At 33.9% G+C, this 288,358-nt stretch overlaps 1 protein-coding gene and 1 non-coding gene across 4 annotated transcripts; both read right to left on the reverse strand.

Annotated features, from left to right (window-relative positions):
* Positions 1-8,703: 8,703 nt before the first annotated feature.
* Positions 8,704-8,775, reverse strand: TRNAT-GGU (transfer RNA threonine (anticodon GGU)). Its single transcript has one exon. It is a non-coding gene; the product is annotated as a tRNA-Thr (tRNA).
* A 3,565-nt stretch (positions 8,776-12,340) lies between these two features.
* LOC118184064 (solute carrier organic anion transporter family member 4A1-like) lies at positions 12,341-141,219 on the reverse strand. Of its 3 annotated transcripts, XM_035353699.2 has the most exons (12): positions 140,939-141,219; positions 122,044-122,104; positions 82,962-83,809; positions 50,909-51,008; positions 44,539-44,660; positions 38,071-38,241; positions 36,302-36,391; positions 27,071-27,266; positions 23,172-23,331; positions 22,880-23,073; positions 20,000-20,064; positions 12,341-18,935 (listed from the first exon to the last, which is right to left on the reverse strand). In XM_035353699.2, exons 3-12 carry the CDS (start codon positions 83,686-83,688, stop codon positions 18,586-18,588), a joined length of 2,175 nt encoding a protein of 724 aa, XP_035209590.1. In that variant the 5' UTR covers positions 83,689-83,809; positions 122,044-122,104; positions 140,939-141,219; the 3' UTR covers positions 12,341-18,585. The 3 variants fall into 3 exon arrangements, with proteins under 3 accessions (XP_035209590.1, XP_035209592.1, XP_035209591.1); XM_035353701.2 differs by lacking the exon at positions 122,044-122,104; XM_035353700.2 differs by lacking the exons at positions 122,044-122,104; positions 140,939-141,219 and adding an exon at positions 110,582-110,881.
* Between the last annotated feature and the right edge of the window lie 147,139 nt (positions 141,220-288,358).

Genomic DNA, 288,358 nt, shown 5'->3' on the forward strand with positions numbered 1-288,358 from the left:
GCAATGTTACGAATTTTGTATAATGTAATATGAAAAGTCTGAAGAAATTGAAGTTCTGCCATAAAATAAGAATGCAGGGGTAAATCTCTCTAACACTGAGGCAAATGGCTGTCTCGTTAATCCAAAAGTCGCTAAACTTGCGACAATTTGGATACATTTTTGTCCGGTCTCTGTATAACTGTAATTGATCCCTATATGTAACTCTAACCGTATTTGGACCTTATATGTAACTTTAACCTTATATGCCTCCATATAACCTTACGAATATGTGGGGCATATATGCCCCATACATTCGAGAAATGAAAGTGCTGGAAATTCGTCGGCATCCGGGGGGGGCGGAATCATGTAAGAACGGAATGAGCATCAGTTCTCAGTGTTTAGTTCAGAGCTGACTTCAGAGTTGTTCGTGCGAGCTTCGTCCTTTGTACCGTTGGTTCCGCAGGTACTTTGATAAAGAACACAGAGTAAAAACAGTTTTCTGTAATTCACCTTCAAGCTGCTAATTATACCTGGGTACTACACCACTGATGTTAAGTTATGTGGGAGAAACAATAATTTAATTGATTTTAGTTTTATATTTGGTGGGTGGGTTGTCAAATTGTCGAGAAATAGCAGAATCTTCAAATATTTTCTAGACATGGTGTTGTCAAGAGAAAACAGCCATTCTGATATTATGCTTTACATATCCATGATATTTTATTATGATGCAAGTGGACCGTTAAGGCTTTTGGACTAATGTGTTTGGAGCATTTTATTTTTGGCCTTTCCATTGACAAGTAGTTGCTCAAACTTTCTTTCGATGTTACAAAAAAAAAAAAAAAAAAACAACACAGTGAGACATTTCCTTGGAACTTTTACATGACAGCACTTTTCTCCTTTGAAGCAGAGTGTTTTATTAGATTAAGTTCAATAAATAATCCAGTTTTATCTGCATTGTAGATAGTTTTAGTGTCATATCCTTCACAAATTTCATTTAGCGTTTTTAATCCAGTCTTATACGTTGTATACCTACTTTCTTTCTTTTCACCATCGACGAAACAGCTGGCCCACTGGGTTAGGTGCTTTTCAGCCTGTTGGATCCCGTCGATGGAATTAAAAATAAATACATGAATAAACATAATTAAAGAGCTTAGTACTGTGTACTGGCCACGAAACGAGGAACATTGAAGTAAGGACCAGAACATGGAAAGAAGATGCATGGTGGGGACTGCTGAGACTAAGCGGAACACATTTCACTATTATCGTACATGTTAGTCATACAGTTATATTAAGGATGTGCTATAAAAATCAGCGTACAGATGTAAAGATGACCAAATACATTACAAATTGTGGAATACATTAAATGAGTTCTGGATTAATCATAATATTAAATATAATAAAAAGCAGCAAAAACAAAAAACACAAAACATTAAGTAAATTAATATATGTACATAGCAGGCTGCTCACGGCACGGTGTCCAAAGAAAGTAGTCACTCCTTTCTCATACAAATAGTCTAAAAATAATGTTATACCTTTGCTTAAAATTGTCAGACAAGGGGTTCTCAACCGGTGGTACGCAAGAGAAAAATAGGTGGTATGCAAAGAAGCAAAGTATTTTTAACTATTAAATTCAAAAATTAAAACCCCAACATCCTGACTGAGGTTTTTTTCTCTAACACTCCTAAATTTATGCTATCTGAGCTTTGTTCAAGAGTGGTGGTGGTAGTAGTACTTTGCAGTGGTGGTACTAAATGTTTTCAGTTTTTGTTTAGATGGTACGCGTTACTCAAAAGATTGAGAACCGCTGGTCTAACCAACCCATTTGATGCTCTGAATTTCTGTCGTCCCAGATTTTCCGAAGCTTCTTTTGCCTTTCCTTTCAATAATACTCCTCTTACAGGAATATTATTTGCTCTTAGAAAACAAAACCAATTGAATACTACTGTTTCGTATGCTACAGTTTTTCTAAATTTTATAGCCTTGGAATGTTCATTTGAATTAGTAATCCATAATATTATTTCTTCTCTATTCTTTAGTACATGATTTACTTGGTTTTCACTTATTCAAAATGTGTGCACCAACTCCCTCAAACTATGATTTTCTATTTCTGCTACACGAATTATATTCAGCTTCTTGTTCTAATGTTAATCTTTCCCTCTTTGAAGCCATGCCAGATAGCGTATGCAAAAATAACACAAATGTGCAAATTACACTTCTTTTGCTCCCTTATCCGAGTAAGAACCAAGAATAATACACTCGTGCTCCAAGAATAAGCAGTAAACGCTAAAAGAAAAGATACGAATGTAAAAAATGGAATTAAAGCATACAGTTTACCTATGAGGTAGAGGTTGCATCGCCGAATGCAAAAAGGCAACCAAAATTAGCATAAAACGCAATTCCGAAGTCATACCACAACACCTTAAAGAGGCATGCAGGATCTATGCATTAGTAGTCAGCAAGGATCGATAGTTCCGAGTAATCCGAGATAGCCAAAGGAAAAAGCATGAGGTGAAAACACCATTTGCACGATAATCGTTAGCAAAGGGATCTAAACCCCTGTAGAAGAGGTGAGTCTAGATTCTGGAGGATTACCACAACGACAGACGATCGCTTCCTCTTGCTATGTGCCGTGAATCACTAACAGCACAACAGCTGGCGTCGCATCTCTCTACTGCTGCAGGAAGGCCCGTATCCCACCAAACTGTGTTGCATCCGCTACATAAAGGTGGATGTTACGCTTGGGTGGAGTACAAAAAGGCAGAATTTTGTTTCAAATTTTATCATTTCCTGACTTATCAAATGGTTCTGCTCGATGAAAAAAACAGTAAAAAATTCCAGCTCAATCTCTCGTCATCTTCAAGTTCCACACGAGGAAAATAATAATAATAATAATAATAATAATAATAATAATAAAATCAATGTTAATGATAATGACAATATCAAACTTTTTTAAAAATATTTTTTTTTTACAAAAATTTTCTTCCCTGATCTAAGATATGGTTGTAATTGGTAAACAAATGACATTAAAATGTTTCAACTTAATCACTCGTCATCTTCAGGTTCCACAAGGGAACCAAAGAAATTTTTCTCGGTGTCAAACTTCGTAAGTTCGTTCCAGGACTTTACGACAGCGTATGAATCCCTCCCTGGCTTCTGCCTCCCATGTTACCAATGACACTTCTGTAACCAGTCTCACATGAGTCTCCACTACTTGAAAATGGCAAAGAAGCTTTCCTACTTCAAACTGAGAACCACCTCTAACCAACCTCTTCAGCGACGAAGACAGAAGATTGATCTTCTGTCTTCGTCGCTGAAGTTCAAGGTAGCTGGTGGTTCCAAGGGATTGTTCCAGCGAATCATCTCAAAAGATTCCTCTGCTTTGAAATTCAGTTTGAGAAGCACAAATTGTCGTATTTTCCCTTTCCAGTCAGTTTATTTTTTTCGGTATTCTTTTCCAACCAAGTTGACGAATTTGTGCTGGTTCACCTTCCAGCATCGTCAACAGGATGTTTTCAGAGTGAGCAAAGTAACAGTTCCTCTGAATAATTTCGTGAACGATTGCTTTAAAGTTTTCTAGCAAGGATGAACTTTTTGTTCATTCCGTGAACATGACGTGCTCAATGTGTTGTTCTCAGGATTTTCTTTATTTCAAACCAGGGCGGCGCATGAACTTTTATAACACATTTGGTTAGTGGCTTCAAATGGTCTGTTGGTTTGGCGGTTGATACATAAAGGCGAAGAATTCTGTTATTTGTAGACAGCCATCTAGATAGGGCCATCTTTAAAGAAATCCTATTTTCTAAGCCTAGCATCGCAGTTGGATACCAGAGCAGTGGGGTCACTTACTCTTTACGCGTATGAGTCCCGATTTAACATCCTAAACGATTCCCGAAGGGCAATGATATGGTGAGAGCTAGGGACACGCTATCGGGCGTTAGACATCGTCGAAAGACACCGTTACAGAGAAGGAGGCTTACTTGTATTGGCTGCTATAAAAACGAACGGCCGCACCGACCTCTACCTGATTCCTAATGGTCCCGTCACAGACGTCCAATATCGCGACGAAATTCTGTACTTTCGTGTACCTCCTTTTATCGCTGCAATGGGTACCCACAATATTTGTGAACGATAACGTCCGCTGGCATACAGCTCGAGTGATGCGGAGTTATCTGGAGAGTGAAACCATTCCACATCTGCCGTGGCCCGCTAGATCTCCGGACCTGAATCCCAAACAGCATGAGTGCTACATGTAGGCAAAACGGATAGCAGACCTCAGTGTGCTGCCAGGCAGCCTCCACGTGCTCCGACATGCATTACTATAGGAATAAGTGCTACTGCCACAGCAAGCGATCAATGGCACTATTGCCAGCCTGCCTCTCCATTGTTAAGCATACCAGTTATTAGTGTGATGTTTCCAATGCACATTTTCCAGCCCATATGATCTTTCGCTAGGGTGACGGCCCTAATACATGTGTTTCTGTATGTCTTTGCTTTATTGTTTGGCATTGCTAGACCACGGCCACACCAACTTATTAAATCAGTTTCACGCATATCCATTAAATGTTTTTTGTTTTATTCTATGTTTTACCTTTTGCTTATTTTTTTTATCAGGAGTGTAAAAGGTTTCACTGCTATACACATTTGAGATCCCTGCACCTTGGCAAGTGGGCCAGTAATCTCATCAACTTTTCTTTCCCATTGGTCCCTGCCTTGGATTGCCTTACAATTTGCTACCACTCTTTTCTTTCCCTACTGAGAACTGTAGCAAGAATAAGTAGATTTTGAATTCTATAAATGGGAAATAAACTTTTGATTGCACGCAGCTTCCTTTTTCCAAATGTATTCTTATCGTTTTCCTTACTGAAAAGCTGCTTTTAAAAGAGGAGGATTAACTTTTTATTTCATCGTTCCCTTATCACAAAACTATCTTTTACTGAACACAAACTTGCCTTTGAAACCTCCAAAGATTACTAACAAAGAGTATTTTTATTTTTATTTATTTCTCTACCCCTATCTTATTTTTCAAACCTTTTTTAGTGTTTCTTAACAATAGGTAAATACGCTAAGGTTTCTATTTATAGGGACCGGGGCCAGCAGAATTTTCCCTTAAAAAGTCCCTTACAGGAGGTACTACTGCATTTCGATAAAAAGCAGATTTTATAGGAATTATTTGAGGGTTAGGCTTGATTACAAAAACGCCCGGGCACACAATGACGTTCAGCGCTCCAAACTCACGGGCACCCGGAGGAGCTTTAATCTTTCGACGTCAGGAACGAAGGGGTTAAATTAATGTACAGCTTGAACTATTATAAAGTTGTGCATTGAAAGACGTTAAGTAAGTATTTGTTTTGCATAAGAAAAAATATTTATAAATTCATCCATTAATATTAGGCATAAACAAAATACCATAATTTGGCATAGGAAAAAAAAAACGTTTGGCGTAAAAAAGTAATTTTGCGTCTGTGCCTGATCGCCTTCGAAATCGAGGTCACAGAAGTAACACAGCATGAAAAATGAAAGTTACTATAATTCCAAACCAACTGTATTCGAGTTATAAAAAATTGCAAATATGTAACTGTACAAGAGAATGATCATAATACAAATATTGGTTACAGAGAACACTAGGAGTACAATCCAAGGCCTATAAATTAATGTGGAGCTAGTCTTAAACTTTAATGGGGAAGCAAGGACATGTGCAGAGGTGAACGGTCTGGCTGCATAGGTGTTTTCCTAGTTTTCTCCATGTGTGAAGTGGATATGAGCCAATTTCTCTGAAAAAGTTCTCCTGTTAGTATACTATATATCTCATATGCTTTTCCAAACTCAAATGAACTAAACTAAACCAAGGACATATGCAAATCTGGACACTCGAATTTGTGGTAGGAAGTCAAGCTAGAACTGCATTTGTGTTTGATTGTTGTTTGCAGGATCAGAAATATTCGACTTCACAATTTTCAAAATTCCCTGCAAGTTGCTAATTAGCATAATTTTAAATGATATTTAGTTGAAGTTCTTAGCAACACAATTTAATAGCAGTATACAAATTTTCAGTGGCGTTTTTGTGATTAATCAATTAATTAAGAATCAATCCTTAACGTTATGAAGAACAGAAGCCTTTTGTTCATTTTACAGGAAAATAACACATTTCAATAGAAAATGACACCGATCTATGCATTAATGTTTATTAAATGTAAATACTAGTAAATAAAAATATTATCCCAAATATTACGAAATCTGCATTCTGTTATAATCTAATTCTATTTATAAGACATAAAAGCAAAATATTCCTCAAAATTACACTTTTAAATTTTAAAATAAATTCATTGAATAGATACTGTATGTGCAGCAAATATGATTAAGGCAGGTTTGTGTTGTACATGCCATGTTTCCTGACATTTTTATTTCTTTTAAATTTATTTCTGTATGGCAGAAACGCGTGCCACACATTAAATCTCTTTGTTAGATTACATTAAGTTCCTGCAAAAGTTTAAGAATAAGTTACATTTCTTCTTTAGCCCAAAGAGGCAATTTGGCCAGAAAGGCTATTAATTTCGTCGGCATTTTGAGTTGGTTTACGGCTATAAATGGCGAATCACTTTTCAAATTGTTGCCACCAAATATTAGAGTCCCCATTATATTTAAATAAATTAAATAATGAATAATCTGCATAAATGTATGTATGTTTCTCGCACTGTGAAAAAACAACGGTACCTAGAGACATCAAATTTTAAATAACATAGTCATGCACTGAGCATCTGAAAGTCCAAACTTGGAATTTGTTTTATTATCTATTTCATATTTTGTAAAACTTTAACGAATTTTTGATTAATAAACTCAACGATTTCAAAGCGAGAAACGACAACATTGCATATACATATATATATATATATATTTTCCAGCGTATGAGACTGTGTATCGAAAATTCTGAAGATATGCTCTTTTGAATTATTTTGTGATATTGCTGTTGAATTGAATTTTATGGTTTAAGAGGGAAGAAAATGATATTTAATAAATGAAAGGTAACACACAAAACTTCAAAGCTTTCAGATTTAGCCCACAGGGCCCAGAAGAGGCTATTAATTTCGTATTGGCATTTTGCGTCGAAAACTTTAACTATCCGTTTCACTTTTTAAATTGTTGCCACCAAATATTATCGCCCTGTGCTATGTTTAAAGATTAAATAATGAAGAATCTGCATAAATGTATGTATGTTTCATGCATTGTGATAAAACAACGGTACCTAGAGCCATAAAATTTTGAATAACGTAATTCTCCACTTAATATGGCCATCTTGAATAACGTAATCCTCCACTTGATATGGGCATCTGGAAGCCTTCATTTAGAATTTGGAATATGCTTTATTATCGATTTCCTATTTTGTAACACTTCAACGAATTTTTGATTAACAAAACGATTTCAAAGAAAGCAACAGTGTGCCTCCCCCCCCCAAAAAAAATATCTCCCGCGAGCGAGACTGTGTATCGGAAATTCTAAAGATATGCTCATTTTAAAATTATTTTGTGATATTGCTGCTGAATTGAATTTTGTGTGAGTTAAGTGAGAAGAACATTATATTTAATAAATAAAGGTAACACACAAAATGTTAAAAAAGTGCCCCTTTGGATGTAATGTAAAATCTGAAAGATTTCATATTTTTCTTTGTTTATTACTTTTTTGGGGGGGTTAAATCACTTTTAAAAATGTTACATCTTGCATACCGAAAAACAAGCTTTCCTCATCTGGATACAGTCTCTGTAATAGAATAATGCCTATTTTTGTTACTAGAAATCAAAAATTTACGATGGTACTATTTAAATAGTGAAAGAAGAATCATTAAATTTTATATTTGTAAAATTGAAAATATGAATATCTAGTTAGGAGCAACATTTCTTCAGAAGTTTTACATGCGCACAGTAGAAAACTATAACGTACTATCTTAGATGCACTTTTACTAGTCAGTTTCTTTCTTTCTTTCTTTCTTTCTTTTTTTTTTTTTTGTTGTTGTTGGTTTCGTAAATAAAAGCTCACTCAAATTTGGAAGAACGCGAGATGAGAAACAATGAAATCAAAGAAATATGTACTTTGAAAAGCTAAGTGAGTGATAAACAGCTGAGCATGGAAACAAGAACCTGTAAAATCTATTAAATAGCAGATTCCTTATTGTCTTTCTATTACATCCTAAAAAGATATACACGAGTATGGTGCAGTAAGAACCTGTGCTACGATATGTACATTTAAGAATAAGTTACGAGTACATTATATCTTTCAATAAATCTTTATTGTCTATTTATAAGTAGTTGAGAACATGGAAAGGTGTTCCTATCAAAGCTATTTTGTAATAATTGTACTGAAAAGACGAAAAGATCGTACTATAAAGCTAACATTTTTACCTTCCTTTAACCGGTATACATAGGTAATGTGTAGAGTCATTAGGATTTATTGGAAGCAGGCAAGCTGAAAAATTAGCAACCGCCTTCGCCGGGAATCGAACCATGGACCTCTGTAATAACCGCCCAGCGTGCTACCGTTACACCACGAAGGCACGCTAGGGAAGTGGGAGAAATACCTTATATACTCCCCTTTTTAAAGGGCGACTATGGTTTTAGGGACATAGTCGCCAAATCCTGGGTGCGGAGAATCATCATCCACAACTCTTTTAGTTCGGGCGCCACTTGTAGAGTCATTAGGATTTATTGGAAGCAGGCAAGATGAAAAATTAGCAACCGCCTTCGCCGGGAATCGAACCACGGACCTCTGGAATACCAGCCCAGCGTGCTACCGTTACACCACGAAGGCACGCTAGGGAAGTGGGAGAAATACCTTATAAAAGGAAGTAATATTTTCGGTCCAAAAATTTTATAGTGAATTTTCAGTGAAGAGGCATGAATTGTAGTTTCAACAGGTTTTGACTATTTTTGGAGTGATTGCTGTATGTGTGTGTGTGTGGTGATTATTTCATTCGCGATAACTTTTATACCAAATTTCCAAAAATTTTTGCTTTCCGTGTTTAAGCTCTTTGTATTCATAAAAAGAGTTGATTAGATATTAGATAAAATTAGACAACCAGAAATGGCACTTAATTTGAAGCCATTATAGTTTTGAATGGACAACCGAAAGTACTACTTTATCTGAAGCCCATAACAATTTTCAATACAAAACTACATTAAAATGTAATGCAAAATTTTTCAGTTTTTGTATTTTAAGACTTTATATCAATGACGCAACAAAATATTAGACTTTGGTTAAAATTGATAAAACGGAAGTGATACTTACATAACACTCTGTACAGATTTTCAGAAAATACATATTATGATATAACTCAAAACTTCTCAAATTTTATATTTAACCCTTTCGCCGTCTTCTCCTGTCCGCGAAAATTTCTCCCCGGCGGCCCTTTGTTTTTCGCAGCGTGTAAAGTTGTTTTCTCTGTACATATATAACTTTCCATACATAACTTTCATAGTGGATGAATGTCAATGAATATCAAGTAAAATCATAAGGAAATGAAGCATAATGGAAAAGTAATAATATCTCTGCTTATTTCTAACAGCAGGATTAATTTGATAACATCTAATCCAGGCGGTCCACTCCTCCCGTTTTGTTATTGTAATCTTTTACAATTATTGTTTTTTTTTTTTTGCAGTTCTTTTTCCGTGTTTCAATATCAATCATAGAGTTATTATGGACTGTACTCATCAAACGTATATCCTTCTTGTCTTTCCAATTCACAACCTCATTTTTTCTCTTCTGCTGAGTAGACGTTGAAGATCTCTCACTGTCTTGTATTTTATGTAAAATGGCGCGAATATTCATAAAACCCCGGGGGGGGGGGAATTCAATTAGAAATAGAATGCGTGATTAGTACTGCCCTCTAGGAAGTATTAGAACAAACAAAAATAAAAACTCAAACAAGTAAACACTTAGAAAGCGTTTTAAACGTTTAAAAGTTTTAAAATGTAGAAGAACGCTTGAAGCGCGTTACTGCCGCCATGCCGAAGTTTCACTTGAACGCGCTAGACGCGTTACGGACGACGAAGTGCTTAAAACTCATTAATGATTCAAAACAGTATGTTATATTTTAAAGAGATATTTATGGTGCTTCGAAGTCTAAGCAGATTATCGTGAAAAATATATAGAATTTGAGTAGAAATATAGAAAAAGAGTTTGGTTGACAGGCTTGTCAAATTGTACCGCCCAGTGAATGGTCGTGCTATATTCAGACTTCGGCAGCAGGCAACCTATCACATTCAAAAAACATAACCTTCGTTTCAAGCGTGTTTGGAAGTTCCACAATCGCCAGAATGTAGAAGTTTTAGCTACAATAATCGTTCTTTTGACAAAGCAAAAAAGCAAAGAAGGAAACAAAAATAAAATTTAAGACGTTTTTTAAAAGATTTTTTTTTAAATCTGAAAATATTAAGATTTAATGTCGCTCAGAGAGGGGATTTCTTTGGTTTTAAAGTTTCATATGGTCTCTCTGACGTCACAGTTCATCAATTTGCTGTTGATCATTCATTTTTCACCAGCGGCCGAGCGGTAAAGACGCTGAACACTGGTAGTTCGGTCCGAGGTTCGAATCCCGCGAACGGGCTGGCTGCATGGGCGTTTTCGTGGTTTTCCCCATGTGTAACGTGTATACGAGCCAGTTTCCCTTAGAAAGTCCTCCACGAAGGCATCCCTCCCTTTAGGCAGATAGCCCTCGTATGCTTTGCCATAATTGAATAACCCATAACCCAACTCATTCATTTTTCAATCGAAGAATATAACACAATTTTTAATAGATCCCGAGCTGGCCATATCAGATTTTTTTAAATATATTTCTTGTAAATTGCAATAGGGATAGATACGTTTGGCAACTGATACACAAATATACAAATATATCTCAAATACAGAATTACACATACACTTATTTTTTAAGAACAATCTTTTCAAGAACGGTCATCACAATCTTTTTACCTTCGTCAAATTCATGTTAATGACACCATCACGATTAGCTTGTAAGGATCTTAAGTTTTACTAACGTTTATTTTATTTTAAATCTTTACTATCACTTCTTATTTTCTACTTCCGGCCAGAATTAAAAGCTTTAACTTATTTATGCAAATTTGTCTGGCGAACGCCAAGTACTTAAGTTGTGGCTTTTTGCCAAGCAAGAGAGAGGAAGGAGTTAGTAGAAGCAGGCCGCTTGCCTTAGCAGTTTTTACTCGGTTGCTGGTTGCCTTCCAGGCCAGAGGTTTAATCCTCTTGATAATTTTAAACGTATTGTAGTGTTAACAGTTCTCTGTACTACATACGGCTTCCTGTTAATATACGGCCAATCTTCCACGTAGGCCCTTGTTTATTATTCCAAAGTTAAGTTAGAGTTTAGTTAATATTTTTATATTCTTACGTTCAGACCACAAGTGGTTGGTCTCTGTATTCCGAAGTCCGGAAACCATTGTAAAGAGTAAAAAATAAAGGGTTTCGTATACCCTTCCTGTGTATCTTGTCTACTTCCCACATTTATTGAACATAGCTTTAGTAAGCTCCCTGTTCCGAGTCAGGTTCTTGAATGTTCCCAAAGCAAACAAGGAGAAACATTGAACCTGATAAGCTTAAGTTACTACTATTTTATTTGTTGAATTTTTTGCACTTATTTCGTATTTCAGTTTTTTCCCCCACACTTTCAGTGACGTATCCCGATTTTGTCTTGGATATCAGAAAAATTCACATGTGAACTACGCCTAGATAACTCTGCGTTCCTCATGTGGTTACAGAAAGGCACATATTCTTCACACCTGACATTACTTTTTGATGAAACATAATAGCAGGTCACCTATACCGATCCTTTGCGGCACACGAACGGCTTAATATGTTGACATTTCGCGATTTATTGTATAAGTATTTCTAATGCTAGCATGTTTATCAGGAGCTACCTATCAATAAGGTAATAACTTCTCTGCAGATAATGCACATCTCAGGGAATGTCACTGAAATGTCATTTTTTACTCGTGTCGGATGTCCATACTTTCCACATTGGAACACACATGGGCCATGTTAAAATGTTACAGTCACGTTATATTATGCGTAAATCATGTCAGATCGAATATCGTCATGCACTGCTGACAGAAAGAGCGATGCAAGATATATAGCTCTGGGCATGTATTTCAGCAATAAATAAATAGGTTGTTATATAAAAATTTAACCACCATTGTAATTTTCGATGCTCACATTAAACTTTATCATGATCAAGCAATTTTTCTACGAGTATGGAATTTTTTTACATATAACGTCTACAAATACAGAGGATTCTAGTTGCTGTTTCAGAAGTAATTATTATTTAAAATGTTATAATTTAAAAATGCAACAACTATCAAGAAAATTATGTACGAAATTTTTAATTCATTTTATACCAGATGACAATTTTTTACATTTGTACAAATTCAGTCTTCCAACTGAACGTGTATATGAAATAAGAAGTCATTTCAATGCTCACATTGGAAACACAAGCTGGCCTTCAACATTACAACATTATAGAATGCAGCTTAAGTAAAATAACTTTTAAAACCTGACTAATATAAGGTTAATGAGAAGTAATGCAGGAATTTAGCTTCCAAAATTCATGTGCAAGAAAAGTAAAATTATTCTGCAGGCAAAATTCTTGATGTTATGTGCTTTATTTCCCAACTCAAAATAACCAAAGATTTCTTAATTTTAACTACAAGTCGATGGTTTCATATGCTAAAAAAATCACTCGCATCACCTGTAATGTTGCAAAAGCAGGTCGAAAAATTTTTTCAATAAATCTGCAGCACTTACATCAGAGCTATCGGTAAATGTCTCTATTGAAGAAGGTTTAAAAGAAGTTCCGAAGTGTAATTTTAATCTTGTAAACATCTTAAAAGTAGATGATCAAACGATTTCGAGGATGATGAATCAAAGATGTTGGTAGAATTATTTCATTCAGGTTATAAGGTATTTCTTCCGCCTTCTTAGCGTGCCTTCGTGGTGTAGTGGTCAGTACCTCGACGCGTATTCGAGAGGCCCGTGGATCGAGTCCTGGCGGCATATTTCACAAGTGCACATCTGTGTAGCCACCGAGGGAGTGGCTTCTAGGATGGACCAATGAGCATCCAGAAATATTTCTGTCATGTCACATGACCTTTGCTTCTGAAACTTTCATTGCGAAGTTAAATCAAACACAGGCAATTATGAAGATTTCACTACCTGGTTGAAATAAATACAAACACATGTTGGATACTTCGCAAAAATATCGATGTGAAATATTACTTAATACGTGGTAAATAAGATGAAGAAAGAAATATGTGATAAACATCCGAGCCTAAATGCAATCTTTACATAAAACTATGCGTATAAGAAAAATATTTACACCAATTATATATGTAAATAGAAGTCAGCTCTTTTCATTGCAGTCTATATGAAAAAGATGTTCTATAAATGATAACCAATGCAGAATTTTAGTCAAAGGGAACTTTACTAATTTGCATTCGTATGCATTTAGTGTGTCAAATTTCACATTTAATAACTGCTCACTCTTAAATGTGCTGTCTACACAAGAAATCCTCATCAAACAGAGTGAATTTATCTTATATTAACGAATATATTCATATTTATTTACATATAATTTTTAATGTTAGCAATGGATATAATCAGATCATATGTATTCTGAATCTTACACTTTAAAAATCAAAAGAATGCAAGCACTGAAATAAGAAAACACTATATTCATTGTAACACTTTCAGTCATTCTCATCTCAATTAAAAAAATATACACTTGAATTCTTTTAATCCACGTAATATGCCGTGAACATCAAATATTAATGCGTGATAAAAATCGCGAAAGTGAAATGTCAGAGATTAATTAAACTCAGAAAACGAAAGCACTAAAAGATTTCTAGTATTCTGTCATATATTTATAACTGCGAAACAAATGCAAATTAAAACGTAAACAACATATGCTCACATGCACGGAGATTTAGCGTCACAAGCGCAATATAGCAGCTCATTGGTCCATTTTCGAAACCCCTCCCTCAGTGGCTACGCTGATGTGCACTTGTGAAATATGCGTCACGGCGAAGGACATTGCTAATTTTTCATCTCTCCTGCTTCGAAATAACCTAACGGCTCTACAAGGTGAAAAATAGTGAAGAAGCGTTTTCTACACAAAGTCAACAAGAACAAATCGTTTGGAATGAACAAAGAAGTTTCCTTATACTGGATTCCATATGAACTTGTAGCTAAAAGCATCAGCAAAAGATATCGATTTACAGTTCTCTGGTCATAAGAAATTAAATGCAAATTTCTTTTAAGGCGTCTTGCGATTTGGAGATGAGCTACAGATTCCTATACTAGTGTTAATTTGAAAAACAAAATGGTTGTGTTGAAAAGAGAAACGACATCCATAGCAAAACCAGGTTCGCATCCAAAACGATTTTGACATGCATATGCTGGCTGACGAAAGGCGTAGTTTATTTTGAGTTATAGAGGTTTTCACTTTTTTCTATTAAATTAAGTGTCGTGGAACCCAGTGAACTGCTAAGTGAATAATCGCTTAGGTCCAAGAACACAAAGAAAAACTCAAGAAGGGTTAATTACCCTTTATTCACTCAATGTAAGATTTAACAGTCGTCCCCTTTCTTCGGGCGTATAGCAAAGCCTTCATTTGGGCGTAAACTCAAAATGTAACAAATTAGAACTAACTAATAACTAAGTAAAGAGATTTAGCTGAAGCTTATACAATTGGTAGTTTGCTGGTTTATTTAATATTAAGGGCTAAATTAGTTGGCCCGTAATATTAAATAAGTCAGCGAACTACCAAAAAGGCACGTAATACGGACGAGCGTAACAGCAACTTAAAGAGTCGTAGCCCAAAGGCAAACGCGCGCTATTCGGGAATCGTCTATCGAAGTCACTTGACTTATATACTATTCTCCTTCTCATTTGTATTCAAAACGGTCTATAAAATCATTCTGGTTGAAGCTAGGTAAGATAGGAAAGGTGTTTTAAATTTAAATAATTGTTATAAATTTAAAATATACCCCACAGAGCTATTCGAAAATAAAAATTAGTTAATCCATTGTTTTCAGTAAATAGTGTCAAATGGGCTTTATTCATCTAAAAAGCTGCAATTCAGCCATTGATATTTGTAGGCGCCTGATCGTCTGCTGATCCCATGGAGGAAGGTAGGAAGTAAGATGGAGTCGCCCTAAACAAGTTTCTCCCGTACCCTGCTCTGAAGCACCGGCGATCCCTACGTGGTGACCAAAACATTGGGTCATTTACCATTGAGTTCTATGGGATTTGACGCGTTCGGATGTAAATATTTTGTAATTACGTCGTAAATATACTTATAAATGTATATATTTTCTTTTTCTACAACACTTCAGAGTCCTAAGTATGTGAAAACAACATATTTTTAAACAACATTTCATTCTGAACGGAATTAAATGCTATACTTTTCACAGGACAGTTTTCTCAGAATGGTTTAATTTGAATGAAATATTTTCACAAGTTTTCGTTAATTACATTAGAAAAAAAAATTAAGGTAATTCGATTTTATTCGGTTAAGGTACAAAAATTAAGATCAAAGTTTATTGTATTTTTAATATTAAAATTATGCATTATTCTTTTCTATTTATAGAGCTTCTTCCTAAAATACTTTCTTAAATATGACATGATTTTTTGGCTTCTGAGGCATCTTTTAAATCGAAAAATGTAAGTCAATTTATAATTAATGCTCTATTCGGTTCATTTTAAATTAGAGAATTATTAGGAATCAGCAAAATACTTTAAATAGGTATTTCGCTAATTCCTAATAATTAAATAGGTATAAAATAGTACTTGACTTTCTCTGAACATTTCTGAAAAGGAATAAAATAAGTTTTTTTTTTTTTTTTTTTTTTTTTTTTTTGAGTATTATTTAAAACTTGTAACTGAGTTATTATAAAATGTAAGGGGAATAATTCTTTTAATTATACTTATCAGATTTTTTTTTTTACCCTTCATTTCAACAATACATATTCCAAAACTCTATTACTAAGTGCGCATCTCATAGCATTTGCTTTACAATAACTTTTAACAGATTGCTTTCCAATACGAACAATTCTTGCTTAAATAGTTTTATAACGTATTTGTCAACAGGATTTCAATTTATGTTTACAATTCAATATTAAGGTTATTATATATTTAGATAAAATTTATAATTATTATAAATTAGATACATTTAATCATTAGATTTCTTCGCAGTACTTTCACAGTTGTTTATAAGTGAATAAATTCTTCATTTCAAATACATTTATAAATAATTTAATGAATATTTAAGTATTTTGTCAAAGGCAGATACATGCTTTTTGCAAGCACATGCATAAATACCCATACATATTTCCTATTTTTCATTTCCGGCATGTGCATATCTTTAATTTCTGTGCATTCACTATATTTTTCGTGTAAAGTAATTTACACTAATTTAGCATACACCCGAAAGTTTTACATAAAATATATATATGAATATAATTTGAATGAAAATTATAAGTATTATTTTTAATATTCACTCAAAGGTCAGTTTTTCTTCAAAATTCCTCCACGATGGCATCTCTCTCTTTAGGCAGATAGCCCTTGCATGCGTTACTCTATTTAATAAAAACTTAATCTGACCTATGTGCCTAATTACAAATATTTTAACATACATAATTTTATATTTATAAAACGTGTAAGTCCAAAGTGATTATTTTTCAGATATATAAAATTAAAACGATGGGTTTAAAATGAGCAGCAGTAAAGCCTCTCCTCTTAAAAATTTTAAAAGGTACATGTTACAATAATATATGGATGTGCAAAAACATTTGTTTTATTTAAAACATTTTGACGTTTGGAAAATAAAATAAAAGTAGCGAATACTCTATCAAGGGTATCGAAAGACGTATACAATTTTAAATGTACCGTACGGTATTTTTCATTCTTTAAGCATAACATTTTTCTTAAAATCTATATTTTTGTAGTGCAACAGCTTATAATTTTATAAAACAAATTCATAATCAAAATCGCGGTTGTTAGTTATTGAAAAATAACCAAGATGTGATTTTTGCGTAAATGTCACTAAACTATACAAATTGCTATTATCCATCATACTATGAATGTTTCTTTCATGCGAAAGTGTCCCTTTTTCGACTTCTATGGAACTGTCGTGTGTCGAAATACTATCAGAATCTTGTCAAGCGAGCTTCTGAATGTAAACAAAGAACACCCCATCTGGTGACCCAAGCTTCAAAGCAGTGCTTCACTTTTAGCGTGGGTTGGCCCCTCCTCCCTTTCCTACCTCCATGGCTGATCCTCTGCGATACGAAAACTCTACCGTAGTTGCCTAGCAACGAATCTTGTAACGCCACATGCGTCAATATCGTTTGTTTTTTGCAATTCTTTTTTATTAGCTTGTTCGATGAAAATTTTGTTGCTTGGATTTTTGAATGGCTGCTAATTAAGCGGTTAATTTTCGAATAAAATAAAAGATGGATTTAAAAGAAAATTAGTTTCGTTATTTCGTAGCTACAGTCCATAACAATATTAATGGTGATGATAATGCTATATCACATCCTGCACAAATAATTTTGTAAATTTTTAATCCTTATAAATGAGAAATTATTCCTCATCCTCCTGAAAATCCAGGTATTGTCCCCATATGATAAAATTAAATTTTGCCAGGAATCTAAAAAGAATCATAAAAATTATGGACACTTTATTACAAACTAAATTTATACAACATTAATTGCCCCGGTCAGGATCCTGAATTACTTTTCGATCGACATTATGTAACAGAAATATATGTTCTAGATCATAAAACTGTGATAAATAATTTGAATCAATAATACAACATTTAAATAACGTTACTGTTGACAAAAGCGAAAGAAAAAAAAAATCCGCATTATTTTGTAGAGAGTACTGAAATTTTCGTTCATATACAATATAAAAGGCAAAATCTATTTACAAACAGCTTATTACAAGCACGGAACATTGAAGATGATTCGAAGCAATTTCTTTCTTCACGCAGCTCGAGTTTTTTTTTTTACAAAATGTCAACATAACAGGAAGTAGATTGCGAGTTGAAATCTTTCAGTATCAAGTTACAAACCTGAGAAAGAGTGCAAGTTGTTTAAAGTATCTACCTCGAGATGATCCATTTTAAAGTTATTGAATCAATTATATAAAGATAGAATACCTTACAATAAAAAGATCACAATTTCCCACCTTCTGAGATATATATTTACGATAAAAACGAGATCTGAAGTGGCGAAATTTAAAATATCAACTCATTCATACTTCCTATACGAGTACAAACTGTAAACAGGCTTTCAAGAAATACGTTATATAATAAAGTATAAGTATTTGCCATGAATATATTTTGTACATTGGAAAAAAACATGTAATATATACATTTGACATTCTGTTCTGTTTGTCAGTTCTCTAACATGCTTTTCAGGATAATCTGACTAAAGCATGATAATTTTAAAATGACTGCACTTCAAAGTCATACAAATGATGTATAAATAGCCCGAAACATGGGTTTTAAATATTCTTTGATGGTATATTGACAATGGAAATCGTTTTAAAGGTTCAAATTATGTTTCCATTCAATATTTTTATGTCAGATTCTCCCTTGCTCACAGCAAAGGAATCAGATGTAAGAATGTCTTTGTGGCCAGCATCCATAACTGTGCATATTTCTGCTTTAGTTTCATTCTCGCCGCTGTCTTCTACGCCTCCTGGTGGACAGTAGAGTAACCAAGCAAAAAAGAAGAATACGCAAGACAGAGACTTCAGAACGCACGCCAAAATGAGGACGTTCGTACTCATTAGTTGGTTATCATAGAAGAGACATGCACCTTGCTCGTTGCATGTATCTTGCCACAATTCGCAACTCAGATCAATCAAGGAGCCGAACAAAATAGGGGCCGGAATGGTACCTAGGAAAAAAAAAAATTCAGTAGCAATAAAGATGCTTAGATAATACAAGCTTTCAAAATATTTGCCGTCTTTTAGAGACTAGGCCTTTTGCTTGATTCGTGCAAAAGCAAAGCTATATTTTTCCTAGGAGGTGGGGAAAACAAACTACGAGATCAAAAGTTAAAAATTAAGGAAATTTTTGTTTGGCATTCAAGAAAGGCAACGAAATTTTTCGAGCTGAACATTGCTGAATAAGCATTTTTTTTATTTATTTATAAGTGTGATTTTATTGTATTTTGAAATCTGAAAATTGTCTTAGGATATTAGAACATGAATAACATAAATAATCAAATATTTTGTGTTAAAAAAACTGCGAAGTTGTTTTTATACGAAGTTAAAGTGTTAAATAAAATTATCAATATTGATAAATTAAAATGTCATAGGAATGTTCCTGAAATGTTTAAATTCAGAAGAAAAATAATAATCTATATTAAAAAAAAATATCCCAAAAAATGTTTTTAAAAGTATTATATGTTCAGAATAAAACCTTTAGATTTTTTTAAATGAATACATCTTAAATTTGATATTCAACAAGATTATGGTTAAATGATTGTACAAGGTTTGGTTTTTAAACGAATCAGCTTGATAATAAATTTCTAGGAAATTCATATTATCAAAAAATAATATAATCAATTTCTATCTTCCAAATAAAATCCAGTTTAACATTTAGCGTCCGGATTATATGATGATTAACTTCTGATTTTTTAAAAGTTTCATCATTTATGTTTTCATATAGTAAATCAGAAACGTGTTTGGATCAAAAGAAAATTTGCTCAAATTGAATCAACTTAATTTATTTAGTAATTTAATACGGTGATAAAAATTGACTCCTGTTAGTCAGAGAGGCCTTTTTAAAGAGCTATGAAATTTGAAAACTCGAGAAAAGGAACAAATAAGCAAAAAATGAATGATAGCCATATTTTTCAAATTGATACTACATGATTAAAATTTTTATGTGATTAATTTTATTAAGGTCTGTTTTGTAAACGAAGGTTAAGAACGGTGTGCAGAAAAGGAAACTTACCAAGAAGTCTGACAGCGATCCACTGAACTCCAAGGGCAAAAGACTTTTGACTCTCAGCAACACATCTGGGAATGAAAGTACAAGTTGATAACATTTCCTCCTTTTACATAACAAATCAATAATTTGCAGTATTTCATAACGAAAACTGATGTATCAAAAATTATCCAAAATATGCATTACTGGAAGATTATTTTTTTTATCAGACGCGGAAAAACTGTCCCCAGAAAAAAATCTCATCGGAAAAAAAATATCATTATTTTTTTACAAAAGAAAAGGACACTTTCAGATTTTGGTAATTACTAAGCAAAAAGCAGTAAAGCAAGAAGTATAGCAGTAAGCAGTGATCACAGTACAGTACTAAGCACTGAGCAGTGCATCAGTTAAGCGGTTGTAGAGTTCCTCACTTTGCTAAATTACAGTTAGACTTGAAAAATATTAAGAACTGATAAGCGAACAATCGCTTGAGTTCGTGTGACAAGAAAGAACAAGATGGAAGGGTAAATAACCCTTTATTATTCAGATAAGATTTAACAGAACTCCTTCTTGGAGTGTACAATAAAAGCCGACACTTGGGTTTGAACTTAAGAAGCTAAGAAGTAAACTAAAACTAATATAAACTAAAACGTGATATAACCGAAGCTGTCAAGATTCTAACCGAGTTGGCCCCTTAACGCTAATTGACTGCTATCAAGCTATCAAGGACCTAAGTACGGATGAGCGTAATAATAGCTTACGAGAGAGCAGCCTGAAAAGGCGGACGCGTGCAGACAGGATACCTGGTAACTCTCTCGCTAAGACCGAAGAGCTTTGCGGTTAAATACCCCTCTTCCTCATTATGTATTCAAACGTGAATCTAAAACTACGTTCTGGCCGGAAGTAGTAAGTTGAAGTTAAGAATCGGCAGAAAAGGAACTGTTAATAAAATTAACATAATTCTTACACGGTAATCACTAAGCAGGAAGAGGCAAACTGCAAAATTTTGTCATTACGATTAACCCTTTCCGGCACCTACCTTTTAAAGTTGGAATTTTGATTTTAAAAAAAAGTAGGCAGTCTAATTAGACATAGAGTACCCAAGTAAAATTTTGTGAAGTAAAATAACACTTATCGTTTAATTCTGTGGGTGTGCCCACTACACTGATTGAATAGAGCTTCGAAAAGAATGCTGAAATGAGCATTGTTGTCAATGAACTGACCGATGAGATGCGAAGAAACAAAAAATACAGACTCTCAATTGCCCTAGATTATCGGTGAGCCCGGTCTGGGCACACCTAGGGTTCGCCGTTTGATTTTAGCCAAGATTTCAAGGTAAAAATTTTAAAACTAGTATAGAATAAGGAGATCAGCATACTGCCAAAAAACAACATAGAAATTTCTTTTCAAACAATTCCTTTTATACCCTAAAATTAATCTGGAAGATTTCTTTGAAAAATGAGGGTCTTAAAAAACTAAACATAGCTAAAATGTATGGACTGTTTTGTGTTGAGCTGCCATCTACTATAAATAAAGAAGGTTCAGAGTAACCTATAAATCCTTTTTCATTCAATTTTTCTGTGCGCACAGAAGGCAATTTTTAGGTGTGTCCGGACCGGACACACTGTGCCGCAAAGGGTTAACGATTTCAGTCGGGATTTTCTTAAAATGCAGTAAGCTTATTATCAATGCTTACTGAATGCAGCAACAGCATGTTGAGAGATATGTTTCTCCTATTTTGTTCCTTATTACGATAAGGAATTACATATTAATTCCACAATACATATACATAAAATTCCCCATAATTTTTCTTAGAATACCTATTACGTATTTTTGGCAACGGATGACACAGAGAACAAAGCGATGAGACAGCACATCTTAGCACAGCAAAAGTGATTGCGCCCTTTAGCAATGTGTTATTTATGTTTGTTTAAATTTTGAACGGTCATTGGACAAGAAGTGTCCGCAATATTACTCTTACATAATGGCACAATACGGGTTAATTTTTAAATGACGCAAACAGGATTGATTTTTGGAAGGTGTTACTAGTAACAAAAGGACAGAAACTGTGCGAATAACAACAAGTAGTACAAAGACATTTTTTATAAGGCTGGCAAAAGAGTTTAGTACTAATGCAATCCTTTCCCAACTCAGTCTTGGCATTTGTATTCCGAATTGAGCCTCGGTTGGAAAAACTCTGTATAAATTCCTAACTGAATTGATCTGAAATTAGTTCCTTAAGTCATGTTTGTAATAAAAGTTTTTACACCTCCTTGTATAAATAAATCAATGTTCTGAAAAACAACACTTTTTGGGTATGGTTTACCTTTTATTGTGTATAAAAACTACATTGTATTTAGTAATTGTTTTATTTTTTCAGTTCTGTCTTACATTATTTTAGTGCTTTTTAAATATTTTAAGAGCTTGTTACAAGGAGGTAACCTGTATCAAAATTTTAGTCATAAATGTTATTTATTCGTAATTTTTCAGCTATAAAATTTAATTAATCTTTTCTTGACGCTGCCTGTAACCAGTCCTAAATTGGGAATCTTTTCCCGCCGAAAAGCTTAATTCCATTAAGCGTAGATGCATTTCAAAAAGAACATAATTCTGTAAAAAATCCAACGACTGAGATAAACTACTAAAAATTGGCTCTTGGGGAAAATCAAAACGAGAGGATCACGGCATAAGTTAAACACACATCCTGAATATTTTGGCAAAAGAAGCTAAAGAACTGTAAGCCAATCCTTCTTTCCTTTCATATGAGAGGGAGGAAAATGAAGGTTGAATAGGGATGACAGGCAGGCTATTTCATTTGGGTTGAGTTGGTAATAAAATTGTCAAGACTCAATTGGGGCATCACTTATCAAAAAGTATTTCTTTCTCTGAAGGAAACTAGAATATTACCTTAATGTTCCAGAAAGTGAGGGCATGCTGACTAAGAAAGTGAACAGCATCGATAGGAAGATCAAGAGAAGGAATGCAGGCATATAGCTACAGTAGTTCGCGCATTTTTCTCGTGTAGCTTGAATGACAACGTTCTGGCCTTGGATGGTCAAATTTCTGCCCTCATGTTGAATGCAGGTACAATCTCCATATACCTAAGCAATGAAAACAAACATATAAATAAGAAAAAAGGCAAGTTTTTTTTAAATTTCTGCTGGGGGGTAATGACATTGCCAGAAATGACAAATCTTACCTTCGTACTCTCAGACTGGTATGTGTTTGCACATCCTGCAAAACAGGGTGAGTAGTAGACAATATTGTCTGTTCCGCAAATGGGATCGTACTGTCTCGGAGAACAGTCGCAGTTTGCATTACACGAACTCTGAAATTTGGGCACATCCAGTGGCTCGGAGCTAGAAAAAAAGCTTATTTTAGAAGTTATTTCAAATAATTTCAGAGCTTAATTTCTAAGATTAGAAGTACCGGAGCCCTATGGAAGACCGTCAGCAAAGAGGAACAAGAGTAAATAAATAAATAAAATGACTATTAAACTCATTCATAATTTTAAAATTAAATAGTTAATTATTATCAAATTAATTAATAGCTATTTAATTAATGTTTATAAATTGTTAATGAATCAATAATTATTATTTGATAAAATAATTAAAGATTGGAGTAATTAAATAAAATGTGAAGAGATAAATTGAAATTTAATAAGCGACTTTTATAAAATTTGAGATAAATTTCCGGCTAGAATTATGATTGATTACAAAAACTAAGAAGCACTAGAGCCGAGATCCGGTGGTTCCGGCCCAATTTAAGCTCTGATCGTAGGGGGGGGGAGTTCTTTTATCATCACAAAAATTAAATTTACTTAAAGTATAGCTGATGAAAATTCCAGGGCAAAACAGAATGAGGGTATGAGTGGGTGGAAACAAAAAATGAGGGGAATCTTGGTAAGAGAGAACGTTCTCTTTGACCGCGGCTCTCTGCCGATATAACTATAGCCATCAAGCGGATGTGTGTCAGAGGTAAAATGAGTCCTGAATCTGACTCCTAAGGATGAATGTAAAGTTGCTGGTTACGTTTTTCCCCCCATTAGTGGATACGGTGGGAAAACGATGTATAGGACGTGCTTGAGCAGTTTATCTCAGTATTTCACTCTTACTGTACCTGCTGTCACTTAACGCACATTTAAGAACACAAATTTTCCTTCCTGCGAGAATAACTAACTGTAAGCATCGATAACAATACACTAGATACGATGGCATGGCGAGAAATTTACGCGTTCCTAAAAAACTCCCTCAAATTTATTGCCCATCTTAAAGGGAAAGGTTTCCGCATGTGCTTGAGGGGACCTTTACTTGAACGTCTCATGTTCTCATGAGTGAGTATTTTTAGGGAAATAGAGTATTGCAAGGTCTGCTTATTGTTAAACTAAAACGTTAGGAAATCTAAATTTTTTTCCCTTTAAATTGTGGTTCAGATTTATAAAAAGAAGTACCGGAGCTCATCTTATTTAGGGCTCCGGTGCGCTTCGGCTAAAATTGTAATTTGTCTTAAAAATTGAGAAGTACCGGAGCCGGGCTCCAGTGGGCTCCTGCGCAAGTTAAGCACTGAATAATTTACGCAAATAAAGTGATATCTCAAAGTAAAAAAAAGTCGCACCAAAATATATAAATGTAGTATAATTATACTGGAACTAAGCAAGCATTAAAGGCTTGATTAAAGAAAAGTTTGTCTAGGTTTAGGGAAATTTAAGGAATTTTTTAATTATTGTCGTCTCAGCATCTAATGATGTGACGTCTTTCATCGATAAGAAATAAACATCACGAATTATGCCCTTGGTTCAATTTCAGAACCAGATTTTAGAAATCTGATATCTCATATTGTTGGATATAATGTTAAATAATTAAATAAAATATGCTGAACATTTTGTCAAGAGTAAACTAGATAAATTAGCAATTTCTGAGCGAACTAATTGCTCTATGTAAAGCAAAAAATGATAAACATTCCTCCAATTAAATGTGTTTGGTAAATATAAGTGTTTTAATGCATTAAAATGCAAATTTTAAGTCATGGTTTTTCTGCTTATACAACGAACTACATTAGATTTAAAAAAATTTATGCTACAAATAAAACTATTTTTGTTAAATTGATAATTTTTTTTTTAAACATTTTTGCTATGCCAGGGTTATTTTCTGTGCAGTTAGATGAAAAATTTCCTTCATAGAAGAAGAATTACTTTCAAATAGGAAAAGTTAGATGTGCTATGTAAAGCAGCTTCAAAACGCAAGAAGACAGTTAAGTGATAATAATAATACGGTACACGTTCTTTGAAGCTACTAATTAAATTTCTTCTAGGCCCATATACGAGGTATTAACCCCTTCTATCTTGCCCAGAAAAAGAAACGATATCTAAAGCTTAACAATTTAAGAACACAGTTATTGGACGACGTTTGAATTTGAATATGATATTGTAAATAAGTATTCTTATTTATGAGTAATACTCAGATGCTCGAAAATCAACCTCCCATTCGCTGGTTCGAGGGCATCGCTTTCTGCAGTGCTGCACAGCAAGGAGCAGAAATAAGTTACGACAAGTTTGCCTTATAAAAGAACTCTGGATGGCAAAGACGTTACAGAGTAATGCGCATGAGTCAGTCTATAAAGAACTCTGGATGGCAACAACGTTACAGAGTAATGCGCATGCGCAAGTATAGCAGATGTCGACGCTTGTCGGAGAGAGTGGAGAAGCTCCGCCAGCGAGCGAAGGTGTGGAGGCTTTTTATTCGTCCAATGAAAATGACAAGTGCCATCTTGTTTAACGTCTCTGATCGTGTCACCAACTCGGATATCGATTAAGGTCTTGTAAATGTATGAATTGAATGTTGTATCTGTGGCTTCTTGTTGTTGTTGTGAATAAAGAAATTGATGTATCATCAGTGCTTCCTTATTACTGGCACATTTACGACGTCACAACCTTTTCCCTCAGTGTTCAGTTGCTGTGTTCAGTACTTAATGTATAGGGAGTAAAGAGCAATGCCTGCTGATTATACTCGTTTAAATTTTTTTTATCTGATGTAATAAGAGAAGACTGGGGTCTCAAATATGCAACTCTTGATGGTTGGTAATCGACATTCTCTTGAAATGTAAGGTTCGCAGTGTGATAAAAGTGCCGTGTACGGATACAAGTTTACGAATGAAGGTCATGTGAGGGAGGGGGGTCGGAAATTTCCAGACGAGCGAATGTTTTCATTATTTCCTCAATGAGGCAGCTGATCTACAGGGGATTAGCATATCGGCCAGAGACCCATTTATAAAAAAAAAAGAGCTGAAACTCATGATCTTGAATGGATGAAAGCGCTGAATGTTGAAGGCCGTTTCTTGAAATTTCAAAGCTTAGGCAATCAAAGACAGAATGTGCCTTGTATGTTGGTGAAGAACTGTTGCAGAGCAAAGAACTATTTAAATCAAATTATAGTACACATGACTAACTATGACACATAAGAGAATCATTTTTGACTGTATTTTTAATTACGTGGTTATTCAACTAAGATTTTAAAACACTCATCTACTAAACAAGCTTTTTCAGAAGATAGTTGTTATACTCTTGTATAAGGCTTAGTTGTTTGTACGTTGTCTTCTCCTGTTTTCCGGGTGGAATATGAAATGCTTCCCAGGTGAGAAACGCTCTCAATAATAACACAGTTAAATCACTAATAAATTTGGTCACCGTCGAATGCCAAAGCAGCGAAGTTTCTGTTGTTGGATTCCTCCTCCATGAATTCAGAAGTTTACCCGCACACGCAAAAGAACACAAGAGAACATTTAGCAATTCCGATTCGCTACTTATGAAATAGGTGCATTTTGTATTAAAAACAAAACCTGCGTTTGGAAAAAAGTTTTGACAATTATCAGCAGCACAGCTTCTTAAGAAGTTTAAAATAAATCCCAAATCTTTTTCGATTAGCTAACTAAAAATTCTGTAATAGGGCTATGAAAATTACAGTCATAAGAACTATTAAGAGCTACATCAGATCTAGGAAAAAGGATTTCTGATTTTTAGTTTAGATTTTAGATTTCTGATTTTGATAGACCATATTTTAGTACATACATTCAATATTTGGATTGCAAAGTTCTGTTGAATACCTGTTCGGCAGGAAGTGATTAAGTCCAGCAAATTTTGCGTTCGGGCAGTGCAGAATGAAGATGAAGACCAGTCCAACGCAGATGAAAGAGAAGATAATGCACATTTTAATGATGCCAGCACACCGTAGGTTCAACTTTTTCACCAGATATCCTCCCAAAAATGTACCTCCTCCCGCTCCAGGAATCGTCACCAAACCTTGTGGGATGAAATTCAAATTTAAAAAAATCATCCAAACTGGAAGTAGTAAACTACTACTTCCAAACTGGAAGTAGTATCAAATTAGCTTTAGCTTCTTTCTTAAGATATTATATATCTTTTAAAAGCAACATGTATATATGGATAGTACAGCAAGACTAGCATTCAGTGTATAAATTTCTAAAAATATTATAACTTCAGAAGTAAAACGATATAAATTTTGATTTTTCCACACATAAGTAAATATTGATTATTTTTATTCCGTTTTTTTATAGTTATTATTTTTAATAAGTTATTTCGCTTCGTTATTTCAAAATTTAGGTTTTACCCAGTTTAGTGATTCTTTACAGTATTTTCTACTTTCAGCGGAACTAAGACATGAATAAAACCTTCTGACTGTATATGACCTTAGGCATAACTCAAACTTTCCCAAACAATTTAATTTTTGTGTTTGTGTGTGTGAGAAAGATACTTAAAGAATACTTATCTGTGTTATTTTTTATTGAAAATCGCCGTTACCAATCAAGAAGTCATATTTCGTATAAAAATAATAGAAAAATTGTATGCACATTCTCTACGAATTAGTTCAAAAATAAGGAATTATAAATAAAAACTTAGATACTTCTAATATTCTTAACGCTACACAGGGTGTTTACATGTTATTAATTAGAGTGATTTCGCGGCCATTTAAACGTGCTTAAAATATAAAGAGTATTCTTTTAAATGTTCGATTTGAAAGCCTTTTTTATGAACCATAAGTCTGCATCCTGTATTTCCATAATAAAAGGGCTTTCCGTAAAATTTCTAGGGGTACTGATTTCCATTCATCTTCCACTACTTTCAAGAGTCCATCAGTCGTAGCGGGTTTGTAGTCGTAGCTTACAATGAGGTCTCTTCCAAGAGACCAGAGGGACAATAGACGAAACATCAGGGACTCCTGACGTCCATAGGTGAAACGTCAGGAGACTTCGCAGGAGTACGTCGAAAAGGTATGTTTGCAATTCCTTTATCAATCTTCCCTTTTTGAAAGAAAATGCAGTGGTACTTTTTGAAGTACGACTTGTTGCTTGGTCTTGATGAAATTTCACTCTTTGAAAGCCATTGGGATAAAGAAATGGAATTTCTTCTGTAAATATCGGACATTAAACTTCTTGTCGGTACGCTGAATTGATTCCAACATTTTTTCACACTCTTCTTATTTTTAATTGCCCATAATAAGAGAATCCTGCGACAATCATAATTCCTTTTCTGAAAATTTCTTTGCTTTAACAAAACTAGGATTTTCTCTCTTTGTTTTTAACAAAAAAATAGACATTTTTTTTCGTTGCAGTCATTTAGGTCAATGTACCGGGTGATCAAAAAGTCAGTATAAATTTGAAAACTTAATAAATCACGGAATAATGTAGATAGAGAGGTAAAAATTGACACACGTACTTAGAATAACATGGGGTTTTATTAGAAAAGCAATAATCTGATCCGAAAAGCAATAATTAGCATAACAAATTAAGACAAAGCAAAGATGATGTTCTTTACAGGAAATGCTCAATATGTTCACCATCATTCCTCAACAATAGCTGTAGTCGAGGAATAATGTTGTGAACAGCACTGTAAAGCATGTCCGGAGTTATGGTGAGGCATTGGCGTCGGTTGTCTTTCAGCATCCCTAGAGATGTCGGTCGATCACGATACACTTGCGACTTCAGGTAACCCCAAAGCCAATAATCGCACGAACTGAGGTCTGGGGACCTGGAAGGCCAAGCATGACAAAAGTGGCGGCTGAGCACACGATCATCACCAAACGACGCGCGCAAGAGATCTTTCACGCGTCTAGCAATATGGGGTGGAGCGCCATCCTGCATAAAAATCGTACGTTCCAGCAGGTGTTTATCAGCCAGGTGCGAACGATGCGATTCTGTAACATATCGGCCTACCTCTCACCCGTCACGGTAGCAGTTACAAACCAGAATCAGGCATTTCCTCTAAGAAAAAAGGCACCATAACGGTACAGTTTTTGAACTTTTTTTTTATTCTAATAAAACCCCATGTCATTCTAAGTATGTGTGTCAATTTTTACCTCTCTATCTACATTATTCCGTGATTTATTAAGTTTTCAAATTTATACTGACTTTTTGATCACCCGGTATGTTTAATCAAAGGTCACAATGCATTTCTTTTCATCCAGGGTTCCACAAACTGTTCTGCGTTGAGCCACATGTCTCGGCAAAAGCTTGTGAACATTGTGTTTTTTAGCTTTTCATATTGTAAATCTACTTTTTTTTTTTCAAATTGTAAATCTATTTTTTCTAATTTGTAAATCTACTTTTTTCAAGTTGTAAATCTATTTTTTCAAATTTGTAAATCTATTTCTTTCAAATTGTAAATCTATTTTTCAAATTGTAAATCTATTTTTTCAAATTTGTAAATCTATTTTTTTCAAATTTGTAAATCTACTTTTTTTTTTCAAATTGTAAATCTATTTTTTCAAATTTGTAAATCTATTTTTTTCAAGTTGTAAATCTTAAAATAGATTTAATTTATTTTGTAATTCTGTAAATTTATTTTGGTTTATTATTTTATTTATTGTTGCTACAGGTATATTTAAAGACTTTGCAGTTGATTTCTGCATCGGCGGATTTTCTCTTGTTGCCGACAATCTAACTTTAGGAACATTAGAAATAGTACGTGCCATTTTGGGCCATTCGTTTGAAATTTTCTTTCCATGTAGAAGTAACGATGAACTGTTTTGCCCTTTCCGATTCATAATATTGCTTGTTTTACTCTTTTCACATGGTTTTTAAATGATGGAACAGAAATGTTTACCTTCCGAAAGCGCAGAAACGTATCCTTCAATCTACAGCTTGTTTACATTCAGAAAGAAGAATTAATTGAAAAATAGCAGACGATATTTCTCATTTCAAATAATAAGCTGGTACCAGAAATTTTCATTCTAAAACTTTTTCTTTTTTTAAAATTCTGTATCGAAATCATTCTGGAAATGCGTAAACACCCTCTGTAATTGTAGAGATAAAAACGAATATGAAAACTCAACGACTTTTTTGAATCCAGGACGTTGCATCAAGGTTTGTTTCTTTCTGGTATCCAACTCAGCTTAGAAGTTATAGACTATTCGTCCGATTAAAAATTTCAGCTGGGTTTTGGCTAGAAATTTATCGCTATAAGGTTCTTATTTTAAGAAATTTTCAGATATAATTTCTGAAAGAAATGTCGGAAGCAGAATGAAAAAAATACATTTAATTTTTGCTATCAAATTTCTGCTGAAGATAGTAATATTGAAACAAAGATGAAGGCTTTGGTCCCAGAACTCTTTATTTTCGTTAAATTAAAATCGTTTCCCGCCGAAAAAATGTACTAAACTCACACTTATTCTTAGGAGGAAAAACAACTGGAACCTCCTATTCTCAATTTATACAATAAAACAGATCAATTTCTTTTGGAGATTAGTTTACTTCTATACAAAGGAGAACATTTTTATGGTGGTTATTCCTTTCCGAAGAGTGAAGACTATATGAAATTTTCTTCTTGTGATTTTATGAAATTATTTGTACTGTTTCTATCAAAATTACGCCTGTCAATGCTGTTTTCACATCATTTGTATTATTTCAATTATTGCCCACTATGAAGACATGACTGAAATAAATTTTGCTAGTGGATCAATTTTCTTTCCCTCGAAGATCACACAACTACGTTTGCTAGTCAAAGTGATGGTAAAATCATGCTATCACATGAATATCAGCAGTCGCGTCATATTTGTATATGTTTACTCTCTTTGATCTGTACGGCAACACATTTTATGGAATTAAGTTTGTTATTGGTTATTTCTCCAAACTGTTAGTTTTGATTAATATGATGGGAGGCACGGTAACATTTGCACAAAAGGTTACCATTCCCACTGATTTGCTTTCTTTTTCCTCGTTTGCCTTAACAGCATCATTTTTATGACTCTAAATCTGTGCAGAATTTTACAGCTCTTCCTTAATTTTAAACTTATTTTGAATGATGCTACAGGGTTGTTTAATATTCATACACTCATGTCCATAAATTAAGGATAATGTAAAATCAGGCAAAGGAAGAGTTAGAAGCAAAACAAATTTGACTTATTTGTAAAGCTTATTTATTAAACAAAAGGTAAAGAGCAAAAAAAGAAGCTATATGTTTGATATTATTAAAAAAAAAAATAGCGATTTTTTCTCCATGGAGCAAATTACAAATAAATAAATAAATAAACCTATTTACAAAAAAACAATATTACATGGTTGGTATGATTTTGAATACATTGTATGTCTCCCAGACGATGCAATGCAGTCCATACAACGCCTAGGCATGCTGAGTATCAAATTATCGATCTGATCTTGGGAGATATTACACCACTAAAAAGCAATGCTCTCCGAAGTTCCGGTAGACATGTAGGAGGAGATTGACGGGCTGCAACTCGTCGGTCAAACACGTCCCATACGTGCTCTACTGGATTAAAGTTCGGTGAGATTGCTGGCCAGTCCGGGTGATATCCTCCGATTGAAGGCATTCGCTTATGATGTTTGCACGGTGAGGACGAGCGTTATCATCCATAAACACAAATTGTGCGCCCATTGCGCCCCGAAACAAACGTACATGTTGTTCCAGAATGGCATCCCGATAGATTTGGCTTGTCATGGTTCCAATTTGAACATGCAGGTCAGTTCTGGAACCCAGAATAATTCCACTCCAAACGAGCACTCCTGCACCACCGTAACGGTGTCTTCAATGATGTTTTCTTGGTGGTAACGGGTACCTGGAGATCTCCATATGAAAGTCCGGGGTAGAATCAGAATGCAAGCTAAACCTGGACTTGTCGGAAAACATCACACAAGCCAACTGTTGCGGTGTCCACAATGCGTGCTCTCTACTCCAGGCTAACCGCAGGCGACAGTGAGTTTCAGTAAGTGGAACGCATCTGACAGGTCTACGAGCATATAAACCAATCTGCCCTAAGCGTCTGTACACGGTCAGCCTTGAAATTGTCTTACGAGTGGCTGAAGAGAGCTGACGAGACAGGTCTGAGGCTGTGCTCCGCCTGTTTCTTTTGGCAGTAACTGCCAAATACTGGTCCTCATTCGGCGTTGTAACTCTGGGGCGACCTGTGACACTCTGGGCAATTCCAAGTTCGTCTGATACTTCCAGTTGGGTACGCCCACATTCCAGACGGCGGATAATTCTACCACGTAAAAAATCATCCAAATGCGTCCTTTGTGTCATAACTATTCGGTTATTGCAATGAAATGCTTATAAAGCGCCTGCGAACAATTGTACTTCTTTGCCTGTATTCCTTATATATCACTCTCTTACACTCTCGTCATTGTGACGTACATTGGTGTCATGTGGTTACTTCCTGAAATTTGCATATGATTCTTGAAGATGTGTGCAGTGATTTTACAGGTGATATATTTATTTTAGAGTTCGATTTCCGCGTGACTTCGAATTATCCTTAATTTATGGACGTGAGTGTAGATGAAAAAAGGCCGAATAACAGTTCTTCTTTTAGTCAGATTTTATATCATATTCTTATATTTCTGATGAATATAATTTTTATTATAAGTGTTTGAGTAAAGTTATAAGGTATTTTTCCCGCCTTCTTACATGCCTCCGTGGTGTAATGGTGAGCACGCTCGGCGCATATTCGAGAGGTCCGTGGTTTGAGTCCCGTCGAGGATACTGCACATTTTTCACATCTCCTGGTTCGATAAATTCCTAGTGTCTGTCAAAGTTTTGGTAAAAAATCATGACGAATAATATATAGTGCCGTAGATTCTCCCCGCTTCTTATGTAAGAAGTGATACATCATAAACTTAAGTATATAAAGCGTGTTATATTTGTTTTGCTTATCCTGGTTCCTGCTGACGAAGTTTAAACGAAACAGATTCACCTTCCAAGCTCAGTAGCGATTTTACAAATGAATTCCTGTCTGTAGCTTCAGTTTCCTATTCAACTCTTTGCCATTAAACACATTAAATGCCGCGTCGATCCGCAGCAAAATAGGTTTGGCGTTTTATGTTTTAAAATCGTAAATACTGTTTGCGAAAGAAAAGTAATGAAAATCTAAATCATATTTTATGTAAACTCGCAATGCACTAACATGCCAAGCAGTGATGTGAAAATATTCGTCAACAAAAACTTAACAATCAAATAATGTATGTGCTCTATAACTATTGCAACTGCCTTATTGACTTAAGAGTAAATTGTTACGGTTAAGTTCACAAATTAAAACTATTAACATAACAGACTGAATAAAACAAAAAAAAAAAAAAAATTATATAATTTTATTTGGGAGAAAGATCTCCGTCCATTAACTGTAAATGCAAAATCCATTTACACTTCTCATAATCTGTTATCGGGATGTTTAATGCATTGGAATAAAACTGGGCTTATTTGTATCGTCTTGTCTTGCATTAAAATAAAATGTTCGTGAATACAAGTAATGGTACGTTGATGTGTGCCGCCCAACTGGTATAGTGGTTAGCGTCACTCACTGCCGTGCCGAAGAGCGGAAAAATTGGGCAAAGTCGCGCCCTTGCCACGAGGAATTTTGTGGGCTTGGATTGAAGTGAGCATTAGTCAACAACAAGAAAGTAGATGTATTCATTCTAATATACAAAGTGTGGTTACTAATTTCCAGGACTACTCTAATAACACCAGAACAGATGATGAGAAAAACGTAACTTCTGTGCTCGGCTGTATAAGTTGTGGAAACAACTTTTACAGTCCTCTTTCGGAAGGCTCTTCAATATCGACGTCACGTTCTTCTTGATGTCTTCAACATCCACAAAGCATGTTCCTTTGATCACAGTTTTTAGTTTGGGAAACAAAAAAAAAAGTCTGTGGGTGCCAAGTCAGGAGAGTATGGCAGATGATGCAGCACCACGACCTCATGCTTGGCCAAAATCCTCTTCACTTGGAACGCAATGTGGGGGGCGGGTGTTGTATTGCAACGTGACGTCAACATTGATGAGCCTTCCGAAAGAGGACTTTAAAAGTCATTTCCACAACTTTACAAAGTCGTTTAAAAGTTCCACAACTTTAAAAGTTCCAGAACTTTAAAAGTTTCCACAACTTTAAAAGTCGTTTACACAACTGCCGAGCACAGAAGTGTATTACGGTAGATAGGGACTACTTCGAAACATATTAAAAGGTTACGTTTTTCACATCATCTGTTCTGGTGTTATTACAGGAGTCCTGGAAATTAATAGCCACACCTTGTAGTATGCTTTTAAGGGAGATTAATATTTTGTGAATAAAGTTATCAGGAAGCTGAAGGAAACTTTTGTCTGGCTTTTGTATAAATGTTCCCAAGTGTCTTTAAGTGTTTAGGTGTCTACGTGTCTGAAGCGTCTTAGGTGTTTGAAAGTTATAGGTGTTTTTAGTATTCATGTATTCTTTTTATTTATTTATTTATTTATTTATGTGCACATTTCATGTGTGTTTATGCTGTGTTTAATGTACAAACAAGACTGCCCCACCCACAAATGTACATCAAATTTCAATGTAGCACAATGTCGCCCTTGTATGGCCATGTTTAATCTGAATGGAATATCAATAAGCTCCAGGTGCGGCCTTGTGCGGCTCCAGGGAGTTGTTGCATCTGGTTAGTGGAAGGCGTGGGACTGGTGCATCTGGTTAGTGGAAGGCCTGCTTACCCCTGTTAAACACCAGGCGTCCCCGTCCTCCGTCACCTGTCACCTGTATAAATGTTCCGCCATACTTGCTTTTCGGCAATTCCGCTAATCCTTTCTTGAGGACAGTTCATGTACAACCTAAACACTTACGAAATCTTCGAGGTGCACACGTCACAATTTGAGAATTACAGTGATCTAGTTGAAATGTATACCTGTGAGATACAAAATATGAGATCTGTGCATTGATTCACATAAAAAACATTTTCTTGTATTCTCTATATTTTCTTTTCAACATGATTATTTGTTTTATAAAATTCAACTTTCATGAAATTACAACCTTTTGTATTTAGATTATACAGAAAAAATACTAAGAGGGCATTCCGCATATTTATTGAATGATAATATACGATCATCTGCATCGTAAATATAAAACTTTCTGCATAAAAATAAAGACATCTTCGTTATTTTAATTAATGCATTCGTAAAAGTGCATCGAACATAACACATGAGTCTAATTTACACCAAGATTCTTCATTGAAAAACATTCACAAGGAACGAAGTCTGAATATTAGAAATGTTTTATTTATTTTGGTAATTGTTTTAAATTTGATAAAATATATACATTATCAACATGAAATCTAATTTTTTATATTTTCGTATTTATGATTAGAATTTGCAACGTTTCGTTTGACGATAATAAGTTTCATTTGATTGCATATGACTTAAAATCACTTCTGTTTATTACAGTAAAGCAGTATAAAAGAATATGCTAAAAATATAACCCTTCATAGAAATTAAATTATATAACCAACACAATTTTAAAAAGGAGAAATTATGTGTTATAATGTCTAAGGAAAGATTACATTAAAAATTTCTTTTGTGAAATTTGTAAAGGAAAGATTACATTAAAAATCTCTTTTGTGAAATTTGTAAAGTAAAGATTACATTAAAAATCTCTTTCGTGAAATTTGTAAAGGAAAAATTACATTAAAAATCTTTTTTGTGAAATTTGTAAAGGAAAGATTACATTAAAAATCTCTTTTGTGAAATTTGTAAAGGAAAGATTACATTAAAAATTCTTTTGTGAAATTTGTAAAGGAAAGACTACATTAAAAATCTCTTTTGTGAAATTTGTAAAGGAAAAATTGCATTAAAAATCTCTTTTGTGAAATTTGTAAAGGAAAAATTACATTAAAAATCTCTTTTGTGAAATTTGTAAAGGAAAGATTACATTAAAAATCTCTTTTGTGAAATTTGTAAAGGAAAGATTACATTAAAAATCTCTTTTGTGAAATTTGTAAAGGAAAGATTACATTAAAAATCTCTTTTGTGAAATTTGTAATCAGAAACAACTGAATCAGAACTCACCTACAAGCACCGCTGCCCAACTGGCTGCAATGCTAAATTGAGATTCAATTACTTTAGGCAGGAACGTGGCCAGACCTGACACCAGCATTCCTGTTAAATGCAAACAGTAAGGATATAAATCAGAAAAGAGGATCATATACTTGAAATAAATATGATATGCAAAGTATAATATACTGTACTGCATACAATATCGCTATAGCAACATAAACATTCACCTCATATTTTTATGAATATGCACTCTGCTCTGAATATTTATGGACTTCTTCCTCATTATTACATAGCTAGATGAAGTTCAGTTTTAATACATTGAATTTTAGGGAAGTTAGTGAATAAAAAATATGTTTTCATATTAGCCCATCGGAATACTTTTCCAATACTCCATTACTAAATACAAATCAAATACTATCAAATACCAAATACAAAAAGTAAATAAATAAATAAAATAAAATAAATAAATAAATAAATAAAATAAAATAATAAAAATTTAGAAACAAAAAGGACCATGGTCTTATACTATTTACAATTATATACACTATGTACTATGACCATAGTATGGAGATAACCTGTCGTAATGAACGACTTTATAGGGTTCAATGACTTATGGATCCGAACCACGACGTCGTTCAGTCTGTTTAGGACCATGTACGGACCATTCCAAGGTGGCTGTAGTTTCGGACAGAATCGAGTCGGATTCCACAGTGCGCTAGAGACCGAACCTTCGACCTGGAATTTCCGTACAAAGTTTAGATCAAATGGGCTCTAGAAGGGACTCATCAGTGGCGGCGCAGACCTCACAGTTCCTGCCCGGCTTTATACATAGCCTCGGCGAGGTAAAAAAGAAGCTTAATACGAAGAAAATACACTAGGACACTTTTGCCTCGGCGCACCACTCCCTCAGCAGCAGATACATTCGTGTGGGTGCCTCACCTTACTCTGTCAGTCCCCGTCACTGGGACTATGAGGACCAAACTCCATCGAAGAGACCCACTTAAGTCTACATATAGCTCCACCACAGCCAGAGGAACAGACACGACAGTACCAGTACAGTCCCTGCCAAGCCTGAACCAACCTAAATACAATACTCGGGTTCTAGTCCTGTGAAGACTGTTTGTATGCCCCCGTGGTTGAGACTGCCTAGGTACAGATCCTAACCAGTACTTCCCAGGAATTCCCCTGAGTCAACCCCCGGGGGGGGAGTCGGATTCTACAACCACAACTTGTTTCCTTCGTGGAATCGATGTCCCAGTAGCGCTGTTGTTGTATTGGGTCTTCATCTCCTTCGCCAAGTTGACTCGCTCTAATTCCAACTAGACCCAAACGGATTCTAATCTGATAATTAATAAATTAGTATAGAATAAATTTAGCTGTTTATTCTGAACAATAGGCAGGATTTGCACCACGATCTACTCATTTAAAATCAAACTTCTAAATAGCTTTTGACACCACAGGATGATATTACTTGATGCATCATGATACACTATGGCCCAAACTTCAGAATTGTCTACATATGAAGAAATGTTTTACAGAGAGCTGTTTAAGGAAAACAAGGTTCGTGTTTATATTACATACAAGAAATAATAATAATAATAATAAAATAACTGCATATCTAGCCCATAATCACCAAAAGAATCAAAAGGGGGGAAAATTGCAAGTATTTTATTGCTATGCTATGCATTTATTGGAATTGAAGATTAGTAGCCATAGGTGACCTCATATTTCAATGAATGCAGAATAGAAATTGCGCTGTGTAACGAAATAAATCCTTTTACCTTCTGTTGCTCCGGCTAAACTGAGGAAGACAAATGTAGGGTTTGTAAGCAAAAATCTTAAGGAAGATGGAAGATCTCGGAGACTGGTGCCAAATCCAGTTTGTACCGCTTCGCTGTTTTGTAATTTCTGATGCATTTCTGTTTTCTTCTCGGCTTTTATTCGAAGGGCTCCTAAAAAAAAAGAGGAAAAAAATGTTTTGTAATAGATCGTCTGGAGATTTTGAAGTCATACATAATGTTGCATTCTAGTATACATTTCAGATTAACATTTTCAAGGACAAACTAGCATAAAATGTAAGTGCCTAGATAATAATGTATTTTCTCCCTCCTTCCAGCATGCCTTCGTGGTGTAACTAGCAGCACACTTGGCGCGCATTGGAGAGGTTCAGTTTAGAGGCCCTGCAAGGACATTACTCATTTTTCATGCCTCCTGGTTCAAAATAACCTAATGACTCTACAAGTTTACTACTACCCTAGTACCTGCCTGCCAAGGAATGTATGTTTGCGGAAAGTTTATTTTATAATTCGGAAAAAATTCTAAATTTTTAGACGTTAAATTTTAAAATCATAAACGTCAAAAGCGATTTTCAAAAGTTCGACAGAAATTCAGAACTTAAGTTACAATTTCAATACAAGTTTCGTTGAAAATTCATGCATTTTATTTTGTTTTATTCGATTGTGCAAACAATAATATTCTGATATACTTATCTTGTTAAACGAAGATATTACACTAAAAATCCTTTAAACATTAAATAAAAAAAAATGATGTGAACACCATGACTTATAATCTTTAAATTATAGTCATTTTTTGCTGCATTTCATTTCAACTTATTTCCTCGAATTTCGTTACAGATATATTTCTTAACCAATTAATTGAGTTCTTCGCGGGAAGGCAAAAATACATAAAAACTCAAAACATCTTCATTAAAAAATTGTAAAATACTGAAAAACCATAAAGCACCAAATACAGTTAAAAGAACATTTTTTACAATTAAAATTACATTTTCTGCGCAAAAACAAGCAATTCGCCAGCGGGCGAAAAGGCAGGTTTTTCGGTGCACAAAACTGAAAGTTTACTTTTGGTTCCATTCGGCAAAAAGGCATTGAAGGTGCAGAAACTGATTTAATTCACTATTCTACTGAAGATTTTCAAATGTAAACAGCTGGCGGCTTCGTTAGGCTTAGTAGCATTTAAATAGCTTTGAATTGTTGATAATTCTACAACTACTGTATGCAGATTAAATGAAGACATAAAAACTTTAACGGGAACGTATTTCACCCTTAACCGGAACAACATAATTCAATGACTTTTAAAGCAAAAAATGCAGAATTTACCAGCATATTAGAATAAGAAACCTGAGCTCACCAAGCTGGGTAACAGATTGAGTATATAATGTATATATACTATTATTGCGGCCGATTGCAACCAGAAAGGGTGGTGCACAACTGCATGTTATAGCAGTCCCATGAACAAAATTTGAACATTCTGAGGATTCTCGTTTTTGAGTTATGCGAGATACATACATATGAACGTACGTACAGATGTCACGAAAAAATTTCTTCTGAATTCATTTTAAATCCATTTATAATCCGTGTTGGGATAAAGAGTACTTTATTCTGTCCGTACGTACAGAAGTCAAGCAAAAAATACCGTTCAAATAGATTCAAGAGCGGCCAAAATGGATATATTCGTTGAAATATGATACCAGAAGTTGTCATCGACCAACAGAGTGTGTGTACAAAATTTGAAGTCGATAGCTTATCAGGAAGTATGTTAAAAATCGATGACAAAACTCCACCTACAGGTGAAGTTCACCCACCTTGAGTGAACTAAATAAAAGCTTGTAATGAACAATGTTTAACTTAGGTAAAGTGTAAATAATTTAGTAGAGCTATTTAGGTATCTTGTTAAAACATTGAAAAAGCGGTTTCAATGTAAATGCTACAGACAACCCCCCCCCCAAAAAAACCCCTCAAATGATTACACTAATTTAAATATATCTGTGTTAAAAAGTTAACTTTAAAATTCATGTAAATTGTTAGTTAAATTTACGTGAAATTTGTACGCGTGTCAGTTAAAGTTACATAACTGGTATATGGATTATGAAAAGCTGCTTAGCGAATATAAAATAATTAGGAATGTTTGCAAAAACGGCGCAAAAAATTCGTGTCTTGTGATCAAAAACCTCACATCTCACATTTAATAAATTTTTCTGAATATTTCTAGACTATAGGGATTTAGAAGCTAATTCTAACACATATCATAGTACTTTTTGAAGGTAAAGAAACATCTATTTTTTTCTCAAACCAATCTGGAATTCAACACTGACAGACCTTTCTAGAGAAAAACTATGTTTTTTTCATGCTAGATTTCATACAGTGGGTTTATATATCCACCTTATTGACAGAAAATAACACAGAGTATAAAATGACAGATTTTGCGGTAATAAAATTCGAAACGATTTATTTATCTGGTCTTTGCTGGGTATTACCATTTATTGACAAGAATTACAAAATTAGAAGCAAATTCTGTTTCGAGTTCTATTCGCAAAATTCAGTGTTTGACTTGAGTTCACTGAAAGGATTTACACAAAAAAAGAAAAAAAAAAAAAAATGTTTTAAAGTACAAAAGAAAGAGAAAAGAAAAAAAAGAAGATAGAAAGAGATCCCTTCACATTTTGAATGGACAAGGTATGCTGAGTGAGTAGGCAGCCATGGTGTATCTAAATAATTTTTAGCATGAAATATTTGTTTCATTTTCCAATTTCCTTAATAATTTATGAATGAGACAGATTCTATCCGTTAGTTCATGCCAAGGATGGGCAAACCTTTTTGCTCGCGGGTCAAAATCGAAGAAAAAAAAAAAAAAAGTTTGGTGGGCCAAGATAAATTTTTCTAAAATTTAAAAACAATATACAAGTATTACAACTTAACTATGTTAATGAGATGAATGAAACTGCGATTTCATTTTTAAAAGTTCCTTATATTAGGGTTCGAAGTGAGATGTACTTGTTACGGTGAAAGACAGAAATCTCGAGAATGTCGACTTTCACCGGTGAATGTCAACATTCACATAGTCTTTTGGTGTATGTCCGAAATATTTTCCAAATACTCTTATTACTGACTTACACCGGTCAGTGTCGACATTCACCATGTACTAATGGTGAATGTTGAACATATAACAATATTATATTTTCTTCTCCGTAATTCAGTCGCGAATAAACGCACTTGAGACTTAAAATAAGAACTTAAGAACCTGAGAACCTAAAATACACAATACATTCAAAATGAGAAAGGAAAATAATACAAGTTAAAAACTTACTTAATTATTCAGTACGTTCTAAATGAGAAAATAAAGTAACAGTCATAAAAAACTTACTGAATTATGTGATTCAAATCTTATTTATTGCAACAACTTAAACTATTAAGGCTCTTTATGACCTCTCTTTTCGACTTTCACCAGAGCATATCTGTGATTGTCGACATACACCGGTGAGGCTCCGAATATACAAGAATGTAGTGAAATATTCGGTCTTTCACCGACGTATCTGGTGAATGTTGACATTCTCCGGTGAAAGTCGACATTCTCCAATTTCGGTCTTTCACGGTAACATACTGATTGTAAGGAACGAGGCTAAATGCACATCTGTCAGTCTACTTCTGAAATAATTCTTTCTAAGGTTTATAGTTGAAAACACTTGTTCACATATATAAGATGAAGCAAACATAGCACTGATTTTCTGGGCACGAGATATTAAATTTAGGAAACTTACTTTCGATAATGATTTGTAAAACTCTAACTTTGGCATATTTAGAAACAACTGCTTGAGACGATTGTTAGATTGCGACCTCACTGCTTCATAATTTACGTTGAAAGGCATGGTAAAAATATCCATTTCTGTTTGAATGGCACTGAAATCTTGAAACCTTCGTTTGAACTCAAAATGCAGCTTTTTCAAGCCATCTTCATAATTCTTAAGCTTCTCTTTATTTACGAAGGCATTGGATTTAACCTCGGGAAATTAGACGAGTCGTTCTTAGCTAGATGCCCAGTAAACAGATTAAGTTAAGATAATTAGTTAAGATTCAGTTTTTTCTAAAGGGGTCTTATTCACCTATATTGGATTCCCATATGTCTGTTCCCCGAAAAAGAGATAACGCTTGCTGGCGACAATCTACAGCTATAACTAACAAGGAACTTCCGCCTTGAACACTTTCCCGATTGAAAGCTGTCTGTGTTTGCTCTTTCCGTCAATTTATGTTTTGTAGAACATAAATAGAGAAAGTAAAAAGATCATCAGTCCTTTGAAAAAGAGGAAGAAAAAAATATTTAAACGAAGTAGAAAAGTAGCTGGATATATAATATACAGATATATATTTCTCTTAATTTGCTTCGGACCGGCAAATTAAAATTCTACCCGCGACCTTCCGGCGGGCAGGAGTTGGCCCATCACTGGTTTATGCGTTCAACAAATTGTTCATTGTCTTTCAAAAATTGCGATATATTTTCTATTTTTAAATCTGTCCGGTTACGCTTTATTCGAAAATAAACAGTTTACTTAGCAAACAGTCAATGGCATAACTAGAGACAAGGAAGTTTAAGCAGTGCCTAAAGGTCCACTTTTGAATATTCGAAAAGTAATAATAAATTAATAAAGATGTTGCCGAATCCAATCTTTTATATTTTATAGGTGCAGATTTAATTTTAAATTTTGTGAATGAATCATGTTATTAATTATAAAAGAGTTTTATATCTTCCTTTCGAATAATATAAACATTAGAAATTAACCGAATGACATAGCAGCTTATCTTGTTTGCAGTAATAGCATAGCAGCGCTGTTATCAAATGCGCATGCTCAATCTAACCAAAACTAGCCTGTTTTGTTTCTGATAATCATTTGCATTTGTTTTTACTGCCCTTTTTACTTTCTTGTACGAAGTAGAAAGGAAGTATTGTAATCGCGAAAAGTTTCAGGCAGCATATTTCAACCAAAATATCCATTTTGACCGCTATCGAATGAAATTTAACGATGTTTTTGCGTGATATCTGTCCGTAAGGGACAGAATAAAACACTCTTTTCTTCCAAAAAAATTATAAAACTGCTTTAAAATAAATTCTGAAGAGAATTTTTCGTGGCGTCTGTACGAACGTATGTACGTACGTATCTCGCATAACTCAAAAACGAGTAGCCTCAGAACGTTGAAATTTTGTATATAGGACTGCTATAACATGTAGATATGCACCTCGTATTTTGGTTGCAATCGGCCGCAAAAAACGTATATAAATATATTTATATATATATCCACTCTGTCACCCGGCTCAGTGATCTCAGTTTCTTTACTCTTATATGTTTGTAAATTGTACATTTTTGCTTTAAAAATGATTGAATTATGTTGTTCTTATCTTCCGGTTAAGGGTTTTATGCCTTTAGTAAATCTGTAGGCAATATTTTTAGAATTATCAACAATTTAAAGTTGTTTAAGTGCCGCTAAGCCTAATAATTTTTTTGATGGCGGCCATTGCTTGTTTACATTTGAAACAGCAGGATAGTGGATTTGTTGCCAGTCTAGAAGAACTTAGCTTCACAACAACAAAGATAACGCCTTCATTTATTATTGCGAATTAAATCATGCTTAATCCTTTCTGGAATTTTTTCGAGGAAATAAGCGTTTAAGATATACTTCGTGATTTTTAATAGAGATAATTTGAGTTTTTTGTATTTTTGATTTCTCGAGAAGTGAGAACTGAATTAATTGAATGAGAAATACTCAATCGTCTGTGAAAACTGTTTCTTTTTTGTTTTGTTTGCTTAATTTCTTTTATACATCGTTCTAGCTTTATCATAGTACTTGAATAGAACATGTGGCAACGATTAGATAATTATTTAAATGATATAAATTTTGTGCATTCTGAGTTATAATATGAACGAAGTATAATACTGTTAAGCAAACCTAGCGCTAGAGTGTCGCTATGGTAAACAAATAGCGTGAATTTTTAAAAAATGCATTTATTCTATTGGGGTTTATGCGCTGTCGGCGAAGTAGATTTAATTCAATCCAATAAGTTTAAATGAAATGCAAGAAAAAATACGTATAATTTAATATTCCGTACAAGGAAGTCATGTGGTGTACACATCAGATTTTTTTTATATCTGAGCATTAGAAGGTACTAAAAGATAACAACAAGTTAATATCACAAATTAAATAGGCCAGTGTTGGTTAGATTGCACATGCGCATTTGATGAATAATGAAAGGGCAACCAGAGTCCAGCGCCGCCTTCACGAACGCGCCTGCTGGGCATTTTTCCAGCGGTCTCATATTAGCATCGGGCCCTGTGCTAATCCATTTAAATTTCACTTACATTTCATTTCTTCACGCGTTCGTCGTAGGGGCCCTAGCATTCTGGTTTGCCCGAGGGTCCATAATGCTGCTACGACGGCACTGCAAACAGTTTACTTAATACTTACCAGGTAATGTCTTGGGAAAAGCAGTGAGTGGTATCGCTACGAGAGCTCCGAGGATAGCTGTGAAAATGAAGCCTATCCACCATGCACCTACCCAGACGCTACTTGAAGAAGTCAGGCCCAGTCTGAAAAGAAATTTAATGTTAACCACGTTCAAAACCTTATATGTTAGAAATACATTTATTTAAAATTAGAAGGTATTTAAATCGACTTGTATTGTATCCTTTACTAACCTTTAAGACTTAACCTTAACCCTCTCGCTGCGCATCCCGTGATTTCCACGGGCGACGTAAAAGTAGCAAAATTTGCGCAACCCGTGATTTCCACGGGCAACGTAAAAGTAGCAAAATTTGCGCAACCCGTGATTTCCACGGGCAAAGTAAAAGTAGCAAAATTTGCGCAACCCGCGATTTCCACGGGCAACGTAAAAGTAGCAAAATTTGCGCAACCCGTGATTTCCACGGGCAACGTAAAAGTAGCAAAATTTGCGCAACCCGCGATTTCCACGGGGATGAATTTTCGCAGTATATTTATCTGTGCAACTCGTTCTTTCCTCGTTCAAGTTTTCCTTTCGGCTTTTCTGTGATGTTTACTTGTTTATTCAGATGTGGACTAACAGATGGCGTTAGTTGTCCACATTTCTGCCAAATATACAAGAATGCGTAATATAACATTTTGCGCGCGTTTTCCAGAGCTCAGAGATGTCTGGCACGAAGCGTTTCGCGAGTGATATAACCTATATTCCTGACGATATTTTCGACACGGCTAGTAGTTTTGACTCTGATTTCAAGTCTATTGAAGATAGTTATAGCGAATGTGATGAAAATTTCTCGGATTCCTCTGAAGACAGTGATAAATCTGAAAATTCAGTTTCTATTGAAAACGTTCGACGGTAGTGCAAAATTGATATGCAAAATATTACATTATGCAAATATTTTCATTAGCATATATGTTTTACCTTTGTATTTTATAAAATAAATCATAATTTAAGCAATATTAATTTTCAAAATTTTCCTTTTATATCATTATTCTTCAATTTCAGTATTCTGACAACCTTTTTCTATGATCTAACTCTATATTGGAAAAAAAAAAAAAAAAAAAAAAAAAACTCTTTTACAAAAAATTTTTGTATATTTTAACTCTAAAATATGTAGATTTGAAATATTTAATAAAAAAATACGCAATTTTTTAATCTATTTTGTTATAAAAATGTACGCAGTGAGAGTTTATACATTGTTTATATATTGTACCTTTAACAATACGGTTTAGTTGTCGCAAATATTGCACAGAAAGCCACAGGGCGGATAAGTACACGTTTCATGTTTGTTACTTAATCAACATTAGATCTGCTTTTATAACAAACATGTATATTTGTCATTTGAATTTAATAAACGAACTAAGCAATTTAAAAGATATGACTTGCCACTGACCGGATTAAAACATTTTTATCTTTCATGCGACAGTGTTTTGTCGTTCAGCAAGGTGTAAGATATTTGATTTTTCTTTTAATTTATTCTGTTATTATTAATCAATAAACTAAACGATTTAAAAGCAATAAGTGCAGTTTCATTTCAATTGACAGTTATTATTAATGGCATTATCATTAATTACATTATTATTGAATGATTGGCATTATTATTGCATGATATTTATTATTAATTACTATCTAGATCTGTGAAATTAGACTAGTTGTGGATTCATTAAAATAATCTGTATATATAAAAAGTCTCCGCTGTTTTTTGCCACTAGATGGTGTTTATGCCTATATATCCGGCAACACTCACCCGATTGTCACAAACGAACATGTGCTTAAAAGGAAACATTCAGTTTCCATTGTTTGTGAAGATAATTTTCTAATTCGTTACTCGTGTAAAAAGTTATACTGATTTGAAAATGAGTGAATTATCTGAAGAAATACGCTGTGTGATGCTTTTTTACTATAAAAGGTAAAAACGCTGCAAAAACATACTGAAAAATATGTGAAGTATACGGTGAGAATGCTATGACTGAAAGGTAGGACCCAGGAATGCTTTGCTCGATTCCGTTCCGGAAATTTCAATGTCAAAGATGCACTTCGCTCTAGTCGGCCAGTCACTAAAAAAGTCCATGACATTTTGCAACTGGCGGAACAAGACCGGCACGCAAGCTGTCAGGAAATAGATGAGGCACTAAACATCAACCACATGACAATTTGGAATCATTTGAAAAGAGCAGGCTACAAAAATAAGCTCGATGTTTGGGTGCCACATGAGGAATTGTATATTATGAGCTGCTACAACTTGGCGAAACCATCAATTGGGCCCTGTATTGTGCACAACTCGATCGTTTGAACGAAGCGACCAGAATTGGCCAACAGAAAGGGAGTTGTGTTCCATCATGACAATGCGCGGCCACATACATCTTTTGATGACTCAGAACAAATTGATGCATTTACCGTATAGCCCGGATCTTGCACCGTGTGACTACCATTTGTTTCGATCTCTGCAAAACTCTCTTTATGATAAAAAAACAGGCCGACCGAGCACCGCTGAAAATCACTCGGCCAAGTTTTTCGAGGACAAATCAAAGAACTTCTACATCGATAGAATTATGAACCTACCCTAAAATGACACAAGGCCATACATAATAATGGTCAATATGTAGTTGAGGAAAATTGACTTTCAATAAAGAAAACTTTGTTAAAAAATGTACCAAAAACCAGAGACTTTTTATATGGCCCAATATAAAGAAGTGTGTCCGTTTGTATGTGTGTAATTCATAAAAATCTACAATTTTATTCCGATTTTGATTAAATTTTGAAGTCTTGACCTATAAACCAACACGAAGAACACTGTTTACATAAGGTTTCGAAATGCCACCCTACTCAGGGATCTATATACTTAGGAAGTTTAGAACGTTGGCGCTCACGTCACCCATTTTGTTGTTGAGTTGTTGAGTTCCCGCTATCAATGGAAGTCATACTCTAGAAAAGGAATTTATATAATACGAGTACCTTTTTTTTAAAAAATAAATCATAATATTTCCACACAATGTGAGTTTTGTAACCACATTAGCCATTTCAGGTTCACGTCCTCGTTGAAACGTTCCCTCTGTTAGTTCTACCGTACAATGGCGACGTGTTTGTTTATTTCTAACAAGACATACCATTATTCAAATAAAAATTACTCAGCCTTTAATTATTTATTTCTAATGCCGTGTCTTTTACCCTTACGTATCTGTATACACAACAGATTGGCACAGGAAAAAATGACAGACAAGTCCAAGAATGCCTAGGATTCTGTAAGAAATTGCGATTTATGAAAGAAAAGTTAGAGTTACCAATACATCCTTATTTGGTGGTGGTGGTGGGGGGGGGCAAGTCTTAATTTCCAAAGATTAAACTAATATCCGGGAGAAATTTTCAAAATGAACACAAATGCTTGGGAACTGGACTTGCGGATTCTAATTTTTCAAAATGTGAGGACATTTAAACAACCAAAATTGAAGATTTACTTAAAGATTTAGAAAGAGAGGATAAAGATTTGGAAGAAGAGAATTACCATTTTCGAAATGCTGCTGAAAATGTACTGATTAGAAAACCTAGAAATGTGAATTGAAACATTATTTTTTTTTTGTCTGCTTGTTGAAAAACATGGATCTTTTCATATGCAGAAACTAAATTATTTAAAGCAAACATGAAAGGAAAGGTAAATGAATAAACAATGCTGACAGTTTAATCATTTCGGAGATCTAAAGAAACTGACATCTAATGCGACACCAAGACTGAAGAAATTAAATCAGAGTCATTTCATTCTGACTCCTGAAAAATCGTGCAGTTCTTCTTTGGCATTCCGACGCTCGGTGCTAAAATAGAGAATAATATTCTTTTAAATTCAGGTGCAATGACCAGGAATCGCATTGCTGTGGAATCAGTAATATGATACTCGATACTGAGGTACAGGTTTTGTCGTTTCATTTACGTACACTGGTGTGCAAAAATTAAGGACGAGACGGTTTTTTCAATATAACTTTGTACAAAATATTTCCAAATCAACACATTTAATACCGTAAGATCCCCAATACGTAAGGACATGAGTAATGTAAGCAACACTTACTAAAAGAGAAATCAGAGGGATAAAAAGAAGCTTTATTGAAAAAGTAGCATGGAGCGCAATGCGACTGAAGCCCGAAACATCCCTGTGATGGGTGTCCAGCAAGAAACATCCGTTCTTTATATGATATATATAGAAATATATATCAAATAAAGTCTTCAGTCTTGGTGTCGCATTAGATGTCAGTCAGGGGTATATGATCTCCCCTGACTGCTAGGCAGGTTTCAGAGCGTCTGCCCATGCTGAGAATGAGGGTGTCAATCAGTTGTTGAGGCATTGCTGCCCATTCGTCTTGCAGCGCCAATCGAAGTTCCGGAATCGTTACTGGTGGTAAGGTACGAGCTGCCAAGCGTCTGCCTAGAAAATCCCATACATGCTCGATGGGATTGAGATCCGGAGATCGTGCCGGTCAATCCATACGTTCAATATCCTCACTAAGAGCTGTTCGGCAGCTACTGTGCGATGACATGGTGCATTGTCGTCCATGAAAAGGAACTTCGGACCCATAGCGCCTCTAAAAAGACGCATATATGGCAGAAGAATCTCGTTACAATAACGGGTCCCGTTGTCTGAACCTTCGTCGAAGATGTGAAGGTCTGTACGACTATCAAGCATGATGCCTCCCCAAACGGGAACACCGCCACCTCCATACCTGTCCCTTTCAATGACGTTCGAGGGATGATTGCGGCTTCCCCGCTCTCTCCAGATGAGTATGCGATGAGAATCGCTACTCAGACTGAATCTGCTCTCATCTGTAAAGAGTACTCGTCCCCATTCATTGTCTCTCCAATTCCGGTGTTCCCGGCACCACAGAGAACGCCTTCTCCGATGGGCAGGCGTTAGAGGTACACACCGTACAGGGCGTCGTGCAAACAGACCACCACCGTGCAGTCTTCTGGCTACGGTAAAACGCGATATCGGTCGTCCAGTCGCCTGTGTCGTGTGTCTAGCGATTTCTCCCGCTGTCTGCCGCCTGTTTCTTCTGGCCTGTAAGGTAATATACCGGTAATCTGCGGGTGTGGTTCCTCGTGGACGACCAATACTAAACCCCCGGATAGCTGTTCCTGTAGTTTGAAATTGTCTCCAAAGTCGTGAAACGATGCTGTGAGCAATTCCGAACTCTACAGATTACGTCTACCTGCATATCTGCGCATGTGCTACCGTACATCACCTTACTTAATCTCCTGATTGGTCTTTCTGATTGGTCCGCTCTGCCTCTTCGTTCAGCTGATATGCTAATTTTTCGACTTCGTCCTTAATTTTTGCACACCAGTGTAGTATTCACTTGGAAGCAGGATCGACACTGGTCATCATTACTGTTGCCTGAGTTCTTAAATTCCAAAACACTATTCCTGATCTAGGTCAAGAGTCGACGCTTGTGCTTATGTTTGTGATCATTAAGAAACTTCTCTTCTTTTTTTTTTGTGCCGAGAAGCTAAGGAAGCTTTTGGTTGTGTTATGGACTGTCTTAAGGGGACTCATACACCTTAAACCCCTTATGATCTTCGAATATGTGACTGTTGCAAGAATTGGAATATTTTATTTATTTTGAAAGCAATTACTTCCAACGCTTTACAGCTGACTACATAATATAGCTGCTTTGGAAACTAGTAACCAGAAAGTTCGTGTTGCCACAAATATTTTTGTAATTAAATCCTCTTTGTGAAAAAATATTTCGCCATGTTTCCACTTTGCGCGCATGATTTTCGAACTGAACCAATAATCTGATCAATATTTTAATATTGAAAAATTTTATGGACGAAAACATTACAAATTTCGCTAATAAAATACATTTTATAAACTCAACTCAAAATAAAATAAAAATTGAACATGAAATTTTTAGAATTTTAGGTTCACAGTAGTTTCCAAATGTTATAAAAGCTATATATTAAATATGGAATTAAATTATAAAACCGAATGTTTTAAACTGTGCGCGTAAGTTGGAAACATGACGAAACATTTTGTCACAAAGCGGATTAAATTATAAAACTGTTTGTAGCAACACAAGCTTTCTGATTACTATTTCAGAAAGCAGCTATATTATGTAGTCAGCTGTAAAAAGTTGGTAGTAATTGCTTTTAAAATAAATAAGTTATCCCAATTCTTGCAACAGTCACCTATTCGAACATCTTATGGGTTTTAAGATGTATGAAAGACAATTTATGCTACAGGGGGAAAATGCGCTCTGCTACGTACAGAAATTTCCTTTAATAAATGTTATTGATTGAATTAAAATTACAGATTTAGTAACGTTTCTCCATTGACTTTTATTTTATACTTACTCCGTTGGATCCACACCTATGTCCACGTAAATTTTCAGAAATTGACCACCAATCAGATAGCCTACAGCCGGTCCAATCACGGCCATTGTATAATAGATACCTAAAAAGTGAAAAGAAAATGTATAATTAAGGTGATGATATTTAATACAGAAAAGCTTATTCTGCATATTAAACAGTATTTAAAACAAAGAAAGGTTAATTAAAACATATTAATGAAATTTAAGTGTTTGTATGCTTCACCACCTCCAAGCTAGATCCGTCGTTTAATTGTATTTAAATCTACACATAGAGCGGCTGACTCATACCAAAATGATCTTTTGTCTAAGGTATATTTAAATTGAATACAAGTAACACAATTCACGTAAAACATTTTGTAAGATGCAGAAAATTCTAGAAACGAATATGCTGGCTTCAGGTTTCACTGCTGTCTGTTTCTCTTTCGTAATGCAAAATATACATCTTTCTGATGTACAAGAGCTTATTGAAAAGTTTGCAAACACTTATTTCAAAAATCAAGGGGAAGAAATATTTGATAGTTTTGATGGTTGTAGAGATATAATTTATTATTGCCAATTAAATCGTGCTTAATCCCTTCTGGAATTTTTTCGAGGAAATAAGTGTTTAAGATTTACTTCGTAATTTTTAATACAGATATTTTGAGTTTTTATGTATTTTTACCTTGTCGCGAAGTAAGAACTGAATTAATTGAATGAGAAATATTCAATCGTCTGTGAAAAACTGTTTCTTTTTTGTTTTGTTTGCTTAATTTCTTTTAGACATCGGTTTAGATTTATTATAGTATTTGAATAGGACATGTGGCAACGATTAGATAATTCTTTAAATGATATACATTTTGTGCATTCTGAGTTATAATATGAATGAAATATAATACTGTTAAGTAAACCTAGCGCCAGAGTGTCGCTATGGTAAACAAAGTGAATTTTAAAGAGTGCATTTATTCTATTGTGGTTTATGCGCTGTCGACGAAGTAGATTTAATTCAATCGAATAAGTTTAAATGAAATGCAAGAAAAAATGCGTATAATTTAATATACCGTACAAGGAAGTCATGTGGTGTACACATCAGATTTTTTTTAAAATTATATTTATTTATTTATTTATTTTAGTCATTGAGGTAAACCCATGCTTCATCAAAAGTCACAATGTATTTCCATTTATCTCCTGCTAAATAGATTTCATACAGAATTCTAAATATTAATTCTGCATTAAGTCACGTGATTCGCAAAAGCCGATGAACATTATATTTAATACGAAATTTATGATATTTAATACTTTCTTAAGCGGTAAATTTTGGTTTATTATTTCATTTATAGTTACTAAAGATTTATTTAAAGACTTTACAATTGATTTCTGCACTAGCTGATTTTCTTTTGTTACCAAGGGTTAAACTTTAGAAATATTTTTAAAAAATGTATCTACATTTCCCGGATATTCGTTTGAAGTCTTCTTTCTATGTAGAAGTAATGATTGGCGGTTTCTTCCCTTTCCAATTAGTAATGTTGCTGAATATGATAATAACGAATGATATTTTTGATTTTTGCACTTAAAAATTTCAATGCCATGCATTTCACAGCATTTTTTGAATTGTGGAATAGGCATTTTTCTCTTCGGAAAACATATCCTACAATCCACAGCTTGTTTACATGCAACATTTCGAAACAGGAATAAATTTAAAAGTAGCAGATGATATCTCTCATTTCAATTAATTAGCTGTTGCTATTAATTTTTATTTTAAAATATTTTCTTCCTTCATTTCTTTATTGAAATCGTTCTAAAATTGTGTAAAGATCTTCTGTAGTTGAAAGTCACAATTCGTCAGCTAATATGGGACAGAAAACTTTGTTATCAAACGAGCTTTTCAGAATTTAAGAACGTTTCAAAGCATTTTCTTCTATCTGTTGCATGCCTTCTAAATGTAATTTGTGCGTCCTACTCCTTAATAATCCTAATGAATCTACAACGCGTTAACGGACGAGAGATTATGCACTAAAGCAGAAAATTCAAGCGTATATTAAACCGGCGTATTCTCAAAGGAAAAGTTTGATCACACGCAGTGCATTGAATTTAATATATTACAAATAGTTAAGTAATTTATGAATAACAGTTTAAAATTATTTAATGCATATACGTTAGATATTTGTATTATAACTTCGTATACAGAATAAGTTTTTGAAATTTTTAGCATAAATTATTGGCAGCGGAAATATCACAATTTACTCTGCTATTGCCGCGTACATCTTATCTTTTTTCTTTGCGATAAAACTACCATCCTAATTTACGGTCATTAGTTTTAATATTTAGGCAACCGAAATTTAAAAATAATAACAATAATAATAATAAATAAAAAAATCTGAAAGATTTCAGGTTTTGAATGACGTCCAAAGGGGCGTTTTTTTAACATTCTTGTGCTACATTTACTTATTAAATATCACGTTCTTCGCACTTAAACTATAAAATTCAGTTCAACACCAATATCGCAAAATAGTTTTAAAATGAGCATATCTTTAGAATTTCCGATACAGAGACTCACGCGCTGGAGGTAAAAAAAAAATTTTCTGTACCACGTTGCCATCGCTCGTTTTGAAATCCTTGAGTTTTGAATCAAAAATTCGTTAAAGCTTTACAAAACATGAAATCCATAATGAAACAAATTCCACATTTCAAATTTGGACTTCCACATGCCCATATTCTCAGTAAGCTTCCGTCATTCAAATTTCGATGGCTCTGTGTACCGTTGTTTTATCACAATGCGAGAAATATGCGTGCATATATATGAATAATTTTTATTACTTAATTTCTTCAAATATAATGCAAGACTCTAACATTTGGTGGCAACAGTTTGAAAAGTGAAATGGACATTTATAGTGAACCAACGCGAAATCGCAAAACGAAACTAACAGTTCTTCAGGGACAAATCCCCTTTGGACTAAAAAAACCTTGCACATTTTTCAAATATTTTAAAATCAAATTTATTTAAGTTATTAATTTTTTTGAAGAGAATGAACGTCTTTAGAAAGCTATAAACTACAAGTAAAGTGAAATGCTTATTATTATTTAGGTCTTCGAAAAGAAGACAAGTCTCCTTCCAGTGATGAAGTGATTAGGACAACTTGAATTTGCATCGTTGAAATGCAGCCAAATTGCTCAATTCACTAACACGAGAATTAGTGAATAAAACATGTCAGTCGTTAACTTAGTACTACAACTGGTTTACCTTTATCTAAGAGGGCTTTGTTTTAATTATATGTTTAATTTTACACTGGTTTTTCAAAACTCCGACCTCTGTGGCAGCTGCAATGAAACTGGAGATGCTAAACACTTCGTGGAGACCTTCCCGCTCTTAAAAGATATAAGAAAAGATTTTACCTTAAATGTAATTTTTAACGTGAAATGGTTTTATCCAATTTCGACCAGGCTAGAAGTCTATCAGGAATGATTATGAATTATATCAATAATAATCCATCAACTGTGGGAACTCTGCTTTAGTGGGCATGCTGTGTTTTTGTCTATAACTTTGTAAAGAGTACTTTCTGAATGTTCGATTTAAAAGCATTTTTTTAATGGACAAAAGGTCTACATCGTGATTTTCATGACACAAGGGCTTTTCGTAAAATTTCCAGGGAGTACTGATTTCTATTCCTCTTCCACTACTTTCCATAGTCCGTGGCGGGTTTGCGTTTACAATGAATTCTTTTCCAAGAGAGAAGAAGCATAATAGTCATAAGTGAAAGGTCAGGAGACTTTGCAAGAGTATTTTGAAAAGGAATATTTGCAATACCTGCATCAGTCTTCCTTTTTCCGAGTAATGCAGTGGTACTTCTCAAAGCATGACTTAATTACTTACTCGATGAATTTCTCACTTTTAAAGTCATTGGGATAAATAAATAGAATTTCGTCTGCAAATAACGGACATCAAAGTTCTCTTGACAGTACCTTGAGTTGATTTTAACATTTTTTTTAAAATTCTTTTCAATATTAATTTTCCGTTATAAGAGTATTTTGCGACAATAACACCTTACTGAAACTTTTTTTTTTTTTTTTTTTTTTCCCATTGAAAACCAAGTTTGTACACATTTCGTTTTCTCTTCGTTTTTGTTAATAAATAGACCTTTCTTGTTGCAGTTAACCCATGCTTCATGGAGGATCAAAACGTATCTCCATTTATTTGCTAAACGATTTTCATATAGGGTTCTACTAATTGTTCTGCTTTGAGCCATATGCCTCAGCAAAGGATAGCGAACATTATGTTTTTAGCTTTTTTAAATTGTAAATCTTTATTATTTTATTTATTGTTGGTACAAATATATTTAAAGCCTTGGCAATTAATATCTGAGTCGACGGATTTTCTTTTGTTACCAACCATAACTTTGAAAATATTAGAAACAACAGCTACCTTTTTCGGGCATCCGTTTAGAATCTTCTTCCCATTTTGAAATAATGATTAGCAGCTTTTATCTCTACGATTAATAAAGACGCTTATTTTTCACATGGAAATTTTAATATTATGCATTTCACAACGTTTTTGAATTATGAAGTAGGAATATTTCTCTTCGGAAAGCGCAAAATCAGATCCTTCAATCCACAGCTTGTTTACATGTGACATTTTGAAAGAGGGATAAATTTCTCATTTCAGATAATACGCTGTTGCCAGAAATTTTGTTTCAAAACATTTGCTTTTTTAAAACTCTTTATCGAAATCGTTCTAAAAATGTGTAAACACCTCTGTATGCCTTTTAAGAATTAATGTGATTAATGCTTCTCATTATTTAAATTATGCATAATAGAAAAATTTTGACAATTTTTTTTTTGCAGGGAAAGATGGGGGATTAAGGGAAACTCTGCAATATATATATATATATGTATGTTTTAAATAAACTAGACGCCAAAATAAAGAGAAATATTTCTAATCGCAAAGAGTACTGTTCAATACTTGCCTGTCTTTTATCCTCGGGCCTATATAATTGTTACTGTTAGTTTACTCCCTTTTTTCAGTGGTTTTAGTTTATATCTTCCATAATTAATTTTTATTATATTTTTAAAATTTATTCACTTTTAATTTGCTTTATTAATTTTTAGATTTAATTTAAAATCTTAATTATTCGTTATTGTTTATTTATTAGCCCAGAAAGGCTATTAATTTTGTTTTTGGCATTTTGCGTCGATTCACTGAGTTGATTCACTTTTCAAACTGTTGCCACCAAATATTACAGCCCTGTATTATATTTAAAGAAATTAAATAATGGAGAATCTGCATAAATGTATGTATGTTTCTCGCAATGCGATAAAACAACGGTACGTAGAGCCATCCAATTTTGAATAACGTACGTTTCTACCCGAATATGGGCATCTGGAAGCCCAAATTTGAAATTCGTTTTATTATCTATTTCAGAATTTGTAAAGCATTTATGAGTTTTTGATTAAGAAACTCAATGATTTCAAATCGAGCAATGGCAATACTGTAAGAAAAGATAAAAAAAAAAAAAAACATTTTTATCTCCAGTGCACGAGACTGTGTGTTGGAAATTTTCAAAAAGAATTCAAAAAGAGAAAATTATTTAAAAAAAGAGCATATCTAAAGATATGGTATTTTTTGAATTATTATTTGATATTGCTGTTGAATTGGCCCACCAGCGGCCGAGCGGTAAAGTCGCTGAACACTGGTAGTTCGGTCCGAGGTTCGAATCCCGCGAACGGGCTGGCTGCATGGGTGTTTTCGTGGTTTTCCCCATGTGTAACGTGTATACGAGCCAGTTTCCCTTAGAAAGTCCTCCATGAAGGCATCACTCCCCTTAGGCAGATATCCCTAGTGTGCTTTGACAAAATTAAATACACCACCGCTGTTGAATTGAATTTTATGGTTTAAATGCGAAGAACATGATATTTAATAAATAAAGATAACACACAAAACGTAAAAAATGGCCCCTTCGGGCGTAATTATAAAATCTGAAAACTTTAAGATTTTTTTTTATGATTTTGTTTATATATATATATTATGATTTTTTATATATTTCTGATAGCTTTCTAGAGGACTCCGGCACTTCTAATTTCACAAATTAGTTACCAATAATGGTCCGCATTACACAGTTGAGAAGTTTGCGTCTTAGAAGTGCGAATCTTCACAATTGCTATTTTATTTACGTATTGTATGTATATATGAGCTTATACTTTCATTGTAAAATATTTCCGATTTTGATTTTCCATTTTTATTTATGAACACAAATGTTTCGAACTGCAAGAATACGATAATATTAAAGCGATCGCTTTCTATTTCTTCAAAAACAAAGCCGTGCCGCAGTTTTAAGGATCAGATTGCAAATATTTCTCCTTATTTCTCTCCACCTTTCCGAGCAGGAGCGGGGGGGGAAACATTCCTTTTACCTAATCACTTTTTTCGGTGTATATAAATCTCATGTTTTGTTTTCGTGTTATCTTCGTTATTTTTCAGCGCCTTTCTTATCTCCTTCGAAGTAAAATATATATGGCGTGTTATCTTTCCGACTGGCAGATAGATGGCGCCACGTCTGCTTCACGAGGCCATGTGGAAAGTGGGATGTTTTGTTTCAGTGACACCACATGTCGCTGCTCGACACGTGCCAGTCTATAGCCCTGTGAATTGAGGGGGATAAACACAAAGCTTCCTGTTAATTTTATTTTGCTTTTTTGCTCACCTTCCTTCACTATTTATGTAATCAAAATCATAAAAAACTCTCGCATATTTTATTTTGTTCAACTACAACAAATTTAATTTCCCAGAGAAATTATTATTATTTTATTTTATTTTTTAAAGGACAAATAACGAAATCTAACTTTTAACGCGGTTTCTGGGATCTTTATACTTGGGAAAATTTCATGCTCGTCATGAAAAATTGAAATTATATGAAGATCGACTCCCGCAGATAAAAACGAAGCAGGATATTTAATTTCAAAATTTTCCATTTTTTATGTCATTTCCAACATGCCTCTCGAAGGATCGGTTAATTAATTTAGAAAAATTCGGGGAAATAAGTAAAATGTGTACAATTTACACATTACGAGTTAGTTCTCACAAGGAATTCATGTGGTGTCCACATGAGATTTTTTATAATAATTATGTTAGGCGCATGGCCTCCCGAACGACGAGTACGGACAAAAAACGGAATGAATAGAAAAATTTCCCTACCCAGAAAAAGAAATGGAAAAATGGCACAACCAAATTGGCGATTTTGGGTAAATAATTTGCATTTAATTATTATTCTTAGCTAATATAAATAATTTTTAAAACTGTGTCATATATTATGGGTTGGTAACTCAGTTGTCCAAATTCAGAAGAAGAGAAGCAAAATGCATGAGAAAAAAAGTGAAATTGCTATGATACATCCAATATTGTTGGAAGAAAGCAAAGTTTTGAGTTTTTTGTTTTACCCGTTAATTTCCTTGTTGAAACTGGTTTTATCAATAAGTCTCACAAAGTATCAAAACCTCGTTACTAATCTGATATTCTGAAAAAGTACTGATTTTTCGCATATTTATTGATAACGCAGGATCAAAATTCGCAAACCAGCAAAAGCCACAAAGATAGTATTTAAAAAATCTGATGTGTACATCACATGACTTCCTTGTACGGAATATTAAATTATACGCATTTTTTCTTGAATTTCATTTAAATTGATTGGATTGAATTAAATCTACTTCGTCGACAGCGCATAAACCACAACAGAATAAATGCACTCTTTAAAATTCACTATATTTGTTTACTATAACGACACTCTGAATGCACAAAATTTATATCATTTGAAGAATTATCGTTGCCACATGTTCTTTTCAAATACTATAATAAAGCTAAAACAATGTGTGAAAAAAATTAAGCAAAAAAAGAAAAAAAAAAAAAAAGAAACAGTTTTTCACAGACGACTGAGTATTTCTCATTCAATTAATTCAGTTCTCACTTCGCGACAAGGCAAAAATACATAAAAACTAAAAATATCTGCATTAAAAATTACGAAGTAAATCTTAAACACTTATTTCCTCGAAAAAATTCCAGAAAGGTTTAAGCATGATTTAATTCGCAAAAATAAATGAAGGCGTTATTTTTGTGTTGCGAAGCTTAGTCTCTCTAGATTGGCAACAAATCTACAATTCTGCTGTTTCAAATGTAAACAAATATGTCCCTCATGTTATTTAAAACTTAATCGCACTTAAACAGCTTTTAAATTGTTGATAATTGTACAAATATTGCTTCCAGAATTACGAAAGACATAAAAACCTTAACCGGAAGATAAAAACGCAATAATTAAATCATTTTTAAAGCGAAAAATGTACAATTTACAAACATATAAGAGTAAAGAAACTGAGATCACTGAGCCGGGTAAGAGAGAGGATATATATATAAATATATTTATATACGTTTGGTGCGGCCGATTGCAACCAAAATACGAGGTGCACATCTACATGTTATAGGAGTCCTATATACAAAATTTCAACGTTCTGAGGCTACTCGTTTTTGAGTTATGCGAGATACGTACGTACATACGCCACGAAAAATTCTCTTCAGAATTCATTTTAAGGCAGTTTTATAATTTTTTTGGAGGAAAAGAGTCTTTTATTCTGTCCTTACGTACAGATATCACCCAAAAACATGGTTAAATTGCATTCGATAGCGGTCAAAATGGATATTTTCGTTGAAATATGTTGCCTGAAACTTTTCGCGATTACAATACTTCCTTTTTACTTTGTACAAGGGAAAAAAAATCCGCGATGTTCCTACGTTTACCTCATAATATATGCTGTGAAAGGAATTAAAAGGCCTCATATATGCAGGATGTTCATAAAAACTCTTTCCCGATATATGCAGCCTGGTTGTGTTTTTCGACCCTTAGCAGCCTGGTTGACTTGACGGAGCCAATTAATTTTTATTTGAAATATTGCTTGATTATAATACTGCTTGTAAAGAACTTATAAAGAACATGATAACCCGTGACTGTTGAACTTGAACGGCAATTTTTAATGGAAACTCGTGTGTAGCGTTATGGTGTGTTACAATACCACATTCTTTAAAATTGTATATTTCAGCCTTCTACAATGTAAATACAATGACAAAAAATCATATTTAGTCCAAAAGGGCTTTGTCCCTGGAGGACTATTGTTTTCGTTTTGCGCTTTTGCGTCGAATCACTCTGAATGTCCGTTTCACTTTTCAAACTGTTGCCACCCAATATTATCGCTCTGTATTATACGCTCTGTATTTGAAGATATTAAATAATGAAGAATCTGCATAAATGTTTCTCGCATTGTGATGAAACAACACTACTTAGAGCCATCCAATTTTGAACGACATAATCCTCCTACGAATATGGGCATGTGGAAGACCAAATTTGAAATTTGGAATTTTTTTATTATCGATTTCATATTTTGTAAAGCTTTAACGAATTTTTGATTAACCAACGCAAGGATTTCAAAGCCAGCAATGGCGACGTTGTATAGAAAAAATATTTTTATCTCCAGCGCGCGAGACTGTGGATCGGAAATTCTAAAGATATGCTCAATTTAAAATTATTTTGCGATATTGTTCTTGAACTGAATTTTATGGTTTAAGTGCAAAAAACATGATATTTAATAAATAAAAGTAACAAGCAAAATGTTAAAAAAACGCTCCTTTGGACGTAATTTAAAATATGAAACCTTTCAGATTTTCTTTTATATAATTTAATTTTTTTTTTTTTTTTTTTTTTTTATTTATTTTACAATATGACTTATTTCTAATCAAATGTCCTCACGTGGCTGGCCAGAACCTCGAAAATTATGATAAGCGAGTCTATACTAAATCTTTCTTTATTAACATCACTTTATTTTACCTCTCTATTAGGTCGCCGTTTTGTGACTTGAGATGAAAGACAGATGTGGTCGCAAGAGGAAAAGAAACTGGTAGAGACAATGAACTTGAAACTAAAACCAAGGAATTGGTACTGATTTTCGCATAGTTAGCCCTTGAACTCAGAGTAAAAAGATACGCGCAAGCATGGAAACACATCTGCGTTTTGGACACAACTAAAAATGACGCTAACAAAGGTGTAATTGCATTTCAAGGTTCCTGTTTCTAAAAACCTCACAAGAAGAAAACTCAAGAAGCTGCATAATAATTCTAAGAACTTTTCCTGAAAAAAATCACGAGCCTTGAGATAGAAGGCTAAGAAACTGCGTGATAAGTTTTAATAAAATTTTCCGAGGCTACTTTCCTTAGAAAGATGAAGTGTATGAACCAACTCAGGGGTAGTCAACCTTTTTATAACTACCGCCTACCTTCTAAGCAGTAACATCTTTATACCGCGCACCCGTTCGCAATAATGTAATATAGCGCAACTGCAAATAAGTTTTTAAGTGAAGGTTTAGTAAAAAATATATAGTATTATTTGTACTATAATTTCAATATTAAACTTTTAATAGACAGAAAATACATTAACAAACAACAGTTGTATAAATATACGAAAATAGGAGAGCATTGCGCAAAGGGGAATAGTCAAGTAGAGAACTAAACTTAAGGGGTGTGTTTATATCAACACATCTATGCATGTTTATACCTTCCTCGATCATTATCGGACAAAAACCACCACCGCCCACCGTGAAAGCTTCAATCGCCCATTAGTGGGCGGTAGGGAACAGGTTCACTATTTCTGAACTAACTGATCTTCCACTCTGGATCTAGTGGAGATCGTTCGAAGTATGGTAATAATTGTCTATCGCAAGTGAACTTCCTATGTTAAAAGATACAGGAAACGTTTGTGATAATTACCTATAATTTTTCGACATTGAACCAAAAAATACTATTAAAATTAAACAGTTTGAAAATTTTGTACTGCAAATATCTTAATGTAAATCTAACGTGTCAAAGACAGACATGCTGTGTCAGTTTACTTTAAAATACCGAATTTATAACGAAATTATAAATTTTAATGCCATATATATGAGACGTAGCATGTGTTTACATATGAGAACCTAACTCATAAACTAAACTTTATGACCTGAGGTCTCGTCCGATTGAGAATTTTCAACTACAGATTGGTAGATTCATAAAAAGAAAATTCTCTCAGCAAAGGCCAGCAAAGTCGTGGTTGCAAAACAGGCCCCAATGCGGCCTATTATATTATCGTTATACATATTTGTAAAGAACCTTGTGTTAACAGTTAATTAACCAGTTATTTATAATTTCAGTCTTTAATATAACTTCTCTTTTCGTATGCCTCACCAGAATGCAAATTAGTAACGAGTATTTAAACTGAGGTTTTTGGATTTGAAAGACAGCATGTTTTTGGCATGGCGTGTGCGTTGCGTGGTTAGTTTCCTACCAGCTCTCATAGTTGTAATTATTCAGCTTCGCTGTTTCTCGCTGCCGACACTTCATTCTGACGCTCCGGTAGAGTTAGTGAACCAATATGTAGTAGTATTTATTTGTGTATCCTTGGCTACTGTTCAACGTTTGTTTTAAATTGGACTGCCCGATGTATTTGCTTCACCACCACTTGTGATTATATTGTTACGAATTTGGTATTTAAAAAGCTAATGTTAGTTCAATTATAAATTAAATGGTTTTATTTCTCGCGCAGTGCAGCGCGTGATGAATATTAAAAGAAAGCTAAGCCGGAAAATTGAAAATACAAGAGCGCGTGCATTAAATAAATAAATATCTCTTTTTGATTTGGAGAAAGTACTGGAAAATTCTAGCGCGTGATTTTAAAATCTTATAAAAGAAGGAAAACATCTCAGTTTGTTGTAGTTGCTTAGTTTGTTGTTGTTTAGAAAACTGCTCTTGTTGATTGTAGCGAATTCGCGGATTAGCTTTCTTTAGCATTTTTGAATTACGTTCTATTGGACATTTGAGTAGTTAAAAGATAACTACTGTGAGATATTGTAATACTGCATGATAATTTGAGCATTTTTGTTGTGATAATAATAAATTTTTGTTCATTTTTCATCGGACTTGTGCATTCATTTCGTAACGAACCCGTACGCACGCAACAATATTGTAGCAGAACAGGGTGCCTTTATGTTCTAAATTCTCTTTAAGTAAAAGAAGGCTATTTTAACCTTCTCAGGATTTTGTCACTGATCTCAGACATAGCGATAATTCCCTTCACGTCAGTTAGGGTTACTGAATTAAAATAGCATTACCAGATGAAACTCTAGATATTTATTAATTATATTTATTAAATATGATCATAAATTATATATTATGTAAATAACATATATTTGTTAAAATAAGCTCTACGTTTATATGTAGATTTATAACTAAAATAAATGGCCTATTATAGAATATACTACTAAAATTGTGAAGATATTTTTGGAGAGGAATGACATCCTGAACACAAGTTGAAAAGGACAGAATGGTGCAATAAAAGTTTCCCTTTTTCATTCAAGCTACTGTAATAAAAGAAAAATAATTTATATTTTTTTTTTCATTAAAACTTCAACAATAGAGATACAACCGAAGATATATTGTCAGCGGGAAAGTGTCATTAAAACAACTGGAATATTTGTAAGATTGACAAGTTCTGCTTAAAGTCGAAAGAGACAATCTATTCGAAGCATTTATGGAGCACACTAATTATAGTTTTGTTTAATAAATTCCAGGTCAAGCAGTAAGGTCTGAAAGAAATATTTGACAACAGAAGAGGAGACAAATGGTTCGAGATTTCATTTCTTTTTTGGCCCGCTGTCAGAGATCTATTTCAGGACCACCCCTCTTCATTCTTCCAACCCTCAAGTAGGTAGGACATGAGAAAAATCTTCAGTGAAGTAGTACTTTATTTCTAAATAGAGGTCGTAAACCCAAGACATGCATGCTTCTAAGTGATTCTCTTTAGAATACGTATTAAGTAACAAGTACTAACAGATTGTTTTGTATTAAGATATTGGCCACAGGTAAAAAATTTTGAAATTTTTTATGCTTTTTATAAGCGCTAATCTGTATCTGAAAATGATGTCTGCTGGAGTATAATTTGTCTAAGTTGACAGAACACAAGTGTCAAAGGACTTGATGCACCTAAATTATGTGATGGTGAGTCAGGAAACTATTTTGTGGCAATCTTTCAAGTAAGGCCTTATATCTGTCTAAGCTCACAAGGCTCGAGTCTGTAATGCCTCAGGTTTTAGCGGCCCCTAAACGACTCTATAACTTCTCACAATCTTTATTTGTTCTCAAGCAAACAAGGTTAGGTTAGGTTATTTAATTAAGGCAAAGCCTCGAGGGCTATCTGCCTAAGGGGAGGGATGCCTTCGTGGATGACTTTCTAAGGGAAACTGGCTCGAATACACGTTACACATGGGGAAAACCACGAAAACACCCATGCAGCCAGCCCGTTCGCGGGATTCGAACCTCGGGCCGAACTACCAGTGTTCAACGACTTTACCGCTCGGCCGCTGGTGGGCAAGCAAACAAGGAAAGTAAATATTGGTGGTTCCTGAAAGGACCCTGTGCTTCGGGCCATAAACTGTCTTAATGAGGTCCTGAATCCAAACGATTATCACCTTAATTGATACTATACCATTTTATGTTCGTTACTGCACCAAACTATGGTCAACATTCTAGTGATGTGCTCCAACTCTGAGATTTACGTTTTTCATTCTATATATATAATTGATACACCTTTAATGATATGTCTAATTAATACACGATATATGCAATTAATACACAGTGGTTATAGAAGTACTGTCAACTGAAATCGGGCTAATGATTTTGTATTACTCTGTGTAATTATTAGAGCTAGTGATCTTAATAAGCTAGCGCAGGGTTTCTTAAACTTTTTGGTGTAGGGACTCAATAATATTTACGAAAATTTTGCGGAACCCCATAAGCATTGCGCAAATCCGAAACACGCGTGAGTGGAACTATCAGTTTCTTCACTTGTATTGTAATATACTATTGCAGTGTTAGGTAATTAACTTTAATTTTTAAAGCAAAATGAACGTTTCTATTATAAAAAAAAAAAAGGCGTCGAAATGTTTCCGTTTTTTCTTTGTATTATCTTATCTTTATCTATTTTCAGATACATTATGTAAAATATTTGGAAAATTGTAAAATTATTATACTAAGTTTATAAGATATTTTTCCCGCCTTCCTAGCGTGTCTTCGTGGTGTAGTGGTTCCGCACGCTGGGGGCCGGTATTCCAGAGGTCCATGGTTCGATTCCCGGCGAAGGCATTTGCTAATTTTTCATCTCTCTCTGGCTTAAAAAAAAAAATCCTAATGTCTCTACAGTGGCGCCCGAATTAAAAGTGTTGTGGATGATGACTCTCCACACCCAGGATTTGGACACTAGGGTCCCCTAAAACCCAAGTCGTCCTTTAAAAGGGGGAGTATATAAGATAATTCTCTCGCCTTCCCAGCGTACCTTCGTGGTGTAGTGGTTCTGCACGATGGGCCGGTATTCCAGAGGTCCATGTTTCGATTCCCGGCGAAGGCGATTGCTCATTTTTCATCTCTCTGGCTAAAAAAAAAAAAAAAAAAAAAAAAAAAAAAAAAAATCCTAATGTCTCTACAAGTTAAAGAAACATCAACATTGCTAAAATTTTTGGCAACCCCCTACTACAGGTTCCGCGACCCCACTCGGAGTCGTTACCCACAGTTTAAAAACTCTGAGCTAACAGTGCTTTACTGGAAAGTCTAATTTTTGATTCCTAATGGAAAAGTAGAGATTTCACATTTGGACATTTTCCAAAAGTTGTCTAACTAGCTAACAAAAGTTGCCTAATTTCTATGACATCGTAAGAATAGAGACACTAGAACTTCGATTACTGGAACATTAATAATTTTAAATTTTCAGAAATCCCTGAATGAATTCCAATCAATGCCCTGACCATCTAACTTGCCGGATCTTAACCCGATTAGAGCACATTTGGGATGTCATGGAGCGGCAACTCAGAGCTCGGACATCACCATGTCGGAATATCTAGACATTTGGTACAACCTGTCTCCAGTCATCTACCAAGAACTGGTGACATGCATGCCAAGGTGAGTTGCAGCTGTTTTTATGATGTTTTTGGCTTTTCAGTGTATATAGATCATGATTTGCCGTTACGTTATTCATTTTCTACAACTTGAAAATGGATCTACTATGAAATCATTGCAAATTAATCGATAAGGTATAAAATTGATTGCTAAAATGTGTAATAATAGAAGATAACCCGTTCGTGCAGGCCCAAAACTTTATAGCACAGAGAATCCGCTGACATCTATCAACAAACAGTAACTTAAAAATCGTTTACGATATATCTTATAGTACACAGCAAGAAATATTTACAGATGTTTTCAAAAATATTTGCAGTATTTGCAAAATTCATAACAATATCTGCATTTCTCGATGCATTTCAAAGCCAGCAAAGCTGTATTTCCTATTTAACAATTACCATTTGGCCTTTATTAATGCTAAACGTTTAAAGCCGATACTAATTTTAAAATAATGATATAAGCTTTAACAGATGGCTTTTGCTTCAACTAAGCGATTAATATAATAAACTGAAAATTACTAAGAAGTTCTGATGCTGATACATAATTCGTTGATCGACATCCCAAGATTTAAACTGCTTAACAACAACTTTTACATGTTTAAGAGCTCATGTGAAGAAACATTCTGTTAATTGTGATTAGTATAGAATATGAGAAAAGCTTCGTTTATTAATCGAGAGAATATTATAAAAGTGTTTGATCGATGGATATTTAGAAAAAATTGTTTATGTAAATTATATCAGCACATGAAATAGAAAATGAAAATGCGGTAAGAATAAAAAAAGCGTTATGTCACAAAAATTGTCTTATGCATCAAACTAATTTCCTAACTCAAGATATCTATATCATATTAAAATAAAAAAATATTTTACGTAAATCTTCGCATGGAATAAAATTTCTAACTAGCATTCAGCAGCAAAATTAAATAACATTTTCACATCTATATTAAGACATACTTCGAATGTTTGTAAAGCACTTTCGCATACAGCTCAACAGGCCTTCGAGAGGGTAAAAAAAAAAAAAAGATTTCATGTGATACATTTTTTAGAAATTTCAATTATAGTTTGAACGTTATGTTCGGATCGAGACTTGTAAACTGCTAACTAAACTAAGCTGGGATCATTAGCCTTATCCTTATAGGATGCCATGCTTTATAAAAAGAAGAGTGTTTGATATCCTTCGCCTTCGCTAATTTCCAAGCCTGCTAACAATGGTCTTTGAGCATTGTACTATACTAATTATTTAATATTAACACTTTTAAGAGGTAGTAGCCTTAATGTTATTAAAAAAAAACCTGCGTTTCTGATGAAAGAAATATACGCAAAGATGTCAAGTTAAACTTTAGAATGTTTGCCTTCAAATCTATATAATAATCTAATAATTTAAATATTTGCAATTATTAACTACAAAAATGTGATAAAAGCCATTTATACGTTGCTCTTGTCAAAAAACTCCTTAGCTTAGCCATTAAAAAAAAAAAAAAATCTGAAATGTTTCAGATTTTAAACTACGTCCAAAGGGGCGTTTTTTAACATTTTGTGTGTTACCTTTCTTTATTAAATATCCTCGCACTTAAACCATAATTCCTCGCACTTAAACCATAGATCCAGTGCAACAGCAATATCGCAAAATAGTTTTAAAACGAGCATATCTTTAGAATTTCCGATACAGAGACTCACGCGCTGGAGATAAAAATGTTTTTTCTGCACAACGTTGCCATTGCTCGCTTTGAAATCCTTGAGTTTGTTAATCAAAAATTCGTCAAAGTTTTAAAAAATAGGAAATCGATCATAAAACAAATTTCAAATTTCAAATTCGGTCTTCCACATGCTCATATTCGTAGGAGGATTACGTTATTCAAAATTCGATGACTCTATGTAACGTTGTTTTATGACAATACGAGAAATATACATACATTTATGCAGATTTTTCATTATTTAATTTCTTCAAATATAATGCAGGACTCTAACATTTTATGGCAACAGTTTGAAAAGTGAACCGACATTTATCCGTCCGACGCAAAATGCCAAAACGAAACTAATAGTCCTTCGGGATTCAAATCCCTTTGGACTAAAAAAAAAAACTAACTACTCCATAACCTTTTTTCTACCTGCCCTGTCGTAAAAGCATAAAAATTTTCAGCGATAGCAACAAAAGCACACATGTTTCTAGATCCGTATTGTATATTCAAGAAGATTTGTGTAGCAATAAGTTTTAGGCATGAAACAGACCCTCGACTTGAACACGCATGAATGCACGTTCTTCTATCGATATGACCTCTGTCTGCTAAGGGGGAAGCAGCTTCGGTCAGCCCGTTGAACAGACCACCCAGCATTAAAATGCTGTAAAAGTAATTTCTAAACTAGATCAACTGATTCTGCTCGAATTATCGGATACTAATGTGAAATAACATATGAAAATTTCCTTTTTTTTTCATCAAAAACTCATTTAATTAATTAAGCTCAGACAAGTGTCATTTCTCAAATACAGAAAGGGGGGGGGAGAAATTGAAAGGAATCATGCTAAACTGCCCTGAAAATGCCACTTTTTCTTCCTTGTACGAAGTAAAGGAAGCACTGTAATCGCGAAAAGTTTCGGGTATCATATTTTTTCAAAGAAAATATCCATTTCAACGATGTTTCTGCGAGACATCTGTACGTACGGACAGACTAAAGAACTCTCTTTCCCCAAGCGAATTGTAAAATGGATTTAAAGATGAATTCAAAAGAGATTTTTTTTCTTGACGTCTGTATCTACGTGAGTACGAATGTATGTAGAGCAGAACCTTGAGATATGAGCACCTCCATATACGCGAAATTCGAGATACGAGGAAAGTATGAGCAAAAAATATGTCTCTAAATACGAGCATTGACTCGAGTAACGAGCAATGAGCCAGACTGTTGGTATGCGTGGCGCTATTTCCCGATCTGGCTCGACTCAGGGAATTCCCTCGTCAGATCACTCAGTGTTCTCTGATCTACGCGTTTGTGCGCTTGTGAGTTAATTGGTTTTTTACATTTAACGTGAAAATAATTATTTCACGATGCCTCCCAAGAAGATTGTTGCCTCAGATAGTGCTGCAAAGAAAAATAAGGAGGCCATGGCCGTTGAAATTAAGAAAGAAATCAATGATAAACATAAGCGGTGGTGTAAGAGCGACGGAATTGGTGAAGACTTAACGTCCGTTCGATATCGATAATCTGCACTATTCTGAAGAAGAAGGAAGAAATTAAGAAACTTGATGTAGCCAAAGGAGTTACCGTTGCTTCCAACTCCCAGAAGATGTTGAGAAGCTGTTGTTGGTGTGGATTAAGGAGAAGCAGTTAAGGTCGGTGTCGGAAGCTATCATTTATCGGAAACTATCATAAAGCTAAACTACGTTTATATTATTTACCAGTGTTATTAGGAAAATTGATTTTTATGTTGATATTTTTGGGAGTGCGGAACGGATTAAATGGATTTCCATTATTTTCAGTGGAGAAGTTTGTTTCTAGATACGAGAAATTCGCTATACGAGCTCAACGCTGGAACGAATTAAACTCGTATCTCGAGGTTCCACTGTATGTATCTTGCATAACTCAAAACGAGCAAACTCAGAACGTTGAAATTTTGAATACGGGACTGCTATAACATGCAGTTTTGCACATCCCGTTTTTGGTTTCAATCAACCTCAACAAACGTCTCTCTCTCTCTGTGTACCCACTATGTTACCCGACTCGTATACCCGTGGGTATATATATAGATCATTACCCGACTCTGTGAGCTCAATTCTTTTTATTCTTATATGCTAGTAAATTATGTACGTTTTTGCATCAAATTGATTGAATCATGCTGTTTCTATGTTTCGGTTAAGGTTTTTATGCCTTTACTTTAATCTGCATGAAATAGTTGTAGAATTATTAACAATTTAAAACATGTTTAAGTGCGGCTAAGCCTAATTTTTTTTTTATCATAACAGCCACATGGGTTTCCTTTCGAAACTTAGCAGAATAGTGAACTAAGTCAGTTTCTGCACCCTCGATGTCTTTTTGCCGAGTGTAACCAAAAGTAAACTTTCAGGTTTATGCACCGAAAAATCTGTCTTTCTGGTCGCTGGCCGAATTGCTTGTCTTTGTTTAGAGACTCTAATTTTATAAGGTATTTCTCCCGTCTTCTTAGTATGCCTTCGTGGTACAATGGCCAGCACACTCGGCGTGTATTCGAGAAGTCCGAGGTTCGATTTCCGGAAAGGGCATTGCTCATTTTTCACGTCTCCTGCTTCAAAATAACCTAATGTCTCTACAATTTTAATTGAAAAAATTTTTTAACTTTATTTGTTGTTTTATGTTTTTCTGTATTTTACAATTTTTAATGAAAATGTTTTGAGTTTTATGTATTTTTGCCGCGAAGTGAGAAATGAATTAATCGAATGAGAAATATAACTCTAATGAAATTCGAGAAAATAAGTTTAAATGAAATACAGCAAAAGATGTGTATAATTTAATAGGCCGTCCAAGGAAGTCACGTGATGTCCACATCAGATTTTTAAATTGGATGTTACTGTGATTTTTTTAAAGTACTGTTTCGGTTTCATGCTAATTTTAAAAGACTATAAAATGAAATTTAAAGTATATCAAATGAAACTAGCTAAACCTTCACTGTTCCTCAATATTACTTAAAAAGACCTTCACTTGACCAAAGCACATATACGTGTATTACGACTTAACCCTTTCCGGCGCAGTGTGTTCTGTATGGACACACCTAAAAATTTCCTTCTGTACGCACAGAAAAATTGAATGAAAAAGTATTTATAGGTTACTATAGGTTACTCTGAACCTTCTTTATTTATAATAGATGGCAGCTCAACACAAACCAGTCCATATATTTTAGCCATGTTTAGTTTTTTAAGATCCTCATTTTTCAAAAAGATTTTCCAGATTTTTTTAGGGTATAAAAGGAATTGTTTGAAAAGAAATTTCTATGTTATTTTTTGGCTGTATGCTAATCTCCTTATTCTATATTAGTTTTAAATTTTTACCTGGAAATCTTGCCTAAAATCAAACGGCGAACCCTAGGTGTGCCCAGACCGGGCTCACCGATCATCTAGGACAATTGAGAGTCTGTATTTTTTGTTTCTCCGCATCTCATCGGTCAGTTCATTGACAACAATGCTCGTTTCAACACTCTTTTCGAAGCTCTATTCAATCAGTGGGCCCACTTTGGGCACACCCACAGAATTAGAGTGCTATCTTCACAAAATTTTACTTGCGTACTCTTCCAGGCCTAATTAGACTGCCTACCTTTTTTTTTTAATCAAAACTCGAACTTTAAAAGGTAGCGTGCCGGAAAGGGTTAAAGCGTCTTCAAAAATGACGCAGTGTGTTAGTAGAAAGATGCTAACCTAGGGACTGTATCGATTGGGCATATGAAAAATCTTAGGCTTTCAACAGCATCAAAATGCTGTTAAGCACAAAAAGAGCAGTTGCAGTACAAGCATACATAGCAAAGAGAGGGATTATACGAATGGCTCAACCACGGCAAACCCAGTGACGTATTTTTGCTTAGTCTTTCATTTCCTTTCTAATCCCTTTTTGTCTTTCGCAGTAGACCATAGGCTTACCTCCTGTTTTAGTGCATGTCTACCGCAAAAGATGGATTCATAAATTCGTAAATTCTCATATTCTGATCAGCGTCACTGATATTTCAGCGTAAACGCATTACTGACCCATTTTCCAGTACAAATTACGCACTCACGTCGCGAAACACCACCCAGGTAAATCTAGTAAGAATCTAAAACAGAAAAAGAAATAAAATGCGTTCGGTAAAAATCCTACCCTAGTAAATCCTACCCTAAACTGCTTCAAATGATTTCACGTGCATCGCGCAGGGGATATTGTACGCTATTGTGTAAGATAAAACTGTCCGTACGTTCAGTACTTTTTTTTAGTCCAAAGGGACTATTTTCCTTTTCTCTTGTTCTAGACTTGCTCAGTAATACTTCACCATTTGCTTACTGAAATATGTAAGGTTTATTTTTATTTTCTAATAATTATTTTTATTTTGGAACAAACTTTTCCTTTACTTTCTCATTTTCCACCTACGTCTCCCTGCCAGAATAAGTTTTCAGGATTACGATTATTGCAAATGAGATAGAAATGAGTATTTAACCTTTAATCTGGGTCACTTCACTAGAACAGCGTAGGACAGGTGACAGGTGACGGAAGACGGGGACGCCTGGTGTTTAACAGTGGTAAACAGGCATATGTCCCACGCCTTTCCCTGTGTAGAAGCAGCAACTTTATTTAAATTAATAAAAGTATTTACAGTGGTGCAACAAGGGCAGATGAGCTATTGTGTTACTTTGCAATTCAGGATACATTAGCATGTCATAAATAGTCAAGTGCAAGACATAAAGAGAAAGGGTCTTAAATAAAAAAAAAGAAAAAAAAAAAAAAATCTGAAATGTTTCAGATTTTAAATTACGTCCAAAGGGGCGTTTTTTAACATTTTGTGTGTTACCTTTCTTTATTAAATATCATGTTCCTCGCACTTAAACCATAAGATCCAGTGCAACAGCAATATCGCAAAATAGTTTTAAAACGAGCATATCTTTAGAATTTCCGATACAGAGACTCACGCGCTGGAGATAAAAATGTTTTTTCTGCACAACGTTGCCATTGCTCGCTTTGAAATCCTTGAGTTTGTTAATCAAAAATTCGTCAAAGTTTTAAAAAATAGGAAATCGATCATAAAACAAATTTCAAATTTCAAATTGGGTCTTCCACATGCTCATATTCGTTGGAGGATTACGTTATTCAAAATTCGATGACTCTATGTACCGTTATTTTATCACAATACGAGAAATATACATACATTGATGCAGATTTTTCATTATTTAATTTCTTCAAATATAATGCAGGACTCTAACATTTTATGGCAACAGTTTGAAAAGTGAACCGACATTTATCCGTCCGACGCAAAATGCCAAAACGAAACTAATAGTCCTTCGGGATTCAAATCCCTTTGGACTAAAAAAAAAAAAAAAAAAAAAAAAAAAAAAAAACATTAATCACATAAACATAAGGCGTAATTAGATACCAATACCCTTCACTCAATACATAAACTTGAGCCAAATGCGTGATAGTGTTGTATATTGGGAATACTGAGGTATCTAGAGATTCTATACTTACTACTGGGTGAACAGACAGTGAACAAAAGCTAACTGAAAGCATGATACTTGATAAAATACAGGACAAATTACATGCAATGCATTGATACAATACATGAGACACGGAATACATTGATAAAATACAAGAGACATGAAATACATGAAACATGATGCAACTTTAGAAATAGTACACAACACTAAAAATGTGATATACAGAGCGGAATACGTATACAAAGGTATTAACAGAAAACGTGTGTTCCTCCTTTCCGCCAGATTGTTGCTTTCGGTCTAAGCTATCTGTTTCACGGCCGTATTGCTACGTTCCTGATAGTATTCGCTGGTGATTTTAAATAAGGACCAATTCTGTTAGTTAATTCTGTGCAGCTTCGGCTGATTTATTTTATTTAGCATTAAATTAGTTTCATATTTTCTATTTTGAGTTAAATCACAAGTGGAGGCTTATTGTAAGCCAGAGAAGGGGCCATCTCTTAACTTATTTTGAGTTGAAATAAAGGGCAAATTTAACCCTTCTTTGGACTTACTTAAACGATTTCAGCGAATAGTCGCTACACTGTTCTTCAATTTAGCTAGGATATTGCAAATGTTTTCTCGTTACACAATATCTTTTCCTTCTCCAAGGAGATGAACATTGAAAACAGGAATAAATAAAAGTTTAACACGTTAAACACCATGCCAGTCACCGGTGACTGACACTATACTTTTCTTTCGGACTGCATCAGTCACTGATGATTGATAGTATACTTTCCATTCGGATCGTGTCAGGTACAGATGACTGATAATATATTTTTCATTTAAGTCTCACCAATTACTGTTGACGACTGTATACAACTAATAAATTATCTATGAAATATATCTTCTACCAAATTCTATACAGAGCTTCGGCAGCTGTCGGCAAAATCGGATAATGCGGACCATATGGAAAGGAAGATAAAACAGGCTCGGCACTTAACACGCTACACTATGACTAAACTCTTCTCATGAAAAAAAGGAAGTTTTGAAAGAGTGAAATGGACAATACAATGAGATAATCGCGGATTGAAAAAGATGTATTTCTTATTTAACTTGAATTTTTAGCACATATAAACTCATTGGTCATCATCGATATCTTTCATTGATTTTTAGAGGAATAAGGCCAACATATTTAGATATTTTGGAAAGCTACTGAACACTCCATTATACGAGCTACCGGAAATATAGTATGAAATAGCAAACCTGAAATAGATTACATACACGTGTGTCTATTATTGCGACGAATCCATCATGTAATGTGCTTCAGCGGAGCGATAAAATAGATTTTTTAAAAACAGGTGTCATAGTGGTATGAAGTATTTAGCAAGACCATAAGAATATCATGGGGGGGGGCAACCCTGTCTGTTTTACTGAGGGTATGATCCCTTACGTCGTGGAAAGGCATGACTTCCCTGTCGTCTCCTATTAGCGCCATAATGAGCCTTGCGCCTCCAATTGAGGGAGGCGCCGGGGTCGATAAGCGGAGAGTTCGTCTGCTCACTTGACAAGCAATCCCGATTGCGGAAGATTTGCTCTGTGTATATATTCTTTCAGAGAACTAGTTTTCGTTGAAGTATTTCGCTCGTGAGTTCACCGAAAGAGACAAGAGCAAAAACTTTAAATATGACTAAATTTTATTAGAAGAAACTAATATTACCGTTTGCAATAAAATCGCGGAAATATGAATCTTTCTTCATCAAAAGACTGAAAGTATTTGCGCATGGAAATTTTGAGTACTACCGAAACAAAAGATACACCAGAAGAAGAAATATAAACCATTTTCTTTACTGTCATTTTTTTATACGTTTCAATTTTGTAAAAGTCAATGCAATTAAAAAATTTACAAGGAGAACAAAATATTACACGGTTGCCTTTTATTTTTATTATCTTATAGGATATGGTGCCTGCAGTTGTTCCTTTATTTGATAACATGTTCATAATGCTATGTTACACTTGCATTCAAAATTTCCATAATGTTCCATATGATATCATCAATTTATCTTCACTGAAACATAATATACTAGGTTTATCAGTGTAAGGTATATTCTAATTTTATAACAGTTATTTTAACCTTTTGAAGACGGGATGTCCATTATAGTGGCCATAGAGTCCTCTCTTTGAAAAGACGGGGTTGTCCACTTTAGTGGCCATGTCTTTTTCCCCCATTTTCCAGGCTGAAAAGTGAGGTGAAATGTCAAATTTGACGTCCCTGGGGTTTTAACCACTTATCTCTTTCAAAGGTCTTCCTTTTGCGACATAGATGCACCCCTCTGAGAATTCATTAAACTACACACAAGACTCTTTGTTGCAAATAGGAGGTGATTTTTTTAAAGGGGGGAAAGCATTCGGTTCAAGATTCCCCGTCCTGCTAAGTACTGCTACCAAAGCCCCGGCCTCAAAAGGTTAATTTAGTTCACCTTTCCTATCTCTTCTAGCTTCAGCTTACAATTCCTTACCAGAATGAATTTTTAGAATCGCGTTAAATGCAAACGAGAAGTAGAAAGTATTTAAGTCAAAGTTCCACTGACTTCGAGAGAGAAAGAGTTAGGATTCCTGCCTTTTGGCTACGTCTCTCTTACTACGCTCGGCTGTATTACGTGCCTTTTGATAGCTTCGCTGGCTAATTTAAATATTACGGGCCAACTAGTTTAGAATAGTGTTAGCTTCGGCTAAATCTCTTTAGTTAGTCATTAGTTATTGAATGAAAAATCCGGTTCTTAGATTCTGAGTTTAAGCCCAAGAGGAGGCTTTGTTGTACGCCCTCAGAAAGGGGCCACCTGTAAACTTTTATTTTGAGCAAATAAAGGATACTAATTCAGAAGTCAAACAACAAAGATCGGCGTTATATTTTCAAAATTTTCACAGGACTAGTTTCGATGGTTTCGAAATCGCCGATCTTTGTTGTTTGACTTCTGAATTAGTATTTATTCGGCGTGTTATTGTGTCTTAAATAAAGGATAATTAACCCTTCTTGAGTTTAAGTTCCTGTTCTTGGACTTAACATTATACAGAATGATAAGCGATTATTTGCTTAGTAGTTCACTATGTTCCTCAACACCTGGTTTAGTAGATTAAAAGAGAGGAACACTACATCAGTATAAATGTAAATTTTGTGTATTATGAAATACAGGATTGAAATCCATCTGGATCTATTCGCTTTTGAGTAAAATTCTAATTCTAATTAGAAGGCCTAAGTGAAATTCTTTGCTAGTCTTTGTCATATAATTTAATCGCAATAAAAAAAGAAAATTCAGTTTCTAATGAAAAATTTCTTTCAGCAGTTAGTAAAAGTGGTGTTATTTATATCAACTAATAAGTATATTCTTTATTTCCTTTCGGAAGAGTAAAATATGCAGGAAAATTTGAGCTCTTGTAGGAGGAAAAAATTAAAAATGCTATCTCTTCTGCAAGAGGGATATTTATGCATTCTAACAGTTAAAAATGTTTTAAATTAATTGGAAGCTAAAATAAGGAATTTTATTTCACCACAGAGAATTCAGTGGTGGCCAAAATTGTGGACACTTTTGGAAATTTTTATGTTTTTGAACTTTGTATGCTTATAGAAAACGTTACGTTTCACAAAATGCAAACTTGTATATAACATTTTAAAGAGAATTTATTACTGAATTCAATACAAAACACAAAATTCAATTATTTGCAATACAAAAAAAGTTAAACGGTAATAGTTATCGATATACATTAGATAGTGATGATTGCAGTGAGTTATCAGTACTTAGTAGGGTACCCTTTATTTTTGATTACAGCTTCACATCGACGTTTCATTGAGCTGACAAGAGTTTTAAGCTCTTCTTTCGTTATTACATGATGCCAGGAAATAATTATAGCCTCAATTAGTTCTCTTTTATTTGATGGGCGCTTCATTCGGACAAGAGTTTTCAAACGGTGCCACAAATTTTCGATAGGATTGAATTGAGGTCAGGGCTGTTTCTTGGCCATAACAACAATTTAAAGCTCTTTGTACGAAACCACTCTTTCGATATTTTGGCCGTGTGGCAAGGAGCAGAATCCTGCTGAAAAATAAACGAAGCATTGTTGGGAAAGAGATCTCTGACGGAAGGTAGACGTTTTGGTTCTAGAATACTGTCAATGTATTTTCTGGCATTCAGTGTCCCATCGATGACATGAAAAATGAAGGCGACCAATACCATCTGCTGACATGCATGACCAAATCATAACACTAACTGGGTTCTTCACAGATGCTTGAATGTAGATGCAGTCAGGATGTAGTTCTTCTCCTTTTCTACGTCTTACATATTATCGCCCATCACTACCGAATAACGATATCTTAGTTTCATCAGTCCATATAACTTGTGACCACTGATCATCTGTCCAATTAATGTGTTCCTTTGCCCACTGTAGTCTTTTTTTTCCGCTGCTGAAAATTAAGATAAGGCTTTTTTCGTGGAATTCTACCTCTCAGTCATAACATAATCTCTCACTCAAAAACACAAAAATTTCCAAAAGTGTCCACAATTTTGGCCACCACTGTATATACTAGTAAAAACATTCTTTTATTCTAGGTCTGTCATGCCTTACTATCATTAATTTAATAGCTGACCATTTTTTTACTTACTTTCATTTTTAGAGTTTAGATTAATTTACTATTATTCACTCTATTTTCATATTTTTCATCAATTTATATTAATTTACAAATACTTTTATTGATTTTTTTACATTTTATTTAATTATCATATGTATTGTTTTCATTATATTTTTATTTACTTATTTATTTTAGCCTTTTATTGAGGCCTTTTATAAAGCTCCGGCACTTCTAATTCTAGAATTAAGCCTTGAATATAATCTGTTATGAACGATGTTTGCAAGACAAGATGTTTAAAACTATTATCACACAAAGATATTTATTTAACAAATTATTTCATGCAGCATTGCTTTGAAAAAGAAAGAGCATGCCTTTTTATATTTCCATTTTGGAAAATATTGAACGTTGTTTCATTTTTTTCAGCTAATATCAAATAATAAGCAGTAATCAATGATGAAGATTCTGTCAACTACTTCAGTTTTGGTGACTTAAAAAACATAACTAGAAAACAATTTTTGAAATCTCTTCAGAATATTCTGTGCAATGCTGATTTATGTTCTTATTAATTTATTGCTTATTTTTAAATGAAATGTTTGAAATTAAGTCGTAAATTACGTTCAAGAGCCCGCGAATAAACCCAGTGACTGCTTACCTGCCATCACGTTACTGGAAGAAAAATTACCACTTTTAAAAAGCAAATATGTCTCAGGAATGATATCGCTGTTGCATTTTAAATTTTATATTAGAACTGACCGGAACAGCTTGAAAACAGAAAAACATAATTGCTTACGCAATACAAAGAAAATGTATCATGTAAGCCAGGGTATAATTTCAAGGATTAAAGGTCCTGTAGCTCTTTGGAAAGTCATCAGGAACCGTGAACAAAAATTACCGCATTACTTCACGTTTTTAAACCGCCTTTGAATTTAAGCTACAGTAGGCCACAGTTTTCAAAACTAGGAAACTGGAAATAATTTTTCAGTAGGTATTGAAAAGTAAGAAACCTATTCCCCCTTAAACAGCTACAGATGTAAATAATTATCTACTTCATTTATTGAAAAATAAGATGCTAAAGTAGTCGCTTTGAGATAAAGTTGCATTCTAATTTTATATCTCAAAACCTTGAATGAAAAATCTGGTTTAATTCGAAGTACCGTATATACTCGCGTATAAGTCGATACCGCGTACAAGTTGACCCCCCCCCCCACTTCGACATAAAAAATTCGTAGAAAATAAGAAACCGGCGTATAAGTCGACATCCCACTTCCGAAATCGATCGAGAAACTTCGAAAAAAAATTTTTAAGTACTACATTTATTCAAAATCATCTCAGAAAAAAAAGTAAATATACGATAAAAAATACCTTGGTAAATAAACAAAATCAAAATTCTTCAACGTCTGATCCATAGTCAGATTCGCCAAACATTTCATAGAACTCTTCTGTCGTCATTGGCTCGTCATCATACATATTTTCAGTCTCGAACTCTGTATTGTTACAATCACTACTACAGCCTTCGTCGTCATTTTCACTTTCAAAACCAGCATCATCTTCCGTGCCGTCTAGTTCGTTGCTAATACAACATTTTTTAAATGATTTTATAATCATTCAGAGGGTATTTCGCAAGCATTCGCATTTTTCAGGGGCAAAAACATAAAAATTTCCAAAAGTGTCCACAATTTTGGCCACCACTGTAGTTCGTCACATAATTTAAGTCATGAAATTACTTCAAGTAAGTGACTTATTTGATAAGTCGTCCAATTCGAGTGCGGGAAGAAAACAACTGCATCATACAAAGAAATTTTTGAACTTCCGATTCTTTTAATTTTTTATGGCCCCGCGTATAAGTCGACCCCCCCCCACCTTGAAGTCTTTTTTTTTGGCCAAAATATCTCGACTTATACGCGGGTATATACGGTAATATGGTAATTAATTAATTAATTGAAAATAAATCAAAATAAATAATGATAAGTTAAAATATAAAGGGGTAAATAAAATTTTAATAAATTAAATTAATGATAAATAGATAAATAATGAATTGAAATAAAAGAATCAAAATTAAAAAAAAGAAAGAAAAGTAAGTAAATTAATGAGAGTATAGGGAATAAAATTGAAGGTGAAAGAAAAATGAATATTTTGAACAGTATCCTTTGCAGGAAAATATATATATATATATATTTTTTTTTTTGGCTTTTAATCTGTTTAAAGCCTTCTTGACCAAATGGATACAGCTTCTAAATATTCCTTTCCGTGGAACGATCGCATTTCGCCTTAAAAGCATTCCTTTTCAACTGCTCAAGGTTTCCGACATTATTCTTTTTCAGGCGAAATGGGTTGTACTTTTAGTAGCTACAATCAATTTCAGTTTAAAAAAAAAATACTTAAAGAAATATTGCAGAACTCGCTGCTGATATTTTAATTCAGTTATAAGATGAAAAGTAAATATATGTTATTGCCTATCTTCTTGATTTGAATCACAATCAGATCAAGTCGACGAGTTCATCGTGGCTAAGAAGAGACCAACTGTTGCTGGTTAAGATCTTGAACATCTTACAGGTGACAATACGACTTTTACCCACCTCCCTTCCGGTTTTAATGAAGAGCAGCCTGAAAACAGAAACGTCGAAATTCAGCGGCCTATTTCCGCTACGATCAATTTCTCAAGAATACTTTCCTCTCAACAGATTTTAAGTGCCCCGTATATGAAGTCCCTCTAACGACACTATGTACTTAAAATAATCCATGCTTTTTCCAGAATTCTAAACCCAGCCGAACGATATGCCAGCCAATCCCGTTACTGACAAAGGTGGCATGAAACTGGTGTGCTCTAGTTGGAATTACGCTTTCTCATAACAATTGGAAGTACCAAAGTCAGGCTCTTGTGAATTTCAACATCGATTTAATCTCGTTTATTTATTAGAATCTCATACCAAACCATTAATGAATGATTTTGGGGGTCTCATGCTTGAAATGGCACGCATACCTTCAGACTGACTCAACTATTAGTAGTAATGTTCTACATTATACCAAATAGAAATTTAAGTTACCTGCAGTTCATTATATTGATCAAGACGTATTAAATATCCTTTTTTTTTATGACTAACGGGAGACTAAATGAATAAAAGGCTAAACAGTTATACTTCAGTCTGAGATTCAATTTTCAAAGCAGCGGGCAAATCTTATGATTGTTATAGTATATTCTGATATACACTCATGTCCATAAATTAAGGATAATTCGAAGTCACGCGGAAATCGAACTCTAAAATAAATATATCACCTGTAAAATCATTACACACATCTTCAAGAATCATTTGCAAATTTCAGGAAGTAACCAGATGACACCGATGGTACGTCACAATGACGAGACTGTTACAGAGTGATATACAAGGAATACAGGCAAAGAAGTAAAATTGTTCTTAGGCGCTTTATAAACATTTCAGTGCAATAACCGAATAGTTATGACACAAAAATGGACGCATTTGGATGATTTTTTACGTGGTAGAATTATGGGCCGTCTGGAATGTGGGTGTACCCAACTGGAAGTATAAGACGAACTTGGAATTGCCCAGAGTGTCATCTCCGGGCTTTGGCAACGATTCCAAGATGATGATAATATGAGTAGACGTTACAGCACAGGTTGCTCCAGAGTTACAACGCCGAATGAGGACCGGTATTTGGCAGTTACTGCCAAAAGAAACAGCCGCAGCACAGCCTCAGACCTGTCTTGTCAGCTCTCTTCAGCCACTGGTACGACAATTTCAAGGCAGACCGTGTACAGACGCTTAGGGCAGATTGGTCTATATGCTCGTAGACCTGTCAGATGCCTTCCACTTACTGCAACTCACTGTCGCCTGCGGTTAGCCTGCAGTAGAGAGCATGCATTGTGGACACCGCAACAGTGGGCTTGTGTGATGTTTTCCGACGAGTCCAGGTTTAGCTTGCACTCTGATTCTCGCCGGACTTTCATATGGAGAGCTCCAGGTACCCGTTACCACCGAGAAAACATCATTGAACGACACCGTTACGGTGGTGCAGGAGTGCTCGTTTGGGGTGGAATTATTCTGGGTTCCAGAACTGACCTGCATGTTCAAATTGGAACCATGACAAGCCAAATCTATCGGGATGTCATTCTGGAAAAACATGTACGTTTGTTTCGGGGCGTCATGGGCGCACAATTTGTGTTTATGGATTACAGCGCCAGTCCTCACCGTGCAAACATCGTCAGCGAATGCCCTTCAATCGGAGGATATCACCCGTATGGACTGGCCAGCATTCTCACCGGACTTGAATCCAGTACAGCACGTGTGAGACATACTTGGCCGACGAGTTGCAGCCCGCCAACCTCCTCCTACATGTCTACCGGAACTTTGGAGAGCATTGCGTTTTGAATGGTGTAATATCCTCCAAGATCAGATCGATAATTTGATACTCAGCATGCCTAGGCGTTGTACGGACTGTATTGCATCGTCTGGGAGACACACAATGTATTAAAAATCATACCAACCATGTAATATTGTTTTTTTGTAAATAGGTGTTTTTTGTAATTTGCTCCAGGGAGAAAAAATCGCTATTTTTATTTAATAATATCAAACATATAGCATTTTTTTTCTCTTTACCTTTTGTTTAATAAATAAGCTTTACAAATAAGTCAAATTTGTTTTGCTTCTAACTCTTCCTTTGCCTGATTTTGCATTATCCTTAATTTATGGACATGAGTGTATGTACACTACAGACTTCCTCATATACAATCTTTCCGAAGGTCTGTAAAATGACAGATAACCTTAGCTTCTTTCTAACTGACTATCAACTTACAGATAATTTTCCTTTTATGCGTATTAAGTTATTTATAAAACTTATATTGATCAACGCAATATTGGTATAAAAATATATTCGGTCGTCTTTGAAGGCCTTTTTATCTCATAGCAATACGCGACGCGACAAATAAGTATTACGTATAAACTTCAGATAATAATCGCATATATATAAATATTTTCGAATGCATAGCATTCATATTTCGATGGAATATTTAAAACTAGAAATATCTAATGCTTACATTTTAGAAAAATATGTACTGAATTGAAACATTGCCTTAAATTCGTTGAAGGAGATAAACCTTGAAGGAATTTAAAAAAATCAATACAATAATTAAACTAATTAAAAAAAATTCCCTAAATCCTGATTTAAACATCAAAGTTTTATCTCGGGCATATTATTGATTTTGTCCGTGCACAAAAAACTTTTAAAAACTTAAAAAAAAAAAGCAAATAATGATACATAAAACTTTAGTATTGAAAATACTTAAAATAAGACGATTATGAACTTACCAAGGTAAACGGAAGACATTTTCGTCGAAACATTTTCATCCAAATAGGTGCATCCTAAGGTGTAGAATGGTGCGGCACCAGCGCCATGCAGAAGTTGCCCTAAGAAGAATACATATTTGAACTGAGATAGATGGGTCCCGCCATCTCCAGAGCAATCCATTGAGTTATTGGTAGCTGCACATAGATCTTCTCGTTCTTGGCTGAAGGAATAGGGACCAGACATATAATGGGGCAGGGAAAAGACAAAGGACCCGAGCGCCAAGATTAAAACACCGCTGCCGATGAAGACGGGCTTGCTGCGAGAGCCCCCTAGGTAACTGACAGGCACAAGGCACAGAAATGATGCGATATCATATCCACCAGCTATGAGACCAGATTCAGTACTTCGTAGCTGATACCTCTTCTCAATGGTAGTAATTACCACATTGATGAAACCGTTCACTATCAGACCCTGCAAGAAACCGGCCCAGCATAACCAGAATAAGACCCAGCGGGCAGAGCGGAACTTCTGTAATTGAGTAGGTTGGAGACGACCCCAACCACACGGTGCTCCCTCATCATCTTCGTCATCATCTTCTTCTAGTTTATCTTCTCTAGTACTGGATAAGTCCTCTAAGTTATGAGCCTGGGCAACTAGAGGTTCGTGGCTGTGAGATTCGTGTATATCATATGCCTCACCGATGGAAGAGCTAGTCCTTAATGTCCTGTGGTGATTATCTGCTTTCATTTTTTTTTTTCTTTCGATCTTCTTCTGTCAGAAGTTAGTCTTCACATCACAATGGAACTGTAACTTGAAAGAACGCTCATGTTGGTGGAGTTTAAACTTTCTTCCCAATGAAAGAAATTACCTGAGAGTATAAAAGATAGCTTAAGATATCATGAACGTTGACAAAACATTCCAGCATTTACATCACAGCAGTAAATCACAAATGGAACTTATACTACATTTTGCATGCAATATAAAGGGCAATTTCAGCATTTTCTCAATTTATTCTCGATTGCAAACTACTATATCGTTTTCTTAGTACTACCAATGAATCATTAATGGAACATACAATACATTTAGACAGGCAGTAAATTTTATTATAATGTCATTAAAGGGTATGAAGCATATATTTAAAACATGAAGCAGGTCTTTTTCCAAGATCTGTTCTATCAATTTTCAAGAATTAGCCTTAATTTATCATACATACACACACACACACACACACAGGGTATTTAGAATGTCTTTATCCGGCGTTTATTTTCTCGCAACTTTTATTGTATTCATATATTTCCATCTGTACAAATGCTTTAAGAGATGAAAATGGTTTTGTTTTGAAATTTTTAAATTAAAAAATTAGTTTTGAAAAATATAGAAATCTAAATATGCTCATCATATCCCTAATTTTATGTTTAGGAAAAACATATAATCATCATAAAAATAAAATACAAAAAGTGTGATTCCCATGCAAGAAAATTTAATCGAGATATTTCCTTTTAAACTCAAAGATACTCAGGTACAGAAATTGAAGAGTGACATGTTTGCTTTCCTATGTAACTAAAAATGAGCTATCGGTTTAGAAAAAGATTTCAGCTGTTAACAGATTACATGATGAGCATTTTTATGCAGAATGTTGCGAAAAATGTTGATTAATTATAATTATTTTGCATTATACTTTTATTAGAGTCATTAGAATTATTTTGAAGTACGAAAGAGGAAAAAAAAATCAACAGTGCCGACAGGTTTCAAACTCCAGACTGCTGACAACCAGCTGGACGTGCTTCCATTTATACCACAAAGTCAAGCAGTAAGGAAGAAGAAAGTTCCTAACATTCTTGTCCATTGAAAGGGCGACTAGATAGGATGAAACCCAGTCACCAAATCAGTGTAGTGGCGAATTATCGCTCACCACATTTTAATTCAGGTGTCATTTCTATAGTTATTTAGAATTTTTCAAAGACTGGATACATGAAGAACGACAGTATCAGCGGCAGAATTCGAACTCTTGATCTCCCGATTGCTAGCCGAACATGCTTCCAATTACACAACGAAGGCATGGGGTAAGGCAGGAGGATATTCCTTACAAATACAGTTTTTAAGGCGGAGGGGGGAGGAAGAGATCTTATTCGAATAATATTATAAAATTTAAAATACTGGTAAGCTTTAATATTACCACATACACAACTCGTAATATTATTTGTATAAATTTAAAATGCAAAATATTTCCTGTTTAACGAATTTTTTCGTATAATAATTAGATTATGATTCTAATCTAATCAAACTTCATAGGAATACTAGTAACGTATTTTTAGCATTTGAAAATTTATAAATCACTTGTGTAAAAATTCTTTCGGCATACAAATTGTAGCAAAATTATAACTTAAAGAATGTTTTACATTAGTAAACAACAAAAGAATATAATTAAATAGCATTTAAGGATTGAGCGTCAAGTTATTCTAAATAATTTACTTGTTTAGTTTGGTTTAATTGCCGCCCAGACGGTAAAGTGGTTAGGGGAGTCTGACTGCGATACCGAAGGGCCCGGGTTCGAATCCTGGAGAAGTCTGTCCCTTCATAGGAGGCAAAGGTGGCCTGCCTATTAGCTGCCTCCATAATAAAGAGACCACCACATCTGGCCTTAGGAGCGGCGGCCCCCGACATAGGCAGGTGACTGCCATTGCAAAAAAAAAGTTCGATTTAATTTATTTGATTATGGCAAAGCATTCGAGGGTTAGGCGCCTAAGAGGACTTTATGAGGACTTTCTAAGGGTAAGTGGCTCGTATTCACACTTTACATGGGGAAAAGCACTTGGAACTAGTCCGTTTGCCTAGAATCGAACCTAGGTCGAAATACCAGTCTTCATCGATTTTACTGCTCTGCCGCTGGTAGACTAATTTATCTATTAATCGATCCATTATAGCAAGTAGAAAAGGAAATAAATATTCAAAATTTTGAAATTAAATACATTTAGCAACTTTCGTCAAACCTCTTGTTTTTATTTATTTTTTGAAGTGGGAAGTATGGCCAACATTATCCAAAATAAAGGCCAGGAGAAGACTTTTGTAGATACGGTGTACATACACATGTATATAATTTAAGGAATGTGAGAGAACTAATCAAAAATGTCATTATAAGAAGACTAAAGATCTAAAATAAAGATTCAGTTCGATACAGTTTCTTCGAGAACTTACGCGATCCAAAAGCTGTATAGTTAAATTAAAAATTTACATGAACCTTTTTTATCCTTACATTGGTAAGACTGGTCTACATTGGTCTTACATTGGTAAGACTGGTCTACATTGGTCTTACATTGGTAAGACTGGTCTACATTGGTCTTACATTGGTAAGACTGACAAATAGGGGCATTAGTCTTCTGAAATGTATAATTGGAAAATTTGCGTCTTAAAGAATTCTTAAGTATGATTTTTGTAAGAATCAGGAGACATAATGATAATTTATAATCACATACTTATTAAAAACTTCTCAGTAAAGTACTTCGCCTATTTCACCTTCGTGTCATTCCGCCTATTTAGACGTAGGAAATTTAGTACTAACGTCATCAAATTACAAATAATGATTTATTAATTAAAGGTTTAGTGAACACAACCTTTATCTAGTATAGATTGAGAGATGAGGTTCAAGAATCAAGTGCTACAGCGATCGGAGGTTTGAGGAACAAGAACTGCTAGGTTATTCCAGGATTGCTCTAAGAATAAATCCTATTCTAAGAATAATCTAAGAATAAGGAAAATTTAAACTAGTGGAATAAAAATATAAATTCTAACTAAAGTCCTGCAGTTCCACCCCCTAAACTAATACAAAACCTTGAATAGGTTTGGAAAATTTGCTTTCTTCTTGATTTTGTGTGGGGCTCACCAGCGGCCGAGCGGTAAAGTCGCTGAACACTGGTAGTTCGGTCCGAGGTTCGAATCCCGCGAACGGGCTGGCTGCATGGGCGTTTTCGTGGTTTTCCCCATGTGTAACGTGTATACGAGCCAGTTTCACTTAGAAAGTCTTCCACGAAGGCGTCTCTCCCCTTAGGCAGATAGCCCTCGAGGCTTTGCCATAATCACACACACACACACTTGATTTTGTATGCATGTCAACACGTTTCAACTCCAAGCCAACATGTTACAATTTCAACACATTGATAAATTTACTTATCCACAAGTGTTTTTTACTTCCTTGTAAGAAACAAAAAGGAAGTATTGTAATCGCAAAAAGTTTCAGGCAGCATATTTCAACGAAAATATCCATATTGACCACTGTCGAATGCAATTTAACGATGTTTTTGCGTGACATCTGTACGTAAAGACAGGATAAAAGATTCTTTCCCCCCAAAAAAAATTGTAAAAACTAATTTTAAATGATTTCTAAAGAGAATTTTTTGTGGTGTCTGTACGTACGTACGTATCCCGCATAACTCAAAAAAGAGTAGCCTCAGAACGTTGAAATTTTGTATATAGAGACTGCTATAACATGTAGATGTGCACCTCGTATTTTGGTTGCAATGGGCCGCACCAAACGTATATAAATATATTTATATCTATATCCACTCTGTTACCGTACTCAGTAATCTCAGTTTCTTTACTCTTATATGCTTGTAAGATGCGCATTTTTTGCTTTAAAAAATAGTTGAATTATGTTGTTCTTATCTTTCGGTTAAGGTTTTTATGCCTTTAGGAAATCTGCAAGTAATATTTGTACAATTATCAACAATTTAAAAGCTGCTTAAATGAGGTTAAGCCTTTAGTTTTAAATAACATGGCGGAAATGTTTGTTTACATTTGAAACAACAGAATCGTAGATTTGTTGCCAATCTAGAGAGACTAAGCTTCGCAACAACAAAGGTAACGCCTTTGTTGCGAATTAAATCATGCTTAATCCTTTATGGAATTTTTTCGAGGAAATAAGTGTTTAAGATTTAGTTCATAATTTTTAATATAGATATTTTGAGTTTTTATGTATTTTTGCCTTGTCGCGAAGTGAGAACTGAATGAATTGAATGAGAAATACTGAATCCTGTGAAAAACTGCTTCCTTTTTGTTTTGTTTGCTTAATTTCTTTTATACATCGTTCTAGATTTATTATAGTATTTGAATAGAACATGTGGCAGCGATTAGATAATTCTTCAAATGATATACATTTTGTGCATTTTGAGTTATAATAAGAACGAAATATAACGCTGTTAAGTGAACCTAGCGCCAGAGTGTCGCTATAGCAAACAATTATAGTGAATTTTAAAGAGTGCATTTATTCTATTGTGGTTTATGCGCTATCGCCGAAGTAGATTGAATTCAATCCAATAAGTTTAAATGAAATGCAAGAAAAAATGCGTATAATTTAATATTCCGTACAAGGAAGTCATGTGGTATAGATATCAGATTTTTTCACACTGCATTAGTACCTTTTTCGCGTAAAGAAATAAATTAAGAAAATATTAGCATTTATGTAAAGAGTTGAAAAGCGTAAATATTATTCAACGTTTATTTTATACAATGATTGAAGAAGAGTTTGATTTAAAATGGGAAAGAACATACAGATTTATCGCACTCTGAAACATACTTTGAATGCGGATTAAAAAATTACAGTGCTAAAAAATGCATCAGTTTGAACAATAAAGTGCACTTTTTAGCATTTCAAACCTTTCACGTCAGGCAAAATAGACGACGAAATTCAATTTTCATCAATGATAAGCATAGTAGTTACAGGCATAATGACTTGATCTACGTAAGTAACGATGAAATATTAATGCATGATTCATTTTTATTTCTTGCCGCGTATCTGCTACTACTGAATCTCCAGTTGCACCAACAGTTTAATGCATCATCATTATTATTATCATGTCGAAAACTTCCAGAGTACTCTCTGTCTTCCCAATTTGACAGGTTAAATAAACAGTGGATGGACAAAAATATGGAAACCCCTTGTGAAATGCATGTTTGAAAAGAAAGATTGATTTTAATGGAATATATAGGTGGCGCTGGCGTTTTTGACTACTGACGCCACCTATACAACTTCGTAAAATGTGCTAAACAGTTCAGTTGTTGTCGGAGTACTGTTATGTGAGGTTGTCATTGCATTATGTCAGAGTTAACAGACTTCGAACGTGGGAAAATTGTTGGAGCACGTATGGTAGGTGCTTCCGTAAGCAAGGTAGCCGAGGTGTTTAGTGTTTCAAGAGGTACTGTATCGAAGATTTATTCCGCATATTTGAAAAGCGGAAAAACATCATCTGCTAAATCACAGCGCGGACGAAAGTGTGTCCTGAGTGATCGTGACAGACGATCATTAAGGGCAATTGTGACGAAAAATAAGACCAGAGCTTCAAAAGTTACGGCTGAAATGAATGTTGTGTTACCGAACCCTGTGAGTACCAAAACAATTAGAAGGGAGCTTCATAAACAGGGAATTGCTGGCCGTGCTGCAATCGAGAAGCCACTCATCAGTGATGCTAATGCCCGTAACAGGAAAAGGTGGTGTTAAAAAAAGTCATAAAGCCTGGACTATAGAGCAGTGGAAGCGAGTAATATGGTCTGACCGGTCTTCTTTCACATTGTTTCCCACTTCTGGCCGAGTTTACGTCTGGAGAACGCCATCTCAAGCCTATAATACAGACTGCTTGTTGCCAAGAGTGAAACATGGCGAGGGTTCTGTTATGGTTTGGGCAGCCATATCGTGGTTCTCTGCTAGCCCCATGATAACTGTGTCAGGGCACATGACCGCCAAGACTTATGTGAACATTTTGGCCGATCAAGTTCATCCCATGGTACAAACTTTGTTCCCCGATGGTGATGGTGTCTTCCAAGACGACAAAGCCCCTGTTCACACAGCTCACATTGTCCAGGACTGGTTTTCTGAGCACGAGGATGAGTTGTCCCATCTCCCCTGGCCACCACAGTCACCAGACCTGAATATTATCGAACCTTTGTGGTCTACATTGGAACGGAAAGTGCGTTCTCGTTATCCACCGCCAACATCGTTATCTGAACTTGCCACCGTTTTGCAGGAAGAATGGTATAATATTCCCTTGGCAAACATACAGGAACTGTATTTATTCATTCCGAGAAGACTGCAAGCTGTTTTGGATGCGAACGGGTTTCCTACACCATATTAAGCAAAGAAACATGTTTTTTTAAAGGTGTTTCCATATTTTTGTCCAACCCCTGTATTACGCTTTTGATATCTCTATGTGTATAAGACGTGTATTTATTACATCGTACTTGCCTTTTACGCTGTTTTAATATTTACGCATTATCTGATATGATAGCTACGATCTGCGTATCTGGCATGTGGTTTTAAACAAACTAAAACACGTTTTGCGTACATATTAATGATAATGGATTTTTGCTTTATAACATTTTCGGGTTTTAGAAAGTTTAACGGAATGTTTTATTTTTGTACGAATGAAGAAATTCTGAAATTAAAAAGAAAAGCTGTGTTACATATTTATAGCAAATCAAAATAATCCTTCAGAAATTAAAGAGAAGTTCATGTTAAGAAATAAAGAAGAAAAATAACAAGAAAAACTGCATTTTCTAATTTCATTTAACAGCACAGTGGAATGGAATTTATTTTCTAATTTTAATAGCATTATTATTTACGTTTTTCTCAAACGCCACTTCGCATCAATAATTTTAAACAAAAATAAGCAAGAACAGACAATCAGTTTGTGAAATCCAAAGCAGTATTTCCAGATAAATGTACCAGTAGTAAGCACTAATCAAAAAACGGACATTCTAGACTGGCCTAAAAACAAAAAGTGCATACTTTCTCAGTTAAACTATGGCGATGAGGAGCAGCGATCACTAAGAGTATTCTTACCTTAGGTTAAAAAAACTTAAGGTCTTAACTTAAGGTCTTAAACTTATTGCTGTTTTAAGGTCAGAATATCTACTTCTGGATAAATGCCGACTGTGGGTATTTTTTAAAAATAGAAGAGCAAAGAGCTTTTACAAGCTATGTTCATTCTGAAATAATTTATAAATACTTCTGTCCAAAAAGTTTCAGGAAAGATTAAAAAAAGGTCTCTGGAATAGGTGAGTATACTTGGTCATTCGAATTTCGACAAATTTCTACCATATGAAGTAAAAATTCCTTTGAAACATTTCTTAATCGAGTAAAGTAGATTGCGCTAGGCTAAATAGTCGTAGAATGAATGGAAGATGAAAAAGACTGGAGGTTAAGTAGAGAAAAGAAAAGAAGAGACTTATGTATTAACCCTTAGCGCTCCATTGGCTCCGCTACGGAGCCGTCCGTAACTCCGTAGGCTCCGCTGCGGAGCCCAATGTTTTTAGCATGATTAGGCTTAAGATGTTACGGAATCGTCGGCGTTGGCAATTGTTATGTGTAATTAAAACGTGCTCAGTCTCGCTGCTGTTACGATTGAAACATTATTTGACCCATTTTATGGTTAGCAAGATGGAGAAAAATAATTATTGTGATGAGAATATAGAGTTGATTGATAGTGAAGATGTGTTTGATATTTTATTGTTAAAAGATATTGTGGAAGACGATGTTGAGTATAATTCTGACACTTCAAGTAGTGGTTCCGAAATTATACTACCAAAGAGACGACGAATGGTAGTTATTGAAAGTGAAAGCAAAGAGTCGCCGGAGGACTTAGATGAATGGCGCGATGTCACGGAAGAATTAGATATTCCGGATAGAATATATTTTAGTGTATCGCCAAAGGTCATTGGACCACAAATTCCTACAAATATTGTACAGCCGACACAATATTTCAAATTATTTTTCACAAACGAACTGGTAAATGAAATTATAAAAGAAACCAACAATTACGCAGAAAATGTTCTAAAAAATAAAGAAATATCTAGTAATTCTATTTGGAAAACGTGGCATGCGGTGAAAGAGGATAGTTTTGAGCTTTTATTGGAGTTATTATCAATATGGGTACGATACTCCTGGCGAATATGCAGGACTATTGGTCAGTTAAGGAGAATAGTCACATCCCTTTCTTTGGTAAAACATTTGCAAGAAATTGTGCAGATATTATCAATATGGGTACGATACCCCTGGCGAATATGCAGGATTATTGGTCAGTTAAGGAGAATAGTCACATCCCTTTCTTTGGTAAAATATTTGCAAGAAATTGTGCAGATATTCAGGATGCTGCATTCCACTGCGAAAATGAGCCGAAGTTGCTGGTAGGCAGTGGTACAAAAACGTGCGGAGCGCTAAGGGTTAACATCTGATTATGATTTGAATTTATCAGGCTTTTACATCTCCAACTTCTATGTCAGCGTGCTTCTGAGCAAAAGTTTGAGTTACGGCATCTGCTATGGATTATATCGGAAGGCCTGAAATACAGCAATATGTTTGACCATGAGGTGCATTCTTTTTTCTATTATATAGCGTTTCATAGGTATTTAAATGCTCTCCCAAAGTGGCTTTAACCATTCGCAATTAATGCCATATTTTTTTAGATATTAAATCAAAAAAGACGCTGAAAATGTATATATATATTTAATCTCTTTCCATAAAAGTCAAAATACTATTCAGATTCCTTTTGGATAGCAAAAACCATAGAAATTTAGGTCATTCATATAAGTGGACGTTCGCAAGTTGGAGAACACCTGTAATCAACAACGTAAAATGATAAAATTTGTTTGTCTAAGAACAATAACTAAGAAAATGAATGATATTTACTTAATTGCATGGCTGCGCCTGTAGAGTTAGATATTCTGTAGAGTTAGATATGCCATTAGGTTATTTTGATGATGGAGACTTGAAAAACGAGCAATTCCTCTCGCCGGGACTCGAACCTGGACCTTTCGCATACGCGCCGAGTCTGCTGCTGTTACACCACGAAGGCATGCAGAAAGGAGAGAGAAAATACTACTTCTTGACTTGCAGATTATAAACAATTCATATTCCGAAATTTCTAAGTAAAGACTTAGTGAAACGGAGTCTTAAAAAATATTTCAAGTTATTATTTACTTCTGGGAAATTGTTTGAAGGTTATCTACCCAAGAAAAGACGTCTTTTCTGAGGACTTTCTATCATTTGACGTTTTCATTCTATGTAAGCAAAATCACGAGTTTTTACGAGTCGATTCACTTAAGATCGAACAAGTTGAAATAAACAAAAGGTTTGAGGTTTTAGTCTCCAGAACTTTATTAACTTATTTTGACTTTTAAATTAGTGGCTACAGTTAAGTGAACCTAATGCGTGAGAAACATAAATAAGTGTCAATAAAGATAGACAAAAATGGAATAACAGGCATTTGCAGTTTTAAAAAGATCAGCAGGAAGTAAATACACCAGATTTAAACGGAAGAATACAAATGTACTAGTTATAAGTAAGTTTTTTACTTAATTCAACAAACCAGATAAAAATTCAATTACGATTCAAAATTTTGCAATTTGTTTCGGTTCTGAAAATTTTGGCAACATGAGTGAAAATATGGTAACACGAAAACATAATTTTAAATGCTAACGTTTATTACTGAGACTCGTATCACTAGAAACGGCAATATAAAACTTTAAAATTTTTTAATAAAAATAACTATAAACTAATATCGAGAGTAAGGCATTTGTATTACTTGAAAAAAAAAATCTGAAACGTTTCAGATTTTAAATTACGTCCAAAGGGGCGTTTTTTAACATTTTGTGTGTTACCTTTCTTTATTAAATATCATGTTCCTCGCACTTAAACCATAAGATCCAGTGCAACAGCAATATCGCAAAATAGTTTTAAAACGAGCATATCTTTAGAATTTCCGATACAGAGACTCACGCGCTGGAGATAAAAATATTTTTTCTGCACAACGTTGCCATTGCTCGCTTTGAAATCCTTGCGTTTGTTGATCAAAAATTCGTCAAAGTTTTAAAAAATAGGAAATCGATCATAAAACAAATTTCAAATTTCAAATTTGGTCTTCCACATGCTCATATTCGTTGGAGGATTACGTTATTCAAAATTCGATGACTCTATGTACCGTTATTTTATCACAATACGAGAAATATACATACATTGATGCAGATTTTTCATTATTTAATTTCTTCAAATATAATGCAGAACTCTAACATTTTATGGCAACAGTTTGAAAAGTGAACCGACATTTATCCGTCCGACGGAAAATGCCAAAACGAAACTAATAGTCCTTCGGGATTCAAATCCCTTTGGACTAAAAAAAAAAAAAAAAAAAAAAAAAACATGACCGCTTCATCTGGACAGTCAATGCCGTAAAAAAGAAAGTGTCCGATGTTGAGTTGACAGTCCCTTCTTTCATTCAGACTTTCAAAGTAAAAAGAAATGCGGTCGACAGCCCATCTGTTCGGTGGTCTAGTAATGACAGCGGAAGTCATTAAAAACATTTGCGCAGAATGGTTTAGTAACAACCGAAAGCTTCATTTGGAAGATGACTTTTTCCTTGCGGTTTCCTTCATTATGTTTCTCAATAGAATTTTGCGTATAGTATAAAACCGCAGTTTATATTTAACTTTTCGAACTGAACCGTCTCGTCTGACTTCGAATTCATGGTGAAGTAGACAATAAAAGAATGTATTAGACTACGTATTAATAACTCAGCTTCACTTAATCTAATCATTAACTGCCATCCAAATAATGAACTCAGGGGCTTTCCTTGAAATGTCCACGAAAACTCATCTACCTTCGTGGATTATTTCCTTTATGGGAGGGAAAATTATGCAAAAATGCTCAAGGCTCCAGCTAAAATAAAAAGTTAAGCATCAGTTATACTTTTAGTAAAACCTAAATGTTTCCTTACGCATCCTAATTTCGAAAAACTAGATATAATAAGACGAGGAAGGTATTACATTAGAGGATATTTACGAGAAAAAGTTAAAAAGAAAATGAAAGAAATTAGAAAAGCTTTCCTTCTTATTATTCACAGTATTCTTTTCGAGGGAAAAGTAAATTATAAGGATGACGGGGTGGGGGGAGAGTTTCTATCGGTCAAAACAAATTCTGTTCTGAATCTTTCCTCAACAGTCACAAAAGAAAGCCAGTAAAACAACAAGCTGCAAAATCATCTGCAAGTCCAAAAGAAAAGAGAAATACATAGCCCTGCCCTGCACGAACTTAATAACTAAGACTAAAACACTTGCAAAATTACAGTGAAAATTTTTTCAATGAATTTCAACATGAACAGTTTCCATATTTGATTACAAAAACACGTATCTTTATTTTTTCTAACACTGAAAGGAATATTCGTGAGGGCTTACGAATATTCCTTTTAGTGAGGGCTTTCTAAGTCGCTCAAAACAGGAATATTCGTGGAATGCTGGAACAAAATCAGAAGTATTCGACCTGGAAACAGAAATATTCGTGGGTGTTTTCTAAGCACTGCAAAATTTCATTTAAGCAATAAACACTGCATGAAGCAAAATTGCAAAGGTATCTTTATTATATGCGGCTTAAGTGTCTGTTTGTCGCCGATAGTTTATTGGTTGCTTGTGTAACTGTACTAGCCAATGGGGTGAAGTTGCCACGGCATTCAAATAGTCCATATATACTGATACCATACATGCAGTTATCATTGTTTTAATTAAATTATCGTGGTATTTAAGAACATTTAAATATTTTTAATTGATACAATTGTTGCTTATTATGCATTTAACTATATTTACATATGAATTACCTATAAACTTGCAAACGTGAGAAATTAAAGGAGACGAAACCAACTAACGTGCGTAGTACATATCATCAGGTAGGTTTACCCAAACTACTATGCTAAATATCCTTTCGCGTAAAGAGTTTAAAATTTTGCCCGATTTTATTCCGACATTGTATTTTAAACTGAATTTTCAGCTGAACGCAAATTGAGCGTGTCAGGGGGAAGGTGAACATTTGTTTGCATAGGGGCGTCCTCGCCGTCTGCCCTGGGTAATTAATTCAGTTTGAAATGGCAGACACCTTTGCACAAATCATTTTAATTACAATTTATAATATCTAGAACAGCGGTCATTTCGTATGATCGCCCGGCTTTCTAGTAATTAATAAGAGATGCGCGATGCGTAGATGCGCGAAAGCTTTCAGGAACCTAGAGAAAGTCTTCAAAACATCAATATAACTGACAGCGATATTCGGTTATTTTTAACAAAGTATTTCAGCAGGCAAATAAAAACACAATAACCATCATTATTCAACTGCAATACATTAAAAATTCAAAGTTAGTTTGTGAGCAATTTTTAAGGGCATATTTTCGATTACAAGGCATTCATTCAACTTCAAGTGAAAATTCGGAAAGAGTGATTGATAGTAAGCGCTATGCGTTGCTGTCATCCGCACAAGGAAAGTTCTTAAACTTGATTGACAATCGAAATTAAACCTTTGCACAATAACCACTGATTGCCGCTTCACTTTTTAGAGGTGTTCTTATATAGTTTAATATTCAACTGAAAATAGTCATGAAATACCAAGTGAATGCGCCTCAGAAACGAGAACATATATGAACGAACGAACAACCGCAGATTTAGTTTCACAGTTTCCTCTTTGCTGGGGGGCCCACCAGCGGCCGAGCGGTAAAGACGCTGAACACTGGTAGTTCGATCCGAGGTTCGAATCCCGCGAACGGGCTGGCTGCATGGGCGTTTTCGTGGTTTTCCCCATGTGTAACGTGTATACGAGCCAGTTTCCCTTAGAAAGTCCTCCACGAAAGGCATCCCTCCCCTTAGGCAGATAGCCCTAGTGTGCTTTGCCATAATTAAATACACCACACACCACCTCTTTGCTGGGTCTTGGCGAAATTAAACCTTATGAAATAACACAACAGATGCGGTGGCCCCACTTCCTCTTCTAACCACAATTTGTTGACAACACGCTTGGCAACTCATTTCAATTTAAAAAATAACTTTCGATTTAGTTATTTCAAATTATTAAAGTACACCAGTATATTTATAAACTCCGTACGTGATGGAAAAACTTCGACAAAAAATTGCTTATTAAAAACTGGTACAGCATATTCCATAGAAGATGCCAAGGCAAGGAAGACTGCAATTTTTGATTAGCTGTTGAACGAATACTACACATATCAAAAAGCATTTTAACAATTTTATGATGATTATATTGCAACAATATTTAGTTATCTAAGGCAACATCCACCATGGCTATGGAGATTTGAAGTTAAAAAGAAAATTCAGCTCTGTGATGTTTACCAGCTCTGTGATGCGGTCTGATGTACTGTTTCTCTCGCACACAGCCATTGATAAACTATGAGTAAAATGACACATAATTTATATATTACTATATAAATGAATTTTGTTGTGATTTCACAGGAAACAGCTAATCTGTGTATTATTATAGTAACATGAATACTCTGCATACATACAATTACGGGCTGCACGTAACGAGAATCGAATTTCAGGGATGTGATGAATTTATATTTCAGAACTCCATACATAGATACTTATTTTAAGTACATTACGATACACTGAGTTAAACTAAACTGAAACGGCTAGAAATGATTTGCTGTTGCAGATTAACAAACTGATTTTGTAAAAGGACACACCCGTCATGTTCCTCAAATCGTCAGCATTTTTTGCTTGAAGAATAACCAAACTTATGTAACTCTGATTATATATGAGGTAACTCTAGAATATTAAGCTTCATACATTTAAAAAAATATGATGTTATACACCACATGACTTCCTTGTACGGAATACTAAATTATACGCATTTTTCTTGAATTTTATTTAAACTTATTAGATTGAATTAAACCTACTTCGCCGACAGCGCATAAACCACAATAGAATAAATGCATTCTTTAAAATTCACTTTGTTTACCATAGCGACACTCTGGCGCTAGGTTTACTTAACAGTATTATATTTCATTCATATTATAACTCAGAATGCACAAAATGTATATCATTTAAAGAATTATCTAATCGTTGCCACATGTTCTATTCAAATACTATAATAAAGCTAGAACGATGTATAAAAGAAATTAAGATACAAAACAAAAAAGAAACAATTTTTCACAGAAGATTGAGTATTTCTCATTTAATTAATTCAGTTCTCACTTCGCGAGAAGGCAAAAATACATAAAAACTCAAAATATCTATATTAAAAATTATGAAGGAAATCTTAAACACTTATTCCCTCGAAAAAATTCCAGAAAGGATTAAGCATGATTTAATTGGCAATAATAAATGAAGGCGTTATCTTTTTTGTTGCGAAGCTAAGTTTCTCTAGATTGGCTACAAATCCACTAGTCTGCTGTTTCAAATGTAAACAATCAATAGGCGCCATAAAAAAAAAAGGCTTAGCGGCACTTAAACAACTTTAAAATTGTTGATAATTCTAAAAATATTGCATACAGATTTACTAAAGGCATAAAAACCTTAACCGGAAGATAAAAACAATATGATTCAATCATTTTTAAAGCAAAAACTGTACAATTTACAAACATATAAGAGTAAAGAAACTGAGATCACTGAGCCGGGTAACAGAGTGGATATACATATAAATATATTTATATACGTTTGGTGCGGCCGATTGCAACCAAAATACGAGGTGCACATCTACATGTTATAGCAGTCCTATATACAAAATTTCAACGTTCTGAGGCTACTCGTTTTTGAGTTATGCGAGATACGTACGTACGCACGTACGTACATACGTTCGTACAGACGCCACGAAAAATTCTCTTCAGAATTAATTTTAAAGCAGTTTTATAGTTCTTTTGAAGGAAAAGAATATTTTATTCTGTCCTTACGTACTGATATCACGCAAAAACATCGTTAAATTGCATTCGATAGCGGTCAAAATGGATATTTTCGTTGAAATATGTTGCCTGAAACTTTTCGCGATTACAATACTTCCTTTTTACTTCGTACAAGGAAGTAAAAATACAGATGTTTGATTTTTGAAACAACTCAGAAGAGAATTTGTTTGCGCTTTTATCAAAATATTAGTCAGGATTCAAACAGGTTCATAGGTTAACTTCCCGGCCATCTTTATTTTAGTCTCTTACAGACATTATTGTGTTGAATTTGCATCATCTTAAGAGAATGTTATGTTGTGTATTATTTCTGATTTAGTTTGCACCCAGTTTTATATATATGCAGTTATATAAAACTGGATGTAAACTAAATCAGTTTTATATATATGCGTCCAGTTTTATATATATGCAGTTATTAAAATCATCAAAGCTCTTATAACCATTTTCTTCGGTTGTATTCATTTAGAACGTCTGCTCTTTGTTTTGAAAAGGACAGAGTAAAAATATTTTAAAACAAAGAAAACTTTAATATTGCGCATTACTTGAAACGCACCAATATATTGTAGATCAGATTTTAGTTAAAATCTCTTATGCAAAAATAAAGGGATCTGCATGGTAAAAGGATGGGTTAATTAGGCATCTCACTACGTAATTAGTTATTTTTAATGACGGTATAGTGATTAGGGGAGCCTACTACGGTACCAAAGGGCCCGGGTTCGAATCCCGGATAAGACATGAATGTTTGTAAATGCATAGTGTCGGTGCAGCAGCGCTCAAATATGCGGCGAGCCGAAAGTCCTCTCGTGTGGATTGGCGGTTGAGGAGAGGGGTGGGAGACCCCGGATCCTCCCCCCCTCCCGGGGTGCTCTTCCTCAAATTTGGGAGTGGAAAATAGTCCAACCTCTCTTCGGAGTAGGCTCTGGAAACCACTGTTCCATGTAATGTGGACACAACAACAACATTTCAGTAATTAACTGTGGAAAAATATCCCAGGTACGTCAAAGTATTTTAAACAATTCATCACATACTCAGGTAGTAGTAGTAGTAAAAGTAATAATTATAATAGAAGAGGGGAAAGTTAATTTATTTTTCTTAAAAGTGTTAAATAAATTTATAAGGAATTTTTCGGAAAATGTAAACTCCCAAGTACTTGATTCTTACTAAATTAGTTACTTTTATAGCTCGAAATTCATTTTGAAATTTAAAAAGCAATGACAAAAAGCATTTAACTCTACAATATCAGCTGTTTGGAGGACTTTTGTTATTTTTAAAGTATTTTAAAAAATATATTATTCGATGTACACAGCAGGACTAGCACTTCATAAATATTTTCTCGGAAAAGATTAAATAACTAGTGTTGTCTAGCAATAATGAGTTCTTAACCTATCATCAGCAATTCTTTTTTTAAGTGCCCAGAAATGTTGCATTCTTGTCAAAATTTAAAGAAAGGTGAGACCAGGGCTCAACTAGCTTGCCTTTGAGACAAGTAGAATTCTAACTCCAGCAGTCTATCTTGAACTCATGGTAAATACGGTAAGTTGGAGAGGAAGGGAAGAAGTTGCCACCTGCGTGCTGACTGAGAGATTCAGCGAAGAACATCAAGAGGCATGTTCCGGGATCTAGAGGAAGAGGGATGAACATTCCACCAGAAGCGGAGGTGCGCGGCATTCTTTCTTCCAATCGGAGTCAATTATATCAGGATGGAGGAGGCTCAGGAGGTCGGCGCAGGCGCAGCGAATCGAAGAACAAATAGCGGACACACCCACGCCTCAGCGGTCAAAGACAGAATTCCATTCTGTTCGTCGAAAGATTATATACATACGCTAATATTTTATGTGTTAAGATTTACTCTCTTATTTCCTTCTATTTCAACGCACAATACAGAATTTCGAACAAAAGAGAAGTGCACCTGATTCTAATGCTGTATCAAAAGGAATGATATTACAAAATTTAAAGAACACAAAGGTTGCGTTCAGTACTTGGTTCAGCATTCTTTAATTGTGTTCATTAGATTGTACTCTGCTTCATTTCAATATTAGCATATCAAAGCCAATGTCAATAAGAATTTGGTCGGGATAACGCTGCAACATGATCTAACATCTAAAATACTCATTTCTTCATAATTGTTTTGGGTTTATAAGAGACTATGGGAATCTCACTGTTATCATACTTTAAATCAGGGTTTCTTAAACCTTTATCAGTCGCCACCCCTTTTTATCACTGCGATTGTTTCGCGACCCCCAGGACCCCTGAGTGAAAATAGGGCGCTGGTAGGAATCTTCTGTTAAAATTAAATTTTGTGTTTATATGGGTTTTGGATATCTGTGGTGTTCTATGTTGTGAATTTGTGTTTATGAATTTTTTTTTGTTTGTTTGTTAGCCTGTAATATTGTGTTAAATGTGCTTATTTAGTTTTGATTTAGTATTTTTGTTTGTTGTTTGGGGGTGGCTGGGTTACTGTCTGCCCTCGTTTGTGGAGATACGGGGCCCCTTCTTTTCAGCTATGGGGACACTTGTGTCCAGGTGGGCTAAAGGGAGCCTCCAATTCTTACAATTCTTACCCACAGGACCCCATAATAGTAACAAAAATTTTGTGGGACCCCCACAAATATTGTGCAAATCCGACACACGCGTGAGTGAAACTGTCAATTTTTTCGTATATACTGTAATATACTATTGTAGTTTAAAATCATTGACTTTAATTTCTAATTTTAAGATATAGAACAATGTGAAAATTTTAAATAGGTAACAGACGAAATGACAGCGTCACGTGCAAAGCAAGGGAAATGAACTTTTATATTATAAAAAGAATGCGTCGAAAGGTTTTCATTTTTCTTTGTCTGTATTGTCTTGTCTTTATCTATTTTCAGATGCATTGTGTAAAAATATTTCGTAATCGTAAAATTATTATAATAAGTTAAAGAAATATTAAAACTGCTAAAATTTTGACGACCCGCTTGGGGATTGCGACCCAACGTCTAAGAAATCTTGCTTTAAAGGAAAGCTTCTATACATAAAATGTAATTTTAAATTAAAAAAAAGACATATTTTTAGATTACTCTTCCTTTCATTTTAAGGTAATTAATTAATTCTTCTTCTTCTTACATATTTTTCTGTCCGCAACGAACTAAAAAGAAAACACTTCTCCATTTTTGCATCCCATCGCAGCAAGTCGTATAGCCTTACTTTTAAATTGAAATTCTTTGTACTATGAAATTACTACTACTCCAGAATTTTCATATATGTTTTAAAATATTATATCCATGTATGAATATGTCCACATTCATAAAGTATAAACATTTCAATGTTTTATGAATTTTTTAGCCTTACTTTTAGACTCATATTTCCGGGCTAAAATTTAATACTTCATTCCTAACTCCAACAGTCACATACCGGCTCCGGAAATGATCCAGATCACTGACCAATACAAACGGAGCTATTATGTTCATTACATAACAGGCGAATAGGCTGACTGCCGAAGATGTTCGCACACTTGTAAATTATATAAATAGTTTAAATCTTAATATTTAACATCATATCCAATTGATATATCAAAAAATATATTAAATGTATTACTGCATTAGTAACAGATGTCATACATTATGTACAACATCATATATTGTGTATTTGAAACAGAATCATTTTTGCGCAAAAATAGTGCTGAATAATTAAGAAATATAGAGAAAAATATTACCTTTCTGTAAACTAAAGAAAATAAATGGTTTTAAAAACAATTTTCATACTGTAGTTATGTTTTTTTTTTTTTTTTTTTTTTTTTTTTTTTTTTTTCCCCTTCCCATAAGAAAAACAGTTCCTGGTTTTAAAATTGTAAAACCATGAATAAACACACGTTTCTGTTTGAGACATGTTTGGTTGTATAAGATCTCTAATTAGAGCCTGCATGTTCTTAATTTTCGCTATGCGCTATCCTCAAGAAGAAAGAAAATATGAAGTAAAAACTAAATTTTGTTTTCTCTTTCGTCTCGGAAAATAGAAAACTCAGATGCACGTACTATCTTTTGACGATTCTGCGAAGTGATAAGCTTTATCTCACCGAAATGGCGAAGGGCATTAAGTTTAAAAATGAACATGAAAATTGTAAAAAATGTAATTTTACTATAGAAATTTCAGTTTTCGCGTCAGATGAATAAAAAGTTCAAAATTATTCTAAAATATTTCCGCCTTACTGTGTACAGCCCACCAGCGGCCGAGCGGTGAAGTCGCTGAACACTGGTAGTTCGGTCCGAGGTTCGAATCCCGCGAACGGGCTGGCTGCATGAGCGTTTTCGTGGTTTTCCCCATGTGTAACGTGTATACGAGCCAGTTTCCCTTAGAAAGTCCTCCACGAAAGGCATCCCTCCTCTTAGGCAGATAGCCCTAGTGTGCTTTGCCATAATTAAATACACCACACCACCACCACCACCACCTTACTGTGTACAAAGCGAAGAAGATAGACTAAACACAAACACAATGTTTTACTTCTAATACAAAGCTTCATCACTTACTAAAAATTAATTCACAAATATAAAGATTAAAACAAAGGTGCTTGTAAAAGCTTTTGTTAAATAACACTTTTGATGTCACATAGGAAAAACAATAAATTGCCTCCACGCTTTTGGTCAACAGAACCCTTGAAATAGCAGCCAGACTCAGGAACTTCTACGTAAAAGTTATTATATCTAAGCGCGCTATTATGCTTATTATCAAAATCAGGAAGTTGTTGATACGATGATTTAATAAAAATTATGTTTTTTCCTTTTCTTTTTTCCCCCCTCTTGAAAAGAGAATATTTTTTGTGGATCAGGTTATTTTGACCTAGTTATTAGCTGCTTTTTCCTATCATTAATTCTTTTCAAAAGAGTATAACATATATAGAAAAACTATACATATATTTCAAATTTTTATTACATCGTTTTTCTTTCCTTTCATTTTACGTAAGCAAACTATCAGTTTCGTAACATATTTCATGTTGTTAATGAAGTAATGAGCGTGCAAGAATAAATTTTAAAACTTACTTACACTGTGTTTCTAACCAACTGTAGACAAATGATAATAATTAAAAATATTAGTCATTATCATAGGGTCATAGATCCAGATTTGATTACATAAGGAATGCATGTTCGCAGTTAATGAAGTAATAACTAACTAACCAAGTAACTCATTTAGTATTAACTAGTAAATAATGAAATAATTATTAAACAATTTAATAATTATTAGTTAGTAAATAAATTGCGAACAATTCTATAAAATCGCGCACGATATCGTCGTCCTGTAAAGAACCTAGCAAACATATGACCTATTCTGTTTTCGTTATTTATCTCTGAAGAACACACAATTGATTAGCTTACAGTAAAGGAGTAAGTTTCTATTAAATAAATGTATCTAGCTTACTAGATCAACATTAACATTTTAGTAAGAAGTTTAATAGAATTATTATTTTTTTATCATAAACTATGGGGAAGGTCACATCCATGAAACTACTATCGAAGAATTCTCTTTTTGGGGGGAAGGGGAGGGAGAACTACGAAGTTAAACAAGCATTCAGTGCACTAAGTTATTGATTAATTGTTAAATTTGTACTTTAAAGCAAAATCTAAAGTACCTGATGTAGACATCACATGACTTCCTTGTAATGCCTATTAATTTATGCACATTTTTGCTGCTCTTCGTTTAAACTTATTTTCTCGAATTTCATTACAGATATATTTCTAATTCAATCAATTCAGTTCTCACTTCTCTACAAGGCAAAAATACATAGAACCTCAAAACACCTTAATTGAAAATTGTAAATTACAGAAAAAACATTAAACAGCAAATACAGTTAAAAACAGTTAAAAAAAACAATTTTTACAATTAGAATTGGAGTTTCTACGCAAAAACAAAGAATTTGGCCTGCGGCCAGGAGGACAGAGTTTTCGGTACGCAAAATCGAATGTTTACTTACGATCGCACTCGGCAAAAAGACCCTGAAGTTGGTGCGCAAACTGATTTAATTCTCAGTTCTACTAAGAGTTTCAAATTAAATAAATGGCAGCCTCGTTAGATTTAATATCCCTTAAACTTTTAAATTGTTAATAGTTCTATAACTATTGCATGCAGATTAGCTAAAGGTATAAAAACTTTAACCGAAACATAGGAACAACGTAATTCAAACACTAAAAGTTAAAACGTAATTCAAACATTAAAAGCAGAAAAAGGACAATTTACCAACATATAAGAATAAAAAAAACTGAGCTCACCGAGCTGGGTTAAAAGCGTGGGATTTATATATATAATGTGTGTGTCTGTGTGCGTTTGATGCGGCCGATTGCAAATAAAAAACGAGGTGCAGAACCACATGCTATGGAGGTCCCATATACAAAATTTCAAGTTTCTAAGGCTACTCGTTTCTAAGTTAGAGGAGATACATACGTACATACGTACAGACGTCACAAAAAAAAAAAAAAAAAAAAAAAAAAAAAAAAAAAAAAAAAACTCTTCGGAATCCATTTTAAAACCTTTTCGCCACCCATTTTTGGAAAAAAGAGTCCTTTATTCTGTCCACACGTACAGATGTCACGCAAAAACATCGTTCAAATGCATTCGAGAACTGTCAAAATGGATATTTACGTTGAAATATGATACCCGAAATTTTTCGTGATTACAATACTTCCTTTACTTTGTACAAGGAAGTAAAAAGTGTTCGGGTTTCAACAAACAATTTTATCGTTCCTTTATATTTTAGAGCAACGCTTTGATTTAAAATCTTATTCCAGCGTTGGACCTTAATGTAAATTCTTCCCGTCTTGGGTTTTTTTTTTTTTTTTTTTTTTTTTTTTATTAATTATTACAAAACAAACATAAAACTAAATGTTTACAAACATACAAACATAAAACTAAAAAATTATATTATATATTATTACAAACATAAAACTAAAAAATTACGTTTTTCATTCAATACAGTCAGAATTATGAAAAAGTGATTTATTTACTCTTCAGCACAAAACACATCGCATAGTTAAAATTAAAATTTAATATACTATCCAGTCTAAATTTAGATAATATTCACTAATTTAATTAGTTGGAACACAAATTTGCTGCCATATTTCATAAAAAAAATTTTATAACACAATTCCTTGCTTTATCATTCATTAAACTAAGTAAATGGAAGAAAATTCAAAAATTTATTAAATTCGGAAATTTAATTCACGTAAAACTTCTAACACAGAAAGTCTTAACTTAAACATAGAGTTCTAAGATGTAGTAAATAATAATACAAACATTACGTAACATAAATATCAAATAACATATATTTTCAGAAAAATATCACTTATTAAGTGTATTCTGAAGTACCTTATTAAGGAGTATTAGTATCTTATTAAGCTAAAATTTAAATTTTATTTTCAAGTTCTTTCATTTATCTAAAAATCTACATTGCTACAAAAACGTAAATACTCACAAAATACAAAGTATTATCCGGATACTACAGACCAAGTAAAAGGTAAATGGCAGCTTCCTCCTTCAAGAAGGGAAAACGAAGAATTGTGAATCAAGTTACGTTATTTTGACAGCCAAATATTATTTTCATGTGGTTTCAGCTATTTACTGCCCGCAGATTCAAGTAATCGAACGTAAAATGTTCTGTTTGTCGTTACCTGACTGCGCCATTTAGCTTTATCAATGGTATTTACTTTGTTGGCATGGGCACGGCAAACAAAAAAGAAAAGTACTCTTGAGAGTATTTCCTTTCTTCATTCATTCCTGTTTGTTTATTTTCCTTCAATAGCATGACTGTCGGCAGATCGTATTCCTCACCTGTCGTTCAGATAATTTTCCGTCATAAAATGAGTCACGGGAAGCCTTCTCCATCAGGAACAGTGGTGGGTTTTCCACCAACAACCGTCTGCGTTCGTGTACGAAATACATGACTGTTCGATTGCAAAATTGCATTCTTTCATTCTTTTTAATTAAGGGGACTCATACACCTTAAAAACCGTAAGATATTCGAATATGTGACTGTTGCAAGAATTTAGATAACTTATTTATTTTAAATACAATTACTTCCAACCTTTTACAGCTGACTGCATAATATAGCTGCTTTCTGAAACAGTAATCAGAAAGTTTGTGTTGCCACAAATATTTTTATAATTTAATCCGCTTTGAGACAGCAGTTTTCGTCGTGTTTCCACCTTGCGCGCACAGTTTAAAACATTCTGTTGCATAACTTAATCCCATATTTAATGTATAGCTTTTATAACTACTGGTGAACCAAAAATTCTAAGAATTTCATGTTAAATTTTTATTTTATTGGAGTTGAGTTTATAAAATGTATTTTATTTAAAAAAATCTCTAATGTTTTTGTCCATAAAATTTTTTAATAATTAAATATTCATCAGATTTTTGGTTCAATTAGAAAATAGTGCCCATATAAAAAATTCCATTAAATTTCAAGTATGTAACATTAGCCATTTTTGATATATCATGCGCGGAGGGTGGAAACATGATGAAAATTTTGTCACAAAGCGAATTAAATTACAAAAATATTTGTGGCAACACAAACTTTCTGGTTACTAGTTTCCAAAGCAGCTATATTATGAAGTCAGCTGTAAAGCGTTGGAAGTAATTGCTTTTAAAATAAATAAAATATTCCAATTCTTGCAACAGTCACATATTCGAAGATCATAAAGGGTTTAAGATGTATGAGACCCCTTAATGAAACGATTTAATTGATTACAGGACGGAATATAGTAATGAAGAGAAAGACTACTACAGTAAAAAATAAATGAACAACCTAATAACTTAAGCGAAAAAGTTTAAGTTCTTAACTAAATTCCCGTGTTGCTTCAGTGAGACCGTGTTTAAAAGAGAAAGCTTCTGTACTTGCTGTTTTCCAGGGACCATTTTGACTAAAGTAGCTTTTTTATTACACCCCCTTCCTCAGAATATACCCTCAGAAAAACTTAATGCTTCCTGTTAAGATTCCTTGCACAATCATTAGAATACCCCACTATTGTCCTTCAAACACAAACATTCTCCACTTCTACGAATGTCATTCTGCATATTTTATTAGTCGATAACAATTGTATCAAAGCAGATCTTTTAATTAATATAGTCTATAATTACTTGCTTCAGCAACTGTTTCAGACGCCCTTAATAACTGTTGCAACAGTCGATTTGTTCACGCACGTGCGCTATCAGTGTGTCAGAAGTCTATTTTCTTCATCTCTAATTGCTTTCACCAAAGATTTGATGACAACACTTTGTAAAGTTTATCCTAAGTTTTTAACAGTTAATTTTAAGTTAAAGTCACTTTCCTATCCATTCTTAATTTCAGCTTACAATTTCCTGACAGAATATGTTTTCAGAATCGCGGTTAAATACAAATGAAGGAAGTGCAAGTATTTGAAGTTGAAATTATACTGACTTCGTTAGAGAGCCAGAGATTTTGAACAGCACGCGTTCGTCTTTTGGCTATACTCTCTCTCTCTCTAAAGCTATTTCTACGATCGGCCGTATTTCAGGCCCTTCATAGCTTCGCCGTTTAGTTAGCGTTAAGAGGCCAACTCTTGTAGAATTTTGATAACTTCGGCTATATCTCTTTAGTTAAGTTTCATTCTTAGTATTCCTGAATTCAAGCACAAGTGGAGGCTTTGCTGTAAACTCCAAGAAGGAGTCAATTGTTAAATTTATTTTGAATAATAAAAGGTAATTAACCTTTCGTAAGTTTACGTTTCTATCTTTCTGAACTAAGCGATTATTCGCTTGCCAGGTCTTAAGGTTCCACATATTTCGCTGTAAGTTATAGGTAGGGACATTACAAGTTCTTGATTAAAATTAACCAGTTACTATAATTTTGATCTTTAGTTGTAGAGACATTAAGTTTTTTCGATGCAGGAGATGTGAAAAATCTTTAGTGGTCTCGTCGGGACTCGAACCTTGGACCTCTCGAATACGCGTAGAATATGCTTCCAATTACACCCCGAAAGTATGCGGAAAGGAGGGAGAAAATACTTTGTGTACTCCCCCTTTCAAACGGTGGCTGTGGGTTAGGTGACCCAATCGCCAAATTCTGATGGTTACTAATTATCGTCCACCACGTTTTTAGTTGGGGCGCCATTTGTAGAGTCATCAAGATTTTCTGAAACAGGACGTGAAAAATGTGCAATGACCTAGCCGGGACTCGAACCAGAACCTCTCGAATACGTGCCGAGTGTGCTACCGTTACACCACGAAGGTGTGCTGAAAGGTGGGAGAAAACTTATTCTTTCTGCATTCCTCACCAGAATGCAAATTAGCTCTAAGTCAATTTAAGCTGAGAGTTTGGGATCTTGAGAGAGATACAGAGTTCCCGATTTTCCCGTAGCGTTGTTAGAATATACTAGCTCTTGCTAATTGTAATCATTTGCATACTATCCCAGCCGATACTTTAAACTTAAGTGCCTATAAGTTATTTAACTCAATTTGAAGCAGATTTTTAATTAGCATCGCAACAAGTCATGGTTATTTGTAGCACAACAAGCCGTGTGCTATTTTGTTAAGGCTCAGTTTAACAAAAAGTTGTTAAGTCTTTGCAGATCATTGTAATGCAATTTTAGGCATAACAAATAACCCGCTACTAGTCTAGTAAGATTGTAGGACTAAAGTTCCAGTATCAGACCAAGTATACATAACTTCAAGACATCATGAAAACTAATAATAAAAGATTGACTGTGATTTACATTGCTCGCGGCATGCAAATCTTTTTTTCATTCGGTGTCATACCTATTAAAATGTCTGCACTAAGTCGCTATATAAGCACTAAATATTGTAATAGCATCCATACCTGTCGCACTTGATTTAATTGATTAATTAAAATACACTGGATAAGATGAACATGAAATTACTACGAGATTTAAGTCTCTGTATACTATGCTTTCTTAAGTAAAGTTACTTTAATATGATAATTCATGGAAAAAATTGATCTTTTCACGTAAATAAATTTCAGAAAAAATGGATGGATGCTTTCATTATTAATATCTAAGCTGACTCAATTTTTGCCACTGTTAAATTTTTAATTAATGAAAAAATATGTATTCGAAAGTTCGGAAATATAAATACACTCAAATTATGCAATATCATCACCAATAAAACCACTGATACTATTCATAATATACATAATTATTACGGGATACATGGCAGAAAGGCTACAAAATTTTCGTATAGCACAAAAGCGATTTTTTTTTTATTACATGTATGTAGTAAAATTAAAAATCATTGGAAAGTTTTGTTAGTGATTAAAAAAACTGAAGTTTACGTAAAATATCAGAATTAAATTTTAGGTCTCATAGAATTTTTTTAAAAAAATTTTACCAGCCTTTTTGAGAAAATAAAATGTAAAAAAATATAGATGATTAAAGCGGGGAAATAATTAGTGTACGACATTAAAATGCCGTTGAAAAAAATCCTCTGCATCTTTTTCTTTATTCATGTTTGGTAAAAAAAGAAAAAAAAAAAATGTAAAATACCAGCTAATCCCTAGAAATTCTGAATTCAAAAATTTTCTTTCCAGTCTTTTTAAAATTAGTAGAATGCTCGTGGAATTCTTTTTTAATGCTTTTGAATTCTTAAATAATTTTCGTAAGAAAAACGGGAAAAGTGCATTACCTCTATTATTTCTCAAATTACCCACGCATTCATGAAGGCGTGCTGCCCATATACCTATTTAATAACTTTTCTTGTTTATACATATATAATTTAAATCCCTAATACTAATTTACAAATACCGTAATTTATTGCTGAAAAACTTTATTCGACGGGGTTTTCAAGATTTTTGGTCATCGGTTCAAGCGCATTTAAATTCGAACCTACTTCAGGAGAAAGAAAAAATTTAAAAAAAAATATTTAATTAGAATTATATTCGAATTACCTTTAATTCCATTATTTCCTCATAAAATGGTAGATAAAAAACTTACTTTGGTCCTCTTAACCAGATATTATTTCTTTGATTCTTCAGGTGTTCCAAGGCATATTGTTTATGGAACAAAGCTTCACCTATTCTTAATTACGCGAGTTCCTTAAGACGCCAGAATTTAGTGTAATGAATGCAAGAAAATTGCTTTACGTTCAGATACAATATTCTTTCTTTTTCACTAGAATGATCGTCTGGCCATCACATTTTCACCTCCGCTTGCCAACTTGACACGAGATAGAAATGAACGAGGGGAAAGCCGGCTCGTCCGCTCTGACAGAAAGTAACTTCCCTAATTCAGCATTCCCTCCCTCGTTGCGAAAAGGTAAAACAAAATACAACGAGCGTGAACTCCGAGAGAAATTGCGACGTCACAGTGACGTCGACCGGTACAGGTACACCTATCTTTTAAAGAACGCGGCGCCACCAGTATGTTTGCCACCGGAATCACCTCTGATTTGCCACTTGTCACATTATGCCAGCTGCACTGACAGGGAAAAATTACAGAAAGCAGAACGACAGAAATGACTTTAAAACTGCAATGAAATTCTGCCAAAGGGGGAAATTTCCAGAGAAATTACCTTGCTAGAAATTTAAATTTAAAATATTTATGACGAACGTACGTACGTACATACGTTCGTACAGACGCCACGAAAAATTCTCTTCAGAATTAATTTTAAAGCAGTTTTATAATTTTTTTGAAGGAAAAGAGTATTTTATTCTGTCCTTACGTACAGATATCACGCAAAAACATCGTTAAATTGCATTCGATAGCGGTCAAAATGTATATTTTCGTTGAAATATGCTGCCTGAAACTTTTCGCGATTACAATACTTCCTTTTTACTTCGTACAAGGAAGTAAAAGGAAAATAAATAAATAAATAAATAAAAATTCTTTTAGTGCGGCTAAGCCAATAATGGGAAAAATGTCTATTTGGCCAACTTCGTTGTGAGTGAACAATTTGCAGCTTGTTTTTTTAAAGCAAATAAAAATGAACAAATAAAATAAAATAATAAAATAAAAAGATGCTATTTGCTCTTCCGCATCATTGTATAAAATGCTGTGCAAAGACTGGAATCACTGTAAGCAGGTATTTGGATTCCAACAGGCAAGAAAAGATGGTTTCTAACTCCCACCAATATTGTAGATTCCGATTTTGAAAATAACGAATATGGTGAACGCCAAAGTAATCTATTAACATACCAAAATCCATCTATATCTGCAGAACATCTTTCAACAGACAAACATTACAAAGACATCTTTCAACAGAAATTGTGCTTGAATAAGTTCTGTAAAGCAACCGAACAACGAATCACCATACTGCTGTAATTATTCAGACATGCCTTAATTTCATATTACAGAAGATTTAGGATATATGGTAGAACAGTATGAGATACGTGTTAATCCATTTATATGGATTATACTGATAGAAGTGTTACAGCAGGCATATGCGTAGAAACATTAAAAAAATGTGTGGAATCTTTTAGTGGTGTTGGTGAGCCATACATAACTTATAATACTAGCCCTACCTAATTACTAATACATTAATTTAACTTAGCTAACATTAGTTTTCTTAAATAATAGTACATTAATTCACAGAAGATGAACCAAAATATTTTTAAGTATGTAGCTAGATGTACAGTAAGACCCCGCTTAACGCTGTTTCGTTTAGCGCTGTTTCGGTTTAGCGCTCTTTTATTTCAACCCGGGGATTCCACGAAATCGCTCGCAGCATACGGGGATTCCCCGAAATGTTATGCAGCGATAGGTTTCAAATACATATCCGAAAGAGTGTACTTGTATTTCTTGTTTGGTGCGGTATTGTACAGACATATTTTGAAGGGGTAAATGTGGAAGATGTCGAAGAAATAATTCAAGAAGCAGCGGCTAGTCTTTCTAATGATGAGCTCAAGTAATTAACTGAACAAGAAGAAAACAAAAATGTTGACAGCAGTGATTCAGAAAAAGAGCAAAAAGAACTTTCGATGGGGTTTGTAAAAAGGAGTTTGTCTACCATAACTGAAATAATGGATCAATTCATTGAAAATGATCCGAATTTTGACAGGAGCTCAAAAGTAAGGCGTGGTGTTAGAGATGCTCTATCCGTTTATGAAGAACTTTTAAGAGAACAACGCAAAAGAAAAAGACAAACAACATTAGATGCTTTTGTCACAAAAAGGCAGAACACTGAAAACGCGGAAGGCTAACTAAATATGACTGACTTAGAATTTTATTTATTTTTTTTTTTTAAGAATATTCGGTTTGTTATTTATATTTTGTTTTTATTTTTGCAAGAAATAATAATGTGGTATCAATTTGGGCTTTAAGAAATAAATGTTTGGTTTTATTTTTATTAAAGAAACATACTTTTTAAATTTAATAGCTAACCAATTTCCTAGCCATCTTCCCCTAACCCCAATATTTACATGTAAAGATAGCCTCGTTTAGCGCTGTTTCGCATTACGCTCTACTTTGATGGAACGTATCCCCCGCGTTAAGCGGGGTCTTACTGTACTTAGTAAAAAGCTAAATCAAAATAACTTTTTATGCAAAAAGGAATAAAACTATAAAATGCACGGTAATTTGACACCCCTGCCCACTTAGCTGCAGATGAGAATTGTGACATATATTCAGGATTCCACTTCTTGGGAGAAAAAGATTTTACGCGGAAAACTGTATTATTTTCGTTCGTATGCAACGTACATTTTAAGCAGCTTTTTTTTTTTTTTTTTTTTTTTGTGTGTGTGTGTATACTTCCTTGTATGAAGTAAAGGAAGTCTTGTAATCACGAAAAATTCCGGGTATAGTAATTGAACGAAAATACCAAATTTGACCACTTTTGAATGCAATTTAACCATGTTTTTGCCTGACATCTGTACGTAAGGACAGAATAAAAGACTGTGTTTCGTGAAACGTATTATAAAATTGATTTAAAATGAATTCAGAAGAGACCTTTTTTGTGACGGATGTATTTCGAGGCATAACTCAAGAACGAGGAGTTTCAAAACGTTGAGATTTTGTATATAGGACTGCTATAACATGTAGATGTGTACCTCCCTTTTTGGTTGCAATCGGTCGCACCTAAAGTATGCCTATTGAAAACGCTTGTACAATATTTTTTGGGAAAACTTCCCGACGCACCACAAAATCAATACAGTCTTTTAAAACAGAAAATCGGCGAGATCTGTTGATGACTTCGTATCTGATGACTTACTGACGCACGTTAGTATCTCTCCTTCAGACAGAAAAATAATGGACCATGTTCTTCATCACTTGTATTCGAACACATTTAAAAGAAGGCATAGAATCCTAAAAAATCCTAATATGAGATTGTATAACTGAAACTCTTTACATTTTTCGTCATTATTCCTTCATCCTATCGTAATTTTGTTTCAGGAACAATATTTACAATGAAAGCCACGTACGTATTTCTCCCTTCACCATGTTATTCGAATTACAACATCTTAAAAATTTATATGGACTAAGATAGTTACATCGCAGCGTTGAACATTTCAGTTGGCAACAAAATCATGTAAATGCACTGAGATTTAAGCTTTCACATGTAACAGAATTAAGCATATCTTTGTAAGGGATTTCATGTCAATTAGCCAATTATTATGATTTAAACCTTTACTATAACTCCACCTTTCCGCCAGCCCTCATTAGATAGCAAATTAACTTAAAATATATTTCAGGCGAAGGCTTTAAATATTCTAGATATAGAGCTTGTAGTTTGGTTTCATATATATGTTATAAATCCTCACCACCCGGATTAATATTCATTTTTATTTCAGTTGACAATTCCAGCCACAATTTACTTGGCACTCTAATCGAGCCTATTCAAGAACGTTTACATTTTTGATACTGTTGCGATAGGAAGAGCGTTCAAGCGCCGACAGAAGTAGAAGCAAAAGTGCACAATTATCCAATATGGAAGGCTCACCAAGAGAAGGCTTTGGTTTAGGTTGCTTATTAAGAGAAAGGTTTTACTTCTCGAAATTTTGAGCTCAGGTTCAGAATCAGCTACGTTATGAGCGTTGCACAAGCCGTGTGACATAGGTTGATCAAGAAGTGACGTAGTCCAGAAAAGTTATTATTGCTTTTAGAATGCAAAGAGGAAATACCCAAATTAAAAATGAGGAATTAAGAGGCTATTGGTAAATTAAATTATAAAGCTGATATACATATTTTTTTATCTTACATATATACAAATTTTATCTTGCAATTTTTATCTCACATATATTACAAATATATATATATTTGTTTTTTTGATAACAGAATGACCTTTGTGACGGAAAGAAAAAAATAACAATTTTAACGGTTGAAAAACTCTGTCAGTAGTAAAAGCTTTCAAATAATTTAGTTTGTGAGATAAACTGACCCATTTCTCTTTCATATACTGATTCTATTTTAGAACAGTTTCTTATGCTACAAGTGACCTTTTTCCTGACTATTGTTTAAGTCTTCTGTTTTTCGTTTTTTATTTATTTTTAATCTTGGTGCTGAACATATTACATAATTTAGTAGTGCCGATGATTTATACATACAGACCATCACATTCACAACAATAATTTAATTCAATAAAAACCAGGTATATTGTAAGAAACTACAGCATTTTGGCCGTGCTCCCGTTTCTCTAAATCTGAGTTGAGGTTGACAGGGTCACGTGGTTTCGTGATTGAATGCGGATGGCTCCGTCTTGCCGAGCAGAACGCAAGCACCGTAACTCGGCAACGGAAATGTCAACACCCTTAGGGGGTCAGGAAACTCATTGTCCGTAAATAATAGATGAGTACCGTTTTGCAAAATTTATCAAAATTCATTTAAAGATTCTTTACTGTTTAACTGTTAGGTATGCGTCAACGTCTTTTGGCGCGACCAATTAAAATGCCATTAAATTATACTGTTAGGCCCGCTTCGTAAGCGCCCCATTTTCTAAATGAAAATTAATTTACTGATTCATGAATAAGAGTATGAAAAATATTCCATAAGATAAATTGAAAGAATAGCTCCAATCGTGTTTGGAAAGGTGAACCGATGGCCATTATTGCAACTAGATAGAATTTTGTTTTGTGATATGATAGCGAACAATTACTTCGAAAATACATTTTTAAAAAATCTGATGTGTACACCACATGACTTCCTTGTATTGTAATATTAAATTATACGCATTTTTTCTTGCATTTCATTTAAACTTATTGGATTGAATTAAATCTACTTCGCCGACAGCGCATAAACCACAATAGAATAAATGCATTCTTTAAAATTCACTCTAGTATTCGTTTACCATAGCGACACTCTGGCGCTAGATTCACTTAACAGTATTAATAATTATATAACAGTTAACTTATATAATAATTTTATAACGGAAACTAAGTTAACTGTTATATAATCCAATAATTATATAACAGTTAACTTATATAATAATTTTATAACGGAAACTAAGTTAACTGTTATATAATCCAATAATTATATAACAGTTAACTTATATATTTCGTTCATATTATAACTCATAATGCTCAAAATTTATATCATTTAAAGAATAGAATCATCTAATCTTTGCCACATGTTCTATTCAAATACTGTAATAAAGCTAGAATGATGTATAAAAGAAATTAAGCAAACAAAACAAAAAAGAAACAGTTTTTCACAGACGATTGAGTATTTCTCATTGAATTAATTCAGTTCTCACTTAGCGAGAAGGCAAAAATGCATAAAAACTCAAAATATCTATATTAAAAATTACGAAGTAAATTTCAAACGCTTATTTCCTCGAAAAAACTCCAGAAAGAATTAAGCATGATTTAATTGGCAATAATAAATGAATGCGTTATCTTTGTTGTTGCGAAGCTAAGTTTCTCTAGATTGGCAACAAATCCACTAGTCTCCTGTTTAAAATGTAAACGTCAATGGCTGCCATTAAAAAAAAAAAAGGCTTAGCGGCAATTAAACAACTTTAAAATTGCTGATAATTCTAAATATATTGCACACAGATTTACTAAAGGCATAAAATCCTTAACTTGAAGATAAAAACAACAGAATTCAATCATTTTTAAAGCAAAAAATGTACAATTTACAAACATATAAGAGTAAAGAAACTGAGATCACTGAGCCGGGTAACAGAGTGGATATATATATAAATATATTTATATACGTTTGGTGCGGCCGATTGCAACCAAAATACGAGGTGCACATCTACATGTTATAGCAGTCCTATATACAAAATTTCAACGTTCTGAGGCTACTCGTTTTTGAGTTATGCGAGATACGTACGTACGCACGAACGTACGTACATGTTCGTACAGACGCCACGAAAAATTCTCTTCAGAATTAATTTTAAAGCAGTTTTATAATTTTTTTGAACGAAAAGAGTATTTTATTCTGTCCTTACGTACAGATATCACGCAAAGACATCGTTAAATTGCATTCGATAGCGGTCAAAATGGATATTTTCGTTGAAATATGCTGCCTGAAATTTTTCGGGATTACAATACTTCCTTTTTACTTCGTACAAGGAAATAAAAAGTATTTAATGATTTTAGAGTTAGAAGGGCAATTTCAGTAGAATTTTTAGCCTTATATAATTACGCGAGATAAATTTAAAAGAATAATTTCTTCATTTTATGCAGTTTTCCTTGACTGCAATGCCCTTAGATAACTAAGTCGAATTCTCTCAAAGAAGAAAAATGAAAAATTTGTTGCAGTCCTAAAACCATTTCACAATGGCACTTTTCACGACAATATCGTCGCTGTATAAGGTATTTTCTCCCTCCTTTCTGCATGACTTCGTGGTATAACGGTGAGTACACTCGGCGCATATTCGAGAGATCCAGGTTCGAATTCATAAGAAGGCATTGCTCACTTTTCGCATCTCTTGCTTCATCTGACGGAAGTCGCACTAAGAAAAGTTACTAGAGTGGGCGCGTGGGGTATCACATACCCCAATATTTAAAATACGATAAAAATAGTTTTATTTAGTTTTAAAGCTGTTTTCCTTATTCTCGTGTATTATAAATACGTGAATAATAATTGGGTTTAAAAAAATTAATTTCCAAAATAATCTTAGAGTTAAATTTAAGATAAATGAAAATAATAAAAAAATAAACATCATGCCTCTAAGTTTCATTGCATCTTTAATACATAATGCTTATTTTATTTCTTCACACTTTGAACAAAATGCATTCATGTGTTCTTGGCACAGAATGTTTTCACATTTTAAACATTGCATTCACGTTCTTCTGTCCTTGGCGCGAGGGCAATTTATGACATCTTTCATACTTAGTTGTTTCGAATTTCATGTATTCGTTTCAATTCTTCGTCAAAACTTCTGCTTTTGTTTTGCATGCAGTACGTCAGTTTCTTGATAAAGTATTAATCTCTGATCTTTGTTCAATACTTTTTTTCATTAATTGTAATGCTAAGTCCTTTGAAAACAGACTTTTGTTTCTGTTTGGTGGATTAACAGTTGATTGTAATTTAATTCAAGCATTGATTACAGCAACATTCAATGCAGGAAAGAAAATTACCATTGGCAACCTCCTTGTTATTCTGGCAATTGAATAATTGGCTGACATTTCATCCCCCATATCCACTGCTCCTTTAGTCATATTATAAAAACATATAATACCTGACGTTGTATTTTCTCCAATAGTATCATCTATAGTATGATCGTTATATAATGTTGAAAGCATAAGAACAGTTTTTCCTTTTTTAGGAACATCAGGACTTAATGTTTTATCTTTTTCGAAACCAAAACAGTGTAGAAAATATTCCTAGTTTCATCTTCAGTTTCCGAAATCCAATCTTCATCGCTTTCAAATATTTCTAATAAATCTCACAGGCGTTGCATCTCCAGCTCATAGGGAGTCATTCTTTTTACCATAATGCGGTTAGAAATTTTTAAGAATTTAATGTCAAGTACTTTAAAATCACTTGCGAGTAAAATATTTACTGTTACACTCTAGAAATAAATTTCTGAAGTAAATATTCGGTCAGAAAAACACTTACGCGGACAGGCGCGTGGGGTGTGTCATACCCCAGTTCCAACAAAATACCGATAAATCTGTTTCTGAAACGCACAGGCAAAGAAAAAGCGGTTCTGAAAGTCAACCACAACTAGAAACTCAGCTACTGAATGAAGCACAGAATTTCAGTTTCACAAGTTAGGAATATTCCACTTTTATGTAGGGGTGGGGTGTGATACACCCCACGCGCTTTCCCGCGGGTTAAAAAAATCCTAATGACTACAGATGCAATTATGAATTACGGAAGTACTACACTTCGTTCCTCCCTTGAGAATACGGTGAGCGGGTGAGAAACTTAAATTGACATTGTGGTACAGCAGTCGGAGAAGCTTGAACTCTCTGTGCGACGTTCACCTGCAACCGAACGGTAAACTCGTAGTTCGGTCCGAGATTCGCATCCTTGAACTAACTGGCTGCATAGGCGTTTTCGTGGTTTTTCCCGTGTGCAACATGTATATGAGGCAGGATCCCTTAGAAAGTTCTCCACGAAAGTATCCCTCCTTTTAGGCAGATAGCTCACGAGTGCTGTGCTGTAATCAAAGCAAACCTTCTGTGCGGCTATTAAGTAAAAGCAGCACTTTTCTGCTGAATTTTGACGGATGTTAATCGTTATGGCCTGTCAAAATTAGATCAATTAGTTGGCATAAGTATCTATTTAAAGCGATTTTACTTGGCAAAACGTCACTGAATAAAGGCATGCGCAGAAATGACATCCAGAAACTCTCCAGCAGACATAACTATTCTGAACTTGAGGAGTGGAAGATCCATAATGTTTTTACGGCATTATATTTCGTTTCGCTTCCGGCTCACAACTGCGAATTTAACATGTCTCATCTACTGTTACTAACCATGAATAAAAAACAATTTTCTTTCTGAAGATGACGACGATGTAATCATATATGTACTGGGAAAGAAGAAAGATATTGGGGCGAAGGAAGAGGATGAAGCTGATAATCAGAGCAAGAAAGTTAGGTAGAAGGATGCAGAGTCATTAAGCTTTTTGATGCTGGAGAATTTCATGTATCATATTTGAACGAAAATAGCTATGTTGACCGCTCTCGAATCCCTTTGAAGGATTTTTTTTTTTTTTTTTTTTTGCATGAAATCTATACGTACGGACAGGATAAAGTGCTCTCCTTTCCAAAACGCATTATAAAATGGATTAAGAAGAAATGTCAGATATGTAAGTACTGACATAACTCAGAAACGAGTGTCTTTAGGAAATTGAAATTTGGTATATGAGACTACTGTAACACCTAATTGTGCATCTCCTTTTTTTATTACAAACGGAAGCACCAATAACATATATATACACATATAAAATCACCCCTTTTACCCGACTCAAAACTCGTTACCAGGCTTTTATTTTCACAATCGTTGGTCATAAGCATATACTTTCAACCACAGAAGTATTTTAAATGCGAAAATATTCATGTTTTGGCAATGTCAAATTAAAACATAATAATAACAATTTTCGGTAAGAAGCATAATCTATTATTTAATATGGTTTTCCGGTTCCTGCACTTAGATTTGGGAAAGTTTTATATTGGTTATGAAAAATAAAATTAGAATAGGTTTGATTCCCGTAGGACAAAAATTGACCGGAATATTTGATTTCGAAATTCGCAATTTTTGATGTCATTTTCAACTTGCCTTTAGGAATCGATTAATGAAGTTATAACAAACTGAGTAAATAAGTTTAAATAAAGCGCAGCAAAAATTGCGTTTAATTTAATAGGCCATAAAAGGAAGCTGTGTGGCGTTCACATCAGATTTTTTAATATATCGAATTCTCCTTGTTAAAGGGATGCGTAAGAGCTTTTGTATATGGGAACAGCGAATTCAGTTGGTGCACCAACGTCAGTGTCTTTTTGCCCAGTGGGACAAAAAGTTAACTTTAAATTTTTGTTCGCGGGGAATTTTGTATTCCCACCCCTTGGTCGAATTGCTTGTTTTTGAGTAGAAATTCTGATTTGAATTGTAAAAATTATTTTTTTTAACTGTTTTCAACTGTATTTTGTGTTAGCTTTTTCTGTATTTTACAGTTTTTAACGAAAATGTTTTGAGTTTTTAATGTATAATTAATTGCCTTGGCGCGAAGTGAGAACTGAATTAATTGAATGAGAAATATATCTCTAGTGAAATTCTAGGAAATAAAATTAAATTGAGTGCAGCAAAAAATATGTACAGTTTAATAGGCCGTTCAAGGAAGTCATGATATGTCTATATCAGATATTTTTAGTTTGTAAGTATAACTGAAGTGAAAATTAATTAGTTTATTCATTAATTTTTAGATCTGTATATTATTTGTCTTTCTTAACGAATAAAACATAATGAAAGTTCACAGGCTAGGAATACTCGGGTGTTCTTGAGAAGCCTAAAAAAATCGAAAAGTTTTTCAATTTTAAAACAAAACGTTCCTAATTAAAAGAAAGACTTAAAGCCCTGTGAAAATTCAAGAACTGTACCAGTTGATGCTTTGTTTGTATGTCTGTTTCAACAACAGTTTCACATTTAGCCGAGATTAATTGTGTTTATTTTTTGGTGGGGAGGGTGGGGTGGAGAAGAGAAGTAATTCGATTTACAGCAATGCTAAATGTGATTTTCCATTTAGATGCTCGTTATTAAATTGCTGTTTTGATTGCACCGCTATAAAAACACTAAGTGAAACTGGGCTGTTATGCCAAATAAACAAATGAGATTTTTTAATAAATAATCGAGCAATTATCGTGTTTACGTACGCTTCATCGTTAAAATTGGCACTCTGAAAAGAAAATAAGCCATAAACTTTATGATTATTAAAATAGGAGATAACATAAGGTTACGTGAATAAAATTTGAAAAACAGGACAATGATACATAATTTTCAATCGGAAATGCATTTCAAATTTTATTGAGAAGACTTTTCCTCTTCCTAATTCCTAAGGAAAAAAAAATCCCCACATTCAAATCACAGGTTGAAAATTTCAAATAAAAAAAAAAAAACTAGTGAAAACTGCAAACTTTAGTCTATCACGTAATCGTATTTGAAAGTGAAACGAGTAATGGAAAAAATATGAATCTCAAAAGCTAATTTACGGCAATATTCAGGAATGAAAAAGGAAAAAAGATGAGAAAATAATACATCGAAAAAAAGCAAAGAGTGGAAATTACACGTTTTTAATGACTGAAGGGAAGAATAATGAAAAAAAGAGACACTCCCTAAAATTACAACCCGAAATCATTGCTAAAGAGAAGACTGTTAAAGTGTGGTCTTTAGAAATACATTATTCATAAATGTCATCCTTAGAAAATCGTTAAATAATGAAAACTAGTTCTGAATACGCCACGCGTGTAAATAATAAAAAGTTGACTCATTTTTAGCATGGAAGGAAACTCGTCGAAGAAAGGGGGGAAACTAAACCAGTAACAGCTGCGTATAAGCATAAAACGAGGTACTTACGATCAAGCATTTTCTCTTGGAAAAAGAATCTCCGAGACTTCTTATCTCATTAGCATGCCAGCTAAAATGAAAATGAAATGTTTGTGAATAAAAAATTGCATTTATGCTGGGGATTAATAACAGAGATAATTAAAAGCTACTAATATAGCAAACAAGGTATAACATTTACACTATTCTTACGCAATTTTGACAGTAATTTTAAAGCTAAAAGAGAAATCCTTCAATCAAATAAAAGAGAAACCCTGAATAAATGTGAAAATGTGAAAAACATATCAAATGTGATTCAGCGTTTAGAAGAACTAAAATTCATAAAATTGTAATGCATTGAAAAGCTATAAAGTGCATACCGAAATCTGGAGAATGCCGACTTTCACCGGTGAATGTTAACATTCACCTAGTCACTTGGTGTATGTCCGAAATATTTTCCAAATACTCTTATTTCTGACTTACACCGGTGAATGTCGACATTCACCATGTACTAATGGTGAATGTTGAACATGTAAGAATATTATATTTTCTTCTTCGTCATTCAGTCGCGAAAAAACGCACTTGAGACTTAATAAGAACTTATGAATATAAGAAAACTTAAAACACACAGTACATTCAAAATGAGAAAAGAAAATAATAGAAGTTAAAAACTTACTTAATTATACAGTACGTTCTAAATGATAAAATAAAGTAATAGTAATAAAAAACTTACTAAATTATGTGATTCAAATCTTATTTATTGCAACAACTTAAACTACTCGTATTATGACACTTTATGACCTCTCTTTTCGAGCTACACCAGAGCATATCTGTGGTTGTCGACTTACACCGGTGAGGATCCGAATGTACAAGAATGTAATGCAATAGTCGATCTTTCACCGACGTATTTGGTGAATGTTGACATTCTCCGGTGAAAGTCGACATTCTCCAATTTCGGTCTTTCACGGTAACACATACATAGAAAAGCTGAAACCAATCATCTATTTAATGTGATATTGGTCTTTTATGTGATTACTACGATAATGAACTGATGTTGTAAAATGTTTCACATTGTTTTCATAGTATATTGTTTTAATAACTTAACAACAGACCCTTTAGTCTGCTGAAAGACTTACTGTTATTTTTCATAACGTACTTATATCACTAAATTGGATTAACAGTAAATTTGAGGGCCTAGAATTCCTTCGCAACCTAGAAGTAGACCTAGAATTCCTTCGCTTATTTCGCACGCAATTCTTAGATAATACGGTAAATGTGGTTAGCATTATTTTCTTCAAAGAAAGTTTGCTGTTCCCCAAATGTTCCCTAGGGGATCGACTGGGGGGCAACTCCTGGTTTTCTTTGCTGGGTTCTGTACCAGGACAGATTCGACTAGATTCGATCCGACTTTTTTTTACAAAAATGCTGTATTCGAGCAAAGTACAACTGAAATTCCATTTTTTCAATAATCGAATTATTTATACTATTAAAAAATTTGTGCGCTTCTGGTTATCTGTTTGATGTGACGCCACCTCCTCCGGAAGGGCGGGGAGTTCAGTTTCGAGAAAGGTACCCACCCAGATTCCAAAAATTCGAGGGAAGCCATTTCGACCATTCTCTGCATCGTACGATTTTAATCAGCCGAAATACTAATTAAAAAACTCTGAAAGCGGTAATTTTCGTGCTCATTTTTCCGAGTGGCAACAGTCTCGGGAGTCGCTGGAGATGAAATATTTTATTTCAAAAAGTGTTGCCGCTGCTCGCTTTCAAATCATACAATTTGTTAATCAAAAATTTGTAAGCTTTACAAAATATGAAATAAAAATGCTGAAGTAAGCACGCGATTGCATGTGACGTCATCGTATGCGAAAAGACAGCATTTTAAATAAATAGCTGCTGTTGGCAACTCCTTTCTCCAGGTTTGGATGATTGACACGCTGAGTTATTGCCGTGTTACTTCTTTTACCGATACTGGAAAAAAGTTGTTATATTACATTACATTTAAATCACGACGTCATGCGTATACTTAATAACCTTAGGTGTCAAAAGTTTCTGTGTCCTGGATTGGCAACAAAACACTATTTACGAATTGGTTGTTGCTTGGAAAGAATGAATTGATATTATTCATATTTGCATTTTCTTTTCAGGTGTACATAGAACTTATAAATTTTGTTTGGGCCAGCTAGTTTACATTTATTATTTATTCAAAGAACTGTTTAGAAATTAAAGCAATAGAAAGAGTTCTGAAAAATCACTTTCCTCTGCGTGTCAGCTGACATATCAGCCCCATACTCATAACTCGCCCACGAAATACACGCATCCAGGGGAGATTTAATTGCGCTCATGAATGTTTAACTCAATCGTCCCACAACGGAGAAATGCAAAAGCTCTTCAAATAAATGGTTTGGAAAGTCGGACCGAATCTCAATTGCACCATTTCCTCCGGTACAGCGGTTATCGCCCATTTACCGGCACTTACAGGAGAATTAATTGCAAGAATTTCCCCCCTAACGAGGACACGTAAAATATTGATGCCATCATTTATGTCGCACTAGTGCATCATAAAAGGGGTCCACATTTCATAGCCATGCTCGAGAAAAAAGACTAACAGCGACAATTGTCATCTATTGGTCTCATTTATTTGCTGGGAAACCACATTAAAACAATTTCGCTAGTTTTTCTGAAAACAGTTTTCAAATTAGCATTCGTCTGTCTTTATTATCATCTCCCTCGTGTGCAGTGAAAAGTCATAGGCAGCAAAGTTACAAATACATGATCACAACGTTACAAGCGCAATTATTTTTATGGTTTCTTACGGAGTACATTGCGATATCTTTTAAAAATGTGATAGTACGGAAAGACAGAAAGAAAACTTAAGTTTGTTGACACAATTAACAGTACACTCTTGAGAATGTGTCCTCAAGGAAAATGAAGAAATTACGAAATATAAGTATCGCCAGAAGAAAAAGAACTAAAACGCACGCATTAGATAATCAGTTCAGAATCTGAATGGGATTCACAAGCAACTTATATAGCAGCTTTCTAACCTTTTAGCCCAAAGGGCGTTAGCCCAGAAGCGAGAACATACCTACATACCTACATGCCTACATTTATGCCAGAAACATACCTACATTGCATGCGAGAAACATGTACATTTGCATAAATGTAGGTATGTTTCTTGCAATGTAATAAAACAACGGCACATAGAGCCATCGAATTTTGAATGACGTAATCCTCCTACGAATATGGGCATGTGGATCACCAAATTTGAAATTTAGAATTTGTTTTATTATCGATTTCATATTTTGTAAACCTTTAACGAATTTTTGATTAACAAACGCAAGGATTTCAAAGCCAGCTGTAACAGATTTAAATAATATTAAAATTTTGTAGATTAAATAATTTAAATAGATGAACATTAAGGTATTTGTGGATGGCAATATTTGAAACCAGACTCGAGTGCCTCGTGCGACTCTCGCACGAAGAATGTAATTTATTTTTAAATGATAGAATATGTTTTCTCTTCTTGTTTTGTATGTCGCCATTTCTTTTGAGTGTTAAATAAAAGTTATTGCTGTGTTCCATCATTGGAGTTGCTTCATATTGCCAAAGAAGCATCACAGTCATAATTATTTTGAAGGCACCGACGAGATTTTACAGAATTCGAAATTTACAGAACTTTTCCCTTCGGTAAAAGTCTCTCCGTTGGGGAAGAGGTTGTAACAGATTTAAATAATATTAAAATTTTGTAGATTAAATAATTTAAATAGATGAACATTAAGGTATTTGTGGATGGCAATATTTGAAACCAGACTCGAGTGCCTCGTCCGACTCTCGCACGAAGAATTTAATTTATTTTTAAATGATAGAATATGTTTTCTTGTTTTGTATGTCGCCATTTTTTTTTAGTGTTAAATAAAAGTTATTGCTGTGTTCCATCATTGGAGTTGCTTCATATTGCCAAAGAAGCATTACACAGCAATGGCAACGTTGTACAGAAAAAATATTTTTATCTCCAGTGCGCGAGACTGTGTATCGGAAATTCTAAAGATATGCTCAATTTAAAATTATTTTGCGATATTGTTCTTGAAGTGAATTTTATGGTTTAAGTGTGAAGAACATGATATTTAATAAATAAAAGTAACACACAAAACGTTAAAAAAAAAAAGTCTCTTTAGACGTAATTTAAAATCTGAAACCTTTCAGATATTTAAAAAAATTTTTTTTTTACTTTACTCCTTTTAAATTACACCAGACAACGCAGCCAGTTTGCAGAATGTTTTTAAATCTCTATTGTGAAAGGCCAAATCTAAAACAAGATTTCTTCAAACCGGTACAAACCAGCAGAACGGCAACACAGCAGTCAGATAACGAATGTAAGAATGGGAATAGTTTGCCGAGGGATCACTGATGTCAAGGCCGAGGAGGAGAAACGATGAATCCGGTTCCTTGTAATCCTATCTGTCACGGAGTCCGACTTCGCAGGTAGTAATTCTCCTACCTGCGTGCTCGAAACCCTCACTCTAGGGAGGTACCGTTGTTCGATCTGAGCACAGATGGCATAAATGGAATCTTTTGAATTTCAATCGCTTACAACGTAATTACGCAAAGCTTATCTTTTGGCACAATTTTGTTTATTTTATCAATCTGTTAATTATTTTATGCTTTAAAATCAGCAATATATAAGTTAATAAACAATCTGGCAGCATGAGAAATTAAATTGTAGAAGGTTCATTGGCAGAGCAGCGAACAAGCGTTATTCTGTAGTAATAGCTCATACGTAGAAACTGATTTTATTAATTACAGTAAAGCTGTAAACATATATAATAGTTATTAGATAATTTATAAGTTGCATACATTACATACACAATAAATTACATAAGTTAGATATATTATTAAAAATTTCAATTCGTATAGTTTGTTATACTGATTAACTATCCACTACTATAATTTTTTAAATAAATTAAATATTTTACGCCTAAAAGTTGGCAAGATTCTCATTAGGAATCAGACTGAGTCTGTAGAAAAATTAAGTTAACGATTTAAACTTACGTGTCCCGCCCTTAGGCACTGCATGGAAAGGGAGGGATGCCCCGTGGAGGTAATTTTAGAGAAAACTGGCTCGTATCCACGTTACACATGGGAAAAGCCACGAAAACGCCAATGCAGCCAGCCCGTTCGTCGGAACTCGAACCCCGGACCAAACTACCAGTGTTCAGAGGCTTTTACCGCTCGGTCGCTGGTGGGCCTCAAACTTAACTTGGACGCAGGGCGCACGCACGATTTGAAAACAGATGACAAAATGGAAAATTTTGTAATACTATGAAAAGTTTTTTCAACAAAATAAAATGCTTTTAACTAAATTTTAAATTTCATTATATAAAAATGTACATAAAGAGTAATGACGCAAGGGAAAAATTCAAACGTATACTTATTTTCTTTCTGAAATCTAAAGGATGGTAAGAAATTTCTGTTTATTGCAATTTGTTATTCAAATGCGTTTTGTGATACCTTTCAAAGTAACACTTTTTTTTTTTTTTTTTTTTTTTTTGGCCTGGTTGAAATTTCACTCTTTGGAAGTAATTTAAAGAAATGGAATTTCTTCTGTAAATATTGGATGTGAAACGATCTCTTGATAATATGGTGAGTTGATTTTAACATTTTTTCCCTCACTCTTCACAGAATTAATTTCTCGGTGTCTGACAATCATAAACATCTTATTTTTTTACATTTATGGAACCAAGTTTGTACACTTTTTACTTCCTTGTACGGAGTAAAAATGAAGTATTGTAATTGCGAAAAGTTTCAGGTATCATATTTCAACGCAAATATCCATTCTCACCACTATCAAATGCAATTTAACGATGTTTTTGTTTGACATCTGTACGTAAGGACAGAATAAAGGACTCTTTCCAGCAAAAAATTGTAAAACTACTTTAAAATGAATTCTGAAGAGAGTTTTCCGTGGCGTCTGTGCGTACGTACGTATGTATCTCGCATAACTCAAAAACGAGTAGCCTCACAACATTGAAATTTGTATATAGGACTGCATAATATGTAGATGTGCACCTCGTATTTTGGTTGCAATTGGCCGCACCAAAAGTAGGTAAATATATGTATATATATATATCCACTCTGTTACTCGGCTCAGTAATCTTGTAGAGACATTAGGTATTTTTTGGAAGCCAGCGAGATGAAAAATTAGCAACCGCCTTCGCCGGGAATCGAACAACGGACCTCTGGAATACCGGACGCTTGGAAAGTGGAAGAAATACCTTATATACTCCCCTTTTTAAAAGGCGACTAGGGTTTTATGGGACCTAGTCGCCAAATCCTGGGTGTGGAGAATAATCATCCACAACCCTTTTAGTTCGGGCGCCACTGTAGAGATACTAGGTACTTTTTCTAAAGCAGACAAGATGAAAAATAGCAAACGCCTTCGCCGGGAATCGAACCACGGACCTCTGGAATACCGGCCCAGCGTGCAAAACCACTACACCACGAAGGACGCTAGGAAAGTGGGAGAAATACCTTATACACTCCCCTTTTTAAAGGGCGACTAGGGTTTTAGGGGACCTAGTCGCCAAATCCTGGGTGCGAAGAATCATCATCCACAACCCTTTTAGTTCGGGCTCCACTGTAGAGACAGGTATTTCCGGAAGCCAGACAGATGAAAAATATGCAAGCGCCTTCTCCGGGAATCGAACCACGGACCTCTGGAATATCGACCCAGTGTGCAGAACCACTACACCACGAAGGACGCTAGGAAAGTGGGAGAAGTACCTTATAATCTCAGTTACTTTGTTCTTATTATTTTTGTAATTGTGCAATTTTTTGCTTTAAAAATGATTGAATTGTACTGTACTTATCTTCCGGTTAAGGTTTTTGTGCCTTTAGTAAATCTGTATGCAATAGTTTTAGAATTATTAACAATTTAAAAGTTCTTTAAGTGCCGCTAAGCCTAATAATTTTTGCCATGTCGGCCATTGCTTATTTACATTTGAAACACCAGAATAGTGGATTTGTTGACAATCTACAGAAACTTAGCTTCGCAACAACAAAGATAACGCTTTCATTTATTATTGCGAATTAAATCATGCTTAATCCATTCTGGAATTTATTTGAGGAAATAAGTGTTTAAGATTTACTTCATAATTTTCAATATAGACATTTTGAGTTTTTGCCTTGTCGCGAAGTGATAACTGAATTAATTGGATGAGAAAGACTGAAACGTCTGTGAAAAACTGTTTCTTTTTTGTTTTGTTTGCTTAATTTCTTTTTATACATCGTTCTAGATTTATTATAGCATTTGAGTAGAACATGTGGCAACGATTAGATAATTCTTCAAATGATGTAAATTTATATGCATTCTGAGTTATAATATGAACGAAATATAACGCTGTTAAATGATCCTAGCACCAGAGTGTCGCTATGGTAAACAAATATAGTGAATTTTAAAGAGTGGATTTATTCTATTGTGGTTTATGCGCTATGGACGAAGTAGATTTAAATCAGTCCAATAAGTTTAAATGAAATGCAAGAAAAAATGCGTATAATTTAATATTCCGTACAAAGAAGTCATGTGGTGTACACATCAGATTCTTTTTTTCCGCCATTTAGTTTAAACCCATGCTTCATCAAAAGTCACAACGTATTTCCATTTATCTCTTGCTAAATAAATTCCATATAAATTATTCTGCGTTGAGCCATATGCATCGGCAAAAGCCGATTTACATTATATATTTTTTAACTTTCTTAAGCGGTAAATTTTGGTTTATTATTTCATTTACAATTACTAAAAATTTTATTTAAAGACTTTAGAACTGATTTCTGCATTGGCTGACTTTCTCCTGTTACCAAGGATTGAAATTTAGAAAGATAAAAAAATTTATGCACCTGTCCTGGATATTCGTTTAGAGTCTTCTTTCTGTGTAGAAGTAATGACTGACGGTTTTGCTGAATGAATGCTGTTTTGCATTATAGAGGTTACTTTAAGTTTCTAACAGTTATTTTAAGTTTAAACATGCTTCACTGTCTATTCTCATTTCCCATCTACTATTCTCCACCAGAATGAGATTTAGTATTGCATTTTATGCAAATGAGTTAAAAGGAGTATTTAAGGAAGGTTGAGCTTACTTCGAGAAAGAGAGCTTAGGATACCTTAGTGGTGCCTGTTTGCCGTCTCGTTACTTCGTTCTTAAATCTACTCTATTGTTAAATATTCTAATTCAGCGATAAGTCGCTACCCAGTTCCCCAGGTTCCTCTGCATTCAACATAGACCAAGAAGTGAAGAACATCATAGCACTTAAAAATTTTAATAGCATACGTATCACAGCGTTTTGAATTTTAGAATAGGAATATTTCTCTACGGAAAGCGCAAAAACCTATCCTTCAAACAACAGCTTATTTACATGCGACATCTCGAAATAGGAGTAAATTAAAAGTAGCAGATGATATATCTCATTTCAAATAATAAGCTGTTCCTATTAATTTTTATTCCAAGACGTTTCCTTTTTACTTCCTTGTACTAAGTAAAAAGGAAGTACTGTAATCGCGAAAAGTTTCAGGCAGCATATTTCAACGAAAATATCCATTTTGACCGCTATCGAACGCAATTTAACGATCTTTCTGCGTGATATCTGTACGTAAGGACAGAATAAAAGACTCTTTTCCTTCAAGAAAATTATAAAACTGCTTTAAAATGAATTCTGAAGAGAAGTTTTTTGTGGCGTCTGTACGAACGTATGTACGTACGTGCGTACGTATCTCGTATAACTCGAAAACGAGTAGCCTCAGAACGTTGAAATTTTGTATATACGACTGCTATAACATGTAGATGTGCACCTCATATTTTGGTTGCAATCGGCCGCACCAAACGTATATAAATATATTTATATATATATCCACTCTGTTACCCGGCTCAGAGATCTCAGTTTCTTTACTTTTATATGTTTGTAAATTCTACATTTTTTGCTTTAAAAATGATTGAATTATGTTGTTTTTATCTTCAAGTTAAGGATTTTATGCCTTTAGTAAATCTGTGTGCAATATATTTAGAATTATCAGCAATTTTAAAGTTGTTTAATTGCCGCTAAGCCTTTTTTTTTTTTAATGGCGGCCATTGACGTTTACATTTTAAACAGGAGACTAGTGGATTTGTTGCCAATCTAGAGAAACTTAGCATCGCAACAACAAAGATAACGCATTCATTTATTATTGCCAATTAAATCATGCTTAATTCTTTCTGGAGTTTTTTCGAGGAAATAAGCGTTTGAAATTTACTTCGTAATTTTTAATATAGATATTTTGAGTTTTTATGTATTTTTGCCTTCTCGCGAAGTAAGAACTGAATTAATTGAATGAAAAATACTCAATCGTCTGTGAAAAACTGTTTCTTTTTTTGTTTTGTTTGCATAATTTCTTTTATACATCGTTCTAGCTTTATTATAGTATATGAATAAAACATGTGGCAACGATTAGATAATTCTATTCTTGAATTGATATAAATTTTGAGCATTATGAGTTATAATATGAACGAAATATATAAGTTAACTGTTATGTAATTATTGGATTATATAACAGTTAACTTAATTTCCGTTATATAATTATTATAAAAGTTAACGGTTATATAATTATTAATACTGTTAAGTGAATCTAGCGCCAGAGTGTCGCTATGGTAAACAAATACTAGAGTGAATTTTAAAGAATGCATTTATTCTATTGTGGTTGATGCGCTGTCGTCGAAGTAGATTTAATTCAATCCAATAATTTTAAACGAAATGCAAGAAAAAATGCGTATAACTTAATATTCCAATACAAGGAAGTCATGTGGTGTACACATCAGATTTTTTTCATTTCTTTATTGAAATCGTTCTAAAATTGTGTAAACATCTTACTTCGTTAGCTAATATTCGACAGAAAGCGTTGTTATCAAACGAGCTTTTCAAAGTTTAAGAAATTTTTAAGGCATTTTCTTCTATCTGTTGCATGCCTTCTAAACGTAATTTGTGCGTCCTGCTAAGAAATAATCCTAATGAATCTACAACGCGTTATAGGACGAGAGATTAGGCATTAAAGCAGAAAATTCAAGCGTGTATTAAACCTCCGTATTCTCAAAGGGAAAGTTTGATCACACGCAGTGCATTGAATTTAATATATTACAAATAGTTAAGTAATTTATGAATAACAGTTTAAAATTATTTAATGCATATACGTTAGATATTTGCATTATAACTTCGTATACAGAACAAATTTTTGAAAATTTTAGCATAAAATATTGGCAGCGAAATATCAGGATTTACCCTGCTACGTACATCTTGTCGTTCTTTTCTTTGCGATAAAACTACCATCCTAATTTACAATCAATTGTTTTAATATTTAGGCAACCGAAATTTTCAAAAAATAATAATAAAAACGAAAAAAAATTCTGAAAGGTTTCAGATTTTTAAATACGTCTAAAGGGGTGTTTTTTTAAACATTTTTGTGTTACATTTACTTATTAAATATCATGTTCTTCGCACTTAAACCATAAAATTCAGTTCAACAGCAATATCGCAAAATAGTTTTAAAATGAGCATATCTTTAGAATTTCCGATACAGAGACTCACGCGCTGGAGGTAAAAAAAATTTTCTGTACCACGTTGCCATCGCTCGTTTTGAAATTCTTGAGTTTTGAATCAAAAATTCGTTAAAGCTTTACAAAATATGAAATCCATAATGAAAAAAATTCCACATTTCAAATTTGGACTTTCACATGCCCATATTCGCAGTAAGCTTACGTCATTCAAAGTTCGATGGCTCTGTGTACCGTTGTTTTATCACAATCTGAGAAATATGGATGCATATATATAGAGAGAGATTTTTCATTATTTAATTTCTTCAAATACAATCCGAGTGTCTAACATTTGGTGGCAACAGTTTGAAAATTGAAACGGACATTTATAATGAACCAACGCAAAATCGCAAAATGAAACCAACAGTCCTTCAGGAACAAAGCCCCATTGGACTAAAATCACCATGAACAATTTTTAAATATTTTTAAGCCAAATTTATTAAGTGATTAATGTTTTTGAAGAAAATGAAAGCCTTTAGAAAGCTGTAAAATACAAGTAAAGTGAAATGCTTAGGTCTTCGAAAAGAAGACAAGTCTCCTTCCAGTGATGAAGTAATTAGGACAACTTGAATTTGCATCGTTGAAATGCAGCCAAGTTGGTCAATTCGCTAACACGAGAATTAGCGAATAAAACATGTCAGTCGTTAACTTAGTATTACAACTGGTTTACCTTTATCTAAGAGGAGGTTTTTTTTTTAATTATATGTTTAATTTTACACTGTTTTTTCAAAACTCCGACCTCTGTGGCAGCTGCAATGAAACTGGAGATGCTAAACACTTCGTGGAGACCTTCCCGCTCTTAAGAGATATAAGGAAAGATTTTACCTTAAATGTAATTTTTAACGTGAAATGGGTTTTATCCAATTTCGACCAGGTTAGAAGTCTATCAGGAATGATTATGAAATATATCAATAGTAATCGATCAACTCTGCTTTAGTGTGCATAGTATGTTTTTGTCTATAGCTGGGACAACCTAATAAACCATAAAACTACTTGTGGTCAAGTGGGTTGGATGCTCCCCACAAACAAAGAAACAAACATTTTCCTAGTATAAAAAAAATTCGCAAATAAAATCGCTCACCAGTTTTAAAATGGATAAAACAGCTGAACGTTAGGAGTTCGATCCGAGTTCGAATCCCGGAAAACTGGCTGGCTGCATGCCTTCCTTATATGTTATAGAAAGCAGTTTGCCTTAAAATATCCTCTATGAAGGTATCTTTCCTCTTAAACAAATAGCTGTCGCATGTATTTCGACAACTGATTATACAAGTATCCATAAAATCATGCTACTAATTTTCCTTTTCACAACTCAGCTTTGTATATGAGTATACCATTATTAATTACTTATTCTAAATTACTTACTTTGCACTTTCAGCTAACAAAACTTATGTAGTAATGGTATTGGAATATGATCTAATTGAAATTTCATTGATAAGAAAGAAAAAGAAAACCTTATATGAAAGAGATAGAGAAAAAGGATGTTGCATTATTTGCTCAAAAACTAAATTTTTAGACTAAAAGTATCATTTTTGGTTACTTCTTCCTTTCTCATAGAAGAATAATCTTCAGATTTTAATGTTCTTAAAACATGATCATTATCAGGCTCTGATAAAGATAAGCAATATTATTGTAGTAATAACTGGCAATACAAAATGTAATAGAACAATGCAGAGTTTTATATTAGCACTTTCAAAGCAGTGCCGATAAAGGAGCGGTATTCTTTACATCAATTAAATTATAGAGTATTATTATCCCCAGGTTTTTAGTTACAACAGGAAAATCAGAAGAAGGGTGTAAATAACCTTTTATTCAATCAATATAGTTGCACAAAGCCAACAATTTTGGCTAACTCAAAGCAGTATTCTAATGAACTTAAAATAGAACGTAATAAATTTAGCGTAACGGCTCGTAGGATAATTTAACGCTCAGGAAGGCTCTGACTCATAGAAGTCGGCGGAAACAAACTTAATGGCTAGAAGCACTCAACGCCACAGAATCAAACCGCTAGTAATTTAAAATAGCAACGTGGCCTACAAGCAGGCATAACAAGCTCTGAAGATCACCTTACAAAACTTTTCCTTAAATAGCACTTCTAAAATAATATAACTAATTATTCTTTTAATAACTTTCCCTTAAATAGCACTAATAACTTTCTAATAACTTTCCCTTAAAATTCTAATAACTTTCCCTTAAATAGCACTTCTAATGAGGTAGAAAACTCATTTGAATATACACGCGCTACCTTGGAAAGCGTGGGAGGAAAACGAGACTGAAAGGAAAACGAGCTTTTATTAACAGTTAATGTTTAATTAAGTTGCCTTAACTAAAAAACTGATAGTAAAATTAAATAAATCTTCATAAAATCATATAACTTTCTATTCAGATTTTTTTCCCTTTCTCCTTTTTATTACATTTTTTTAAGAGATTAAGAATTGCATATTATCATGAGCACTGATAAATAACAATATTCAGTTTCTTGTTTATATACAATCGATCTTAAAAGAAAAGCCCTAGCGCATTTCAGAGACATTTCACCCTTTCTCAGAAGTCTCAGAAGTAAACACTTTTCGTGTCCTCAGTAAATACAATCAATACACTTTTCGAGTCTTAGAAGCCGAATCCATTGTGTATGGATAGATTATTTCTCCGGAAGAGGAGAGATTACACATTTGCCTCTAGAAATATACTGAATTTTTCAATTCAAAATGAATTATATGAGCAAAGGTAGGATTTTGCCAATTAGAGTTGTATCTCACTTGTGCTTCTTTAATACGGTGGGGAACAGATCGAGCCAAAAAATGAAAGTCGTCCAAATGAAATCCGTACTTCTTTCTAGATCCCACCGCAATTAGATCGCCAGAAAAGCGCAAATAACGCACCTTATATAGCTTGCGCATACAGCAAACTTTAAATAGTAAACTAATGTAACGAAAAGTATAACGAAGTGAGCAAAAGTTTACTTCTAAATTTGGAAAATGGGACGAAAGAAGTCAAAAAAGCAAATTACGTTTCTATATATAACGAATTCTATTTTTAATTGGAAAGAGATCAAAAAGCGGATAGTAAAAAGATGAAGAAAGATTACATTAATTTCCTCTCTTTTTGAAACAGTAGCCGAAAGGTCATAAAACATGTCAGAGCTTGATAAAAACAACACTCGGTTAATGTATTTTATTTTAGGCCTAAGAATTATATTTTATGCCTATTATTCATACCATACTTATCAAGTTATATTCAAAGAAAAATGTGACTTTAGGGCACTAACATTTAAAATATGAAAATGAACCCACTTTAATTATAAATTCACATTTATTATTTGTTATCATTTTAGGAAACAGCTAAAGGTCGAAATATGAAGATATAGTGCTTAATCTAAATATTTTATTTTACGAATGACTTCATATTTCAAAAAGATTCAGCTTAAACGGTGACTGATTTTAATTTTCCGAATTTCTTTTACGACTTACTAGCAACGTGTATGATGTTATTTATAATTAATAAAAATTCAACAGCTATAAAATTTACATAATTCTTCTGGTTGCATGTTAATACGATTTGCATTATTCTAATCCCAATACAATTCTGCAATGCAATTTTCTTCTGTCTGTATAGTTGCTTGCAAGCAGTGAATACTATAATAATAACAAAATTTTCATGAGGTTCTGAAGTTCACAGGTTTAATTAAATTTTCAGCTTCTTCCCTTCCTTTTTATTACGCTTGCTTTCCTCCCCTTAAATTCAAATCTAAAACACTTATTTTATTTTTACGTTTAAAACAGAGACTTTTTTTCAGTGTGTTTCATTAGTTCTCATTCTTAAATAATTATATGGGATACCATTCGATAGGATCGTATTTCTCCCATAACAGGTGTAGACACTATACAAAGTAACGTCGAATCCCACCAAGAAACAAATCTGATCTGCAAGGAAATGCATGAAGTATATTTCTCTTAAAATGATCTAACAGCGCTGGCAGTTTTGAACCGAATTTGAATCGTGGCAAACGGGCTGGCAGAATAGAAGTTGTCATGGTTTCCTCGATATGTTATATGAATACGAACCAGTTTCCATTACAAAAGGTCCTTTATAAAGGCATACCTTCTTTTAAACAGATAATCTGGCGTGATTTGCTACAATACAAATAATTCAGTAATTCAAATAATTCCAACACGATCTTCTGATTATCAAAAAATTATTCTTCAAACTCTCTGAACATGCAAAAATTTAATGATTCGCCGTAACATAAATATATAGGGTAATTCTATCTTCTGGACACATACTTGAATAAAGCGGGCGCAACCCGCGCAAAGCCGCTGAACACTGGTAGTGAAGTGTATCTTTCAAATACTCGTGAAAGGGTTGTCTGCATGGGTGTTTTCGTGATTTTACGGATGTGTATCGTGTAGCCAGTATCTTCTGCATGCATACGTGAATGAAGCGGGCGCAGCCCGCGCAAATCCTCAGAACACTGGTAGTTCGGTCCAACTTTCAAATCCCGGCGAGTGTGGTGTGATGGTGTATTTAATTATGGCAAAGCACACTAGGACTATCTGCCTAAGGGGAGGGATGCCTTTCGTGGAGGACTTTCTAAGGGAAACTGGCTCGTATACACGTTACACATGGGGAAAACCACGAAAACGCCCATGCAGCCAGCCCGTTCGTGGGATTCGAACCTCGGACCGAACTACCAGTGTTCAGTACTGCTCGGCCGCTGGTGGGCCCTTCCCGGCGAGCGGGTGTGCTGCATGTGTGTTATCGTGATTTTACGCATGTGTAATATCCATGCAGTATCTTCTGGATACATCCGTTAATAACACGGGTGCGGGCAAGTAAAATCGCTGTACACTGGTAGGTCGGTCCAACTTTCGAATATAGCCGAAATTTAACATGGGAACTCATTAAAATTAAACAATGAAAAGCGGGCTTCAGCCCGCTAGTTCACAATAAAATGTGTCTTTGGTTTCTCTTTTAATGAATCAGAATAGACTCGATGCTTAGTGTTGCACAGCAGGTTTACCACCCGGATGTGAATTTTTTAAAGAACACTTTCGATCCTGTATTAGTTCACTGTCAGTCAAAAATCTTCATAATCTTATACCATAGTAGTAGCATTGAAATTACCATAGTAGTAACATTGATATTAGCAACAATAACAAAGGATATATTGGAGATAATAACAACAGTCTGATTATCACCTTGAACTTCTTCGTGACAGTGAAGGAAGTGTCGCAGAAAAATTGTAAGTAAAATTTCGGAGATTTTTCCTTTGCTCTCATGTATTATTTGTTATTTTGAGAATTACAAAACCAAAATCATTTGAACTCGCAACGATCATTTTGGCCAACCTTGCAAAGAAGTTCTGATTGATGTTCATGTAAAATTATTGCAATTAAACAAACTTTATAATTTATTGATTTTTAGTCTGAAAGGCAACAAATGCGAAATAAAGTGAAAAATCTTAAATTCCAACAAGGATTTTATATTATTTTAGATATAAAGGATATATAAAGGATTTTATATTATTTTAGAAGTTTATTTATTTTAGAATTTTATTATTTATACGCGAAGTATAGTATAACATTTCGCCATTTAATAAACCGATGCTCACTAAGCTAAAGAACTCCAAGTAGGTAAATTAGATAAATTTCCTGCCTCACATCACTCTAATCTGATAATACCTGAGCTATTATCAGATTAGAATTTAGATCCACTCAAATAATTATATTCTTTACACAGCCATCTCTAAGCATTCAAAATGCTATTCCCCATAAGTAACGTGAATAGGAACCTGCTTCCTTTAGTTCTTCAAATAAAAGGTCTCTTTTCTGTTACCTAGATAGTTAACATATACTCCTTGTACAAAAAAAAGGGGGTGGCAATTCTATATCTCCCTTTCTATTGGTCCGAATGACGAATTTTATTTGCGTTTTACATGTCTCGAAAACGCGACTTAAGATATATATCAGATTTACATAGAGCATTGTTCTAAAATAGGTATTCCGATTATTTCTCATATGACATACGATTTTTTTTCCATATTTCGGCTCTACGACACCAATTATGCCAAAGTGCCATGTTTTGTAAAAATTGCACTAGAAGGTTTTAAAAATTTTGCTCTAAAAATTTTAAACTTATTAGATTCATTAACCTTATTAGTCATTTTTTCTTGCATTTCACTGTTCTATTGAACTTAGTCCGTCACAAATAAAATTAAGCGGATATAGGGTATACTATTGCCACTAAACTATTTTTTATCTTTTGTTTTCTCGAACTGTATACGAGCAATTAATATTTTTGCATCCCTGCATTAAAAAAACATAATATATTACTAATATATCTTTTTAAAAAAGTTTGTATGTAAGTAAATATATAACGCTTAAAAATTAAGATTAATAAACGTACACTGAATTGAAGGATATGTACTCTTTAATTTTATTTATCTATGTGTAATCAATCAGAATGTTCCAAGACATCTAAAACCGACCGTAAATGTAACTTAAAATAGATAAAATTTTCTTTATTTTCATTTTATGAAAAATAAATATTTCATTTTGATTAAGTTCCGAATTAAAAGTTACAAGCATATATTAGCTTTTTTTTAAAATTAAAAACCTCTTAATTTAACTTATCTCAACGTTCTTACCTTGGTAAAATTTCAAAATGATTTCCCGAGAAATCTCCGAGAAAAATTTCAATTTATTCTTTCCGACTTCCCGCCAGACTTTAAGTGATTCAAACCTAAAGTCAAAACTTAAGGTCATTCAAAATAAAAGAAAAAGTTTTTAAAACTAAAAATGTCTTTATCTCGAATCTCAATTGGAAATCTAAAAGTTTTCAAATCTCTCATATCCTTCCCTTATAAATAATGACAGCAATGACAAGAAAGAAATATAGAAATATATCATATTTATTTCTTATCATTGCAATAAGTTCACTTTATCAAAATAACTTGGCAAGAGATATTTGAATAAAAGTTCAAATGTTTTACGTTATCAGATTTTTTTTTTTTTTTTTTTTTTTTGTATCGGAGCAAATGTAAAACGGGGAATTATTCCGACAGTTAATATAGATAAGCATTATACACGTAACGCTATAACCCTATAATAAGTAAAATTATTAATAGTTAAAAAGAAATTTATACTGTTTAAGAGGTATGAGGTGATATTCATGATCCAGTTACCACTAAAATCGAAATAACCAAAGTAATTTTTAGCCCAAGAGGGGTATTTATTTCAAAACGGCATTTCGCGTCGATTCACTTTTCAAACTGTAGCCACCAAATATTAATCACCATGTATTATATTTAAAGAAACTAAATAATGAAGAATCTGCATGAATGTTTCTCGCACTGTGAAAAAACAACGGTACCTAGAGACATCAAATTTTGAATAGCGTAGACCTCTAACCGAAAATAGGCAATTGGAAGTTCGAATTTGTTTTATTATCTATTTAAAATTTTGTAAAACGTTAACGAATTTTTGAGAGTATATCGAAAACTGTATATGGGAAATTGTAAAGATATGCTCTCTTTTTAAATTATTTTGTGATATTCCTGTTGAATTGAATTTTATGTGGTTTAAGTGCGAAGAACTTGATATTTAATAAGTAAAGGTAACACACAAGTTAAAAAAGCGTAATAAAATTTTAAAGCAGAATTTTTTTTCGTTAAAGGGTATAACGCTTTTTTGGATTAAGATTCGAAAGAAGGAAAATGCGCATCGATTCAGATTTTCGAATTTCGAATACATTTAAAGATTCGTGGGATTCGAATATTCTAAGTAACCTAACTTTTAATTAACTGGCTTGAAAAAAAATAAATGAAGTGCATGCTTAAAATCAATATCATTCTTTGCTTTAAATAAATTGAAAAAATTATTAGACAAACTATTGTTTTGAGTTTAATTTTTGAGTCGATTCGGTAACATTAATAAATGTCGTGGTTTATAACTGACTATTCATAAATAAAGAAGGTGCGATCCGAATGCTCGATGATCTTCGAAAATTCTTGCTAACTGAAAAATAGTGTAGATTAAAAACAAATCGAAATAAAATAATTTCGTAAGCGATTATAATTTTGAATATTTCATCCATACTTACATAACATAAAGTATAATATTGAACCGTACCTTTTATTTTCGAATATTTTACGCAAATTCTCGCTTATACGTAAGATCTCCATAATTATTTAATTTTAGAATTCAGTACGATCTTAGTCTGAGTTTGTGAATAGCATATCTGAAGAAAACTCGCAAAAATTGAGAAAAATAAATCAATAGAGATGATTAGATTGAAGATGCTGAAAGAATATTTTTTACCTTAGGGTAAGTCGACAGCCAATCCACCCATGAGGAAGCGGAGCACTTTCCGGCGGTTTTCTAATTTAAAGCATGGAATTAAAATTCATGTGTCCGAAATCCGAATGCAGATATGAATGAAAATTTATCTCGTTACCGCTGTTTACAAAAAGTAATGACACACTGCGGGAAAAGGCGTTACACATCGGGATCAAAAGGGAACGCGATATCCTTTCTGTGTGGGTCGCTCGTCTAAAAGTGTCCAAACGCCCCGTCTCCTGACGGAGCAACAGTTGAACTCGGACGAGCTGCAGAAGATGTTTGGATACAGTAAATGACAGCAGAGGGCGTTGCTGTAACGAGGTTGCCAGACTGAGCTTTCTGCTGAATTGTTTGGAAGGGCCGCCAAGGTATGAACACATTTCGGAGAAAGAGCCGCCAAAAGTGCTTATATCAATCTTTCTCACTTTGATTTTGTAAAAATGTCTCGAAATCATGCTAACCCTCTTACTTTAACTTTGTTGTTACGAATATAAAGGATGGTTTATGACAGTGTATGCTTCTGGGGGGAACGCGACAAGTTCCCGCCCCCGTCTTAATATTGTTCTGGAGCAAAGTATTTCTTCAGATATTTTTCTTGATGGGAAATACTATTTCCAAATATTCATTCTGAATTTAAATATTATTGAGCACTTTTAGTGAACGGTTTGGAAGAAATTAAATGATCCATTGTCGAGATTATATGGCAATATTTTTAAATTGCAATAAAACTTGAAATAGTCCTCACGTGTTTTGATGATGTGAACGCTGAAAACTATGAACATTTTCCTAAGCATAAGTTTATAAGGTATTTCTCCAGCCTTCTTAGCATGCCTTCGTAGTGTAGTGGTCTGCACGCTGGGCGCGTATTCCAGAGGTCCGTGGTTCGATTTCCGGTGAGGGCGTTGCTTATTTTTCAAGTCTCCTGCTTCCAAAAACTCCTAATGTCTCTACAAAATAAGATAGTTGTTTCTGTAATTAAATACTTGAAAAATCTTACGTCCACATTTCCTACAAATCACCAAATTTATAGTCACTTTTATTTCAGAAAAGAAGGAGGTTGGATTTTATAGCCTTAACGCACTAGGACATTTAACTTTCCAATTCCGTAAAACACAACTAATTTTCTACAGTTAAAATTTTGTGAATGAAAATTCAAATTAAATTACTATATTTTTATATTAAATAATCTTACAATTCGAATTACGTTATTTATATGTATTCAGCGAATATGCTAATTACTACTCACAGATGTTTATACATTTATTAGTCCAAAGGGATTTGAGTCCCGAAGGACTATTATTTTCGTTTTAGCATTTTGCGTCGGACTCCCATAAATGTAGGTTCACTTTTCAAACTGTTGCCACAAAATGTGAGAGTCCTGCATTATATTTGAAGAAATTAAATGATGAAAAATCTGCATAAATGTATGTATATTTCTCGCATTGTGATCAAACAACGGTATCTAGAGCCATCTAATTTTGAATGACGTAATCCTACTGCGAATATGGGCATCTGAAATCCCAAATTTGGAATTTATTTTCTTATCGATTTAATATTTTGTAAAATTGTAACGAATTTTTGACTAACAAACTCAACGATTCGCTTTAAAAGCGAGCAATGGGAACACTCTACGGGGAGAGGGAAAACCTTTTTATCTCCAGTGGTCGAAATGTGTATCGGAAATTCTAAAGATAGGCTCGTTTTAAAATTATTTTGCGACATTGCTATTGAACTAAATTTTATGGTTTAAATGCAAAGAACATGATATTTAATAAATAAAGGTAACACACAAAACGTTAAAAAAAAACGCCCCCTTTGGACGTAATTTAAAATCTGAAACATTTCAGATTTTTTTTTTTAAACGTATTCTAGCTAAATTTTAAATTCCACTTAATTTTAGTTTAAATTGGTTGCAATGAGAATGGTAAAAGGAAACTGCAATGGAACTTCAATAAACCGAGCCTGAGAAGCAGGCAAGAAAGGAATAATCGAAAATTCAAGTTAATAAATAAGACATTTAATTAACTGCGCTTCCCCCAAAAAAACTATGTTTTTTAGTAAGTATATATATATATAAATATTTTAATGAAACAAGAGAAAAATTAGAACGCGTATATCGAGATATTTTTTGAACCGCAAAAAGAGTTGAAATATTATTAATATGAAGAAATTCAAATGTTTAATCGTATATTTGCTTAAGAAAAATTCATTTGGTTCTGATGAAGTAAAGGATACAGAACCAATTGAAAATAATAATGAGAACTAATCAAGCTATAAGGTATGTCTCCCGCCGTCTTAACGAACCTTCGTGGTGTAGTGCTGCACGCTCAGTGCTTAATTGAGAGGTCCGCGGTTCGATTCCCGGCAAAGGCGTTGCTTATTTTTCATGTTGCCTGCTTTGAAAAATACCTAATGTTTCTACAAAGCTTTTTCTTTGCATTTGATAACATTATATGTACTTTTTAACAGCACATGTGAAAACATTGATTGTAACAAAAACAATGTTTTAAGTGCCTCATTTTTAAAAATATAGTATAAAATTGCAGAAAAAAAAAACTTAACATTGCTTTACTTCGAATAAAAATGTACACTGTACTTGCAAAATAATTCTTTCAGTAATACTCGCAGAGCAAGAGTGAATTTGCTTTGGGAAACAACTGACTCAAAAATCCATGGGCGTGCAAATACACTCATGTGCATAAATTAAGGATAATGCGAAATAAGGCAAAAAAAAAAAAAAAAAAAAAAGTTAGAAGCAAAATAAATTTGGCTTATTTTTAAAGCTTATTTATTAAACAAAAGATAAATAGCAAAAAGAGATGCTATATGTTTGATATTATTAAAAAAATAGCAATTTTTTCTCCCTGGAGCAAATTACAAAAAAAAAAAAAAAAAAAAAAAAAAAAAAAAAAAAAAAAAAAAAACTGTTTACAAAAAAAAAAAAAAAAAAAAAAAACAATATTACATGGTTGGTATCATTGTTAATACATCGTATGTCTCCCAGACGATGCAATACAGTCCGTATAACGCCTAGGCATGTTGAGTATCAAATTATCGATCTGATCTTGGGGGATATTACACCACTCAAAAAGCAAAGCTCTCCGAAGTTCCGGTAGACATGTAGGAGGAGGTTGACGGGCTGCAACTCGACGGTCAAACATGTCCCACACGTGCTTTACTGGATTCAAGTCCGGTGAGAATGCTGGCCAGTCTATACGGGTGATATCCTCCGATTGAAGGCATTCGCTTACGATGTTTGCACGGTGAGGACGGGCGTTGTCATCCATAAACACAAATTGTGCGCCTATGGCGCTCCGAAACAAACGTACATGTTGTTCCAGAATGCCATCCCGATAGATTTGGCTTGCCATGGTTCCAATTTGAACATGCAGGTCAGTTCTGGAACCCAGAATAATTCCACCCCAAACGAGCACTCCTGCACCACCGTAACGGTGTCGTTCAATGATGTATTCTTGGTGGTAACGGGTACCTGGAGGCCTCCATATGAAAGTCCGGCGAGAATCAGACTGCAAGCTAAACTTGGACTCGTCGGAAAACATCACACAAGCCCACTGTTGAGGTGTCCAAAATGCATGCTCTCTACTGCAGGCTAACCGCAGGCGACAGTGAGTTGCAGTAAGTGGAAGGCATCTGACAGGTCTACGAGCATATAGACCAATCTGCCCTAAGCGTCTGTACACGGTCTGCCTTGAAATTGTAGTACCAGTGGCTGAAGAGAGCTGACAAGACAGGTCTGAGGCTGTGCTGCGGCTGTTTCTTTTGGGAGTAACTGCCAAATACCGGTCCTCATTCGGCGTTGTAACTCTGGGGCGACCTGTGCTGTAACGTCTACTCATATTACCATCATCTTAGAACCGTTGCCAAAGCCTGGAGATGACACTCTGGGCAATTCCAAGTTCGTCTGATACTTCCAGTTGATACCCAACCCACATTCCAGTTGATACCCAGCCCACATTCCAGACGGCCGATAATTCTACCACGTAAAAAATCATCCAAATGCGTCTTTTGTGTCATAACTATTCGGTTATTGCACTGAAATGCTTATAAAACGCCTATGAACAATTTTACTTCTTTGCCTGTATTCCTTATATATCACTCTCTTTCACTCTCGTCATTGTGATGTACCATCGGTGTCATCCGGTTACTTCCTGAAATTTGCATATGATTCTTGAAGATGTGTGTAGTGATTTTACAGGTGATATATTTATTTTAGAGTTCGATTTCCGCGTGACTCCGAATTATCCTTAATTTATGGACATGAGCATAGCTTAGGTTTAATGCTTTTACAGAGTAGGTTTATGCCAAAAGATTTCGGAATGATATCAGGCTTCGACCCACTGAGAAAAGAAATACAAAGAAATTGGTTTCAAGTTTCATTTGATAGGAATTGGACTTATCGAATATTTAGTGTAACCGGGTTGCACAGGAAGAAATTCTATTTACTGAGAAAATCATTATTAATTTCAGTACATTTAGTGACATAAAACATTCAATTCGATTTGCCAAAAATTTCGAATTATCGAAGTTTGAGTAATCGAAATTCGATTATATTTAGACTAAAACCTTTCAGCAAATTATAAGCTTCGTAACCATTGTGTTTAAAAAACCTAGTAGTTCGTAGCAGGCTAAAATCGAGAGCGGCTGAGTCTTTGCACTGGAAAAGAACTGTCCTTCTCCTATACAAATATTTCGCTTTTTATCTAAAAAGGAAGAAACATAAATTTAAGGTCTCAAAGTAGTCATTCGATAAAGGTAAAGAGCCAGATGAGTAAGTCGCAGAACTGGAGGGGGGGACATTTAAAAGCCACTTTAAATTAAGTAATTTTTATGTATGTCTCAGAAGACTAATGTAGATGATATGTAAATAATATGCTTTCATAAGAGCAAAGATAATAAAAATATTTAATAGTAAAAATATTTAAGCATATATTTATTTACGCAAAATAAAGCGTTTCGTGTGTTATTTAGGTAAGCCTGTTCTTAAAATTTCGTTTTTGTTCTATCTTAGCCTTGAATTTAAATACATTTAATGTCATTTTTTAGGTTTTGGTTTATTAGATTACGGCAAAGCACCCGAGGGCTATCTGCCTTAAGGGAGGAATGCCTTCGTGGAGGACTTTTTAACGGAACTTATATACATGGAGTATGGAACTCTAGTATAATAGTACATGGAACTCCATGTATAATGTGTAACCACGAAAACACCTATGCAGCCAGCCCATTCGCGGGATTCGAACCTCGGACCGAACTACCAGAGTTCAGCGACTTTACCGCTCGGACGCTGGTTTGCCCATTTTTTAGGAATGGCTAAATTACATATATTTTGCCCATCTGGAGTAGTACCGCTGCCCCTGAAAGAGTTAAATGACATGAAATCTATATTTCCTCTTAAAAGTAAAACTCCTTTCACAGTGTAGATATAGCTGGGTGATACGATAAGCAATGCAGAGTAAAAACAACATACGTTTTTAAAAGATTATCGCATGAAAAGCATTATCTTTAATTAAAACCGAAGTAAATTGACTATAGTTGTGTATATACCTTATAAGATATTATAAGGTATTTCTCCCACCTTCCTAGCATGCCTTCGTGGTGTAGTGGTTCTGCACGCTGGGCCGGTATTCCAGAGACCGTGGTTCGATTCCCGGCGAAGGCGTTGCTAATTTTTCATCTCTTCTGCTTCCGAAATAAACCTAATGTCTTTACAGTGGCGCTCGAACTAAGAGGATGTTGGATGAAGATTCTCCACACACAGGATTTGACGATTGGGTCCCCTAAAATTCCAAGTCGCCCTTTAAAAGGGGGAGTATATAAGGTATTTTTTCCGCCTTCCTAGCGTGCCTTCGTGGTGTAGTGGTCAGCACATCGGGCCGGTATTCCAGAAGCCCGTGGTTCCATTCCCGGCGAAAGCGTTTGCGAATTTTTTATCTTTTCTGCTTCCGAAATAAACTTCTCCTTTCACAGTGTAGGTATAGCTGGGTGATACGATCAGCAATGCAGAGTAAAAACAACATACGTTTTTGAAAAGATTATCGGATGCAAAGCATTATCTTTAATTAAAACCGAAGTAAATTGACTATAGTTCTGTATATACCTTATAAGATATTATAAGATATTTCTCCCACCTTCCTAGCATGCCTTCGTGGTGTAGTAGTTCTGCACGCTGGGCCGGTATTGCAGAGAACCGTGGTTCAATTCCCGGCGAAGGCGTTGCTAATTTTTCATCTCTTCTGCTTCCGAAATAAACCTAATGTCTCTACAGTGGCGCTCGAACTAAAAGGATGTTGGATGAAGATTCTCCACACACATGATTTGACGATTGGGTCCCCTAAAAATCCAAGTCGCCCTTTAAAACGGGGAGTATATAAGGTATTTCTTTCGCCTTCCTAGCGTGCCTTCGTGGTGTAGTGGTCAGCACACCGAGCCAGTATTCCAGAAGCCCGTGGTTCGATTCCCGGCGAAGGCGTTTGCTAATTTTTCATCTTTTCTGCTTCCAAATTCCCTAATGTCTCTACAGTATTTCTCCCACCTTCTTAGCATGGTTTCGTGGTGTGGTGGTCTGCCCGCTGGGCACGTATTCCAGAGGTTCGATTCCAGCAAAGGCGTTACACATTTTTCATCCCTCCGGCTTCCAAAAAATAATGTCTCTACAACCTACTGAATAAAATATGAAACACGAACAACAGAACACGAGTGATAACCCTGTAATAAAATTTAAAACTCGAATATAGGTGTAAAGTGAGCTTAAAGCAGTAAAAAAATTCCAAATGAAGAAGCATGCTTTGAAAAGATGCTAAAAGCTGAGAACCAAAGTGAACGAAATGATATTGATGGAAGTTAAAACTACATCACGGAATGAAGTAAACACGTTTATTTAATTATGCAAATTCTAACTTCTCATTTATTTAATATTCGGCATTAATATTTGCTTAACGTTAAGCTTAATTTTAATACAGTACATTCACCGTTATATCTTTTATAAAAGTTTAAAGACAGATACGGCGTTCTTTCAATTTTTTCTGCTTAGTTGGAAATTATTGCTCCAAATTAATCTCCTTAAAATAATAACTACGGCATAAAAAATTATATTAAACAAAGCTGGAGTAACTACACTACAAATTCTTACAGAAGACTAATAATATTGAGCTTAAAAGATGTCTCCGTGCTTGAATTGAATAAAAGAACGTAGAAGAACCAAGAGCTCTCTCCAAATGCCTGATGACATTTTGAGACGCACTTAGTTGCAGCTGGGCTATCTGTTGCTAATAAATTTCGACGACTCGCTAAAAACACTTCTAATTTATCTGTTTTCAGAAAACTTCTGTTTTACTTTTCCCTTCTTTTTTACTTTCTTTTTCCCCTCTTTTTTTGACTGTTTTTACTTTAGAAGAGAAAGCTGAAGATATTCATTATTGACATAAGCGATATTTTTGTGGAAATTTAAATTGCATTAGTGTTTTAGTAGAAGACTGTGATACTTCTTTGGCGATATGAAGCAACTCCAACGATGGAACACAGCAATAACTTTTATTTAACACTCAAAAAAGCGACATACAAAACAAGAAGAAAAAAGAATATTATATCATTTAAAAATAAATTACATTCTTCGTGCGAGAGTCGCACGAGGCACTCGAGTCTGGTTTCAAATATTGCCATTCACAAATACCTTAATGTTCATCTATTTAAATTATTTAAACTACAAGATTTTAATATTATTTAACGCTGTTACAACCTCTCCCCCAACGGAGAGACTTTTACCGAAGGGAAAAGTTCTGTAAATTTCGAAAGTTTATAAGCTCGGCTTGCTCAATTGCTTAAAGAGAAAAGATAACTTCTCTCATAAGTTTCCAAATTTTCAGGCCGAAAATTTTAAATTTTAAACAAATATTTTTACACCACATTTAAATAGAAAATGGACAGTGTTCAAATTAGTCTTCCTTTTTTTCCTTGACGGCGCCTAGATCTCTTCCATGTTGGACCAGTTCCTCGGCTATAATTCACAGCAAAGCCTTTCCTCAGTTCATCTGTGCCTTTCGGATAAGATTCAATTGTCATTTGTTTTCGACAATTGTTTTCTTCGTCTATTAGTAGCGGCTTTGATATTAAATCAAAAGCCGAAAGATGATGATAACGCTGCATTGCAAAATGATTCTCAATATTAATTTCTTTATCGTTTTTCAAATTTTCGTAAACATCTTCCACGTTTAATTCTGGTGATTTAACTTCTTCTTCAAATACATCTCTGGATGCTTTATTTTCTGCCTTCATCGGTTCCAAGATCTGCTCTTCAGCTATTTTTCTTTTCCTTTGAGCTCTAGTAGAAACGGCATTAAAATGGTATCACTAAGTTTACGTTCATGTGATAAACTAATAAAATAAGGCAGTTCAGTGTTAACAGGAAGTAATAACCTGATATCACTAATATTACGTTCAGTGATGAACTAATAAAATAAGGGAATTCAATATTAACAGGAAGTAATAAGCTGTATCACTAATATTATGTTCAGTGATGAGCTAATAAAATAAGACAATTCAATATCAACAGGAAGTTACGTTCAGTGATGAACTAATAAAATAAAGCAATTCAATATTAACAGAAAGTAATAATCTGGTATCGCTAATATTGCGTTCAGTGATGAACTAATAAAATAAAGCAATTCATTATTAACAGAAAGTAATAATCTGGTATCACTAATATTATGTTCAGTGATGAACTAATGAAATAAAAATACGCACGATTATTCGATCTCGGTCGGTGCCTCCAAAATAATTATGACTGTGATACTTCTTTGGCGATATGAAGCAACTCCAATGATGGAACACAGCAATAACTTTTATTTAACACTCAAAAAAGCGACATACAAAACAAGAAGAAAAAAGAATATTCTATCATTTAAAAATAAATTACATTCTTCGTGCGAGAGTCGCACGAGGCACCCGAGTCTGGTTTCAAATATTGCCATTCACAAATACCTTAATGTTCATCTATTTAAATTATTTAAACTACAAGATTTTAATATTATTTAAAGCTGTTACAAGACGAATTTTCTTCTCTGGAAATACCAGTTAATTTACGTTTACTTCACTGGAATTTCGGAATAAAACCCGCGGCAAATCTATTATTTTTGCTTTCAAACTTTTCTTGGCTTACCCGCAGTCATTAAATTACTGGAAAAGATGCCAAAGTAATAATCAATATTTTCCCACAAAATGGAAATGATACCTGGCATGCTTTCTGTGAAATGATAACTTCTATGTCATTCTGAAATGCAACAGCTACTTGAAATGTAGATGCTTCCAGACGCCGCTTTGTGGGGTAATGAATTTTTCCTTACAGATTAAATTTAATAGTCTTTTCTAATATAGAGAAACGTATTTCCTTTTGTTATCCTTATCTTATTTAACATCGAAAAACTGCATTGTCTATAACAAACAGATAAAACTAATAAGGAAAGTCAAACAATGAATTAACTCAGTCTAATGCCCAACAGTTTGAATCGACAAATTAACTGCCTATGAAGACAGGTTTTTATGGAAAATTAAAATGAATAAGGAAACAAATTTAGAAAATGGATAAAAAGACATTCAGCAGAATATTTTTTTTAAGGAAGATATTTCCTTTCTAACCTGCTACCGTTCATTTCCTTATTTATACACATGAAAAATTTTTTCAAACGTTTTGCACATAAGATGTAAAATGCGTATACAAAAAAAAAAAAAAAAAAATAAAAATAAATAAAATAAAAATACATATATGTAATAATAAAATTCTATAGTCAAGAATACACTTGAAATTCTAACTGTACGTTCTTTTAATTTTTAATGGCGACGTTCTCTTATTTGAAAGTACGTGGAATTAAATCCACAGCCCCGTAATCAAGTTGTTTTTCCCGCCTTTTCTACACGTACAGTTTTAGAATGTCCTGGAGATATTTAAAGCAAACTGGATTGGCTGACGAGGCTGACGTCATTTCTTGGAAGCTCCGCTTTTCCAGAGACTATAAAAAGACTCGCAAAAGGAATATCGGGGCTTTTTCTTAAATGTCACGATGCAGTAAACTTCATACAAAAAGTTATTAGCAATTCTTTTTATTTACTCCCGATATCTGATTTTTGTACCTGCTATTTCTCCTGAATAATAATAAATGGATCCTGTTTTTTAAACTTATCGTCTGATTATTTAAGCTACGACTAAAGCTGATACATCACACACATATATATATGTGTGTGTAAGAAAAATAGAGAATATGTAAAAGATTAAATTAGCAGAGAAAATTAATTCCCTTCTCTATTCTAAAAATAGTAACCTCTATTTGTACTGCGTCATTTTCAGAAAAATCTATGTCATACGACTCTTACATAATTCTGAACATGTAAATGAAACTAAAACTCAAGCAGCCAATAGTAATTTTGCAGCAATATTAACCATCCAATCAAAATGCATCGAAAACCAAACTAACTCAGTCTGAAATAAAATTTCACTTTGAACATAACACACTTGCTTTCAATGCTTTGGCTTATCTCGACTGCTGTCTGCCTGCTCCTTCTTTTTTACTGCAAATCTATCAAAAATGTAAGTTTTTTGGAATAGGCACAATAAATATGTCAACTTGTTTGTGGCCACAACATGTTTACTAAAATAAAGGTAAAATTAAATATACTTTGACTGCCAAATTTCTTATTCCTTGTGGATCGGCGTTTCAGCATTCTATTGCATCAAAATTCTAGCTGTTCATTGTGGATACAACTACCTGCGTTCTACTACAGAATCTATTACATATATATATATATATATATATAGTATATATATATGCAAAACAATTTTTTTTTCGGGAAAAATAAGGTTAAAGATTTTCTGAAATTAGTTTTTAGAAAATAATATATTTTGCAAATCTTGGAACTGACAACAGTTATTTCGAGATTAGTGAAACAGTTTTGATGTTTAATATACATTGTTACGATATTAACGCTTCGATTCCTAACATTATAAGGTATTTTTCCCACTTCCCTAACGTGCCTTCGGGGTGTAACGGTAGCACGCTGGGTCGGTATTTCAGAGGTCCGTGGTTCGATTCCCGGCGAAGGCGGTTGCATATTTTTCATCTTTTTTGCTTCCAAAAAATCCTAATGACTCTACAACATTAGTTTTGGAACATGATAAGAAGACATCCTAATTAGTCTCGAACTGTTATATTTGTTTTGTGGAGCTGACAATGTGCAGAATTATTTATGCTTATTGTATTTGAATTATTTATATATGAAAATAAATTTATATCTCGTAAGAACTAATAACATTTCTAGCATTCCTAATTCCTTTTGTCTAAGATAAACGTCGAGGAACTTAGTGAACTATGTAGCGACTTACCGCTGAGTTCAAAACAACTAAGACGTAGGCTCGAGAAGGGTTACAATACCCTTTTATTCACTTATATCAGACTAACACTCGGCCCTTTCTCGGGCTTACAGGAAGCCTCTACTCAGGTTTTAAATCAATAAGAAATTAAACTATAATTAACTAAACCGAGACTTAGCCGAAGCTAAACACAGTTATTTTGACCTTTAAATTAACCGAGACTTAACAGAAGCTAAACACAGTTATTTTGGCCCTTAAATTAACCGAGACTTAGCAGAAGCTAAACACAGTTATTTTGGCCCTTAAATTAACCGAGACTTAGCAGAAGCTAAACACAGTTATTTTGGCCCTTAAATTAATCGAGTTTTAGCAGAAGCTAAACACAGTTATTTTGGCCCTTAAATTAACCGAGACTTAGCCGAAGCTAAACACAGTTATTTTGGCCCTTAAATTAACCGAGACTTAGCAGAAGCTAAACACAGTTATTTTGGCCCTTAAATTAATCGAGTTTTAGCAGAAGCTAAACACAGTTATTTTGGCCCTTAAATTAACCGAGACTTAGCCGAAGCTAAACACAGTTATTTTGGCCCTTAAATTAACCGAGACTTAGCAGAAGCTAAACACAGTTATTTTGACCCTTAAATTAACCGAGACTTAGCAGAAGCTAAACACAGTTATTTTGGCCCTTAAATTAACCGAGACTTAGCAGAAGCTAAACACAGTTATTTTGGCCCTTAAATTAACCGAGACTTAGAAGAAGCTAAACACAGTTATTTTGGCCCTTAAATTAACCGAGACTTAGCAGAAGCTAAACACAGTTATTTTGGCCCTTAAATTAACCGAGACTTAGCAGAAGCTAAACACAATTATTTTGGCCCTTAAATTAACCGAGACTTAGCAGAAGCTAAACACAGTTATTTTGACCCTTAAATTAAACTAACCTGCGAATAGGCACGTACTATACGGCAGAGCGTAACAGTTTCGAGAGTCACTTAGCCTGAAGGCAAACACGCTCTACACAGGATTCCTAGCACTCTCTACTGAAGTTAGTTGAACCTTCTTTAAATACTTCTTCTAACTCTTTTGCATTCAAAGCGATACTAAAAACTGATTCTGGTAAGGAGTTGTAAGTGGAAACCAGAACTGATATAGGAAAGATCTTCGAAATTAAAACGATTGTTATAAAGTTAAAATATACCTTACACATTCTTTTGTTTGTGTCCTTATAGTGTAAGTTATCATCATTTTGCATTTCAGTCCGAAACTGGAAGTTCTGTATTTGTAATGCCGGAGAGCATACACTTTATTTCTCATGCTTCACACTCCAACAGCTGCACAAGCTCACTGCTTTTCTTGGAAATTCTCTCTAATTCCTGATTTTCGGGTATTCTAGCAACTACGTATTATTTGAAATAATTATTCCAGGGATTAATGTAGCACTGAGGTTATGCTGCTTACAGTGGCCCGCATTTGTTTCGAACGTTTGTGTTTTTCAGTTTTATATGCAAGTATCAGTTTATAGAGTATCATATAATTTATTTTCTAACCAGTTATTTTAAGATAAAGTACCTTTTCTATCAAACTTCATTTCTTTTCCCAGCCAGAATGCAAATTTCCAGCACGCGCTATATTAAATTTTTTTAGGAAGAAGGAAATATTGAAAGGAAAATTTTGAAGGATGAAATGACAGCGTGTTCTACCTGCTTGAAGGCCACGTTTCTAACTTTGATTCTCTAGCGATTAGGATTCTGCACGGATGAGTTACTCTTGCCTTTAGGCCAGTTTGCGTGATACTTAAACTGTGAGACCGTTAGGCTATACTTAAACTTCATTTTACAAGTTTTAAAATATCAAATAACTTCTGACTTAAACCCAAAGTGTTGGCTTCTGTAAGCACAAGTTGGTGCCGACTGTTAAACTTTCTTTAAGTTAATAAGGGATTCTCTACCCCTTCTCCTGATTTTGTAGTACTTAAAGTGAATTATCAAAAGACTTAATGATAATTCACTTTACTTTAAAAGACTTAATGATAATTCACTTTACTTTAAAAGACTTAATGATAATTCCCTATACTTTAAAAGACTTCATGATGATTCACTATACTTTAAAAGACTTAATGATATTTCACTAGTCTTCCAACTTCGCGTGCATTTTATGATACACGACGATATAATATATTTTATGATACGAAGAATACATGATGTTACAAGTTATTGAATATTAGCAAAAGAATTCTTTTCATCTATTTTTGAAATTTGCATGCTTTGAAAAAAGTTATGAAAAAAAAGTTATTCAGAACGTTCTGAAAATGGATTCGCATAGATATCCGGACACTTCGGATACTGAATGAATTAAACTTCGGGCATTGACTGAATGACTTAATATTCGAATAATGAAAGAATTTTGCGTTCGCAGTTTTCTTAAAAACGCTTTCGGGTTTTCATTAAGAAGATTTGTATACCTTCACTAATCCATATATTTTCTAAATTTCTAATTTTAAAGGCAGCGGTTGAAAGTTTACTTTTGGTCCCACTCGGCAAAGAGATACAGAAGTTGGTGCACAAACTTGCTTAATATACTGTTCTACTAAGAGTTTCGAATGTAAACGAATGGTGGTCTCGTTAGGCTTAGCTTCGCTTAAATTTTTAAATTGTTGATAATTCTGGAACGATTGCAAGTAGATTAACTAAAGGCATAAAAGCCTTAACCGGAACATAAGAACAGCATAATTCAATGACTTTTAAAGCAAAAAATGCACGATGTACCAACATATAAGAATAATAAAACTGAGCTCACCGAGCCGGATAACAAAGTGGGTATATATAGTACTTAAATATATACACATTCTATTACCCGGTTATTCTGTTACCAACAGCACATATATATACATGAAGGATATAATAAAATACGATGGCTACGCTAAGAAATAATCGGCAACCTCAAAACTGACTATTCTAAATTTGATGTCCCCCCTCCCTAAGTTCATCTTTTATCCCAAATTCGTGATCTTTCCAAATTACATAACACTGTTTGCAAAGAGAACTAAAAATTAACCAATCACAGCTTAGCTGTGCATATGCACCTGCCTAGTACAAATACTGCTTTGCGAGCAATTACGTCATTCTTCTTAACTTCTCCTGCCATGCGTTGTTTTTAACCCGTGTGTACATAAAAATTATTGTTCCTAATTATGATCTAGAACTATACAATCTACAAAGAAAGGATGTCATGTGTGTAAAATAAATGTAATGAACCCTCGAATTCAGATGTGTCAGCGTCATTTTTATGCACTTATGCTCAGTCATGTCGACTGCCAGAAATTAAAGTACCGGGTTCCTTCCACGCATTTAAATATCACATTAATTACAAACCTGTCGACTTGTAATTTCTAGTGGGAAAAACAGGAGAAATAAAATTAAGGGAAGAAATAAATTCATGAAATAGGATGCATATATGATATTTTAAAAGAAGAGCGAATTAAAATTCATTTGAATATTAGGGGTTTCAAGCAACCTAAATTAACAGCTGAAAGATAGTCAACTAAGTTTTCGTAGAAATAAAATATAAACAATGATCTTAAGACTAATAGCGATTAACAATGGATGTTTATTAAGCTCTCTCTGCTTGATATAAAGATTCATTTGTTTACAACAAAACTGCAAAACTTTAATTTAGTAATTTTATGTGAAATTACATTGAGATACTAATGCATCCCATAAGGATAAAAATCTGATGTAAATGCAATCCTTAAAAACCGAACTCCGAATTTTCGTAAGGGAAGAGTAAAAGTTACAAGTTTGTTAAACATATTGTTACGAAATGCCCAGCCGCGGTAAGATAGCTTCTCCGCAAAGCAGGTTTAGGTTTGCCAGAAAATGACAAGGGAAGGGAATGTAGCCAGATTTGGAGCGAAATCGCCCTTTTGGCGACGAATTTAGCGATATGCCATAGACGAATCGAGAACATTCCAGAACGAATTCTTACTGGTTTGCCACAGAATGTTCCCGAAGGCAGGCCAGAAGCTATATAAACCCTGCCTGTAATAGCAGTGCATCGTCGAGTTTATCGTTAGTGCATCATCGAGTGTTTCTTGAGTTGTATTGTGGAGAGTATCAACTTTTTTTAACTCCGAGAGCGATCGAACCGAGTCGGGAGCTGTACTTTAGTGCTTTGCCATGAAGCTTTCTTCACGGTTATAACCTGATAGCCAGAAGGCTGTGTTGCTGATTGTTTCAGCGTGCTTAGTTTTTTGACGACATTAAATGTGTTTTAGGAACTATCCTGAATAATACTGGCTAGTAAATTGGGCTTTCATTCTTCATCGGTGTTTTCGTCAATCACTCCAAATCCACGAACCCGAAGAACGCAACAATACTATAGCAATAATAATCAGCGCAAGTTGCATATATTTGAAAGACCTTAATGTCGAAGGTCAAACAGAACTTTCAGAACTATAGTCCTGCAAATTTGCGCAACTTGCGTTGATTTTTATTGCTGCAGTATCTTTAACATTGTCCTTCGGCGTGTTCTTTTTGTTACAAGTTACAAGTTTATCTTTCCGTTAGTTATAAAACGGCAGGATTTTCTATATAATTTTTGTCAGACCTTCTTCTTTTTTCTTTAGCCTGCTAGTCTTTCCTTTTGTACAGCCTGAGAAAATCCTAAACATAAATATAAGCGAAATAGAGTGTTGAATGGCAAACTGAGACAGAGATCTGGCAAAAAAGCATCGTGACTCGTGGCCTTGAGCCGCGCTTTTGGCCATTGGAAAGAAGACTCCACGGCAAAAGTGAATGGATTCTTTTTCTTCTGCAAATCCCTTTTTCATCACATGCAGATCGGACGATCAAGTGGTCTCTTTGTATCACGATTCAAATGAGATAAACGATGATAGTTCGCTGGCTTTTCTCAGCGATTTTATGGTGTGATAATGAACGATTATTGGATGCTACTGTTGTGTAAAATGTTTTTTCTCGCCTTGATAAAGTCTTTCGTTCATACCAGACCTTTGATGAAACAGTTAAGAAAATTCACAGTATTTTACAAAAACTTTATATATAACCTTTCCAGATACATGCACACACATATATAACTCTCTCTCTCTCTATATATATATATTATTTTTTATTTTTTGCACTTTATAGCACTAGTGATCTCATTCTTGGACTAGTATGTTTATTTACAGTGATTTATTACTTAAGCAAACAATTTTATTTTTTGTTTACACCAGTTTGAATAAGTATTTGGTTTAAATATTTTTCATATTGTGTGTGCATATATAAGTAACAAAACATGAAACGAAATTATTAACTTTAATTTGGCAATAGTCCTTTTTATTACATTTATTTATTTTTATACTTTAACATTTTAACTTAGATACCTTCCCTTATTTTAAGTTTAATAACTTTCCTAAACCTCTCATTTTCTCGCTGGGATGTAAATTTAAAGTTAAGTGAATCTCTGAGTTGAGTAACAGCATGTTTTCGCTAGCCAGTGCACGTTTCGTTCCTGACATTACTATTACGTTTGGCCGTTTCGGATAATTGTCCCGTCTTTTAGTTTAATTGAGTCAACCTAAGTTAGCCATATTTTAACGTGCTAATCCAGCACTATTCAATCAGAAAGACACGTACTTCCTGCTTTACAATAAAACCGATTACTTGCCTTGTATTTGCAGCTCTCGTGAGCCTCACGAGAGCTATGTATAGCTCTCGTGAGGCTCCTCTCTAGCCAACTTTAGATAAGTGTGGACGTGGTGCTGTACTGATTAATCTTTACGGCAAAGGGACAGTGCCCACGTCCACCGTCACTTATCACTTATTTAGACTTGAATTTGATTGTGTAATAACGTTTAAGTTCCAACGCAAGTAATCGGTTTTATTGTAAAGCAGGAAGTACGTGTCTTTTTGCTAATAGTTGGAATTAATAAAGGGTTATTTTAACCCTTCTCATGTGCTGGTATTTACTTCACGTCCATGTGAGAATTTGCCAGATTCATTGCAGGATCTAGTCTCGTTTATGTGGAAAAGAAGAGACAGATCGTACACCCTTTCTGTTCTAAAATTACAAATTCTTTATAATAGCTTTCTGGGCTGCATCTTTCCAAATTAATCCGTTTCATATTTCTTATGTAATCGTGCTGCAATGCGGATGGCTCTCATCCAATTGGATTAAAGAAAAATGTTTTACTTTAAATATCACTACTACTAATAAGCAGCCACTTACTTCCTGCTTCGCCTGCTGCTAGCCAAGCATAGTTTTCTCCTCTGTTTCGACTTTTGTCTAAAGAGATGTGAGCTGTACAGACTGTGAGTTGCATATCGCACCCATAAATGATGACATTTGAATCTATTTAGGCGTATCAGAGTTTGACCTATTACGAAAACAAAATTAAGTGTTTAAATCAATGGCCACATTTGAAAGCATTTCTTCTTCGTTCTCTCATCGTAAGTATCTACTTAGATATCCTCTAATCTCTACAGAAATTTCATTATATATATATAATGAAATATATATATATATATATATATATATATATATATATATATATATATATATATCTTACCTCTGTTTCTGAGAGAGGTCTAAAACATTGTGCATAAGAAATGCTAGAAATGTTTTAATAATAAGATTACCATCGTAATATTTTTAGCATGTGTATTTCAACAACAAGAATCAGTACTTTCGTCGATTGTTTGAGTAATAATCCATAAACATAACTAACAGCTCTCTAGTGGGCCCTTGAAACCGTAATGATTAAAATGAAGTAAGATAAACTTTTAATGTTGTACATCGTAAAAAAAAAAAAAAAAAAAAAAAAATTCACCATTTGAACATTTCATCAATAAATTTCCTCGTTTGATGATTTTGCCATTTTTAAACAGAAGAAATACGCATATTTAAGAACTAGCCGCTACGCGGCCAGCCTTCGTCTGGCTTTTAAATGTACCGCAAAAATGGCTGAAGGGAACACCAAACATTAGATTTAAAAACTGCACAGAATATTACTCTGCAGAACAACTTTATAAAAAAAATCAATAAAAATGTATTATATATATAAAAAAATGACAATGAAATATGCCAATCTCTTGAAAACAGTAACATAAGAAATGCAATGAAAAATTGTTGCCAAACCCATATTTCTAAAAGAATGAAACTATTCAAAATGATGCGATTTCATCAAAAATCTATCAACAAGAATAAGAAAGGAAAATAGTTGCCAAAATCACATTTTTAAAGATGTGAGAAGTGTACTCGGAAGCTTTTAGAGTCATTAGGTTAATCGGAAGCAGAAAAGTTGAAAAATATGCAACCGCCTTCGCCGGGAATCGAACCACGGACCTCTGGAATACCGGCCGAGCGTGCTACCGTTACACCACGAAGGCACGCTAGAGAAGTGGGAGAAATACCTTATATACTCCCCTTTTCAAAGAGCGACTAGGGTTTTAGGGGACCTAGTCGCCAAATCCTGGGTGCGGAGAATCATCATCCACAACCCTTTTAGTTCGGGCGCCACTTGTAGAGTCATTACAAATTAGCAAACCGCTTTCGCCGGGAATCGAACCACGGACCTCTGGAATACCGGCCGAGCGTGCTACCGTTACACCACGAAGGCACGCTAGAGAAGTGGGAGAAATACCTTATATACTCCCCTTTTCAAAGAGCGACTAGGGTTTTAGGGGACCTAGTCGCCAAATCCTGGGTGCGGAGAATCATCATCCACAACCCTTTTAGTTCGGGCGCCACTTGTAGAGTCATTACAAATTAGCAAACCGCTTTCGCCGGGAATCGAACCACGGACCTCTGGAATACCGGCCGAGCGTGCTACCGTTACACCACGAAGGCACGCTAGGGAAGTGGGAGAAATCCTTATAAGCTTCATTTAAAAAAAATTTAAAAATACAAAATATTATCATTTTTCCAAAATTCGTTTTGTAAAAGCTGTCGCAAGGATGAAAGTTTAACGTGTCCAAAATTCAAAGAAAAATAAACTGTACATTTTTAAAAATAAACTTTTTTAGAAAAAATCCTGTTGAAAAGGTGTTAAGCTCCCTTTGTTAAATAAATTCGTATTGAATCGATTTATTGAAACACGAAATTTATTTTAAGTTTGTAAAATAGTTAAGTGCCTACGTTTCATGACGATGTGAAAATGGAGTGTGTAGAGTAAAATCTCGCTTTCCTATAGCATATTATGTCTCAAAACGACGCGATTTCGTCACAAAACATAAAATTTAAAAAATTTCTAATTAGAATTTCGAAAAAATCTCTTCGAAGTGCACTGGCTCTTATCTAGGTGCACCTATATACCAAATTTCGTAGCCGTGGGTCTATTAGCTTACGCGCAGCGCGACACAGACAGACTCTTTCTTTTATTAACACTTTGCCAACTCCCCCACTAGAAAGAATGTAAGTTACTTAATACCTTGTCTAGCCTTTATATCTTCATGTACATTCACTGATCTTATTTATATTATTTTCTATATTATTTTTATATTATTTTTATATTGTCTTCGATTTGTTTTTACAAAGTTTGCATTATTTATCCTATTTTGTAATCTTCTATGTTTATTTCAACTTTACTTTGAATTCGATTTCATAATGACAATTTCCAATGTTTAATTTCTACAAATAATATAGTACTCAAATGCATAAACATGAAAATGTCGAGGACGGTTACTCGAGTTAATTAGGATTTCTCTACAGTAATTGATTTTTACTCCAAATTGAATTGACTAAAATGCTTCATGAGAATAAGTTCTTTGAGTATCAGCATTAGTTCATAATTCCTACTATTCGCGGAAATATTTGGCCTGACTAGAATTGCCGGTTTGGCTTTAACTTATAACTCGAGTAAAGACGAAACACTTTCGTATTTACGTATTTTTATCAAGTATTGTTCATTGAACGGGAGTTGGTTTGTTCCCCTTGAAAAGTCAACTAATTTCCGATCAATGACAATGATTACATGTTTTTAATTTTTCCTTTTACAATTGAAATTTTATTCTTCATGATGATTTAACTCCAGTCCCCGCTAAAACATTATTAACATTTTGCTTTCAAATTACTTCAAAACATCTTTCAAAATATAACTTACAAGTATGGATTCACACTTTTAAAATAATTCTACTTTAATTAAACTTAGGAGATAATATAATCAATTAATCAATACTGTTTAGGAAATAAATTATAGAAGATAGAAGGTATAGAAGAAGATTAGATCACTGGTTCTCAACCGTCTTTGCCCTATACACCACTCTTTTCTAATTAACTAGACGATCATTCCCCCATCCTTCCTTTTAAAAACTGAAAAATACAAATACACTTATTGAAATTATAATGTATTTTCTCCCTCCCTTCCGCATATCTTTGTGCTATAATTGGAAGCATACGCAACGCGTTTTCGAAAGCTTCGAGGTTTGAGCCCGGCGAAGGAAATGCACATTTTTCACGTCTCCTGCTTCAAAAAAATCTAATGACTGTACAGTGGCGCCCAAATTATAAGGCGGCGAAAGATAATTCGTCACTACCAGGATTTGACGATTGGTTTTACTAATCCCAGTCACATTTTAAAAGGGGAAGTATATACGGTATTTTCTTCCTCCTTTCAGCATGCCTTCGTTGTGTAATTGTAAGCATCCTCGAAGCGTATTCGAGAAGTCCAGGGTTCAAGTCCCGGAAAAGGCACTGCGTATTTTTCCAGTTTCCTACTTCAAAATAACCTAATGACTTTGCAAAATTTAGATTATTTTTTAATGTGTTTTTTAAATTAAATAAGAAAAAGTAAAGAAAATATTGATAAATTTCAAAACTTGTATAAAAGTAGTTTTTCCATTCGTAAACTAAAGTTAAACACTTAACAGGTTAATACAAAAGCTTGACTCCTTTCTCTCCGTAAAACTATGAAATTCCCTCCCAGCTTGAGAACCACTGATTTAAATTATGTAAAATGTATGCACATCTAACGGAGTATTGAAATTGTTGTACAAAGTTTCATTTTGTTTTGTTTGATGAATTGTTTTCTTTTCAGTACGTTTCTGGGAGAGGTTGAGTATCGGGCGCATCAAAGTAAAGAGGTTCTTGGATCTTTATAAAGAAACGGCAGGACATTTTCATAAATGTGTGTAAGCCTTGGTCATTGTGTAGCGTACCTCACTTTGGAATTCTAAGTTAATGTTGGAAGTGAGGAATCTAAGAACTGATAAGTGAATAATCGCTAGAGTTCGGTGACAAGAAACAACAAGATAGAAGGGTAACTAACCCTTTATTATTCTAATAAGATTTAACAAACTCCCTGGGAGTGTACAAACAAAGCCCGCACTTGGACTTGAACTAAAAAGACTAAGAATTAAACTAAAACTATGATTAACTAAAAAAAAAAGAAGTATAGCCGAAGCTATCAAGGTTCGATTTGAGTTGGCCCCTTAACTTATTTTACTACGAAGCTTAGCAAGGGCCTGAATGGTTACAGCCGAAAACATCGCGGCAAAAACATCGCGGACAAAAACGTCGCGGAGAAAACAACGCAGGGCGAAAACGTCGTGCTACAAAACATCATGAGAGAAAACATCGCAAAGAGAAAATATCGCAGTCCTAAAACATCGTGGTACAAAACATCGTCGTCGAAAATAAAGCGGTTCAAAAACTTCGCAATTTAAAAACATCGTCGTCAAAAATATCGTGGTAAAAAATAAAGTAACTACAAATCATCGCATGACGATAACATCGCAGACATGCTTTTTCATACATGCTTTTCGCAAACATGCTTTAATAACTGTAAATGGATGTTCCCATAATGATTTGTGAGCGCAAGATTTAAAGAAGAATAATTTTTACTTTCACATTTTTTTTATTAACTAATAAATTTTTGCTGAAAAAGTAAGAAGGAAACAAGCATAGCAAATTAATGCAACTTATAGCAATTAATAGAATTTTAAACCGACATAGTTAACTAACAAAGGTCATTAATAAATAATTTTTTATAAAGTTTTTACTGGTAATTTTTCATTAAAACTATAAGCTATAAGTTGCATTTGATTTTCTATGCTTAATTTTCCTTCTTACTTTTTCAGCAAAAGTTTGTTAGTTAATAAAAAAATGTAAAAGTAAAAATTATCCTTCTTTCCATCTTGCGCTCACAAATCATTATGGGAATATCCATTTACAGTTATTAAAGCATGTTTGCGAAAAGCATGTCTGCGATGTTATCGTCATGCGATGATTTGTAGATACTTTATTTTTTATCACGATATTTTCGACGACTATGTTTTTAAACTGCGAAGTTTTTGAACCGCTTTATTTTCGACGACGATGTTTTGTACCACGATGTTTTAGAACTGCGATGTTTTCTCTTTGCGATGTTTTCTTCCACGATGTTTTGTAGCACGACGTTTTCACCTTGCGTTGTTTTCTCCGCGACGTTTTTGTCCGCGATGTTTTTGCCGCGATGTTTTCGGCTGTAACCATTCAGGCCCTTGCTAAGCTTCGTAGTAAAATAAGTTAAGGGGCCAACTCAAATCGAACCTTGATAGCTTCGGCTATACTTCTTTTTTTTTTTTAGTTAATCATAGTTTTAGTTTAATTCTTAGTCTTTTTAGTTCAAGTCCGCGATGTTTTTGCCGCGATGTTCTCGGCGGACACCGGCCTGAGTACGGCTGAGCGAAATAACAGCTTTGAGAGAGAGAGTGGCCAAAAAGGAGACGCGCGTAAATCAGAAACTCTGATTCTCTCTAACTCAGTAAGTAACTTCGTGGTTTAAATACCGCTCCTTCTCATTAAATATTCAGCAAGATTCCAAAAGTACGGTCTGACGGGAAGTAGTAAGTTGAAGTTAAGAATTTGGCAGGAAACGAACTTTAACTTAAAATTTAACTGTTAATAAAATTAACATAATCCTTACAATTGAGTCTCCGAAAGAACACCACATCTAGGCCCTAGAATGTTTAAATCGGGCCTGCTTACCCGCTGTTTCTTTATATCTCTAGATAGCAGATTTAATTTCGATATTTTTCTCTTAATAATAAGTTAAAAGAATCAGAACTACTGTTCCGCATGATATTGAGAAATTCAGTTTAATATTTTAAGAAGCATTAGAAATTTTCCGATTCCATCGTCTTATCACGTAATATGCATTCACGGATGAGCACATTGATGACACGTGTTTTAGTATTAAATCTTGCTTCTTTCATCATCTACCAGGGCGGAATGGCTCAGAAAGCAGAGAAAACACTTTTTTTTCCATCTTTCATCGAGCGATACGAGTTGTTCATTAGCTTAAACGCCTCCTCAGCCTGCTGTTCAAGGTCGAGCACTGCGAGAGACAGATTGATGAAGCTCGAGAAAGGCGTCAACGCCATAGCCGTGAACAAAGTAGAAACCGCGCGCTCGTATTTCTATCGAAAAGGCGACACTTCTGCTCCCGAAGTAGGCTTTCTAAAAATTCCGAGATAATTTGCGTCTCCCAATTGAGCGCTTTTTTTAACACGAAGAACTCTCTATTTAGAATTCTTTTAATCATAATATACGCAATTCGTCTTGTATAAAAATTTCGGGATAATTTCAGTGTTTTCTTAGGAATACATAGAACTAAAAGGATGATTAAATGTTATATCTCCTCAGTTCTGCAAGAATATTGTTGAAGAGGCAGAGATGTGTGAGAGTGAATTTTTAGCGAAAACACGGTGTAAAGACATTAGTTTATTTGCGATGTCAGGAAGCTGAAGAAATCCACAATAACTTCGCCGACACTCGAAACTGGACCTTTCGAATACGCAACGGGTGTGCTATACCCTTACACCACGAAGGCGTGCAGAAAGGAGACAGAAAATACCTTATATAATTCCCTTTTTAAAGGCGACTAGAAATTAGGGGACCCCATCACCAAATTCTGGTGGTGAAGAATCATCCACCGCCTTTTTAGTTCTGGCGCCACCGTAGAGTCATTACGTTATTTTGAAGCAGGAGACGTGAAAAGTGTGCAGTACCCTCGCCAGAACTCGAACCTGGACCTCTGGAACACGCGCCGAGTGTGCTACCGTTACACCACGAAGACATGCAGAAAGGAGAAGAAAATACCTTATAAAGGTATTTACAAAAGCTCTAATAAAACAGAGAGCTGGCATCTCCTGAGGCTCTTACAGCTTTCAACGTGATTTAAGTTTAGTGTTTTTTCAATTCTTTTTAATCCTTTCCAAAAACCTTGAAGTAAAATTTCGGTTTCAGGAAATCCATACGCATAGATTATTATCGTAAGCATTCTTGTTTCGCTTTATATTAATATCTATTATTATAATTTAGCCTTTCGTTGGCAACATTAAATTAAAGAAAGAGAAATCGAGATAAAATGTCAAGTAAAGCCATATTTAGATGACAAAATTTACTTTTCTGATGAGAAACCTTCTTTAATATTTTGACACATAAATACTTAATTCGAGATCGAATTTTAGACAAAAACACTGGAGAGTGAAAGACTAGAAAATACAGTTAGGTGTTTTTCAAGGATATCCGATGTGTACAGTAAAATTACAAATAGCAATTCAAAACCTAATGATCATTAGGTTCGACTTTGTAGGGTTTACTTTAATTTTCTAATAGTTATTTTTATTTTGGAGCAAGCACATATTCTAATTTCACAATTCTACAATTTCCTACAAGAATGAGGTTTCAGGACTGCGATGTATGCAAATGATGTAGAAAGGAGTATTTAAACTAAGTCCGGGTCACTTCAGTAGGACAGCGTGTTCTGCTTTTCGAGCACATTGTTGCTATTAGTTTAAGCATATTATTCTACACCCGTACTTCTACGTACCTGCTAGTATACGCCGGTGATATTTAAATAAGGGCTAACTCCATTAGTGGATTCTGTGCAGCTTCGACTGATTAATTTTATTTAGCATTGGATTAGTTTATCTACGTTTTGCGGCAGCCCCTGTATGACTATGTATGTATAAGGTTACTATCAATAAACTCCCAATGAGGCCCTTGTTGAACGCCAGGGGGTGTATTTAACCGTTACAGCCGAAAACATCGCGGCAAAAACATTGCGGACGAAAACGTTGCGGAGAAAACAACGCAAGGCGAAAACATCGTGCTACAAAACATCGTGGGAGAAAAGATCACAAAGAGATAACATCGCAGTCCTCGTGGTACGAAACATCGTCGTCGAAAATAAAGCGGTTCAAAAACTCCGCAATTTAAAAACATCGTCGTCGAAAATATCGTGGTAAAAAATAAAATATCTACAAATCATCGCATGACGATAACATCGCAGACATGCTTTTTTCATACATGCTTTTAGCAAGCATGCTTTAATAACTGTAAATGGATATTCGAATAATGATTTGTGAGCGCAAGATGGAAAGAAGGATAATTTTTACTTTCACATTTTTTTATTCACTAATTTATTTTTGCTGAAAATTTAAGAAGGAAACTTAAGCATAGTAAATTAATGCAACTTATAGCAATTAATAGAATTTTAACCCGACATAGTTAACTAACAAAGGCCATTAATAAATCATTTTTTATAAAGTTTTTACTGGTAATTTTTCATGAAAAGTATAAGTTGCATTTAATTTTCTATGCTTAAATTTCTTTCTTACTTTCTCAGCAAAAATTTATTAGTGAATAAAAAAAATGTGAAATTAAAAATTATCCTTCTTTCCATCTTGCGCTCACAAATCATTATTCGAATATCCATTTACAGTTATTAAAGCATGTTTGCGAAAAGCATGTCTGCGATGTTATCGTCATGCGATGATTTGTAGATACTTTATTTTTTACCACGATATTTTCGACGACGATGATTTTAAATTGCGAAGTTTTTGAACCGCTTTATTTTCGACGATGTTTTCTACCACGATATTTTAGAATTGCGATGTTTTCTCCCACGATGTTTTGTAGCACGACGTTTTCGCCTTGCGTTGTTTTCTCCGCGACGTTTTCGTTCGCGATGTTTTTGCCGCGATGTTATCGGAGGACACCGTATTTAACTAGACAGTTGTGGGTACCGGTTGCAGTAATTCAACATATTCTATCGATAAACATTTACTACTGAAATAGTGCATCATCGGCAACAAGCTGCTAGCTTGCAAATGGTAAAATGTACAAGTAAGCATGTTGGATTATTTTAGAGGGGCGAAAAACACTTTTTTTTTTCTTTTCATTTTTTGACTTAGATCATTTCAAGGATTCGAAAAAATATATTCTGTCGATTTTTAATGCAATAATCATTTCACCAATAAGCTCTTCAAGTGCTTAGGAAATTGATGTTCTTTGACTAATTAGAAATTAAAATAGTCTTTACTAAATCAGTAAAATTACATTCTATTTAACCATTTGTGGAGGAAAGGAAGGCTCTCCCCTTCCAAAAAGGTGTCCGCCGGAAACATCATGGCAGAAATATTGTGGACGAAATCGTCGCGGAGAAAACAACGCAAGGCCAAAAAGGTCGTATTAGAAAACACCGCGGTAGAAAAGAAAGAAAAGAAAAAATATCGCAGTTCTAAAACATCGTGGTACAAAATATCGTGGTCGAAAATAAAGCAGTTCCAAAGCTTCGCAATTTAAAAACATCGTCGTCGAAAATATCGTGGTAAAAATAATCAACCTACAAATTATCGCATGACTATAACATCGCACATATGCGTTCTTCAGGTTTTAAAAAAGTTGTAAGTGCAATTTTTGAATAATCATCTGGGAACGCAAGAAGAAAAAAGGAATTTTTACTGCTATATTTCATAATTTTGAATGAACTAATAAATTTTTGCTGAAAAATTAAGAGGGAAACTTAAGCATTTAAAAATTGAAAATGAGTAGAAAATTAATGCAACTCTGTAGCGCTTTATAATTTTAAATTTACGTAGTTAATTAACAAAGATTATTAATAAAATATTCCTTCTTTATAAAGTTTTACTGATAATTTTTTATGAAAAATTCACTCTAAAATTGTTTACAAAAAGAAAGATAAATAACTGCATGAGGTTCCCTCTATAAAAATTGCTTAGCTAATTATCAGATTATTTTCTTTCACGTTTGTTTATCACGTTTATTATATTATCACCTTTATCACGTTTATTATATTAGTGCAAATTATACCTTCTTTTGTTTCCGTTTATTCTTAAAGTGTCATTTGACATTTTTACCCTCTGTCCCACTTTCCGTTTTGCTCTTTAAAATCATTATGCGAAAATGCATTTACAACTTCTAAAACCTAAAAAACATATGTGTGCGACGTTATCGTCATGCGATGATTTGCAGGTACTTTATTTTTTTACCACGATATTTTCGACGACGCTGTTTTTAAACTGCGAAGTTTTTTAAACCACGATATTTTGTACTAAGATATTTTAGAACTGCGGTGTTTTCCATTTGCTTTTTTTTCTCCCACGATGTTTTTAAACTGCGAAGTTTTTTAAACTACGATATTTTGTACCAAGATGTTTTAGAACTGCGGTGTTTTCCATTTGCTTTTTTTTCTCCCACGATGTTTTTAAACTGCGAAGTTTTTTAAACCACGATATTTTGTACCGAGATGTTTTAGAACTGCGGTGTTTTCCATTTGCTTTCTTTTCTCCCACGATGTTTTTAAACTGCGAAGTTTTTTAAACCACGATATTTTGTACCAAGATGTTTTAGAACTGCGGTGTTTTCCATTTGCTTTCTTTTCTCCCACGATGTTTTTAAACTGCGAAGTTTTTTAAACCACGATATTTTGTACCAAGATGTTTTAGAACTGCGGCGTTTTCCATTTGCTTTCTTTTCTCCAACGATGTTTTCAAACTGTTAAGTTTTTTAAACCACGATATTTGGTACCAAGATGTTTTAGAACTGCGGTGTTTTCCATTTGCTTTTTTTTCTCCCACGATGTTTTTAAACTGCGAAGTTTTTTAAACCACGATATTTTGTACCAAGATGTTTTAGAACTGCGGTGTTTTCCATTTGCTTTCTTTTCTCCCACGATGTTTTTAAACTGCGAAGTTTTTTAAACCACGATATTTGGACCAAGATGTTTTAGAACTGCGGCGTTTTCTAGTTGCTTTCTTTTCTTCCACGATGTTTTGTACTACGATGTTTTCGCCTTGCGTTGTTTTCCCCTCGACGTTTCCGTCCGCGGTATTTTTGCCGCGATGTTTTGGGCTGTAACCTTCCAAAAGGTAAGTTAGATAAAATAAGGGATTAGCAGAAAATATCCTGTTATCAAAAGAATAATGCTCTCAAAATTTGAAAGAAGAAATGAAACTAAAATACGCAAAGTTGCTGTTTAAATTTTCATGTAGGGTCTCCTTGGTTAAAAGACAAAGAGAAAACGAAACTCATTTCTAGAAAAATTCAGTACTTTAAGGATGGCTATTCTGGAAAGTCATTTGCTCGGTTTTTAGACCATCGCCTGTAGCGAAAATTTCAGACCACTGTCTTTAAAAGATTCTAAGAATCCTACGTTATTATATGAGCGTACAGAAGTACAAACACATGGGGATAAAAAAACTCTCTGAAAGAAAAACGCTGTTTTTCTGAAGACAGAAGAATGTTCTAAAAAATAATATTTAATTTATCTCTCTAACTAATGTTAAAAGCGCAATATCTGTAGCACCGAACAGGGTTCAGATAGTTTGCCAATATGATATCATTTTGCAAATCAGACTTGTTTCTAGTTTGTGCAGCTTAATGGGGAAAACAAAGTTGCATAAGGAAGAAAAGAATGGATGAATTTAAGCTTCAAAATATACAAATTCGTCCCTCATCCCCATTATTTCGAGAAACCATAAACGGGTGAATTGGACACGCAAAACGCTTGAATTAAACATTTCTGTGTGGAGAAAGGAAGAAGGGAAAGGAGAGTGAAACAATGGGAGGACGTTTCGCTCGCATCCCTCATTTAAAATATCCATTTCCTCCGTAATCCGAGCAGCGCGTGGCAATCCGACGCAACGGGACGAAAGATATTTACTTGAGCGTAGAGGTTTATCTCTCCGATTTCGTTGCGGGTTGCGTCCCGTCACCAGCTGCTCATCTGACACGTGAAGGGACTGTAAAAAGGGTTCAAGTGGCTAAGGGATTGTCATCGCGGAAAACCGCAGCTCTGTTTTAAATCCCCTATGAGGCTACAGATATTCGTAAGCTGACAAGTTGGTACAGTAGGTGGCATAGCTACGTGTTCTTCGGGAAAATGCTGCAAAAGGAAATCGGTTGATATGTTGTTCTACATTAGCCGTGGAATTCTAATATTCCGATTTACTGCGTGATATTTTTAAAAAGGACTGTATTTTATTACTCCGATTAATTTATTTCTAATTCTAATGCGTGCAGTTAGTTTTCCAGATCACAAAATCCAGACTAAAGCGATTCTTTCATGTATTTAACCATCAGTAACTGTACGAGGTTTTCGTCAATCTGGTAAAAGTTAATTAGTTCAATAACCCGAACAAATGTGAAGCGAATTATCGCTATGTCTGGAATAACTACAAAGTGGAAGGAAAGGTTTAAATAATTATATTATTTAAGTAGAAATTTTGAACATAAATGCATTCTCTGGGACTCACAATATCATCCATAACTTGCGGTAATTTGTGGTAAGTCAAATTCGAAATAAAAGTAAAACAGCAGACAAAGATTATACTATTAAATTTTAATCGACCAAAGCCATTTGTTGGCAGCAAATAACGCAAAGCCAAAGCCAACAGCTGACAAAGCTGGCAGGAACTAAAAGCAGCGTGCACTCGCAGGCCAGAAACACGCTCTGTCTTGCTATCCAAAAACGTCAGTTTAAAACTATTTATCTCATTTACATTCTGGTGAGGAAACGAAAAGGAAAAGTATAATGAGGGCTGAAATTAGAAATAACTGGTTAATTTAAATAATAACCTTGTAGAGTCAATAGTTTAGGTGTTTTTTTTTCCTTAAGCAGAAGACGTGAAAAAAGTGCAGTGCCTTCCCGGGACTCGAACCCCTAATCTATAGAATACGCGTCGAGTATGCTTCCAATTACACCACGATGTCATGCTGAAAGGAGGGTAAAACACCTTATATACACCGCCTTTTAAAGGGGGACTGGGGGTTACAGGAGCGAATTATCATATCCTGGCAATGACGAATTATCGTCCACCACCTTTTCGTTCGGGCGCCACATAGAGTCATTAGGTTATTTTGAACCAGGAGTCGTGAAAAATGTGTAGTGCCCTCGCCGGGATTCGAACCCTTCGACCTCTTGAATATGCTTCGAGTATACGTCCAATTACACCCCGAAGGCATGCGCAAAGGAGGGAGAAAATACCTTATAACCTTGTAGGGTTTATATTTATTTTAACTAACATTTATTTTAAGATATCTTTCCTGTCAAGCCTTACTTTTCCCTGGAATTGCCAATGCCAGAATATGTAAATTTTAGTAGAACGCGCAAAGTATTCAAATTGTCAGCGGAAGTAATTTGAGTTAAATAGAAGGGAAACGAGTTCGAAAGTGTGCTTTCTTGCTTCACGAGCGTGAAGGTTGCTAGGTAGAAATTGAAGAACCGCGCGTTTCGGCCTGTGTGCTTGCCTCGGCAGATAGTTGAATTTTTCAACTTAATATTCAGAAAGTTTGCTGAAATATCAGCTGTATCTTAGAACGCGGTTAGGTTAGGTTACGTTTAGAGAGCCTCGTAGGTAGTAACTTGTTATTATTCATTTTTTAGTTTCTTATTTTTATTTTACCGCCGGGTCGGCGTAGTTTGTGAGCGTCAAGTGCACGCATCTGTAACTTCTAAAGTAGAATAGAAAGGGAGTTAAACCCTTCTTAAGAGTTTTGTGTAGTTTCCAGTTCATAGCAGTCACTATTATTAGTTCATAGCAGTCACTACTATTGATTCATATAGCAAAAACAAATATTGTTTTTATTAATAACAAGTATACTAATTCTTTGTTAATTTTACCAAAAAACATTTAGAAACTGCTGCTCTAACTATTTTATTACATATAAAGATTTATCATGCTGTTATGGGCACTACAAAGCATTAGCTTATTGCCTAAACTTGCACTGGAATAAATCATTGAAAAGTTTTACATCTTTTAAACGAAGTCTCTAAAACAGGGTATTAAATCTTTATATAGGTTATTATTTGTTTCAGAATTCTAGTTGTAGTTGTTATACAGGCGTTAGGAATTGTCATCCTCTGGATCACTTACCTAATAACAGACTGACTGATATTTAAAAATGTCCTTTATTTAAAATTGCAGAAAATGATCATAATAAAATGACATGGTACTTTAGAGTCATTAGGTTATTTTGAAGCAGAAAAAATGAGCAATGCCCTCGTTGGAACTCAAACCTGGACCTCTCGAATACGCGCCCAGTATGCTACCGTTAGTTAGACTACGAAGGCATGCAGAAAGGAGGAAGAAAATACCTCAGATACTCCCTTTTAAAGGTTGACTGGGGATTAGGGGATCCAGTCGCCAAATCCTGGTGGTGAAGAATAATCATCCACCACCTTTTAGTTCGGGCGCCATTGTAGAGTCATTAAGTCTTTTTTTGAAACTGGAGACATATGCGCCGACCCTTACACCCCGAAGACAATACGGTATGTCTTCGGGGTGTAAGGGTATTCTTACAACCCGAAGACATACAGAAAGGAGGAAGAAAATACCTTATAGTATAAGCAGCTATTTAAGAACTTGCAAGCCCCGTATTCTCTAACGAATCGAATAATGTTTTAAATTAAAAGACCGACGAACGTACCTGTATCCTATCCAACGTTCAACCCTTATATTCAGTCCCCAATCATCTGTCTCAAACTAGTTTTTCGATGTGTTAATATCGATATTTACTCGAGCGCGTCAAGATAATTAAGCTTTTTTGACTTCTGTATGTTGACGTTCTCTTTGAGAACACGGAAAGAGCAAAACATTTTTGACATGTCAGTGATCACAGTCATATTGTTTTCGATCATTCTTATTTTAGAAAACATTCCTTGTAAATGTAAACATTGATCAGCCGAGTGAGTCCACGCAACACACATATTTTCCGCTTTACCATTTCCCCCCTCTTCGTCTTTCTGAATTATACTAACCAAGATGAGGCCCACCAGCGGCCGAGCGGTAAAGACGCTGAACACTGGTAATTCGGTCTGAGGTTCGAATCCCGCGAACGGGCTGGCTGCATGGGCGTTTTCGTGGTTTTCCCCATGTGTAACGTGTATACGAGCCAGTTTCCCTTAGAAAGTCCTCCACGAAAGGCTTCCCTCCATTTAGGCAGATAGCCCTCGTGTGCTTTGCCATAATTAAATACACCAACACCAACTAACCAAGATGCTGATGTTACTTCAAAGACTGGAAATATTGAAGTAACAACAAATAATAGCTAAAGAAAACAATAATTAAAACAGGCAGTTCATAGCTTAAAGTTCATTCCTCTCATAATATATTAAAATTAGCATCAAAACACTTCTAAGAATGTACATCATAAAATTGAATTTATTACTGAAACCTACAATTTCACAACTTTAATTACATAAAAATAATATCCTACCTTTTTTCCAAAATTAAAATCTTAAAATTCAGGATTGTATTTTCAATTTCGTAACAAATCGTTGCCATCCTCAGCTTCGAAACAAAGAATAACCAACGTTTTGATGCTTTCCAGGGCTTTCAAATACTGAGTAAGTACTTTTATGTGTCAGCAGTTTTTATAAACTTCGTAATGTCTTCCAGTGTTTTCAAATACTGAGTAAATGCTTTTATGTGTAAGCAATTTGTATAAACTTCGTGAATAAGCATGCCAGAAGAGTAAAAGTAGTAAACAATAATTACGAACCTCTTTTTGACGGCCCTATTCGGTAACTTTTACAGGTGAAAATATCTGGAGCAGATTCGTATAACTTCATTAATTTACATTAATCACAAATTTGAATAGTATAGCGAATATAAAAAAATATGTAAACACTCTGTAAACGTACAGCTGAGTGCGTCCAAGCCACGTACATTTTTTTCTCTTCGCCTTCTCTAATGTAATTAAACTATGTAATCACTCACATTTACAGTGAATATAAAGTTCTTTGCAAGGCAATGTAAACATTTTGTAAGATTTACTTAGCTAAGAGACTTCATTTCGACTGATAATTGAAAATGTCAGTCGAATATCCTTAATTTTCGAATGTTACCCTTACTGAAAATGAACTTCAGAATTTTAAATCCAAAATATCACTTAGAAAGAAAAATTAGTTTATTATTGACAATTATAAGCATTTATGAAAACTCGATCCGCAGAGAAAAAACGCGTAAATTTTGCTTGGACTAAAGTAAAGAATTTTCTCATGAGCTGATAGTAAGATAGCATTTTACACTCATGTCCATAAATTAAGGATAATACAAAATCAGGCAAAGGAAGAGTTAGAAGCAAAACAAATTTGACATATTTGTAAATCTTATTTATTAAACAAAATAAATAGCAAAAAATACTATATGTTTAATATTATTAAAAAAATTGCGATTTCTTCTCCCTGGAGCATATTACAAAAAAACCTATTTACAAAAAACCAATGTTACATGGTTGGTATGATTGTTAATACATTGTATGTCTCCCTGACGATGCAATACAGTCCGTACAACGCCTAGGCATGCTCAGTATCAAATTATCGATCTGATCCTGGGGGATATTACACCACTCAAAATGCAATGCTCTCCGAAGTTCCGGTAGACATGTAGGAGGAGATTGACGGGCTGCAACTCGTCGGCCAAGCATGTCCCACACGTGCTCTACTGGATTCAAGTCCGGTGAGATTGCTGGCCAGTCCATACGGGTGATATCCTCCGATTGAAGGCATTCGCTTACGATGTTTGCACGGTGAGGACAGGCGTTGTCATTAATAAACAAAAATTGTGCGCCCATGGCGCCCCGAAACAAACGTACATGTTGTTCCAGAATGACGTCCCGATAGATTTGGCTTGTCATGGTTCCAATTTGAACAGTCAGGTCAGTTCTGGAACCCAGAATAATTCCACCCCAAACGAGCACTCCTGCACCTCCGTAACGGTGTCGTTCAATGATGTATTCTTGGTGGTAACGGGTACCTGGTGCTCTCCATATGAAAGTCCGGCGAGAATCAGACTGCAAACTAAACCTGGACTCGTCGGAAAACATCACACAAGCCCACTGTTGCGATGCCCACAATGCATGCTCTCTACTCCAGGCTAAACACAGGCGACAGTGAGTTGCAGTAATTGGAACGCATCTGACAGGTCTACGAGCATATAGACCAATCTGCCCTAAGCGTCTGTACACGGTCTGCCTTGAAATTGTCGTACCAGTGGCTGAAGAGAGCTGACGAGACAGGTCTGAGGCTGTCCAGCTGTTTCTTTTGGCAGTAACTGCCAAATACCGGTCCTCATTCGGCGTTGTAACTCTGGGGCGACCTGTGCTGTAACGTCTACTCACATTACCATCATCTTGGAATCGTTGCCAAAGCCTGGAGATGACACTCTGGGCAATTCCAAGTTCGTCTGATACTTCCAGTTGGGCACGCCCACATTCCAGACGGCGGATAATTCTACCACGTAAAAATCATCCAAATGCGTCCTTTGTGTCATAACTATTCGGTTATTGCACTGAAAGGCTTATAAAGCGTCTGCGAACAATTTTACTTCTTTGCCTGTATTCCTTATATATCACTCTCTTACACTCTCGTCATTGTAACGTACCATCGGTGTCATCTGGTTACTTCCTGAAATTTGCATATGATTCTTGAAGATGTGTGTAGTGATTTTACAAGTGATATATTTATTTTAGAGTTCGATTTCCGCGTGACTTCGAATTATCCTTAATTTATGGACATGAGTGTAGAATATTTCAGTTCAAAATAATAAAATTTCAAAAACTTATAAAGCGCAATAACGAATAAAATCTGGTCACAATGTATTAATACATTTCATATACTAATTGGATTTATTTATTATGCAACATATTACAACGATTTCGTATAGTAAGAATATTTACTTCTACCATTTACCTTCTCGCTGATCTGTTATGCTGTTGTCTTTTCGCTTCATTTTTACTTCCTTGTACGAAGTAAAAAGGAAGTATTGTAATCGCGAAAAGTTTCAGGTAGCATATTTCAACGAAAATATCCATTTTGACTGCTATGGAATGCAATTTAACGAAGTTTTTGCGTGATATATGTACGTAAGGACAGAATAAAATTCTCTTTCCCTCCAAAAAAAATTATAATAGAACGTTGCGCGCCTCTAACTAGCACGCAACCAAGAGGTGACTGTGAAAGCTTGTATAAACCACAGAGTCTTATAAAGGGTTTAAGTCCCTTTTTATTCAACGTACTAATTTACAATTGCGTTCTCTTGACGCTTACAAACGGTGCCAACTCGGCAGTCAAAATAAAAATAAAAACCTGAAAAGAAATTAAAGACAATATTCTAACTACGAGGCTCTCTCAAATAACTAACTCACCGCGTTTTACAATACGGCTGCTAATTCAGCAGACTTGAAGCTCACTGGAACAATTGCAACTACTTCCCGCCAAGCACATAGGCCGCAACGCGGGGTTTTTCAAATCTCTATAACTACCTCCGCGCTCGCTAAGTAAGAATAACTCTCTCTCACCGAACTTGTTTCCTTCTATTTAAATCATACTACTTCCGCTGATAATTTGAATGCTTGCGCGTTCTACTCAAATTTACATATTCTGGCATTGGCAGTTCCAGGGGAAAGTAAGGATTGACAGGAAAGATAGTTTAAACTTAAAATAAATGTTAGTTAAAATAAATATAAACCCTACAATAAAACTGCCTTAAAATGAATTCTGAAGAGAATTTTTCGTGGCGTATGTACGTACGTATCTCGCATAACTCAAAAACGAGTAGCCTCAGAACGTTGAAATTTTGTATATAGGACTACTATAACATGTAGATGTGCACCTCGTATTTTGGTTGCAACTGGCCGCGCCAAACGTATATAAATATATTTATATATATATCCACTCTGTTACCCGGCTCAGTGATCTCAGTTTCTTTATTCTTATATGTTTGTAAATTGTACATTTTTTGCTTTAAAAATGATTGTATTATGTTGTTCTTATCTTTCGGTTAAGGATTTTATGCCTTTAGTAAATTTGCAATATTTTTAGAATTATCAAAAATTTAAAAGTTATTTAAGTGCCGCTAAGCCTAATAATTTTGCTATGTCGACCATTGCTTGTTTACATTCGAAACAGCAGGATAGTAGATTTGTTGCCAATCCAGAGAAAGTAAACTTTTCAATAACAAAATAGGGCCTTTATTTATTATTGCGAAATAAATCATGCTTAATCCTTTCTGGAATTTTTTTGAGGAAATACGTGTTTAGGATTTAGTACTTCGTAATTTTTAATACAGATATTTTGAGTTTTTATGTATTTTTGCCTTGTCACGAAGTGAGAACTCAATTAATTGAATGAGAAATACCCAATCGTCTGTGAAAATCTATTCCTTTTTGTTTTGTTTGCTTAATTTCTTTTATACATCGTTCTAGCTTTATTATAGTATTTGATTAGAACATGTGGCAACGAGTAGATAATTTTTTAAATGATATAAATTTTGTGCATTCTGAGTTATAATATGAGCGAAATATAATACTGTTAAGTGAATCTAGCGCCAGAGTGTCGCTATGGTAAACAAATAAAGTGAATTTTAAAGATTATTCTATTGTGGTTTATGCGCTGTCGGCGAAGTTGGTATAATTAAATTCCAATAAGTTTAACAAAATGCAAAAAAAAATGCGTATAATTTAATATTCCGTACAAGGAAGTCATGTGGTGTACACATAAGATTTTTTTTATCTGCTTTTATAACCAGAATGGCATATATCTAAAGCTTCTTAAATATTTTATTCTTCTCCTTTAAAACCAACATTACACTGAAGGTGTGTCGGTGTTATAATAGAAAACTTTACTGTTAAAATACATTCACATTTTATTATTCACATCATAAAAGAATTACCATTCATGTAAAAGCCAAAAATCCGAAGATAAAATATCCACAGAACTCTTGTTCCATCGTTGATACTTATCCTTCATTGTCTGTCCACTTCAACAACATTAAAACATTTCTATTCCTTATATATTTTGTCAGTTACTGTTATTCTAAAAATTTTTTATTTTTAAACTTTTCCTTACGGTTGCCATTTAGCATTTTCTAAACTCTGTTTTTCCGTGACAACGGGCTAGAAAGCCGTTGGGTCACATTTCTTTATTTGCACATTATTTACTTTCGACTGTTTGTCTATTATTCAGCAGTCTACTCTCATTTTATTTTAGTTATAAATTCCAAATTTACTTAAATGGTCGTAGAAATAAAATGTATATGCATTTTAAGCAACTGGTGGCTTTGTACAGGTAATCAGACCAAAATATGTTTTGCATTAATAACTATAATAATTTTATTGCTTTGTTACAGACGCTTTCTTTTGGACTACTGCAGGCTCTTGTTATTACATTTTTCACATTATTCTACTTTTATAGAGATCAAATTATACTACTTTTTTATTATTCTACTTTTTATTACATTTTTCACATTATCTACTTTTTTATTTATATAATTTGAGAGGTTTGTACATATGTGTGTAAAGTTTCATATTCGTATGTCATACAATTTAATAAATATATGCATTCGAAATGCGCATATTCCTTTTGAAACACGCTGTATATTAAAAAAAGATTCTGAAAGTTTTCAGATTTTATATTAAGCCCAAAGGGGCGTTTTTTTTCATTTAAGTACACATACACGTTTCGAGAGCATTTGCGTTAATATTCGTTTGGGCTAAAAATGTTTAAAAATAGCTCGTCTTTAGAATTTCCGATAGAGTCTCACGCACTGGAGATAAAAATGTTTTTTTCCCGTTCAGTGTTGTTCTTGCTCACTTTGAAATCATTGAGTTTGTTAACCAAAAATTCGTTTAAGTTTTACAGAATATTAAATACATAATAAAACAAATTCTAAATTCAAAATTCGGGCTTCCATGTGTCCATATTCGGTTAGAAGACTACGATATTCAAAATTTAATGGTACCGTTGTTTTATCACAATGCGAGAAACATGCATACTTTCATGCAGATTCTTCATTATTTAATTTCTTTAAATATAATACAGGGCGATAATATTTGGTGGCAACAATTTGAAAAATGAAACGGACATTTATAGTGATTCAACGCATAATAACGCTTCTGGGTAAGCCCTCCTTTGGATTAAAAAAAAAAAAAAAAAAAGACTGAAAACATCAGATTAAAGTAATATGGTTATAGGAACACTGCAAGAAATAGCAGTTGTTGAGAATATTTTGAAATGCTTCTCTCCGAAATGCGGACATTCTCAGCTCGATGTTTTAATTTGTGGAAAGTCCACCTTGTATGAAAGCGAAACTGATCGGAACGGAACTACCGGCAATGAATGCGTAATGACTCTGCAGTTTCCCCTTTCGTTTTGGCCGCGCTTCAATTTTTTTTATTTGGCTTTAGTTCTACATTATTTTAAATTTCAAGAAGAATGCGACACCACAGTAATAATTCTACTTATGCTAAGTTCTATAACACAACTGATTTGTAGATCAAGTGGCTCACTAATTTAAATTTACATCAGCTTTTTATCACACCCTGTATTTATTTATTTATTTATTTTTTTTTTTAGGCCAGTATAGTAATTATCATCTAACTCAAAGACTACAACAGAAAACTTAGTGAGTTCGAACAGCAGGGAATTTTTTCTATTTTAAATCCCGGAATTCGTCTATTCTAAAAGTGTGTCTAAATGTCATAACAACGATCAATGACCGATGCCACCAATAATTTCATTAATATTTGCCTGAAATGTATTCTACTTTATTTTGCGTGTGGTTAACTATCAAATATAATTTTTTATTGGAAATGGGAGAATACGTTTGTTTGTTTTTTCTCCCTGATTCTAACAAATGTTAAAATAATTTAACAAAGAATATTATGTTCGAGCTGGGGGAAAAAGCTGCTGCTTTAATGTTATTTGTTTGACACTTTTCATGGAATACTCTTCGAGTTATAATTTTGTGTTAGGGCCGTTTCAACCACAATTTAAAAATCTGCTATATTAAAAGTATAGAACATGCCGCTCAGAACTACTCTTGTGCTCAAGAACTTTTCTTTTCAGGATATATGTATAAATTCATGAAAAATTTATTCATCAAGAGAGAAGAAAACTATTTGAGATTAGAAGATGCTATACAAGCACAACACCTCTAGGCGTAAATGATAAAATATTGTTGCGTGCGTACGGGTTCGTTATGAAATGAATGCACAAGTCCGATGAAAAATGAACAAAAATTTATTATTATCACAACAAAAATGCTTAAATTTTCTCAAATTATCATGCAGTATTACAATATCTCACAGTAGTTATCTTTTAACTACTCAAATGTCCAATAGAACGTAATTCAAAAATGCTAAAGAAAGCTAATCCGCGAATTCGCTACAATCAACAAGAGCAGTTTTCTAAACAACAACAAACTAAGCAACTACAACAAACTGAGATGTTTTCCTTCTTTTATAAGATTTTAAAATCACGCGCTAGAATTTTCCAGTACTTTCTCCAAATCAAAAAGAGATATTTATTTATTTAATGCACGCGCTCTTGTATTTTCAATTTTCCGGCTTAGCTTTCTTTTAATATTCGTCACGCGCTGCACTGCGCGAGAAATAAAACCATTTAATTTATAATTGAACTAACATTAGCTTTTTAAATACCAAATTCGTAACAATATGTTTCAAAAACGTCTTGTGTGAAATAAAGTAAAAATTGGAAGAAAGTAGACAAAGTGGAAATTATTAGGAAACTACGTGCTGAAATTAAAACTGAAACATTAATTTCAAAATACTACTTTTTGTGGGCGTATAAAATAAGTCTTAAAATTATTTAAAATGAAAATTTTTACCTTAAAAGAATGTAACATTGAAGGGACCTCACAAATTACACAGTAAAAGCAAATTTACTGTACTGCAATAAATTACTCAAAGACTGTTTCATCGTTTAAGATAATAATATTGTTTGTTTAACTTAACCCTCCGTTTGTATTACTATTATCGTCAAATTATTTTCATTTTTTATAACTAGTGCATTTTATTTTTTTATATCTCTGAACAAATCTCTGATTTCTAAAATGCAACATTTTTTTATCTTTTATCCAAGCACTTATTTATTAAAGACAGTAGTTTTGTCATCAAATTGTTAGTATTCTAAAGTTCTGTCTCGTCGTTGATACTTATCCTTCATCGTCTGTCCATTTAAACAACGTCAAAACATTAGTATTGCTTATATATTTTGTCAGTTATCATTATTTTAAAAACCTTTTATTTTTAAACGCTGCCATTAAGCATTTTCTGAACTCCATTTTGCCCTGACCGTGGGCTTGAGAGCGGTTGGGTTACATTTCTCTATTTGCACATTATTTATTTTCGACTGTTTCTGCATTATTCCGCAGTCTACCCTAATTTTACTCTAGTTAGAAATCCCAAATTTACTTAAGTAGTCATAGAAAAAAATTAATATTATATCGGTATTAGACCAAAATAATACTTTCATTAAATATTACTTGACCAAAATATTACTGCTTTCAAAGTTTTCAAAATTTTACTGCTTTTTTTTTTTAAATATAATAATTTTACTGCCTAAATGCTTCAACCAAAAGGCGTTGGTCTTTTCAGTTTAATTCTGCCGTCAATATCTAAGACGCAGAAAACTTGTACATACACCGAAAGGAAAATGCAATTGTGAATGAATTATTATGATATATTTTCAGCAGTTCAGGGAATTTTAATTTTATACTTTCAGTAGTTCCACATTCAATTATTTTTTCTTATGAATGAAAACAGGGCATAATTATTTTCAAAAGCAAATAAAATCAAATACGATCAATGATCATCTTTCAAATAAATTGTTTGTAGAATCTCACCTTCTTGGGAAGTATAAACTAAATAGAGACTCGAACTGGATTCTACGCGACTTATTGCAATGCCCGGTATTAAGTGATAGAACGGGAGACGGATGTAGAAGTCTCTTTCATTAAGAACACAATTAATTTAACAGAAGGCACTTCTTGTGCTCACAAAACCAGCCAGCATTTATGCGTAACTCCAAATGATAGAAATTCAAATCATAACTAAGTCTTAAATTAGTCACAGGCTACTCAGAACTGATTAACGCGCAAGTTGGCTCAAACCTATACCGGCTGCTATATCGCCGTCGGGACGTTTCGCCGTCGGAACGTTTCGCCGTCAATACATATTTTTCTTTACATGACTGTATTATATCTCAACGTATTATAAAGTTGATTTAGTTTAATAATTCTGTTTTCCTGTTGCCTATTTAAGAGACATTTTTCTTTATATGCCTATAATATATCTTGCCAAGTTATATTATAAGGTTTATTTAATTTAATAACTTTGTTTACCTATTGCATACCTCTGGCTGTTTTAAAATTTAAAAGAAAAATCTGATGTGTACACCACATGACTTCCTTATACGGAATACTAAATTATACGCATTTTTTCTTGCATTTCATTTAAACTTATTGGATAGAATCTACTTCACCGACAGCGCATAAACCACAATAGAATAAATGCATTCTTTAAAATTCACTCTAGTTTTTGTTTACCATAGCGACACTCTGGCGCTAGATTCACTTAACAGTATTATATTTCGCTCATATTATAACTCATAATGCACAAAATTCATATCATTTAAAGAATAGAATTATCTAATCGTTGCCACATGTTCTATTCAAATACTGTAATAAAGCCAGAATGATGTATAAAAGAAATTAAACAAACAAAAACAAAACAAAAAAAAGTTTTTCACAGACGATTGAGTATTTCTCATTCAATTAATTCAGTTCTCACTTCGCGAGAAGGCAAAAATACATAAAAACTCAAAATATCTATATTAAAAATTACGAAGTAAATCTGAAACACTTATTTCCTCGAAAAAATTCCAGAAAGAATTAAGCATGATTTAATTGGCAATAATAAATGAAGGCGTTATCTCTGTTGTTGCGAAGCTAAGTTTCTCTAGATTGGCAACAAATCCACTAGTCTGCTGTTCCAAATATAAGCAATCAATGGCCGCCATAAAAATAAAAATAATAATAATAAAAAAAAAAAATTATAAATGAAGCAAACTCATTCCCCTCTCTATAGATGTAATTTTTGCAGAGACAACTGTTTCTACTCTTTGCAAGAAACAGAAAAGATGCACCCAGAAAATTAATCTGTGATTATTCATTATTTGGCTAAATAGTCATCAAATTCTGGCGAACACGTAAGACTACAAAAGTAATATCTCATAGCCGAAATAGAAGGTAAAAGAAAAAAAAAGTCTGAAAGTTTTCAGACTTTACATTACGCCCAAAGAGGAGTTTTTTCTTAACCTTTTATGTTATTTATTTATTAAGTATCATGTTCTTGGCACTTAAAAGATAAAATCCAATTCAACAGCAATATCGCAAAATAATTTTAAAATGAGCATATCTTTAGAATTTCCGATACACAGTCTCGTTCGCTGGAGATAAAAATGATTCCCCCCCCCGTAGTGTTGTTATTGCTCGCTTTGAAGTCGTTGAGTTTGTTAATCAAAAACAAAATATGAAATCGATAATAAAACAAATTTCAAATTCCAAATTAGGGTTTTTAAATGCCCTTATTCGGTGGAAGATTACGTTATTCAAAATTGGATGGCTCTAGGTACCGTTGATTTATCACAGTGCGAGAAACATACATACATACATTCTTGCAAATTCTTCATTATTTAATTTCTTTAAATATAACAGAGAGCGATAATATTTTGTGGCAACAATTTGAAAAGTGAATCAACGTTTATAGCGAATCGTCGCAAAATGTCAAAACTAAATTAATAGTCCTTCTGGACTAATTGCCCCTTTGGACTAATTATCTAATTTTAATTTTTGCTTTTTTTCGTTTCGTCGACAGTTTTTTGTGTAACAGCTATGTCCAAACAGCTTTTTAATAAGAAATTTAGAAAAAATACAGAGACGTTCAGTTTCAATAGATTTCCTCAACTTCGCTTTCAGAGTGGAATCACTTTGTGTATCTATTAGCCATTAATTATGAGGTTATTAAACGGCTTTAAAAGTATGTTTGAAACATTTTATTATAAAATTATAACATAGTTTGGATTTAACAAAGACGTGAAATGACATCATAAAATTTATAGAACGAATCCCATATAAGAATCAGTAACTCTATTTATAAAGCAGATAGCTAATTCTGTCCAGTATTACAAGTACGTAATTCATTTTCGGGCAAAATGTGGGTGGCCGGGCGAGGGAGGTTCCATTTCCCATAACGGAGAACCTTATTTTATTTTTATAGGCCATTTCACCCTTGGGGGAGGAGAGCGTATGAAGCATTTTGCAATCTCTGTTGATCCCTCTTCTGAGGTGTGTTTCTTTTTCCCTCCCCGTTCTCTCTCTCTCTCCCTTTCTTTGCGGGTAAGTCGCCTTTCGGATGCGGTCACCACCACGCTCATCAGAGCAGACGATTCCTCCGCTTCTAGGGTTGCCGAAGGAATAGCGCCAAAATTTCTAGCCAGCTTCTCCTAACTATGTTTAGTTTGTTCAGACTGGTAAAACCGATGATCTTCTGTTAGGTAAAAAGAAAGGCAATAGAAAACTTTTGTTACACTAACATATAATAACAAAGATTTTAAAATTCTCTTAAGATTTATCCCAAACGCATTTAAAATGTTTAAACATAAGGTCACTATTCAGATGGGGTTAGAATTTTAAAAGGAACATAGCTTATGCAATGTTTTTATTATTAGAGAGTGAAAATACATAAAAAGTCATTTGTAAAAATAATGTAAAACTTTCTTAAATTTTTGGGAATTTTAACACAGTGTTGTTGGGCGCTTCGCGTCGGTGCGTTATGGCGGGAGAGGGCGATTTTTTGAAAAATCCTCGCGAATTTCGTCTTTACGTAAAATCTTCTAGGTCATGAAATAATGTCTTCATCGTCACTCTCCTCCTCACTCTGCCTATCGGGTGTCCGCCGATAACATCGCGGAGAAAACATTGCAAGGCGAAAACGTCGTGCTGCAAAACATCGTGGGAGAAAACATCCCAAAGAGAAAACATCGCAATTCTAAAACATCGTGGTACAAAATATCGTTGTCGAAAATAAAGCGGTTCTTAAACTTCGCATTTTAAAAACATCGTTGTCCAAAATATCGCGGTAAAAAATAAAGCATCGACAAATAATTCGGAGGGCGATAACATCGCCGCAGACATTCTTTTTCCAGGCTTTAATAATTGTAAATGGATATTTCCATAACGATTTGTGAGCGCAAGCTGGAAAGAAAGATTTTTATTTTCATATTTTTATTAATTAATAAACTTTTGCTGGAAAAGGAAGAATGAAACTTAAGAATAAACTGAAGCAGAACAAGAAATAATTTTCATTATAAGAGTATTAGATTAACAAAAGTGAAAAAAATAATCTCATTATTAACTTAACAATTTTTTATAGGTAAAGTCATGCAGTTACTTATCTTCCTTCTTCTAATCTTTTTTAGATTATACTTTTAATGAAAAATTACCAGTAAAGACTTTATAAAAAATGATTTATTAATGACCTTTATTAGTTAACTATAACAGTTTAAAATTCTATTTAGGTGCTATAAGTTGCCTTAATTTTCTATGCTTAAGTTTCCTTCTTACTTTTTCAGCAAAAAATTATTAGTTTATAAAAAATATAAAAGTAAAAAATGATCCTTCTTTCCATCTTGAGCTCATAAATCATTATGGAAATATCCATTTACAATTACTAAAGCCTGAAAAAGCAGGTCTGCGCTGTTATCGATGATTTGTCGATACTTTAATTTTTACCGCGATATTTTCGACAACGATGTTTTTAAACTGCGAAGTTCTTGAACCGCTTTATTTTCGACGACAATATTTTGTATCACGATGTTTTTATAACTGCAATGTTTTCTCCCACGAGGTTTTGTATCACGACGTTTTCGCCTTGCGTTGTTTTCTCCGCGATGTTTTCGTCCGCGATGTTTTTGCTGCGGTGTTTTCGGCTGTAACCGCCTATCAATATCACACGAATAATCCGGCAAATTGTCTGCACAAATCTCCTGGTCGCTTTCGTCATCACTGTACCTCATTTTATCAGTACTTAGAGTATTCATACGTAAAAAGTAACTATACCACTGACACAGGAAAAACAATTATTGAATGAGTTCGATAACAAATTCGACTCAAGAAAATTATAAAAAATATCACTAAAAAGCTCGAGATTTTTGAAAATAGTATAGGTTTGCATTGTGGAAAATAACATTCTTCCTAAGGAGACGTCTAAACACCGATAACTACCCAAATTCACAAAAAATAAAACGACTCAAAATTCGTGAATTTGCAGGTATAATGTGTTGTGGTGAGCTCATTTATCGCTATTATTTATGACCTTACCGTCCCATACCTAATCTATTGTGGGAATGTTTATACCTGCGTAGTACTATGTATAAATATGCGGCATAACAAACATACACACATGTAGTAACTTGTATTAGCTACGTTTCCAGCGTTCTACCACCAGTCCATAAAAAAGTATTACAACGTGATCCGCCCTCCATGCACAGTTTGCGAAAAATGTAATTTTACGTGTCCTGACTACAATGTGTTAATTATATGATTTTTAAAATTTCCTTTACTATTACTATTCTATTCAGCACTCGTCGTAATTTACTATTACTATTCAGCACTCGTCGCCCTCTCTCGGCCGGACCATAAAAATGATATCATGAATAAAATTAAAAATGATTATATGAATTTTAAATATAAAATGTCAATCAATATTCATTGCGTAAAGGCCCATATTGGTATCATTGGGAATGAGAGGGTGGATTCCCTGGCAAAGGAGGCTGCCCTGGGGGATGGGATCTCTGAAGGTGATCTACAACATTCTAAAAAAGTTACAATTAGCAAAATGAAAGATCACATGTATAAAACCTGGTCTGATCAATGGAATGTGTCTCCTAGAAGATCAGAGGCCTTGTCAAATATAATAATTAAGAAGAATATGCCTATATTTTGCGATAAAGACTATAATCAATTAGTAACAGGGCATGGACGCTTTCCTATGTACTTACAGAGATTCCACCTCCAGGGGGTAAATTTATGCGTTAAATGCGATACTGCTGGTGACTGCATTCATTTTATTGAAAGTTGTACACTCACCGGGGAGGGGGGTAAGAGCCTTACATGGAATCGGAAGTGTAAGAGAAATGATTCAAAATTATAAAAAAGGAGTAAAATTTGCACAAGACATTATGAAAGTCATCAATTCTCATAAACATGTCATCGGTACCTCTGATTGATCGAGCTAACATACTGAAAGCGTTCAATTTATAGAAACTACCCTTAAAGGGAGAGAAAGACTTTATATGCAAAGGTCTAGAGACAGCTTAAATGTTTTTGTGTTTTTATGTGCCGTGTTATTCTTTTTAGTATACTAACCTAATTTTCTTTTCTTTCTGTTAAGCTGCTAAATTGAATTTTTTTTTTTTTTTTTTTTTTTGACACGGCCGGCTCGCCGGCTCGTGTCGTTTGTTGTTGGAAGGGTTGCGCCCGCTTTTCTTCATAAGGTTCAACAAACCAGGCGGAAGGGCTGCGCCTGTATAAAACAAAACAAAACTATTACTATTCTGTTCAACATCTGAGATTCCAAAATAATAATTCATAAGCTATATGTGTGTGTACAAGATAAAAAATGTGTTTTTCATATATATCTCCTAATATAAATTTAGTAGCAGTATCAAAAAAGAGGGAACCCATATGTAGGAAGTTTAATTCCGAAAATTGTGTTTTAAAGTAACTTGGATGTAAATTATGAAAAAGACGTTTGACGGGGACTTGAATTTAAATCATGAACAACAAAATTTCAATCTTTGAAAAAGAAATTAATAATTAAAAACAAGTAATTATCGCTATTGATCGGAAATTAGTGGACTTTTCAAGGGGACAAACCAACTCCCGTTCAATCAACAATAATTAATAAATGCGAAGGTGTTTCGTCTTTTACTCAAGTAAGAATGATGATGCCAAACTGGCAAATTAAGTTAGGCCAAAATTGTAGTTCCGTGAAGTGATGGGATTTATAACCAAAGTAGAATACCAAAGAACTCATTCTGAAAGAAGCATTTTCGCTAATACAAGATTCTTTACAAATTTTGAATATATAAAAGTAGCAAGACAACTTGAATTACAGAGACCTTAGTGGTCAAGAATTTTGCGCATTGAGCTGCAAAAATTTTTAATTTAATAAGTAAGAATAAAAATTACAAATCGAGATGACTTCAAAGCGAATACGCTTACAAAGTCTTCTACGAAACTATGTCCCCCTAGGCAAACAACTATCGTGGGCTTTCCCATTCTTTATTAAACCGATTTAAATATGCTTATTGTTCTAATTATGAGCGTCTTGCGAAAAAAAAATCATAAACTGTATTTTTTTAAGTTATGATTTTTCTGTTTTCATTAATGTTCTGTAAGTTTCTAGGATATAATTGTTTCATGCATATTGTTATTGGTAATTTCTGTGTCTTTTAAGAGAAGTATTTAACATATTCTCAAGAAGGAAAGTAAAATATACATTATATATTAGCCCGTCGACCGGACCAGTCGTGCGATTTAGCACTAAGTGTGAATGACGTGCCCTTTAGAATTTCTCACTAACGATTAGGGATCAGTAAACGTTGCCGAAATTTACACCAACAGCGGATGGGAAATTAAGTAAGAGCCCATAATTCTATAAAATATTTAATTGTGACTATTCAGGGGAAAGAAATTCACAAACAATTGAATCTTAATGCCCACTAGCACAATAATCGAACGAAAAGAACAAAGAACGGGAAATACAACTTTTAAGAGTTTATCACTACATAATTGCAATTCTCAATTGTATTTTTAATTTATAAATAAAGCGTAATTTTTTTATTATAAAAAAGTTGCAATGATATACTTGGCACGATTTCTCGAAAGATCCATACATAGTTCGATGGAAAAAACATGTGATTACAACATCTACTTTATTCGTTTTAGAAGGAAAAACAAACAAAAAAGAGGGTTCCCCCCCCTCTGCAAAATTTGTTATTATTAACTGCTCAGCTACATAGCTTCGAAAGCCTGCGATTTACGATCAGGTACAGAAGAACTCCGATTATAGAATAAAGCCACTTTGCATAACTAATGTTGATGACTTATCTCACTTGTCTGACGATAGCATCAGAACAAGTCCACGAAATTCGCAGTGGCGAGGAGTTCAAGATTACCTCTGTCATTGGCAAGAGCCTTGAGCATCATGCATGTGACAGTTCGGCTTTGCTCATTTCCCCTTTGGGTCTCCCACCTCCCTTACCACACCACCAACCTCTCAAGAGGACTTTCCGCTCGTCTCATATTTAGAGTGCCCCCATGCCGCACAGACACTATACATTTACAAACATCTATGTTTTCTCCGGGGTTTGAACCCGGGGTCTTCGGTACGGCAGTCAACATCGCTATCCACTATCCAGGTTGGGCAGCTCGCATAACTAATTATAATTAGTTACGGTAAAGATAAAAAATCAATATCTGTAATAATTAACAACGATTTGTATTACATTATATTTACCTCTCTCCAATGTAATATATTTACATATATATTTCACTTAAAGCAAATGACAATTTTTGATTTTTTTTTTTTTTTTTTTTTTTTTGGCTGCAGCCCTTGACTGCAGCCAAACTTTCTCTATCACAAACGTCTTGAGATTCTAGATCAGAATTTTTCTAACAGATTAATATAAATATCAGCGGCTGGACTAGTGTTATAATGCTAGTCGAAACCATCTATGGATAATACGATGTTTCTTTACGGAATTCAAAAATTGTTCTGCAAAATTTTGGAATCTTTCATTTTTCTTTTTTTAGTAATCTAGCAACTTTCAGATGCATTGCGGTTTTTAATTGATCAAACATTTGCAAATCATTTATTGGAAATTAAAAAAAAAATCAGCAATTTCGGGTGCGGTATACTGAAATAATATTCATTAGAAAAAACGAAGTTATTCCTGAAGAAAGAGAAGAAAATTAAATTAAAAAATCTGATATGTACACCACATGACTTCCTTGTACGGAATATTAAATTATACGCATTTTTTCTTGCATTTTGTTTAAACTTATTGGATTGAATTAAATCTACTTCGCCGACAGCGCATAAACCACAATAGAATAAGTGCATTCTTTAAAATACACTCTATTTGTTTACCATAGCGAAACTCTGGCGCTAGGTTCACTTAACAGCATTATATTTCGTTCATATTATAACTCAGAATGCACAAAATTTGTATCATTTAAAGACTAATCGTTGCCACATGTTCTATTCCAGTACTACATGTATAAAAGAAATTAAGCAAACAAAACAAAAAAGAAACAATTTTTCACAGACGATTGAGTATTTCTCATTCAATTAATTCAGTTCTCACACAAGGCAAAAATACGTAAAAACTCAAAATATCTCTAATAAAAATCACTAATTATTAAAAATTAAATTACTAATTTTTAAAAATTAAATGATTAAAAATTAAGTAAATCTTAAACACTTATTTCCTCGAAAAAGTTCCAGAAAGGATGAAGCATGTTTTAAATCGCTATAATAAATGAAGGGGTTTATCTTTGTTGTTGCGAAGCTACGTTTCTCTAGATTGACAAGAAATTCACTACTCAGCTGTTTCAAATGTAAACATCAATGGCCGCCATAAAAAAAAAAAGGCTTAGCGGCACTTAACAACTTTAAAATTGTTGATAATTCTAAAAATATTGCATACAGATTTACTAAAGGCATAAAAACCTTAACCGGAAGATAAAAACAACATAATTCAATCATTTTTAAAGCAAAAAATGTACAAATTTACAAACATATAAGAGTAAAGAAACTGAGATCACTAAGCCGGGTAACAGAGTGGATATATATATAAATATATTTATATACGTTTGGTACGGCCGATTGAAACCAAAATACGAGGTGCACATCTACATGTTATAGTAGTCCTATATACAAAATTTAAACGTTCTGAGGCTACTCGTTTTTGAGTTATGCGAGATACGTACGCACGTACGTAAGTTCGTTCGCACGTACGTACATACGTTCGTACAGACGCCACGAAAAATTCTCTTCAGAATTCATTTTAAAGAAGTTTTTTAGTTTCTTTGGAGGAAAAGAGTCTTTTAGTGTGTCCTTACGTACAGATATCACGCAAAAACATTGTTAAATTGCATTCGAAAGCGGTCAAAGTGGATATTTTCGTTGAAATATGCTGCCTGAAGCTTTTCCCGATTACAATACTTCCTTTTTACTTCGTGCAAGGAAGTAAAAATGACGCATTTTTATCTTTTTATTATATATTATATTTCTTTATTATTTAAAGCCAGACTTCGTTTGAGCAATGTTAAGTTAAATGGAATTTTACTAATTTTCTAAAACATTTAACAAAATACCTTTTATAAAAAATTATTACAAACTATGAAGTAAAGAACTAATTCAAAGACTGATGGAGAGAAACTCTCTAACTAGTTTTCTATTTCTAAAACTTTCTAAAAACTAATTTCTAACTTCTTTCTTCAACTTTCCTATTTGGAAGTATTGACAGATACTTAAAAAATAATCTCTAAAGAGATTTCTATTTCCAAGCTGTGTTTTGGAAGCTCTTTCGAAGTTTCCAAATAAGGAAGGGAAAATAACTAAGCGGAAATGTTTATTTAAAGTGTTCGTAAATATTAAAAGAGCGCATTCATAAAGTTCATGTTTACATTTTCTTCCATTCAACCATATTCATATCAGAAGTACGTGCATTCAACAAGAAAGTTCTTGCATACGAGCTTCCACGAAGTTCATAAAGAAGCCAGCCGGTGAAGACAACATAAAATGTTATTCCTTTGAATAAAGACTACTTCTAAGTGGTTCTATTTTTAAATGAACCATTTGTTTACGTCTAGCTATTTAAATCATGAAATGGTATACATCCTGGAAGATCGTTATAAATAATAATGGAAGAAGGTGTTGGTGTATTTAATTATGGCAAAGCACACTAGGGCTATCTGCCTAAGGGGAGGGATGCCTTCGTGGGGGACTTTCTAAGGGAAACTGGCTCGTATACACGTTACACATGGGGAAAACCACGAAAACACCCATGCAGCCAGCCCGTTCGCGGGATTCGAACCTCGGACCGAACTACCAGTGTTCAGCGACTTTACCGCTCGGCCGCTGGTGGACTAATAATGGAAGAAGATAAAGATTTGTAGCGTTTTAAACACAATTTTAATCAGTTTTTCTCATTAGTCTTATAACTTCTGTTCCTAAACTTATATTTGCTCTAAACGTTAGAAAAAGAAATATCTCTCAATGTCTTATAAAACAGGCAGGAAAAAAAAAAAAAAAAAAAAAAAAGACTAAGAAATTTCCACCTTTTCTACAAAATTTCGATTCATAAAATATTAAAAAGAGATTAAATACTAAAATCTAAAATAAAAAATTAATACATAAAATTCTAAAAATTAAATTAATTAAAATTAATAAAATTAATTGCTAAAATAAATTACTGAAATTAATACATAAAATACTAAAAAATTAATACATAAAATTCTAAAATTAAATTAATTAAAATTAATAAAATTAATTGCTAAAATAAATTACTGAAATTAATACATAAAATACTAAAAAAATAATACATAAAATACTAAAAATTAATACATAAAATACTAAAAAAATCATACATGAAATACTAAAAAAGAATACATGAAATACTAAATTAATACATAAAATACAAAAATAAATAAATAAACTAAATACATAAAATACAAAAATCATTATTATTATAATTTGGAACAGCTTAATTTTTTTTTCTGCCTGTGTATGTGCATACAGATTTGTACTGTATTATACTGTAAATGATCGAGAACCAGAGTAAAATTACGAGTAACCTTAGCGAAATCCCTTTCAGCTAAGAAATAAATACAAGTAAGGAAATTCCGTAAGGTTTGTGGTCACATTTAGAAAACTCTAAATATTAATTCATAGCTTTCATTTTACTTCATTTACTCATCGCTGCAAAGATCGGAACTTAACGAACCTTTGTTTCTCTTCGATCGATCAGCTATCGAATGAAAGCAAAACATAAGTTTGCAAGTAATCACTTTTTATACTTTGATCAACCTGCATACACTTAATTCTTTTTTTTATTCTCGTATGTGTTTGTTCTCACGTATCCGTTTAACTGTATCTAGTCCTACTGCAATTAGAATTTAATTTCTGAAATAAGCTTGCAAGAACATTGATTAAAAATAATAATACTGTTAACTGCACAAATTAACATCCAAACTAAATGAATACAGAACGTATTTTATACGTATATTGTTTACCAAAGAAGTATTTTATTTACGGGAGGATATTTATTTTTATATCTTTATTTATCTAATATCTGGGGTCGCGAAAAAAAAGTCTCAATAAATAAAAGATATCGCGATAAGTTTAAAAAGCCCTTTTCTAGATGATGTTGTCTTCTGTGGAGGTGGATGGTTATCTTTGAGAAATTATGTTCAGTATGGATGTTTAGAGATCTTTGGTTGTCATCTCTGAAACTTGAAGATTTGAAAACATCAATAAATATTAGCAATGAACATAATTTCCTATAAAACTTCCTCCACAGAAGACCAAAATAATTTTGCACCGGGATTATTCTTTTTAAAAAGAACCTATTGTAACTGATCCCAAATACGTTGGTCACTTTCAGAGGTTATCTCAGGGAAGTGGTCTCCAGGAGAGAAATCTAGACATTTTTCAAAGTTATTTAACTTCTCTTAATAAAATTGAAGTTTATTTGCATATTTTAAGATAAATATTTCTTTTAAAAACTTAAAACACTGAATTTATCATAAGTTTTAACGTGGAGCTCGAAATTATAATAAAAGTATTAAATGCTATATTATGCCAAATTATACTGAAGTATAACGAAACATAGTTTTATTTAGATTGTAAGGAGCAGATTTGAACTGAAAATGTTTTAAATCTGGGTTTTTTTATGATAGCTTACTAAGTTCCTTTTTTATGTTGAGTTATTCGTTGCATCTTAAAAGGACTAAAGGACTTTTGACGTGGACTTTTCAATATTCTGAAAATTCATCACATTATTGACTGTGATGGCACGTTACTTGTAATCACTGTTTACAAGACATACTAAAAGTGAACGTTGGGTCACTAAGACGATTATCTAAACAGAAGATTAAAAAATCTGAAACCGTTGGTGGTGGCCTTAGAGAGGGTTCGCGATAATTTGTCTTACTTATTAAAATTATCTTCAAATCTTATTAGTCAAAGGGGCTTTGTCCCTGAAGGATTACTGTTTTCGTTTAGCGATTTTGCGTTGGTTCACTATAAATGTCCGTTTCACTTTTCAAAATGTTGCCACCAAATGTCAGAGTCCTGCATTATATTTGAAAAAATTAAATAATGAAAAATCTGCATGAATGTATGTCTATTTCTCGTATTGTGATAAAACAATGGTACCTAGAGCCACCTAATTTTGAATGACATAATCCTCCTACGAATATGGGCATGTGGAAGCCCAAATTTAAAATTTGGAATTTGTTTTATTATCGATTTCATATTTGGTAAAACTTTAACGAATTTTTTATTAAGAAATTCGAGGATTTCAAAGCGAACCAAGGCAACGTTGTACAGAAAAAACATTTTTATCTCCAGCTCGTGAGTCTCTGTAACGGAAATTCTAAAGATATGCTCATTTTAAAACTATTTTGTGATATTGCTGTTGAACTGAATTTTAATGTTTAAGTGTTCGAAGAACGTGATATTTAATAAATAAATGTAACACACAAAATGTTTAAAAAAATACCGCTTTGGACGTAATTTAAAGTCAAACATTTCAGATTAATGTATTTTTATTTTTATTTTTTGAAAAAAGAATTATTCTGCCTATATTGAGTATATTTTAAAAAATTTAAATTCCTGATTTTTTAAATATAAAAAAGAGGGAGAGAAGGTTATTGCAAAGGAATACCAAACTATTCAGCGAAAGCTCATACAACTATTATCTTGTATGATGGCATATAAAATTGTAAAATAACATAACAACAATACTTAAGAGAAGCCTTTCGAGTGATAAAAGTCGCCACCTAGAGGCCTTCCCATGAAGGGGATTTTGTAGCAGATCCCCTTTCTCATGCGGTTTGTCACACTTACTAGAGCCGCCGACGGAGCCTTAGATAGGAAATCACGGAGAGCTGCGATTTTCTTCCTTCCTTCCTTTCTTTCATTTTTTTTTTTTTTTTTTTTTTTTTTTTTTTTTTAATCCGCAGACAAATTTAAGGTGGCTCAGTTCTTCAGTTCGATGCTTGCACAGTCTTTTGGAGAAAGAGGTTTGCGTATATAAGCCTAGACTTTAATGAAGATTGAATGACTTGTCACCGCCCTAGAACGGTTCATGACACATTTAAATCCGTCATTAGCATACCGTTTTTTCCTGTTTATTTTTCTCTATAGCCTTTGATCGGTGAATAACTGTCTTTTTTCTTTGTGTAATAACATTTTGAATAAACATTTTGAGACTTCGTGCTTTGGAACTAAATCGGATGTAGCGATTTTTCTGGGTTTATATACCTACGACAAAACTTGATAATTGAAATTTTTTTTTTTTTTCGTTTTCTAGTATGAATTTCCAGAAAAAAGAAAAACTAGCAATTTCCCCATTATGGGCATCATTAAAAGAAGGCTTAATAGAAAGAATGAAATTATATATACCGCACAAGGAGAAAAATTTTGCAATTTGTTTAATATTTCTCAGTTAAATTCGTCTTCAGGTACCCAAAAAAAAGGTCTCCTATTTTTTGGGGACGTAGAGAAAGTTTTAATACGGTTGTTGGCAACACTGTTGTGAGTGGTGCCTTCTCCGCTACCACATAAACACGCAGGCGCTTCGCTCGGATGCTCAGATGCTCAGGCGCTTCGCTCGGATGCTCGGATGTTCATCATTTCACATCATTATCACTCATTCATTCAGCCGCTGAGCCCCTAGGGACAAGGTTGGATTTTTCGAGCGCTCTTCTTTTTTTGCCATATTTTTGCTTTTTGCTTATACGACCGGCCATCTAGAACTTCTAGATCTTCCTTACTATTGGTAAGTATCTTTTAATGCATTATGGTGACTCTCGGCGGCATTACATAGCTTTTCTAAGGTAATTTAGGCGCAGAATCACGAAACTAAAATTATGCTAACGCGTAGTGGTGCACAATGCACCAAAGATATGCAACATACTCCAGGCTCCCCGTTTTGGAGAATAAACAGACTAAAAGACCTCGAAACTGAGCGAGAAAAGTTTGTACAAAAAGGTCACGATGAGGGACTCACATCTGTAAAAAATCTCTTAGAAATAGAAGATGAAATAGTATTACACAATTCCATATTAGAAACACCAATATCTGACGAAATATCACCAACCAATTCACCTAAAAAATTACCCATAATTGATCATCGAGAAAAAGATAATATCCAAAATAAGGTAAAAGTAATACCAATACAAATGAAAATCAAAATCAATCCTATGAAAATACTCCTACTAGCAGCAAACTTAATAGAAAGTAATCGATGGCGCACCATGCCAAAGCAACGTAATCCACAGAAAAATCCAGAAGATAAATCGCCAAATCTGGCTACCATAAATCCTTATGAAATACTGCAATCTGAAGTTACTTTAAATGATGATACAATAGGTAACCACTCAGACACCCAAAATAGCTCAAATATCCAAAATAACTCTGATGTCGAACATGCTAACTTCCAAAATTTTGAAAAACCAAAGAAATATGCCAATAAAATACCTCCATTCGTAATAACAGACACCAACGTAAGCTGGAAAACACTAAATAAAACGCTAACTGAAAAACTTAATATTAAAAAAGTGGACGGAAAACTAAAAGGAGGCAACCTAATAATTAAAGTTTTCGAATTAGAAGAATATAGAAAAATACAAGAATATTTCAAAGAAAAGAAAATAACCTATCACTCATTTATTCTACATTCGGACAAAACAGTAAGGGCAATAATTAAAGATCTACCAAACGATGTAACTGAACAAGAAATTGAAGAAGATTTAAAAGAACAAGGCATACCAATCATAAAAGTCAAACACTTAACTAAAACTACTAACGGCATTTCAAATTTTATTCCAGTTTTTTATATTGAAGCACCCCGAACTGATGAAGGGAAAAAATTAATGCACGTAGAAAAAATAATAGGATTATGGGTACGAGTTGTTAAATATCAATCCAAACCAGGGCCTACTCAATGTTATAATTGTCAACGGTACAATCATACACAGCGAGCCTGTCACAATACACCTCGCTGTGTAAGATGTGCAGAAAACCATAGATCACACCTATGCCCTTTTAAGGGCACTCAAAATTATGATGCGAAGTGTGTCCTATGTTCAGGATCACATCCAGCATCCTCCATATCTTGCCCTCGCAGACCAGGCAATCAAAATAATGAAATAAGTAACGAAATTCCAATGAAAATTCAACAATCTGCCATGAAAATAAGTCAAAGCTCAGATAATACTGCAAAATATCAAAAAAGCCAAATAGGATCACATGACCCTATCGACCAATCGGAAAACAGTATATCCTACTCTGCTGCACTTCAAGGAAAAATTAAAACTCAAATAATATTACTAATAATAAGAAAGACCAAAGAACAAATAGAAATCAAAATAATACTCAAGAACATAAAGGAAAAAATTTAGATCAATTTATAGCATTTATGGCATCAATATATGATCTGTATGATGACTTCTGTCAAGCCAATTCCGTCACAGAAAAAATGTCAGTAGCTTTCGAAGCGCTAAGAATCTATGAAAACATCAGCAATGACTAATAGCAATAACCACAGAAATTACTCAAAAGCAAATAAGCTTAATTATATCAAATCTGTCTTCTACAACTGTAATGGAGTTATTAGGCAGCACCTACAAATTACAAAATTTATCTTTGAAAATAATATCGACATCATGATGCTAAATGAAACCCACTTAAAACCAAATAAAAAATTCAAAATTGCCAATTATAGTATCTATAGAAGTGACAGACTACACAACAGTGGAGGAGGCACTGCTATCATATTAAAAAATTCTATCCGACACATGGACTATCAACTTTCTACCTTTAATTCAATAGAAGCCTGTGCTTGCCTTGTGTATAGTAATAATATCACACCCTACTTATTTGTCTCGGTTTATAAACCACCACAAAAAATTATCAATACTGCAGAAATAGCTTATATTTGCAATTTGGGTTACCCCACCTTAATTGCAGGTGACTTAAACTGCAAACACCCAGCATGGAATTCAAGATATACAAATAGCAATGGCAATAGACTGTACAACTTTATGCAAAATTCAATCATCAATATCCATTCTACAACTGAACCTACTCATATCTCAACCTGCAATAGTCATATCTCAGATGTCATAGACATACTCATTACTAGCAATATCCCACAAATCCCTGATCTTATCAACATCCCTGAGCTGGATTCAGATCATAACCCAATTATGTTCATCCTTAATAATATCATCCATTACATGCCTCCTCAGCCAACTAAAGTAAACTGGACAGATTTTAAATATATTTTAAATGATAACATTTCAGCTAATGCTAGTATGACTACCCCTGAATTAATAGACAATGCTACAACTCATCTAAACAATAAAATTATTGACTCCATCAATAAAGCTACTAGAAATTCATCCAAAAAAGACTACTCTCTACCACAACATATTACTGAAGAAATTAGAATCAAAAACAGACTTAGGAAAATATGGCAAAGAACTCGTACCCATACTGATCACATCAATTAAAAAAGAGCATACTATAAAGTTAAAAAATTATGTGATGACTATAAAAATGACAGCTGGAACGATTATGTTGAAAAATTATCCCATACTGATCACTCTATTTGGAAATTAGCTAAGAAACTCAGAAGTAATAATGAAAAAATTGGACCTATTGAATGTAACAACAATATTATCCATCATCCTGAAGACATTGTTAATGAATTTGCTAATGTATACGAAGAACAATTCAACATCAATAATATGAATCATCAAGAAGACAATAGCATAAAAGAATCTGTACAAAACTTTCTTAACTCCAACAGGAGTACAGCAAATTCTCCTACCACACCTACAGAAGTTATATATATCATTAAACAGCTCAATCCCAAAAACGCAAGTGGATATGATAAAATATCCAACACTGCAATTCAGAATTTTCCTAAAAAAGCTATTATCTATTTAGTTAATCTGTTCAATGCTTGTCTCAGAAAAAATTATATCCCTTCTGCCTGGAAACATGCCACAATAATTATTATTAAAAAACCTGGAAAAGATAAAAAACTGACCGCAAGTTACAGACCAATCTCTCTACTGCCAGCTATTTCAAAAATATTTGAAAAAATTATTCAAAAACGTCTTCAGCAATATGCGCAAGACAATAATATCATCTCTCCCTTTCAATTTGGATTTAGAAAAAATTACTCTACTATTCATCAAGTTTCCCGCATCGTTGAGAAGATCGGTGAAGCTTTTAATAAAAAGGAAACAGTCGCCGCTCTTTTCCTCGATGTGGAGAAAGCGTTCGATAAAGTGTGGCATACAGGTCTCATTTACAAACTAATTAAATACAACTTTCCTGCTGCCTTAATACAAATTATTCACAACTACTTGCAAAATAGATTTTTTCAAGTCCGTATCAACAATAATTACTCTACAAAAAGAAGAATAAATGCTGGTGTCCCTCAAGGAGGGAATTTGGCACCGTATTTATATATCATCTATACCAATGACTTTCCTATCTACCCAGGTACTGAAATAGCCCAATATGCTGATGACACAGCAATTTTTTCTATTTCAATCAACCCTTCTCATGCGCAACATAAATTACAACAAGCAGTTGACAATATCCAAGATTGGCTAATTAAATGGAAAATTAAAATTAATCCTCATAAAAGCAATAACATAATTTTCAAAAGAACAACTAGAAGACCAGTCTGTGAACAGCTTTATATAAATAATCAACCTGTAAATAGAGAAAACACAGTTAAATATCTAGGCATCCATCTTGACTACAAACTCAACTTTAAAGAACATCTTCTTGCTACCAGAACTAAAACAATGCAGGCCTTCATGAGTGTATACTCTATTATTAATAGTCATTCAAAACTTAGCATTAATACGAAAAGAATCATCTATTTACAACTCATAAGACCAGTCATGTTGTATGGATCACCTGTCTGGGCTGCAGCAGCTAAATCAAACAGAAATCAACTCCAAGTTATACAAAATAAAATTATTAGAACCATGCTGGGTGCCCCTTGGTTTATAAGAAATGAAGTTTTACATAGGGATTTAAATATAAATACAATAGATGAAGAAATTCTCAAAACAGTCTACAAATTTTATAATAAAATGCAACAACATCCCTCCAATATTATCCAAAACATTGGCAACTATGACTATATTATTGAACAAAAGTATAAAAGACCTCGAACAATTCATCATAATGTTCGGTGGTGAATTTTGCTTATAATCATCTGTAATTTATCATCATCATTATTACATGATTTACTATTTAATCAAGATTTTACTCCACTACTGTTCTTTGTACCTTACTGAAGCAAGAGTTTTTCATAATAAGATTCTTGTATCTTATTGGCTAACTGCAGTGACACCTATTTATCCAAGTTTTCTCATCTTTTATTTCATACGTATTTATCAACAACTTCATTATTGCAAGTTTATACATTAACAAAAAATGTTAATATTTATTATCATGCATCTGTAATATAAAAATTTGTATATACAGTGGAAAATACTACGAAATATGAAAATTCAAGCTTTTCTCGCTCTCGCCAATCACCATTCTGGCTAAGAATCATGTGACCAGTGGCTTTCAATTAACATCTCAAGAATATTTGACTTAATAATATCATTCATAATTCATGAAGTAAAAAAATCTCCCATTCATAAAGCCTTAATTGGATTAATCATTGATGAGTCATGTACTTTAATTAGTACGATACTCATAGTTTAATGACCTCGGATGCTCAGTCTTGGCTTGGCAGCCATTCGAAATGGAGCTCCCGATAAACGTTACGCCCAGTTATTCAATTTTTGAGCGCAAAAGGCGTTAAACCGGTTGAAATTCACCGCCTATTGACAGAAGTGTATGGACAGCCGTGCATGGATGTCAAAAACGTTCGCAAGTGGTGTAGGGAGTTTACAGCCGGTCGTACTGAAATTCATGACGAAGAAAGGAGCGGGAGGCCATCAATTGCCGACGAGACAATCGTGAAAGTTGAGTTCCTCAAGTTTCGCGATTGTTGAGTTCGTAAAATGCGTAAAGATCGGAGGATCATCTGGATGCTCCTGAAGCTCCTCAACACTGAAGTTCCTGAAGGGCATGGCGGCAAGCTGGTATGACATGGGCATTGTAAAATTGCCACAGCGTCTACAAAAATGCATCGACCGAAATGGCGATTATGTTGAAAAATAAAGCATTCTGCAATCTTTAAAGTGATGTAGCAATTATAGAAAATAAACGGTTCTTTGTATATCTAAAAATCTAGGAGACCTTTTCCTGGGGGGTGGATTGCCCTCGTATATATATAGAAGAACGTCTATGTGTTTGTGTGTTCGTTTGCAATTAACTTAGTCACTACTACAGCTATCATCACTAAACTTTCCACAATTCTTTTCTAGAAAGGTCGACATCCACTTCAAAAGCTAAAATCAGAGATATTAATTAAAAACTCTGAAACAGCTAATTTTTGCCCTCATATTTTCCGAGTGGCAACAGTCTCGTACGCTGGATATAAAAATCTGCATTATTTCGAGAAGTGTTGCCACTGCTCGCTTTCAAATCGTAGAGATTGTTAATAAAACATCTAAGTTTTACAATGAAATAAAAATAGCATTGTCAAACATTAAATAAATTATTCCCGATTCCAAAAATTCTTGGGAAGCCATTTGATTGATTATTTTTCACTTCTCCTGCTTCCAGAATACCTAATGTCTCGATAGTGGTGCCCGAACTAAATGGGTGGGGCATGATGAATCTCCACACCAAGGATTTGGTGATTGGGTCCCTTAAAATTCCAGTCGCACTTTAAAAGAGGGGGTTTATAAGGTATTTCTCCCGCCTTCTTGGCATGCCTTCGTGGTGGGGTGGTCTGCACGCTGGGCCGGTATTCCAGAGAACCGTGGTTCGATTCCCGGCGAAAGCGTTGCTAATTTTTCACCTCTTTTGCTTCCGAAATAAACTCCTTTCACAGTGTAGATATAGCTGGGTGATACGATAAGCAATGCAGAGTAAAAACAACATACGTTTTTGAAAAGATTATCGGATGCAAAGCATTATCTTTAATTAAAACCGAAGTAAATTGACTATAGTTGTGTATATACCTTATAAGATATTATAAGGTATTTCTCCCGCCTTCCTAGCGTGCCTTCGTAGTGTAGTGTAGTGCTCCGCAACCTTTTCTCACCTGCGACGCACAAAAAATCTTTCTGGAATTTCGTGGCACCCCGAAAGCTAATGTATATATGTATTGATTTATACACAAAATTTACAATAAATTTTTGTTTTTAATTTGAAAAATATACAATTATAAAACCATAACATATTCTATAGTATATTTAAAAATAATTGTTGATAAAAACTTGTTTTTATATAAATTTATTAGAATTCAAGTAATTTTTGTATACCATTTTTTGTTATTACTGACTGCGAAATTTTTTTAAAAAAATTAAAAAACAAAAATTCTTCAATTTGATTGGTTTATTTCAAATTTTTAAAAAAACAGTTTTAGAGCTATTATTTTGAATTAAAATGGTCTGAAACCAATATATTTCGTTTAAATTTATGTTTAAAAAAAGTTATATATTTTTGAGTTCCGAGTTATCAAGGAAGTGCCGAAAAAATTCAAATGCTGACACAATTACAACCACACAAAATATATAAAAACATTTAAAATAGACATTATTAAGGAAAAAAAATGTCATTGGGTATTAAATACATGATAAAAAATTGCAAAATGTCAAATACATGTATTTGATTGCGGCACACCTATATCCTACTCATGGCAAACCAGTGTGCCGCGGCACACCGGTTGCGGAGCACTGGTGTAGTGGTTCTGCACGCTGGGTCGGTGTTCCAGAGAACAGTGGTTCGATTCCCGGCGAAGGCGTTGCTAATTTTTCATCTCTTCTGCTTCCAAACAACCTAATGTCTCTACAAGATCATTCGCAAATAATGATACATAATTTTAAGACAAATCACATATATTTAATGTAAATTAAAATTTTATTTAAAAATTATTTCACATTAAATATACTTGATGTAAATTTATGTACAGTATAAAATACTACATACTTGCCAAATATCTAAACCAATCTACATGTCATACACATTAATTTAAATTAATTCGATATCTTCTTCAAAAATAAATATTATACCTGTACTATTTTTAAAAATATTTAATTAAATGAAATATTAAAAACCATTAAAAATAATTAAAAACATTTTAAGTTTTGTTTGGGCTGCAGAAAAGAATAAACGATGGAGATAATTTGAATAAATGGAGTTCCAGTATGTTCTCATGAAATTTAATTGCTGACTCTATTGACGAAATAGTTTTCTCATTACAGGACTATACAAGAGTAATCACAAGTGATTTAATATTTTCTTCATGAAAATGAAATTTCATGAAGAAAATATTTGAAAAGAAATATGTCTTTTCCTTTTAAAAATTTTAGATTGGTCTTAAGACATTTCGGCTTTCCTTAAATTTGAAGATAAGTAGGATCCCATCGACCGGGACTTTAAATACACACTTGATTCTCTTGCTATTATATATCAATGATTTAGAAGGAAATATCATTTATAAAATACACTAAACTTTTTTTAACTGAGATATTAATCCTTTTCACAGATGATTTAGTATTTCTCATTCAATTAGTTCAGTTCTCACTTCGCGACAATGCAAAAATACATAAAAAACTCAAAATATCTGTATTAAAAATTATGAAGTAAATCTTAAACATTTATTTACTCGAATAAATTCCAGAATGGATTAAGCATGATTTAATTCGCGATAATAAAAGAAGGCGTTATCTTTGTTTTTGCGAAGGTTTTTTTTTCTCTGCTATAAAGAAGAATATGCTGTTTCAAATGTAAACAAACATTGCCACCATTGCAAAAATAATTAGGCTTAGCGACACTTAAACAACTTTTAAATTGTTAATAATTCTAAAAATATTGCATGCAGATTTACTAAAGGCGTAAAAACTTTAACCGAAAGAACAACATAATTCAATCATTTTTAAGGCAAAAAATGTACAATTTATAAACATATAAGAATAAAGAAACTGAGATTACTAAGCCGAGTAACAGACTGGATATATATTTATATACTTTTGGTGAGGCCGATTGCAACCAAAAAACTAGGTGCACATCTACATTCTATAGAAATCCTATATACAAAATTTCAGCGTTCTGAGGCTACTCGTTTTTGAGTTATGAATTCATTTTAAATCAGTTTTATAGTTTTTTTTTTTTTTTTTTTTTTTTGAGGGGAAAGAGTCTTTTATTCTGTCCTTACGTACGGATGTGAAGCAAAAATATCGTTAAATTGCATTGATAGCGGTCAAAATGGATATTTTCGTTGAAATACGATGCCTGAAATAGTTTTTCGCGATTACAATACTTCCTTTTTACTTCTTACAAGGAAGTAAAAAGCTGTATGCAAAAAAGATTAATTTTAAATTCTTGGAGTGAAACAGTACAAGAATTAATTTATTACTTTGGTATGATTTAAAATAATTTTTAATAAACATTTTACAAAGGAGATAGTGCATTTTAACAATATTTTTTGTTTATAAATGATTTGCTGTTTTAGTTAATGATAATTAATCCAGTTTTCAATTTACAGAAAAAAAAAAAAAAAAAGTGTGAGGAATTTTCTCCTTTGCTTGCCTCTCTGCCTTCGTGGTAACACTGGGAGCAAACTGCGGTTCGTAAGCAGGAGGACCGTAGTTCGAATCCCGGCGATGAAGGCATCGTTGATTTTTTTATGTTTGCTATTCGATGTAGACGTAATGTCTCTACAAGGGTTACATCTCATTTCCAGAATATAGTCAATACAGTGACAAGCATGAGAATATAGTCAATACAGTGGAAATCAAATACCTGATAGTTTGCTAGAAAATACCCATATTCATTTTAAGTCAGTTAAAGTTATTAACTGATTATTTCTATTTACATCTGTGCAGATGACAGACAAGAAAGATAATACAAGAATTAAGCTGATATTTAAAATCCCGACGTTTTAAAATTCGCAGCATTATCAGCAGCTCGTCGTATTCTCTCATTCAGTATATTTATATAACAGGTCAGTTGAGCAAGCTTTCTCACAGATAATCAATCTACTGTGAATACCGTCGATCATTTAGCAAATGCTGAATACGAGATTTCGTATCAGTCAAAACAACGAAAGGTTATCGGTCATATTTTTGTCTTTAAAATCGGTTAGACATATATCGCCTAACAGTGAATTTATTTGTTCGGCATATGTTATCACGTTACCATAATTTTTTTTAGCATATCTAACTTTTCTCCGACAGCAAGCATCTGGCCAAAGGTTGAGAAGCAAATAAATAAAATATCTCACTAGTGGGCAATCAATTAATATTCATCGAATTTAAAATGTACTCTTATTACTTAAAATACATAGATATTAACAACGGAGACATCATGATTGTGTTTTTGCTTCCTTGTACGAAGTAAAAGAGTTATTGTAGTATCGAATATTTCCGGGTATCATATGTTAGTGGAAATATCCATTTTGACAGATCCTGAATCCAACTGAACGATTTTTTTTCCCATGAAATCTGCACGTACGGGCAGGATAAAGAACTCTTTTTTTCCAACACGGATTTCACAATGGATTCAAAAAGGACTTTTTCGTGATGTGTGTACGTACGTACGTATGTATATGCCATACAAAACCATCCGTCCTACCTGGCTTAAAAGTCATTACCTGGTCTTTATTTTCGCAATCCTTAGTCGTTGTCATATACTTTCAATCGCAGAAGTATTTTAAATTATCAAAATATTCATTCTTTCGCAGTGTCAGTTTAAAGAAAAAAGTTTTGAGACAAATGAAGAAATCTAATTTTTAAACACGGTCTTCCAATTCCTATACGTATATTTAGAAAAGTTTTATTCTTTTATTTTTAAGTTATAAAAAAATAAAATTGTAAGAAGTATGACTCCCGTACGAAAAAAATTGACCGGAATATTTGATTTTAAAATTTGTAATTTTTGATGTTATTTTCAAATTGTTTTGAGGCATCGGTTAATGAAGTTAGAATAATTCGAGAAAATACGTTTAAATAAAGTGCATCAAAAAATGTGTATAATTTAATAGGACATACAAATGGTCATGTGGCTTTCACATCAGGTTTGGTTTTCATATATGGAATTCTTCCTGATAAATTCCATTTAGCAGGAAGATAACTTAAATACGTAAATGTAACTTTCTCATCCTAGATTTCATAAAACTCTAAGGTACCAAGAACAGTCATTACGAGCTCTGCTAGAGATACGCTGCTTGGAAAAGTAAATCTCCCGAACATAGTGTAGAAAAATTAATTTTCAAGTGTGGATTAAATAGATAACAAAAGGATTCACCATATAATGTTTTAAAATTATAAAAAGTATGGAAAGGGTTTGGTTTGATACGATTAAAAATCTGAACTAATCTTAGTTACGTTTTCTTCTTTAAATAAGGGTAAGTAAAAGCAATTTTATGATTTTAAGATAGGAAAAATAAGTACATTCGCTACTTTATTGATATCGATTATGATAATCAAAATGCCTCTATTAACTAGTTTAAGATCTATTTTGAACTAAAAATAAATAAAAAAGATTAGTAAAATTCAAAAGTGGAAATTTTTATTCCTATACCTTTGAATTCCTTAGCTTCCCAGGATAATAATAATAACAATGTAGATATGTAGATGTAACAATGTAACAATGTAAAAATGTAAATGAGCTGAACCAACTCGAAAAAGCACTGATAATTATTTTTGTATGACTAAATCTTTAGATTAAATTATTACGCTAAAATATTCTGAACTGTAGTTAATAATATAATTTTTTCGTAGGGAATCTCTGGGAGTTCAGAATTACTTAAAAGTTTTGCCATATTAAAAGTGTTGAGAAAGACCCTTTAACGTCCCCGTCGTTGTGAGTTAAAAGCACAGGGAAAGGGATTGAAAGTAGTAAAATGAAAGGACGTCGAAGCGGGACTACCTCTAAAAGCTTACATACACAGAAGTAGCTGTTAATAGTGTCGCCGAATCGAATTTATTTTGGGAAATGTTGAAATTCGCGGGAAGCGCTGTTCTGTCCAATTCGATTTGCGACTCACCGTCCCCACTCGGATTTTATTTGGGAAAAGATGGCCTGTGGGGTGATGGGTAGATAAATATCGTTTTATCGGTTGAATGGATTGGAAGTACCACTTGGCTGAAAGAGCAGATTGGAGATTTGAATTGGGTTGACATACGGCTCAGGTGGAAAATGACCTCAGAGTTCCTTATGGATTACAAATTAAGGACTAAAAAACTAATGTTGATTGTCATTCCATACTGAAATTTCACGAATAAAACGAAAAGTTTGCAAATAACCAAAAATGGATAATTTTATTGCTCATTCTTTCTCTGTTTTTACTCTACCTTTTCAACTTTTCAAGGACTAATTTGGCTGCGTAAGCTTTAATACAGAATCGAAATTTAACGTAGGAGAAAAATCGTTAAGTGGAATGATTGAAAAATTGGCAGTAAGGTTGTAATCATAATTAACCATTCAACTGTCAACCCAGTCTTCTTCGCTTCAACGAATTATCATCTTCACTACCAAACAGAAATCTTCGTATTCATGACCAAACAAATTAAATTTTTAATCATATAGAGAAGAAGTAAAGCTGAATTGAACGTACTTTATAGAATACTCATTTTAGTTACATTTTAAAATTAACAACTGAGTGCCCATGCTACTTGCAATGTTTCAATAATTCAAGTATTTGAATTAGCACGATACACATTCTAGCTTTCAGCTAATAACTTAGCTCTAGAAAGGGATTCTAACAAACATAAAATTCACTCACCAATCCACCGGTCATCTATGTGGGAGGTTTTTCTCTTCAGACGAAAAGTACTTGAGTGTCTGCCACGGTATTTTCTCTAAATTACAACTTCGTTCTTCCTCCGCTTCGTTTATACTAATTTGCATTCTGATAAAGGTCATCGGAAGAAACAGAAGCTGCAAAAAAGAATTAATACAAAATTTACGCGTTAGCTACAAGAAAACTTATAATGCCAACTCATTTAAGCATTTGCTTGAATATTTGACTATAATTTTAAAACAGAAATGCCAGTTTACTGTAAATATAAAATTAGTGATACAGGAGAAAAAAGTTTATGCTTTGCGCTCAGCGTTTTAATTCATTTTATAACATGAAAGCCTATTGCAAAGTCTTGCAATATGCAAGACAAGAAAATATTTTTACAAATATGCTTGAAACAGCTGCTAGTAAGGAAGTACGTATCGTCTAATTCAAAAGAACTATAACTGTTTGTCAGCAAAAGCATAATAAACGTGAAAAAGGAGTTTGCTTCGAAGTCAGCATTGGGAAAAAATATTTTTGATAACAAACTTAAGTACTTAAAAGTAAAATCTTTAATTCATCTGCTAATCTTCAAACAATGTTTAGCTTCGAATAATATAGTACATAAAAAGGAGGGGAAATTTCTTGCTAAGAGAAGAGACAGTAGAGGAAATAAAGAAACCAAAGCTGCTTCGATTGACTTTGCATTACTTAATATCTATGGACTATGAAAAGGGTGAACATAAAATTTATACATTAGTGTGTGAAACATTACTAAAAGCCACACAGTTATTCATTTGGAGAAATGCTTTAAGTGGAATAATCTAGCTCCTGAATTAACCTATGCGTATGAACTACTCTTTTGCGTATAGACAATCTCTAGTTTCATTCACCCACCAAAGCATTTTTACCGTTCCAGTCTTATGTCTGCTCTTAGTCATCTTACTGATCTTACATTATATTACGTCGGCAAGCTTAATAATCTTGTTTATTAGGGATTACTGTTCGTTCAACAAAAATTAACTCCGACCAGCATACCATACCCTATTTTTTAAACTTAATACGACCATTAAAGTATGATATATAGAATGCAAGTGTAGAATGTTTTTGAGTGTGTAATAGGAGAAAAAACAGCACAAAAATATCTGAAAGTTTTCAGATTTTATATTATGCCCAAAGGGGCCTATTTTTTTAACGTTTTCTGTGTTACCTTTATTTATTAAATAATATATTCTCCGCAGTTAAACCGTAAATTCAGTTTAATAGCAACATCACAAAATATTTAAAAAAAGCATATCTTTAGAATTTCCGATACACAGTCTCGCACACTGGAGATAAAAATGTTTTTTCTGTACAACGTTACCATGGCTAGCTTTGAAATCCTTGAGTTTGTTAATCAAAAATTCGTTAAAGTTTTACAAAATATGAAATCTATAATAAAATAAATTCCAAATTTGGGCTTCCATATGCTCATATTCGCAGGAGGATTAGGTTATTCAAAATTGGATGGCTTTAGGTACCGTTGTTTTATCACAATGCGAGAAACATGCATACATTCATGCAAATTCTTCATTATTTAATTTTTTTAATATAATACAGGACTGTAATATTTGGTGGCGACAATTTAAAACGTGATTCGCCGTTTATATAAATCAAAGCAAAATGCCAAAAGGAAATGAATAGCCCTTCTGGGCTAACGCCCTTTTGACTAAAAATTATGCCATCTGACTGTGAATGTAAAGGTGTCATTTGGGTTTTGTCTATCACGAGTAGCTTATAGAATTCTTTAATTGCAGCTTAAATAAAATTACATCCTTTATCGGAATGTAACTAAAGAGGCACTCCAAACCTGGAAATCCAATGCTGTATTATTACCTCTGCTACCGTGACAGCCTGTTGATCAGGAATAGGACATATTTCAAATTTTAAATAATTTAACCCATTTGTTCACCGCTAAGTCCTAAGACCCGCTTTTACAGCCTGTCCCTTAAGTCGGCGTGGCTGACATCAAAGATAATTTTCGAGCACAATGTAAAAGTTAAATAAATGAAAATAAATAAAGTTTATAACGAAATATAGAATAGAGGGAATAACATAAAAACATAAATTTACGTAACATTAAAAGTTAAATCCAAGTCTATTTTTCCTAAAGCTAAAAAGAAAGTGGTTTTTTTTTGAGTGAAGAATAGCAATTTACACCATCGACTTCCGTAACTGTGAAAAGGGCATTAAAATGTGTACTCCGATTCATTAAATTTACAATAATAACCATTATATACGTCGAATTCAGGAAAGCGTTTTTAAAATAAGTTATGAAAGTACTTTACTGTTGAAACGGGAAAAGAGAAATCTCGATTCTAGGCTCAGGTGCCGGCTTTGAATCAACTCATTGATTTCCTTTCGAATTTCTGCCGGAAAAACTTTAGCAAAACAAACTTACTCTTTTCTCCTGGCAAGTCAGTTTGTTGAATGGGATCACTGCACCTGCCCTCTGTATTTCTGTTTCCACCCACGTATTTTCTTATTTTCGTTTAAAAACTGAAACAAGAAGAATATTTTTTCCTAAAGTCTTAAGGGCGTTCACAAGCGCTATTTTCTTGGATTAAATAGGAATATCGTCCTTATTTTATTCATGCATTAAAGCAATAAGGTTCTAAGCAAGTGTGAAATGAAACGAAAGTGGGATGACAGAAAAAAAAAAAAAAAAAAAAAAAAAACCCCGAAAACCTAGACCACAACCGAAAATCTAGACCATGGGCAGCCAAACTTCGGTGGCAGCCACATGTTAGATTTTAGAAATCTTCGAGAGCCGCAAGTAGCTATATATATATATTTCAAAATGTAAAAATGTTTTTGGATGGAAAGGAACTTTTCAAGTAAAAACTGCTTAATAAATAAGGTTGTTTAAAAGCATTGTAGGATTCCTCACAGTGTAAATGCTAAGTTACAGTTGAACGTGAAGAATCTTAAGAACTGATAAGCGAATAATCGCTTGAGTTCGTGGGACAAGAAAGAACAAGTGTGTGTGTGTGTGTGTAATTATGGCAAAGCCTCGAGGGCTATCTGCCTAAGAGGAGGGATGCCTTCGTGGAGGACTTTCTAAGGGAAACTGGCTCGTATACACATTACACATGGGGAAAACCACGAAAACGCCCATGCAGCCAGCTCGTTCGCGGGATTCGAACCTCGGACCGAACTACCAGTGTTCAGCGACTTTACCGCTCGGCCGCTGGTGGGCCAAGAAAGAACAAGATGGAAGGGTAAGTAACCCTTTATTATTCAGATAAGATTTAACAGAACTCCGTCTTGGAGTGTACAATAAAAGCCGACACTTGGGCTTGAACTTTGCTAAGAAGTAAACGAAAACTAATCTAAGCTAAAGAGATATAGCCGAAGCTATCAAGATTCTAACCGGCATAACTTCTTGCTGCTCCGGCAAGAATAACAAAATTTATTATACACTGAAGTGACAAAAGTCGTGGGATAGCAATATGCCAAAGCACCTCGCGAATGCGAGGGGCTTTCATTTGTGTTCAAGTTATTCATGTGAAGAGGCTTTGACGTGATTATGGCCGCACGACGAGAATTAACAGACTTTGAACGCGGAATGGTAGTTGGAGCTAGATGCATGGGTCATTCAATTTCGGATATCGTTAAGGAATTCAACATTCCGAGATACACAGTGTCAAGAGTGTTCCGACAGTATCTAATTTCAGGCATACATCCCACCATGCACAGCGCAGCGGCCATCCACCTGCACTTAACTACCGAGACCAGCGACGTCTGCGTAGAGTTGTCAATGTTCACAGACAAGCAACACTGCGTCAAATAACAGCAGAAATCAATGTAGGACGTACGAGGGACGTGTCCGATAGGACAGTGTGGCGAAATTTGTCTTCCTTGAGCTATGCCAGCAGAAGACCGACTCGAGTGCCTTTACTGACAGCACGACTTCGCCTGCAGCGGCTCTCGTGGGCTCGTGAGCATATCGGTTGGTCCCTAAACGAATGAAAAACCGTGGCTTGGTCAGATGAGTCTTGATTTTAGTTGGTAAGAGCTGATGGTAGGGTTCGAGTGTGGCGCAGACCCCACGAAGCCATGGACCCAAGTTGTCAACAAAGCACTGTTCAAGCTGGTGGTGGTTCCATAATGGTCTGGGCTGTTTTTACATGGCAACATTTTTACTGAACAGATCATTGACTGGAAATGGATACCTTCAGCTACTTGGAGATCACTTACAGCCATTCATGGACTTCACGTACTCAAACAAAGATGGGATTTTTATGGATGACAATGCGCCATGTCACCGGGCCACAATTGTCCGCGATTGGTTAGAAGAACATTCTGGACAATTCCAGCGAATGATCTGGCCACCCAGATCGCCCGACATGAATCCCACCGAACATTTATGGAACATCATCGAGAGGTCAGTTCGTGCCCAAAACCCTGCACCGTCAACACTTTCACAATTATGGACGTCTATAGAGGCAGCATGGTTCAATATTCCTGCATGGGACTTCCAACGACTTGTTGAGTCCATGCCACGTCGAGTTGCTGCACTTCGCCGGACAAAAGGAGGACCGACAAAATATTAGGAGGTATCCCATGACTTTTGTCACTTCAGTGTAGTCTGTTAGTGCCATCACATTATAAGAAATTTTTCTGCGAGTTGCTGCAAAAGCGCATTAAAATTCATGATAATATACATGCTCAGTTACAATATTGATTATTATTTTGATTTATGTCGAGTAACAAGAAATGGAAACATAGCATGTATGATAAGCAGACTGTTATCATTTTCTTAGTAGGCAAAGTATGGTACCCATTTTTGCATAAGAAATAATTTAAGTTTTCAGTCAATGCAGTATTAGTGGTTTTTCTTATTTTTATATGAAAGTCACATGGGAAAAATAAATAATTGCGATACTGATAATTATAAATAAGTGATAGCAAATGTTAAGAAGATAAGGTACTAAGAATCTTGAGTCCATGAAAAGTGTAAGAATATTGTTAAAATATACTGGCTTGTACTATTAGTTAGCATTATATTGAATCGATACATATGAACAAAATATTTGTGTAGAAATATATAATATAATGCGTACAAAATATTATATGTATTGGCCAAAGAAAAAACACATTTTAAACTGGCCCTCATTTGTACAGGAGTTTGCTGCCATTTGCCTATCACTGCATAAACAGTGAATCAACGATCCGCATTAAGCGTACATATTTGAAATCATAATCGCGAATGTCAAGGGAAGATAACACCGTGCGTATATTACTTCTTATTCCTTCTTGGTTTTTTATGACTTGTAGTTTTCACAGTGCTAATTTATTATTATTTCAAAAATAATTTTGGGTAGCAGGATGCCTCGGTTACACACTGAGTGGATATGGAAGGCCGAATATATTACAATCTTATTAAGAGACAATTCTGAAAGAAACGTGTTACCTCTGAGGTTCCCACAGTTCGAGTATTCCAGAGCAGAAAATGAAAAAAAGAACTAAGACAGCTTGAAGTGACTGGTATTTTTTATGTTTTAGAAAACCACCTGATTATAAAGATTTATTTTAAGTAGAAAAAGCCTTGTAATTTTTTTTTAATCTTCGTGATTTTTAATTAGACATGAAGGGCAAAACATAGACAAATAAATGAGCTTGTGCTTCCTGAAAAATAACTGATAATCCTTAAAAAAAAAAAGATATGACTTTCATTTACGAGGGATTTTATGTTTATCTTCCAAAACTGCTCCTCTTAACAAGCGTAACGTTATTTAAAAAGCAAATTTTTGTCATAGTAGGCAACATAAGTGGTAATTAACGGAAATATTAAAAAACAAAAAATATATATATATATGTATGATATATATTTAATATTTCCGAGAACATATCCAGTTATTAAATAATACGCTCACGCACACATAGAGGTACACTGTAGGCAATAGCAACCCGTAAGTTTCCAGCTCGGAGAAAGTTTAATGCAAAAGGCACAGGGGATGTTAAATTATTTTTTGTTTTAACATGTTAGGCAAAATAAATATGCAGAACAGAAATTGAAATTAAATGTGCCTCCAGTTTGAAGAACTGAGAATTCTCAGATGCTACTCTCCTCCTTGAGTTAAAGAGCATTAAAGAGCAAAAACGGAAGTACTATGTCGTCAAATCTGCCGAAACGGTTTCTTTTATTTTCCTTCATTTTTCCCTCCCTCAAAAGGAAAGTCGTATCATTTTTCTAGTTTAACTATGATTCATTATTTTTAATGGTTATAATGTATGCCATTCTTGAATATTGCGATAGATACTACTTTATCTTTTGTCAGTGTAATGGTAATGCCTTACGAACTGCTAGGGAATGGCCTTAGTTATCCATGACTACATCCTTCCGAAGTTGTTGACTCGGTTGGACGACAAACAGAGAAATACTGGAAGCGTCCACTGGACACATTATCTCTATGATGTTAGTAGAAGAACTTACGGCGAGTTTAAGTCAGAATAGGAAGATGCAATAGAATAGAATAGAAGTCAGAATAGTAAGACACAGACTAGCCAGAAAACTGGATGAGAGTAGCAATATTGCGCACAGGCTATTACAGTAGGAAGGTCTGTACCGATTTCGCTAAACAACCGTGCAAGGTCTACATCCAGATGACTTTCAGCGACTTTTGCGAATGGCCGTTGCAACAACATAAAGCTGATAATGCCTTCACTGCATATATCTTGTGAAGATGAAGCATGCTTCGCATGTGATTGGCTCTTCAGCGTCCACAAGTGACAGGTGAGAGCAGGGTCAGAAAACCCGGGCGGCTTTCACTGAATATTCGGGTATCATCCGGATCCCGCAACTCTGCAGAAAAACAACATTACCAAACAGGGACAAATGGTGGAAGACAGACGTATTCCGGATTCTTACAACCCCAGTGCTTAATTATACAATACATATGACAATACAGAGATACTTACATCAAAAAGTGGTGTTACTATGTTGATTTATCACAGTAGTAATACATCAACAGTCACAACGCTTGGAGTAGGGGGCTCCCGACCTGAGGACTATTGCCAAACGGGATCAGTGCCATCCCACCTACTGATCAATCTGCAATGTTTCGACCCCACAGAGCAAGGGCAGACAAAGGCAGTACCAGTACGGTCTGTTAAGTCATTAAGATTATTTAACTGTAAGATTACGTCATTTTTTCTCTTCTTGGCGCCTTGCATGGCGCAGATGTTCATTACAGCAACCCTGTAAATGCTTACTCAGTTTTATTTTTTTGTTGTTTAGTAGTAAGTCATCGCTTGAAAGATGGCACGCATTTGATTAAAGTTGTTGAATAAAATATTTAGTACAGTCCACTTCTAGTTAATTTGAAATTGTTGTATAACAACGCACGCATCGCATGAACACTTTATGGCCCGCCGAGCCACAGGTAAAAGATCTCGTTGCTAAAATTAACTTTTTAGAATATTTGGAATACTTTCGTTTGGTTGTATTACGCATAGCTTCATATAGAGTGTTTGGAATGCTTTCGTTTTCGTGTGGATTACGCAATTAAGGTTGGATACTGTGTCATCGTTCATTTCCGGTGTTGCTGTCGAGAAATCTGCAATCACGGTAAGTGATAAATTATTTATTTGTTCATGATGAGTGAATTGAAAGGGATTAAAGCTAACAAAAAAAGTTTAAAATGCAGTATCAGAAAGTTTGAAAATAAGGTAAATTCTACAGTGGATGAAGCAGATATTTCCTTATTGGAGTTATACGAATCAAAAATATTAGAATTTAAAAAGGAATTAAGTAACATTTTCGATTATTTATTTGCACATTGTGAAGAAAAGGACACTGACGAATTCATTAAGGAAAAGGAAAATGTAGTAGATAATCTCGATGAAATTCATTTGAAAATTAAAAGAAAAATTTCTGAGATCCGTTCTCAAAGGAATAGCTGCTCAAATGAAAACGGTTCGAGTAAAGACATAATTTTTTCGGATATAAAATTGCCTAAATTGTTTCTTCCAATATTTAGTGGGAAAATCGAAGAATGGATTGAATTTGAGGATTTATTTTCCGCAGCTGTGCATAAGAATAGCAAATTAACTAATGCGCAAAAATTGCAATATTTAAGGAGTTCGTGTAAGGCAGACGCTTTAAATATTATTCAGTCCATTCCAATTTCAGATTCGAATTATGACATAGCATGGAATCTGTTGGTTGATCGCTATTGCAACAAAAAAGATTTGATCAATTCTATCATAAAGAAATTAATTTCTATACCTCAAACGAGTGATTCTACTTCGTCGCTTTTAAAATTTATCGATAAGGTGCATGAATGTTTACGATCCTTAGAAGCATTGGAGCAAAAGGTGGAAGAATTTTCAGACACGTTAATTGTTTATTTATTAGTTGAAAAGTTGGATAGAAATACTCGGTGTTGGTGGGAAAGGTCACTTAAAAAAGACGAGATAGGAACGGTTAAACAACTGACATGTTTTTTGAAGGAACACGCTCGCACCCTATCACATTACAAACCTCCGCATGGGGAATCGAAACGCTCATTTAATACCAAAGCTCTTACATCACTTTCGGAAAATTCAAAAAATTGTCCTTATTGTAAAGCTGATCATTTATTGTTGAAATGTGCGCAATCCTTAAATCTAACAGTCAAGAAACGATTTGAATTTGTAAAGAGAAAAAAACTATGTTTCAATTGCTTATCTTCGGTCCACACAATCAAGGACTGTAAAAGTTCTAATACATGCAGAAAATGTCAGAAATTTCACAATTCGCTCTTACATTTTGATCGAAATGAAGAAAATTTCGATAAAGCAAATGGCACATCGAATCAAATCACAAACAAGACTAATAAATTTAGCAGTAATCTTTCTCCAAATGCTGATACATTTACTCCAATGGCAAGCAGCCAAAAGGTTAGTGACACTAATGAAACCAACCAAGCAAAGTCCATTAACGGTACTGCGTTGAATATTTGCAGTTCTCTTAATAAACAAGTTCTACTTTCAACTGCAGTTATTTTCGTTAAGGGTAATGATGGAAAATTTATCTCGCTGAGAGCCTTGCTGGATTCCGGTTCTCAAAATAATTTTATTACTAAACAAGGTGCTGAGTTATTGAATTTGAAGAAAAGAAAAATAAACGCTTCTATTTCAGGTATCAATGGTACAGTTATGGGTGTTAAGGAAAAAGCTATAGCAACCATCGCTAACGCTACTAGAGATTTTATTCGTACCTTACAATTTTTTGTTGTTCCAAAAATAACTCGCGTAACGCCTGCTAGATATATAAACATTCCTGATGTTAAGCAGTTGCAACTCATTGGTTTAGCTGATCCAGAGTTTTATAAACCTGGTCAAATACATGTTTTATTATCTAACGAAATATTTTTTGATTTACTGGGAACAAATAGAATAAATATGCAAGACCTGATTCTCCATCAGTCAGTTTTTGGATACATCGTTAGCGGGTCAGTACGCATGCCGCAGCAAGGCAGTGTTGATAATTTTTGTGGGTTTGTGGAAAATGGGGATAATTTATCTGACAACATAAGAAGGTTTTGGGAGATTGAAGGTATTAATGAAGCAAAAAAAGTGAAAAGTCAGGAAGAGGAATTTTGTGAACAGCACTTTCTTCGTACACACACGAGGCAAGATGATGGCAGATATGTAGTGGAAATGCCAATTAAGGAGGAAGGACTTAGCCTTTTAGGGGAATCGAGAGAAAACGCTAGCAAAAGACTGAATTATCTACTTAAACGCTTCACTCGCAATCCCGCAATGAAACACTTATACGAAGATTTCATTAAGGAATATAATGAATTAGGCCATTCCGAAGAAATTGATGAAGGGGATAGCTCTAGTTTCTCATATTATCTTCCTCACCATGGGGTTTTCAGACCTGAGAAACCTAGCACTAAACTTAGGGTAGTGTTCGATGCCACTGCTCCTACGACTACTGGAATTTCGTTAAACGATATTCTGCTGAATGGAGGGTTAGTTCAAGACGAACTATTTGATATTATTTGCAGATTTCGAACGCATAAAATTGCCTTCACAGCAGACATTGTAAAAATGTATCGTCAGATTTTGATTAAAGAACATCAAAGAGATTTATTACGCATCTTATGGAAGAGTAGTGAAGAAGAACCAGTTAAGGTCTATAGACTGAAGACTATAACTTACGGTACTTCCAACGCACCATATCTAGCAACACGCACACTTAATCAATTAGCAGAAGACGAGAAAAACAATTTTTCGTTAGCAGCGCCAAAGGGATTTTTACGTCGATGACGTACTCACAGGAGCCCATACTCTAATAGAGGCTAAAGAATTACAGTCGCAATTGATTAACCTATTATCACGTGGAGGAATGCGTCTGCACAGATGGTGTGCTAATCATCCTGATCTTTTGCAGTTTCCGGATGGACAAGAGGAATATTCTTTCAGTAATTTCGATGACGATCAGAGCATCAAAACTTTAGGATTATTATGGAATCCAAAGATAGATTGTTTTTCGTACAAATCAACCATCAAGAAACCAACTACTTACACAAAGAGAACAGTGTTGTCTGATATTGCTCGCATTTATGATCCATTAGGACTGCTTGGTCCAGGGATAACAAAAGCAAAAATCTTCATCCAAAGACTTTGGTTATTGAAGCTTGATTGGAACGATCTGCTACCCGAAAGGATAATTAAGGATTGGCAATTTTTTATTGATTCAATGCAATCTATCAACAATTTGAAAGTCAGTAGATATGTTTTACAGGATAGTTTTTCTGATATACAAATTCATGGATTTTCAGATGCATCAGAACACGCATACGGAGTAGCCATCTATTTACGCTGTAGAAGTGACAATAATTTATCTTCACATTTGCTTTGCAGCAAGTCCAGAGTAGCTCCACTAAAACCGCTGACAGTACCTCGACTGGAACTCTGCGCAGCTGTACTGCTAGCACAGCTTGTTGCAAAGGTGGTGCCTTTATTGAAATTGGACATCAGTAAAATATGTCTGTGGTGTGACTCAACCATAGTGTTAGCATGGCTTCAGAATCCTCCGCATGTACTAAAAACTTTTGTTGCTAATCGAGTGTTGCAGATCCAAGAGCTAACACATACATGCCAGTGGAATTATGTGCGTTCAGAGGAGAACCCAGCAGACCTTATTTCACGAGGACTGAACTTTGACAAACTGCATGATGCTGATCTGTGGTGGAAAGGTCCTCCATTCTTGAGTGAGGGTGTCATACCTAACAAGAACATTGACTTTGAACAATTAGAAAAAACAGAGACATTTTCTAATGAACTGAGAAAAAGAACTGACATTGCTTGTTTATGCACTTTGCCTTCAAAATTTATTGATAATGTCCTAGATATCACTAACAATTATTTAAAATTATTACGTATTGTTAGTTATATTTTCAGGTTCATTTGGAACTCTAGGTGTGCAAAACAGAAAGAAGCACAGAGAAGAACAGGAGGAGTAAGTTCAAAGGAATTAAATGAGGCAGAATCCTTTTTAGTAAGAGAGGTTCAAAAATGTAGTTTTTATTCAGATTACAACTCCCTCGCACAAGGTAAACCCATTAATAATAAAAGTAATTTACTTTCTTTGAACCCTTTTTTGGATGCAAATAATGTAATGAGAGTAGGAGGCCGATTACAAGGGGCCAATGTAATGTTTTCACAAAAACATCAAATAATTTTGCCTGTTAAATGCAAACTAACTAAGCTGATTGCTGAGCATTATCATCAGAAATATTTACACGTAGGTTCGCAAGCATCATTGTGTTTTATGAGACAGAAATTTTGGCCATTACAAGGTAGGAATTTAACTAGAAAGATTACCCATGAATGTATAATTTGTAGTAAAAATAAACCAGTCACTATCGAACAAATTATGGGGTCATTACCTGCAGAGCGCGTAAATCCAAGCTCACCCTTTAATCATGTCGGCACCGATTTTTGCGGTCCATTTCTTATTAGGTACAAGGGACAGAGGAAAGGAACTCTTCATAAGGTATATTTAGCTCTTTTCATTTGCCTTATAACAAAAGCAGTGCATCTCGAACTAGTGAGTGATCTCACCACTGACGCATTTATTGCCACCTTAAAGAGATTTATTGCTAGGCGCGGAAAATGCTCAATCATTTTCTCAGACAATGCAAAAAACTTCGTTGGCGCAAATGCCGAATTGCAAAGAATTAACAATTTAATTAGAAATCCTGACAAAAAATTAGCAGATTATTTAGGTGAAGAAGGAATAGTATGGAAGTTTATTCCCCCACGGACACCTAATTTTGGTGGACTATGGGAATCTGGAATAAAATCCGTGAAATATCACTTAAAGCGGATTGTAGGTAATGCAAGGTTGACTTTCGAGGAGTTATTAACTGTAGTAACTCAGATAGAGTCTGTTTTAAATTCTCGCCCTATTACTCCCTTATCTTCCGATGTAAATGATTTAGAGGCATTAACACCAGGTCATTTTCTCATTGGAAGACCCTTGAATGCTATAGTAGAACCCGAATTAATTGATATACCTGAAAACAGACTCTCAAGATGGAAACGAACTACCAGATTTGTCCAGTTGATATGGAATCGTTGGCATAGGGACTGTTTAAACACACTACAACAGCGTTCAAAATGGAAGGTAGAACAAACGAATATTAAAATAGGTATGCTAGTACTAGTTAAGGAGGATGAGCTTCCTGTTTGTAGATGGGTGTTAGGGCGCATTACAAGAATTTTTCCTGGAGTTGACGGTAAGGTTAGAGTAGTAGAAATACAGACAGCAAAGGGCATCATTAAGCGTGGAATTACAAAAATTGCAATTTTACCTCAAGAAGAAGCTTCCTAAGTTAGTTAAGTCTTAGCTTATTATTATAAAACTTGTATTGTACATTGTATTGTGTATAAAATTTTGTATTGAAAATTGAATATTATTATATTGAATTAAGAGATATTATTCGTATTGCATTATTGTATAAGGTAGTAATTGTACAATTTTGTAGGTTATTATGAGTATTATCGCACGAAACTATTGAAGTAACCCTTCAATGCCGGGGGGTATGTTAAGTCATTAAGATTATTTAACTGTAAGATTACGTCATTTTTTCTCTTCTTGGCGCCTTGCATGGCGCAGATGTTCATTACAGCAACCCTGTAAATGCTTACTCAGTTTTATTTTTTTGTTGTTTAGTAGTAAGTCATCGCTTGAAAGATGGCACGCATTTGATTAAAGTTGTTGAATAAAATATTTAGTACAGTCCACTTCTAGTTAATTTGAAATTGTTGTATAACAACGCACGCATCGCATGAACGCGGTCCCTGCCAAGACTTACCCTGTCCCGAGACCCCTCAGGCCTTCTGTGAAGAGTGATTATATACCCCCGTGGTTGAGACTGCCTAGGTACAGATCCTAACTAGTACTTCCCAGGCGTTCGCCTGAGTCAACCCCTGGGGGGACATCAAGAGTCACAGTCACACCAGCCATATGTGGTCAGAGTCCAATCCTCATGCAATCCGCCAGCAGAGATATCAGGCCCACTGGTCTGTAAATGTTTGGGCCGGCCCATTAGGTAGTCCCATAATTAGACCATATCTGCTGCCCGAAGAGCTTGCAGGACATTTACAGTTGGTATTTTTTCGTGATGTATTAATCGATTTTCAAACCCTTAGTCACAAGATGTAGCCTATGGTTTCAGTATGATGAAGTTCTGGCGTATTTCAACGCTTCTGTACTTGATTTGCTGGATATGCAATACCCAGGTCGCTCGACTGGACGCGAGGGTCTGGTTTTATGGCCGCTAGATCTGACACCTTTGTATTTCTTATTACGGAGCTATCTGAAGGAACTGGTCTATCGAGACTTAGTTACTATAGGAAGGGACTTTTGTTGCTTTGTTCATGCTGCGTGTACTTTGGTGGACACCACGCTGTTGCAACGAGTGTAGTCAGCCACTCCACGGCCTGAGAATGCTATCCTTAATATGCATGGTAGACATTTTGAACATCTTACTATGTAAATATTTGAAAATGCGGATACTCATGTTTCCAATACAGTTTTTGGTTCTTGCACCGGATATAACGTCATATTTTTTCGGATTTATCTCGAAAACTATAGATCGGGTAAATACAGTCCTTTGGAGATATTTTACATATTCAAAGTGAGAAATCTGCTGTGCAAAGTTTGAGTGGTCTTGAAGAGATACCCTGTGTACATTTATGGATGATTTTCGTTTGATTAGGACTCTGTATAATTCCAAGAATATCTTATTGTTTGTCTCTTTCACTGCTGCTCCAGCACGACAACATGACTTCGCACTGGTTGCGAGGCGTTGTGCCCATTATTTCATATTTCCAGGCAACTCTGTCAGAGAGTATATCCAAAGATTCAGGTAACACCTCACGAGTAGCAATAGGTTTTAAGGAGTTCCAAAGTTGTTTGCAACTGTATCCTGAAAGCTAATCACTGGCTTTACTGTGAGTCGCACAAAGCTGCTGACCACCTGTTTTTACTTCTATTGTTTTAAGTTACATTATATTGTTATGTTTAATAAATTTTCATTTTTTATAGTATTTCACCTTTTTTACATCCTTGTAAGTAAAAAGGAAGTATTGTAATTGCGAAAAGTTTCAGGCAAAATAGATATTTTCAACGAAAATATCTATTTTGACCGCTATCGAATGCAATGTAACGATGTTTTTGCGTGATATCTGTGCGTAAGGACAGAATAAAAGATTCGTTTCCTCCAAAAAAATTATAAAACTGCTTTAATATTAATTCTCAAGAGAATTTTTCTTGGCGTTTGTACGAACGTATGTGCGTACGTACGTATCTCGCATAACTCAAAAACGAGTAGCCTCAGAACGTTGAAATTTTGTATATAGGACTGCTATAACATGTAGATGTTCATCTCGTACTTTGGTTGCAATCGGCCGCACCAAACGTATATAAATATATTTATATATTCTGTTACCCGGCTCAGTGATCTCAGTTTCTTTACTCTTATATGTTTGTAAATTGTACATTTGTTTCTTTAAAAATGATTGAATTATATTGTTTTTATCTTCCGGTTAAGGATTTTATGCCTTTAGTAAATCTGTGCGCAATATTTTTAGAATTACCAGCAATTTTAAAGTTGTTTAAGTGCCGCTAAGCCTTTTTTTTTATGGCGCCCATTGATTGTTTACATTTGAAACAGCAGACTAGTGCATTTGTTGCCAATCTAGAGAAACTTAGCTTCGCAACAAAAAAGATAACGCCTTCATTTATTATTGCCAATTAAATCATGCTTAATCCTTTCTGGAATTTTTTCGAGGAAATAAGTGTTTAAGATTTACTTCGTAATTTTTAATACAGATATTTTGAGTTTTTATGTATTTTTGCCTTCTCGCGAAGTGAGAACTGAATTAATTAAACGAGAAATACTCAATCGTCTGTGAAAAACTGTTCTTTTTTGTTTTGTTTGCTTAATTTCTTTTATACATCATTCTAGCTTTATTATAGTATTTGAATAGAACATGTGGCAACGATTAGATAATTCTATTCTTTAAATGATATAAATTTTGTGCATTATGAGTTATAATATGAACGAAATATAATACTGTTAAGTGAATCTAGCGCCAGAGTTTCGCTATGGTAAACAAATACTAGAGTGAATTTTAAAGAATGCATTTATTCTATTCTGGTTTATGCGCTGTCGGCGAAGTAGATTTAATTCAATCCAATAAGTTTAAATGAAATGCAAGAAAAAATGCGTATAATTTAATATTCCGTACAAGGAAGTCATGTGGTGTACACATCAGATTTTTTATTATTAATAATCAAATTATTAATATTCTTTATAGGTTTATCAATGAACAGGAGGCACCAGAACAAGACATATTATTAGAGTCAAATGGAACTGTAGATAAGTGTGAACATGTTTCACAGTTTAGATTTATTCATTGCCTATTGCATTTTGTACGACACGGATTAGGTTACAATTAGAGGGTTTAATGGCCGTTCTAAGGCACTATATTAACTATGTCGCACAGTGCATATAATGAATTTTTTTCAAGGAAAAGTTGAGATGCACTAAATTTATAACGGTTTGACTTACTTTGAAAAACACGATTGTTTGTTATGTGAAGATAGCTCAGTGGTAGATGAGCTTGTAGAGACATTAGGTATTTTTTAAAGTAGAAAAGATGAAAGATGAGCAATGACCTCGCCAGGACTCGAACCACGGACCTCTCAAATACGCATCAAGCGTGCTGACCACTACACTACGAAGGCATACTAAGAAGGCGGGAGAAATACCTGATATACTCCCCTTTTTAAAGGGCAATTAGGGATTAGGGGACCCATTCGCCAAATCCTGGCGGTGGATATCCACCAAAATTAGCTCGGGCTCCACTGTAGAGACATTAGCTATTTTTTTAAAAGCAGGAGAGATGAAAAATGAGCAATACCCTCGCCGGGATTTGAACCACAGACCTCTCGAATATGTGCCGAGCGTGCTGACCACTACACCAGGAAGGCATGCTAAGTAGGCGGTAGAAATACCTTATAACCTTAAAGAAAAATATTTCGCGATTAAAACTCCTAACGGTTTCAAAATCCTATTAAACGTTATTCCTTCCAGCTCTTCCTAACGCTTTTAAAATTTTATTAACATATTTTTTTTAATTTCGTTACATTTTTGCCTACAGATGGCGCTGCCTTCTCGTTCGCTTTACTGCCGTAGGGTATAAATACTTAATTCGTAAAATTATGTTTTGAGAATGTTTGTAGTCTGAAGTGCGTGATTAGAGCTCGCCGATACCGTTTTAGGAAACCGCCGACAGCGTTTTTCGAACAACCTGTATACACAGCTTGTGTATGCTTGTATCATTATGTATAAGAGATGGGTACATAGATGATTATAACATCAATATATGCTTGTAAGCAGACACTAACAGAAAATATACTTTATAAGCAGGTGAGTAATAAATATTGTGCACATAGAAAGTTTACTAAGGTGAAATTTATGTAAATTAATACTATAATTGAAAAGTATAAAAATTTCTAAATAAATTTAACGTAAATTAATAATATAGTTGAAAAGTATAAAATTTTGAAAGAAAATAGCTGATTTCTTTGGAATTTCTTTCGCAGAAGATTTTGTCTTCATGCTGTTTTGTAAATCATAATTATCCTAAATTTTGTCATGTTATGTTTCAGAGAAATAACGCCGATGAGGAGATGTGCAACTGAAATTTCTGCAGAGACAGTGGTTAAGAATTTAATCATTTATACTTCTAACTAATGAGAAATATTTTTTATTTATATATATGATCCAATAGGACATCACGTTATGGCTGGCTGCGTCCCCTGCTGTGAAAATAATAACTTGGTCTACGTTTGCCATGTTTGTGTCGAGACCTCCTACCAGCTTCTTTCCTTATTAAGAGAGAATATTTTCTGTCTGTAGCAGAGAGCGCTGACACTTGAAATGTGCTTTCTCCGCGGGTGGAGTTCCTCAGCAATAGGTCTATTTTTCTGAACAGTTTAGGGTGGTTAACCTCCTGAGACACCAAAGTAGCGCGCACAAACGCACATACGGGGAAAAAAAGAAAAAATCTGAAAGCTTTCAGATTTTATATTACGCGAAAGGGGCGTTTTTTTTAATGTTTTGTGTGTTACCTTTATTTATTAAATATCATATTCTTCTCACTTAAACCATAAAATTCATTTCAAAAGCAATATCACAAAATATTTAAAGAGCAATACTTTAAAATTTCCGATACACAGTCTCGCGCGTTGGAGATAAAGATGTTTTTTTTTTTTTTTTTAGTCCAAAGGGATTTGAATCCCGAAGGACTATTAGTTTCGTTTTGGCATTTTGCGTCGGACTCATAAATGTCGGTTCACTTTTCAAACTGTTGCCACAAAATGTTAGAGTCCTGCATTATATTTGAAGAAATTAAATAATGAAAAATCTGCATAAATGTACGTATATTTCTCGTATTGTGACAAAACAACGGTACATAGAGTCATCGAATTTTGAATAACGTAATCCTCCAACGAATAGGAGCATGTGGAAGACCAAATTTGAAATTTGAAATTTGTTTTATGATCGATTTCCTATTTTTTAAAACTTTGACGAATTTTTGATCAACAAACGCAAGGATTTCAAAGCGAGCAATGGCAACGTTGTGCAGAAAAAATATTTTTATCTCCAGCGCGTGAGTCTCTGTATCGGAAATTCTAAAGATAGGCTCGTTTTAAAACTATTTTGCGATATTGCTGTTGCACTGGATCTTATGGTTTAAGTGCGAGGAACATGATATTTAATAAAGAAAGGTAACACACAAAATGTTAAAAAACGCCCCTTTGGACGTAATTTAAAATCTGAAACATTTCAGATTTTTTTTTTTTTTTTTTTTTTTTTTTTTTTTTTTTTTTTTTTTTTTGTACAGTGTTACCATTGCTGACTTTGAAATCGTTGAGATTCTTAATCAAAAACTAATAAATGTTTTACAAAATATGAAATAGATAATAAAACAAATTCCAAATTTGGTCTTCCAGATGTTCCTATTCGGGTGGAGACGTACGTTATTCAAAATTGGATGGCTCTACGTACCGCTGTTTTATCACAATGCGAGAAATATACATACATTTATGAAGATTCTTCATTATTTAATTTCTATAAATATAACACAAAGCGATAATATTTGGTAGCAAGAATTTAAAAAGTGATTCGCCGTTTGTAGTAAACCAACGCAAAATGAAAAAACGAAATTAGTAGCCCCTCTGACAAAATGGTGTCCGCCGATAACATCGCGGCAAAAACATCGCGGAGAAAACAACGCAAGGCGAAAACGTCGTGCTACAAAACATCGTGGGAGAAAACGTCGCAAAGAGAAAACATCGCAGTTCTAAAACATCGTGGTACAAAACATCGTCGTCGAAAATAAAGCGGTCCAAAAATTTCGCAGTTTAAAAACATCGTCGTCGAAAATATCGTGGTAAAAAATAAAGTATCTACAAATCATCGCATGACGATAACATCGCAGACATGCTTTTTTCAGGCTTTAATAACTGTAAATGGATATTCCCATAATGATTTGTGAGCGCAAGATGTAAAGAAGGATAATTTTTACTTTCATATTTTTTATTAAATATTAAATTTTTTCTGAGAAAATAAGAAGAAAACTTAAGCATAGAAAATTAATGCAACTTATAGCACTTAATAGAATTTTAAATCGACATAGTTAACTAACAAAGACCATTAATAAATCATTTTTTATAAAGATTTTACAGGTAATTTTTCATAAAAAGTATAATCTATTAAGTTGCATTTAATTTTCTATGCTTAAGTTTCTTATTTTTTCAGCAAAAATTTATTAGTTAATAAAAAAAAAAATGTGAAAATAAAAATTATCCTTCCTTACATCACTTGCGCTCACAAATCATTATGGGAATATCCATTAACAGTTATTAAAGCCTGAAAAAAGCATGTCTGCGATGTTATCGTCATGCGATGATTTGTAGATACTTTATTTTTTACCACGATATTTTCGAGGGCGATGTTTTTAAACTGCGAAGTTTTTGAACCGCTTTATTTTCGACGACGATGTTTTGTACCACGATGTTTTAGAACTGCGATGTTTTCTCTTTGCGATGTTTTCTCCCACGATGTTTTGTAGCACGACGTTTTCGCCTTGCGTTGTTTTCTCCGCGACGTTTTCGTCCGCGATGATTTTGCCGCGATGTTTTCGGCTGTAACCGACAAAATTGCTCTTTTGAGCTTTAAAAAAATAGTATTAGCAATTTATAATACCCAGAAATTAATAGTGTTATGGAAAACCTTAAATGCAATAAAGCTCCTTTCTTTGAAGCAAGTTCATGAATGTTTCCAAACTTATTCTCCAAAATCTTCAATACTTGTCCGAAGCTTGGTTCATTTCCTTGTTGCTGGAAAAGAGCGAATGTCGTTTTAATCCCTAAGAATAGTGGTTCTCGTATCTCGCATTTAGATAACTTGAGATGCATTAGTCTTTTTCCCAGTTTAGGAAAATGCCGAGAAAAAGCTGTTTGTTAATAGAATTACCTGGTTCTTGTATAATAAAAAAAACTATTAAATAAAGCTCAGTTTGGTTTTACCCTTCATAAGAGTTGTGAAGATGCTCTTTTGTACTTAAAAGACATGGTGCACGAAGGTAAGAACAGAAACTTACACACAGTTTTAGTGTTCCTTGATAACAAAGGTGCTTTCGACCACTCCTAGTAGCCTAGGATATTTCTTTCTTTTAAGGAAAGCTGGTATTCCGAGTAATATTTTACACCTTATTAAAGATTTTCTGCATGACAGATCTACATTGCTCTCCCTTGGCCACGTTTCTTCATCCCACACTTTGGAAAGAGGTTGCCCTCAAGGCTCGGTTTCCGGACCTTTACTGTGGAATTTAATCATGAATGATCTACTCAATAGACTCTCAACATTGTCCAAGTTGTAAAATAATTGTTTTTGCTGATGATCTACTAATTTGTTTTCAAGAGAAGTGTCCCAATACTCTCTTTAATACGGCTCAAAATACCCTTAATATTATTTCCAATTGGTCCAGAGAACAGAAATTGGAATTCAATCCTAATAAATCTAAAATTATGATAATTAAAAAAGCATGTCAGCTTTACAAACCAACAATTGTACTTGGATAATACCTTACCGGCGAATGAAATTAAATATTTAGGCGTTATTCTTGATCATAATTTTTGTTGGAAAAATCATATTATTTATTTATCCAATAAGTGTGAAAATATACTCGAGGAGTTAATGGTGTCTCTTGCAATACTTTCGGTTTAAAATCGAATGTTATTGATATGATTTATAAGCAGGGTATTTGTCCCCTTTATTTGCTATGCTTATAGAGTGTGGGGAACAGCTTTAGAAAAGAAGATTAATTCCCGTATACTTCGCAGAATTCAAAGAAGAATTTTACTAAGAGTTGTGCGTGGCTACGCAGAACAATTAGCTATGAGGCTTGTTTCGCTATTTCAGGGTTTCCTCCGATTGATCTTCATGTTTTATGTGACAAAAAGTTTAAAGATACCATCAGCAAATTTATGTTCGATTACCAATGTGTTGTTTGAATATCTTCCTCATCCTGCTGATCGTTTGCCAATTCAAACTATCATTTATGACAATTCCGTTGATGATAATTTCCATGTTGTGTGTCATACAGATGGCAGTAAAATTAATAATCGAGTTGGATTAGTTTACGTCGTTTTCCATCGGTTCTGAACTGGAACACAAACGTTTTAGAATTCCCAATGAATGCAGTGTTTTCCAAGCCGAATTACTGTGCATTAGTGAGTCAATTAAGTGGATATCTAACAACTGTTCGCTAAGTGCTAAATTTCTTATTCGCACTGATTCTCTTTCATCCTTATATTCTCTTAGGAATATTTTCTCATATAATAAATTAATTGTCTCTTCCCATGCTCTTCTTAAAGACCTTAATAATAAAGGTGTTGATGTTATCTTTTCTCATGTACGTGGCCATACTGGCAATCTAGGAAATGAAAGGGCTGATTGGTTGGCAAAACAAGCTACACATCTTCAAGTAATTACTCCAATGATACTTCCCAAGTCATTTTTACAAGAACAAAAGTAGAGATGATACAATACTCGAGTGGAATGAACTATACAGGAATTCTACCACTGCTCCTTGACTAAGTTATGTTTTCCTTCCATTCCCTCTCAGATTGAACAATAAACACTTTTTCTGCATTTTTGAAGTTACTCAATTTCTAACTGTACATGGTAATTTCAATTCATATCTGAAGAGATTTAGATTATCTAGTACAGACTTGTGTTCATGCAGTTTTGGGGTAGTACAAAATGTCGAACATTTGTTGTTCTATTGTTCTAAGCTATTTGTTGTTCTATTGTTCTAAGCTCAAGGAAGGACGAAAAGAATTCATTTCTAGGTTAAACTCTGTGAATATTACATTTCCTCCCCCTCTTCACGTATTTGTCCAACGTAAAACGGCTTTCTCTTTCTTCTGTAAATTTAGCTCTTACGTGTCATCAGTGAATTTGTAGGTTTATTTTATACTGTGTTGTTGTATTTGTTTTTTTTTTTTTCTTTTTTTTTTTTTTTTTTTTTTTACTTAACTCTGTAAGCCTTGTGTAATACTATGTGGTGCACAAGAAATTTAAAATTTTCAATTAAAAAAAATCTGAAAGGTTTCAGATTTTAAATTACGTCCAAAGGGGCGTTTTTTTTAACATTTTGTGTGTTACCTTTATTTATGAAATATCATGTTCTTCGTTCTTAAACCATAAAATTCGGTTCAACAGCAATATCGCAAAATAATTTTTAAATGTCAATGGGGTGTTAACAACAGTTCTTGAAATGAAAACTAGATGACGATGTGAACAATTTTATTTAAACTTTCGAACAGCACTAAAACACAAACTACTCAATCTTAAACATTGTGCTAGGTATAATTTTGATCCCAAAGTCATTATATGGAGTATCATTCTGGTACTGTCATTCCGGCAAAGCACAGCTCTTTTCTTTTATTCATTATTACCATTATAACATTTAGAAGGAATTATGTTGCTTCCTCGATAGCTAATTTGGATAACGCTTCAAAATGTTCATGATTTACAACTTTACGATACGAAAGGCAATGTTATAGGACTGAAATGTAAAAACCATCACGCGAATTTCGTGGAGGAAGAAATATATGGCACGAACATCCAGCCTAAAATATGAGGCTAAAAACGAATCAGCTTTCACCCCACTTTAGCAGCACATGTCAGCCCGTCATTACTGTGGGATGTTATTGCGCATCAATGATACTCTTGACAATATATTCTATTTGATAGTAAGATCAAAAAATAATAATTATTAAAAGGCTTACCTTCAGTATACACTGAATTATAGATTTATATCTACCTGAAAAAACTTTAGACTTTTATAACCACTGTAGCATTTTTTAAATTTTGGCATTTTCTTAGAATGCTGAATTGTCTTTTTTTTTAATATGTTGCCACCAAAAAAAAGAAAAATAAAATTAAAAATACATACGGAAGAAAAACATCTAACGCGAAGACAGCGCCACCTATAGAGAAGGATGAAATAAGGAATAAAAACATTTTTGAAACTTAACACTTCCTATACGCTTTAAATTTAAAGGGATAAATAGTTTGCTGCTCTGCTATTGGATGTTCAGAAAGAACTGTTGCATAAAAAAATTTAAAAATAAAATAAAATAAAATAAGGATTTAAGCATCCATAGGGGGTACGTAGCCTTTATATATGAAGTAATTTATATTTTATTTTCCATTCGCATTGTTTCTGCTATCTATTGTGTTAGAATTCTCTAAGCACAAACGTTTTTGTATTGAAAATACTGTTTACAGTTGGAAATAAGATAATGCTGAATATAAAGAATGAAATGTTATTTTAAATATTGTTTTTTAACTCTTTAATTGATACTATACGCAAACTAGTAAAACTATCTTATAACTGTTAAAATTTAAATTATTGATTGCAATTATTTGAAAAACTTTTGAAAATAAAAATTTGCGTGATTTTATTTATGCAGTTTTCTTAATTTATGTAATTTTACATTTTGTAATTAAAATCAATATTATATAGGAAAGTAAAATCAAATAATGTTATAATGTACTTCTCCCGCCTTCTTGGCATGCCTTCGTGGTGTGGTGGTCTGCACGCTGGGCGCGTATTCCAGAGGTCCGCGGTTCGATTCTCGGCGAAGGCGATTGCTCATTTTTCGTCTCTCCGGCTTTTCCAATTAACCTAATGTTTCTACAATGCTTATGTTACATGTTAATCACCAGGCTATGTTCAACAGAAAGTATTTAGGAAATACGTTTTGAGACTGAAAAATTAGTACCTTTTAACTCTCTTGTTATTATTTAAGCTAGAATGAATTCTGAAAATTTATATTTTTTATAACTTCTTTAAATAAGTTTCAAGATTAGGCATAAGAGCTTCTTTTAATTTTATTTTTGCATTATCTCTCTAAGAAAGTTGTCTGTGAACAACATGCAAAAAATAATGTTGGGGGGGATCAATATGCATATATTTTTTATTCTTATTAACATGGTTCAAAATTTGAAAAGTTTGAGAGCCCCTGGTCTAAAATATTCCTAATTTATGGTTCAATATATTGAAATTCATAGCTTAATATACTCCCAATTTATGGTATAGCGTATTCCTAATTCATGGTTAAATTCATGGTAACTATTATTGGTAGTAAAATTACTTCGGATTAAGTCTAATTATTTTGATTTTTTCATAATGAAATATAATTTGGATTGGAAATGCCAGTTGTTACAACAGCGTCAGTAAACATTCATAATAATTTAAAGCTTTTAAACTTACCAGTCTCGCCAGATATAAGAGTAAAATTTTCTTCGTACATTCAGTATTCTATACTGACATGTATTTAAATTATTAAAATTTTCAAAAATCACAAAAATAGAAAGTACTAGTATTTTAAATATTCTACTAGTGCAGTGGTTACACCACAGTCTTTAGAATATCATTCTGACGTTGCCATTCCGATAAAGTATAGCTCGTTTCCTTTTATTCGTGACTCGCGATCTTTATTTCTGTATCGTTTGTAACAGTCATTTGCATTTAAAATTTCACAGATGTGTATTTATGTACTTCCACGACAAAATAATTTTAAAATCAGTCCAAGTTCAGACTTCATTTAATGCAAATTTTAAAAGCTCTGTGAAATTATTTGTGAAGCAAGGGACATTTAAAAGGCGTTGACATAGAAATAAGAGGGGAATTTTCGCTGCATAATGGGACATTACATCCGCTTCATCCAACTATATAAAACTACAATTCTTTAATTCCATACACTTTAAAAAATCTTTAGAACTCTGTCTTACTGTTGCCACTTATTTTTGTCAAATATTACAATCCCATTTATCACAGTCACGTACTATTATTTATTAGTTGTTATAAAATTAATTTTCACAACACGTGAGAATTCCTAATAAACGGTCATTATTTGTAAGTTTTATAATATATTTAATAAAAGCAGCGTATCTTTAGTTCCGATAAACAGGAATAAATAAGTAGGAATTGACATTTATATGTGAAAAAACCGTATTAACGTCAAGTGTCATCCACTACAAGTATAAAAAAATCTGATATGTACACCACATGACTTCCTTGTGCGGAATATTAAATTATACGCATTTTTTCTTGCATTTTATTTAAACTTATTAGATTGAATTAAACCTACTTCGACAGCGCATAAACCACAATAGAATACATGCATTCTTTAAAATTCACTTTGTTTACAATAGCGACACTCTGGCGCTAGGCTTACTTAACAGTATTATATTTCATTCATATTATAACTCAGAATGCACAAAATGCATATCATTTAAAGAATAGAACTATCTAATCGTTGCCACATGTTCTATTCAAATAACTAAATAAAGCTAGAACTATGTATAAAAGAAATTAAGCAAACGAAACAAAAAATAAACAGTTTTTCACAGACCATTGAGTATTTCTCATTCAATTAATTCAGTTCTCACTTCGCTAGAAGGCAAAAATACATAAAAACTCAAAATATCTATATTAAAAATTACGAACTAAATTTCAAACGCTTATTTCCTCGAAAAAATTCCAGAAAGAATGAAGCATGATTTAATTGGCAACAATAAATTAATGCGTTATCTTTGTTGTTGCGAAGCTAAGTTTCTCTAGATTGGCAACAAATCCACTTGTCTCCTGTTTCAAATGTAAACAACTATGTCCGCCATGTTATTTAAAACTTAACCGCACTTAAACAACTTTAAAATTGCTGATAATTCTAAAAATATTGCACACAGATTTACTAAAGGCATAAAATCCTTAACCGGAAGATAAAAACAACATAATTCAATCATTTTTAAAGCAAAACATGTACAATTTACAAACATATAAGAGTAAAGAAACTGAGATCACTGAGCCGGGTAATAGAGTAGACATATATATAAATATATTTATATACGTTTGGTGCGGCCGATTGCAACCAAAATACAAGGTGCACATCTACATGTTATAGCAGCCCTATATACAAAATTTCAACGTTCTGAGGCTACTTGTTTTTGAGTTATGCGAGATACATACGTACGCACGCACGTACGTACGTACGCACATACGTACATATGTTCGTACAGACGCCACGAAAAGATCTCTTCAGAATTCATTTTAAAGCAGTTTTATAATTTTTTTTAAGGAAAAGAGTATTTTATTCTGTCCTTACGCAAAAACATCGTTAAATTGCATTCGATAGCGGCCAAAATGGATATTTTCGTTGAAATATGTTGCCTGAAACTTTTCGCGATTACAATACTTCCTTTTTACTTCGTACAAGGAAGTAAAAATGTATTTGAACTTGAGTGGATGAATAAAAAGTATTTTACTAACGACTGAAAATTTGAATAAGATATAGGGAGAGTGTGAGCTAATAGTAGGAATTTAAAAAGGTAAATTAATATTCACTTTAAATATAGAACAGCATATCCCCCGTTTAAATACACTCATGTCCATTAATTAAGGATAATGCAAAATCAGGCAAAGGAAGAGGTAGAAGCAAAACAAATTTGACTTATTTGTAAAGCTTATTTATTAAACAAAAGGTAAAGAGCAAAAAAAGATGCTATATGTTTGATATTATTTAAAAAATTAACGATTTTTTCTCCCTAGAGCATATTACGAAAAAAAAAACCTATTTACAAAAAAAAAAAAAAAAAAAACCATATTACATGGTTGGCATGATTGTTAATACATTGTATGTCTCCCAGACGATGCAATACAGTCCGTATAACGTCTAGATATGCTGAGTATCAAATTATCGATCTGATCTTGGGGAATATTACACCACTCAAAAGCAATGCTCTCCGAAGTTCCGGTAGACATGTAGGAGGAGGTTGACGGGCTGCAACTCGTCGGTCAAGCATATCCCACACGTGCTCTACTGGATTCAAGTCCGGTGAGAATGCCAGTCCATACGGGTGATATCCTTCGATTGAAGGCATTCGCTTACGATGTTTGCACAGTGAGGACGGGCGTTGTCATCCATAAACACAAATTGTGCGCCCATGGCGCCCCGAAACAAACGTACATGTTGTTCCAGAATGACGTCCCGATAGATTTGGCTTGTCATGGTTCCAATTTGAGCATGCAGGTCAGTTCTGGAACCCAGAATAATTCCAACCCAAACGAAGCACTCCTGCACCACCGTAACGGTGTCGTTCAATGATGTTTTCTTGGTGGTAACGGGTACCTGGAGCTCTCCATATGAAAGTCCGGCGAGAATCAGACTGCAAGCTAAACCTGGACTCTTCGGAAAACATCACACAAGCCACTGTTGCGGTGTCCACAATGCATGCTCTCTACTCCAGGCTAACCGCAGGCGACAGTGAGTTGCAGCAAGTGGAACGCATCTGACAGGTCTACGAGCATATAGACCAATCTGCCCTAAGCGTCTGTACACGGTCTGCCTTGAAATTGTCGTACCAGTGGCTGAAGAGAGCTGACGAAACAGGTGTGAGGCTGTGCTCCGCCTGTTTCTTTTGGCAGTAACTGCCAAATACCGGTCCTCATTCGGCGTTGTAACTCTGGGGCGACCTGTGTTGTAACGTCTACTCACATTACCATCATCTTGGAATCGTTGCCAAAGCCGGGAGATGACACTATGGGCAATTCCAAGTTCGTCTGATACTTCCAGTTGGGTACGCCCACATTCCAGACGGCCGATAATTCTACCACGTAAAAAATCATCCAAATGCGTCTTTTGTGTCATAACTATTCGGTTATTGCACTGAAATGCTTATAAAACGCCTATGAACAATTTTACTTCTTTGCCTGTATTCCTTATATATCACTCTCTTTCACTCTCGTCATTGTGACGTACCATCGGTGTCATCTGGTTACTTCCTGAAATTTGCACATGATTCTTGAAGATGTGTGTAGTGATTTTACAGGTGATATATTTATTTTAGAGTTCGATTTCCGCGTGACTCCGAATTATCCTCAGTTTATAGATATGAGTGTAGATATGATGACCTTGCCTGCATTTTTAATGTCATGAAAGTTATATGACATTTATTAGAATATTTTTCGCACCGTTATTTGCCAGATATTTTTTTGGAAATAAAAACAGTAACCATATATTTTTTCTATAGAAAATATGAAAGTTTCAGCATTAGAAAGGACCATTTAAATGGAGAAACGAAAATGGTTGTCCAAGATATAACTACGATTCATGGAAACTTGATTTTAGTCATAGAACCCTTTAATTTTTTTTTTGTCTTTTAAAAAGGAATTTTAATATTTTAGTCAGAAAAGATGGTTGGGATAAATACAGCTTCATGCCTAGCGATAAAATACAACAACAGACTTTGAAAAAAGGAGAAGTGAACGGATCACAGCAGCATGGAAATTAAGTTACCGAAAATAACGTAGAACATTTTTAAGAAACCGGACTTTCAACGCTACTGATGATTCTCTACTGATTTAATCTGACAAGATGCTGAAAATGACGGCGCCTGTAATCCGCTGCATTACTCAGAGAACTTGTTGCATGAGCCAAAAAAAAATTAAGTACTCAATAATATTTTTATTTAATATAGCGAACAGCAGAGTTAATTATCCCATTTAACAGCTTTTGGAGGATTTTTATAAACACCAGTAGTAGTCAATCCTTAATTTAATTTTCTTTTTAATTTCTTAGTATTATTATTTATAAAAAATTAGGTTACTCACTGAAGATTCAAAAGTGTTTTCAGGCAGCTGCTTTCAGGATTTAATTAAGAATATTTCTTAGCTCAAAAGGGACGTTAGTTCCGAATGGGATCCCGAAGCGGCATTCTGAGTTGAAAGCGTCGTATCACTTTTCAAATTGTTGCCATCAAATATTATCACTATTATATTTACATAATGAAGAATCTGCATGTTTCTCGCATCGTGAAAAAACAACGCTACCTAGAACCACCGAATTTTGAATAACATAGTTCTCTACCGGAAAATGTCAACATTGTACCAAAAAATACTATCTCCAGCTCGTGAGACTCTCTATCGGAAATTCTAAATATACGCTGCTGTTAAATATTTTGCGATTTTGCTGTTGAATTGAATTTTATGTGGCTTAAGCGCCAAGTTTGATATTTAATAAATAAAATAAGCATGCAAAACGTTAATAATAAAAATCGTATGTGTACACCACATTACTTCCTTGTACGGAATATTAAATTATACCCATTTTTTCTTGCATTTCATTTAAATTTATTGGATTGAATTAAATCTACTTCGCTGACAGCGCATAAACCACAATAGAATAAATGCATTCTTTAAAATTCACTCTACTATTAGTTTACCATAGTGACACTCTGGCGCTACATTCACTTAACAGTATTAATAATTATATAACAGTTAACTTATATAATAATTATATAACGGAAACTTAGTTAACTGTTATATAATCCAATAATTATATAACAGTTAACGTATATATTTCGTTCATATTATAACTCATAATGCACAAAATTTATATCATTTAAAGAATAGAATTATCTAATCGTTGCCACATGTTCTATTCAAATACTATAATAAAGCTTGAATGATGTATAAAAGAAATTAAGCAAACAAAACAAAAAAAAAAAAAAAAAAAAAAAAAAAAAACAGTTTTTCACAGACGATTGAGTATTTCTCATTCAATTAATTCAGTTCTCACTTCGCGAGAAGGCAAAAATACATAAAAACTCAAAATATCTATATTAAAAATTACGAAGTAAATCTGAAACTCTTATTTCCTCGAAAAAATTCCAGAAAGAATTAAGCATGATTTAATTGGCAATAATAAATGAATGCGTTATCTTTGTTGTTGCGAAGCTAAGTTTCTCTAGATTGGCAACAAATCCACTAGTCTCCTGTTTCAAATGTAAACATTAATGGCCGCCATTAAAAAAAGGCTTATCGGCACTTAGACAACTTTAAAATTGTTGATAATTTTAAAAATATTGCATAGAGATTTACTAAAGGCATAAAAACCTTAACCGGAAGATAAAAACAACATAATCCAATCATTTTTAAAGCAAAACATGTACAATTTACAAACATATAAGAGTAAAGAAACTGAGATCACTGATCCGGGTAACAAAGTGGATATATATATAAATATATTTATATATGCGTTTGGTGCGGCCGATTGCAACCAAAATACGAGGTGCACATCTACATGTTATAGCAGTCCCATATACAAAATTTCAACGTTCTGAGGCTACTTGTTTTTGAGTTATGCGAGATACGTACGTACGTACATACGTTCGTACAAACGTCACGAAAAATTCTCTTCAGAATTAATTTTAAAGCAGTTTTATAATTTTTTTGAAGGAAAAGAGTATTTTATTCTGTCCTTATGTACAGATATCACGTAAAAACATCGTTAAATTGCATTCGATAGCGGTCAAAATGGATATTGAACACTGGTAGTTCGGTCCGAGGTTCGAATCCCGCGAACGGGCTGGCTGCATGGGCGGTTTCGTGGTTTTCCCCATGTGTAACGTGTATACGAGTCAGTTTCCCTTAGAAAGTCCTCTACGAAGGCATCCCTCCCCTTAGGCAGATAGCCCTCGAGGCTTTGCCATAATCACACACACACACACAAAATGGATATTTTCGTTGAAATATGCTGCCTGAAACTTTTCGCGATTACAATACTTCCTTTTTACTTCGTACAAGGAAGTAAAAAAGACAAGAAACGTTTTGTAAAACCATCTTAACAAGAAAACTGAACGTTGATATGATGAACGGAGAAACGACTGAAGAAACAGAGAAATGTATGCCAACACTTAACATTGTAGCAGGAATTCTAAGAGTATACTTCTATGCTGCTTTTAAATTTTTTGTAATTTTGCTGTAGAACTGCGTATAATGCAAATGCGAAGAAAATGATGCTTAATAATAAAGCTAAAAAGACAAAAAGAAAAAAAAAAGTTTAGTAGGCATGAGTGTAACAGCAGACTTGTAGCGAGAGAATAAAAAAAGTTAACAAACCGTTAAAAGCTGACAACTTTTAGAATTTTTTTTTAATATTTATTATATTGATTCATATTATTTCCTATGAAAAATAAATGTACCATCCCAAAGGCAACGAAGCATATCCAAGTCACATTCGTCCATCGGTTCCAAATATATTAAATTTTGACCTGCCTGCAAATAAAATATTATTTAAATACTCTTCTTCGCTGACCAGGTATTTTTCGAAAACGCCTGTCATATTTTTATTGTTTTCTTGCCTGACCAAGAATTTCCTTCTTGCTAATTGCCCCTTGTATCTATGTGCACTAATATTGCTTCTAATAGTTTAACGGAGCTTACTTCAAAGAAGCTCATTGTAAACTATTCCTCTAAATCTGCTGCAAGTTTTGGGTTTTATTTTTCGTACATATTTTTAAGTTAGCCACTTGGACCACATGGAATGTGGTCTAGACTCAGCGCATTTTCAACACTTCCAAGCAATTTCCGATATTGTAATACATTAAAAATAGTTGAACACCTTGCATCAAGGATTTTGCATATTATTATAACGAATAAAATTGTGAATAATTAAATTTCGAATGGAATTTGTCGTTAATTGAATAGTCTTGCATTTTCACTTTAGCTATGGAAATGTCGAACTATTTTGCTAAATAAGTATTAATTTCCAGTGGCAGACGATAATTCTTCTTACGTACTTTTATTTAAAAAGTCTGATGTGGACACCACATGACTTCCTTGTACTGCCTGTTAAAAAATACACATTTTTTTTATTACAGACCTATTTCGCTTTCAATTAGTTCAGTTTTCAATTCGCGGTAAGGAAAAAATTCTTAAAAACTTAAAACGTCTTCATTAAAAGTTGTAAAATATCGAAAAACATGAAACACAAATACAGTTAAAAACAGTTTAAAGAAAAAACAATTTTTACAATTAAAATTAGAGTTTCTACGCAAAAGCAAGCAACTCGGCCAGAGGGAAAGAAGACAGACTTTTCGGTGCACAAAGCTGAAAGTTTACTTTTGGTGCCACTCGTCAAAAAGACACTTAGGTTCATGCTGAAACAGACTTGCTGATAATTCTACAACTATTGCATGCAGACTAATTCAGAAGTCAAACAACAAAAATCAGCGTTAATTTTCAAAATTTTCACTGGGTTAGTTTCGATGGTTTTTTCCGAACCACCATCCTCAGCAGCAAAACCTCAAAGCTGTCTCATTTGCGGTTTTGCAGCTGAGGATGGTGGTTCGGTAAAACCATCGAAACTAGTCCTGTGAAAATTTTGAAAATTAACGCTGTTTTTGTTGTTTGACTTCTGAATTAGTACTTATTCGGCGTGTTATTGTGTCTTAATTATTGCATGCAGATTAACTACAGACATAGAAACCTTAATCGGAACATATTCTTTATTCTGTCCGTACGTATAGATGTGATGTAAGAACATAGTTCAAATGGATGCTAGAAGGGTCAAAATGGATGTTTTCGTTGAAATATGATACCCGAAAACTTTCGTCTCCTAATAATAATGTGAATTAACTGATTGACACTTTTTGAATAAATTATTTTATTACAAAGAATATTTTAATAATATTAATTTCGTGACAAGCAAAACTTAAAATAGAGGGGAAAAACAATATATTAGGAAACAATTTTAGGTCTATATTTTAATATCTAGTGTAAAATCTATGAAAATAAATTTCAAAAATACAAGTGTCCGAAACCAAATGTGAATTACTGGAAGTAAAATATAATTTGAGTTTAAAAAATTATGTGGGTCATTTATATCAGCATAGCTAAAAACTCGTGATTTGACATGTGAAAAGGAAAGACGTAGGCGTTGGCTCGAAGTGGTGGTTGCAGTTTATTATGGAGGCACCTAATAGGTGGGCCACAGTTGCATCCTATGAAGGGACAGACAATTTACATCAATGTCTTCTGCGGGATTCGAGCCCGGTCCATCGATACGGCATGTACGGTTATTAATGGTTTAACAAAATTTCTTCGTAATTTTCATTTTGACCAGCAACCCTCTTGAGATACTTCTTTAGCTAATAACTCTATTCTCTCTTTTCTTCTGGTGCTCATATGTCCCTTGAAACAATGACGAAATGAATTTTTGCTTGATAGAAACTTTTTAAACTCTACTAATTGTTTAGCGAAGCAATAGAATTTGTCTAGATTTTATCGTTGCTTGACTATCTGGCAACAATTCATTTAGGCTTATACTTCAGTTCCATTACTACTAATGCAAAACACAATGAACAATGAACAATGATATTTTGAGGTTGAAAAGCAAAAGATTGTAGAGTCATTATGTTATTTGGAAGCAGGCGAGATGAAAAATGAGCAATACCCTCGCCAGGACTCGAACCACGAACCTCTCGAATACGCGCCGCGTGTGCTGACCACTACACCACGAAGGCATGCTAAGAAAGCGGGAGAAATACCTAAGGAAAAACGACATATAGTTATTGAAAAAACAGACAGAGGATGAAATGATTCGATTTTTAAATAGAAGATGAAGTGAGAAACGAAGAATTAATATTATAAGGTATTTTCTTCCTCCTTTCCATATGCCTTCGTAGTGTAATTGGAAGCATACTCGAAACGCATTCAAGAGGTCCAGGGTTCGAGTTCCGGCGAGACCATTTTGCACATTTTTCACGTCTCCATCATTAAAAATCCTTATGGCTCTACAAGATGATTATTAACATGAAGTCTGTTCCACTATTAAACATGAAAATAAAGATTAAAAAGGGTGTTATCATCCACTAGGGAGAAATTTGAATTGACTATATTCCTGAAAAGTCCGATACAGGTATGCACAAAATAAATACCGCATTTACCGGCGTATAAGACACACCGTCCTTTTTCATACGCACCCCCTTTTTTATACACATTTTTGAAGGATAAAATTTTATACCTAATCATTATAATGAATTTACAGTATTTTAAATATAAAGTAATACTTTCTGCAAGTACCCAATCTACTGGGAAAGAACACCTTTTATTCTTCTTCGTCAAAATCCAGACACTCAGCTAAGAATCATTTGAAACTTCTTCTAAATCAGCATCTTAGTCCTCATACAACAAATTGTCTTCTGTACCATCAAGTGCATTACTAATACCACACTTCGTAAATGATTTAACAGCTGTCTCTTTTCACAGCATCCCATGAAACTTCGACGTATAATACGCAGTATCGACGTATAAAACGCACCCCATTTTTCAGACCTATTTTCAAAGAAGAAAAGCCTTTGAGAAATGCAAGTCTCTTCGTCCTTTTCGTTCACTATGATTTTCTAGACAAGTAAACCACTGACAAAATGTTTCGCCATTTCGTTACGAGCCCTTGATTCTCTCCAGGTAAAGGTATACCAAAAATTAGTGCGCGATCTGCATTGTAAGTTATTACTGAAAAGAATTCGAGTCTATTTCATTGTTCCATTATGATGTTAGCAATTCCAGCTAGCTAATAAAATGCGCCTTGAGTGAGAACGAAGTTATGTCGACGATAAGACAAACCTTCTTATCAAAAATATGCTCATGTAATCTCTGGTAAACTGTACACCTCGACATTCTTGTAACTGCTGTAACTCTGTCGATTTTGAGACTGATTCATAATCACCTAACTATTTTCTTACGAATTCTTCTGGACATTAGAGCGAGAAATCGATTCTTTGAAAACCGTTTCCTGACTTGAAGCCCTTTGTTGGTTCTGTCTTTTACTATGTCTAGATTTGTCTTTCATAAGCTTGAGATTATATAACTGTTAGGGACAGTCAGCTCTCTGGTGGGGTACAACAGAGATCGATCAGCTTCCAATCTGTAATTTCCCCTGCATGTTTGTGAATCAGTTAAATTTTTGAATAAGCTGCAACTATTCGGCCGACTTATTCAGTTATTCGTCCAAGGATATATAGGTGTAAAATGAGTGGCATAAATCAACATGTTTAAATCGGTCTCTTTATTTTTCCGTTGTGTTTGTTGTAAGTGAGGAGATTATGTTTTTCTTCGTTGTAATTAAATACATGCGATTAAATTAGGCATAAAAACTATGTTAGATTAGGGTAGATTTTATACAACTCTGTCGATTTTGAGATTGATTGACGTAAGACCCTGAACTTCAGGAACGAAATTTCTTTTCGGAAGGAGAAGCAAAAATATTTTTGCTGTTGAAGGAAAGGGTGTTATGTCAATTGCCTCTAAACCGATACAGTTTTATGTATTCAGTTTAAAACTGTTTACTTTTCTAATTTATATTTTACGTTGGAACTGATCTTTTTTGCATTCAAATGTGCCAGTGTACCTTAACATCTTAGTTGATTCAAGTGCACGGCTATTTATAACTATGTGTTTTATTTTTAATGTACATGAGATGATACTACTGTTAAGCAAAGAGGTACAGCAACAAATTACAGACTACAGAAAGAGGTACTACAGGACTAGGGAGAAAGGTACAGCAGCAAATAAGCCAGCAAATTACAAGACTTTCTTTTTAGTGTGTAATTACAAACTTTCTTTTTTTTTTTTAATCGAAATTTTTTCACATCGGTTAAGGAAATAAAAGTAAATGAGAGGTCGGTGCAGGGGAAAAAAGTGCATTAGATTGCCTTCCAGAATACCCTAGGAAACAATATTACCAGAGAAAATGGAATTTGTCTTTATTTTTGTTGTAAACAGGGTTATTTTGACTGCCCCACGCAGAAAGACGGGCAATAACAATTCATTTTGATTTAAGGTCTGAATATTTCATCGGCTTGGCAAGAGGCCCCACAAGGGGAGCGATCTACAGAGGGAACACGGCTGAAATTGGAAACTGCACTGCTTTGCAGGAAAACTGTATTGCATTCATTTGCAAAGCTCTACGTGGCTGTCAAAAAATAACTGCTCGAAAACTGCTCATAACTCTTCTTCTTCAGGCAGTCCTGAGCATGAAAAGATTACAGTTGCTTTATACTAGGTAAAATTAATCTTGAAGAAAGGTATTTAAATCCCAAAATGATCTCTTTGGTCAAGGACAAGAAAACCTATTTGAAGATTATTTTGGTGTTTATTTATCAGCAAAAGAAAAATACGACATAAGTTATGACATATGACATTGCTTAATAGTTTACGGTTTTTGAAGATGTGGTTCTATTTCATGTCTCGAGTATGCTCACAAAAATGGTAATGGTAATCTAAGAAAATAAGCCGTACCGCCAAAATTGGCACAACCGGCAATTTAAAAGAAACAAACTGAAAGATAACTGGATAAACACTACAACAGAATAAGGACTACTTATCCAAAAACTCATCCTCCGCTGGAGATGTGTCGGCGCCGACAACGGGTCATCTCGACCTTTATTCAGAATAGAAACCACCTATTTCTTAACATAAAATGACTAAATTGAACTCAAGACAACTGATAACCTAAACAACAATTATAAAATACAAATATTGCCTAGCTTAACGAACAATAAGCATTTACAGTTTTAAGTAAATTATACATTGTATGTATACAAATTACATTATAATTTATGCAATTCAACTCAAAAATTTAAGCAATTAAACAAAAGGATCGAAATATACATAATTATTCAAATTGGTAATAATTTTTATAAGTCCTAATTTAGCTTTATTATTGCTATATAGATATTTTTCATTATTTATAGATATATTTCGAAAATATTCTCCTCTAATTTCCTTCGTTAAGGCACAGTCCCAAATGTAATGTCCATTAGATGCTCCAGATGCATCCTGACCACATCGGCAATGAATATCTTTCCCATGAAACCTTTTTAGATATTCTGGAAATTGGCCATGTCCTGTTATCAATTGATTTAGCAATCTATTGTAACTTAATCTTTGCTCTTTGACAACAGGAAATATTTTATAAACCTTTCGTCCAGTTTTGTCATAATGCCATCTTTGTTGCCATGTGTGGAGAATCTTGTCATGTAGTACACTCTTAATATAATTAAGAGATAAAGGAACCGTGATATCAATATCTGTATTATAGCAGGCTTCCTTAGCAGCAGAATCTGCTGCTTCATTTCCATAAATATTCGAATGTCCTTTTATCCAATTTATATGTAATTTCATTTTTGAATTAATATTGTGAATATAATTTCTGACTTTATCTACTTTTGCAGATAAACATTTTCTAGAATTAAGAGCTCTAAGGATGCTCTGGGAATCTGTGAACACCGAAATCTCCCAATTTGTAATATATTTCTCATTTTCTTCCTCATTAGCCCATCTTATGGCGTAGTCAAAGGCAATAAGTTCTGCATCAAAAGTAGTTGAATTATTATTCAATCTTAATTTAGATTTATATAAGCTATTCATTGGAGATTTGGACATAACACAAAATCCATTTTTACTTAAATTATATTAAAAGTATTCAGAATTCAAGCCAGTATAGACCATTATTGTCTGCATCTCTTTTCAGTTACCGGAAAGGTACATAATTCTGTTTTGTAGCCAATAATCCAGATTGGGTTTGTCAGAAATACTGAAGTCCTCTTTCAAGAAGTGACGGATTGGATGTGATTATTTGAATTATGACAAAGCATACAATAAAGGGAATCATTCCTTCTAAGGGAACTGGTTTGTATTCTCATTACACATGAGCAAAACCGAGTCCATTCACTTAACTTTTTTTGCCGATTTGCCGCCCAACTGGGACAGTGGTTAGCGACGCTGACTGTCGTAAGGGTCCGGGTTCGAATGCCGGAGATCGCATGGATGTCTGTAAATGTAACAGTTTCTGTTCGGCGAGGGGGGGGGGTAATCGTCGTATTTTAAATAGGCAGGTGATTTTTCTTGTAAATAAAAAAACATATGGCTAGTGAGTCAATCGGATTTTTTTTTGTTTTTTGTTTTTTTAGCTGCTGTATAATATAAAAGGTGCCCTTTTTTACCGTTCATCATTTACTTGTAATATTTAAAGGGAAAAACATGTCGGTAGATAAAGTGCATTTACGACACTGCATTTTATATGAATTCCAAAAAGGAACCAACGCATCTGTTGCATGTAAAAATTTATGTGCGGTATTTGGAAAAGATATTGTAAATGTTCGTACTTGTCAAAGATGGTTTAGCAAATTTCGTTCCGGGGACCTGAGCCTCAAAGAAAGTGTTCGATCTGGACGACCTTCCAAGATCGATAATGATGTTTTGCGATCCATGTTGGAAAATAATCCACATTTAACAAGTCGAGAAATTGCAGAAGAGTTTGGGCATTCATCATACAACTGTTGGAGATCACATTAAATCTCTTGGGTTTGTGTTAAAGCAAAGTGTTTGGGTTCCACATGAATTAACGGAAAAGAATTTGTCTGATCGTGTAAGAATATGTTCATCACATCTGATTAGACACAATGTGGAGCCGTTTTTGGACAAGCTGGTTACTGGAGATGAAAAGCGGATTCTTTACGAGAATATTAAAATAAAAAAATCTTACTGCAAACCAGGAACATCATCAGCAACAGTTCCAAAACCAAGTATCCATCAACGAAAAGTACTGCTTTGTTTGTGGTGGGACAGGAAAGGTCCAGTGTATTACGAATTGCTGAAACAGGGAAAAAACATCAACGCGGATCTGTACTGCAATCAGCTGGATAAATTGAATGCAGCTATCAAAGAAAAAAGGCCAGCATTAGCGTCCAGAAAAGGAATAGTGTTCCATCACGATAATGCTCGCCCGCATACTGCAGTGGTGACACTACAAAAACTGAATGCGTTAGGATGGGAAATCCTTAGTCACCCCCCGTATTCACCTGACTTTGCACCCTCTGATTATTACCTGTTCAGATCTCTGAAAAATTATCTAACGGTTAAAAAATTCAAGTCTTTTGAAAGTGTTTCTAAGGCAGTTGCTGACTATTTTAACTCCATGGATGAGAACTTCTACAAAACAGGAATTTACAGGTTACCTGGAAGATGGCAACAGGTTGTAACAAATAACGGAGCATATATAATTGATTAATATTAAACATATTTTTATAAATGAATTCAAATATTTTCATTAAAATACGACAGAACTTTCCAACCCAATAAATACGCAGCGAGCCGGAAGTCTTCTCGAGTCGTTGGTGGTAGGGAAAGAGGGGTGAGAGACTCTTGGACCCGTCCCCCCGGATGTTCTCCATCAATATTAGGGGGGCGGAACGGGGAAAAGTCACACTGTCACCTGTATAGTACTCAAGGCTCTTGCCAACGACAGGCGCAAACTTGCACTCCTTGTAACGATGAATTTCGTGGGTTTGTTTTGATGTTACTGTCAGACAAGTTAAGTCACAACAAAAACAGGTACCGTATATACCCGCGTATAAGTCGAGATATTTTGGACAAAAAAAAAAGACTTCAAAATGGGGGGTCGACTTATACGCGGGGCCATAAAAAATTAAAAAAGAATCGGAAGTTCAAAAATTTCTTTATATAATGCAGTTGTTTTCTTCCCGCACCCAAATTGGACGACTTATCAGATAAGTCATTAACTTTAAGTAATTTCATGACTTAAATTGCGTGACGAACTAATCACAGAGTTTCATACTTTAACTAGAGTAAGTTTCGATTAAACCAAAGAATTTTCGGCCCCCCGAACAACCGATCATTGATTTTGTTTACTTACCAAGGTATTTTTTATCGTATATTTACTTTTTTCTCAGATGATTTTGAATAAATGTAGTACTTAAAAAATTTTTTTCGAAGTTTCTCGATCGATTTCGGAAGTGGGGAGTCGACTTATACGCGGGTTTCTTATTTTCTACGAATATTTTATGTCGAAGTGGCGGGGGGGGGTCGACTTATACGCGGGTATATACGGTAACCATTTTCTCGTCGAACGATCTGCCCGATCGCAAATTACCTTCACTGAGTACTCTAACTTAAATTCGTGAAGCAATCTTACTTGTTCACGCGTCAAATCCAACCAGTAGCTGATTTTTTGCAGGCGGATGAATATTAATACAGGGTGCCTCGGAAAAATGTGTACACAGTTTGAACTATAACAGAAAGTTTATTTTCTAACCTATGAGGTTAAATTTCTAGGAAAAATAAGGCTGTAGTCCAGTTTGAAAAACAAGTGTGATTTCGATTCAAAGTGAATATTCCAAATGGCATTTAAAGCAAATGTTCGAAATGGTGGCGTTCAACATAGATACGTTTCTGAGGACCAGTCAGACTGATTCCGTGCTTCTCACGAAAGTGTCCAATGGGATTTCTGCCGTGGTTCCTGACAGTAGATCTCATCTTTTACCGTGTCCATCAAAAAATCGAGATCTGGAGTGAGGTCTGTAGAAAACTCGATTGGTCCCCTGCGTTCTAGCCATTCGCCTGGTACATTTTGATCCAGGTATGCTCGCACATCCCTATGATAGTGAAGAAGGGCGCTATGCTGTAGGTAATAAAACTTGGCGTTGCCATACATTGCAGAACGGCAGGGAAAGTGGAATCAGCAAGCATTGTTAAGTACTTTTCTCCAGTTACGTTACCTTCAAAACGTAAAGGTCTAGAAGACAAACCACACCCACACATTTACACCAGACAAATTCACAGCCTTTTCAACAGCAATGTGGGGATTATCTTTAACCCAGTACACACAAATGTGTGTATTGGGTTAAAGCTGCTGACAGTTCCAATAAGTTCCACTTGTGCTTCATTCGACCAAACAGTGCCACCCATAAATCCCGGTTCACGTATAACCATATCAAAAACCCATTTACAAAACTGTATCCGACAGGTGCAAGATCTTTTTTTTTTTTTTTTTTTTTCGGGTGCAGTAAAAATTGGGATGCAGTGATTTGACACATTTTGAGATGAGATTCAAGCCGGTGTGTCCAGAAACCTCACTGGGCATTTTCGTGCGAACTGCGGATTCAGTCGTGACCCACACTCAGAAATGTGTCAATTATTAAGTAGACAAAAGCTAATCTGACCGGTCATTCAAGCACAGACTTCTTTGATGAAATCGAATGTTTTAAAAAGTAAACAACGAAAATCCGTTGTCATTTACTATTTCTTGTCCTCAAATGTTCAGTTTATGTTACAAGCATTATCAAGCATTCTTAAATGTAAATGCAGATTATTTGCTAACTGCGAGCAGGTGGGTTTCGTAGTTGAACTAAATATATATTCTTCAGCTAACTTCGTCTATAAGGTTTATCCTTCGAACACCAAATTTATGGCATAGTACGAGTATTACATTAAATTAACATTTGCTTTAGAAATAAAAGACAGGTTATCCTTTACAAGAGCGAGGAAACTGCATCGTTGCAGTCATATCTACCAGCAATTTTACAATCATAACTTTACCAATTTTAAAAAATCTGATGCGGACACCACATGACTTCCTCGTATACGCAATTTTTGCTCCATTTCATTTAAAACCATTTCCTTCAGTTTCATTAGAGATATATTTCTCATTCAATTAATTCAATTCTCACATCGCGGTAAGGCAAAAATGCATAAAACTTCAAAATATCTTCCTTAAAAATTCAAAAATATAGAAAATAATAAAACACCAAATGTAGTCAAAACAATTAATAAAACAATTTTAAATTAAAATTAGAGTTTCTATGCAAAAACAAGAATTCGGCCAGCGGGCAACTAAGCAGACTTTTCGGTGCACAAAAGAGTAACATTGAAATATAAACATGAAATATTTCAAATGTTAACAAATATGGCTGTTATGGTAAACAGAAATTAGGTTTAGCCGCACTTAAAGAACCTTTTAAATTGTTGATAATTCTACAACTATTGCATGCAGATTAACTAAAGACATAAAAAAACCTTAACTGGAAGATAAAAGTAATATAATTCAATTATTTTTAAAGCAAAACTGCACAATTTATCAACGTATAAGAATGAAAACAACTGAGCTCCTCAAGCCGAGTATCAGAACGGATATGTATATATACTTTTGATGCAGCCGATTGTAGCCAGAAAGGGAAGTCCACAACTACATGTTATAGCAGTCCTATATATGAAATTTCAATGTTCTGAGGCTACTCGTTTTTGAGTTATGCGAGATACATACATATGTACGTACAGACGTTACGAAAAAATCTCTTCTGAATCTATTTTAAATCAATTTTATAATCCGTTTTGGGAAAAAGAGTCCTTTATTCTGTCCTTACGTGCAGATGTCGCAGAAAAACACCATTAAATTGCATTCAATAGCGGTTAAAATAGATATTTTTGTTGAAATATGATACCCGAAATTTTTCGTGATAACAGTACTTCGCTGAAGGAAGTAAAAATGTCCAAAATGACATCTGCTATTAAAATGATACCTACTAATATTAAGTTTCGTCCTTACATAGATGAATCCATTGTTCACATTCTTTTAATCGCCAAGCGGAAAGAAAGCTGCCAAATTCGGCAGCCATTTTTCGCAGAATGTCTTTCCCGTCGTTACTTGTAAAATATTCAAACTACAATCGCCGGTTAGAGATAGTATCGATAAGGCCAGCTGTCCTTGCAACCTGTCTCAGAGATGAGTGATGGGGAGCGATATGGAGCCCGATCGCAATCGAGGCCCACCCTCGTTTATAGGACACTTCAGAGTGACTGGTTGCGTTTAAAAAAGTTTGATGGATTGAATGCGCATTGATTTTCACAGAATAGACTGGCTCGGAGGCTTGTACGATAGATGAGAAACTTCGCATCTCCTGTTGCTGCAATGTTATCCGATATGAGTCAATTACTAAATTCGTTAATAAGGCCTTGGAAAAGCTCAAATTGGCTTTTTAAAGTCTTGTGCCTGTTGTAGTGAGTCTATATAACTCAATAATGTATTCTTAAGCCTTTCTTTTGTCCTAATAAATGCTGCTTCCAGAATCATTGGAAAAGGTTGTTTTATTTATTTACTATTAAAGATCACTATTTTTCGCTATGCATGCTTAATTATTCAATGGGAAATAGATCCAGTAATGAAGAGATTGATATTAAGCTTTTACTTATAGTTATTGGTTCAAGAAATGCAGGATGTCTTTATACTATCTGAGTTTTGTTTTTAAAATCAGCATTATTGGTAAATTAAATCATATATAGATATATCTGTCCATGATTTTTTCACTGTAGTGAAACAGAATTTACATATATACATTGTTTATATATCTTTTATATGTTGTTTGACATCTGTCAAGATGTCTCACTTACGTTAATAGTAAAATATTTACTTTGTACAACGTATAACTTCGATTATCTGCCGTTTTCCACTCTCTCCTAAATTTATGCATCTATATACAGTGGGTACAAAAAGTATTTGCACACATACATTTTTGTTCACAATTTACAAGAAATTGCATTAAGAAATACAAAAATTGATATTTAAAAATAGATTAAGCTTATTCATTTAAATTAATTACAAAAAATACAATAATATTAATAAAAAAACATTTTTGGCAACAATATTAAAATAGCTTATGTCAAAAAAAGTATTTGCGCACTCAATTCAACTTTAACAAATTTGCATTTCTATGGTATTATTTGACAGTCATCCCGCAGTAAATAACATACGTAAGACGACTATAAAAGGAGGTTTTGTCGAAACGTTATCAGTTGATTGTCGATTCAAATTGTAATGGCACCTAAGAAATCTGAATTACCAGTTTCGTTGAGAGAAAAAAAAATTTCTCTACGTGAAAATGGCCTAAGTTATCGAGAGATAGGTAAAAAAGTAAATGTTTGCTTCTCTACTGTTCGGTATGTTATAAACTGTTATAAAGAAAGAGGATCTACATCAAATAACTTGCGCTCTGGACGCCCAAAGAAACTTTCACTGCGAATTAAGCGAAAAATCATAAGAGAAGCATCAAAATATCCATTTGTTAGTGCAATTACTTTAACCAATGATGTCGCTTCAACATCTGGAGTTCAAATCTGTGCCCAAAGTGTTCGAAATGTCCTGCACGATGCACACATTTATGGAAGATCACCAAGTAAAAAGCTCTCATAACTGAACGAAACAGACTGAAGAGACTTGAATTCGCTAAGGAATATATCAATAAGCCAATTGATTTTGGGGAAAATGTCATATTCTCCGACGAGAGTAAGTTCAATATCTTTAAATCAGATGGCAGGAAGTTAGTTTGGAGAAAACCTTGTACTGCTTTTCATACCAAAAATTTGTTACCTACAGTTAAACATGGAGGAGGTTCTGTTATGATTTGGGGGTGCATGGCTAGCAAAGGAGTTGGTAATTTGTGTTTCATTGATGGGAATATGACAGCTCGAACCTATATTGATGTGTTGCGAGATAATTTGCCACAAAGTGCAATAAAATTGGTAATTCGTACTATTTTCAGCAAGACAATGATCCCAAGCACACTGCCGGTGTAACACGTATGTGGTTGCTTTATAATGTACCCAGAAAACTTGCCACTCCACCACAATCACCACACTTAAATCCTTTGGAAAATTTGTGGAATTCTTTGGATTTAAAAATAAGAAAAAGGAAGATTTCAAGCAAATGTGCCCTTAAACAAGGCCTTATTGAAGAGTGGTCGAATACTGACCTTACTGTGACAGAAAATTTAATTAAATCAATGCCAGCAAGATTACAAACACTAATAGATGCTAAAGGAATGCATACTAAATATTAGTTATTTGAAATTTGCTTATATATTTTATTTCTTTTGTATTCATGCAGGTGTGCAAATACTTTTTTTTTTTGATACGAGATATTTTAATTTTGTTACAAAAAAGCATTGTTATTTATATTATTGTAATTTTTCTGTTTGTTTTGGATGATTAAACTTATTCTGATTTGGCAATATCATTTTTTTATTTCTTAATGCTTCTTTTTACGAATTGCAAACAAAAATGCAGGTGTGCAAATACCTTTTTTTACCCACAGTATCTTTATTCAGCTCAGGCAGATTTTTTTTTCTTTTCTTTTTAAAGCTTCAAAGGAGTGTTACCCCAGAACGGCTATTAGTCTCGAAACGGCATTTTGCGTCGGTTCTTTATAAAGCTGCGTTTCGCTTTTCATATTGTTGCCACCAAATATTATCGCCCTGTATTATATTTAAAGATATTAAATGATGAAGAATCTGCAGGAATGTATATTATTTAAACAACGATGCATAGAGCCACCAAATTTTGGATAACGTAGTCCTCCATCCAAATATTGGCATTTGAAAGGCCGAATTCGGAATTTATTTTATTATCTATCTCATATTTTGTAAAACTTTAACGAGTTTTTGATCAATAAACTTAACGATTTCAAAGCGAGCAATGCCAACATTGTACGGAATGAAACACTTCGCTAGCGTGCGAAACTGTCTATCGGAAATTCAAAAGACATGCTCTTTTAAAATAAGTCGCTGTGATTAAAAGTTAAAATGTTAAACGACTTTTACCAGGATTAACAAAAGGCAATTCTTTACCACTTCATTTAGGCTCGGATTTTTTTATTACATCGGCCGAACTAGGGTTCTTTATGCTTTGCATATTACAAGCATCTGCAATCTCTGAAAGGAAAAATTTTCCGACTGCGAACTTGGCGAAATATCTTGGTCTGGCGAAGTTTTTTCACACAAGAAATTTTTAGTTTCAGACCGACATAATAGACGATTGTGCTTTCCTGGGCATGAACGACAAGAATATTTGGATTTGCATGATGCAAGCTTATGTTTGTCACTTAAACAGTTTATGCAAAGTGCATGTTTTTTAACAATATTAAATCTTTGCAATGGAGTCATTTTTAAAAATAAGCAGCAACTATACACAAAATGGGACATTTTACACAATATACAGGAATTGCTGTGTGACTTTAACATGAAATTTCTGGTTTTATTTGTACAAGAAGTTTTAATTTTTAGTGCCTGTAATGTAATTTTTCATGTAAATTCTCCATGTAAATTTTCTAACATTTGGGATCGTTTTTCTAAATATTCCACGAACTTTCCAAATCTGGGTAATTCAATTGATGTTAAACTCATTTTATATTGTTTTCTTGTTTCTTTATCTAACTTTTGAATGACAATATTTATTAGGAACTGATGCGTTAGTTCATTAGCTTCTAATTTCATTAAGTTTAAACCTCTTAGATTTTTGTTCAAAATATCAACCAGATTTCTAAAAATCTAAATTTTCTAAGACTAAAACACAATATGTATTTTCTCAAATTTTGAAATATTCATAACATGAGGATTAACAATCAACCGTTTATTTTCATATCTATCAATTAAAACCTCAAATAAAGACTGAAAACCGTCTTCTGGAGTTTCTACAGCTTTCGCTTCTCCTTTTAATGCAGAACGCAAATATAACACTTTTTGAATATCATTTAAAGAAGAGTTATTTGTAATCAAACTATCAAATTGTTTTTTAAAATTACTCCAGTTCTCAATACAACCGTCAAATTCTGGTAAGCTTAAATCAAGTAACTTAACAGAACTAGAATTAGAATCCTTAATATTATTCGTTAAAGATTTATCAACTAACTCTGATTTTAATAATAATGTTTGTAAAATTACCTTTATTTCTTCTAAACGGTCTTCCATCTCTTCAAATTCTAAATTCATATTCGATAAATTTTCATCGTAATATTCCAGTTGCAACGATTCGATCTGTGATAATATGTCTGAAACCATATCCAATTTGATTTGAAAACGCATCTTATTAGCATTCAAATTTGAATCTTTCAAAAAAAGTTTCTGATTTCGTGATCATAGTTTTAAAATTTCCACGACGTCGATTAAGCACTTTTAGTTTTCCATCTGATGACAATACTGTAGAATTATCTCTGCTGTTCAGTTCATCGTCTGAGTTAGCCATTTTCCTTTTTCATATACAATCAAACTAAAGTTTTTACTGCTTTTAACGTTCGAAACAACAATTTATTTAGCCGATTCTGCCCCGGCTATTAAAGGACCATAAACATGTTGAGTTAATTTCAAGTGGACTGTAATATAAATCTGAAATACAAACATCATTTAACTTTTTAATATTTTTATTTAACATTCCAAATTTTGCTTCCGAGGAAGCAGCGAAACAAACGAACGACTAAAGTTTTTATAAACTACATTATCGAAGCAACATAGCGTTGCCATATTAAGCAATGCAAATATAACCACTTTTAACGGCGCAGACGACTAGCTATTTAACAGAGTGGCATTAACAACCTCTAACATTAAAACTTTCAAAACTTCTACATAAATACTCTAAAAACTAACTAATTTGCGTCGTGGTGAGGACTACTAAAGTAAAGATTTTTGGACTGGAGTGGTGTAAGAATGGTCGCGTGTTCGTAGCGGACAACCAATATGTTAATTGGGTCTCAGTTTAGATTATGTTAGTCAGTTTTAAATATTTTACTGTACTTTCAGGTAAGCTTTACTATGCTAAAATTAATGATAATTAATATGCCTATACGAATACAATAATAATTTTAATTAATACGCTGTGGAGTCTTTAGGTTATACCGACGCTGGAGACGTGAAAAATGAGCAATGCCCCTTCCTTGACTCGAACCTGGACCTGTCGAATACGCACCGAGTGTGCTACCGTTACACTACGAAGGCATGTGAAAAAGAGAGACAAAATACTATATAATGCTTTATAGATGTAAATTCAGTACATATATCAAAATCTCTTGAATAACTTTCTGTTTATGTTTTTGAACTTCATACTTCATGCTTGCTCTTGTGAACTGTTTGGATTACTAAAATATCCAGAAAAAATGATGTTCTACGATTCTTCGGCTGCCTTATGGGTTTATGCAGGAATAAAAAAAAGAGCTACTGTTAATTTAACTGAAATATAAAGAAAAAAATCTGATGTGTACACCACATGACTTCCTTGTACGGAATATTAAATTATACGCATTTTTTCTTGCATTTTGTTAAACTTATTGGAATTTAATTATACCTACTTCGCCGACAGCGCATAAACCACAATAGAATAATCTTTAAAATTCACTCTATTTGTTTACCATAGCGACACTCTAGCGCTAGGTTCAATTAACAGTATTATATTTCGTTCATATTATAACTGAGAATGCACAAAATTTGTATCATTTAAAGATTATCTAAGCGTTGCCACATGCTCTATTCAAGTACTATAATAAAGCTAGAACGATGTAGAAAAGAAATTAAGCAAACAAAACAAAAAAGAAACAGTTTTTCACAGACGATTGAGTATTTCTCATTCAATTAATTCAGTTCTCACTTCGCGACAGGGCAAAAATACATAAAAACTCAAAATATCTCTACTAAAAATTACTAATTATTAAAAATTAAATTACTAATTAATAAAAATTAAATTATTAAAAATTAAGTAAATCTTAAACACTAATTTCCTCGAAAAAATTCCAGAAAGCATTAAGCATGATTTAAATCGCAATAATAAATGAAGGCGTTTATCTTTGTTGTTGCGAAGCTACGTTTCTCTAGATTGGCAACAAATTCACTACTCAGCTGTTTCAAATGTAAACAAGCAATGGCCGCCATCAAAATAGGCTTAGCGGCACTTAAACAACTTTTAAATTGTTGATAATTCTAAAAATATTGCATGCAGATTTACTAAAGGCATAAAACCCTTAACCGGAAGATAAAAACAACATAATTCAATCATCTTTAAAGAAAAAACTGTACAATATACAAACATATAAGAGTAAAGAAACAGATCACTGAGATGGGTAACAGAGTGGATATATTTATAAATATATTTATATACGTTTGGTGCGGCCGATTGCAACCAAAATACGAGGTGCACATCTACATGTTATAGCAGTCTTATATACAAAATTTCAACGTTCTGAGGCTACTCGTTTTTGAGTTATGCGAGATACGTACGTACATACGTTCGTACAGACGCCACGAAAAATTCTCTTCAGAATTCATTTTAAAGCAGTTTTATAATTTTTTTGGAGGAAACAAGTCTTTTATTCTGTCCTTACGTACAGATATCACGCAAAAACATCGTTAAACTGCATTCGAAAGCGGTCAAAATGGATATTTTTGTTGCAATATGCTGCCTGAAGCTTTTCGCGATTACAATACTTCCTTTTTATTTCGTACAAGGAAGTAAAAATGAAATTTTTTATTGACAACTAATTGGAGTATCATCTAGTACCCATACTACAATCTTTCAATGAATTTATTCTCGGGCTGCGCATTATTTTTCGAACTGAATGTCCAGCTTGAAAACAAGCAAGGTATTCTTTAAACCTGTATGAATATTTACTTCGAATATCACGTAACTGAACTAAGTGAAGTTAGCTGTTAGCTGTATTATTTTGGGTGGTTTTTGCTTTGCAACACGAGATGAAAGACCTGGCATTCTCCATCGAGCTTTCTTTTTAATGTAAATTTAGTGAGCACATAAAAGTCTCCTCAGTCACTTTTGCTTCACTATTTAGCAGTTACTTTTTCAAACGACATGAAATTTGCATATTTCCATTATTTGTTTGGGTTTAGTCCCCATTTAAAGAACCCGTATTTACGCTGTATGTTTAAAATGCGAAAGCTTATTTGCAAATTTAAGATCTAATGCCGCCGAGGGCGAGAAAGAGCAGCCCGAGACAGGCAGGGAGAAAAGAAATAAAATCGGGGCCGGAAGCAAACAAGGGAGCGATATGGGGATAAGAGGTGATTGATTTGATTCGGGGAAGGATGCAAGTCCCCCCTTCCTATCGGGATATGGAGGAGAAAAAGATAAGATTAATGAGGCAATCAAAAGACTTTAATCATTAAAGTATTCTGCCCGTGTTGAACAGAAAGGCACGAGGGAGCACTTTTAAACCCAGTTTGACTTACTGAGTTAATAACAGCCGTCACTAGGAGTATTTGATCTTTTATTAATTGAGCAAATGCAGCGAGTTTAACCTGAAATCTATGTAAATCACAGAGGTAGAATAAAATTTTACGTAGCTATTAGTTTTTCTACCTAGGACATGAATTTTATTCTTAGTGCCAATTAGTTTTAACTTAAATTATGAAGTTTCGTTTTCTTTGGTGGCATCAGTTGTTATACGAAACTTCTAAGATCTTAAGTGAATTATCACTATGTCTTATAAAATATCACAAAGACTGAAAGAATTATACAGGACCCTTTCATTTCACTCAAATAAAAGTTCAACAGAAGGCACCACTCTTGCTTACAAACTAGCCAGCATTTATGGCTTAAATCAAAAAGTACCGAATTTGACGGGACTAAGTAACTGTAAATTAACTTAACGGCTTCACAGATAGAGAAACACGCAAGTTGGCTCTAGCCTAAGTCGGCGTGACAAGGCTAATGCCAAGAATAACGCAGTAATACTACTCTCAAGAGAATCAAATTAGTAACGTAGCCTTCAGAACGAACACTTTCTAATTCTACCCTCTAAAAACTTTCTATCTCATTTGAATACATACGAGCTAGAAATTTACATTCTGGAAGGGAAATAGGAAACGAAAAGGACAGAAAAGCAAATTAACGTAAAATAACCGGTTATTGAAACTAAATGTATCCTTACAAAATAGTACGCTTTGGAAGAAAATAATAATATATTGAGGAGAAATATAGGGGTAAAACCCGGAGCAATCGCAAAAGTTTAACTCACTCAGTTTGAAAAATTTTCTTTTTGAAACTTCCCAGCTGAAATCTAATTCAGAAGTTGAAGTTTTCCAGTTATTCATATTCAAGGTTCCTTGCGATTCTTACATTGATTGTTAAATGTCTGAAGTTTCCTGCAAACTGGCTGTTCAGGTTTCCTTTCTTAGTTTGTATTTAACATATTCATTTCTTTTTTTCGTTTTCTTTTTTTTTTTTTTAAGCCCTAAGGGCGTCAGCCCAGAAGGGCTATAAATTTCGCTTTGGCATTTTGTGGCGTTTCACTATAAACGGCGTTTCACTTTTCATATTGTTGCCACCAAATATTATTGACCTGTAATTTATTTAAAGGAATTAAATTACGAAGAATCTTTTTATTTTTCTCGCATTGTGATAAATCGACGATACCTAGAGCCATCAAATTTTGAATAACGTACGTCTCCACCCGAATATAAGCATCTGGAAGCCAAAATTTAGAATTTGTTTATTATCTATTTATATTTTAAAAAGCATTTATGAAGTGTTGATTAAGAAATCAACGATTTCAAAGCGAGCAATGGCAACACTGTACGGGGGAAAAAAGAAAAAAAAAATATCTTCAGCGTGCGAGTCTGGGAATCGGGAATTATAAAGATATGCTCTTTTTAAATTACTTTATGATATACAATATCTGTTGAATTAAAATTCAGGGTTTAAGTGCGAAGAACATGATATTTAATAAAGGTAACACACAAAACGATAAAAAAAAGAGTCCTTTTTGAACGTAATATAAAATCTGAAAATTTTCTGATTTTTTTAAAAATTATTCTTGTTCTCTTCTCTTTTTCTCTCTCTCGCTCTTTTTTTTTTTTTTTTTTTTTTTTTTTTTTTAAAGACAAGTTTTAGTAATAAATTGCATTCATATCACAGCGATTCTGCAATTCGAATGAATTAATAATGGTATATTTCGTTTTAGCAATTTTTATTTTTGAATAACCAAGCAATCGAAATAAACAGCAGCCACTCACATTTATAACCAAAGAAATAAAAGAAATTTTTGTTTCCTTTGAGGCTCGTTAGACACCCAAAACAAGGAGTCATATTTTCGGTTACAAAAATAAATTATTTAATGCCAGTTTCTTCGTTTGCTGTTCGGTGTAAGCATACACACACTCCCACGATACTTCAATATTTATCAAGGAAAAAATTCTCTCTGGGTATGTGTGTATAAGTTATAAATAAGTAAAGGAAAAAAATAGGCCTGCTATTGTGAATAGTTTTTGAAATGTAGCAGCTGCATCCGTGGAAGATGGTGTTTGTTGTAGGGTTGCCGAACCCGTGGTGGAAATCCTCGCCAATCTCAGTACCGTTTGCGAAAGAAATGGAATTTTGAGAATATCAAATTACACCCAGATAAAAATGTTTATTATCTGAGTAAAGAAACAGTACTGGAACCTACTGAAAGAGGAAGCATGTAATTCTAAGGGGAAAAGCAAGGCAGCAAAGCATACTAACTTGAGCAGCTAACTTTTTTAATTTCGCAACGGTGAATGATTCAGCAAATGTTTCAACGTTACTCGTTGAAATAAGTTTAAACATGAAGGGGTCATATTAATAATACGTCTTGAAAATTAATATCATGTTTACAACAATATCATATTCTTAGGAATTTTGTATTTAAACACCTAATGTTAGTAGAATTATAATTAAAAAATAGTCCTTCAGGAATTTCGTTTCATAGACTAAAACGAAAAACAAATAAAAAAATTCTGAAAGCTTTCAGATTTTACATTACGTCCAAAGGAGCGTTTTTTGAAAGTTTTTTGTGTTACGTTTATTTATTAAATATCGTATTCTTCGCACTTCAACCATGAAATTCAGTTCAACAGCAATATTGCAAAATGAGCGTGTCTTTAGAATTTCCGATACACAGTCTCGCACGCGGCAGATTTTTTTTTTTTTTTTTTTTTCGTATACTGTTGCCATTGCTCGCTTTGAAATTGTTGCGTTTGATAATTAAAAATTCGTTAAAGTTTTACAAAATAAGAAATAGATAATAAAACAAATTCCAAATTTCAAATTTGTGCTTCGAGATGCCCGTTTTCGAGTGGAAACGTACGTTATTCAAAATTGGATGGATCTAGGTACCGTTGCGTTATCAAAATGTGAGAAGCACACATACATTTATGCAGATTCTTCATTATTTAATTTCTTTAAATATAATACAATTAAATAATATTTAATTTCTTTAAATATTAAATTAATTATACTTTCTTTAAATATAATTATACTCTATAATATTCGGTGGCAACAATTTGAAAAGTGAACCGACATTTATAGTGAACCAACGCAAAATACCAAAACGAAATTAACACCCCTTTGGTCTAAAAATTGTTTTATTTCAGCGTAAGGGAAAGCTATGCTGGAGAAATAAAAATACAGGATCATGTGCATTTAATATTGAAATTGAATAAATGTAATTGACTACTGTGTTAGCTGTAACGGCAATTTCATCCTTTTATTGCTTTCCAGAAATCTCGAGAAGCAGAAAATGCTAGAACTGCCTCTGCGGCCGGTTAAAAAATATTTAAAGCCGGATAGAGACATCTCAACTCCACCAGTTGTTTTGTTAGCTGCTGTTGTTACTGTTACGTGTTTAAATGCGCTGTGCATTGAGTTCTATTTAATGTTTTTAGTAGTTTGGAGCATAACTACTGATTATTGCTGCGTGATATTGTGAACATTCGTAAAAATATCTCCGAAGAAAATTCAAGCGTTCGGTTATATTTTTGATAAGAATAAATTTTATTAACCTTTTATCGGACTTGTGAATTCAATCTATTACGAACTCGTACGTATGCGCTATGCAGATCCGGAGAACCTATTAAAGAATAATACAAACGAGAAAAAAGCATAATAGAGAAAGAATAAATAAAATGCAAAATATTTTAATATTTAGGTTGTGAGGTCTCATTTAGTTTATTAACCAGTTTTTATATGTTAATTTGCTTTCCTGTCCTCCTCGTTTCCCATTTTCCTGCCAGAATGTAAATTTCTAGCTCGCGTTATATTCAAATGAGGTAGAAAGTAGATAGTATTTAAAGGGAGGTGTTTAGTGGGTAGAATCAGAGCATGCTCTTCCTGCTGAAGGCCACGTTGATAATTTGATTTTTTTATAGTATTTCTGCGGCGTTGCATTATTCTCGCCATTAGGCTTGTCAACCGGACTTTAGGTCAAAGCCAACTTGCGCATTACTCTATTTGTGTAGCCGCTACGCTAACTTACTTAGTTAAGTCAAAGTCAAATTCATTATCTTTGATTTAAGCCATAAATGTTGGCTTCTGTAAGCACAGGGGGGGGCTTCTGGCAATTTTTATTTGAGTTAAATAAAAGGGTCTTTTACACTCTTCTCCTGTCTCTGTGGTACTTTACAAGACATAGTGATAATTCACTTTTAAGTCTTAAAACGTTTCGTGCATTTATTGTTAAAAAAAAAAAAAAAAAAAAAAAACACGAGATGTTGTACGGTTTTAAGAAGAGCATTAAATTTCTAATACGGTTTTATGGGCAATATGAATAAACTATTTTTCCTTAAGAGCTCCCGGAAGTCATCCTTCCACCTAAGCACATAGCCGGCGAGTGTTTACTACAACCAACTCAACGAATATATTAATATATAATATAGTTTGAGATTACTCTTATTTTTTTAACATATTATGGCGTTATTTATCATAAAACAAAAGATATAGCACTAACAAAGATTAGTAGTTCACTGATTTTTTACACTTGAACATAAAAAAAGATAAAGGCATGTGCCTTAGAAAATCACTTTTTAATATTGTTGCGTTATTTTCTGACACCAGTTGTTACGTTATTTTCTTCCTTCACGTTCGTACGGGGTTCGCGCGGATTTGGAGTGAATAATGACGACAGCACTTGATGGAATATCGAAACACACTTTATTTAGTTAATATTAATCAGGACAGCTCCAAAGTCACGTTTTACCGTCGTCGAAGATCTACTATACACTCTCTGAAACAATCAGCGACACAGCCTTCAGGTTATCAGGCTATAACGGTGGAAACAGCTTCACTGCAAAGCACCAGAGTGCAGCTCCCCACTCTGCTTGGTCGTTCTCGGAACTCCACGTACTCACGAGACTCTCCACGCTACAACTCGCGATGCACTCGACGATACACAGAGCACAGCTCCCGACTCTTCGGTTCAATTGTTCCCGGAGCTTAACACAGTCTCTCGAGGATGTACTAACCGCGATACACTAAGAGACTGTAATATCTTGTTATTTAATAAATAAATATAATTATTGTTGAAGTGGCAACGCAGTATTTGTATTAAACCGTTACTCTGCAACGTGAGATATTGTTTTAAAGAAGATTCAAATTCTGAAGGTTTTACCAGCTAGGAGTAGTATGAAAATTTTGCCACTTAAGAATTGTATAAAATTTGTCTATCACCGTGAATTAGAAATAAAATTTATGTTTAAAATTTATGTTCTACTAAGAAGATTGTCTGTTTTGTAAATTACTGAAAAATACATTACAAGACTCTTCGATGCACTCGACGACCCACTCGGCACTCGCTGACTGACTGTCAACTCGATTGATTCCGCACGACCTAACTCCAGACAGTTAACTATCTCGCACTCACCAGCAGTGTTTATATAGCTTTCGGCTTGTGTTCGAGAACATTCTGGGCTGAATCGGTATTAATCCGCTTCAAAAATTCCAGAAGTTTCAGAAGTTCTTCGTTCCAGAAGGTTCTCCATCCGTCCATGGTATACCGCCAATTTTGTCGCCAGATGGGTGATTTCTCGCCAAATGTGGCCGCCCTGCCGTCCTTTGCCATTTGCAACCCTAAAAACTGCTTTGCGGGGAAGCTTCTTTACCGCGCCTGGACATTTTGCAACAATAATATTAACCGTTTCTGGGAGTTAAAATTCGAAATGAGAGTGGCACCTATCCTCCCTTGGAATAGTACATTATACCTATAATCAGGGCTTAAATTCAGATGGAGATCAGTTGAGCCACTTCTTAGCTTCTAAGTGGACTTATAGTTCCAGCCGATGCCCCAAATAAGACATGGTCCAATATTTTGATTCTTTTTAAGTATTTAAAATAAATTTAATAATTTATTATATTTCTCTTTATCTTTTTACATTTCTCCTAATTTAAATTTAATTATTTAATTATTTTAATTTTTAGCTATTTTATTCATTTATTTTTCTTTTGTTCCTCACAGTACACTTCTAATTTCAGAAATTAAGCCCTGCATCTTATACAAGTAGTCAATACCTGGATGAACATTGATACACCAATGTGAAGAATTAAACTAATATGTTCATCTGTTAGAAGAGACGTAGATTTTCAAATAGTTCTTACCAATGTGAAGAATTAAACTATTAATATGTTCATCTGTTAGAAGAGATGTAGATTTTCAAATAGTTCTCTTCAAATGGTTAAAAAAAATGCTGTTTACAAGAATAAGCAGGACTGATTACTATTATTAGTTTGATTACTGCCTAATTCCATAAGACCTGAACCCAGAGCCACGAATCACTCTACCGTGACTCAAAAAAGTATTGGAATGTAAAAACATTCAAATGTTTAGTGACAAAAATTCAGCCATTATTCCAAAGCTAAATATTTTTCATTGTTTTCTGTATGTAAATACTATGTTAAATTCATTAATTATTTATAAATTTAGCATAGTATTGTAGAAACATTAGGATTTTTTTTGGAGGGCGGAGAGATGAAAAATTAGCTACCGCCTTCGCCGGGAATCGAACCATGGAGCTCTGGAATACTGGCACAGAGGGTAGAACCACTACACCACGAAGGCATGCTAGGAAAATGGGAGAAATACCTTATATAATTCCCTTTTTAAAGGGCGACTGGGGTTTTTAGGGGACCCAATCGCCAAATCCTGGGTGTGGAGAGTCATCAACCACAACACTTTTAGTTCGGGCGCGACTGTAGAGACATTAGGTTAAAGCCGAAAGCAGGAAATATGAAAAATTAGCAAACGCTTTCGCTGGGAATCTAACCACGGAAGTCTGGAATACCGAGTATAAAATAACTCGAATGAATAAATGAGATATTTTAAATACCTTGCCTTTAAATGCGAAATCAAGTTAAAAAAGAATTCTAGGATTGAGGTACAAATGTTATAAAGAGCCAATTCTGGCATGTTTGCTCTTATAAAACACGCGGAAGATGGTTTTAAAACCTGAAAAGATGTAGTATAAAGTTTAGGAGCTACTTTGTTAGTGTGAATCGAAGAACTTCAGATTTCTTTTGATTCAAGCAAATTTACAATTTTCCTTTGGAATCGTGAAAAATCTGAGGAGAAAGTAGCTGAACTATTGAATTTAAAATAAAATATACTATTCAATTTAGCTTTGAGATACTACAAAATAAATTTTCTTGAAAACAAACCACGGAAAAGGCAATCAAGGAAATTCACTGAACGTGAAGAAAAGTGGATTCTTAGAAATATTATTTATAAATCTAAAACCAGTTAAGTCAGATTTTCTTTAGACGTCCAACAAATGTTTAGCAAGTCTTTCAGAGCTATCTTCAGAAAATATATAACATTTATTGCAGAATAGCTCACATATATTTCTCAGTAAAGCGAATTGAAGGGTATGATCATAATTCCTTAAACCCTGTTAGTTGCCTTGAACTAAAAAGCATCAGCTTCACTTAATTCTGTCATTATTACCATGAATAATGATTAATGAGCACAAATAACTTCAACAAGCCACTTAACCAGCAAAATTTCCACTTGTCTTTCTAACGTCATGCAGACGATTTGCAGTACTAAAAGTTCGTTAAATGCAGTTCTAAAGCATATAGTTACAACGGTAGGGTAAGAACTGCGCGAAATTTGATCGAAGATCCCTGTCCCTCTCTTATCTAATCCACGAACTGCCGGACGTTTCATGTCCTCTCTTTCTTTCCCAAGAAGATTGGGTGCTACAAAAAGTCATTTATCGCCATTAATGGGACATTTTATTGAGACTGCAAGCCTTTATTTTCGTTTATCAATAATGTAAAAATTGTGCATGCAAAACAAATATTAATTTAAAGCCTGGTGTGTGCTAAAGTAAAAATAAATTTCTTTTACACTCATTTTAAAGTTTTATGATGCTTAAAGAAATAATGAGCCAGATCTTTTTTATTCTCTGTAAGAATTAAAAACTTTCCAAACTGTAGATTTTAGTCGCTGATATATATACACTGTCTCAAAAAAGTGATGGGACACTTGTGCTTTACAAAAGGAAACTGTAGTAAAATAAACTTAAAAAACAGTAAAAAATTTTTGTGGGTGTGTTTCATACTTAAATTTAGTAACAATTATTACATAACATACATTTTCTCAAAATATTAAAATAGTAATGTAATAAAAATACAATTGTTTAGAACGGAGCAAAAAATGGCTCACGTAAGGGATGGGACACTTACTTCCATCAAATATTTATCCAAAAATTTTACTTCTTAAAATGTTTTAATATTTTGTTGGATTTCCGTTTACTTTTAAAACGTGATTTAATCTTCTTGGGATGGATTCGACTAATTTTTTTGTGATTTCTGGAGTGATTTTACCCATTCTTCTTGAAGCATTGATTTTAATTGTTGTTTTAGAGAAATGGTGTGTTTGCGAATTCTTGATTCCAATTCTTGCCAAATATTCTCTATGGGATTTAAGTCTGGAGATTGTGGTGGTGTTTTTATTATTTCAGTACAGTTATACAGCAGCCAGAGTCTAACGTTCAAAGCAGTGTGCTTGGGGGTCATTGTCCTGGTAGAATTTAAAATCGTTATGAAGGGTCAATTTTAGTGCTGAAGATTTCAAATTTTGATTTAAAATGTCAATATACTTGTCCTGATCCATTATACTGTCAATAAAAACAAGATTACCAACTCCAGCGGACGACATACACCCCCATACCATAACTCCTCCTCCACCATGTTTTACTGTTGGCATCAAGTTCTGTTTGCGAAATTCTTTCCTGGGTTTTCTCTACACCAAGATTCTACCGTCAGAACCAAATATATTAAATTTACTCTCATCAGCAAATATAACTTCATTCCAGTAATCAGAATTCTTATTTGTGGAGGATTTTACGAAAGCCAGTCTGAGGTTTCTATTCTTTTCACTCACGAAGAATTTTTTCCTGGCTGCTCTACCGTGATATGCAGCAGATCGAATTACTCTTCTTAAAGTCTCAGCGTTAACAATTACTCTATATAATGCTTGTAAATCAGCAGCAACTTTAGGAGCACTCATTCTTGGATTTTTTTTTAAATATTTGGAACGATAATTCGCTTCATTCCATTGGATAGCTTTGATGGTCGGCCAGGTCTTCTTTCATCCTGAATCATATGATTCTTTTTATATCGTTTAATGATATTGAAAACTGTTGAATGACTCAAGTTAACTGTTTGAGCAGTTTCTCTAATAGAATTTCCACGTTCAATATGCAAATTAATAACTAATTTTCGAATTTCAGGCAAAGTTTCTTTTCGTTTAGCATTCATGGCTGCACATAGCTAAAAAACACAAAAATTCGAAAACAAACTGGAGAGAAAGACTGCAGACGATTTTATAAATGATTGCCAATTGCTTTTGAGTAAAAATAAAAAACGCAAAAAATATTTTTATTGTAGTACGTAGTAGTATGTAATGGTGTCCCGTCACTTATGTGAGCCATTTTTTGCTCCGTTCTAAACAATTGTATTTTTATTAAATTAATATTTTAATATTTTGAGAAAATGTATGTTATGTAATAATTGTTACTAAATTTAAGTATGAAACACACCCACAAAAAATTTTTACATGTTTTTTAATTTATTTTATTACAGTTTCCTTTTGTAAAGCACAAGTGTCCCATCACTTTTGTGAGACACTGTATTTATCCAAAAATTTTACTTTTTAAAAGGTTTTAATATTTTATTGGATTTCCTTTTCCTTTTAAAACATGATTTAATCTTCTTGGGATGGATTCCACTAATTTTTTTGTGATTTCTGGAGTGATTTTACCCCATTCTTCTTGAAGCACCGATTTTAATTGTTGTTTTGAAGAAATGGTGTGTTTGCGAATTCTTGATTCCAATTCTTGCCAAATATTCTCTATGGGATTTAAGTCTGGAGATTGTGGTGGAGTTTTTATTATTTCAGTACAGTTATACAGCAGCCAGAGTCTAACATTCAAAGTAGTGTGCTTAGGGTCATTGTCCTGGTAGAATTTAAAATTGTTATGAAAGTTCAATTTTCGTGCTGAAGCTTTCAAATTTTGATTTAAAATGTCAATATAGTTGTACTGATCCATTATGCTGTCAATAAAAACAAGATTACCAACTCCAGCGGACGACATACACCTCCATACCATAACTCCTCCTCCATCATGTTTTACTGTTGGCACCAAGTTCTGTTTGCGAAATTCTTCCCTGGGTTTTCTCCACCCCAAGATTCTACCGTCAGAACCAAATATATTAAATTTACTTTCATCAGCAAATATAACTTCATTCCAGTAATCAGAATTCTTATTTATGTTGGATTTTGCGAAAGCCAGTCTGAGTTTTCTATTCTTTTCACTTACGAAGAATTTTTTCCTGGCTGCTGTACCGTGATATCCAGCAGATCGAATTACTTTTCTAATAGTCTCAGGATTAACAATTACTCCATATAATGCTTGTAAATCAGCAGCAATTTTAGGAGCACTCATTCTTGGATTTTTTTTAATATTTCGAACGATAATTCGCTTTATTCCATTGGATAGCTTTGATGGTCGGCCAGGTCTTCTTTTATCCTGGATCATATGATTCTTTTTATATCGTTTAATCATATTGAAAACTGTTGAATGACTCAAGTTAACTGTTTCAGAAGTTTCTCTAATAGATTTTCCACGTTCAATATGCAAATTAATAACTAATTTTCGAATTTCAGGCAAAGTTTCTTTTCGTTTAGCATTCATGGCTGCACATAGCTAAAAAACACAAAAATTCCAAAACAAACTGGAGAGAAAGACTGCAGACGATTTTATAAATGATTGCCAATTGCTTTTGAGTAAAAATAAAAAACGCAAAAAATATTTTTATTGTAGTACGTAGTAGTATGTAATGGTGTCCCATCACTTATGTAAGCCATTTTTTGCTCCGTTCTAAACAATTGTATTTTTATTAAATTAATATTTTAATATTTTGAGAAAATGTATGTTATGTAATAATTGTTACTAAATTTAAGTATGAAACACACCCACAAAAAATTTTTACATGTTTTTTTTTAATTTATTTTATTGCAGTTTCTTTTTGTAAAGCACAAGTGTCCCATCACTTTTGTGAGACACTGTATTTATCCAAAAATTTTACTTTTTAAAAGGTTTTAATATTTTGTTGGATTTCCTTTTCCTTTTAAAACATGATTTAATCTTCTTGGGATGGATTCTACTAATTTTTTTGTGATTTCTGGAGTGATTTTACCTTATTCTTCTTGAAGCACCGATTTTAATTGTTGTTTTGAAGAAATGGTGTGTTTGCGAATTCTTGATTCCAATTCTTGCCAAATATTCTCTATGGGATTTAAGTCTGGAGATTGTGGTGGAGTTTTTATTATTTCAGGACAGTTATACAGCAGCCAGAGTCTAACATTCAAAGTAGTGTGCTTAGGGTCATTGTCCTGGTAGAATTTAAAATTGTTATGAAAGTTCAATTTTCGTGCTGAAGCTTTCAAATTTTGATTTAAAATGTCAATATAGTTGTACTGATCCATTATGCTGTCAATAAAAACAAGATTACCAACTCCAGCGGACGACATACACCTCCATACCATAACTCCTCCTCCATCATGTTTTACTGTTGGCACCAAGTTCTGTTTGCGAAATTCTTCCCTGGGTTTTCTCCACCCCAAGATTCTACCGTCAGAACCAAATATATTAAATTTACTTTCATCAGCAAATATAACTTCATTCCAGTAATCAGAATTCTTATTTATGTTGGATTTTGCGAAAGCCAGTCTGAGTTTTCTATTCTTTTCACTTACGAAGAATTTTTTCCTGGCTGCTGTACCGTGATATCCAGCAGATCGAATTACTTTTCTAATAGTCTCAGGATTAACAATTACTCCATATAATGCTTGTAAATCAGCAGCAATTTTAGGAGCACTCATTCTTGGATTTTTTTTAATATTTCGAACGATAATTCGCTTTATTCCATTGGATAGCTTTGATGGTCGGCCAGGTCTTCTTTTATCCTGGATCATATGATTCTTTTTATATCGTTTAATCATATTGAAAACTGTTGAATGACTCAAGTTAACTGTTTCAGAAGTTTCTCTAATAGATTTTCCACGTTCAATATGCAAATTAATAACTAATTTTCGAATTTCAGGCAAAGTTTCTTTTCGTTTAGCATTCATGGCTGCACATAGCTAAAAAACACAAAAATTCCAAAACAAACTGGAGAGAAAGACTGCAGACGATTTTATAAATGATTGCGAATTGCTTTTGAGTAAAAATAAAAAACGCAAAAAATATTTTTATTGTAGTACGTAGTAGTATGTAATGGTGTCCCATCACTTATGTGAGCCATTTTTTGCTCCGTTCTAAACAATTGTATTTTTATTAAATTAATATTTTAATATTTTGAGAAAATGTATGTTATGTAATAATTGTTACTAAATTTAAGTATGAAACACACCCACAAAAAATTTTTACATGTTTTTTTTAATTTATTTTATTGCAGTTTCTTTTTGTAAAGCACAAGTGTCCCATCACTTTTTTGAGACACTGTATATATATCACAGTTTTGAATAGTAAAATTGATAGATTAATGACATACATAAAACTGATACATAATCAACCTATCAAATATCAGATTATCAGATTTGTAGCGCACCTTAAATAAGTTTCTTGTCTAGATAAATATTAACAAATCTTCTTAGATTGCAGAATGGTTTTAACTTTCAAATTTACCATTTTAGGTAAACAGTTCTAATTTAATTAAAAACATTCTTCTTATTAAATCTAAAAATTGGACGTCTTAAGTCGTTTTAAATTCACACTAATATTATTGCAATATATTCCCGTTATAAGCTTTCCATTTTTAGTCATTGAAGTTATTTTAAGGTTATTTAACTTTCTTACAAATTCCATATTTTAATACTAGAAACGTTTAAATAATTATTCTGTTTTCCACCTGATGTACTTTGGCATATATTTAATTTCTAATACACATTTAATTAATAAATTGATAATTATGAGAGTCTGCAGAATTTTCATAATTAACAAAAAAAAAAATTCAAACTCCTTTATATTCATATCCTGGGATTTTCAATTCCCTTTTAATCCATTCCTTTTTCACATATTGTTGTACAGTACTCAAGTTTTCATGTATGTAGAATTTATATATTTTGTATTGTATTTATGCCAATTTATATTTAAATGATATTTTTACAAATTCGTGCATCATAGAAAGTGATAATAAGTTACAAGCTGAAGATTAAGCTTTGCCAAGATGTTTCTAACACTTTGGCAAAGCTTAATCTTCAGCATGTAGCTTATTTTCTAACCTAGTGTCAGGCTGAATTATTTGTAAAATTAATTATTTGAAATTATTTGTTAACAAAGATGGTCGCTAAATCACGCTAATAATATTTCCTAACTGTTGTAATTTATAATGCAACGACTTCATGCGATTTATGATATAATTCATTTATAATTTTTTCAGCAGTATTGAAGGTAATAGTAGATACTGATAATGTTATACATTTAGATTACAATGATTTAGATTGCCATTGCCTTCTTCACACATGCTTTTATGCTACATTCCTAATATTTCATAATGGCATACAGGTAAGTTTAACTCATTCATTAAACATGTAAATCTCTAATTCAGCCCACTTTTGTTCTTACGTGTGCTGTATCTTCTATTTTCTTTAATATATTGTTCAGCCTAATTTCAAAAGGTCTTATGATCAACCAGAAAAGTCACTAAACATTGGTAGTTCGACCCGAGTTTCTAGTCCCAGTGATCCCCCAGCTCTTTCTCTTTTTTTTTTTTTTTTTACTTATTTACTGTATAAAAATGTAGCGTAAATTTTTTCATGAAGTAAAAATACTTTTTTAATTTATTCTTTAAAAATATTGCAAAACTTTTCACCTTAGCATATCTTTTTACAAATCCCTCTAATAAGAAAAAATAATGAAAGAAATTAACTCGGTTTCGGTGATTGATACCCCTGTGCAAATTATATGCAACATTTTCCAAAAGCATAGAGTTTATATTATATATAAAAAAAATTAAGAATTATTTCTCCATCTAATTTTCTTAGCATGTTTATTCCAGAATTTTCTTTTCACACTTAACTTTATGAGTTTCCTATAATCATTCAATTTCTCTAGCTATGGCAACTTTGCATACCTTCTGACAAGTAGTCATGTTTTTAACCACTGTTTGTTTAATTCCTGTTAACTATCAGTATATTATTCATTTGTTTCACAAGTGCAAATATTTATTTTATAAGCTGGGTGTTTTCGTGGTTTTCCCCATGTGTAACGTGTATACGAGCCAGTTTCCCTTAGAAAGTCCTCCACGAAGGCATCCCTCCTCTTAGGCAGATAGCCCTCGAGGCTTTGCCATAATCACACACACACACACAATTATTTTATAAGCATATCTACGTAAAATAGCAGTAAAACTTCAGTTATGCGGAGCTCCTGATCGATTGCTTATTTTAGATTGAATGAAATTAAGCTTAATTTTGCTGCTAATTAGCTTGTTATTAATTTAATTATACGGTTCTAATTAATCATGTGTTCAGATATTTCCAAGTATATTACACAACGTTTGCATCCCAATTTTTAATTTTTGGTTAAAAAATAAGTTTTTTTTTATTGAGGAGCCTGATTGATTATATTAATTTGCAGTACTGTTTACTTAATTCTTTTCTTTTAGATAAATTTTAGGAAAAACATCTTAGCATAATAATTTAAATTTATTTACAATTTATACGTCAGTGTTAAAACGCAACGTAATGTTGTTATAATAGATTTATAATAATAACATAATTTGTTATAATAGATTTCATGCTAAGCTTTTTTTTTTAATTTAACTATTAATTTCTGCAAATATTTACATGATTACTTTAACTAACAAAAAATATTTCTAGCACACTTTGATACGGAAAAATCTTTTGCACGCCACTGAGCTGTACAAAATTTTCCGGTCTAGTTCAGACATCTTGACTATTATTGATGTAATTTATAAAAAGTATAATTGGTATGCTTTACAAGTATTTGATTTATAATATTTTTGTTATATAATATTTTTGCTCTTTCCTCTAATATTGTAATTAATGAAAGATGTTTGTAATGCTAATATGCACGTTTACCAATACCTTTTATTTTCTTCGTTAGCTCTCCCATTTATTACTGTTATTCAAGTAATTAGCCTGCTTGTTAGATATTCTTTACTTGCTCTTGTGATTGTGATATGTAATTGTATTTCTTTACTTTTATTTTCCTTTTGGCTACAAATGCCTTCGAAAAGTAAAATTGTAATCCTGTAGGCAAAGGGGGGAAGAAATTGTGATTGGCGCAGTTGGACTATACCAAGACAAGGGGGGGGGATTTTCATTAGCGCAGTTGGAGTACACCCAATTACAACATAGTATTAAATATCAATAAATGCCTCACCTGGGGAACCAATTTTTTGTGACCATAAATGGCGCATTTCCGGATCGACTTTTTCTAACAAAAAATAAATTAGCCAAACATCTCTAGACGAAGCCTTTTCGCCAAGAGATTTTAATCCACGGACGACTTCATCAGATGTATTAGACAGTTTTCTTAGATTAACAGAATCAGCGTTAGTAATTCTGGGTTGCTCAAGAAATGTTCTTGACAAGCGACATGACAATTTGACTTTTTCTATCATAGCGATTTGGTGAATCAAGCGACAAAATATCTCATAGACGTCATATCATAAGAATGAGATCATCAAAGAAACGTATCATTTCTAAATATCAACATATGAGCCATAGTATGAAATTAGCGCAGCTTCGAAGAGATCAAGCTTCAGAAAAAAAAAAAAAAAAAGATGGTCCATCATATAGAAGTGGACTTTCTATATGACATTTAGAAAGTACGCAGATTCTGAGAAAAAATATATTTTTCTTTTATTGTCATTTTAACAATATTTTATTTTCATAATAATACTTTAATGCGATTATCTCAGAACTTTTTTTCAGATTTTGAAAACATTTAAAATGCTAAGGTTTTAATTAAAAGTTAGAGAAGTTCAGAATTTTAGGAATTCGGCTATATTTGCAAATGGAAATAAATTTAATATTTTGGTAATGATTAACCCTTTCTGGCACGCTACCTTTTAAATAAAGTCTAAGTTTTGATTTAAAAAAAAGGTAGGCAGTTTAATTAGGCCTAGAGGAGTACACAAGTAAAATTTTGTGAAGATATCAGTTCTCGTTTTAATTCTGTGGGTGTGCCTAGAGTGGCACACTGATTGAATAGAGCTTCGAAAAGAGTGCTGAAACGAGCATTGTTGTCAATTAACTGACCGATGAGATGCGGAGAAACAAAGACTACAGACATTCAGTTGTCCTAGATGATCGGTGAGCCCGGTCTGGGCACACCTAGGGTTCGTCGTTTGATTTTAGGCAAGATTTCAAGGTAAAAATTTAAAATTAATATAGAATAAGGAGATTAGCATACAGCCAAAAAATAACATAGAAATTTCTTTTCAAACAATTCTTTTTATACCCTAAAAAAAACCTGGAAGATTTCTCTGAAAAATGAGGGTCTTAAGAAACTAAACATGGCTAAAATATATGGACTGGTTTGTGTCGAGCTGCCGTCTACTATAAATAAAGAAAGTTCCGAGTAACCTATAGTAACCTATAAATCCTTTTTCATTCATGTTTTCTGTGCGTACAGAAGGAAATTTTTAGGTGTGTCCAGACCGGACACAAAGGGTTAAAAACAAATGTGCCACAAAAGGATTAAAAACAAATGATGGGGCGAAAGTAGAATGCTGAACTTCAGCTGAATAATGTTAACTGCATCAGTAAAATGGTGGAGGTAGCCATATGGTTTGGGGCTATATCAGTATTTGCGACTTTTAAATTTTACATTTTATTGACCGCAAAATTGACAGTTTTGTGTTTTTGAACATTTCAAAGCAAAATCTGAAATACAGCGAGCAAAGAATGGGCATAGTGTTGCAATGAAACTTTATCAAGATGAAGTATAAGTGTCATATTTGCAAACTATGGACTTTATATACTTATCATCATATACTCAAAATGCTTTAGTCTAGACTTCAATTTTTTTCCTGCATGTTCGGGGTCATTTGCAAGGCAAAATTAATGAAAAAAGAATTTCCATCAGAAACAGCCTTGAAAACTCACTACAAAACTGGAAAAATTAGAAGCAGATCTCAATTAAAATCTTAGAAATCCACGCCTAAAAGACTCCAGGAATTATGAAAAGAAGCGGTGGCCCAATACATTATTTCAGCAATTTTACAGAACTTTTTTAATGCGTTTTTGTGCCCTAAAACTTTCTTGATTATTACTTTCTCGTTTGTGCAGAAGTGTAAAATTTAATATTTATTTAGCTTTATTTCTAATTAACTATAATTAATTTTAAGGTTTTTCGATTTTGTTCACCTGTAAGATATGGCATGTAATAAAAGTACTTTGTTTAAATTAATTATTTAATTATTATTTCAAAAACGTGTCTGATATTGTTTTGTCTAATACTTCTTTGACTCACTGTAAACGATTTCATGAAATCAAAGAAAGTAAGCTTTTGTCTTGAAAGAAAATTGTGCCTAACTTACTGTCTCAATTGGGTCTTGGCAATAAATGTTACAGAGAGTTAAATGAATCAAACTGAATCCTTTGAAACGTTTGGATAAGAATCTGAATTAATATACTTCTTGCAAAACGTTAATAAATCATTCCCTATGGAAGCTTACTTCATGTCAGTATTATTTAAGATCTCGTTTAGTTCCATCTGCACACTTATTAGGAACATTAGCAACATCCAAATGCGTCTGAAACCTAATTCATTTTTGCTTCATAAATCCCTAAATCCAAAACTTTCTAGCCCAAGGGGCTATTAATTTCGTTTTGGCACTTTGCGTTGAAAACTTTAACTTTTCAAATTGTTGCCACCAAATATTATCACCTTGTGTTATATTTATATTTAAAGAAATTAAATAATGAATAATCTGCATAAATGTATGTATGTTTCTCGCATTGTGCAACGGTACCTAGAACCATCAAATTTTGAATAACATAATCTTCCATAGAACATGGGCATCTGGAATCCCAAATTTAGAATTTGCTTTATTACCTACTTCATATTTTATAAATCTTTAACGAATTTTTTATTAACAAATTCAACGATTTCAAAGCGAGCAATGGCAACACTGTACGAAAAAAAAATTTTTCTCCAGCGCGCGAGACTGTGCGAGTTCTAAAGTTATGTTCATTTTAAAATTATTTTACGATATTGCTGTTGAACTGAATTTTATGAGTTAAGTGTGAAGAACTTGATATTTACGGTATTTACGAGTATTTACTAAACTGCAGTCCATCGAATATTGACTGATTGCTTTAACTGTTGAAACACTAGTAATTTCTTTCGTTTTATACCTGCATTTAAGTTTACATTAATTTTGCCTTTCCTTTATGTGTTATGTAAATTCTGCTAAAAAGCTTTCCTAACAAAATCTTTCAATAAAGGCGTAGTCTCCTGAAACATGACAATTGTTTTCTTTGCCTTTTTTCACTCAACAAAATTATTAAGTTTTAGCAAGGACACTCGTAAATGTTTCAAAATTAAATTAATCTTAGTTCAAGAACGAAAGTTTTAAAAATCAGGCAAATTTAAAAAATGCGAACATTTTTACCAATTCATCAAAATCCATTCGTTATTTCAAGATGGGTAAGTTCTAAGCCCGTTTACTGATTTACTCCGGAAAATACTGTAGGTATTATAAAAGAGATTAAGATTTAAAAAGAATAATCTGAAAGCTTTCAGATTTTACATTACGCCTAAAGGGACGTTTTTACTTCCCTGCACGATGTAAAAAGGAAGTATTGTAATCGCGAAAAGTTTCAGGCAACATATTTCAACGAAAATATGCATTTTGACCGCTATCGAATGCAATTTAACGATGCTTTCGCGTGATATCTGTACGTAAGGACAGAATAAAAGACTCTTTTCCTCAAAAAAAAAAATTATAAAACTGCTTTAAAATTAATTCTGAAGAGAATTTTTCGTGGCGTCTGTACGAACGTATGTACGTACGTATCTCGCATAACTCAAAAACGAGTAGCCACAGAATGTTGAAATTTTATATATAGGACTGCTATAACATGTAGACGTGCACCTCGTATTTTGGTTTCAATCGGCCGCGCCAAACGTATATAAATATATTTATATAGTATATATCCACTCTATTACCCGGTTCAGTGATCTCAGTTTCTTTACTCTTATATGTTTGTAAATTGTACATTTTTTGCTTTTAAAATGATTGAATTGTGTTTTTTTTACCTTCCGGTTAAGGATTTTATGCCTTTAGTAAATCTGTGTGCAATATTTTTAGAATTATCAGCAATTTTAAAGTTGTTTAAGTGCGGTTAAGTTTTAAATAACATGGCGGACATAGTTGTTTACATTTGAAACAGCAGAATTGTAGATTTGTTGCCGATCTAGAGAGACTAAGCTTCGCAGCACAAAAATAACGCCTTCATTAATCGTATTATTGCGAATTAAATCATGCTTAATCCTTTCTGGGATTTTTTCGAGGAAATAAAGTGTTTAAGATTTACTTCGTAATTTTTAATGCAGATATTTTGAGATTTTATGTATTTTTGCCTTGTCGCGAAGTGAGAACTGAATTAATTAAATGAGAAATACTAAATCGTCTGTGAAAAACTGTTTCTTTTCTGTTTTGTTTGCTTAATTTCTTTCATACATCGTTTTAGCTTTATTATAGTATTTGAATAGAACAGGTGGCAACGATAATTCTTCAAATGATATAAATTTTGTGCATTCAGAGTGTCATTATAGTAAACAAATATAGTGAATTTTAAAGAGTGCATTTATTCTATTGTGGTTTATGCGCTGTCGACGAAGTTGATTTAACTCAATCCAATCAATTTAAATGAAATTCAAGAAAAAAATGCGTATAATTTAATATTCCGTACAAGGAAGTCATGTGGTGTACACATCAGATTTTTTGAATTTTGTTTTAATGTAATGTTTTAATATTTGGGCGTTTTAACCTTTATTTATTAAATATCATGTTCTTCGTACTTAAGACATAAAATTCAGCTCACCAGTAATATCGCAAAATAATTTTAAAATCAACATATCTTTAGAATTTCCGATACAAGTCTCGCGCGATGAAAATATTCCCCCCCCCATACACTCTTTTAGTTTTGAAATCATTGGGTTTGATAATCAAAAATTCATTAAAGTGTTGCATAATATGGAATCGATAATAAAACAAATTCCAAATTAAGGCTTCCAGATGCCTATATTCTGTAGAGGATTACTCAAATTCTGTAGAGGATTATTCAAAATTTGATGGCCGTTGTTTTATCACAAGGCGAGAAACATACATACATTCATGCAAATCAGGGCTTAACTTCTCAATGTAGGAGTACCAGAGCCCTATTAATTTCTAAGATTGGAAGTATCGGAGCCCTATAGAAGACCTTTGGGATAACAAACAAAATCATTAATAGTTAAAAAACTAAATCATTTATTATTAAAATAATTAAGGGGTATCAGAAACCCCTATACCGACAATGCTAAATTGGCCATTTTCGATGTACCTTTTCTCAAAATCTGCTGTAGTTACAAGCTTGAAATTTTTTCTGTAATTAAAGTATACCTATCTGATTATACTGAAATGGGCTTTTGAAACATTTTGAAGTTTAAAGTAAATTACAGAATATTTTGTTAGGCATAGTAAAATTTAGTACTTTTCTCACACAAAAAAATTTTTTTTTAAATTGTTTTCTAAGTTTATTACAAAAAGCTCATTTCAGTAAATATTAGGGAACCTAATAAATAAGCCATAAAAAGTTTAGATACCTGTGAGCAGTAGTTCCTGAGAAAAGGTACATCGAGTATAAAAAAATCACGTTTGGAGAAAAACGCGTTTTTATGTAAAAATCCTCATTGATCCAAAGCAGTAGATGACAAATTAAAACTAGATTTTTTTACAGTTCTAATTTTCACAGAGATTAAAGAAGGGTATTTTTAGAAAGATAAAAGTGTAGAGATTTTGAAAATGCAAAAATCCGAAATCACAACGTTTTGAAGATTTTAGGGTTCCAACACCCCTTAAATAATTGAAATTAAAATTTCGTAAAATGCAAAGAAATAAATTAAAATTTAATAAGCAATTTTTTGTATAATTTTATTACTAAAAATAAAATTTCCAGGATCACATTTCTTCTTCAATTGTTGTTCAGCTACATAAAGGAAGTGCCGCAGCTTTCTTGTTTAGGGCTCCGGCTAGAATTATAAATTATCCTCAAAGTAATTATCCTCAATTTAAGCTCTGATGCAGATTCTTCATTATTTAATTTCTTTAAATGTAACACGGGGCGATAATATTTGTTGGCAACAGTTTGAAAATTAAAACGGACATCTGAAGTTTTTAACGAAAAATGCCAAAACGAAATTAATAGCCCTTCTGGGCTAATACCCTTTGGGTTAAAAAAAAAAAAAAAACTTTCATAAGAGAACTGCAAGTAGTTAACGTTTAGTTTTAAAACTGCCGCGTAGAGAGCGATCTTTCGCCAAGTGCGGATTCCTCTCTGTCTTTCCTTCATTGATACGGTGCGTACCACGAGCCAGGAGAGAGAAGAACGGAGCGAACGCGAGCGAGGATGAAAGCAATTTTCTAGGATTGAGATTATGTGACACATCGCGTCCTATTGACGCGTGGGCGGTGCAAGGGGGCAGCGAGATTTGGATGACATTGCCCTTTCCTCCCCCCTTCCACCCAAGGGAAATGGCTGTTCTAGAATTCCATTCACTTCCGAAGTGCAATGGAACACCCCTCTCTTCCTTCCTCCACCCTGTAATGGAGTTCGCATCCTCAAGACGTTTGGGGATATTTTTTAAGAAAAAAAAAAAAAAAAAGTGTCTATTGTAAAGAATCCGGAGACTCAAATGCTTGTTCGCTTATGTGCTGGTGCTGCCGTGCGTGGCCGACGGAGCTTTTTGACCGGAAGGGCAAACAGGATTAAAATACATTTTGCTACGTCTGAAGAAGAGAAGTGTTAAATTTTAATCTGATATACCTTAGGGCTATTGGTCACTGGGAAAGCAGCCAGTTTCCTATAGATTTATATGCAGAAACGGTTTTGATCCAAATCAAAAATCTACCGTCACAGAAAAATTTAAGTATATTGAATTAGTTATGTATTAAAAAACGCAGGCACGACAGCATTTACAAAAAAATCTGAAGTGTACACCGTATGACTTCCTTGTACGAAATATTAAATTATGCAATTTTTTTCTTGCATTTCATTTAAACTTATTGGATTGAATTAAATCTACTTCGCCGACAGCGCATAAACCACAATACAATAAATGCACTCTTTAAAATTCACTATATTTGTTTACCATAACGACACTCTGGCGCTAGGTACACTTAATAGCGTTATATTTCGTTCATCTTATAACTCAGAATGCACAAAATGTATATCATTTAAAGAATTATCTAACCGTTGCCACATGTTCTATTCAAATACTATAATAAAGCTAGAACGATGTATAAAAGAATTTAAGCAAATAAAACAAAAAAGAAACAGTTTTTCACAGACGATTCAGTATTTCTCATTCAATTAATTCAGTTCTCACTTCGCGAGAAGGCAAAAATACATAAAAACTCAAAATATCTATATTAAAAATTACGAAGTAAATCTTAAACACTTATTTCCTCGAAAAAATTCCAGAAAGGAGTAAGCATGATTTAATTGGCAATAATAAATGAAGGCGTTATCTTTGTTGCTGCGAAGCTAAGTTTCTCTAGATTGGCAACAAATCCGCTATCCTGCTGTTTCAAATGTAAACAAGCAATGGCCGCCATAAAAAAAATTATTTGTCTTAGCGGCACTTAAACAACTTTAAAATTGTTGATAATGAAGATAAAAATTATTAAACTTAATGATAATAGTAGGAAATTTCGAATCCAATAAATATTTTGTTAATTGTTTGCAACAATAATAAAAACTTTAAAAAAATTCTGAATAACAATAATTACGTGTTGCCATATTAAAACAACTAAATCATGCGTCTTCTTGCAAAAGGTTAAGAAGAGCATTGCATTTTACTCATTTTGTTTACTTAATATGTAGAGTTTTGTGTTCTGAATCATTTATCGTATTTTTCGCTTAAATCTTGACTACTTTCGTTATCTCCCACCAGGACGCAAAGCAGTTAATGTACATAAGTAGAGAATTGTTGAGTTCTACAGAAAGCTGCATTAATAAAAATATTCATATAACTTTAGTGTGTATTTTATGTATACAAAGATTTATGAAAAAAAGTGTTTAATTTTAAAAAACTTAAAAAAAAAAAAAAAAAAATCTGAAAGCTTTCAGATTTTATATTACGCCTACAAGAAGGGCCTTTTTATTTTAAATAAACTTTTGTGTGTTACCTTTATTAAATATCGTGTTCTTCGCACTTAAACCATAAAATTCAAATCAGCAGCGATATCACAAAATAATGTTGCGTGCGTACGGGTTCGTTATGAAATGAATGCACAAGTCCGATGAAAAATGAACAAAAATTTATTATTATCACAACAAAAATGCTTAAATTTTCTCAAATTATCATGCAGTATTACAATATCTCACAGTAGTTTTCTTTTAACTACTCAAATGTCAATAGAACGTAATTCAAAACAGCTAAAGAACGCTAATCCGCGAATTCGCTACAATCAACAACAGTAGTTTTCTAAACAACAACAAACTAAGCAACTACTACAAACTGAGATGTTTTCCTCCTTTTATAAGATTTTAAAATCACGCGCTAGAATTTTCCAGTACTTTCTCGAAATAAAAAGAGATATTTATTTATTTAATGCACGCGCTCTTGTATTTTCAATTTCCCGGCTTAGCTTTCTTTTAATATTCGTCACGCGCTGCACTGCGCGAGAAATAAAACCATTTAATTTGTAATTGAACTAACATTAGCTTTTTAAATACCAAATTCGTAACACTGCCCCCTTCCCAAGGACTGCACGTCCCGGGCAGTACAATCCCTGGACAGGAAGCTAAACTTACAACTGTGGCATAAATGCAACTGAGGCATAAACATTACATTACAATATCAAACAATATAAACAATAAATGCAATAACTAACTTAAACAAATCAAATGCTATCAAATACTAAATACAAAACAAATACTAAATACAAATCAAATACTAAATGCAAATCAATTACTAAATACAAATCAAATACTAAATACACATTTATAAACAAAAAGGACCATGGTCTGATACTATTTACAATTATTTACATTACGTACTATGGCCATAGTAATAAGCTAACCTGTCGTAAGAGTTCGAAGACTCACGGATCCGAACCACGACGTCATTCGTGTTCAGCACTGTATATGGACCATCCGAAGGTGACTGTAATTTAGGACTCAGTCCTTTTCGTTGAATTGGGTTCCACAACCACACCTTGTCTCCTTTGTTGGATCTATGTCTAGTAGCTCTTGTGTCGCATCTGGTCTTCACTTTCTCCGTCGCCAAGTTGACTCGCTTTCGTGCAGAACGGTGCATCCCCTCAAACCGGGCCTGGGCATCTTGGATGTGTTCCTCAGGCGATGAAGGCGCATCCGTAGGGCGACTAAACAGGCGGTCACAAGGCAGACGAAGGTCTCGACCGAAGAGCTTCTGGGATGGAGAATAGCTGGTAGTCTTGCGTTTCTTTTCGACCCTGGTATGATTTCGGCAGCTTCCCGAGCTGGGTCTTTCGGACAAGGCGTCGGCATTTCCAAGTGAGGATCTCTTCTGAGGATGGATAGTCATGTCACCAGATGCTGAAAGCAGTTTGTTGTTTTTGAAGTCTAAGGAAAAATTGTATTTCCTTAAAAAGTCCAATCCGAGTATGCATGGATCTGTGATATCCGCCACATAAGCCGTGTGATGGTAGGCGGCACTTCCAAACGTGATGTTTACGTTTAACTTCCCAGTTATGTCGATCTTGTCACCAGACGCAGTCTGAAGGGTAACACAGGATGGCGTCCAAATAAGTTTATCTTTAAACTGTTCAGCTAAGTCTTTCCTAATGATGGTAACATTAGCTCCTGTGTCAATGATCATATCGCAAGGAACTCCATCGATATTCCCATTAATGGACATTCCGTTACTGTTGCCACTCACTGTATAAATTTTAAGCGCTTTAAAACAAGGTTTTTCATTATCTGGCAACCTCCGTTCCTTGATATGGTCATTAATTTGTTTCCTGCGTCGTTGCTCAGAAATTGTCTCAATTTTCGTACCCTGGGGTGTTCTGCAATTCTTTCGTACGTGGCCTTCAGTTCCACAGTTCCAGCATTTTAGTTTCTTGTCAATCCTTTTTCGTCCGAGAGCATTTAATTGTCTGTTCAACTCGTCTGTCTTATTTTCCGTGCTCTGGGGAGTTCTGCAGTTCCTTCGCACGTGGCCTCCAACACCGCAGTTACAGCACTTTAGAACTGGTTTCTTTTCACTTCTGTTCCGTCTCAAGCCACTGACTTGTCTGGTAAAATCATCTGTTTTATTTTCCGTACCTTGGAGTGTTCTGCAATTCCGTCGTATGTGACCTTCACTACCACATTTCCAACACCTTAGAGCCACTTTGTTCTCGCTCCTACTCCGTATCAAATCGTCGACTTGTCTGGCTAATTCATCTAAACGAGCCATCAGTTGATCCCCTGGCTCGTGGACTCGCACAGCTCTGACTGGGTAGCAATCTCGACGGGTGGCTTGCTGGGCTGCCTCGAATTTCATGGCGTACACTAAAGCGCTTTTCAAGTCTTTAACATCCGCCATTCGTAGAGCCTTCTGTATTTCGGGATCCCGGATGCCATCGATAAAGTACTGCAGGGACAGGATTTCCCTCATTTCTCTCGGGCACTCTGAAAAGGCGTGATGTGACAGCCTTTCAACATCCGTGGCGAGCTCCTGAAGCGATTCGGTGGGCTTCTGTTGACGAGATTTTAATTGGAGCCTACTGTAGTCTTTTAAACATTTCTCGCCGAAGCGCAGCTCCAAAGCGCCGGATAGAGCTTCGAAATCTAGCCTTTGATTTTCGGGAAGCGTCTGCAGGATATCCGCTGCGTCTGCTCTCAGAGAAGCGGCGAGATGACAGGCCTTAGCTTGGGAATCCCATCCATTCGCATCCGCAACGATAGAAAATTGTGTCCTATACACCTGCCAGGAGGTCTTCCCATCATATGTAGATAGTTTCAGAAGTGGACGAGCAGGCATTGGTAAGAATTTAAAATCATCACTCCTGCTCCCTGCGGACGCTACGAATTTCTTTAAAGTATCCATTTCTTTGGCAACTGCAGAAACTCTCTCATCAATTTGTTCTTTTACAGAAGAAACTCTTTCTTCTATTTCTTCTTTCACCGAAGAAACTCTTTCTTCAATATGTCCAACTTTATTTTCAACTGCGTCAATTCTGCCTTCCATAGCTTCAAATTTATTTTCTATTATGCAAGTAATTTCTCTTTTCATTTCTTCTTGACCAGCTTGAACGGCTTTCATTTCGTCCTTAACGGATTCCTGGCCCAATTTCATTTCTTCCTTAACGGATTCCTGGCCCAATTTCATTTCTTCCTTAAATGATGCTTGGCCAGCTTCCATCTTTTCTTGGAATGCAGCAAAAGCACTAATGAGCTGTCTCAATTGTTCTTCCATCGCTCTTGTTATTGGCATTCAAACCCCACTCCTGACACCAAAAATTGTTGCGTGCGTACGGGTTCGTTATGAAATGAATGCACAAGTCCGATGAAAAATGAACAAAAATTTATTATTATCACAACAAAAATGCTTAAATTTTCTCAAATTATCATGCAGTATTACAATATCTCACAGTAGTTTTCTTTTAACTACTCAAATGTCAATAGAACGTAATTCAAAACAGCTAAAGAACGCTAATCCGCGAATTCGCTACAATCAACAACAGTAGTTTTCTAAACAACAACAAACTAAGCAACTACTACAAACTGAGATGTTTTCCTCCTTTTATAAGATTTTAAAATCACGCGCTAGAATTTTCCAGTACTTTCTCGAAATAAAAAGAGATATTTATTTATTTAATGCACGCGCTCTTGTATTTTCAATTTCCCGGCTTAGCTTTCTTTTAATATTCGTCACGCGCTGCACTGCGCGAGAAATAAAACCATTTAATTTGTAATTGAACTAACATTAGCTTTTTAAATACCAAATTCGTAACAATAATTTTAAAAGAGCATATCTTTAGAATTTCCGATACACAGTCTCGCGCACTGGATTTTTTTTTTTTTTTTTTTTTTTTTTTTTTTTTGTACGCTGTTGGCATTGCTTGCCTGAGATCGTCGAGTTTCATAAATGCTTTACAAAATATGAAACAGATAATAAAACAAATTCCAAATTTGGGCTCGTAGATGCTCATATTCGTGTGGAGACGTACGTTATTCAAAATTTGATGGCTCTAGGTACGGTTGTTTTATCACAATGCGAGAAGCCCACCAGCGGCCGAGCGGTAAAGACGCTGAACACTGGTAGTTCGGTCCGATGTTCGAATCCCGCGAACGGGCTGGCTGCATGGGAATTTTCGTGGATTTCCCCATGTGTAACGTGTATACGAGCCAGTTTCCCTTAGAAAGTCCTCCACGAAGGCATCCCTTCCTTTAGGCAGATAGGCCTCGTGTGCTTTGCCATAATTGAATAATCCATTCCAATCCAATCCACAATGCGAGAAACATGCATACATTCATGCAGATTCTTCATTACTTAATTTCTTTAAATATAATACAAGGCGATTATATTTGGTAACAACAATTTAAAAAGTGAAAGCCACAAAATGCCAAAACGAAATTCATGGCCCTTCTGGGCTAACAATTACGTAAATCAAACTCCTTATCAACAGTTTTTAAGATATTTTTAGTGGCCTAGGAAAAGGGTTAGAAATCAAGCAAAGGTTTACACAGTATTTACAGTGATGTAGCAAAACCTTCGTTGAATTTCTAAGAGTGTAAATGAAACCTCTTATAATTAGTTAAAAAAATTTTGAACATGGTGAGTGGCAAGAGCACCATGTTATGTTACATACTGCGCTGTACTCTATGTGGTTAAGGAAGGGCACTATGTATTGATATCGAAATTAAAATAATGTGAGTCCAAAAGAAAGTAATGGTCTTATCTAAATTAATTATTTTATGATTTTTCGTGGATTTTCGAAATTAAATAACACTGAAATATTAATGTCTTAGGATCTTATCCTCATTTTGCTTCCAGAGAACGATTTCATACAATAGTTTAAGAAAATCAGTCATGCTTCTAGATTAAAAAATTTGTTGTTGTAGCGACTCATCTCACTTGTCTGACAGTAATATCAGAACAAGCCCACCAAATTCGTTGTGGCAAGGAGTGCAAGATTGCGCCTGTCTTTGGCAACAGCCTTGAGCACCTTGGGCGTTTTTTAACATTTTGTGTGTTACCTTTCTTTATTAAATATCATGTTCCTCGCACTTAAACCATAACGATCCAGTGCAACAGCAATATCGCAAAATAGTTTTAAAACGAGCATATCTTTAGAATTTCCGATACAGAGACTCACGCGCTGGAGATAAAAATGTTTTTTTCTGCACAACGTTGCCATTGCTCGCTTTGAAATCCTTGAGTTTGTTAATCAAAAATTCGTCAAAGTTTTAAAAAATAGGAAATCGATCATAAAACAAATTTCAAATTTCAAATTTGGTCTTCCACATACTCATATTCGTTGGAGGATTACGTTATTCAAAATTCGATGACTCTATGTACCGTTGTTTTATGACAATACGAGAAATATACATACATTTATGCAGATTTTTCATTATTTAATTTCTTCAAATATAATGCAGGACTCTAACATTTTGTGGCAACAGTTTGAAAAGTGAACCCACATTTATGAGTGTGACGCAAAATGCCAAGACGAAACTAATAGTCCTTCGGGATTCAAATCCCTTTGGACTAATAAAGATAAGACTAAGAAATAAAGAAAGCTAAGACTATTACATTCCTTTACTAGAATCGAAATAACTTTACTTAACAAATAGAAAATTCCATCATGTTATTTGCATACAATATCGAGTTTTAATATTTCGTAGAAAGAGGAACATCTTTAGCCGTTGATGTCTCTATTTTACATTTTCAGTTTATAGTTGCAGCTTTTACGACTAGCAAGTGCGTTTATATCAGCAAATCTGTTGATCATTACTTCTAAAATTCCTTATTTTTCAAGCTAAAACTGACATGCTATGTTGTCTTTTATTTTTATTGAAGGCTATATTGTTATTGTCGAGTATTTTGTCGTTTATATCTCCAGTGGCGTAGCTAGGGTGAAGCAAGGGGGATATCTGTCCCCGGGCGCATCTTCCAGGGGGCGCCAAATTGATGCAATGGAATTTTTTAATGAAATGTTTTCCATTCTTGGCACACAGAAAGGGGTGCAAATTCTTCAGTTGTCCCCGGGCGCTGGAAACTCTAGCTACGCCCCTGTATATCTTAAAATGTTCATAGAGAAACAGGTTTTGCTCGTAAAGTGCACAGAATTGAATAAGTTATATGCAAGGCTTAATTTCTAAAATTAGAAGTTTCGGAAGACCGTCAGCAAAGAGGAACAAGAGTAAATAAATAAACAAAATGACTATTAAACTCATTAATAATTTTAAAATTAAATAAATAATTACTATCAACTTAATTAATAGCTATTTAATTAATGGTAATAAATTGTTATTTAATCAATAATTATTAAATAATTAAAGTTAAATATAAAGAGATAAATTAAAATT

This window comes from Stegodyphus dumicola, chromosome 12 (genome assembly GCF_044657685.1).
Source record: "Stegodyphus dumicola isolate Sdum_Otavi_A_Nest chromosome 12, ASM4465768v1".
NCBI classification, from domain to species: Eukaryota; Metazoa; Arthropoda; class Arachnida; order Araneae; family Eresidae; genus Stegodyphus; species Stegodyphus dumicola.

Excerpts from the sequence above, each read along its gene's own strand:
- LOC118184064 (XM_035353701.2), bottom strand. The coding sequence starts at position 83,688 with ATGAAAGCAGATAATCACCACAGGACATTAAGGACTAGCTCTTCCATC. Across the intron at positions 36,392-38,070 it reads TTTAGCCGGAGCAACAGAAG|GAATGCTGGTGTCAGGTCTG; the intron begins GTAAAAGGATTT and ends TGCATTTAACAG. Across the intron at positions 18,936-19,999 it reads GATCGCTGTCAGACTTCTTG|GTACCATTCCGGCCCCTATT; the intron begins GTAAGTTTCCTT and ends TTTTTTTCCTAG.